The sequence below is a fragment of the Girardinichthys multiradiatus genome, chromosome 21 (assembly GCF_021462225.1).
Source record: "Girardinichthys multiradiatus isolate DD_20200921_A chromosome 21, DD_fGirMul_XY1, whole genome shotgun sequence".
Classification (NCBI taxonomy): domain Eukaryota; kingdom Metazoa; phylum Chordata; class Actinopteri; order Cyprinodontiformes; family Goodeidae; genus Girardinichthys; species Girardinichthys multiradiatus.
In genome coordinates this window covers 3,344,867-3,633,224 of record NC_061813.1, presented here as the reverse complement: position 1 = coordinate 3,633,224, position 288,358 = coordinate 3,344,867, and the positions used below count along the sequence as shown (strand labels likewise).

The 288,358-nt window shown below is 41.8% G+C and overlaps 2 protein-coding genes across 10 annotated transcripts; one reads left to right on the top strand and one right to left on the bottom strand.

Annotated features, from left to right (window-relative positions):
* Nucleotides 1–49,998: 49,998 nt before the first annotated feature.
* On the bottom strand, nt 49,999–182,173 carry trdmt1 (tRNA aspartic acid methyltransferase 1). 6 transcript variants are annotated; one of them, XR_007035687.1, is made up of 12 exons: nt 182,035–182,173; nt 181,406–181,515; nt 158,385–158,461; nt 134,664–134,735; nt 129,223–129,288; nt 126,226–126,295; nt 84,576–84,659; nt 74,214–74,521; nt 73,521–73,578; nt 62,509–62,638; nt 57,108–57,169; nt 50,882–50,976 (listed from the first exon to the last, which is right to left on the bottom strand). XR_007035687.1 is itself a non-coding variant. In XM_047349261.1 (11 exons), exons 1-11 carry the CDS (start codon nt 182,096–182,098, stop codon nt 50,840–50,842), a joined length of 1,176 nt encoding a protein of 391 aa, XP_047205217.1. In that variant the 5' UTR covers nt 182,099–182,173; the 3' UTR covers nt 49,999–50,839. The 6 variants fall into 6 exon arrangements, 5 of the variants coding, with proteins under 5 accessions (XP_047205217.1, XP_047205218.1, XP_047205219.1 ...); XM_047349261.1 differs by lacking the exon at nt 57,108–57,169 and having other exon boundaries at nt 49,999–50,976; XM_047349262.1 differs by lacking the exons at nt 57,108–57,169; nt 182,035–182,173 and adding an exon at nt 168,164–168,269 and having other exon boundaries at nt 49,999–50,976; nt 181,406–181,491.
* A 39,075-nt stretch (nt 182,174–221,248) lies between these two features.
* Nucleotides 221,249–247,848, top strand: LOC124857953 (holocytochrome c-type synthase). 4 transcript variants are annotated; one of them, XM_047349568.1, is made up of 8 exons: nt 221,249–221,360; nt 229,321–229,436; nt 229,553–229,585; nt 229,696–229,814; nt 244,977–245,125; nt 246,895–247,014; nt 247,094–247,180; nt 247,434–247,848. In XM_047349568.1, the coding sequence occupies exons 2-8, from the start codon at nt 229,331–229,333 to the stop codon at nt 247,630–247,632; spliced, it is 813 nt and encodes a 270-aa protein (XP_047205524.1). In that variant the 5' UTR covers nt 221,249–221,360; nt 229,321–229,330; the 3' UTR covers nt 247,633–247,848. The 4 variants fall into 4 exon arrangements, with proteins under 4 accessions (XP_047205524.1, XP_047205522.1, XP_047205523.1 ...); XM_047349566.1 differs by having other exon boundaries at nt 229,538–229,585; XM_047349567.1 differs by having other exon boundaries at nt 221,261–221,387.
* Nucleotides 247,849–288,358: the final 40,510 nt, after the last annotated feature.

Below are 288,358 nucleotides of genomic sequence, written 5' to 3'. Positions count from 1 at the left end.
TCATCTTAATGGCAGAGATGCTCCAGTGTTTTACCCAGCTGTTTGGTCATCGCTGGTGCAGAGTAGCAGGAGGTTTCACTGGATGCGATGACAATGGTGACACATTAGCACATGATTCACTAGATTTAAGGGATGCTTTACGTTTACTCTTTGAAAGAATTCGAGGAGTTTATACACAAACAGCAGATTATGGTAAAATCTCACAATGCAAACAGAAGGATGAAGAAGACCCACAAGATTTCTTGGATAGGATGAGACGTGTTTGTAGAGCAAACTCTGCTATACCATATGATGAAGCAGAGGCAGGAGCCTATCAGCAACAGTTGAAGAGAGCCTTTTTGCAAGGCCTTAAAATTGAACTCAGACGGTATATAGACAAACATTGGGTTCATCAAAATACAGGAAATGTTACACAAGCTTTATGAGCTTTATGAGGAGGAGGAGGGGGGCCACGACACACCCACACACAGAGTACTGCGTGTCTGAGGTGTGGAAAAATAGGGCATTATGCTAGAGAATGTAGGACAATTTTACAAAACCCTGGCACAAGAGATGACAACTGCTGGATTTGCAATGAGCCAGGACATTTTGCAAGAGAATGTAATGAAAAGCGGGTGTATAACCCCAACTCTACCCAGAATTGACAATTACAGCCACAGCCCCAACCTCCTCCCCCACTAGCAGAGAGAAACAGTAGTGAAATGGAGGAAGTTGACATACAAGCAGTATTGGAACTTATAGCACTAAGTAGGACGCAAGATTTGCCATATAAAAACAATAATAAATGGCAAAGCATATAGCTGTTTGTGTGATACAGGGGCATGTAGAACTGTGCTAACTAAACCTCCACCTGGAGTAAAATATTCTAACACCGCAGTGCATGTTAGATAAGCAGCTGGCACATCAGAGGTACATTACCTAAGTGCACCAGTAACAATAACAGAACCTGAGACAAAGCTTACTTGTCAGGCTCCCGTTCTGATAAGTCAAAAATGCCCAGTAAACCTGTTGGGAAGAGATCTTATGCAAAAGTTGCATATAAATATAGTATCAACAGAAACAGGTATGAAAGCTGTAGTGGAAGAAGGGGCCCTAGTCCTAAATGAACTCTCACCGCTGCATTATTACTGGTCCCTCGATCCCCACACCAACGTCGAGAACTGCTGAGGAGAGCCAAAGAAAAACAAACCTCCCAGGGGGCATAGTACATGCCAGATACTGAGCTCCATGTAACCATGAGATATAAAAATACTGCAGGGCCAGATCACCAGTATGATACTGTTTTTCACAGAGAAAATAATCAGACTGTTACCATACAGCATCTGTATGTTGACCCCAAAACTGGGAAATCCTCCACCTCAATCATACTGTCAGGAAAACAGTTCCAACAGTTTAAAGGCAGTACACCTCATCTGTCATTAACTAAACCTGTGGGGGGTCAGTGGAAAGAATTAGAAAACTTTATACAGCGTGCTGAAAGAGGGAAATATGAGGCATTAACAAGCTCTGACTGGAAAGTAGATCCTAACACAGGAATCTGGAAACTCACTCTAGGGTGGATAGTCAAAGTCCATCCAAAGACACATTTGGATGAGGTAAAGTGACAAATACAGGGCCTAGCTGAAAGCAAAGAGAGCAACAGGCACCCTGCCTTAGCTGCTGTCCCACCTGAACTGTGGTCCCAATCATCGACTGATGTAGGACTTATAAAGGGGTTTCCACCATATAAGGTTAAATTAATATCTGAAGAACGGCCAGTAGTTCGCCAGTACCCCTTGAAGCAAGAAACTGAAGAGGGTATTAAGCCAGTAATACAGGATATGCTGAAATCAGGAATATTAAGGGAAGCACCTTACACCTACATGCAACACACCTATCTTTCCAGTGCAGAAAGCCAGCACAGGAAAGTGGATGATGTTCCAGGATCTTAGACCGATAAATAAAATAGTGTGACATGCAATTCCAGACGTCCCAAATCCACATACATTAGTGCATTCATTAACTCCAGATAAAAAATATTTCTCAGTGGTAGATCTTAGCAGTACCACTGCATGAAGAGTCACAGCATTTATTTGGTTTTCAGTTTAAAGGGAAAAAATACACTTACACCACACTACCACAAGGCTTCAGTGAAAGCCCACATGTATATACACAAGCCTTAAGATACTCTATGAGCACCTGTGAGGTGCCTGAACATAGCCAAGTCCTGTTGTATGTAGATTATATTCTTATAGCTTCAGACACTCGACAACACTGTGAGGAAGCTACCATAACAGTTCTGAAACATCTCTACCAGACGGGGCACAAAGCCTCTAGGGATAAACTGCAGTTTTGCAAGGAAAAAGTGATTTATTTGGGACATCACACACACCTGCAGTTCTTCAGTAATTTTCTACTTCACCTCTCCTGTGAGAAATACTTCTGCAGACCATACAATACACAATGTCTTATACTAACACATGTTACACATTTTATTTCCCACACTGGTTATGAACATAGTAATAATAATGATGCACACACATAATATATCTCCACACGGGGCACAAAGCCTCTAGGGATAAACTGCAGTTCTGCAAGGAGAAAGTGATTTATTTGGGACATATGTTATCACAGCATGGCCGTTCCCTACTAAACAGCAAAAAAACAGCCATACAGGAAGCCCCAAAATCACGAACTAAACAACAAATGATGTCCTTTCTGGGACTGTGTAACTTTTGCAGAGAATGGCTACCAGACAATGCAGCCATTGTACAACCTTTGCAATCTATGATCTATGGTAAAGACATGACATTAAAAGATAAAATCATATGGACTAAGGAAGGAGAAGTAGCATTCACAGAGCTAAAAAATCTGCTTCAAACAACAGTCACCTTAGCTCTGCCGGATAATAGCCAGCCTTTCACTCTTTGTGTAGATGCATGTAAGGGTTATATGAAAGCTGTATTAACCCAACCATTTGGCTCCAAAAACAGACCTTTAGCATTTTATTCTAAAAAATTGGATTCCGTGGCATCCGGATTTCCAATTTGATTGCAGAGCTGCACCGCAGCAGCAGAAGCTGTGAAACAGACAGCTGAAATTGTGCTGTGCCACCCGCTCACACTGACAATTCCTCATTCAGTGTCACTTGTATTGCTACAAACCTCACTTCCTTTCTTGACTCATGCAAGGCATATTACATTGACCTCATTGCTACTCTCACAACCAAATATAACTCTGCAAAGATGTGGTCCACTGAACCCTAGCACGTTAATTCCAACAGCAGAAGATGGGAAACCACATTCTTGCAAAGCAAAGGTTGAGGAAGACACAAAACCTAGGCAACATATCTCTCAGACCCCTCTGAAAAACTCACAAATAATCTTTGTAGATGGATCAGCATCAAAAGATGAACATGGAAAAAACAGAGTTGGTTATGCAGTAACCACTGAAACTAAAATTATAGAATCACAGGCCCTGCCCCATACATGCTCAGCACAGACTGCAGAGCTGTATGCTGTTATCAGAGCTTGTGAATTATATGAAGGAAAAATCCTGACCATCTATACAGACAGCCAATATGTATTCAGTTCTGTTCACCATTTTGCCAAAATATGGGAAAATAGAGGGTTTAAAACATCAGCTGGAACAGAATTGACACATTTTAATCTGTTAAAACGACTGCTGTTAGCTATCCAGCTACCTGCAAAGATAGCGCTTTGTAAATGTAAAGCTCATCAATCTAATGAAACCATGGAAACAAATCACCTTTGCTGATATTTCTGCTAAAATAGCTTAGAGACTTCCCCTCACTGTCAAAATGTCAGATCTCCTATTTATAGATACAGATGTGCTGAAAGATTTACAACAATCTGCACCAGCTGCAGAAGTTAAATCTTGGCTGAATAGAGGGGCCATAAAGAAAGATGACATTTATCATTTGGAAAATAAGCCAATATTACCAAAGAATTTATACAAGACGGCGGCCCATGCGACACACGGAATTTCCCATGTGTCAAAGGGGGGAATGATACACTTAGTAAATCTACATTTCCATACCATAAATCTTTCTGACTATGCAAAAAACCTTTGTAGATCATGTATTATCTGCTGCAAACATAATCCACAGGGGAACATGAGACCCAAAAGAGGGCAGTTCCCAGCAGCAATTCATCCCTTTCACACGATACACATGGATTTCATAGAGTTATCATGGTCAGGGGGAAAGAAATATTGTTTAGTGGTCATAGATGCATTTTCAAAGTGGGTTGAGATGTACCCTGCAAAACACTGTGATGTGCTCACGGTGGCAAAGAGTTTAGTGACACATTTCTTCCCTACATATGGTATCCCACAAATCATAAGATCAGATAATGGGACTCATTTTGTAAATAATGTAATAGAACTGTGCTCTAAAGCATTAGGGTTTCAGTTAAAAAACCATTGTTCTTACCACCCACAATCTGCTGGGCTGGTTGAACGAACAAATGGAACAATAAAAAATAGATTAAGGAAAACAATGGAAGAAACAGGGAGGCCATGGCCCGAATGCCTATCCCTGGTTAAATTATGGATGAGAATAACTCCAAATCAAACTGGTCTCACAGCATTTGAAATAGTACATGGGAGACCTTTTCCATTGCCATCAGAAATGGATGACATAGGAAAAGCACAGCAGGAAACATCATTAGCTGAATGGATGAATAAGATGTTACAAACAAAAGAAGTACAGTTGTCCAGTAGTCTGCCAGTAAATTCTGCTCCAATTTCACAGAACAACCTGAGGCCTGGAGACCTGGTCCTGATTAAGACACTTCACAGAAAGGACTGGAGCACCCCCTACTGGAAAGGGCCATACCGTGTTCTCCTCTGAAAATCGCAGAGAGACCATCCTCGATCCATAAGAGCCACTGTAAGCTAATATCACCGTTACAGGAGCCAAACCAACCGACGGGGTAACAGGGGAAAGACCGGGTACAAAGGGGTTGGAAACCCATATGGCCCAACATCTCAAACCGGCGAAGAAAACAACTGACCTGTGCCCAATTTAGCATGGCTTTTTGTAACATGTGTACAGGACTGATAAGCCTGAGCCTAATTCTGGTAGCAGGATTCTTTTTCTGTTTAAGGCAGGATCCACAGGATGCAACATCACACGAGAAGAGATGGACACTGGACGGCTCTCATCTCAGACCCCTAAAGGAAGGAGGAGGACACCCATTTCTGCAAAATTACTGGTAGCGTTATGTGTATGACACAGCTAAAACTCAAAATAAAACTGATTGTTATGTGTGTTCCATAATGCCCGTGCATTCCCAAGGCCCCACCATATATGTCAAAGCTATGAACCTCACCGAGACAAGTTGCGCCATATCAATGGGCCTGATAGGATATACAAATAAAAAGTTATTTCTTATGCCAAACCAATCTTTCAGTAACCAGAGATTAAATTATAGTTGTGACCCAGAAAACTGCACTTGCGACAGAAAACAATGGCAACCTCTCAACATTACAGGGCAATCAGAACCATTCAAAGCACATGTAACAGACCCCGGAAACCATCGACACTGCATAAGACAAGAAATTACAGGGAATCATACTCATTTTGTAGGGAATACTACGAAATGTAACTACTTCTATACTTACCGGAATAATCCCGGAAACGGCACATAATGGATAGTAGGGGTGGCATGGTTATGTGGTAATGATGCTTATTATGTACTTCCACCCAGCTGGTATGGTGTATGTGCCCCAGTTTTCACATTTGATCACACTATAATACTCAGTAAGGTAAAGATGATACCCACCCTCTCTGTTGGGACCACACAGCCATGGGTGTTCAACACTAAAACTTCGGTACATACTTTCCTGGAACCTTTCAAAATAAAGTGCATTAACCTTCTTCCAGCACAGCCAGGAAATGGGGTAACTGCGGACTTCCTGTGGCGCCAATACCCAAATAAAAGCCCCACCTTTCCACAAGTCTTTCTCTTCCACACCGATGACCATCGGGTCAAGAGGGAACACAGCGCGCTGAATGTCTTTTGCTGGCAAAAGGACATAAATTCAACTGGATCCAAGGACCGATCATTTGCAAAAGTTAAGTAGAATGAAATACTGTCTGTGTATCCGGTATTTTCATTCATGAACGGAGAAATTAAGGTGTAAGAGTTGCTTACATTTTCTCTTCGAGGCCCCACAGAAGCAAACGGTGTTCCGAGAGAAGCTGTTTCGACAAGCCGAGTCTGGAAGAAAGACGACGGCCGCAACCGTGTTTACGGTAACGAACAGCTGGTCACCTTCTGATCGGGAGAAACTGAGGAAGTTAGCGGGAAGCTAACTCTTTGTTCACGACGGATATCTTCTTCAAACTTCGCCTTGGGACGACATTCCCTCAACAGCTTCAGAGGTTGGGTTTTGGGCAGATTAACAGATTGGTTTAGGATGAAATGATCTAAACGTTTTCATGTTATGAAGTTTGTTTTGTGGAACTCGGCTATCTTGGTGCTAGCATGCTACCTGTAGCACCCAGGCCGGTTCGGGTTCTTTGAATGTTTTAAAGCTAAGAAAAACTTTATTTAAAGGGTGGTTTTAACCAGAACATTGCTCATAACGCGCCGTCAGCGCTTATGCATTTTAACCCTGGTATTTTAAAGGTATGTGTTGATTCTGGTGCTAAGCTATCTCTAGCTTAGCACTTTAGCTAGCTTCTTTGTTAGCCCAACGGCCAGCCGGTAAGAACACGTGTGCTAGCATTAAGGCTAGTCAACAGAAAGGTTGTTAGTTTTCAAGCTAGTGAATAATAGTCCCCGAACATCATTTACTAAAGTTGATAACTAAGTAAACACCATTAAGCCCCATTTCTCCAGAAAGATTTGGCTCTTTTCCAAAATACTCAATAATATTTCTTCAAATATTATTTTAATAAATGAAGGCAGCTAATTAGACACCGTTGAGAATTAGTCATCCAGGAGGTTGGTTTTATTCAGCAGATCATTATTTAAAACATTATTTTATTAAAATAATATTTAATCTGATCTTGCATTGTGAAGGGTTGTCTAAAGGTTGCTGATTATTTTCTAAGTTAGTTCCAAAACTAACTTAACTTCACTTCCAGATTCTTCAAGATAATCCGTGGTCCTCAAACATAAACATTGCATGGTAATGTTGCATCACTCTTTTTGGTCATGATTTCTAATCATCTTTAATCAACTTGTTTATATTGTACATAGTCCATTAGTTGTCATTATTCTTTAATTCTGCTTGGTAGTTTAGTTGGATTGTTTTAGCATAGTAAAGAGTTTGTTGATTGAAATATGTTTGACTTTGAGTTGACTTATTTTTGTTAATAAATTCTTGTATTTTAAGAAATTGTGTGAATTCATTCCATATGTGTGCAGAGTTTATGCTGTTCAATAATGCCTGAGCTCGTCTCACACCTTTCTATTCTGTCCTAATACCATCGCCGTAATGTGGCTGGTATTCACAGGACAATCCTTAACAGACCGGAATATTATTTGGTAAAATATTAATACTAAAATATTAATATTAAATAATATTCTCAGATTCATATTTACAACACTCCAAAAGGCTAAAGAGAGACATCGAAATGAAACCACTTGACCCTATCTGGGGAACTAATGTCCCGGATGAATTTAAGCTTTGGCCAAAAGATGAGAAAGTGACATTATCTCTCCTTCCTTGGCTAGGTGTGGGCAAACTAATGCTGCGTGTGGAAACTTTAAGCTACTGATTAGGGCTGTTTTTGAATAACTCCATAATAGTAGAAGAGGGCCAAAACACAGAAATGAGCGCTATGCGAGCCATGATAATTCAGAATCGCATGGCTTTGGATATTCTAACAGCATCAACGTTTGCGTTTTGTTGAATAACACCTGTTGCACATATATCCCAGATAATATACATTTCTCAAATATAACAGGGGCGCTGAATAACCTGCGTAACCTGCAAAACGTCATGACACATGTAGAATATAAACTATCTATGTGTGTAATATAAACTATCTATGTGTGTAACTGGAATGTGTGGAAATAGGGGGGTCAAGCTTAGGGAGTGAAGCATAGAAGGGGCCTAGGGGAGTGAAAACATAGGGAGTGAGAAGCATAGAGAGTGCAAGGTCATAAATTAGAAGAGGACAGGGAAGACCAGAGACAGGGGAGGATGAGTTGCATGTTACAATCAGAAGTATTCCTTATTTGGATTGTTATGTTATGTCATGTTATGTTATACATGTGTATACATATATGAGAGACTAAAGTACACCCTTCAATCAAACTTTTTGACAGGTGACCTTTGACCTTAGGGGGATCATGGCGCCATGGGGGCAGGGAGGTCATGGGGTGAACAGGGGGTGTGTCCGAGGAGCGTAACCGTGGATGCTGATTGGTTGTCATTATTAGGGGCGATACCTTAAATGAGCCAATGAAAACACAGGGGGTGTGTTTAAGGGTGTTACGGGGAAGGGCTTAAATGAGCCAATGAAAACACAGGGGGTGTGTTTAAGGGTGTTATTAATAATCTGTATGTTTTTCAGGAGTTAATACATCTAAAAAAAAAAAAAGACATGCATCCTTTCATATTTTAAAGGTATAATCAACTTAATATTAACCTGTCACATGAAATCCTAATAAATGAACTGTGTAACCTGACAGAATTGTAAGTTCATTTTGCTTTACAGCAGGACCTATTTGCTGAATATATGAGCCAGTCTAAATCAGTTCAAAATAGAAAAGACCTAAAAAGAAAATAAAGATTGTGCTTCCCTACATCGATGGAACGAGCAAACCTTCCACTTCTGCGTCAACAGACTGGAAAGCAGGAGAAAAGAGGTAAGACAAATATGAAATTAACAGAAAAAAAAACTTTACGATCCCTCAGTATACTGTTTCCAAGTTATAAATTGACTCTAGCAATGATGTGTTTGTTTTGAATCATGAGAGACTCCATTTTAGGAAAAGAAATGATAATTTTAGTTACCTGTAGCTTTTCTAAAACATTTTCTTTTCATCTTAGAGCAAATGTTATTGAGAGACTTACTGAAACAGTTATTCTTTAACTGAAGTAACAGTCTACATCAGCCCTCGGCCTTCTGATTCAGTTTCCTGACCAAGTGTGTGACACAGGGCAATAAAGTAATTAGAACTCTCTCAACCCTTCCAAAAAGAGGACATACATAGGTTCATGAACAGGTGAGACCCCCAGGGGCTGATGAATATCAAAGTTAAGGGTTAATGACTGAAGATATAGGGATGTTTAGCTCTGACAAGGTGTGTAGAAAGTCTGGCCATCCTCGGGGTTGCTGTGCTCCAGATTTTGTAAACGGTAGCATGAGATTTTTCAACAAGTCAATCATGTGGGACCCGTTTACGACATTTCAAAAACAATCTCCTGTAAATCCATGGAACTTTTTATTTTATTTCTTCTTCTTCTTAAGCTCTAATAACCAAAAGGCAGAGTTGTCCTGTCAGAAAAAAGACGTCTCTTATCATAGACCAACCGAAACTTTTTAAGAAATGTTGCGTTTGTCAAATGGAATCTCTTTTTATCCCTCCTGATCGTGTGTTGTGGAATTTCAATGACATCCTCACTTGACCTCTGTAAGTAGCCCTCGACCAGCCCTTTGATGCTGTCAAAATTGACCCTCTCGCTGCATTCATGCGTCTGAGTGATGCCTTTAGCACGTATCACTACTTTTTTCCGGTTTTTGGTCTGGTATCCATAACTCTTGGGTCCTGTCGATGCAAACTCCGAAATGCTGTCACCATCTAACTCGTCAGTAAGATCACCCAGATAATTCCCCAATTCCAGAGGAGTTTCACCACTTTTTGTCACATAAATCAAACTGTCCGTGTCAATATAAATCAATCTGTCCTGTAACTTCTCCATGCTGCTGAGAAGTTTTAAACGTGCATAAGCGGTGGTGAATGCTGCAATAAACACATTGTTTGCCTTGCTTGGAGGAGAGATGACACGTTTACTAAAATTCCACTGCACCACACACATTTCAGGGTTGAAAAAATGAAAATAGTTAACTCTATATTTATTCGAGAACATGAAGCTGAAACATTCTTCAGGATTAGTGATGACTGTGGTGTGAGACAGATCACTTCTTTGCGCAAATTTCCCCCAAAAACTGTTTAAACACAATTTTGCAACCTGCCTTTTGGCAGGGTTCACCTCGATTTTGTCTGCGTCTAATTGGATACCCTGATGGAGTTTGTAGTCCCTTACATACTTTGACTTGCTCTCCTGATCCACTGCTTCAGACAGGTAGCCTGAAGCCTCCTGCTTCCCCTTCAGGAAGGTGTTGATATACCCTTTGAAGATAGTGTCACTGCTCTTTTCAAAATGCCACAAGGCGATAACCACACTGCAACGCTTTACAAAACTCTACACTCACCCACACACCCGTCAGAGCTCTGTCCTCATCATTATGCCTGCAGGGACCTGACTGGTTATTTATTTCAGAGCATGTGTGGCAGAGAGTAAACACAAGTTTACCTTGGGAAGTTCTGTAAGGCAAAACGGGGTACAACAGGTCACGTGGTGGGTAGACCACAGCTTTGATTATTCCGAAGTAGCTGCTGGGGTCATCAAAATCTTTGCATATGATGGTGGGGTGACCGAGGGGAAAAACGCAGTTGGCGTTTACATAAGGGTACAGAGATGTGTAATCCACATAATGTACAGTTTCACCCGGCCCCGCTGTGTACCTCAGTCTCATTGCGCAGGTGCGTCCACCATACAGAGCATCCCGGGGTGAAACCTGTCAACCCCCCCTGGTGGGTTTTTTTGATTTCAGTCCACTCATGCTCCCAGATGACCTCGAGACGAAAGCCGTACACAGTTTGGAGCACCTTGCTTCTGTCCACAGTGGCTGCGTAAAACTGTTCAAATGCTACCCCTCTCAACGGACACTTGTGATGAGGCATGTAACACTTTTTACAGCTGTGGAAAAAACAGCCGTAAAATTCAAACGCAACTTTGACACCGTTAATCTCTGCATACCCATCCACAGAATATGGGCCGATTTTCTTTTCACCCCTATTTAATGCATGCTCGATAAATATGGTTCTGCTGTCTGCAATCCAGCCGAGCCATTGAATGGACATGCTGGAGAACGTTTTAGTGCTACGTCTGTAATCCAGAGGTGGGTGAATAGCTAAGGTTTTAGGAGGAAGGAAATTGGTTACAAAAACCTTCATGCACGCAGATGCTATTGTGATGCATTTAAACGGATCCACACTTGTCTCCTTAAAGAACTTGTCTCTGAATTTTAAGCAGCCTTGAGAAAGAATTTCAACGTCATTTTTACAATAACAAATAGCTTCTTTCTTAAAGTCAAAGACCTCTTTGCTCGCTTCTCTGTACCAGCTGTTAAACACCTGTTGTTCTTGAAGACTCATGCGTTCTACAGCATAGCAGGATGGAGCAGGATATGACCCCACGTACCGTAGGCGCTTTTCGGAGGAGAATAGGTGGGGGAAAAAACCTTGCTTTGATTGGTAAAACCTGACGCTTTCGGCATGGCACTCAGCTTCATACACATGAAGGACAGGCTATCAATGTATTTTAACCTGTAATCAGGGTCGGTTAAACAGAGGACTTTACTTCCTAGCATGATGAGATGAGGTTTAATACCTAACTGCAGCATAGCTGTGAGAATCAGATAGCTGTCATACCCACGCGCGTTATGAGCTATTAAGATGAAGCTTTTGTACATTGTTCTCCTGAAACAGAGAATAAATTTTTGGGTGCAGTCTAACCCATAAGCGTGCCATTCATCACCTTTCAACGTTTTAGCACAGACCAGAAAGGGGGTGTGCACACCGCTCTCATTGATGAATCATTCAAAATCATAAAAAATCAGTTTATCATCAAGCTGATTAATTGCACTGCAAGGCTGAATGTAACACTTATGATCATCGCATGTAATGTCTAGCCCGGGAGGTACATTTTCACCACAAATACAGCATTTTACATGACACACGTGTGGTTTATTCGGTTTACTGATTGGAATAACGTATATCCTTTTGCATACTTTACACAGTTTTACCAACTCACAGTCACTCATAGGACGGTGAGCACTATTTCTGTTGCGCGGTTCTCTGTGTCTGCTGAAACACGATGAATTATGACAGATTCTTTGACAGCCTGTACAGGTTACAGGATTGCTAATTTCTTGCATACATTTATATTTTTGACACACTGAACAATAACCTTCACAATGGTGTGTGTTTGCATTCCCATAGCTGGTGTAACAGTAACCACAGACATATCTGCACCCCATAAAACCTTTGAGATTTTTTATCCCATAGTAATGACCTTGAAATAACAGCATAAACAGAGGGTTTGAACGATCAGGGAAACTGGTCTCAAATTTACACAGAGCTGTTGTTTTGTGAAACACTACAATTTTTCTCTTCAAAATGTTTTCAAATTTACCAATATCACTAAAAGTAACAGCTGTCTGCTCATCGAGGCCTGCCTGATGCTGCCATCTCCTCCCCAGTTCTACAGCATGGTCATCCGTAAGCTCAGGATCAGAGACGTGTGCGAGGCACGTTGCAAAGCATAACTGATTACCGGTATTATTTATAACATACAGATGACGCATTTTCTTATTAATCAGTTCACAGTCTAATGTTCCTGTAGCCTTACGTTTAGACCCTCCTGTTGGATTATTGACTACCTGAAGAACAAATTCCAGGTTATTATCTACAGGTACATCTGCATTCAATTGTATTAAATCATCTAGAAAGTTCTCAAAAGCAGGCAGAATCATATTTCCATCATCTGTAACAGTAAATGTGACGTGACTTTTGAGATTTTCAGCCACTAATTCCAGCTGCACAACGTCGTTACGTCTGGTTAAAGATCTTGCAGCGTCGGCTAATTCAATGAGAATACGCATGATGTTTGTATAGAATGCTGCTAAATCTGGAACGTTCCCCGGACAGGGCGGCGGGACGGTAAAAGGTCTCCTTATTTCATGGTTATTAAAACGTTCACGTTCAACCACAACCGCTGGAGGATCTCGCCCTATTTGATCAGAACTGACCGCTACCTCCGTATTGAAATGACCCCCATGCTGATCAGCATTGTGTGATGTTGTAGGATTTTGTAAGTCAGCTGATTCATTTTGCTGAATGCTGAGTGGAGACGGTGCTCTATTTAAATCTTCAACAGCCTGTTCTAATAAGTAAAAATTTTGGTCAGGTGGTAACGGCCTATTTAAATCTTCAAGAGCCTGATTGATTAAGTTTAAAAAGTCACCGTGCTGATCTTCATTGTGGTTGTTAAGAAGAGATGCTTCATCCTCTAAAACATGTGCAGGTATAGGGATTTTGTTAAGCTCAGTTACTAAATTTTTTATTTCATCCATTTATCCATTTATATGAGCATAAGAAAAATCAAACAAACCTACAGAACCCCCCCCCCCCCCCCCCCCCAAAAAAAACACAGTGATCAGTTCAGTTTAAAATTTTAAAATCACCTTGATGTCACCAAACAGCTTCTGTAACAGAATCAGAAATGCAGCCAGAAGCGTTAAAGATGAGGCCTATTTTCGACGGATCCGTGCGGCTGTAGAAACTTTCTTTCTGCGACGTTGATATGCAGGTCTGGAACCAATCTGTCCTACCATCAACGTTACCTAAGTAAAGAGAATGAACATCAACAAAAAAAAAAAAAAAATATATATATATATATATATATATATATATATTGAAATAAACAAATTAAAGCTGAAAAAAGGGGGGAATTCAAATTAATTCAGAAGGTATGAATTAAAACGTACCGCTCATTAAACCTCTCACGAGGGTCACCCTGGTATGCAGAACAGAGAGTCGCTGTCTTTTGGCCGGGGTTAAATATTCTGTAAAAAAACAGAATAAAATAAAGTTACCTTACGCTGCGCAGTACAGCGTTCATAAATAAACGATAATAGTTTTAAAATAAACAAGTTTTTTAAGCGGGAAGTGAACCCCTATAACTTTATTACTTGTAGGTTTATAAACTAATTTTTATCTTACTCCGAATCTGTGCGATAAAACCTCCAGATTTTGCTTCTTGTTGTACTGGACTGATGCGCTTGTGTTGAATGCTGTCCTGATCTTTGAAAAGTGACCTTCTGGTGGACGGCCTCAGTCTGTGGGTGCATCTGTAAACAGATTTATATAATATTTTATTGAACTATGCTTAAAATACATATATATATATATATATATATATATATATATATTGTTGTTTTTATTTATTTTTACCCACCTTGCTGCTCGACAGCTGATGGCAGTATTCCAAGTTCGGCTTTAGTTTGCTTTATCAGATCAGCTGGTGCTGCTGCTTCCAGAGAGTTCTCTGTCGAATCTGTAAACAGTTTTATCTGAGGTTTAAAACAAGTCTCTAATAATGCACATTCACTCTCAAAGAAAACAAATAGTTTTTAGGGCTGACTTTCTGGCCCGGGAGCTGCTGGTAACTTATCCGGTGTGTCTTCAGGGGAAATGATGATAATTTGCGGAGGCGTATTTAACGATTCTGCTTTAATTTCTTTGTTAGAAGAAAGTTCAGATGTTGTTGGGGGTTTTTCTTGTCTAGAAATAATTCGCCTTCTCAATTTTGACTGTCTGGGAGAAGGTCGATTCCAACCGCTGAATTCTCCAACTTGATCATTCGGGTTTACCTCTCTCATCAAATCTATAAAATTTATTCAATGTTAGCTGATTTATTCGTTAACTATAAAATATTTTTTGCATTTAACATTTACTTACCATATTCTGATTGTGTCAAGATGAAATCCTCAAGGTCATCAGTGGTGGGTTCTATGACAAAGAAACAATATATATATATATATATATATATATATATATATATATATATATATATAAAACAATATTAGAGAACATCCACATGCATTTAATGATTTCTTAAAGATAAATACTTACGTACTTACTTACTTTTAAAGATGTCATTGTACTTCTGTGAATCATTAGAAGCAGATGGAGCAATTTCTCTGTTTTCTGAAATATGCACCGACATATTTTTCTTGTCAGTACTGGTATTTTCAATGTAACAAGTTTAAACTAGAGTTCTACTAGTATTTTCAGTGTAACAAGTTTAAACCTTTCTTAGCTGTACCAGACTTGACGATGATGTACACAGCTCTGATGTCTCTGTGACTACTGTGAAACTGTAATGGAAATTCTTTTATTAAGTGTTCCAAAGTGTATGACATTTAGGTTACCTCACTCCTCAGAACATCTGTGTTAGAGGAGGAAGCTGTAAAGCCATTATCAGAAGTTTAATGGTTAAAACTCATGCTTTAGGGGATGTCTCGGGAAGGACAGATGGGTTCCTAGATAACTTTGTCACCTCTGAACCCGAGAAGGGTCTGGGGTCATAAAACACAGACTCTTTGAAGTTGAGATAACACTGTCATGTTCTGGTATAAATACTGTGTGTAACTGTTGATCGGGGCTCTGCTTAACTGACTTGCTTGGTGACAGACTCATTCAAACGCTGAATGCCTTTGAATAAAACTTATAAAGACAAAGTCCGGATTTTCTCTTGTTATGAGTCAACTTCTACCCACTTTGATAAGAAAATTCCACAACAATTTTAGCGTCACGAAAAGGATCTAACGTGCCAGAGGAGACCGCAGGAGGGGACACGGACGCCTGGCCAGCCTGAGAGTTGTTCTCAGTCCACTTCCATATTACGGAGGGGAGTTCTGGTGCCCGCCTGCGGCTTCTGGCCGATTGGATCCGAACTATTTGTCTTCAAATATATCTGGGTGAGAAGTTGCTCTGTATGATATAATGTATATTATTATTTTTATTACACATTAACCATCATCTCCTAACTAAGAGGAGGACATCAGCTGAGGGCCCGGTCACCCTGTTAAGGAATGACAGGGAGGTTCTCATTGGTAACAATGGGATAAAGCAGAACACAGGGTTTTGCGGGTGGTTTTTAGCAATTTTCTACACCTCATAAAGGAGAAACGCCAGACGGCAGACGTGCCACTGAACGGGTAAAAAGGAAAAAAAATGGTTCCGGATCCTTGAGGCATCAGGGGTGTCTCCTTCTTCATACTCTGATTTATAAAATAATGAAAGGAAAAGGTGGGGATGATTGTGTTAAATGTGCTTTAATTTGGAAGATAACATTGGTTTTTCACAGTGTGGAAGTTTAAGTGTAAATAAGAAAAAAAAAAAAAGAAGTTAAAACTTTCCTGAAGGAAGTTTTGTTTGTCTTAAATATTGTGATCTGTCGGAAAATAAGGTAAAAGTGAATAGGGACATTAGAGATGCGAAAAGAAAGTTGTTTTAGAAAGGAGTATAGTTCATGTTGTGGGAGGAAGTGACAGGCAGGTGGACAACTGACTGACTGACTGATAATATTTCTTTGTGCAAAATCTGAACCTATACTAAACGTTTTCTTCTGCCTCTCTCACACACATATACACACATATATGGGATTTGAGTTCAACATCTGCGTTTTTGAGTCTGGACTTTAGAAACCTGCCCTTCTCCATGGCTATTACACAGAGACGCTTCTCCAGCATGGCCTGAAAGAGAGAGATCTGCCTTCCTGTCTGCCTGCTTGTTGCAAATCGCAGTGTGAGTTTCCACCAAAACGAAACTCAGAAGACGTCTGGCCCCACTGAGATGGACAACATTCCATGCTGTTTGCAAGAGCCAGAAGAGTGAATGCACTGGATTTAAATTGAAAGCATCTTATGCGGGCAGAAGAGAAACCGGAGCAAAGTTTCTTCTTTCTCCCTCCAGGAGAAGTTAAAGTGGACAAAGAATGATTGAATATCTCACCAACAGACCTGGGAAGGACCTGTTTTTTTTCGGACTGATAGAGGACTGTGTGCCATGACAGTCTGACTCTGGAGCGATTAAGAAACGTACAAACACACACACATTTGCATAAATCTTTTCCTATTTTCTGCAATGAAGAACGCTTATTAACCGCTGCTCATGTGACGCTTGCTTGATGTTGACAGATATAGCGGGTTAAAATATTATTTCAGGGTTAGAAAAGTATCTTTAAAAGGGTGATAACTTAGCTCATTTGATACTTCCCGGTTAATTCTTTCAGAGAAGCAAGTTCTCTTTCGTCGTGGAGTATTCAGGGTCAATTATTCTAGTTATTAAAAGTTGTTAAAAGCAGAGGAAGTTACAACATCTCCAAAACTCAGCAGTAACCAAGTGTTTCTATGTTATTCTCAGGACAGATCTCATGAAGGAGCATTTTTATAAAACCCAGCGCATTCATAAAACCTGATGGGCTTCTCCTTCAGACATTATTTTCTGTTGTCAGAGTTTGTATCCCATAAATCTAATGGGTAGAGACCTCATTAAAACAGGCTTAGTTTTACTGCAGATGGTCTTCATACAGTCTCTGACACAGTACTTACAGTTTGGTGCAGTTTTGTCCGCAAGTGCTAACTGACCCTTATGGAAAGTCCAAATTCATTCTTTTTCACAGCAGCTGCTGGGAAGAGGTTATATTAGGTTTTTCTTCCCTCTTCTGATTCATGCAGCGTGTTGATTTACACTGTACCTTATATCAGATCCTGACAAAAACTATGAAAGGCTTGGTTCTGCAGTTTCTTTTTTCTCCCTTTGGGGAAGGAAAGGAAACATAATCAGTTCTGTGCTGCACATAAATATTGAAACACTTGTTGTTTATCAACAGCTAAAACTTTTAAAACTTTTGAGAGTAATTGGTTTTGTTAAACACATTTTCCTTGGTAAAACAAACCTTTAAAATGAGAATGAATAAATTGGGTTATTTTTGAAGGTAAGAAAGAATCTGATTGGACAGTGGTACCACACAAAAATTTTACTAATCTCATGTTCCCTAAAAGACTCTGCATGAAAAGGCCTTCAGAACCGTGGAGTTATTTTCCACCACAGTACCAAGTTTTTTAAGCATGCTTTTTCTTTATTTTAAAACAGATCTGTGTTTTTGGTTTTGTTTGTTTTTGGCTTTTTAGCATAATGTTTGTCTGAAGCTTCTTATGAACTGGGTTAGGAGCAAATATGATCTGAGGTAAATTAGGAGCTGTGAACTAATAATTTTAAATCTGATTATTGTCCAAGCAGAAATAATATATTTAGCCAATCCTTCAATCTCTGCAGAAAGTTAACACCATTGTTCAATGCAGTAGTATTCAACTTGTGGTTCCTGGACTCCTGAAGCCCGTAAGCCATAGATTTTGGGTCCATAAAATTATAATATTTAATTAAAGGTAGACCGATTACTTATTAAAACAGATCTAAGCCAATGATGGGTTCCAGTCATTTTGGTGGGTTTGAAATGCAATAATACTCAAACTTTCTACTCTGGGGAACACAGATTGGGGTTGAAGAGTTTTGTTTTGGAGCCAAGACTAGGATTCTTTATAACGGAATAAAGACAAGTAAAATCCTTCATTTTAGGGAAAAAAAAGACAAAAGAAATAAAGGTCCTCTCAACACTAAAGAGGATGGTCGACTCAAACTCCAGTCTCCTTGTTTGATTTCTTAGGGTTTTAAAGATTAAAAGAATACCTAGGAGTACAAAGGTACACAAGGTGATTTCAGATTACTAAGAGATAAAATATTGGAACATTTATCAGCATTTGGATTATTAAAGAGGGGTTCTAGTAATTTTTCTAATGTTTCTCCCCAACTCTCAAAATTTAAATAGGCCAAATTAAAGAAAATGAGGTTTGTTCTTTTTGAAACACTATGTGGGGAAAAGTCCAGTTTGGAGTCAAGCTTCTTATCTTAATTTCTGATTAAGTGAAACACTGCAGTTTTGTTTAGTTTGGGTATACCATAAAAATGTCAATGCCGACTTTTCTAATTTCCCCTCGGGGATCAATAAAGTATCTTTGAATTTGAATTTGAATTGAATTGAATTAAAATACTTCTTTGCATTTAACCTGAGCAGAAAAATTCTGGAATGCAGCTGCGATCAAATTGAGCCAAACAAAAAGAGAATTATAACAATAACTCTCAGGATTGTAGTTATTGTTATTATAGAGTTACAAAGAATTAGCAAAAGGTTTCAGCATCAGTGAATTTGGATTCATTTAAGAGAAAACTGTTGCTGTGCTTCTAAATACTTTGAGATCTCTTTGGACTATGTGCACTCATCTTAAAAAGGATCCTGAAGATTGTCATAACAAAATTGATCAATTATAGCATTAAAAGATATGGCTGAGAAAACATATTCTGAAAAGAGGTTGTTAAAAATTTCTTTGAATTCTTGAAGCTTCAAATTTGGCCATTTGTTTGTCTTTGATGTTTTGTCTTTGTTTTGATGGAATTAATGTTTGTTTATATGTTGCATGACAATAATTCATGTTTAGAATAATGTTTCCAAATCCCAGATTGCTTAAACTTTGAGTTTTCAGGAGAGTTAAGAAGCAGCTTGTTTCTGAGGTAGGTGCATGTTAACAGTTTTGCAGTTTAAGGTACACTAAGATGGGTTGGAATGAAGAAACTGTGGGTCCGCCCATAGGCTGTCCATCAAAGGTTAGTTCTGCCTGACTCCGCCCACCTACCAGGTTGGTTCATGCCTTTGCTCCCATGGAAACGCTCAGCACCTCCCTTCCTGAGTTTTAACACTGTTTAAGAGACAATAGAATTAAAATGCTTGTAGTGATTGTTGCCTTAATAACATGTTTTTTTTGGATGTAGCATGACTTTTAGATTTATGTGTTTTACTATTAAAAGGTTAATGAAATAGTTTAAACTAGTTTGAAGAATTAGTTTTGCATGCAGAATCATTGGTGCAAAACTAATTCTTCAAACTAGTTTAAACTATTTCATTGACCTGTGAATTAGTTTTGCATGCAGAATCATTGGGCCCCTCCTTGAACCGTCACCTTAACGTGGTGGAGGGGTTTGAGTGCTCAAATGATCCTAGAGGCTATGTTGTCTGGGGCCTAAATGCCCCTGGTAGGGTCTCCCATGGCAAACAGGTTCTAGGTGATGGGTCAGACAAAGAATGGTTCAAGAACCCCTCATGAAGAACACAATATCGAGGCACGTGACGTCGCCCGGTACGGCGGAGCCGGGGTCCCACCCTGGAGCCAGGCCTGGGGTCGGGACTCGTCGGAGAGCGCCTGGTGGCCGGGTTGCTCCTCGCGGGACCCGGCCGGGCCAAGCCCGAACGAGAGACGCGAGGCCATCCCCCAGTGGGCCCACCACCTGCAGGGGGAACCGTGAGGGACCGGTGCAAAGAGGATTGGGTGGCGGACGAAGGTGGAGACCTCAACGGCCCGATCCCCGGATGCTTAGGCTGGCTCTAGGGACGTGGAATGTCACCTCGCTGGGGGGAAGGAGCCTGAGCTTGTGCGGGAGGTTGAGAGATATCGACTAGAAATAGTCGGGCTCGCCTCCACGCACAGCGTGGGCTCTGGAACCCATCTCCTTGAGAGGGGTTGGACTCTCTTCTACTCTGGAGTGGCCCACGGGGAGAGGCGGCGGGCTGGTGTGGGTTTGCTTGTTGCCCCCCAGCTCAGCCGTCTCGTGTTGGGGTTTACCCCAGTGGATGAGAGGGTTGTATCCCTGCGCCTTCGGGTTGGGGAGAGGTCTCTGACTATCATTTCAGCCTACGGGCCGAGTGGTAGTGCAGAGTACCCTGCCTTCTTGGCGTCCCTGTCGGGGGTGCTGGATAGTGCCCCTCCCGAGGACTCCATTATTCTGCTGGGGGACTTCAACGCCCACGTGGGGAACGACAGTGACACCTGGAGAGGCGTGATCGGGAGGAATGGCCTCCCCGATCTGAATCCGAGTGGTGTTTTGTTATTGGACTTCTGTGCTAGTCACGGATTGTCCATAACGAACACCATGTTCAAACATAAGGGTGTCCATCAGTGCACTTGGCACCAGGACACCCTAGGCAGGAGGTCGATGATCGACTTTGTTGTCGTATCATCAGACCTTCGGCCGCATGTTTTGGACACTCGGGTGAAGAGAGGGGCTGAGCTGTCCACTGATCATCACCTGGTGGTGAGTTGGATCCGCTGGAGGAGGAGAAAGCCGGACAGACTCGGCAGGCCCAAGCGCATAGTGAGGGTCTGCTGGGAACGCCTGGCGGAGTCCTCGGCCAGGGATGTATTCAACTCCCACCTCCGGGAGAGCTTCGACCAGATCCCGGGGGATGTTGGAGACATAGAGTGGACCATGTTCTCTGCATCTATTGTCGATGCTGCTGCCCATACCTGCGGCCGTAAGGTCTGCGGTGCCTGTCGTGGCGGCAATCCCAGAACCCGGTGGTGGACACTTACCGGCAGTAAGGGATGCTGTTAAGTTGAAGAAGGAGTCCTATCGGCTGTGGTTGGCTTGTGGGACTCCTGAGGCGGCTGACGGGTACCGTGAGGCCAAGCGTGCTGCGGCCCGGGCTGTGGCAGAGGCAAAAACTCGGGCCTGGGAAGAGTTCGGTGAGGCCATGGAGAAGGACTACCGGTTGGCCTCGAAGCGATTCTGGCAAACCGTCCGGCGCCTCAGGAGGGGGAAGCAGTGCTTTGCCAACACTGTTTATAGTGGGGGCGGGAGACTGCTGACCTCGACTGAGGACATTATCGGGCGGTGGAAGGAGTACTTCGAGGATCTCCTCAATCCTGCCATCACGCATTCCGTGGTGGAAACAGAGGCTGGGGACTCGGGGTTGGACTCTTTCATCACCCAGGCTGAAGTCACCGAGGTGGTTAAAAAGCTCCCCGGTGGCAAGGCTTTGGGGGTGGATGAGATCCGCCTTGAGTACCTCAAGTCTCTGGATGTTGTAGGGCTGTCATGGTTGACACGCCTCTTCAACATTGCGTGGCGGTCGGGGACAGTGCCTCTGGACTGGCAGACTGGGGTGGTGGTCCCCCTTTATAAGAAGGGGGACCGGAGGGTGTGTTCCAACTACAGGGGGATCACACTCCTCAGCCTCCCTGGTAAGGCCTACGCCAGGGTATTGGAGAGGAGAGTCCGACCGATAGTCGAACCTCGGCTTCATGAGGAACAGTGTGGTTTTCGTCCCAGCCGTGGAACACTGGACCAGCTCTATACCCTCTACAGGGTGCTCGAGGGTTCATGGGAGTTTGCCCAACCGGTTCACATGTGTTTTGTGGACCTGGAGAAGGCATTCGACTGTGTCCCTCGTGATGCCCTGTGGGGGGTGCTCCAGGAGTATGGAATCGGGGGCCCTTTATTAGGGGCCATCCGGTCCCTGTACGAGCGGAGCAGGAGTTTGGTCCGCATTGCCGGCACTAAGTCGGACCTGTTCCCAGTGCATGTTGGACTCCGGCAGGGCTGCCCTTTGTCGCCGGTCCTGTTCATAACGTTTATGGACAGGATTTCTAGACGCAGCCAAGGGCCGGAGGGGGTCTGGTTTGGGGACCAGTGGATTTCGTCTCTTCTTTTTGCGGATGACGTGGTCCTGCTGGCCCCCTCTAGCCAAGACCTACAGCATGCGCTGTGGCGGTTCGCAGCCGAGTGTGAAGCGGCTGGGATGAGGATCAGCTCCTCCAAGTCCGAGGCCATGGTACTCGACCGGAAAAGGGTGGCTTGTCCTCTTCAGGTTGGAGGGGAGTTCCTGCCTCAAGTGGAGGAGTTTAAGTATCTCGGGGTCTTGTTCACGAGTGAGGGAAGAATGGAGCGGGAGATCGACAGACGGATCGGTGCAGCTGCCACAGTAATGGGGGCGCTGTGCCGGTCCATTGTGGTGAAGAGAGAGCTGAGCCGAAAAGCAAAGCTCTCAATTTACTGGTCGGTCTACGTTCCTACCCTCACCTATGGCCATGAACTTTGGGTCATGACCGAAAGAACGAGATCACGGATACAAGCGGCTGAAATGAGCTTCCTCCGTAGGGTGGCCGGGCACTCCCTTAGAGATAGGGTGAGGAGCTCGGCCATCCGGGAGGAGCTCGGAGTAGAGCCGCTGCTCCTCCACATTGAGAGGAGCCAGTTGAGGTGGCTCGGGCATCTATACCGGATGCCTCCTGGACGCCTTCCTCGGGAGGTGTTCCAGGCACGTCCCACCGGGAGGAGGCCCAGGGGACGGCCCAGGACACGCTGGAGGGACTATGTCTCTCGGCTGGCCTGGGAACGCCTTGGGCTCCCCCTGGAGGAGCTGGAGGAGGTGTCTGGAGAGAGGGACGTCTGGGCGTCTCTGCTGAGTCTGCTGCCCCCGCGACCCGGTCCTGGATAAGCAGAAGACGACGAACGAACAAACGAACGAATCATTGGTGATTTATTGGATTGAAAGTTTCCCTGTTACCATTAAGCTAGCTGACAGTTCAAGATATGCAAAAGTAAGGAATATATATTTTTGATAAAGAATCTGAGTCATGACTTTATACTTGGTGGGAATTATTTATTAGATTCGAATTTGTAGGGTTTATGCATCTGAATTACATTAGATGTCCATTAATCTAATACTCATCTTCATACAAGACAAATCAGGATGATATGTGACTAATTTCTAAGTGAGACATTAATGGAACTGAATAATTAAAGTTTGTGTTTAGTTGTTAATGGAACTGAATTGCAGTTAAAAAACATCTGGATTTTCTTTATGTTGCTTTCGTTAAATTCATAGTGACACATAGTTATGTCAGAATTCATTTCTTTGGTTCTAGGTAATGTGATCTTGGTTACTAGACCATTTTTGTTCAAACTTCTGCTGGATTGTCGCATGGGTTGGACCCTGCGCCAGGAGAGGGGAATGTCAGAATAAAGTAACATGGGGTTCCAAACGTTTTAGCACTCATGGGAAAAAGGGTAGCTCAGACCTCCAGTGAGGACTTAGTGACAATGCGAAAGAGACATACTTTGTTTATATAAATGGTGCATAGCTCCCTAAGACTGCATTCTGAAAACCTCTCTGAAATTATGGTGTTGATTCTTTCGTGAAATTTTACATCTCCACAGATTAGACCATTTTTGAAATTATTTTTGGGTATTCTGAAACTATGAAATACTGATCTGTAATCAGGCCTTCCACAAACATCATGTCACATTTTTGATATTCAGAATATTTAGCTGATGGTCACTGCTAGTATATCAGGTGAAGTCAGAAGATTAATTATTTTGATTTTGTTGGATGTTTTGATGAAGTTCATGTAGTTAAGCACATAGGTTTGAGAATGGGACTTTGAATTGAAAATTAGCCAAGTGTTGTGAAGGCTCTACCTATTGTTCTCCCTTATATAAGATTGAGACAAAGGACACAGGCAAATCTCAGTCCTTTTGAAGTGCTGTGTGGCAGGTCTCCTAATTTGGACATGGGGATATTACCAAGATCATCTTCTTCCACATCTTTGTGTGAAGATAGGATGTTGTTTTACTGTCAAATCCTGTCCACTGGGTTTTCTCAAGTTTCACAGACGGTGAAGGCTGCATTACCAGAAACAGCCACTTCCACCCTTCAGTCCTTTATTCCTGGCGACTGGATTCTGGTCAGAGAATTTAGGAGAAAACACATGAAGTCCAAATGGCCCATATCAGATCCTACTAGACACCCAGGAAAGCTGCAGGAAAGCTCCTCCAGCTTCATCTGGCTTCCAGGACACAAGTCATTTTCCAACTGGATCATCCACGGCCTGAAAGGTGTGAGGACAGCGGACCACCACAAGACAAAGAACTGTAAGCTGATCACTGGCGAGTGATTGAAGAGGTGGTTGAAGAACACTGTTCTTACAAGGGCACAATAATCCCTTGGGCAGTGCAATGTTATTTCAGAATCTACTTAAGGCCATCGCATTGCCTGAAAGTTAGAAATCATAAGGTCGTTTGCCTCACTGCACACACACCACAGTGAGAGACACATAGGAAACATACAGGGAAGACTTCTACACATTTGCACATAACCTTTCTCTGGAAGATGGACTGGCGACGTCTGCAACAGAGAGACAGTCAAACATGCGTCATGATGCTTATTCTCCTTAATTTCTTAACATTTGGTGGCTACTAGGCTCCTTTGCCTGGACAGCGAGGGTCAGCCAAATTCTTTTCTCCCACTTTGACAGCAAAACTGACTCTGAGGAGGAAATCTCGGATGCTTTTATTTAACTTTCATGTTTATTGCTTGATATCTATCATTATGTTATTATTACAAATTTGAATGTGTTCATTTCCACTGTTGTTTAGTTGGACTATGGAAGCCTAACTTCCAACAGGTTAGAGTTCCTGTTTCTAAATATTTTTCTGGTGGAGCTTCCTACGACCGCCCACCTGTACCAGACTGGTAACAGGGCAGCTTGAAGCGCAGAAGCCACTCAGGAGAGGCAGCAGGATTTTTGTTTTTTTTAAGTTTGTTTATAATTTGTTTTCTTTGAGAAAAAACTGTTTGCTTTCAGTACCAGAAGAAAGGACATTCCACTTCAAGGTCACGATGCAGCTATATGGAAGATGGTCTGTTCTGATGCTAATGATTGGTATTGCCAGTCTTTTTATAACTCTTGTGTTCATTTGGAAAAGGTGCAGCAAAGATAATGTAAGGCTAATCTGAGGAATTATGCAAATAATACTCATTAGCGGATTCGAAGAGAGATTCATCACTTTCCTGAGTACTATGATCATGCTGATAATGTTTGGTGGCAACGGATGCATCAAACTGTAAGGAAGATAAGAAATGACAGTTGCTATGTTTGTTGTTTTTATTCAAATTGGATAAAAAGTTTTTCTATCTAATGAAACCCAGCAGATTGCATCCAGTCAGTGACTTGCAGCATTCCCTCCTCCCGGATGAGCATGTAAAAAGTACAGTTGTACTTGTGTTTATTTCACTCTTTGAAACCTGTACCCAAATCAACGGACCCGGGGAAGCAGAGACGGTTTTAACAATTGGAGGCTCGTCCGGGATTTGGAACAACAGGCGAAATAAATTCGGACCACTGACGAGGACCAACAGGCATCAGACACGGGCTAGCCAAAACTACACAACAGGTAAGCAGAACCTGTTTAATCAAACTCTGCTTTTGGATTTTCGATAGACTAAATTAATATTGTGTCTGATGTCTAAGTAAGTCTGAGTCTGCCAAAACGTAAGAAAAAGAGTGTCATAAAAGTTGACTAGGTTTTAAACTGGTGAATAAGATGTTGTTTTAAGAGAATTACAAGACTTAGTGGTGGTATTGTGTGGAAAATATAGTAGTTTCCCGAACGTGGCGGTTCAGAGTACGTCCTAGACGGAGGTCTACTGTTAGCTGGGTTAGAGGTCCGAGGAAGTGAGAAACCTCAAATTCTATAGAAAAGTAAATACACTGAGATCAGGCACAAACACTCAGTAAAACCAGACGTAATAAAAGCACAAACCCATAGTCTGAGAGTGAGTCCTGTGAAGTGATATAATGAACTGTGAGCTGACAAAAATTCAGCAAGACCAGGCTTTTTGGTGAAAAACTCATGAGCTGTGCGCAGAGGAAATAATCTGTGTTACAGACATTATAGGCGGAGTTAGTGAAACTTTGTGTATGACTGGAGAAGCAGCTGTGGAGAGCAGCTCTCTCATAAGCAGGTGACTGAATGCAGTTTTCTATCTGGAAATCTTACGGATAGACTGCTGATTGCTGCTTTTGATGAGTAACGAAATATTTCTCTGTGAAAATTCAGATTATAAACACATAAACTTAGAAGGAACAATATAAGCGGTGGAAATAACACCGTAAGATATAGAAAGTTCTGTGAGTTTGACATGTTTTTCTTAAAGAGCTGTGAACAGCAGTTTTTATAACTGTAAGACCGGTCATGAGCTGTTAAGTTGGAGAAATAACCAACAACAGACTTGTTATGGTTAGAAAAGTGCATGAGCTGGACACACAACACTCCGGCAAATATTAGACAAGATTTATAGTTTAAGTCCATAAGCTGTGAGACACACACACACACTGACCACTAAAAACAGCCTTCTGGGGGTTGTTGAAGCACCCTCCCAAGGGGTCTTCTTGCGTGTTTGTTTATTCACCGTAAGCTGAAAGAATTCACAAAACATTAGAATAAATCACACGGAGACAGCTGTATGTTATTCAAATACCTGGCCAGGGGAAGCTCTCTGTCATGTGATCTGACCACACACCGAGACGACTTCAGAGCTTCTCACTGGGGCCATTGCTTTTATTGAAACACACATGAAAATGAACAGCCCCTGTTTACAGTTTTTTCACACATATGGTTTCATACACACTCTTCTGGCTTACCATATTTGGACAGCTATTGTCCTGCACCTGGACTCTGCTTTTCTGCTGATATGAGAAGGGAGTGCTTGGCCAGTTAATCTTTCTCACATCCTTTCCTACCCCTACAGTTCTTCAGTATTTTCTGCTTCACCACACTCAAGGCCAAGTTTGTGAAACAACACTTCTGCAGGCCACAATGTCTTATACTAACACAGGTTATACATTTTATTTCCCACACTGTTTCTGAACATAATAATAACACACTGGTTATGAACATAATAATAATTAATGCACACACATAATATATCTCCACAGGGTCAAATGTATTCTGGTGTCTTGAAAGTTGGTCAAAATTGAATGAGTGAGTGACTGAGATAAAGCATTAAATATATCTTTTAGAAAAAAAGCATAGTAATTGTCATAAAATGGAAAAAAGCAAGACAGATAAAGAGAGTGTTCGCAAGTGGTTTTGTTTGAAAGAAAAAAAAAATGCAAAAAAGGAGAGGGATTTGGCACTAACTAAAGGATAATTAATTGACTACAAGGCGGACGTCGTTTTACAACACCACAGGGTCGACCCAAAACAAAAGGTAAGGAGATCTATATTTATTCTCCTTTTGCCTGCTAATAGTGTAGGTGGTGTTGTGGAATAGATATCTGTTTTCTCTTAAATTTACAGTCTTGATCACTTTTGGGTAAAATATTTGTTGGTTAAAATAATGTATTACAGTAAAGAAATGATATATTGCGTAAAATTATTTGTTGATTGACACAAGATAAATTTTAGCCGAGATACTTGAATGTTGAGGCTGTAACATACTTTTCACCGAAGATACTTAAATGGCGACGGTGTTGCAGCAAATAAGTTCCGGATTTGGCAATCCAAACTCAGTCCTGACGTGGACTGGGGTATTTAGGCTGGGGTTAGTAAGAGCCTCCCTGAGGGATTGGGACGCCTCAAAGTGGCCAGGGATAGGACCCCGAGATCCTGAATTGACAGGTGAGGGAAGACAGTTAAGATACTTAAATGATGAAACTGTAATAATAAGATTAAGTAAAAGGAATTCCTGGGAATCAACGGAGAGTTGATTCCCAGGTGTCAAACCGGGATTGGCATCACAGCGGTTGGACCAGGAGAGATTGAAAAAGTCCCGCTGAGTGGAAGGGTTATAGGCCCTTTGTGCGCAAGCTATATATCCTGTTGTGTTTTCGTATTTGTCTAACTGGATTTACTATGCATATGAGTGAAGAGAGAATACAAATGAGTGGCTGCGAATGGCTGCACTTGAGTGTGAGTGACTGTAGAAGCGGTGATTATATTACAAACTGTATTGCCATAGAGTGAACAGAAAAAAAAGAAAAAAAAAGACAAGTTGTTCAACATGGCAGGAGAGATTGATTGTCGAAGGAGGAGTAGATGACAGGGAACTGTTAGGTAGATGGTTGAACCAAGAATATAAGAAGTATCTGAAGGATAAAGAAAGTTGGTTGATTAAAGCTGATGAGGAAGGGCGACTTGGTGGAATAAAGTGTAAAGTTGAAGCAAAAGAGCTGAAGTAGGGCCTAAGAGAGACAGAAGCACAAGAAACGTTTAGACTTTTAAGAGGGGTTACACTATTGGAATCAAAAGTGCATGATTTATATGAGAAAGCTTCTCAACAGATGACAGAAAAACAGTTTAAAGATTCTGGAAGAACACACACCATGACTACTCGTAGCCAGAGTGGTCCATCCAGATTTCAATGTCCGTTGTTGACTTCATCAGTTGGAATGACAAAATATGTCCCTTTTTCATTGGGAGATGTACAGGCATTAGTGGATAAGTTGCCACCTATTTCAGGATGCGGACGTGTCTGGTTACAGGAATTAAATACATTGATTAAAGGCATGACACTGGCCTTGGATGACTTTAGAGACATTTTGGGACGATCTGCGCGTCCCTCGGTGGCTAGGGAGATAGAACAGAATGCTTGATTGCAGTAAGGATCCTGATGACACACCCCTGACATGTGTAATGACAGCCCGAGGGAAAGCCATAAGAAATCAGTATCCGCCTCCGTTGCAGTCCCTCAATTCGATTGGGACCCTAATCAGCATCCTAAAGAGCACATTAGTGCTGCAGTGGACACGTGGATGAGACACACAGGAGTTAATCCTAAGGGTGAAGGGACAGGAATGGGACAGCTGTTTAAAAAGACATATTAAAAGGAGTTCCTGTTGACATGTGTCAAAAGATGAAAAATAATCCTGATTTGCAGGGAGCAGACTTTACAAAGTGGGAAAAACATTTAATTCACCTTTTACATACAGCTCAGGAGGCAGAGAAAAAGAAAAGAGGAGAAAGAGCATTTACAGAATCAGCTCCTTAAATGCTGCTTAAAGAGGCCAAAGACAAATTAAATAAGAGAAAAAGTGATAAAACTGAAAATGTAATGTTAGCTGCACCTCAACCTGTTCCTCTGGCTGCATCTCCATCAACACACACCCCTACGTCTGTGACTGATCAGTGGCAAGGAGGGGGGTTACCCCCTCCTCCACCCTATCTATTTTTATAATTACAGGTATAGTGGCCCCAGTCGTGGAGGCGGATGGCATGTCGGTGGTCAGCTGGTCATAGTAGATCGTCTGGAGCACCCAGAGGAAGGGGTGGAGCCAGCAGGGCACTGGGAGATGTGTGCTACAACTGCGGTCAGTCTGGACATTGGGCACAACAGCCCATACTGACGCCCCTGAGGAGGACCAAGGGAGCATGGGCACAGCAGATCCCATGTTGCCTGCAAAGGTGGGAGAGAACTGTCTGAATTTTTAGTGGACACTGGAGCTACTTATTCCACCATAACACAGCAACCTCCTAAACCACTGCTCTCTACTAAGACTGTTTCTGTGATGGGCTTCTCAGGGGCTGCATAAATTCTGCCTGTGACTGTACCACTTCCTGTTCAGATTGGGACTCAGAGAGTAACTCACCCTTTTGTGTGTTCACCCGGCACACCTGTTAATTTGCTGGGCAGAGACTTATTAGTGAAGCTGGGAGCATCAGTGCTGTGTGGTAGTGATGGGTTAACAGTAACTTTTCCAGATGGTTCCTTTTTGGCATGTGGACAACTGCTTCAGCATGGACAATATTTTTTACAGCCAGTTGCAGAGGAATATGCTGACATCTACAGGGGAGTGCTGACCGCACCTTCTTCTCCAAGCAGCATCTTCTCTGTGTATCAGCTGTGGAAACCCTGGATTCAAAGTCTCTGCCTCTACACCTCTCCGCCTGACCCGCCCCATGTCACTCTGTTCTACGACCGTTGTCACACAAAATGGTACCAGGATTTGTTTAACGAAACAGTAGAAGGTAGGACATGGTTTATTTCATCCAAAACTATTTATGTGGCTCCTGAGGGTGTGGCTGCAACAGTTGATTTTAACACCTGACCAAGCAGAATGGTATTTAATGTCAGATGAAGCTGTTCCTCATGTTTCTCTTTCTTTGCATCCTGAGCATCAAGCTAAGGAATTGGGAGGAGTGGTAAAGCGTTCTCTGGCAGCTGGGGACTGGCAGGACACCTCAGTCACCAACTTAAGTTTCTTTTCAGGTTGCATCTCCCTTGCTTATTTGGGTTCCACAGTATCCGCCCAAAAATAAGCTCAGGAAGGCGTTAGAGACACCATTGAAGGCCTGAAGGCAGCAGGTGTGTTAGACACCTCAGCCTCAGCATGGAACACACCCATCCTTCTTGTAGAGAAATAAGGTACTGGAAAATACCGCATGGCACATGATTTAAGAGCAATAAATTCAGTTCTGGTGACTCCTACTGTTCCTGTCCCAAATCCCTATGTTGTTCTCTCCAACCTTGAACTTTCACCTCAGTGGTACACATGTATTGATCTAGCTAATGCTTTTTCTGCAGAACTTACGCTCCCAGACTACACCACACCATTTTATCTGGATGTTTCTGTAACAAAACTGGCAGTAAATGGAGTTTTGTTTCAGAAAAAAGGGGGAGAGAGGAGAGTGCTGATGTACATTTCAGTAATGATGGATAACATGGAAAAACGCCACCCACAATATACACAACATGCAGTAGGGTTGGCAAAATTAATTAAAAAAACAGCTCACTTAGTGATGGGACACCCTCTGAATGTTTTAACAACTCACAGTGTGGTGGCATATGTGAACTCTCAAAGTTTCACCATGACAGCTCTGAGACAACACAGGCTCAGCAAAATCTTGGAGGCACAAACATCACATACACACATGAAGGGATAAACATGGCAGATAGAATAACTACCGGTACACCACATGTCTGCGCGGAAAAAGTGGAGTTTAATGAAAAAATCAGAGCAGATCTAATGTACATCCCTAACAGACGCCCAAAACTTGTACACAGACGGGTGCTGCTTCAGACATGACACAGAAAGACTTAAGGCAGCATACGCGGTTCTGGAAGACACAGGGACAGATTTTGTCACAGTACAGGCTGAGGACAGGATTCGGAACTGCAGGACAGAAACCCATTAAACATGAACAGGAAATGAGAAAGTTGGCTGAAGCTTTGTTGCTCCCTCAAGAAGTAGCCGTCATTAAATGCAGAGGACATGACAGCAGTAACACCAGAGTAGCACAAGGGAATCAGGCCGCTGACCGGGCATCTAAACAGTGTGCAGAATATCAACCCAGGCACAGAATGCTGTGTTCAGAAGCAGGGTGGACACCAGAACCCACCCTGGAAGAAGTAACGAAACTACAAAAGGGGGCCTCTCCTGAGGAAAAATCAGTTCGGAAGGCACGAGGGGGCTCACAAGATCAGAATGGTCTCTGGAGAAGCCCAGATGGACGTCCCATCTTGCCACCAGGTCTTACCAAAGTAGCCCTAGAAGAAGCACACGGAGTAGGACATGTGGGAACAATGCAAATGTTGAAAAATCTTGAACACTGGTGGCATCCTTTTTTGAAACCAATGGCAGTGCATTGGATTAATTCATGTGAGATGTGCAGGCAGTTTAATGCCAGACCAACCTTGAAGCCAGCACCTGGAAAGTTCCCAGTAGACCCAATAGCAGGAAAAGAGGTTATCATTGATTATACAGACATGACTGAGAGAGTGAATGGGTTCAGATATCTGTTGGTGTGTGTGGATGCATTTACTGGATGGCCGGAGGCGTGGCCTACAAAAAAGGAAGACAGCAAATCTGTGGTAAAGTGTTTGATAAATCATTATATCCCTAGACACGGTTTTCCAGCTAAAATAAGGTCTGACAACGGAACACATTTTAAAAATGAGGAACTCAAGAAAGTGGAAAAATTTCTGGGACTGAAACACTCATTTGGCACTGTGTACCATCCACAGTCACAGGGTGTTGGGGTTTGAAAACTTTTGTATTGTTTATCACTCATGTCAACTCTAAGTTCTTTTCCAACCTTACATGCCACAGGAAGGGAGATGGAGACAAGAGTGAGTTATGCTTTTATCAGTAACATCTAGCGACTGGTACGAGTCCTCACTCCCTCTCTCTCTCTGCTTGGGATCGGGACGCGTGGGCCCTGGCCTTTCTGACCCCACACACACACCCTGAATGTTTGTTGAGCTGTGTGTGAGCTAGCATGTGTAGATGGAGAGGGAGGGGTGCTAATACTTTGTGGTCTGTACTGCAGAGCTACCCTTGCCGCAAGTAAAAACTGACTGTGTCGTTCTTGCCTCTGAGTTGACTAATTAATACCTAACAAAGGGGAAGGTTGAAAGAATGAATCAAACCCTTTAAACCAAAATTGGCTAAGATCTGTGCACAGTCCAAAATGAATTGGGTTACCCCCTTACCATTAGCTCTGATGTCTGTACGGAGTTCTATAAATCAGAAACATGGTTTGACCCCACACGAGCTGCAAACAGGGAGGCCATTCCCAGGTCCACAAACAAGGTTACCGTTTCTCACTGAGTGTGAACAATCTATGTCTCATAGTGATTATTACAGATCTCTCCACAGTCTTGTTACAGCTTTCTCCAAACAGATCCCAGCAGAACCAGAGACCAGGGTCGGAACCACCACATCGGAAGCCGAGTGGGTCCTCCTGAAAGTCATCAAAAGAAAGTGGTCAGAGCCAAGGTGGACCGGTCCATTCCAGGTCACAGAGAGGACAACCCATGCAGTGAGGCTGAAGGGCAAAGGCGCTACTTGGTACCACTGGAGCCAGTGTGCAGGAGCAGAACCACCTCAACGATACCTTTCTCAGGTCCAGGAGGATCTGAGCGAAAACACAGGAGAAGACAATCCCACTTCTCTCACCCAAGAAGGGGCAGAATAATCCCCAGGTGTGAGAACGCAAGGCTCCAGGTCAGTCTACACCTAGGAGCTGAAGAGAAGAAAGAACAGCAGAAGAAAAGGCGGAAGTGATTGAGTTTCTCTCTCCTCTCTCACTGGGAGTGGTGGAGCTTCCCTCCCACCCCAGAAGAAACCGTTTGGCGAACATTTTATATTTTATATTACATTTTGATGTTTCTGTATCTTTTTCAGGTTATAATTTCCATTGCAGTATTTGTGGCTATAATGGTGACCTGTGGATGTTGCTGTGTCCCATGCATTCGTTCTCTGATGGTGCGCCTCATCACCTCTGCAATTGAGCAGAAGGATCCAAAGATAACGATGCCACTGTTGCAAATTGACTATAACCAGGATGAGGACTCAGAGTGTGAATTCATGGACGCATAATATGATGCATGCATGCTTTTAATGATTTTTTCTTTTACAGGTGGTACAGTAATATTTTTACTTATTTCTACTTATTTTTAGAAAGACATTTTAGATTGTGAACTCTTTTATGAGAGTTCAAAAGGGGAATTGTAGAATATAAACTATCTATGTGTGTAATATAAACTATCTATGTGTGTAACTGGAATGTGTGGAAATAGGGGGGTCAAGCTTAGGGAGTGAAGCATAGAGGGGTCCTAGGGGAGTGAAAACATAGGGAGTGAGAAGCATAGAGAGTGCAAGGTCATAAATTAGAAGAGGACAGGGAAGACCAGAGACAGGGGAGGATGAGTTGCATGTTACAATCAGAAGTATTCCTTATTTGGACTGTTATGTCATGTTATACATGTGTGACATGATATATGTATATGTTGAACACACCCTTGAGACTGAATAAAACGAGCTGAAAGCAAGAGTTGATTAGAGATGGGTTTGCAGCTGCTTGGCACTCCATCTCTCACTCTGCAGAGGCGAACATAAATAGATTGTACTTGTGTTTATTTCACTCTTTGAAACCTGTACCCAAATTAACGGACCCGGGGAAGCAGAGACGGCTTCAACACACACGACCACCCGATTCCCAGCTCCTCTTGGATGCTCCAAGAGGGGTGGATGGATTGGGTTAAGATTTTCTTATTTGCCATAGCAGCATTCCTGATCATCCTGTGCACCTTGTCAATATGTGTTAGCCCATGTTGCAAATGCATGGTAAAAAGGATAGTAACTCAATCAGTCACAGTTGCGTATGCAGCATTGATTCAAGTCGACACATCACTGGACCCAAAAGCAGATGACTATGATGACATGTTGTAAATGAATATATCTTCAATGCCTAAGTGTATTCATAATTGTACTTCATAAAATGACCTTATAGCAGAAAATCGAAAGAAGTTGCTGTTTAAGTGAAATGAGAAAAAGTGCAATGATGATATGAACAAGGCTTGTTTTAATTCTTTTACTTTTATTACATTTTGTTTTCTTTGTTTTATTATATTGTTTTACTCTGCCATGATTGGTGGTCGCCTGGGCGGAGGGACCGTGTGAGTGTTTCCCACAATATAATCTGCTTTCCGTCCTGTGGGTTTGTGCTCACACAGAGTGTTTTCTTTTACATGTATTTACTCATGACTTATTTGTGATAAAAGGGGGGATTGTTAGGGTTTTTAAAACTTTCGTATTGTTTATGACTCATGTCTGCTCTAAGTGCTTTCTTCCCCCACATGCCATAGACAAAAAGATAAGAGAGAAGGGTGAGTTATGCTTTTATCAGTAACATCTAGGGACTGGCACCAAATCCTCACTTCTTCCTCTCTGCTTAAAATCAAGACACATGAACCCTAACCTTTCACACACACACACACCCTGAATGTTTGTTGAACTATGTGTGAACCAGCATATATAAATAAAGAGACAGGGGTGCTGATACTTTGTAGTCTGTACTGCACAGCTACCCTTGCTGCAAGTGAAAACTGACTCTGTGTCGTTCCTTACCTCTGAGTTGACTAAATAATACCTAACAGTAACAGTTGAAATATTCCCAAAGAAGTTTATAATAAAGTTTCTTTTATAAATATCAAGCAGAGCTTTAAAGTATTAGCTGTGATGCTCCGCCTGTGAAAGTAAATCTGTTGGGCAATTTCTTGGCACTCAGACAACAATTCTGAGCGATACTCTGCCAGACAGGACATGGTAAAAAAAAAAAAGAGAAAAAGAAAAAAAAAAAAGATTGCTTTGCAACTCTAGAGGCCTTTATTTTTACAGTATTTTTTCAAAGTAGGCAGACAAGAAATGGGGGGCAAAGAGAGAGAAGGAGTTAGACATGCGGCAAATGTCGCCAGGGCTGGGACTCGAACCCAGGACGGCCGTGTCAAGGACTGAAGAAAGAAAAAAGAGAAAAGAACACAATAAAAACCTTTACTCCCACAGACAATTTGATGATGCTGAAGTTAGCTTCAGACTGTATTTGAGAAACTACTAAAAATAAATCTTTAACTACCTTGAGCATCTTTAATCCTCTCTAATTGGTAAACTACAGTAAACCTTTCAAATATGGACCAGATTATTCTAGACTAATAGCAGAATCTTTCAAACCTACTGTGTAATTTTTGAAACCTTTATCTGATTTGTAAAAATTTAATAAAGATCAATTTCAGTGTTCGGCAGCAAAAAAAATAAGTCAAATGGCTCATATGTTGATTTTGGCAATGGCTTTCTTCTCACGGTTCCATAGAGAACAGATTTGTTAACTTCACAACTAATATTGTGTTGACAGGTCCTCCCACCTGGATCTCTGCTGCTCTGCTGTAGTGACTGAGCTTTCTGGTTGATTCTATGATAAATGCTTTACTTACTTGGCCTGTTAGTGTACATGGACTTGGGATTGCAGTTGCTGTACTATTCATTCTTTGTTGATGGATTACAGAGTTCTCAATGAGATATCTAAAGCTTGACATACAGGGGGGAGAACAAGTACAGTCGCTTGTGAAAGTATTCATACCCCTTGAACTTTTCCACATATTGTCACATTACAACCTTTCAGACTCTAACCTTGAAAACTGGCTCAGAGTTTATCTGTTCTTTCTTTCTAGGTGAAATGACTAAAGGAGCTACATCCATTAACATTTACTTTTCCTTCCCATAGAAAGTACTTCTGGATCAGTGCTTCTGTGTTCTTTTTGTGTCTCTGCTCAGTTCTCTCAAACCCCCAGTCGGTCGTGGCAGATGGCCGCTCACACTGAGCCTGGTTCTGCTGGAGGTTTCTTCCTGTTAAAAGGGAGTTTTTCCTCTCCGCTGTCGCTACATGCATGCTCAGTATGAGGGATTGCTGCAAAGTCAACGCCAGTGACTGTCCACTGTCTCTACATGCTCATCCGGGAGGAGAGAATGCTGCAAGTCACTGACTGGATGCAATCTGCTGGGTTTCCTTAGATAAAAAAACTTTTTATCCAATTTGAATAAAAAGCTAACTCCGACTGCACTGTTCAATTGTTAGGATTACTTGGAGTGTATGTACCTGACTGTTGTGAAGTGCCTTGAGACAACATGTGTTGTGAATTGAATTGAATTGAATTGAACCACGAACATAAATATAATTTAGTGGAATTGTATGTGAAAGACCAACACAAAGTGGTATACAATTGTGAAGTGGTTGGTTAAGAGAATATTGGGGAGCAAACACAATCATGAAGTCCAAGGTACACACCAGACAGGTCAGGGATAACGTTGTGGAGATGTTTAAAGCAGGCTTAGGCTATAAAAAGATATTCCAAGCATTCAACATCTCATGGAGCACTGTTCCACTATCCAGAAATGCAAAGAGTATGCAACACCTCTAAACCTATGAAGACAAGGCCGTCCACCTAGACTTACAGGCCAAACAAGGAGAGCACTGATCAGAGATGCAGCCAAGAGACAGATGGTGACTCTTGACAAACTGCAGAGATCCACAGCTCAAGTGGGAGAATCTGTCTACAGGACAACTATTAGTCGTGCACTGCACAAATGTGGTCTTTATGGAAGAGTGGCAAGAAGAAAGCCATTGTTGGAAAAAACTAAACAAAAGAAGTCCCATTTGCAGTTTGCCAGAAGCCATGTTAGGGACACAGCAAACATGTGGAATAAGGTCCTCTGGTCAGACGAGACCAAAATGGAACCTTTTAGTCAAAATGCAAAACGCTATGTGCACATCACTCTGAACACACCATCCCCACTGTCAAATGTGTGTTATGATTTGGGTTTGTTTGGTTTTTTGGTTTTTTCTTTATATTTTTCACAGTTAAGGTTTTGAATCATTCTTATGTTTATTATTATTATTCTTGTTAGATTTTTGAATCATGTTTCTGTTTGTTTTTCTGGTCATGCTTTAGTTTTGTCGTCTTGTTCATGTTTTGTCAAGTTTGGTTTTCGGATCTGGTTATGCTTTTGTTTCATGTTTTTCTAGTTTGTGTTAGTTTGTGTTCAAGAGTCTCTGTTTTGCTCCAGCCACGTTTTGTTCTTCTGTCAATTAACATTTTCCGATTCACCTGCCCCTAGTTAATCTGTCTTCTTGTTTCACCTAGTCACACTCTGGCCTCTGAACCCAGAGCCGAGGGTTTGCGAGGCTCCGCTTCAACCTCTGATGGTTCGCCAGGCTCTGCCTCTGAGTGTCATAATGTTGATGGCCGACATGACCCACATGCAGAACAATACAAAGAAACAGAGAAACGTTTCGTAAAACTTTTATTAGCAAATCTGGTGCAGGAAACCGCAGTAGCAGGGAGAATGAAAAAGAGAATGAACGCTGGTGAACAACCCACAACTGAAATTCTCCAATATGTTCTATGGAGAAAGCTTACATAGGGTAGAGTTAAGTCCGCCAGGGAGAGAGGTTGTGATCCTGGTAAGAGGTGGCTATGCAGCACTGCCGTAGCAGGTGAGTCCTGAGAGGCTTGGAGGTGGGTGGACAGGGTTTGCATGAAGCTGTGAGAACAATCTCTAATCTGGTTGCCAGTGGAACAAAAAACAAGAATCCAGAGTCCAAAAAACTATTGGAAAGTTCCTTCAGATATCTCACATGAGCGAGGCTTGGTCAACCTGAGACAAAAACAAAACATTAGTCAAGGAACAAGAATTAGAATCTTCTCAGACAAGCAATAATCAAAATCATGATTTGGCCAGGTAAAATACCACGAAGAGGCAAAACACTCGAAGTACTGGCTGGCCTCCTTATAGTCCTCCAGCTGATGACAATCATGCGAAACACCTGACAACCAGCTCCTCAGCTCCTAACGCCCCTACTGGTGGAAGAGGGTTAGTAGCAGGCAAAAATGACCAGGATCTGACACTGAGAGTTCGCCAGGCTCTCCTTCTGCCTCTGAGATTCCGCCAGGTCTTCGCCGTCGGTCGCCTAGGTCTCCACCCCTTCGCCATCGACCGCCTGAACTCTGCCTGCTCGGGACGACCTCCTGGTCACCCGCCTGAACTCTGTGCCTGCCCGGGACAACCCCCTGGTCGCCCACCTGAACTCTGTGCCTGCCCGGGACGATCTCCTGGTCGCCCGCCTGAACTCTGTGCCTGCCCGGGACAACCTCCTGGTCGCCCGCCTGAACTCTGTGCCTGCTCGGGACGATCTCCTGGTCGCCCGCCTGAACTCTGTGCCTGCCCGGGACAACCCCCTGGTCGCCCACCTGAACTCTGTGCCTGCTCAGGACGACCCCCTGTTCGCCCACCTGAACTCTGTGCCTGCCCGGGACGATCTCCTGGTCGCCCGCCTGAACTCTGGGCCTGCCCGGGACGACCTCCTGGTCGCCCGCCTGAACTCTGTGCCTGCCCGGGACGACCTCCTGGTCGCCCGCCTGAACTCTGTGCCTGCTCGGGACGACCCCCTGGTCGCCCACCTGAACTCTGTGCCTGCTCGGGACAACCTCCTGGTCGCCCGCCTGAACTCTGTGCCTGCCCAGGACAACCTCCTGGTCGCCCGCCTGAACTCTGTGCCTGCTCAGGACGACCCCCTGTTCGCCCACCTGAACTCTGTGCCTGCCCGGGACGATCTCCTGGTCGCCCGCCTGAACTCTGGGCCTGCCCGGGACGACCTCCTGGTCGCCCGCCTGAACTCTGTGCCTGCCCGGGACGACCTCCTGGTCGCCCGCCTGAACTCTGTGCCTGCTCGGGACGACCTCCTGGTCGCCTGCCTGAACTCTGTGCCTGCTCGGGACGACCTCCTGGTCGCCCACCTGAGCTTTGTTTTTGTCTTTGCTCCAGCCACGTTTTGTTCTTCTGTCAGTTAACGTTTTCCGTTTCACCTGCACCTAGTTAATCTGTCTTCTTGTTTCAACTGGTCACACTCCATATATACACACCTGTCCTGTTTATTTCTCAAGGAAACATTCTTAGATCATGCTCATTTCTTGTTTTCTGATCATGGCATGCCTGTCTCGCCTGCCCGTTTGTTGTTTTGTTCTTACCTCTTGCTGTGAGTGAGTTTTTTTTTTTTTTTGTCATTAAATCCATTTTCACTTACCATCACGCTGCCTGCTAGTCTGCATTCTGGGGTCATGTTGCTCAAAGCCTTAACAATGTGGTGGTGGCAGCATCATCCTCTGGGGTTGCTTCTCTTTAGCAGGGACAGGGAAGGTGGTCAGAGTTGATGGGAAGATGGATGGAGCCAAATACAGGGCAATCTTGGAAGAAAACCTGTTGGAGTCTGCAAAAGACTTGAGACTAGGGCAGAGGTTCATCTGCCAGCAGGACAATGACCCTAAACATAAAGGCAGGGCTACACTGGAATGGTTTAAAACAAAACATTTTCATGTGTTAGAATGGCCCAGTTAAAGTCCAGACCTAACCCCATCCAAGAATATGTGGCAAGATCTGAAAACTGTTTTTTTACAAATGCTCTCCATCTAATCTGACTAAGCTTGAGCTGTTTTGCAAAGAATCGGCAAAAATTACTACATCACTAGATGTGCAAAGCTGGTAGAGACATACCCTGAAAGACTTTGTTGTGATTATTAATCTGAGAATATTATTTAATATTAATATTTTATCAAATAATATTTCGGTCTCTTAAGTGTTGTCCTGTGAATACCAGCCCAGTAAGGCGATGGTATTAGGACAAAATCGAAAGGTGTGAGACGAGCTCTGACATTATTGAACAGAAAAACTCTGTACATATATGGAATGAATTCACACAATTTCTTAAAATACAAGAATTTATTAACAAAAATAAGTCAACTCAAAGTCAAACATATTTCAATCAACAAACCTTTTACTATACTAAAACAATCCAACTAAACTACCAAGCAGAATTAAAGAATAGGGAAGACTAATGGGCTATGTACAATACAAACAAGTTGATTAAAGATGATTGAAAACAATGATCAAAAGAGTGATGCGACATTACCATGCAATGTTTATGTTTGAGAACCAAGGATTATCTTGAAGAATCTGGAAGAGAAGTTAAGTTAGTCTTGTAAATAACTTAAGCAATAATCAGCGAACGTTTAGACAACCCTTCACAATGCAAGATCAGATAAAATATTATTTTAATAAAATAATGTTTTAAATAATGATCTGCTGAATGAAACCAACCTTCTGGATGACAATTTCTCAACGGTGTCTAATTAGCTGCCTTTATTTATTGAAATAATATTTGAAGAAATATTATTAAGGGAGTATTTTGGAAACGAGCTGAATCTTTCTGTAGAAATGGGGCTTAATGGTGTTTACTTAGTTATCAACTGTACTAAATGATGTTTAGGGACTATTATTTACTGGATGGAAGACTAAACCATTCTGGGTAAATATTATTTAGTAGCAAGCACGTGTTCCTACCGGTTAGCAGTTGAGCTAACCAAAGAAGCCAATAGCTTAGCACCAGAATCAACACATACCTTTAAAATACCAGGGTTAAGGGTTAAAAAGTATAAGCGCGGATGGTGCATTATGATCAATGTTCTGTTTAAAATCACCCTTTAAATAAAGTTTGTCTTAACTTTAAAAACATACAAAGAACACAAACAGGGCACGTGTGCTGCATATAGCCTGCTAGCACTAAGACAGCCAAGTTTCACACAAACAAAACCAAACTTTATAAATGAAAACGTTCAGATCATTTCATCCTAACTGTTGTTCTGCCCAAACCTAACCTCATGAACCTCTTTATTAAAATATATTCCTTATTTTCTTTGGCATATTTCGAGTTCTTAGATTTAACCATAGAAAGCATCAACTTTAAAATATTTTAGTGGGTGGAACAAATTCTTGGATCAGGTTCAAACTGTTTCATTAACCTTAATGGTGCTATAATACAATATGACAGTCTATGCTTTATCCTTGCTTAGTTAGTGTGCAAATGTGTTTTTAGTGAAATGTGAGTTTTTGTTATTTTATTTTGTTGAACAATGTAAAAATCAGAAAGTGAGAAGTGTAACAAACCAAGAGGAAGAAATGAAAAACAGAGAATACAGCACGATTTAATGATTAATATCAGACAGGTGAAGAGCAATGACTTGTGATTTAAATTTAATCAATTTAATTAATTTATTGTAGGAAGGAAAGGATTTTACTAGAGATTTGAGTTGGTCCATGCCAGAATTATTGTTTCTTTAGATTAAACATTGGAGGACAGAATGATACAATGATTCAATTAAAAAACAAATAAGGAACAGTTAAAAAGGAATATGAATAGTAAGTTACTGGCTTATGATATGTGCTACATCGCCTTATCATTTAAAAATTACAATGATAATGTTATGAATTTTGCTATTGGGAGAACTTTGCCAATTTTGCCAAGTACCTTAACAAAATTATTATTAGAAAAATGAAAGTTAATCGGTTTCTCAAAGTTTTACAAACAGTGGCATGATAATAATTTACAAATACAAAGTTTTTATGCTTAAAAAACAAATAAATAAACAAACAAATGAACTCATCTTGGAGAAACAATAATGCAGCCATTAAAGAATGGAAATGTTCTGTTATGGCAGAAGGGTTGAAAATATTGTGTCTGTTGTATCGAGGCAAAGTCTCATGAAGGAAGCCGCCTGATATTTTGTGACTTTCTGACTGATCACTCAGTGAATTACAGTCTGTTAACATGGAGAACCAAACTGAACATCTACAGCAGAACCTGCGTGGACAACGGAGCACTGGTGCACAGCCTGCTCAGACCTCAGATGACAGAGGAGAATGCTGGAGCCGACAAAATAAAAGGCCGAGCAAAGAAATGGTCTCCACACACGTTAACAAGGCTTTGGACAGAGCAGCACAAAGCCTCGCTGAAAAATCCCAGCCAGATCAGACCAGAGGTTGTAGAGATAAAATGCAAGATGTGCTGAAAAGATTCACTTAGATAAATTTTATTCATTTTTCTGTTTACAAAACATGGAATAACCAAATATCTCTCAAATCTTAAAAAAAATAACTACATAAAATAAAATAATTTGCCAAATTTGTTTATTAATCACTTGGGGACTAATAACGTATTTTTGAAATTGAATTAGAATAAGCTACAACATTAAACAGCTACTGAACAAAGCATTGATGGCCATGATGAGTTCTTTCCTCAGCAAAATAATTTATTGCCTTTTGAGCTCCAACCAGATGATAAATACAAGTTCACTTTATGAAGGTATATAAGATATTCAAGACGTTAAAATTGGAAAAATTAAAAAGCTCAGACTAACCAGACATTTTAAACAAATTTATACTGCACTTGAGTAAATATTGGAATGGGAATTGGAATGGGAAGTCTAATAAAGTCAAAACTTGCAAAATCGCTGATGCCCCACTCACTAAGACATGTTCAAAGGGGGGCGGAGAAGAGCCTGAGAAGCTGTATATATATATATATATATATATATATATACATACATATATATATATACATATATATATATAATGTTAATAGACAGGTTAGGTTACTACTACGAAATACACTTGGTATTTAACAGAAATGTTTCACTGTTGATGCTTTAACCTTAAAAAACTGAAGAACTGATATTAGAACAGTCTCTATGAGTTCAGAAGCAGATTAGCTGTTGGTTGGAAATTTAATATATGTCTTTGCATTCAATTTTAAGCTATTATTTTCATTTTAATTTGAATCCTTTATTGATTGTTTAATTTTTTTAATTGATGGGAATCTAATATTAATATAAAAAGAAATGTGAATCTCTGCAAAGCGTCGTTGTTAATTAATTTCTTTAATTTGTTCCTTTCTGCATAAGAAATAGGTACATGTCCGACTTTACCATGATCTCCTTTGAAACTGTCAACTATGAACTATGTGCAACGACACAGATGAACATTATGGGACCAGAGATGTTTCATGATGGAACAGATTCAGCCTCACTATTAAGTGATTGCATGAGTTGCATTTATAATCCAACTAACAAATAACTAACTGTATTGCTTTAAGTTTTCTCTTTTCTTTTTTTCAGAAGCTGCTAATCTTTCCCATTCTAGCCACCTTGTTCCAATGGAAGACATGCAAATGTTATCAAATGCTCTGTTACATAGGGGAAGGTAAGATCCAGAAACAACCGTAATGTTGCCTCATGATTTATCTAATTGAAACTGGAGGTGGCCATAGGGATACCGTTGAGTCATTCGTACAATACAATCCATGTGTCGAGTACATTTGAAAAGTAAAGCATTCACATAGTTTGGAAAACAAGTAAACGATGGGACAATTAAAAACAATTTTCAGTTGCTAGGCAGAGTATATAGCAAACTAGGCGTAGAACATTTGAAATATTTGACTTGTTGTAAGCAGTTTACTAAATTGCTTCAAAGAATTACACTGTTGAATATTCTTCCTTTTTTCTACCTTTTAAGTATTTGTGCTGAATGTAAAATTGTTGAAAAACATCAGTGTTAGCAAACAGAAGTTTTCCTAAGGATTAGAGGCATAAAAATATGTTGAGGAATAGAATTGTGGAACATTGCGAAACATTTCACGACTTCAAATAGTTGTTTATGATGATAAACTGGAGGTGACTTGCGTAGAATTACGCTTTTAGTGGATAAAATTCAACAGGAAATTTTTTTCAAACAACAGAACTGGCATTTCTGAGTTTTTGGTCAAAGGAGTATTTATTTATTTGTTTTTGTTGAGGATTGCTGGGAAAGGAATTTGGCTCTTTATCGTTGTCAGAAATTTAACCTTGAAATTTGATCTTCAGGAGACTGATAGAGTATTTTAGATGTAAAGCGAAAATAGATTTTAGAAGTACTGTTTTAATTATTTTGGCTCAGAGATCCGACTGCCTGCTCCCAAACTACCCCCCTTACTCAGATGCTGGAAGTCAGTTAAATGCAATTTATTTTGAAAGTTCCAGAAAAGTCTGTACTGGAGTTTTAATGTTGTTTCCATGGTTGGGTCCCAACATCCCCCCTTTTAGTTCTGAAGAATGGGATGAAGTCCACAGTCTTTGGGGCTAACCATCAGTCCTCAGCCATGTGAAAAGAGTCACTGGGGTCCTGTAGGTAGGCAGAGTTCAACAGTTCATTTTGGTTCAGAGGTTAGTGTTTGGACTGGAGTGAGGCAGGTTTGGGCAGACACTAACACTAATGAAATGTTTTAAAGAGAAAAAACAAAAACAAAAGTCATGTAATAATTTTCACACCATAATAATACTTCTTTTTAAACCTTAATTTCTGAAGTTCACAACCATAAGAAAGGAAAAGATTAAAACAGAACATAGGGTGTTGGAAATTATTTACCATCTTCATACCTTGTTTGATAGATTTTACAGGGTTGATTCTGGACTGCAACAGCTTGCCATGTCTTTTAGGAACGACGTTGCCTCAGTTATAACACACCTGCAGATCTTCTCAAACTCCTCCTTTGTGATGACATCTTTGGAGTAGCTCCACTGTTTACCACCAACCTTACAGTTCGATGTTGCACTGTGAAAAGGTGTTTGTCTTATAACTGGCTGCTTATCTTTTGGCTGACGCCAGTTACTGCCCACCTGGTTCTGTTGCATCACTTGGGGAGTTACTTTGCTCTTCTGCTTTGGCCTGTTCTCAGTTTGAATGTTTAACACTCTAACTTTGCCTTTTCCTGCTCTGTCTGAATGGACACGTGTTTCCCACACAAGCTGAGCATATCTATCAGTCTCCTGCATGGAGAGATTCTCTGTTCTGCAATGCATGGTCACTTCATACTGCACGCTAACATGGAGGTTGTGAAGAAACAAAGACTTAAAAGTGTGGTCTTCTTCAAGACCTGGAGCATAACATCCCTGAAAATAAGCTGTCTTTAAACGGTGGAAATATTCTTGGGGAGGTTCATCTTGTTTTTGTAAAACTGTCAAAGCATTAATAGTGGCAGCGGCTTCATCTCTGTAAACATAGTACTCCTCTCTAAGAGCCTGGCAGAGAGCTGGATAACTGTCAATAATTTCGGGAGGAAGAGTTTTTATGAACACATGAACACGTCTCAGCTTCTCACGATCAGAAGGAAAACGCAAGTCAAGAAGACAATGTTCAACCTCAAGCAGGTAAGCATCAATATTTGACTCCTGGATCAAAAACTTCTATGTCCTTAGCAAGGGATTCAAGCTGTTTAAAACGTACACCATGCTCCCAAGGTGGACCACGTCCATCTGAAAAGTCATGCTGGTTAGGTTCATGAAATGGTGGAAGAAAACAAGATTTTTCATGACTTAAATGAGAGGGGTGCTGATCAGGCCAGAACGGTGCTCCTCCCACCGAATTGAACCACTTGTGCACGCTGAGTCCGGCACTTGGTCATCTTGGTGGTTGTTTACTGCAATGGGATTTGGCAGGACACCACTGGAGACCATCTGACTTCCAACACTTTTGTTAAGGTCTGTGGAAGTAAGTTGAACACTTGGACTAAACTTAGGAAGGGGAGACTCTGACCTAGGTGCTGGATGCCTGCTGTCTGAGTCTGCCCCCTGCTGTGGCTGCTGAGTGAAAATGCAAATCCGGTACCTGAAAGGTGGGGGCCTGTTCCCCTGGAATGTCACGAGTTATACTGTTCTCTTTAATATAATCAGTGACATCTGATGTTAGAACTCTGATGTTTTGAGTCCTATTGTGACCAGTGACAGCTGGTTTTAAGCTCATCAATTGGTGCATCAATAATGTGCAGTTGTGGTTTATTCATTCGCATTTATGTACAGTGCAAGCTGTTCATGATAATGTCCACCCAGGCCAATATTGGGATTATGAATCTGAGAAATATTATTTTGAATAAGAACCAAATCTTTCTGGAGAAATGAGGCTTAATGGTGTTTACTTAGTTATCAAATTTAGTAAAATGATGTTAGGGACACATAATTGACTGGATTGAAAACTAAACCTTTCTGGGTAAATATTATGTGGCTGCAAGCACTGTCCTTACCTGTTAGCAGTTGAAGCTAACAAAGAAGCTGATAGTTTAGCACCAGAATCAAACACACACCTTTAAAAATACGGTCAATAAAAGGGTTAAAATGCATAAGCGCGGACGGCGCGTTATGGCCAACCTTCTCTGTTTAAAATCACCCTTTAAATAAAGTTTGTCTTAACTTTAAAAACATACAGACAAAGAACACAAAACTGAACATGTGTGCTGCAGATATTCTGCTAGCACCCAGATAACTGAGTTCAACACAAACAAAACCAAACTTCATAAAATCTAAATCCTTCTATTTCTCTGCCTCACCAAAACCTAACCTCGTATAAACTGTGCTGAGGAAAAGCTGTCCAGGCGACGATGAAGTTTGAAGAGAGCTCTGTGAACAAAGGGTTAGCTTCCAGCTAACCACAGGAGCAGTGGCTGGAAGACGGCTCGTTCTGTCCACTAACCACACTGCACGTTAACTGCCGTAATGCGGCTACTCGTTTGTCCTCCTCTCAGACAAGGAAAACCGCTTCACTCGGCTTGTAAAGACAGCGTCTCTGCACGGCCTTCTCTGGAACAACGTTTGCTTCTGCAGGCCTCAGAGAGAAAGTCAAGCCAGGCGTGTACCTTAATTCCCGTTTTTAGGAATGAATACTGGGTACACAAACAGTTATTCACTCATACTTATCTTGTGCATATGATCGCGTGATCTGACATTCTTGGATCCAGTTGAAGAGTTATGTCTTTTTGTCAGCAAAGAGACATTAGCGCGCTGCCTCTCCGATCCTGGTCCCGCAAAGAGGAACAGTGGAAGAGGTTGGCTTGTTGGAGAGGGGGTGCTCTTATTCAGACAGTGGCATCATGGGAAGTCTGCTGCTACCCCCTTTTCCTCAGTTGCTGGAAGTCAGTTAAATGCAATTTATTTTGAAAGTTCCAGAAAAGTGTGTACTGGAGTTTTAATGTTGTTTCCATGGCTGTGTGGGTCCCAACACCCAGCTTATGACCCATCTTCAGGTTGTTAAATTGTTGGCTTAGATCTCCCGATACATGGCCCCATCCATCCTCCCCTCAATACAGTGCAGTCATCCTCTCCCCTTGGCAGTAAAGCATCCCCAAGCATGGAGATGTTTTCATCTCCATGCTTCACAGTAGGGATGGTGTTCTTGTGATTGTACTCATCCTTCTTCTTCCTCCAACCTCAGCAAGTGAAGTTTAGAACAAAAAGCTCTAATTTTGTCTGATCAGACCACATGATCTTCTCCTATTCCTCCTCTGGATTATCCAAATGGTCATTGGCACACTTCAAACGGGCTTCGACATGCGCTGGATTGCGCAGGGGACGTTCCTTGCGTGCACTGCAGGAATTTAATCCATGGCAGTGTAGTGTGTTACTAATGCTCTTCTTTGAGACTTTGGTCCCAGCTCTCTTAAATGTCAGACTAGGAGCTGCCATGTAGTTCTGGGCTGATCCGACACCTTCCTCATGATCATTGATGCCCGATGAGATGAGATCTTGCATGGAGCCCGACATTAGCAGATTGGCCGTCATCTTAAACTTCTTCCAGTTTCCTATAATTGTGCCAACAGTTGTTGCCTTTTTCACCAAGCTGCTCGGCTATTTTCATGCAGCCCATCCCAGCCTTTTGCAGGTCTACTATTTGATCCCTGATGTCCTTAAACAGCTCTCTGGTCTTGGCCATTTTGGAGAAATTGGAGTTTGTTTGAGTGAGTGTGTGGACAGGTGTCTTTTATACAGATGAGTTTAAACAGGTGCAGTTAATACAGGTAATGAGTGGAGAACAGGTGGGTTTCTTAAAGAAGAACTAACAGGCTTGTGAGAGCCGAATTCTTACTGGTTGTTAGGTGATCAAATACTTATCTCATGCAATAAAATGCTAATTAATTACTTAAAAATGCCACAATGTGATTTTCTGGATTTTTGTTTTAGATTCCGTCACTCATAGTTGATGAGTACCTTAGATAAGAATTAAAGATTTCTACATGCTTTGCAAGTGGGAAAACCTGCAAAATCGGCAATGTATCAAATACTTGTTTTCCCACTCTATATCCTGGTTTAAACTGCTCTAAAATGTTCTCCCTGACATGTCCAAAATGTTCCCTGGTCTTCATGATTCTATTTGTCCACTGATCTTATCTGTTAAACCTCCTTTTTAGAACAGCTGCACCCACTTAGGTTAAATTACATTGATGGGCTTTTTACAAATTATGTCCCTTTTCAACTCAAATTTTGGTATCTATATATTTGGAAGAGGCATGCAAATTAATAGGACACAGTTACAAATACAGACGTAAATATGCCCAGATCAAAAAACAAAATGGCGCCCCGGATGGCTGCCTCTGTAATACGCTTGCTCGTAATTTGTTTTTCTGTCTGTAGTGTATGTACTTTGCTGTTTTTCAGTTACTTTCCCCAGAGAGCAACTCCTAGGCTTCCAGGCGTCCAGCTGTTTTCAACAAACCACAGTGCAGAGCTCTTGGGGAAAAGTAGAGGAAGTGGAACCTGTTTTTATGTAACGGAAGGCTGGTGTACTGATGTCACAGTGTTACAAAAGACATGTAGCCCTTGGAGTCCATTCTTATAAACTGCAAACCTTTTTTGCAAATGACACCACTGTCATTGGTCCAGGACAGTGATGAGTCTGCAAACAGAAAGGAGGTGGATTGGGTGGTCCACTGGTCAGAACCACCTAGAGATTAACTCAACAAGACTGTGGAGATATCCCAGAACTTCCAGAGAACACTACCAAAACTCCCTCCCTTCACCATCCTCAGCAAGACTGTGTTTATTGTGGATCACTTCTGGTTCCAAGGACACCTCCCTTCTCAGGATCTAATATGGTTGTCACACAAAGACTGTTCAGAAGTAATCAATTCTACACAGCTATTATTCAGTCTGTCCTGTTCACACTGTTTGGCTTGGCTCATCCACATAACAGGACAGGTCCAGACTCCAATGAACAATCAATTTCGCAGTTTTATCAGGGTTGACCTTCCCTTCAGCCAGGACTTGTGCATGTCTATGGTCAGGAAAAAGGCAGCTTTGCAGTCCCCTGGCCACAAACCGTTTAGACTTTTGCCTTCAGGATGAAGCTACAGAGCACTACCTGTAAAAACCAGCCACCAGAGACAGTTTCCTTCCTAAGGCTGTCTCTCTGATGAAGTCAAATTCCTTGTTTGTTCTGTTTCTGGTTAGCAGAACCACCCATTTTCATTCAAAACACAATTAAAATTAGTTTCACTTGATTTTAATTACAAAAACCAGCATGAAGAGGGTTAAATATATATGCATAGCTCACTTTACAGATTTTTATTGGTTATACAAATATACAAACTGTTTATGACAAAATCAGAAATAATACATTGAGGATTTTGGTTGTAAAATGACAAATTGTGGAAAAGTTCAGGGAGCACACTTAAGTCTTTGTACATTAAATAGGATACAATCACTTACAAACAGTGTAAGCCACTGGTGTTTACTGTTCAAAAGACATAAGCAACAGTAGTCATTCTAACAAATGAAAGAATAGAGCTTAAAAGGAAGAAATGCCAAGTTGGAAGCAGATTTTTAAAACAATGATGGAGCAGCCACATACCCACTATTGCTTGTACAATGATGCAGCTCTATTTACCAGTTTATTTTATGTCTGGAAAGCCATAGCTGACCTTGTAATTATCAAACTTTAGCTATGTGGTGAGAGGATTAATGATTAACAGTAAATATTAAAGGGTTGTAAAGAAGAAAGCAAATGTTTTGCTCTCTCTTATGTTTATGATATAACAGCATGATAGCATGTCAATTTCAGTGTTTTCTGCTCACCTGTAACATCAGTTAAAGTAAAGGTATAGCAAAAAAAAGACAAAACATCTATATAACTGGAGGATATAAGCACAAAATAAGAAAAAAATAAGAGAAGCTTTATTAATGGTACTTGTATGATGCCATAACACAGTGTACTCATTAAATAAATTCTATTTCATCATGTTTGATCAACATTTATATCCATCAAATTCTGCAATTAAAGCGATTCTTCATCCACAGAAACAGAACAAAGAGCACTAATACACAGTTTCTAAGAAAAGGAGAACTGCTCTTCTCCTTCAGAATGCTTAGAAGACATCAGTTGTAGAAGTTTGGCCACCACCAAAACATTGAGACTGTTTCCCAAAACTCTATACTTCTGGATGATTGAGATGTCTTCTGGAAAAGCTGCAGGAACATTAAAAAAATTTGTCAGAATATTACAGGTAAACACTGAATATATAATGAACACATTAGCTTAATTAAGAGCTCACTGTAACTTAAAATAAAAGATAATCTTAACAAGCACTAATTAAAAAGTTAAATGACACAACTAAAAGGCACATTATTTTTTTCTCAGCAAGCTTACATTGTGTTTTTCCATCTAGCATTTAGTTTTAAATGGTTGGCACAATGAGAAATATCTGCTACTCCAATTCTACATTCAGCATGTCTGTGTAGATTCCATCAATCCATTATGACATAGTCAATTCTTGCGTGTGTTGTGCGTGACTAAGTGGTGTATATACTCCTTGTTCACGAGATGAACTTCCCACCACACATTCCCTGCTCCACTTGCTTCACTGCGTCATCAAATAGGAGGAGCTTCTATCCGTTGCTTGCTGGTTTCAACTCAACATGGAGCAAATCACATTGCTTAATTTATGGAAAAGCCGAACAACGCCGCCGGGGTCGACGTCCCAAGGTTCACCAGATTCTCCAGAGACAGAACCAGTTTGTAGAGTACCACCACCTACGTCTGGATGACGGTGACTTTCAGCAGTACTTCCATCTATCTCAGACCCAGTTTATGCACCTGCGGTCCCAACCCGGGATGTAGCTCAGCCTCCGGGACATCAACTACAGCTGCTGTATCCCCACTGCAGAACACCTGTCCATCTGTCTTCGGTGAGTAAATAAATCTCAGCTCAATAGAAAAACAGCCAAATTATACTGTCCACATCTTCTAAGTATAATAAACATTTAGCATATAGCCAAGGACCGCCAAAATACACCAGGCAAGAACTGAAATGACAACAGAATGTGGCATGGCTGAATAATTACACAAGTTTAAATAACCAAACCTAAGATCTGCGACCTAGAAATCAGGCTTGCTGACATATGCATCAAAAAATTAAATACTTCTGAATAAAATATAATTTTCTACATGAACATAGATGTACCCTGAGGAACTGCTGTGAGTTTCATACTTGTATGACCACTTTTGATGCTGAAAAGAGGGCTATAGATCCAATGCAAATTGAGAGAAAAGTTTAGATCTTTATACTCCAGCGAAATTAGCTTCGTGTCCATTGAGGGTTTCACTTTGCTCTTGCTTCGCTCTATTCGCCCTAATCATCACATCGCTAGAAACGCATCGCTTTGCTCCTGAATGTGCCTCTACATTGCGATAACATGCAAATCATTTGCTCAGGTCCTGTCACTTGCGTTCGGTCTAAACGCCCCATTAAGGGTCTCCGCTCTGCTGTGGCATCTTTATCCAAATCTTGGCGCTGCTCTCCCAGTGAATTCTGATCTTGGTCAGAGAAGTCTGGAAGCAAATTTCTATCTTTCAAAGGTTTTTAGATTCTGGTGTAGTCCTTCCTCTTCTGAATCATGTCTATAGTGTAGTGATGATCAAAGAAAAGCTGTTCATTCTGGTATAACATTTTCTTCCATACTGCACCATCTCCTTGGTTGTGTAGAGAACGAAGGTGACCACAATTGACCACAACTGGCAGAGGTTTGTATGGTCCAGGGTTAGACATCAGAGCTCTGTAAGCTGGATGTCCAGAGCAGAGTCTGGTGAGAGAGCAGTTTTTGCCACCATGTCTCAACATTCAATTTCTTCCAGTCTTTTCATAGCTTCTTGGAGTCTCATCTTGTGGTTAGTTGGCTCACTCATTTCAGCTAGTTTAATATTAATGTATTTTTTGAAACTCTCAAATTTTGTTTTTACACTTCTTGTGTAATGTCCTCCTGAAACTTGGCAAAATCAGTTTTGAACTCATCCTTGAGCAAATGATTTTATTAATGATGTTCCGAAAGCTCAAGTGGAGGTGTCTAGCCATTTTGCCCTTTACATGCTCTCTTCGCACACTGTTTTCAGACATGTCTGTGTTGTCTCTTCTACCCGGCACAACTTGTTTCACAAAATCCATTGTCTTCTTGATATTCTCCCACCTTTCAAGGAATTTATTTCACAATTTGTAAATGCCTAAATTTGTTTGTTTTTTTTTCGAGCTGTGACCGGGAACTGTAAACTTATGCTCTCTGCATCTCCCTCAATATGACTGAAAGGTAAATTTAAATAAATGGATGGCAAACAATTCAGCCTGAGCCATACTATGACACGAGGTACGATGGACATGGAAAGAAAGGCTAAAAAAAGTGTTGAGGATAATGACTCTCAATTGAACTTAATCTAATTTGGTAGATGCTTTATAATTAATCATTCCCAAATGATAATTTTTTTTAAATCAAATAATATTTCACATGATAAGTAAAGTTTTTCCATTCCAATAAATTGTGGTCAATGAATGAATCAACAAATAAATTAATCCACACCCGGAGTCTTTTTTTTATAAACCCTTTTATTTACCGAAGGAATCCTCATTTGTTCTGCTCTGTGTTTACATCCCACCACAAGCCTGCACATCAGAGGCTGAAAAACAGCTTGCTGAACTTATATCAGATGTGGAGAAAAAACACCCAGACTCTTTCATCATTGTTCTTTGGGATTTTAACTGTGCAAATCTCACCAGTGAGCTAACAAAATACAGACAGCATCTTAAGTGTGTAACCAGGGACACAAACACAATGGACCACTGACAGTCTTGAAAAAAAGCTTACGTTCAATTCCCCTTGCAGCTTTAGGACTCTCCAATCACTGTCTGCTTCACCTCATCACAATCTATAGGCAGCAATTGAAAACCCCTAAGCTTGTAGATAGGACAGTTGAGTGGACTGATGAGTCAAAGCCATTGTTACAGGGTGTGTATTTGAAACTACAGCCATTAACCTAAAATAGCTAAATGACAATGTCATCGTACATCACATTTTGTGAGAACATGTGTATGCAGACCAAGACCTTTAGCACGTACAGAAACAATATGTCACGGTGCACTTCTCATCTGAGGAAGCTGTATTGGTCCAAGGAAGAGGCTTACAGCAGTGGGGACCTGGCCCAGTATAAACAGGCTAGAGAAAAGTCAGAAGCGTGACATTAGAGACACCAGCGACCGGGATCTATTCACTTGTTTGCCAGGGGCAAAATCCTACCTGAAAATGCTGGCTAAGGATAAGTATAAATACAGTAAAACAGTAATGACACCCGTTTACGCCAATCGGAGGTCACCAAAATTAGTGTTGCTTCAGTGTGTAAGGTTGCCAAAACAATATTGGACTCTGTAATTTTCTCTGGTCCCCTCCCTGATCTGACCAGTGACGACATGTTTAGCAACATGTTGTTATTCAACCACTGGCTGGGTAGGTGGTGTCTCAAAAAACAATGTGGGCTACATAGATAATTGGCGAACACTTAGGGGAAAACATGTTCTGATCCAGAGAGATGGCATCTATACCACTTTGGATAGATCCAAAAGGAGCAAACCATGAAAATCTCAGAAAAATAAACTGAAAAGAAAAATAAAACAATTAAATGTGGGTTACTGTACATAAGATCTCTCTCTTCGGACTTTGTAGTTAATGACTTCATTTGTCACAATCAGATTAATTTATTTTGTCTCAAAAACCTGGCTGCAACAAGAGGATTATGCTAGTATAAAATAGTAACCTTCTAATTATTTTCATTTTCATATACCTCAAAATACTGGGCGAGCAGGAGAGCAACCATCTTTCAGTCCAGTTTATTGATAAGTCCCAGACCAATTATTAGTTACAACTCTTAAATATTTAATCCTTAGTTTTCCTCAGCCAAATTGCAAAGCACTACAACCACTTTTGGACCAACGATCTGGCCCTTATTTTCCATTTTTAGATAAGTTCTCAGACTTCTTATCCAATTTAATGTTGAATACAGATGGGATCATTATAGTGGGTGATTTTAACATTCACGTTGACACTAAAAGTAATAGCCTTCTTAGACTCAATTGGCTTTGCTCAAAATCTTCGCAAAATTGGACCTTGTGCTGACATATGGCATTAAGTGTGTTGGGACCAGTAAGAACGTTTCTGGAATTTTCAAAATAAATCGCATTCACCTACTTCCAGCACAGCCAGGAACAGGAGTAACAAAGGACTTCCTGTGACGTCAATGTTTGAATAAAAACTCAGCGCACCAACAAACTGACCACTTTAAACAAACCCAGCGGAACTGGACAGAGGGACACAGCGCGCTAATGTCTCTTTGCTGGCAAATAGACATAACTCTTCAAACTGGATCCAAGGCGATCATATGCACGAAGTTAAGTAGGAATGAATTGCTGTTTTTGTTTCTGGTATTCATTCATTCATGAACGGGGTAATTAAGGTGCAAGTGTAGCTGGACTTTTCTTTCTGAGGTCTACAGTTCCCATCAGAGAACCTGTCTCTACATAGAGGGTGACACGGGAGTGGATTTTCTCTCCTGTCCCATCCCGCTCCCACAGAAAAATGTCTTGTCCCATCCCAATCCCAGGCCAGTATAACGAAAAAAATCCTGTCCTGTCCCACTCCTGGTAAATTGACTCCCACTCCCATCCCGCTCCCATTTAGAATGACTCCCACTCCTGTGCCACTCCCATTTTTGTTTTCTTCATTTAATCTTTTGGTAATTTCTTTGTTTGAAGAACCAGTTAGGTCCCTGTTTTTAGCTGTAGTAAAGGCCAGTTAAAGTAAAAAGAATAATAATGAAGAAATAATAAAATATCAAACAAGGAAACAGACCATGCCTATCTTAGCTGAATAAACAAAATGTACATAGTTGTATTTTTCTAATTTATTAAGTGATTGTTTCCTTTGAACAATGACATTACTTTTATGTTTCAAGTTGCTGAAACGAAAGAAAAATGTACCTAGCAAGAGAAATGTACTTGGTGAACAAAAGTGCAAAAAGGCATTACCTTCACAATTTAGAAACTGTACCTCAATGGTTCACAGCCCTGGTCCTCAGGGACCCCTTCCCTGCAAGTTTTAGATGTGTGTCTGCTCCAGCACACCTGATTCAAATTCTGACATGACCTCCTATACAGGCATCAAGAATGGAGGGTCAAACTGGACAACATTAATACAATAAAATCATCATTAAATAAATAAATGTTGTGAATGTCCCATAAGTGAAGCAAATGTAACATGAAAGAAATGTAACATTAAATGTGCCATTAAATTAAAGGTACCATTTATTTATTTAATACATCATTAGAAACAATAAATGTACCATTATATCATGAAATGGACTATTATGCAATTAAATGTGCCACTGAATAATTAAGTATAATTTTAAAGCCGGCATGACGTAATTAGTGGTACACTAATATTTAATGGTGTATTAAATAAATTGTACATTTAATGGTACATTCAATTGTTTTCTATTTCACAACATATTTATTTAATATCTTCCTTTGATGAAGCCTTTCTACGGAGTCCGCAAGGGGACATGGGGATTTTTTTCTCTTTTGCGTTCCCACGCAATACTTTTTGCGTTCTCACGCAATAGTCTTTGCGTTATCTCGCAATACCTTGTGGGATAGTTTCCAAACCAGATAACTGCAAAAATGAAACACTTCACCCGTTTTGAGATTTATCGAGTTTTATTTTGAAATCGGCCTTAAATAAAATTATCTTCAAATCAGACTAAAACACGACAGTTCCAGACTGAACAATAAGGTCTGCAGAGAGGATCATCAGGGCTGACCTTCCCTCCATCCAGGACTTGTACAGGTCCAAGGTCAGGAATAGGGCCGCTAACATCGATACTACCAAGTGGTCAGAAACACCAAGATCATAGACTTCCAAGTTGTTGATGGAAGCTTTGTCAGTGATGACCTGTCTAATATGTGGCACCTAGTTGCTAAGCCGCCTCGTCAAAGAAACAGTAAGCAGAAACGCTTATCGAAATGTAGGAGGCAAAGGCACAAATTGTCATAAGTGCCCAGCTAATCCGTCAGAATTCCCTCAACAATCTAAAACAACATGCGAGGAGGAGAAGTGGCAAACTCCTCCTTAATGTAAACTGATTTAGAGCCAACCGTTTGCAAACAGAGAGATGTCAAATATTGCCAAGCTGATACACATGCTTTAATGCAGCAAAACAGCAGCAAATAGCTTTTTGATTACCCCATCCAAAAATCCATCCATCCATTCAAATCTCTAAGACTTACCAGTTGGCCTATCTCATTTTAGGGGGCGCTGTAGAGTTGTTTGGCCAGCCCATTTTTGATTCCTTGAAAATCAAAAAAGTTTCATCAAGGGACAATTTTGTGCAAAGTTTGGTGAGTTTGTGTTGCGTAAAAGAGCAGGAGAATAATAATAATAAATCCTGCAATTACAATAGCCTTCGCCGCACTCTCACTGCTCAGGTCTAAATATTCAAAATTAGTGTACATACAGTTTCTTTATCTTTATTTGCTCTAAAGTTGTTATATTGATACTAAATGTCTGTAGGCTGTGCTTTTGAAATGGAAGTCAAATTCCTTGTTTGTGCACACAATTTTGACAAATGAAACTGATTCTGATTCTTCTGATTCAGATAGACCTAAAATCTGTATTATGGTGATGTACAACTTGTCTTGATCTTGATTTAGTCTAAGCTGGAATGTTGTATTCTTTGTGGCATGCAATGGTTCATCCAACCATACAGATCCAGATGCATTTAAATTCAAGATGTCCTATGACTAGCAAGTCAATGGGCAGAAAATTGTGCAATCAGAAACTACATTTGAATTGCTCAGACTGAATCTGTATTCACGTCAGTTGATAGTGAATGCATTGGTTTGAAAATTTTGTACTCGTACTGGTACTCGTACTCGTCGTCTTCCGCTTTATCCGGGACCGGGTTGCGGGGGCAGCAGACTCAGCAGAGACACCCAGATGTCCCTCTGCCCAGACACCTCCTCCAGCTTTTCCAGTGGGAGCCCAAGGTGCTCCAAGGTCAGCCGAGAGACATAGTCCCTCCAGCGTGTCCTGGGCCGTCCCCTGGGCCTCCTCCCGGCAGGACGTGCCTGGAACACCTCCCGAGGAAGGCGTCCAGGAGGCATCCGGTATAGATGCCTGAGCCACCTCAACTGGCTCCTCTTGATGTGGAGGAGCAACGGCTCTACTCCGAGACCCTCCCGGATGGCCAAGCTCCTCACCCTATCTCTAAGGGAGTGCCCGGCCACCCTACGGAGGAAGCTCATTTCAGCCGCTTGTATCCGGGATCTCGTTCTTCGGTCATGACCCAAAGTTCATGGCCATAGTTGAGAGTAGGAACGTAGACCGACTGATAAGTCATCACTAAATTAAAACGGAATGGAACGCTTTAAAACTGAATTTGGGGTCTAACCATTAAGTGTATCACTAAAGACTGATAATTGAAATAGGTCATCCTGTTTAGTATGTGTTTTCCTATGTGTGTCCTAAATCAGCCTGTTGTCCATGAAATTTCCAATTCAGACTAGATCTACTTTTGCCAGGTCAGCATGCCACATTTAGAGACACCTGAAATGCAGGGCCTTCCTCTGATATGATTGTTTCCCCAAGAGAGGAATCGTCTCTTCTCTCCAGGGCTTCACATCATACAGACCTCCTGTAGATATCTGATGCTCAAGGACTGTTTTATCTCCATGTCTCCTCTATATTTTTAATTACATTCTCAGCCTATGAAAGAACTATAAAAGGTTTGTAAGTTCCTGTCTACAGCAGAGCAGACTGAAGACTGGTTTGATGGTATCCTCTATCTGTTCTCAATTCTTGCAAAGAATTAATTAAAGTGCCACTTTGATTTTCACCGATCTTGTTAACTGAATTTATTGAGGTGCATTTTTTTTTTTTTTTCCATTTGCAAGACACATAAGTAATATGGGTTAAAAAAAGAAAAAGCAGATTTTAAATGAGTTTTTTGTTTTAACAGAAACCAGAGTTCACAAGTTAAGGTAGTTTCAGGTATCTTCACTGGTCTCCCATAGGGGAAATTTGTGTTGAGCAAAGGAAAGCGCTACAACACAATACATAAATATGACAAAACAAGCAACACTTGCAATAATAAATAGATGTAAAACAGATAATAGCAAAAATCTTTAAACACATGCTATCATATAACTTCATTTCTGTCCTTATACCAACTATTCATTTAATATTTTAAATGAAAGAGGACTTAACGAATGTTTAATGTGATCATTTTGCATTCTCGCAGACTTCAATGAAACATAATCAAAGCACCGAATAGGTTTTGTTAAAACAGCTCTTGTAAATTAGATGGGATCAGAGTATCAATAATCTTATTTGCCATCTTCTCTACATTGTCAATAACCTGTTTGATAATGTATGGCCATTGATCATCAAATGATCTAAGGTCCATCATTATCAAACATTTCTACAGTTAGTGGTGCCTATCTCCAGCAGTAATTGGGTGAAAGTTGGGGTACACCCTGGACAGCTTACCAGTCCATCACAGGGCAACACAGAGACAAATGACAAACAACCATGTATGCACACACTCATATCTGAGGTAAATTCAAATAGACCAGTGAACCTAACAGTCTGTGGACTGTGGGAGTAGGCTGGAGTACCCAGAAAAACCACACATGCATGGGGAGAACCTGCAAACTTCATGCAGAAAGACTGAACCCAGGACCTTGTTGTTTCAAGGAAACAGGGCTAGCAACTGCCCCACTGTGCAGGCATAAATTTAATCCAGGTGAGTTGAATTGAGTTCACAAAGCAGAAATGCTGTATGAAAGTAAAGACAGGGAAATTAAACCTTATTGTGATTCATAGGCTACGTCTTAATACTCAAATCAGATTTTTTCAGGAATCTGTTTTTTTTGTGTGGTCATTCCCATTACTTTGAAAATGTTGCCTATATCTGACTTCAGTGTGAACTATTTGCAGTCTTGTACAATATCTGCGTGAAGGTTCTAAATTTACGGTTTCTGGCAGAGGTGAGGGTGTCAAAGTGGACTGAGTTTTTTGACACCAGCTCGACCCCAAGAGGCTGTTGGCGGTCCCTATACAAACCCCCTATTGAGAAACGGGTGGGTGACCTCCAATGGAGGATTGTGCATGGGGCCATAGCTACAAACAGGTATCTGGCACACCTTAATCCTGACATTAGTGTTGCCTGTCCTTATTGTTTGCAGGAGGAAACTTTGTATCATATTTTTGTTGAATGTTCAAGATTGAATCCTCTTTTTGTTCTCTTGAATAATTTGTTTGGTGGGTTTGGTGTACAGTTTTCTAACTGTATTTTTATTTATGGTCCACAGTATTGTGCGAGAAAGAAAGCTATTTACATACTTTTAAATTTTATCTCTGGGATGGCAAAATTAGCAATATGGATATCAAGAAAGAACAAAATTAATGGACATCAAACGGAAGACGTTTGTGTTTTATTTAAGCGACTAGTAGTTGCTCGTGTTCGTGTGGAATTTGAATTTTTTAAGTTGACAAAGAACATAGCTGTCTTTGTAAATAAGTGGGGTATTAATGTTTTGTGTTCAGTGGATGATGCATCTTTAGTTTTTGCTTTTTTTATTTAGAATGTTTTTTTGTTTTATGGATTATTATTTTGTGTTTTTTTATTGATGGTTAGAGTGTGAAATACAGTGTGAAATAAAGGTATTTTTAAACTCAAAAACTCTTTCTTTCTTTCTTTCTTTCTAGGTGAAACGACTAAAGGAGCTACATCCATTAACATTTACTTTTCCTTCCCATAGAAAGGACTCCTGGATCAGTGCTTCTGTGTTCTTTTTGTGTCTCTGCTCTGTTCTCTCAAACCCCCAGTCGGTCGTGGCAGATGGCCGCTCACACTGAGCCTGGTTCTGCTGGAGGTTTCTTCCTGTTAAAAGGGAGTTTTTGTCTCCACTGTTGCTACATGCATGCTCAGTATGAAGGATTGCTTCAAAGACAACGCCAGTGACTGTCCACTGTCGCTACATGCTCATCCGGGAGGAGTGAATGCTACAAGTCTTTGACTCGATGCAATCTGATGGGTTTCCTTAGATAGAAAAACCTTTTATCCAATTTGAATAAATAACTGAATCTGACTGCACTGTTTAATGGTTACGATTAATTGGAATGTATGTACCTGACTTTTGTGAAGTGCCTTAAGACATGTGTTGTGAATTGGCACTATATAAATAAACTGAATTGTATTATACAATGCATTTATAGTGCATTTTTACAAATATATAAATAATGTTTATATGGTCCGTATTGTGTCATTGCGCCGCACTCATAGCTTCTATTGTCTGTGGCTTTGACCCACCCAAGGGTGACGTTGCAGTTCGTACAGAAGTTAAGGTAATCTTTATTGTCCACATATGTTGAAATGTGTCTTTGGCTTCACATGGCAGTTAAAAGAAAACATAAAAACTAGGCACAATAGAAACATTTACACTGAATCACAAAGCACACCAAGATCATAAAACACACAATGGGCACAAAAATAGTCAATAGTTGAGCAACATTATTGCAATTGGTATGAATGAGTTCTTATAGATGTTCTTGGTTGCTCTTACTGCTCCAATTCTCTTTACAGAGGGGAGCTTAACAATTTCTCCAATTAGGGCATAACTTGGGTCATACACAATTTGTTGGGATTTTGTTTTGTGTTTTGTAAAAATCAATCAGCATCCTTTGCTTAGTGCCAACGATCTTGTTGGCCATGCTGACGACTCAGGACAGTCTCTTTTTATCCTTCACTCCCAAATGTCCGTACCAGGTGGACAAGTTAAAACACTTTCAATAAGATTTACCAAAATGCATGTGCTGACATTGTACATACTCAATTTCTTAATTAAGCACATACACTGCAGTTTAAAAAAAAATGTAATCCACATTGGCTAAAAAGCATAAAGTGCTATCAATAAAGGTTCCAAGTTATTTCACTAGTTCAACAGGATGATCATTAAATGAAAACCAGACAGAAATGCTGACAGACCACCACTAGTTTTTTTAGTCTTGCTTTCATCAATTAACAAATTACTGGTCTTACACCTTACACAGTTCATCAATATGGTTCAAATCTGCAGAATATTTTCCAGAATCATTTGACCGACAAGCACCATGCCATCTGCATACTTATATACAGATGGCAATTTGCGTTCATAAGTTCAATCTCAGCAGTGCCTAAATTGAACCAGTGTTTGCGCTTTTGAACCTCTTTTCATCGTTGGAAACAAATGTCTCCGGTTCAAAATCACATTTGGGAACTGGATCAGACTCCGTTCCGCATTGGTGGAAAAGAGGTAACAGTATCTCAGGGACCTGCTTAGGGACTACATTTTTTGTAATGGTCAGTTTGAAATCCCTGTGATCTTGAGACTACATGCTGATTTTATTTAAGTACAATGTAATCTCACGAGAATTGCATCTAGATAAATGAATTTGTGCTGTTTTTTCAGCTGCACTTACATGTACATTGATAAAAATTATAGCATATCTCAAATTTGTCTTTTATGTGCTTTAAATGATCAAAATCTCTGAAAAATTGAGAGCAGAAGAGTCATGTCAAATGGAAGCCATCACATTCTAACATAAGCAAATTATCTCAAAATGAAAATCCTGGTGTTTTTTACTTACAGAAACTCTCAGGGAAGCCCATCAGGTTGGCTACTTCTCTAGGCGTAAAATAACGTAGTTTTAATTTTAAACGTTTCTGGAGCTTCTCCTCTTCAGACAAGTGATCCGGATTGGTAAACACACTACTACCCTGTAGAGCACACAAAGAGACAAATATCAGTTTAATGACATAGCTGCTGGAGCACACTGCCCACGCTCAGAGCTTTAATCATTATCAAAATGCATGAGATATGTCTTAGGAAAATTGCATTAATTTATCAAGAAGCCACCCTATCTACACTGTACCAGCTAGTTTGTTCAATGATATTGTTTATTAAAATGCATGAATGTCTTTATCCAGTCCACTTTGGCAAGATGCATGCATTTGAGCATTTGTACCTTGTACAATAATTAAATGAAAAGTTGTCCTTTTAACAAAAGCATACCTCCTGCTACATTATAAAAGCTCTCTCTGTAAATAACATCTACGTCATTAACTGGAACTGCTAAAAACATGTTAGAAGCACAAATTATCAATGAGGCATATCAAAAAAGAGAAAAAGTAAACAAAAGTCAGGCAAGAACCATAGCAAAAGTCTCGCTTTGTGAAGATCCAGAGAAGAGCAAGATGTGCATTACCTGAATACTTTTTAATGCTGTTTGTGGTGAGCCAGATTGTCCTGAAGAAATTAATGGAAACATTATATGTGTCTTAGGTTAAATGGAGTTAAAACATTACTGCCACTTTCTTAAACCCAGTTATCTGAATGTTGAAGGAGAAAAGAATCTATAGACGTTTCTGGGGGTTGTTGTCAACAAAACTTTATCCTGAACATGATTAATGGTGAGTAGGTTTTAAAACACAATTACAATACTATTGCAGACCATGTAATACTGTTGAAATGTATTACAATTTTTAGGTCATATATCAGAACTTGTACATTTACAGGGGTTCACTTACATATGAAACACATGTTTTTTTTTAACAAATACATCAGACTACCTGACATGTAGATTTAATAGCTTTACAAAAAATTGTATTATCTGTGGACCTGCTCAGAACTGTGTGGCCGGTTCATGAATACTCCACCGTGCTTCATGGACTTACTTTGCACACTCTCACGCACACACACACACACACACACACACACACACACACACACACACACACACACACACACACACACACACACACACACACACACACACACACACACACAACCCTGACATACAGCCTTCACCGTATCTCTGCAATATGTTGTCTCGTATATGTGTTGTTTATATGTGCTGAGGTTTTTCTTAATATCTCAAACTGTATCCCGCTAAGGATAAAATGTGAAATAAGGTTTTTTTCCCCCCCCTCGTCTTACCTAATTTGGTCTTTCTTCTTATCCTCTTTTTACCTAAATGTGGCTCATAGATTTTTAGATTTCTTAGAAGGATTGTATTACAACTATCTCATACCAGTAAAAGCCACTTCTCTGCTACATCTGCTATACTTTCTCCCCAATCGAGCTCCTGCTGAATATTGTAGTCAGACATGTACGGCCGACCAAGTTCTTGGCCTATTAGTGAACAGCAATCTGTTCATGTCACATGTTCATGAGCTTCAAGAGGTAGTCACCTGAAATGGTTTTCACTTCATAGGTGTGCCCTGTCAGGTTTAATAAGTGGGATTTCAAGCCTTATAAATGGGGTTGGGACCATCAGTTGTGTTGTGCAGGAGGTGGAAACAGTACACAGCTGATAGTCCTACTGAATATATGGGGGGGTGCTGACGTTTGCTACTACTGTGAGGAGCAGGGTCATTGGAGCCGAGACTGTCTGTACAACCTTGAGGCATATGGGCGTGGGTATGGACCCAGAGGAGGCCCAGGTCGACGCCCGTATCGAGGACGGGGTGGTCCACCACGTGGAGGTCAACAGCAGCAACCTTCACTTCAGCTGCCAGCCTGGGATGAACCCAGCTTTGGGCCAGACCACTACTGAGGGCCCCCACAGAACCCCCCGGACAGAGGGACTGAGGACACCTTACTGTCCTTGACAGTGTATGGACAAACTCTTCCTTTTTTGGTGGACACTGGGGCCACATGCTCAACTATTCAACGAGCCCCTCCTACCACCCTCTCCACAAGGACTACCACTGTAATGGGGTTTTCTGGGGCTAAACAGGTCCTACCTTACACCAGACCCCTAAAAACCGAGATAGGGGGACAGACTTTGAACCACAGCTATTTGGTGTCAGCGGACACCCCTGTCAACTTACTGGGCAGAGACATGTTGATTAAAATGGGTGCCACCATTTTATGTGGACCTGATGGACTGTCTGTGCATCTGCCCAATGGAACTCAACTAGCCTGTGGCAACAATTCCCGCCTCTCTCATGGACAGTATCTCATACAACCCCTGGCTGACCCTATGGCTGACATATATTGGGCCCTCCTGCATCCAGAAACCACAGCGGGCGGAGGCATCCTCTCGTCCTTCCTTCGGTGGAAATCCTGGATCTCGACCCTGGCGCCCTACGTCTCTCCCCCTGACCCGCCACATGTCACCCTCTTCTATGACAGGAATAACTGTGAGTGTTATCAGGAAAGCTTTGCTGAGGAGCTGGAGGGGACTTCCTGGGAGATTGCCACCGCAGACATTTATGTAGCCCCTGAAGGTGTCGTAGCCTCCGTGCAGCTGTCTACAGAACAGGATAACTGGTTTAAAATGTGGTCTGATGGTGTACCCCATGTTTCACTAGCGCTCCACCCTGCTCACGAAACCCGCGAGCTGGGAGGAGTGTTAAAACGCTCCCTAGCTCTCACTGACTGGCATTCTTCATCCACACCCAATCTATCTTATTCCCCCTCATGTAACACCTACCGCATTACTAACATGTCCACAGATATTGGCACCTTGGAACATGTGCAACTTCAAAGACATCATGGGAGAGAAAAAACAGATCATCCAATGGCTGCAGCTGTAGTTCAGAGCATGCCATCTTCACTTTGGGCTGAGGGCCCCACGGACGTGGGACTCATTCAGTGTTCTCCCATCACTTTCCAGCTTAACACTGACCGACCCATTTGGAAATCCCAGTACCCTCACAAACCAGCAGCCGACAGTGGAATTTCTGACACCATAGAAGGGCTGTGGAACGCTGGGGTGCTGGAACCAGCTGACGGCTCTTCTTGGAACACACCCATCTTACCAGTAGAAAAGAAGGGCACTGGGAAATGGAGAATGGCCCACAACTTGAGAGCTGTAAATGCAGCACTTTCCACTCCTACAGTTCCAGTGCCTAATCCTTATGTTGCTCTTACCAATCTAAACGCCGAACATGCATGGTTCACCTGCATCGATCTGGCCAACGCTTTCTTCTGCCTGCCTCTAGCTGAGGAGTGCAGAGATATTTTTGCATTCACATATAAGTCAAACAGGTACTGCTACACTCGTTTGCCGCAGGGTTTTGCTCTGTCACCCGGGATATTTAATCAGGTCCTTAAGGAATCCCTCCAAGACTGTCCCCTCCCACTGAACACCACATTGATTCAATATGTGGATGACATTCTTTTGGCGACACCAACTGTTTCTGAATGCTTGGAGGCCACGGCTGTGGTGCTCTCACACCTAGCAAAAGCTGGGTACAAGGTCAGCAAAGCCAAACTACAAATTTGCCGGAAACAGGTGGATTTCTTGGGCAGGGTAATCTCTCAGCCCGGGACAGGAATGTCCCCTTCACATCAATCTGCTGTCCTTTCTCATCCAAAACCGGTACGGGTGAAGGACATGCTTTCCTTCTTGGGACTCACCGGATACAGCAGGTCATTTATTCCAGGATACACTGACCTAACTGCCCCACTCCGCGACTTAGTGAGGAAACAGGGCATGCGCCATTTGACAGCACCTCTAGAATGGACAACAGAAGCAGAGGAAGCAGATCAGTGGTCCCACCAATAGGGGCAGAATAATCCCCTGGTGAGACCACTTAGCTCCAGGTCAGTCTACACCTGTGAGTGAAGACCAGGACATCACACAGAAGAGGCGGATGTGATTGAGCTTTCCTCTCTTTCACTGGTGGTCGTAGCTGCTGTCCCACCGAAGAACTGAACTGAACACTCTGAACTTTTCAAAAAAAAAAAAAAAGAGGTATTTTGTGTTTCACCATATTGTTAATCCTTATCTTCCTTTGCAGGTACCTTTGAAAAGAATGGGAGGTAAAAATCTAGGACCCAGGCACCTTAAGGGTTGGGTCACGGGAGGTATAGGTGTTTTATCATTTTTCATTGTCACATTGATTCTAGGTTTGTATTGTGAACTTCCATTCCAGACATGCTCTGACAGCCGCCAAACTGAGCAAATGTTCAAACGCGCAACCAATAAGGGAAAAGCGGACCGGTGCCTGGCTAAATACAAGGGGATAGAGCTCAATTATATTTGTGGGGCCACCACCACCTTTTCTTTTGACCTGTGTCTGGTAGTGAATTGCGGGAATGGCGGAACCGGGTGGGAAGGTTATGCCATTTATTTATGCATGGACGAAAGATGGTCTAAGTACTGTAAACAATGGAGGGACTCCTGGCCCATACCCCTACCATGTGGCTCTTGGAGCGGGGTGACTAGTTGGACGGGCTCTGGATGGACTCCTGATAAAAAGGCAGTACCCGGTAATTTGACAAATATCAGCATCCAGCGCGGCACGCTAGGTGGAGCCATTACCAACGGACGTAACCCCCTTATGCTCTCCATGTACATTAACTGCACTCAATCCTCTGTAGAGTATTTTACTTTTGCAGTATGGCAGTCAGGAACAGACACATGGGGACCAATAAAAATTTATTTTCGAACACCGTCTGTGCACTAAGACAACACAATTATCGTCCCACCGACATTCAGGCCAAAAAATAAACCCCAGGTGATGGAACTTGATTACTCCAAATTGAAACCTATAGACGTAATCCAAATGGCCACAGGATATACTGAAGATAACCTTTGGCTTCAGTGGATAACACAAACAGCAAAAGAACAAAGTAAAGCTGAGTGTGTGGCCTGTGCCTCGGCCCGACCCCATCTTACCACAGATCCCGCCCCTCTGTATCCAGAGGACACGTGGGGTTACAATTGTATGATAAAACTAACTAAGCAGGCCACACCAGCTAACTGCGCCACACTAGCCAGCATTTTTCCTCCCATTCCCAATAACACCAAAACAGGACCATTTACCCCTCAAAAAGGGAATGGTACTTATACTTGTTTTAATTTTACTGCTCAGAACCCTAAAATCAATGTGGGACAGATCCCCTTAGATTGGTGTAATAGGACCGCTTCAGGCGCGGGCATTGGACGTTGGGCAAGATCAGGACTCTACTATTATTGCAGAGACCATAGACTGCTCACTAATATCCCACAAGAGACTGTAGGATTGTGTGCCATGGTTAGGCTACAGGCACCACTGGTCCTAATAGGACCTAATATAACATCTGCCACGACCATTCATGATAAGACCAGGACGTTAACACGTAGAAGAAGAAGGCACGTCATGAAATGGAGCGCAGGAACCTTTGACCTGAGTCAAGGCTCCCCCACTTACATTGATGCCATAGGAGTACCTCGGGGAGTGCCCAATGAATATAAAATCGCGGATCAAATCTCAGCAAGTTTTGAAAATATCCCAAAAATTGCAGCCTTTTTTCCGGTGACCCCAAATAAAAACGTAGACCGCATCAACTACATCCAATGTTTTACGTCTAGCTAACCTAACCAGGGATGCAGTAGAAGGCCTGTGTGAACAATTGGCACCAACCTCCCTCATGGCTGTGCAAAACTGAATGGCATTAGATATGTTGTTAGCAGAAAAAGGGGGCGTCTGTTCGATGTTTGGGGATATGTGTTGCACTTTTATTCCCAACAACACTGCACCTGATGGTTCCGTCTCAAAAGCTCTAGAAGGGTTAAAAACACTTTCCGCAACCATGCATGAGCACTCAGGAATAGACAATCCGTTAGAAGACTGGATGACGGGCATGTTTGGACACTGGAAAGGGTTGATTATGTCATTGTTTATATCCATTGCTGTTTTTGTAGCTATTTTGGTAACCTGTGGATGTTGCTGTGTACCATGTATAAGATCTTTGATTGTTCGCTTTATTACTAAAACCATTGAAGGGAAAACCGCACCTCTTCCTTCCCATATGATGCCTTTGCTTGCGGTTGATGCTGACGAGGAGGAGGACGAAGATTAACCCGTAAGACTAATTGACAGGGCGTCTGATATGTATTACTGTCTAGGGAGCAGAAGGAAGGTAGAATATTACATTGGCATATTTGGACAGACTATGGAATAAAGCACGGATAGACACCCTCCAGTTAGAGGGGTCAATACTCCCTGTCAAGACATAGAAGGTTGTAAGCATCCTTGGGACTACAAAGGCCGGACAGGCAATGGTCCCTGGGCACATGGCATGGCATTGGAGGCAGGGTCAAAAAGCATGATGACAAACATTTCCTTCTGCTCCACAGATTGTAATGACTGTTCAAATCTTTTATGAAGCATCTTCAAGTAGTGGTGAAGTCTTAGGAGACTTCAAAAGGGGGTAATTGTGGAAATATATTATGTGTGTGCATTATTATTATGTTCATAACCAGTGTGGGAAATAAAATGTATAACCTGTGTTAGTATAAGACATTGTGTGGCCTGCAGAATTGTTATTGCACAAACTTGGCCTTGAGTGTGATGAAGCAGAAAAATACTGAGAACTGTAGGGATGTGAAAAGATTAACTGGCAGAGTACTCCCTTGTCATATCAGTAGAAAACAGGGTGCAGGTGCAGGACAATAACTGTCTAAATATGGTAAGCCGGAAAAGTGTGTACGTGACTACATGTGAGAAAAAACTGTAAACAGGGCACTGCCCATTTTCATGTGTGTTTTAATAAAAGCAATGAGCCCAGTGAGAAGCTCAGAAGTCGTCTCGGTGTGTGGTCAGATCACATGAGAGCTTCCCCTGGGTCCAGGTACTTTGAATGACATACAGCTGTCTCCGTGTGATTTATTCTAATGTGTTGTGAATTCCTCCAGGTTACGGTGAATAAACGAATGCGCAGAAGGCCCCTTTAAAGAGGTACTTCAACACCAACCTCCCTGGACGTGGCCGCAGGAGGAAAATTTATGAAAAAACAAAGAGACGAATAATACGAATGGTAACAAATGACCCCAGAAAAACGTCTAAAGAGATTAAAGGTGAACTTCAAGCTCAAGGAACATCAGTGTCAGATCGCACCATCCGACGTGGTTTGAGTGGACTTAATGGGAGACGACCAAGGAGAACAGCATTGTTGAAAAAAAATCATAAAAAAGCCAGACTGGAATTTGCCAAACTACATGTTGACAAGCCACAAAGCTTCTGGGAGAATGTCCTATGGACAAATGAGACAAAAACTTAACTTTTTGGCAAGGCACATCAGCTCTATGTTCGCAGACGGAAAAATTAAGCATATGAAGAAAAGAACACTGTCCCTACTGTGAAACATGGAGGAGGCTCTGTTATGTTCTGGGGCTGCTTTGCTGCATCTGGCACAGGGTGTCTTGAATCTGTGCAGGGTATAATGAAATCTCAGGAGGGATTCTAGAGAGAAATGTGCTGCCCAGTGTCAGAAAGCTTGGTGTAAGTCGCAGGTCATGGGTCTTGCAACAGGATAATGACCCAAAACACACAGCTAAAAACACCCAAGAATGGCTAAGAAGAAAACATTGGACTATTCTGAAGTGGCCTTCTATGACCCCTGACCTAAATCTTATTGAGCATCTTTGGAAGGAGCTGAAACATGCCGTCTGGAAAAGGCACCCTTCAAACCTGAGGCAACTGGAGGAGTTTGCTCATGAGTAGTGGGCCAAAATACCTGCTGAGAGGTGCAGAAATCTCATTGAGAGTTATAGGAATCGTTTGATTGCAGTGATTGAATCAAAAGGTTGTGCAACAAAATATTAAGTTAAGGGTACCATCATTTTTGTCCAGACCTGTTTCATGAGTTTATTTTTTTTAATAATTCTGTTGAAGCATGTTTGGAAAGCAATGTCTGACTTTCATTTGGTCATTTATATATAATTTTCATTCATTATTGCCTTTGTCAGATTCAAGTTATTTCTGTGACCATAGTGGGTTTTTCTTTCTTTAACCGAGGCGTACTAACAATTTTGTCCAAGTGTGTAATAGGCCTGCAAACTGACCTGACACTCAAAGAGAATGTATGGGGTATTATCAAGAGGATGAGAGACACCAGACCCAACAATGCAGATGACCTGAAGGCGGATATTGAAGAAACCTCGACATCCATTACAGCCCAGGATGATCGCCTCCATGCCACACCGCTTTGATAATTCACGCAAAAAGTGCCCCAACAAATTATTGAGTGCATAGAAATGAACATACTATTTAGAAGCCTGACATTTTTGTTTAAAATATCATTTTTATTGATCTTATGTAATATTGAAATTGTTTGAGACATAGAATTTTGGGTTTTATTAGCTGTAAGCCATAATCATTACAAAAAAAGGCTTGCAATATTTCACTTGATGTGTCACCTACAGTGGGGATAACAAGTATTTGATACACTGCAGATTTTGCAGGTTTTCCCACCTGCAAAGCATGTAGAAGTCTTTACAATTTTTATCATAGGTGCTGTTTTAGTACTCATAGGTACTAAAACAAAAATCCAGAAAATCACATTGTGTGATTTTTAAGTAATTGATTTGCATTTTATTGCCTGGCATAAGTATTTGATACATCAGAAAAACAAAACTTTGGTCTATAAAATATTTGGTACAGAAACCTTTGTTTGCAATTCCAGATATCAGAGGTTTCCTGTAGTTCTTGACGAGGTTTGCACACATTGCAGCAGGGATTTTGGATCACTTCTCCATACAGATCTTCTCCAGATCCTTCAGGTTTCGGGGCTGTCGCTGGGCGATATGGACTTTCACCTCCCTCCAAAGATTTTTGATTGGGTTCAGGTCCGGAGACTGGCTAGGCCACTCCAGGAGCTTGAGATGCTTCTTACGGAGACACTCCTTAGTTGCCCTGGCTGTGTGCCTTGGGTTGCTGTCATGCTGGAAGACCCAGCCACAACCCATCTTCAATGCCCTTACTGAGGGCAGGAGGTTGTTGGCTAAGATCTCCTGATACATGGCCCCATCCATCCTCCCCTAAATACAGTGCAGTCATCCTGTCCCCTTTGCAGATAGCATCTCCAAAGAATGATGTTTCCTCCTCCATGCTTCACGGTAGGGATGGTGTTCTTGGGTTGTACTCATCCTTCTTCTACCCCCAAACATGGCAAGTGGAGTTTAAAACAAAAAGCTCTATTTTTGTCTCATCAGAACACATGACCTTCTCCAATTCGTTCTCTGGATCATCCAGATGGTCATTGGCAATCTTCAGACGGGCCTGGACATGTGCTGGTTTGAGCAGGGGGACCTTGCAGGATTTCAATCCATGGCGGCGTAGTGTGTTACTAATGGTCTTCTTTGAGACTGTGGTCCTGTAGATTGACAGTCATGTTGAACTCCTTTCATTGTCTTATAATTGGGTCAACAATTCTACTATTTTATCCCTGATGTCCTTACACAGCTCTCTGGTGTTGGCCATTGTGGAGAGGTTGGAGTTTGTTTGAGTGAGTGTGTGGACAGGTGTCTTTTATACACATAAGAAGTTCAAACAGGTGCAGTTAATCCAGGTAATGAGTGGAGAACAGGAGGGTTTCTTAAAGAAGAACTAACAGGCCTGTGAGAGCCGGGATTCTTACTGGTTGTTAGGTGATCAAATACTTATCTCAGGAAATAAAATGCTAATTAATTACTTAAAAATGCCACAATGTGATTTTGTGGATTTTTGTTTTAGATTCCGTCATTCACAGTTGAAGAGTGCCTATAATAAAAATTAAAGACTTCTACATGCTTTGCAAGTGGGAAAACCTGCACAATTGGCAGTGAATCAAATACTGTTCTCCACACTGTATACAATACCAGAGATTCCCGTTCTGAAAAGACTGACACAAAATATTGAATGTTTTTGAACTGTTTAGTAGTAATGTTAATTTGAAAATTAAGCCTTACATATATTAGCAGCGTGCACTGGGCACTATAGGCACAATGGTGTAACAAAGTATTTCCCCCATGTTGATTTCTGTATGGCACATCCAAAACTCCATCTTCATTTGTTAGCTTTGACATTAACTGCATTGTTGTATCCCCATTTCTAAGTTGCAATGGATAAAAGCATCTCCCAAATTCAAAAATGGTGATCACTGCAGTTTTCAAAAACCAATGGGAAAGCATCTAATCGAAGGGAAGCATTTGCTATATGCAATATTTCAGGGGCAAAAAAGCTAAAAACTGTTTTTAAAAACCTGGTTGGCAACATTTCAAGGGAGGGAGTTTCGGATTTTAGATTATGAACTGTTTTATGTGAAAGATACATACAGTGCTGTGAAAATGTTATTGCCCCTTACAGATTTCCTCCGTTTTAGCTTTTTTTAATTGTACTTTAACATTTCAGATCTTAAAAAAAAAACTCTTCATCTCCTAAAAGATAACCTGAGTAAGTAAAAAAATAAACTCTTTCCAAATTATGATTTTATATTTTAAGGAACGGAACATTTTCACAGAGCACTGTGAAAAATGTAATTGCCCCCAAACCTAATAACTGGTTTCTCCACCCTTGGCGGCAACAAAAGCCATCAGGTGTTTGGGCTAACCGGAAAACTCTTTGACATCACTGTAGAAAAATTGCGGACCACTCTTCTTAGCAAAATAATTTTAATTCACCTACATTGGATTTTTTTTTTTTATCTCTTTGACTTTGACAAGGCCTTCGCTAAACCTTAATTTTTTGTTTTTGAGTTCAAGTGCAGTTCATCACTATGTAATGTCATCACATCAAATGGCGTGTTGAATTCTAGTAGTTACTTTAGCAAACAAAGACCATGATCTTTTAAATTGTATTCACCCTTAAGAACTTCATACAGGACCTTAAAGTTAAAGCTACATACCTCATTTTCCATACAGCACTGTAGCACTGATCCTGTTCCTTCCACATACCTTCCATAACTATACAAAAAATACAAAAAATAATTTAACAAATAGTCTTACACGTAAAAAACAACAGTTTCCAGCTGTTTTTGTAAAATATTAACAACCTCTAAATTATATTAACCAATGTATTAATTTGGTAATTAGGCATGTTTACCACACCTTTGTGAAAAAAGAACAAAATAATATTAGTTTTGCTTTTATGTCTTTGTCAGTCTTTTTTTCCCCCCCGTCATTCATAGCCCATTTGAGTATGCATATACATATACACTAACTTGTATTGGGACTATGGTCAAAATCATTGGATTGATGTTTCCAGTCACTTCCGTTTGCACAGGTTTATAACATCCAGCACCTAGGAATGCAGACTGCTTCTAAAAACATTTGGAAAACACTGGTTTGCTCTCAGGAGCTCAGTGAAATCCATGGTGGTACCATGATAGGATGCCACCTGTGAAATGAGTTCAGTTATTAAATTTCCTCGCAACTGTAATCAAATAGATCTGACATTTTAGACATCGCTTGTGGTGCGAGGTGCAATAAATCAAATTTCAAATATTGCCCAGCCATACTTAAATACACACAAAATGAAAAATCACATTAACAGTAATGAAGAGTTTTAAATGTATGTGATGACAGATATTAAAACTTACGCTTTGGTGAAGCAGACAGACCTCCTGCTCTGGGCCTGAACAATGTCCAAGATTGAACCATAACGCAACAGTGTTTTAGGCTTAAGGAGATAACATTCCATGTCCACGTTCATCTCTGGTTCCAAGAAGTCTTGTATTTGCCGAACAAAGAGGTTTTTGTTCTGATTAGTCTTCCTCCGAGTATCTGCTGGAGCTTCATGTTTATATAGGACATAAGCACTGGGGTTTTGTTCTGCTGGCTGCCCAGTACTTGGGCAGGTAGAGGACAATGAAGGAAAATCCCTTTCAGGTTCATAGAAGCCACAAGCCTAGAATGAGAAATGTTGTCAAATATTCAGTATAGACATCCATAAAAATAAAAAACACACTGCTTTTAGAAAACATTACACTTAGTCAAACAAAATGTTTAATTACTGTAAAACATGAGGTTATTTCGATCAACACTCTTCAAACATAAAACCGAATCTTACGTTTTATGAATCCCAAATGTGGAAATTCAAAAGAAGCCATCAGCTTCCTTGTTTAAATGCTAATCCCCAATATTTACAAGGAATAAGGAAAACTATTCTGTGGAGAGAAGGCACAGGGTCATAAGTCAGCTCTGTGTCTGCAGTGCTGAGACTGCCCAGGTCCAAGTTCTTCAATACACTCCTGGCACCAGTTGAGGCTGAGAGGGAGTCTACAAACGCAAGAGCCCATCCATGTGGGGGAGTCCTGGGTAATTAGAGGGCTAAAAGATTCTTCTGTACCTTGTAGCCGAAATGATGGTGGGACTGAGATATGGCTGAGGAGAGCGGAAAGGAAGTCCATGTACGGCTGGCGATGTCACAAGACACCAGCAACTTCCTCCTCGTCTTAGAGACTGTGCTCTCCTTTTCCCCACAGTGTTTTTGTGAAATTAATCGCTCCTCAAGTTAATCTTGCTTATCTGCAAATTAATATAAATATAATAATTAATCTTCAGGTTGTAGGGGAGTTCCTGCCTCAAGTGGAGTAGTTTAAGTATCTCGGGGTTTTGCTCATGAGTAGGGGAAGAATGGAGCGGGACATCGACAGACGGATGGGTGCAGCTGCCGCAGTAATGGGGTCGCTGTGGTTAAGAGAGAGCTGAGCCGAAAAGCAAAGCTCTCGATTTACCGGTCGGTCTACGTTCCTACCCTCACCTATGGCCATGAACTTTGGGTCATGACCTAAAGAACGAGATCCCGGATACAAGCGGCTGAAAGGAGCTTCCTCCGTAGGGTAGCCGTGCACTCCCTTAGAGATAGGGTGAGGAGCTCGGCCATCCGGGAGAGGCTCGGAGTAGAGCAGCTACTCCTCCACATCGAGAGGAGCCAGTTGAGGTGGTTCGGGCATCTATACCGGATGCCTCCTGGACGCCTTTCTCAGGAGGTGTTCCAGGCACGTCCCACCGGGAGGAGGCCCAGGTCTTCATTGATTGCACATCGCACCAGTAAGAGCAGAGTGTGAAGGTTCAATTAGCGGGGTAAGAGCACAGTTTTGCTCAAAATATTGAAATGCACACAACATTATGGGTAACATACCAGAGTTCAAAAGAGGACAAATTGTTGGTGCACGTCTTGCTGGCGCATCTGAGACAAAGACAGCAAGTCTTTGTGATGTATAAAGAGCCACGGTATCCAGGGTAATGTCAGCATACCACCAAGAAGGACGAACCACATCCAACAGGATTAACTGTGGACGCAAGAGGAAGCTGTCTGAAAGGGATGTTCGGGTGCTAACCCGGATTGTATCCAAAAAACATAAAACCACGGCTGCCTAAATCACGGCAGAATTAAATGTGCACCTCAACTCTCCTGTTTCCACCAGAACTGTCCGTCGGGAGCTCCACAGGGTCAATATACACGGCCGGGCTGCTATAGCCAAACCTTTGGTCACTCATGCCAATGCCAAACGTCGGTTTCAATGGTGCAAGGAGCGCAAATCTTGGGCTGTGGACAATGTGAAACATGTATTGTTCTCTGATGAGTCCACCTTTACTGTTTTCCCCACGGCCGGGAGAGTTACGGTGTGGAGAAGCCCCAAAGAAGCGTACCACCCAGACTGTTGCATGCCCAGAGTGAAGCATGGGGGTGGATCAGTGATGGTTTGGGCTGCCATATCATGGCATTCCCTTGGCCCAATACTTGTGCTAGATGGGCGCGTCACTGCCAAGGACTACCAAACCATTCTTGAGGACCATGTGCATCCAATGGTTCAAACATTGTATCCTGAAGGTGGTGCCGTGTATCAGGATGACAATGCACCAATACACACAGCAAGACTGGTGAAAGTTGAACATCTCCCATGGCCTGCACAGTCACCAGATCTAAATATTATTGAGCCACTTTGGGGTGTTTTGGAGGAGCGAGTCAGGAAACGTTTTCCTCCACCAGTATCACGTAGTGACCTGGCCACTATCCTGCAAGAAGAATGGCTTAAAATCCCTCTGACCACTGTGCAGGACTTGTATATGTCATTCCCAAGACGAATTGACGCTGTATTGGCTGCAAAAGAAGGCCCTACACCATACTAATAAATTATTGTGGTCTAAAACCAGGTGTTTCAGTTTCATAGTCCAACCACTGTAACTCTTCAACTGGATCCGAGAGTATCATACGATCACGCGATCATATGCACAAGTTAAGTACGAATAAATCACTGTTTGTGTATCCGGTATTCATTCATAAAAAGGGGTAATTAAGGTATAAGCATTGCTTGACTTTCTCTCTGAGGCCTGCAGAAGCAAACTGTGTTCCAGAGAGTTCCCTGCAGAAGAGAAGTTTCCCAGTCTGAAAGGAGGACAACAGGAGCTGCATCACCGTGGTAACATGCGGCTTGGTTGGCCCGACAGCGAGCCGCCCCCCAACACACTTGCTCAGTTTTGTGTTCTGTATTTGTGTGCTTTTAACGTTAAGGCAAACTTTACTTGAAGGGTGATTTTAAACACAGAAGATTGATCATAACGCGCCGTCCGCGCTTATGCATTTTAACCCTTTATTGAATGTATTTTTAAAGGTGTGTGTTTGATTCTGGTGCTAAGCTATCAGCTGAACACCTAGTATTTCAATTTTATTGTCCAATCCCTGTATATTCCCAACTGTTTCTTAAACAGTTTCACTATCCTTCTCACTTTTTATATATCTTTTCTTATTTCCAAGGGTCTAAGCTTTAGAGTAGTCTAGGATAAGTGGGACTCAACTGCCTGGCCTTTCAGAATGAGCTGATTAACCATAGCATGCACTGATAAAATTTGACAAAGAGGAATAGCCTTGGGTGAAGTAGGGTAAAAGACTGTCATACAACAAAATTAACGGGCTAAGTATGCCTACAAAGTTGGGAACTTAAAACTGTCCGAAATGTCATGATATGCTGAAGCATCATGAGTTCCTTTCACTGGAACTAAAGACTGAGCCCATCTCCTAAAAGACAGCATCACACCACAATCCTCTCTCCACCAAACTTTATACTTGACACAATGAAATCAGAAAAGTGCTGTTCTCCAGCAAAACCCAGTCTAGAATGCCAGACAGATGCATGATTTGTTACCCGAATTGCTGTTGCTCCTGCTTTGTTATAACTCCACAAAACTCTGGAATGTTTAATTGCAAGGCAATTACAAGCTCCTGAAAATGACCTATAAATTCCCAATTGTTTGCAGAAGCATTGTGCAAGTGGTTGGAAAACCCTAATTCAATTACCTGGATGGAAGAGCAAATTGTTTTTTGGCAGTCGAGTAGTTATACTTTGCAATGCAACTAAAAACAAACATGAAAAGGTGCAATAATCTTGTACAAATCTACAAGATTAGAACAAAAACACAGAAACTGCAGCTTTGAGAGAAAAATTATTCAGTTTGAATGGAATTCTTTTAACATACTCATTTGTCTCGAAAAGGTGCTGGTCATACAATTAGAATATGATAAAAAAACTGATTTATTTTAATAATTTCATTCAAAAAGTGAAACTTGTATATTATATTTATTCATTCATTACACACAGGCTGATATATTTCAATTGTTTATTTATTTTAATTTTGATGATTATAACTGACAACTAATCAAAACCCCAAATTCAGTATCTCAGAAAATGTGAATATTGTGAAAAGGTTCAATATTGATAAAACCTTTGCCACACTCTATTTAACTAATCAACTCAAAACACCTGCAAATGCTTTTAAAGGCCTCCAATCATGGGGAAAACTGCTGACTTGACAGTTGTTCAAAAGATGACCATTGGCACCTTGTACAAGGACGGCAAGACACAAAAGGTCATTGCTAAAAAGGCTGGCCGTTCACAGAGCTTTGAGTCCAAGCACATTAATAGTAGCGGAGGGAAGGAAAAGACGTGGTAGAAAAAGAGTGTACTAGTAATAGAGATAACCGCACCCTGAGGAGGATTGTGAAACAAAACCCATTTTAAAATGTGGGTGAGATTCACAAAGAATGGACTGCAGCTGGAGTCACTGCTTCCAGAACCACCACACACAGATGTATGCAAGACATGGGTTTCAGCTGTCGCATTCCTTTGTGTCAAGCCACTCTTGAACAAGAGACAGCATCAGAAGCGTCTTGGCTGGGCTAAAGACAAAAAGGGAATGGGCTTCTGCTGGGTGGTCCAAAGTTATGTTCTTTGATGAAAGCAAATTTTGCATTTCCTTTGGAAATCAAGGTCCCAGAGTCTGGAGGAAGAGAGGAGAGGCACAGATTCCACATTGCTTGATGTCCAGTGAAACGTTTCCACAGTCAGTGACGTTTTGGGGGTACCATGTCATCTGCTGGTGTTGGTCCACTGTGTTTTTTGAGGTCTAAGGTCAATGCAGCCGTCTACCAGGAAGTTTTAAAGCGCTTCATGCTTTCTGCTGCTCACCAACTTTATGGAGATACAGATTTCATTTTCCAACAGGACTTGGTACCTGCACACAGTGCCAAAGTTACGAGTACCTGGTTTAAGGACCGTGGTATCCCTGTTCTTAATTGGCCAGCAAACTCGCATGACATTAACCCTATAGAAAATCTATGGTGTATTGTGAAGAGGAAGATGCAATACACCAGATCCAACAATTCAAAAGAGCTGAAGGTCACTATCTGAGCAACCTCGGCTCTCATAACACCTGAGCAGTACCACAACTGATTGACTCCATGCCACGCCGCATTGCTGCAGTAATCCAGGCAAAAGGAGCCCCAACTAAGTATTGAGTGCTGTACATGCTCATACTTTTCAGTTGGCCAACATTTCTAAAAAATGTTGTATGTTTTGCATGTTTTGTATTGGTCTTAAGAAATATTCAAATTTTCTGAGATACTGAATTTGGGGTTTTCATTAGTTGTCAGTTATAATCATCAAAATTTAAATATTTAACATTTGAAGTATAGGTTATACAGTCCATGTGTAATGAATTAATATAATATACAAGTTTCACTTTTTGAATGGAATTACGGAAATAAATCAATTTTTTCATGATATTCTAATTTTATGACTAGCACCTGTGTGTACATACAGTACAGACCAAAAGTTTGGACACACCTTCTCATTCAAAGAGTTTTCTTTATTTTCATGACTGAATATTGTAGCTACACACTGAAGGCATCAAAACTATGAATTAACACATGTGGAATTATATACTGAACAAAAAAGTGTGAAACAACTGAAAATATGTCTTATATTCTAGGTTCTTCAAAGTAGCCACCTTTTGCTTTGATTACTGCTCCGCACACTCTTTGCATTCTATTCAAGAGGTAGTCACCAGAAATGGGTTTCCAACAGTCTTGAAGGAGTTCCCAGAGATGCTTAGCACTTGTTGGCCCTTTGGCCTTCACTCTGCGGTCCAGCTCACCCCAAACCATCTCGATTGGGTTCAGGTCCGGTGATTGTGGAGGCCAGGTCATCTGGCGCAGCACCCCATCACTCTCCTTCTTGGTCAAATAGCCCTTACACAGCCTGGAGGTGTGTTTTCAGTTGTTTCACACTTTTTTGTTCAGTATATAATTCCACATGTGTTCATTCATAGTTTTGATGCCTTCAGTGCTAAGCTACAATATTCATAGTCATGAAAATAAAGACAACTCTTTGAATGAGAAACTGTGTCCAAACTTTTGGTGTGTACTGTATATATTTATAATTCAATTCAGTTTTATTTATATAGCGCCAATTCACAACACACGTCGTCTCAAGGCACTTCACAAAAGTCAGGTACATACATTCCAATTAGTCCTAACCATTGAACAATGCAGTCAGAGTTAGTTATTTATTTAAATTGGATAAAAAGTTTTTCTGTCCAAGGAAACCCAGCAGATTGCATCCAGTCAGTGACTTACAGCATTCCCTCCTCCTGGATGAGCATGTAGAGACATGGGACAGTCACTGGCGTTGACTTTGCAGCAATCCCTCATACTGAGCATGCATGTAGCAACAGTTGAGAGGAAAAACTCCCTTTTAAAAGGAAGAAACCTGCAGCAGAACCAGTCTCAGTGTGAGCGGCCATCTGCCACGACCGACTGGGGGTTTGAGAGAAAGAACAGAGCAGAGACACAAAGAGAACAAAGAAGCACTGATCCAGGAGTACTTTCTATGGGAAGGAAAAGTAAATGTTAATGGATGTAGCTCCTTTAGTCGTTTCACCTAGAAAGAAAGAACAGATAAACTCTGAGCCAGTTTTCAAGGTTAGAGTCTGAAAGAGAGCACATACAATTAGTTACAGTAAAAGCTCAGTCAATCATCATGTCTAGGAGAGAGGAAGGGTTAAACACTAAAAGACAGGGCCATGTGGATCATCGGTAGAGGGTGAGCATTAAGTTGTTGCCAGCAGAAGCTCGGACAATTCCCCTCTCCAGAAAGGTGTCACAGGTAGATATATATATATATACATATATATATATATATATATATATATTTTTTTTTTACATCAATATTATGAAAGATGTTGGTGGCAACATTATTATCAGCTATTGTTAAGCATCCAGAGATCGGGTCCTCGAGGTCTCCACCTTCGTCCACTGCCCCCACTGGGGGATGGCCTCGCGTCTCTCGTTTGGGCTTGGACTGGCCGGGTCCCGCAAGGAGCAACCCGGCCACCGGGCTCTCTCTAACGGGTCCCAACCCCAAGCATGGCTCCAGGGTGGGACCTGGCTGCGCTGACGTCAAGTGCCTCGATTTTATGGTCCTCATGAAGGGCGTCTTGAACCGCTCTTTGTCTGACCAGTCACCCAGAGCCTGTTTGCCATGGGAGAGCCTAACAGGGTTTCCCAAGGCAATGTAATACACATCAGATACGTTCTTTTGTATTTTTTTTTTAACCGTGTCATGTTCGGCAGAGAAGATATTCAGAGATACCAACCACCGGCAGGTAGTGTGGCGGGGAGGGAATAGGCCCCACATTCGATAGAGGCCTAAACTGACGAGCCCAGCGACGCCCGCCCTGCCGTACAAAACACGGAGGCCAGAGCCGCCACGCACAGGACCACCAGCCCGACACCACAGCACACTAAACAGCGGAGGACAGAACGCAGCAATGAGCCCACATCATGCAAGTGCGCCCCCACCAGCCCTCCAAAAACAAAGCCCCCTGCAAAAGTGCACCCCGTAAGAAGAACAGCCATAGCATCTAGGACCAACAACATGCCTGATCAGATAAATTCAAGCAATAGTTGATATCAGAACAGGTTTTGCTGCCTATCCCAAGTATTTGCAGACAATAACCTACTAAAAATGTATACATAATGCACAATTCAAACTAATGACTCATGACTCAAAATTGTAAGTAATGTTCTAAAAGTTTCTCTTTGAATTAAATATTTAATTCTGGGGAAAAGGGGTATACGAACTGCTTTTAAAGGGTGCAGGCAAAATGCTGTATATTTTATGAATGTGTAGGTGTATAGCGAATGTTCTATAACAATTCAAGTAGCTTGTTAGGCCCGAGCAGGAAGCCTGCAAGGACCTATTGGAACCGTAGGATTGACTCACCTCGAACTTTAATGAACTCCTCCTAGGGATTTTGAGCTATCGGCTTCATATTTGGGCAATACGCAGATAAGGCATGGGGGATTAAAAGTTATCAAAATCCTGAGTTTTCGGCCATGTTTAGGGAGCGTGGCCGAGGCACGAACTTGGCGTTTGCGCCCAAACTAAAAAAATGCAAAGAAACGCCAAATCACACCAAAGTTGGCATAAAGGAGGACCTTCGGTTTCCCGACGATCCTATGGGGTCATATGCTGACATCATCAAAGCCACGCCCCCTGAGAACAGGAAGTCACTTTTTTTACTGGGAAAGGTTGCTATCTGGCTGTCTACACTCAATCAACTTGAAACTGTGTCAGGTGATAACTAGTGGGTCTAACTTCGTTTGAAGCACAGTGACTTTTGGTGACGCGGCGATGTTTGACATCAAGCCATGTCCTTACGTTTGCCTCTCATTTCCACAAAAATCCTCTGATCTGCACCAAATTCAATATGATTGATCCTAGTCCAGTCCCCAAAAGAGATCTGATGAGATATTTAGTGGGCGTGGCCTAATTCTTCCACAGCCCCCCCAAGAAATTTCTTTAAAAATCAGCCCCAATTCCATGCTTTGACCGAGGATTCTGAAATTTGGTACGCATATATAACTTCTCAGGACCTACAAAAAAGTCTCTTGGAGTGTTGGTACACACCCAACAGGAAGTCGGCCATTTTGGATTGAAGTTGCCATTTTGACCCCGGTTTAGCCGTTTCTAGCCAACATATCTGAGCAAACTTCTCCTACAGATTTTTACTTAGAGACTTGAAAATCACTCAGTATACTCTTAAGGCACTGGGGATCAAAAGTTATCAAAAGCTTTTTGATACATGTGGGCGTGGCCAAGCCTCAAAATATGACTTCTCACCATAAAACACGAAATTGATATAGCTCCTACAAGGAAAGTCACAGAGACCTGTAACCTTCTAAAATGAATCTACCGCCCTGAACAATATTAGCTTATCAGATGCTGACATCATCGAAGCCCCGCCCCCTGACAACAGGAAGTGTTATGTTTTCCTTTAGAAAGTCAATTTTTGATGTCCTTCACCTAATCAATGTGAAACTGTCCCAAGTGACAGATAATATGATGGTTTAAGACACTCTCCAGTAGTGACTGGTTTGGCTGGAGGGTGTGGCAGTGGCTGCGTAGCGAATTCTGATGTCACGCCACGGCCATACGTTTGGCTCTAAATTACACATGCATGGTCCGATTCACTCCAAAATAAAAACATGGGTGATCTCTGTTAGCCCCCAAACACCTCTATTGGATTACATTGGAATTTGGATCAACGGCGCCCCCTAGGACATTTCAATTGCTCTATCTCCCTCATACATCATCGGATCCACTTGAAATGTACTATACACCATCACTGAGCAATGCTCAACATGTTGCCACAGTCAATTGATGGTATCATTTTAGCCCCGTCCACTAATAAACAAGTGAGTGCAGCTTCCATATGGAAGGTCTGATTTGCTCTAAACTGAAAATGGTTGATCTTTGTCAAACCCCAAACAGATCTGTTGGATCACATTGAAATTTGGATAATTGGCGCCCCCTAGGACATTTCAAGTGCTCTATCTCCCTCATACATCATCGGATCCACTTCAAATGTAGTATACATCATCATGGATCAATGCTGAACATGTTGCCACGGTCAACTGATGACATCATTTTAGCCCCGCCCACTAATAAACAAGTGACTGCAGCTTCCATCTGGAAGGGTGGATTTCCCACAAATTTTAAATACTTCTTGCCAGACCAGAACTCTGCATGACCAAACATCATATGACATGTCGCTCACAGTGCCACCTAGTGGCGATGTGTGGAATCGAACTGCGGCCCCGTCGGTGGCCTGTAGGCGGTGATGCCAGGCTCCCACAGTTGCTGCACAGGCCAAGCTGCGATGAGGTGCGAGGGCCTTCAATGCTGCTTGCAGCTTTAATTTTTTTTTATTTTGGTGTAAAGTCCACCCTGAAAGTGAATCAGCCTTTATTTTTCAATAGTTTGACAAAAAAAATTTTTTATAATTATATACTGTCCCTTTGGGTGTTTAGGCCTCAGCTCAGGAAGACAAATCAAAATCAAGTGCTTCTCGTTTATATTTGTTTTGTTGTTTTAAACATCTTTGAGCTGTGATCTGTAGATAGAGGCTGTGAAGACTGCAAAGTTCATGATATGATAATGGGGAAAAAGACCAACTTTATAATTCTAAGTCACCATAGACATCGGTACAGAAGCCCTGCTGACTGCATTCCCTCCGTCATATGCTTGAACATTGACTACCAGATTTTACCCATCAACCCACAGTAAAGCCATAACAGGTTATGTTACAATATGTTTTACAATGCCAACAAACTTTACCTTTGCACTTGTCTGGATGCTTGAGTTTTCTGCAGGATGTTTAGCAATCAAGAAATAACGCAGTCGTGAATTTGGAATCCCCACCTGCAAGAGAAATACAACAATAAATATTTGTATACAAACTTGTTGTAAAGCAATAATCAGAGCCTTTATTACATGGTTTAACCCATCAGTTTAACTGCATTACTGCAGTCACAAAGTGACAGCAATGCAGCAAATGAAGAACACCATCTTCTCAGAGAGCTAAAAACTGCTGCATGTGTGTGTACGTCCCAAAAGACAGGTTGTAGTTTCTGCTTGGTTTTCACAAAGCTGACAATATTTGAACTTTGCATAAATGTTCAAATTTTATCTCAATTCTCATGGTTCCATTTTAACTCATTTTTGACCAATTACTTCCTTACGCATGAATTTACAATGGACCAGAATTATGTTTGTGTACTCAGAAAAAAGTATTTACAGCAGCTTTTCTGTCATGTACAAGTCTCTACTGTGGGCCTGTTGAAAAAAGGTAAAACTTTCAGTACAGATAAACAACTTTACAAAAGGGCACAATGGACAGATGTTTTAAAAGCAAGGTAAATTGTCTTAATCAGAAGGTGAATATAATTTCCAGAAAGTAGAGAACAAATACGTGAAGAAAAGCAAACAGCAGTACATCATAATATTCAGCATACACAATTAGGTAGCAAAGGAAAGGAGATAAGAGAATTATGTTAAATGCACAAAATACATAGAAAAACATCATTAAACGTTTAACCTAAAAAGAGAAACACTAAAGCAGCAATTTCAACACAGAAAGCCAAGGCGTTTATCAATTAAATAATAAAGCTATCTTTGGTCTTTATGAGTGAGTTGCAGTAGCAGTATTGCTCTAAGTTCTGAGTCAAATGAACCAGCAGTTTCCTAAGAGGTTTATCGGGTTTATGGGTAGTGTGTTCCAGAGCTCATGAGGATAGAAACTAAATGCCAGACTTTGTTTAGTTCTCGTCCTGGGAACTCTTGAATGAAAAGGTCTTCACTGACCTGAGGGGTCTAGATAATTCATATCGAACCAGCAACTCTGAAATGTATTGAGACCCAAGACAATTCGGTCCGCTACAGAAAATGAACAATATTTTAAATTCTATCCTTTTACAAATGCAGCCAGTGCAGGGATTTAGGAACTAGTGTAATGTGATCAATTTTCTGGGTGATGGTCAGGTCTCTAGAAGCAGCATCTTAGATGAGCTCTGTGTTATCATTGTGAGGGCCCAAGTGAGGTGGTGCATATGAAAGTTGTACTGTGACCCAAACCCCACAGGAAGTCAGCCATTTTGGATCAAAGGCACAATTTTTTCTTGTTTACATATATCCTATTGTTAGGATTATGAATCTGAGAATATTATTTAATATTCATATTTTATCAAATAATCTTTCGGTCTGTTAAGGGTTGTCCCGTGAATACCAGCCCAGTAAGGCGATGGTATTAGGACAGAATAGAAAGGTGTGAGACAAGCTCTGACATTATTGAACAGCAAAAACTCTGCACACACATAGAATGAATTCACACAATTTCTTAAAATACAAGAATTTATTTACAAAAATAAGTCAACTCAAAGTCAAACATATTTCAATCAACAAACTCTTTACTTTGCTAAAACAATCCAACTAAACTACCAAGCAGAATTAAAGAATGACCAAGACTCATGGGCTATGTACAATATAAACAATTTGATTGAAGATGATTGAAAACTATGACCAAAAGAGTGATGCAACATTACCATGCAATGTTTATGTTTGAGAACCAAGTATTATCTTGAAGAATCTGGAAGTGAAGTTAAGTTAGTCTTGGAACTAACTCGGTAAATAACCGGCATACCTGTATACAACCATTCACATTGCAAGATCAGACAAAATATTATTTTAGTAAAATAATGTTTTAAAGAATGATCTGCTGAGTAAAATCAACCTTCTGGATGACTAATTCTCAATGGTGTCTCATTAGCAGCCTTTATTTATTGAAATAATATTTAAAGAAATATTATTAAGGAAATGGTAAAATACTTAAGGGAATATTTTGGAAAAGAGCCAAATCTTTCTGGAGAAATGGGGCTTAACACTAGAACTCCCAATTTGATGGCTTTGAAAGTTTGACATGCCACAACTCTGGTTTATTAAAACTGTTATCTTCCTGGCATCCTGACTTTTTCTGAACCTGTCTCTTGTGTGTTCCTATGTCTCTATTTTAAAAAAATAACAAAGTAAATAAAAGATCTAAGTATTTCTACCTCTAACTACCACAGCCGCTATTTTGACGGCCCTATTATTTACATTGATATTTTTTTCCCGCGATTGAGTACACGCGAGCGTTGCCTAGCAACCGCCACTCTAGAACGCAGTCTGATAAGGAGATTGTTGGCATCCTACAAATGTCTTCTAGAAAGATATTTTCTGCTCAAGAGGCATTGGAAATGCTTCAAAAATTACATGATTGTCGAGAGGGATTCTGACGGCTCTTGGTCAGCATTCAATTCCAGTGATAGCGGGTCAGAGAGTGAACCTCCACCGGCTAAAAAACACAAGTTGTCCCATTAGCAGTAGGTTGAGGCGCATTATTTCAAGGAAGTAAAAGACTAGCCTTTGTAACTATTTTATAATTTTAGGCTATAGTTTATAGATTAGTAAACTAATAATATATAAACTATAGCAACAGTGCCACAATCAGCGCAGGTTCAGAGACAGGGAGACGAGCCTGGTGCCCTGTGCCCAGCTATAAATCCAGCAAACCAGCTCACTGGCAGGAGAGAAACTACAAAACAAGGTACTAATAATGGAAAAAGAAATAAACAATAAGTTAAGTCATAGATATAGTAGCCCAGTAACAACAATCTATTGTGCGCTTTACAGCGTTTTCATCGCAAGACGAGCACACACCAGGGAAGGAGGAGGAGATTGGAAAGGATGGTACTGTGTGGACAGTGGTAGGGGAGGAAGAAAGTAGAGGGAGGCGTCAGTGCCAGAACGCGTTGACAGAGCGCCAGATCCAAGATGGCCACACCGCGTTCCTCTGCTTGGTGGATGCCGAAATGCTCATCCATGTTCAGGGCTGCAGGGTGGCTGAGGCCCGCAGAGTTTTAGGAGATGATTCCTCCTCAGACATGAGTGTGGATGAGCTGAAGGCATTTTTAGCACTAGTTTATGTCGGCGAAGTGAAAGGGGGGCGTAACATGGAGCTGTCCAGCTTTTGGTCAGATTAGTAAAGATTTTTTTTTAAATGTACCCACTACTCTGTATTATTTTCCAGTACTATTTATAAATAATAAAACATAAAAGGTTTTGATCAAATACTATTATTAATTCTTGTCAAAACCATCATTTTATAGCGTGCAAGAAAACCTGTAGCATTCTGACCAATGTAATGCAATGACGTCATCAACGCCTCGCATCCAGACTGCTCACTGTCAAATTGACGGGCTTGGGAGTTCTAGTAGTGTTAGAATTCTGGGAGTTCTAGTGTTAATGGTGTTTACTTAGTTATCAAGTTTAGTAAAATGATGTTAGGGACACATTATTTACTGGATTGAAAACTAAACCTTTCTGGGTAAATCTTATTTGGCAGCAAACACGTTTCCTTACCTGTTAGCAGTTGAAGCTAACAAAGGAGGCTGATAGCTTAGCACCAGAATCAAACACGCACACCTTTAAAAATACCATAAATAAAAGGGTTAAAATGCATAAGCGCGGACGGCAAGTTATGATCAATCTTCTGTTTAAAATCACCCTTCAAGTAAAGTTTGTCTTAACTTTAAAAACATACAAAGAACACAAAACTGAGCACTTGTGCTGCAGATAAGCCTGCTAGCACCAAGATAGCTGAGTAAATTAATAAAGTATTTTTGAATTGAATTGAATTCAACCCAAACAAAACCAAACTTCATAAAATGAAAAACGTTTAGATCATTTCAATCTAAATCACTTCTATCACTCTGCCCAAAACCTAACCTCATGAACATGTTGAGGAGTTGTCCGGGCGACAATGAAGTTTGAAGAAACGTCCACAGTCAACAAACGGTTAGCTTTCAGCTAACCTCCGTAGCTGTGGAGGGGTTGAAGATGCGACGGCTCTGTGAACAAAGGTTAGCCTCCAGCTAACCTCCGGAGCAGTGGCTGGAAGACGGCTCGTTCTGTCCGCTGACCACACTGCACGTTACCACAGAATGCAGCTCCTGTTGTCGTCCTCTCAGACCGGGGAAAAACTGCCCCACTCGGCCCCGTAGACACAGCGTCTCTGCAGGGAACTCTGGAACACAGTTTGCTTCTGCAGGCCTCAGAGAGAAAGTAAAGCAATGCTTATACCTTAATCTGCCTTTATGAATGAATACCGGATTCTTTCAACAATAATTCATCAGTATTTAACTTGTGCATATGTTCGTGTGATCATATGACACCCTTGGATCCAGTTTGAAGAGTTTATGTCTTTTTGCCAGCAAAGAGACATTAGTGCGCTGTTCCCCCCTATCTGGTCCCTCTGGAGGCCGTGTGGAAGAGAAAGGACCATTGGAAAGGTGGGGGGTTTTATGCGGGCAGTGGCATCATGGGAAGTCCACTGTTACCCCCAATTCCTAAGTTGTGCCAGAAGTAGGTTAATGCAATTTATTTTGAAAGTTCCAGAAAAGTCCGTACCGCATTTCCTGTTGTAACTCATGGCTGTGGGTCCCAACACTATCTAAGGGAACTCCTACAGCTTTTGACTTTTACACTTCAAATGACTTTGTAAATACTTGGTATAAGTTATGTTTGGCTCTAAATCACACATACATGATCCGATTTGCTTGATACTGGATATGAATGATCTTTGTCAATGTACAAACAGCTCATTGTGATTAGGCTGTTACTGCATGAAAGCATTTGAGCGTGGCCAAGTCTCAAATTCTGATGGTTTGTAATAAAAGAATAATAACTTCTAATAACTTCCACACACATTGTCACAGCTGCACCAAACGTTTAGTGTCTCATCACAGACCTCCACTCAACACAGTCAGTGGATATTGGCTGACATCACTTCAGCCCCTCCCATGTACAACAGGAAGTCTCATGTTTAACTGGTGGATGTCCTCCTTTCACACTCACTCATACAAGTTTCTAGCAGTGTCTGATGACACTGAAAAAGGCGATGTTGAATTATACTCCGAATAGTTACTGTTGGGCGTGGCACAGCTGTGAATTTTGAAATCCCAGCTGTACCAAGAGATTATTTATAATCATAGGACATGAAAATATTAAAACCTACAGTTAAACCATGAAATTACAATTATAAAACCTAGAAAAGCCAACAGCCACTGTCAGAGTGGCATCAAAATACAGTTCTAAACAGCTGTATTTGCCTACAAACAATTCATTCCTATTATGCTATTATAAAAACAAAGTAAAACAAATCTTTGTATGGCATCTCTTAAAAAGGGAAAAAACAAAGAAACAAGAATATTAAACTAAAATATATATAGAAAAACCTCCTTAGAAGTTGTAGCAGCAGTTGTGCAAAAGTGCAGTGCAATGGAAGCTACAGTTCTCTTTTTTATTCCAGGGTGAGTGGGGTAAATGAAGCTGTGGCTTTTTGACAGAAACTTTATGAGCCTGTTTGTCTTTGTTCCAACTTTCCAAAGCCTTCTGCCAGAAGGTAACAGTTTCAAACAAGATATGACCAAAGGATTCTGCGGGCTTTCTTTTGAAGTTTGTCATTGTACAAATTGCCCAGACAAGGGAGCTTCAACCCAATAATGCGTTGTGCAGCCTTCACCGCCTGACGGAGACTGTGGTATTCTGCAGCGGTGCAGCTGACATACCAGACTATGGCGCTGTTGGTCAGGATGGACTCTATGACTCCTTTGTAGAAGTTCAGGAGTAATTTTGGTGGTAGTTTGGCCTGTTTCACTTTCCTCAGAAACAAAGAGTCTCTGCTGGGGTTTCCTGACCAGTTGCGCTGTGTTGCTGGTCCAGGTCAGCTGGTTGGTCAGTGTAACCCCAACAGAGCTCAGGTTATCCACCTTTTCCACCATCTTCACGTGAATGAGGAGGGGGGTTTGTGAACCAACTATAGTCCTTTGGAAGTCGATATACAGTTACATCTCAAAAAATTAGAATACCATGAACAAGTTCAATATTTTTGTCAGCAATACCAGAAAGGGGAACTCAGATATTGTATAAATTCATTACACAGATTGAAATATTTCAAGCCTTTTATTCTTGTAAGTTTGATGCTTATGGCTTACAATGGAAACCCAAAATTTTGTGTCAATGCATGTGACCTCATAGATTCTCTATGGGGTCAAGGTTAGGCCATTTAGCTGGCAGTGTGGGCAGGTGCCAAGTCCTGATGGAAAATGGCATCTCCATAAAGCTTATCAGCATCTACTAGAGGTTTTTGGTAGATGGATCTGTTGACCCCAGACTTCAGAAAATATAGAAGACCAACACAATCAGATGATATGGCACTTCAAATCATCACTGGCTGTGGAAATATCATACAGAACTTCAAAGCAATGTGGATACTGTGCCTCTCCACTGTTTCTCCAGACTCTCAGACTTTGATTTCCAAATGAAATGTAAAATTAACTGTTGGGACCCACAGCCATGGATTGCAACATGAAAACTCCAGTAGAGACTTTTCTGGAACTTTCAAAATAAGTTGCATTTAGGAGGGGGACAAAGCGCGCTGATGTCTGGCAAAAAGACAAACTCTTCAAACTGGATCCAAGAGTGTCATAAGATCACACGATCATATGCACAAGTTAAGTATGAGTGAAGCACTGTTTGTGTACCCGGTGATTTCATTCATAAAGAGGGGAAATTAAGGTATAAGCATTGCTTACTTTCTCTCCAAGGCCTGCCAAAACTGTGTCGCAGAGAAATCCCCAGTAGAGAAGCTGTTTCTACAAGCCGAGTCTGAAGGAAGGACAACGGCCCGCATCACCGTGGGTACGATAATGAACAGCTGGTTGACGGACAGAACGAGCCGTCTTTCAAGCCACAGCTCCAGAGGTCAGTGGATATCTTCTTCAAACTTCATCGTCACTTGGACAACATTCCTCACCACAGTTCATGAGGTGAAGTGTTTGGGCAGAGCAGAAAAATAATAGAAAGATTTAGATCCAAATGATCTAAACGTTTTTCATCTTATGAAGTTTGGTTTTGTTTGTGTGGAACTCAGCTATCTGTTTGTGTTCTGTGTTTTTAAAGTTAAGTCAAACTTTACTTGAAGGGTTATTTTAAAAACAGAAGACTGCTCATAACGCGCCGTCTGCGCTTATGCATTTTAACCCTTTTATTTATGGTATTTTTAAAGGTGTGTGTGTTTGATTCTGGTGCTAAGTTATCAGCCTCCTTTGTTAGCTTCAACTGCTAACAGGTAAGGAAACGTGTTTGTTGCCAAATAATATTTACCCAGAAAGGTTTAGTTTTTAATCCAGTAAATAATGTGTCCCTAACATCATTTTACTAAACTTGATAACTAAGTAAACACCATTAACACTAGAACTCCCAGAATTCTAACACTAGTAGAACTCCCAAGCCCGTCAATTTGAAGGTCACCGCATTACATTGGTCAGAATGCTACAGGTTTTCTTGCACGCTATAAAATGATGGTTTTGACAAGAATTAATAATAGTATTTGATCAAAACCTTTTATGTTTTATTATTTATAAATAGTACTGGAAAATAATACAGAGTTGTGGGTACATTTTTAAAAAAAAGCCCTTATATTAACAGAGGTATTTTAAAGGTATATGTTTGTTTCTGGTGCTAAGCTATCCGCTTCTTTTGTTAGCTCAATGCTAACCGGTAAGAACACGTGCTTGCTGCTCCTGAATATTTAACAGAAAGGTTGTTAGTTTCAAGCTAATGAATAATAGTCCCTAAACATTATTTCACTAAATCTGATAACTAAGTAAACATCATTAAGCCCCATTTCTCCAGAAAGATTTGGCTCTTTCCAAAATATTCCCTTAATAATATTTCTTAAAAAATTATTTCAAAACGTAAAGGCAGCTAATGAGACACTGTTGAGAATTAGTCATCCAGAAGGTTGGTTTCATTCAGCAGATCATTATTTAAAACATTATTTTATTAAAATATTTTATCTGATCTTGCATTGTGAAGGGTTGTCTAAACGTTTGCTGATTATTGCTTAAGTTATTTCCAAGACTAACTTAACTTCTCTTCCAGATTCTTCAAGATAATCCTTGGTTCTCAAACATAAACATTGCATGGTAATGTTGCATCATTCTTTTTGGTCACGATTTTCAACCATCATTAACCAACTTGTTTATATTGTACATAGCCTATTAGTCTTCCCTATTCTTTAATTCTGCTTGGTAGTTTAGTTGGATTGTTTTAGCATAGTGAAGAGTTTATTGATTGAAATATGTTTGACTTTGAGTTGACTTATTTTTGTTAATAAATTCTTGTATTTTAAGAAATTGTGTGAATTCCTTCCATATATGTGCAGAGTTTATGCTGTTCAATAATGTCAGAGCTTGTCTCACACCTTTCTATTTTGTCCTAATACCATCGCCTAACAGACCGTAATATTATTTGATAAAATATTAAAATATTAATATTAAATAATATTTTCAGATTAATAATCACAACAGTCCGATCTCTTCCACACGGCCTCCAGAGGGAGGCAAACAGACATAACTCTTCAACTGGATCTGAGAGTGTCATACGATCACGCGATCATATGCACAAGTTAAGTACAAATTAATCCCTGTTTGTGTACCCGGTATTCATTCATAAAAAGGGGTAATTAAGGTATAAGCATTGCTTGACTTTCTCTCTGAGGCTTGCAGAAGCAACCTGTGTTCCAGAGAGTTCCCTGCAGAAATGCTGTCTCTACGAAGCCGAGTGGAGCAGTTTCCCAGTCTGAAAGGAGGACATATGGTGTCCCACTGGGTGGACATTATTATGAACAGCTTGCACTGTACATAAATTAGAATGAATAAACCACAACTGCACATTATTGATGCACTGAGTGATGAGCTTAAAACCAGCTGTCACTGGTCACAATAGGACTCAAAACATCAGAGTTCTAACATCAGATGTCACTGATTATATTAAAGAGAACAGTATAACTTGTGACATTCCAGGAGTTCACAATTTTAGACTTTCGTCAAAATTAACAACTACAATATCTCCGTGCTAGTAACAATCAACCCTGCTACATAGGCAAACTTTTAGATGTTCTGACTCAGTCTGGTTTCTTGTGTGTAAGCAATAACTTGAGACTTGGTTTAATTTCAGTTAACCTCACTGTCCAGACAGTTGCTGCACATCTGTATCCAGAGGCTGTGTTTTGTTTAAGGCTACAATTTGAAGCTGAGTTAACTTTGCAGTTAATTTTAGTATCTGGCCTAATTTTGATGCATGTATCCATTCAAGAACTTTATAGTTTGTTTTATGTTTTGAAAGAAAGGATTTATTGCCAGATTAAATCCCAAATGTAATCTAATCCACCCTGCCATAAAGGGGGGTGTGTCATAGCCATATTGCAATGATTACACTTAGGAGGCGTAGCAATTTCCTTTCTCCTTTGCATTTTTAAACAAAATTCCCTTAAAGGTTAAGTTGTTGTTGTTTTGTAGTGTCTGCCAGAATAATGGAATCACACTCCATTATGAATTCAGCAGACGTGGAGATGCAGAAGGTTGCTGTTGCTGATCTCATCCGTTTGTCTCCAGATGAGCGGGATGTTTTAAATCAGTTTGATCTTGCCGCATGTGATGAGAGGATTCAGGAGTTGGTAAACTTCATTAAGTGTCCGTCTAGAGATGCTCTGATTTCAGATGTTCTTTGTCAGCTTACCTTGTTGTATCAGCAGAAATCACAACTGGCAGCTAAAAGATATTTTCAGTATCTGGCTGCCCACCAGATGACCCTTGAAAGAAAGAATGCTGCAAAGCTTGAGCTCTCAAAAGCTGAGGAGATGACCGAGAAAGCTGAAGCACAGTTAAAGGACCTGAAGTCAGATGAGCTCAAGAAAGCTTCATTCCAAATAGGGGGGCAGACCTCCACCTCTCAGGTACCTGATTTGTATTTTCACTCACAGCAGCCACAGCGGGGGGCATACTCAGACAGCAGGCATTCAGCACCTAGGTCAGAGTCTCCCTTTCTAAATTTAGTCCAAGTGTTCAACTTACTTCCACAGACCTTAACAGAAATGTTGGAACTCAGATGGTATCCAGTGGTGTCCTGCCAAATCCCATTGCAGTGAACAACCACCAAGATGACCAAGTGCCGGACTCAGCGTGCACAAGCCGTCCAATTGGGTGGAAGGCGCAGCCTCACTCCCCTCTCCCTTCTGACTCTGTATCGACTCCTAGGGGCCAGGAGAGACGCACATGGCGCTCAGGTGACTCAATCCAACCTGACCCACCACCACTTGCACAAGTCCATTCATTAGAAAGCTCTCATTTAAATCATGAGAAAACTTGTTCCCTTCCCCAGAGGTTAGATCATGATCTTCCACCATTTCATGAACTTAACCAGCGTGACTTCTCAGATGGACACGGTCCACCTTGGGAGCATGGGGTCCGTTTTAAGCAGCTTGAGTCCCTTGCTAAGGACATAGAAGTTTTTGATCCAGGTAGCCAGGAGTCAAATACTGAGGCTTACCTGCTTGAGGTTGAACATTGTCTTCTTGACTTGCGTTTTCCTTCTGATCGTGAGAAGCTGAGGCTTATTTAGAAAACAACAGCTAAGAGTGTTCATGTGTTCATAAAAACTCTTCCTCCCAAAATTAGTGTTATCCAGCTCTCTGCCAGGCTCTTAGAGAGGAGTACTATGTTTACAGAGATGAAGCCGCTGCCACTATTAATGCTTTGACAGTTTTGCAAAAACAGGATGAACCTCCCAGAGAATATTTCCACCGTTTAAAGACAGCTTATTTTCAGGGATATTATGCTTCAGGTCTTGAGGAAAACCACACTTTTAAGTCTTTGTTTCTTCACAACCTCCATGTTAGCGTGCAGTATGAAGTGACCATGCATTGCATAACAGAGAATCTCTCCATGCAGGAGACTCGTAGATATGCTCAGCTTGTGTGGGAAACGTGTCCGTTCAGACAGAGCAGGAAAAGGCAAGGTTAGAGTGTTAAACATTCAAACTGAGAACAGGCCTAAGAAGAAGAGCAAAGTAACTCCCCAAGTGATGCAACAGAACCAGGTGGGCGGTAACTGGCGCCAGCCAAAAGATAAGCAGCCAGTTATAAGACAAACACCTTTTCACAGTGCAACATCGAACTGTAAGGTTGGTGGTAAACAGTGGAGCTACTCCAAAGATGTCATCACAAAGGAGGAGTTTGAGATGATCTGCAGGTGTGTTATAACTGAGGTAACGTCGTTCCTAAAAGACATGGCAAGCTGTTGCAGTCCAGAATCAACCCTGTAAAATCTATCAAACAAGTTATGAAGATGATAAATAATTTCCAACACCCTATATTCTGTTTTAATCTTTTTCTTTCTTATGGTTGTGAACTTGAGAAATTATTAAGGTTTTAAAAGCAGTATTATTATGGTGTGAAAATTATTACATGACTTTTGTTTTGTTTTTTCTTTAAAACATTTTATTAGTCCTCCAGTGGGCCCACCACCTGCAGGGGGAACCGTGAGGGACCGGTGCAAAGAGGATTGGGTGGCGGACGAAGGTGGAGACCTCAACGGCCCGATCCCCGGATGCTTAGGCTGGCTCTAGGGACGTGGAATGTCACCTCGCTGGGGGGGAAGGAGTCTGAGCTTGTGCGGGAGGTCGAGAGATATCGACTAGAAATAGTCGGGCTCGCCTCCACGCACAGCGTGGGCTCTGGAACCCATCTCCTTGAGAGGGGTTGGACTCTCTTCTACTCTGGAGTGGCCCACGGGGAGAGGCGGCGGGCTGGTGTGGGTTTGCTTGTTGCCCCCCAGCTCAGCCGTCTCGTGTTGGGGATTACCCCAGTGGATGAGAGGGTTGTATCCCTGCGCCTTCGGGTTGGGGAGAGGTCTCTGACTATCATTTCAGCCTACGGGCCGAGTGGTAGTGCAGAGTACCCTGCCTTCTTGGCGTCCCTGTCGGGGGTGCTGGATAGTGCCCCTCCCGGGGACTCCATTATTCTGCTGGGGGACTTCAACGCCCACGTGGGGAACGACAGTGACACCTGGAGAGGCGTGATCGGGAGGAATGGCCTCCCCGATCTGAATCCGAGTGGTGTTTTGTTATTGGACTTCTGTGCTAGTCACGGATTGTCCATAACGAACACCATGTTCAAACATAAGGGTGTCCATCAGTGCACTTGGCACCAGGACACCCTAGGCAGGAGGTCGATGATCGACTTTGTTGTCGTATCATCAGACCTTCGGCCGCATGTTTTGGACACTCGGGTGAAGAGAGGGGCTGAGCTGTCCACTGATCATCACCTGGTGGTGAGTTGGATCCGCTGGAGGAGGAGAAAGCCGGACAGACTCGGCAGGCCCAAGCGCATAGTGAGGTTCTGCTGGGAACGCCTGGCGGAGCCCTCGGCCAGGGAGGTATTCAACTCCCACCTCCGGGAGAGCTTCGACCAGATCCCGGGGGATGTTGGAGACATAGAGTCCGAGTGGACCATGTTCTCTGCATCTATTGTCGATGCTGCTGCCCATAGCTGCGGCCGTAAGGTCTACGGTGCCTGTCGTGGCGGCAATCCCAGAACCCGGTGGTGGACACCGGCAGTAAGGGATGCTGTTAAGCTGAAGAAGGAGTCCTATCGGCTGTGGTTGGCTTGTGGGACTCCTGAGGCGGCTGACGGGTACCGTGAGGCCAAGTGTGCTGCGGCCCGGGCTGTGGCAGAGGCAAAAGCTCGGGCCTGGGAAGAGTTCGGTGAGGCCATGGAGAAGGACTACCGGTTGGCCTCGAAGCAATTCTGGCAAACCGTCCGGCGCCTCAGGAGGGGGAAGCAGTGCTTTGCCAACACTGTTTATAGTGGGGGCGGGAGACTGCTGACCTCGACTGAGGACATTATCGGGCGGTGGAAGGAGTACTTCGAGGATCTCCTCAATCCTGCCATCACGCATTCCGTGGTGGAAACAGAGGCTGGGGACTCGGGGTTGGACTCTTTCATCACCCAGGCTGAAGTCACCGAGGTGGTTAAAAAGCTCCCCGGTGGCAAGGCTTTGGGGGTGGATGAGATCCGCCTTGAGTACCTCAAGTCTCTGGATGTTGTAGGGCTGTCATGGTTGACACGCCTCTTCAACATTGCGTGGCGGTCGGGGACAGTGCCTCTGGACTGGCAGACTGGGGTGGTGGTCCCCCTTTATAAGAAGGGGGACCGGAGGGTGTGTTCCAACTACAGGGGGATCACACTCCTCAGCCTCCCTGGTAAGGCCTACGCCAGGGTATTGGAGAGGAGAGTCCGACCGATAGTCGAACCTCGGCTTCAGAAGGAACAGTGTGGTTTTCGTCCCAGCCGTGGAACACTGGACCAGCTCTATACCCTCTACAGGGTGCTCGAGGGTTCATGGGAGTTTGCCCAACCGGTTCACATGTGTTTTGTGGACCTGGAGAAGGCATTCGACTGTGTCCCTCGTGATGCCCTGTGGGGGGTGCTCCAGGAGTATGGAATCGGGGGCCCTTTATTAGGGGCCATCCGGTCCCTGTACGAGCGGAGCAGGAGTTTGGTCCGCATTGCCGGCACTAAGTCGGACCTGTTCCCAGTGCATGTTGGACTCCGGCAGGGCTGCCATTTGTCGCCGGTCCTGTTCATAACTTTTATGGACAGGATTTCTAGACGCAGCCAAGGGCCGGAGGGGGTCTGGTTTGGGGACCAGTGGATTTCGTCTCTTCTTTTTGCGGATGACGTGGTCCTGCTGGCCCCCTCTAGCCAAGACCTACAGCATGTGCTGTGGCGGTTCGCAGCCGAGTGTGAAGCGGCTGGGATGAGGATCAGCTCCTCCAAGTCCGAGGCCATGGTACTCGACCGGAAAAGGGTGGCTTGTCCTCTTCAGGTTGGAGGGGAGTTCCTGCCTCAAGTGGAGGAGTTTAAGTATCTCGGGGTCTTGTTCACGAGTGAGGGAAGAATGGAGCGGGAGATCGACAGACGGATCGGTGCAGCTGCCACAGTAATGGGGGCGCTGTGCCGGTCCATTGTGGTGAAGAGAGAGCTGAGCCGAAAAGCAAAGCTCTCAATTTACTGGTCGGTCTACGTTCCTACCCTCACCTATGGCCATGAACTTTGGGTCATGACCGAAAGAACGAGATCACGGATACAAGCGGCTGAAATGAGCTTCCTCCGTAGGGTGGCCGGGCACTCCCTTAGAGATAGGGTGAGGAGCTCGGCCATCCGGGAGGAGCTCGGAGTAGAGCCGCTGCTCCTCCACATTGAGAGGAGCCAGTTGAGGTGGCTCGGGCATCTATACCGGATGCCTCCTGGACGCCTTCCTCGGGAGGTGTTCCAGGCACGTCCCACTGGGAGGAGGCCCAGGGGACGGCCCAGGACACGCTGGAGGGACTATATCTCTCGGCTGGCCTGGGAACGCCTTGGGCTCCCCCTGGAGGAGCTGGAGGAGGTGTCTGGAGAGAGGGACGTCTGGGCGTCTCTCCTGAGTCTGCTGCCCCCGCGACCCGGTCCTGGATAAGCGGAAGACGACGAACGAACGAACATTTTATTAGTGTTACTGTCTGCCCAAACCTGCCTCACTCCTGTCCAAACACTAACCTCTGAACCAAAAATGAACTGTTGAACTCTGCCTACCTGCAGGAATCCAGTGACTCTTTTCACATGGCTGAGGACTGATGGTTAGCCCCAAAGACTGTGAACTTCATCTCATTCTTCGGAACTAAAGGGGGGGGTGTTGGGACCCACAGCCATGGATTGCAACATGAAAACTCCAGTACAGACTTTTCTGGAACTTTCAAAATAAGTTGCATTTAACCGACTTCCAGCACAACTTCAGAAGGGGAAGGGGGATAACAGCGGACTTCCGATGATGCCACTCTCCGTATAAAACCCCCACCTTCCCAATGGTCCGATCTCTTCCACACGGCCTCCAGAGGGACCGGACAGGGGTGACACAGCATGCTAATGTCTCTTTGCTGGCAAACAGACATACAGGGGTTGGACAATGAAACTGAAACACCTGTCATTTTAGCGTGGGAGGTTTCATGGCTGAATTGGAACAGCCTGGTAGCCAGTCTTCATTGATTGCACATTGCACCAGTAAGAGCAGAGTGTGAAGGTTCAATTAGCAGGGTAAGAGCACAGTTTTGCTCAAAATATTGAAATGCACACAACATTATAGGTGGCATACCAGAGTTCAAAAGAGGACAAATTGTTGGTACACGTCTTGCTGGCGCATCTGTGACCAAGACAGCAAGTCTTTGTGATGTATCAAGAGCCAGAGTATCCAGGGTAATGTCAGCATACCACCAAGAAGGACGAACCACATCCAACAGGATTAACTGTGGACGCAAGAGGAAGCTGTCTGAAAGGGATGTTCGGGTGCTAACCCGGATTGTATCCAAAAAACATAAAACCACGGCTGCCCAAATCACGGCAGAATTAAATGTGCACCTCAACTCTCCTGTTTCCACCAGAACTGTCCGTCGGGAGCTCCACAGGGTCAATATACACGACCGGGCTGCTATAGCCAAACCGTTGGTCACTCATGCCAATGCCAAACGTCGGTTTCAATGGTGCAAGGAGCGCACATCTTGGGCTGTGGACAATGTGAAACATGTATTGTTCTCTGATGAGTCCACCTTTACTGTTTTCCCCACATCCGGGAGAGTTACGGTCTGGAGAAGCCCCAAAGAAGCGTAACACCCAGACTGTTGCATGCCCAGAGTGAAGCATGGGGGTGGATCAGTGATGGTTTGGGCTGCCATATCATGGCATTCCCTTGGCCCAATACTTGTGCTAGATGGGCGCGTCACTGCCAAGGACTACCATTCTTGAGGACCATGTACATCCAATGGTTCAAACATTGTATCCTGAAGGCGGTGCCGTGTATCAGGATGACAATGCACCAATACACACAGCAAGACTGGTGAAAATTGGTTTGATGAATATGAAAGTGAAGTTGAACATCTCCCATAGCCTGCACAGTCACCAGATCTAAATATTATTGAGCCACTTTGGGGTGTTTTGGAGGAGCGAGTCAGGAAACGTTTTCCTCCACCAGTATCACGTAGTGACCTGGCCACTATTCTGCAAGAAGAATGGCTTAAAATCCCTCTGACCACTGTGCAGGACTTGTATATGTCATTCCCAAGACGAATTGACGCTGTATTGGCTGCAAAAGAAGGCCCTACACCATACTAATAAATTATTGTGGTCTAAAACCAGGTGTTTCAGTTTCATTGTCCAACCACTGTAACTCTTCAACTGGATCCGAGAGTGTCATACGATCACGCGATCATATGCACAAGTTAAGTACGAATAAATCACTGTTTGTGTATCCGGTATTCATTCATAAAAAGGGGTAATTAAGGTATAAGCATTGCTTGACTTTCTCTCTGAGGCCTGCAGAAGCAAACTGTGTTCCAGAGAGTTCCCTGCAGAGAGGAGCAGTTTCCCAGTCTGAAAGGAGGACAACAGGAGCCGCATCACCGTGGTAACATGCGGCTTGGTTGGCCCGACAGCGAGCCGCCCCCCACCCAGCACACTTGCTCAGTTTTGTGTTCTGTGTTTGTGTGCTTTTAAAGTTAAGGCAAACTTTACTTGAAGGGTGATTTTAAACACAGAAGATTGATCATAACGCGCCGTCCGCGCTTATGCATTTTAACCCTTTATTGACGGTATTTTTAAAGGTGTGTGTTTGATTCTGGTGCTAAGCTATCAGCTTCTTTGTTAGCTTTTATTGCTAACAGGTAAGAACACATGCTTTTTGCTAAAGAATATTTACCCAGAAAGGTTGTTAGTTTTCAATCCATTAAATAATAGTTCCCTAACATTATTTTACTAAATTTGATAACTAAGTAAACACCATTAAGCCCCATTTCTCCAGAAAGATTTGGTTCTTTTCCAAAACACCTTCCTAAATATTTTACTATTTCCTTAATATTTCTTTAAATATTATTTTACTAAATAAAGGCAGCTAATTAAACACCGTTGAGAATTGTTCATCTAGAAGGTTGGTTTTATTCAGCAGATCATTCTTTAAAACATTATTTTATTAAAATAATATTTTATCTGATCTTGCATTGTGAATAGTTGTCTAAAGGTATGCTAATTATTGCCTAAGTTGGTTCCAAGACTAACTTAACTTCATTTCCAGATTCTTCAAGATAATCCTTGGTTCTCAAACATAAACATTGCATGGTAATGTTACATAACTCTTTTGGTCATGGTTTTCAATCATCTTTAATCAATTTATTTATATTGTACATAGTCCATGAGTCTTCGTTATTCTTTAATTCTGCTTGGTAGTTAGTTGGATTGTTTTAGCATAGTAAAGAGTTTGTTGATTGAAATATGTTTGACTTTGAGTTGACCTATTTTTGTTAATAAATTCTTGTATTTTAAGAAATTGTGTGAATTCATTCCATGTGTGTGCAGAGTTTTGCTGTTCAATAATGTCAGAGCTTGGCTTACCCTTTTGATTTTGTCCTATTACCACTGCCTTACTGGGCTGGTATTCACAGGACAACCCTTAACAGACCGAAATATTATTTGATAAAATATTAAATTATTAATATTAAATATTAAATAATATTTTCAGATTCATAGTCACAACATAACTTTTATCTGAAAGGAGGATTTTGGACCAACAGTCCAGGGTTCTCATTTCTAAAACATTGCTTAGGATCTATAGTAAAAGTGAAAATGACACATTACAAACTTTGAATTGTCTGGTTTTACCTTGGTATCAAATACCAAAGTGATAAAAAGTTCCACTAAAATTTTCTATTATACACGTCAAATGTGTTAAAGTACTTTCACTGAGATACCCGAGAAGCTCTGGATCATCTGTTGCTGCATACAGGAAAAAAATTACACAAAATGCACTAAAATTACACAAATTATTTCAGGTTGCAAAAATAACAGACAGGTATGACATGAAAATTAGAGGAGCACCCCCCACCCCGCCCCATTATTCTCATGTCGACTTTTGTGAAAATATAACACGGTAAACTACTAATGGCATGTCTGGTAAGTAGCTGAGTGCAGACTGACTACCAGAGCAGATAGCCTAACTACTAACATGCTAATCTTGACTTGTTATACCTACGGTATTCTATAAAGAGCAGAATGACAAAAAGGCATTGTATTTTCTGTCATACATCATTTTAAAAGTGTTTAATTTCATTTTAAAATTTTGCTATTTTATTCAAGGTTGTCACCTGCTAGAATCTCTCAGCCGATGTTTAATGTTAGCAACTTTATCAAAATCTTCAACATTGAAACACAGTCAATCATAAGTGATACACAAGTTTAACAAAAATGTACCTGAAAAAATTTGTTCTACAAGTCCTATTGTACACTGAACCCGTCTGGGTTCTAGGCTGTTCTGGAACAGGTGGATAGATAGGTTTGGTTTGTCCCCCTGATGATTTGTAAAGCCTGTTGCTAAGCAACAGATAACTGTTTCCAAGATTTTAGTGGGAAACTTCTTGCTTTCACCTGGAACCGCATAAAGTATTGATATACCAGTAGCAAACATTTTGCCTCCTCACCTTCTACAAAGGTTAACATATTTCAACTGATTCTCTCATACGGATGCATGGGTACTGTAGGTTCACCAAAAAAATCATCTGCTGACTGGAATAAGCTGATTTGTACACTTTATCAGTTTTAAATACTAATCTGCTGATTAGAAACTAAAAATCACATCACAAAAAAAAAGTGAATGGACCATACAATTAAGGCCAGAACTATTCATACCCCTGACAGATTTGGTCTTGTCAAGACTGGAAATAATATTAATGTTTAGCAGTGGCCCAGACAGATTCCTGACTTGAATCTGAAAAATAATCTGTTGAGGTAGCTAAAAATTAGGGTGATGGGAGGAGGTCTTCCAACCATAAAGACTTGGAGCTTATCAACAAGGATAAACTGTCAAAGTACCACTGGAAACATGTAAAAGGCTGATCAGCACTTTTTTTTTAGGGAAATCTGAAAAATGGTTTCAGTAGGCCTAAGTTTTACAAAAATGCTGATCAGGATTTTGGTCACAAAATCTCTGATTGGTACATCTTGAACTGATAGCTGAATTTTCCTCCTTTGAACCAGTTCTCAGTGAAAGAACAGGCTCCAGTTGGTTCTTTCTTCAGAGGAGCAGTGCCGTTGATAACGTCTAACACAAATGTAATTAGTCATTTTAAACTTTATTTTCAGGCAGTTGAAGTTTAATCTATTAAATGTCCCACATGATCTGGTGAGGGCTCTTTGAAGATAAGCAAGCAGTTTGCTGGAGGTCATGCCTCAGAACCCTACCAACCGGCTTATTTCTCCTGATCTCCAAGTCTCCACTGCACACGTTCTCAGGCTGTGAATCCTTCATCTGCTTTCTATAAACAAAGCCCTGATAACACATGAAACATGGTGACCCACTGCTTCAGCTGCAGATAAGCTGCCCCTGAGTGTGTGCTTCTCTCCAGTGCATGCACTTAATGCCAAATGGAGCCCACCAATATTTACAAGTTATTTATAGCTGCTTCAACGCAAAAGTATGCAGTCACAAAAAAGATTTCTGGTCTAGCAATGGTTATGTTACTGAAACACAAAAAAACAACCAGAAGCTTTGACAGTGTCATTGCAACAGTGGTCTCAATATTAGGCATCAGAGAGCTCTCTGGTTTGTGGAAATCTTCGCTGAAAATACATATTATGAGAGTAGAAGGAAAGTGTCATTAAATGTTTGTAGGAAGTAGGAGGAAAACATTTGTTACATTGATAACAACAATGGAAATCAGGGGGAAGATAAATCCTTCTGCTCTGAGAATATATCAAATCCATAGGTTGTTGGGTCCCATAGCAGAAAGGAAGGTGGCTAATAGAGCTCAAAACTTGTTACTTTTTATAGACGCCCAAGGTACAAAATATAGAGGTACAAGGTACAAATAGATTTGGTTAAAAATGTGCAGTTTGTTTTAAAGCTGAGGAAAGGAACCAACTTACAAAACACACAGATGTGTTAGATCAGAAAACTAACTGGAACAGGACTGGTTTTTAAAACCTGTGGGACATTTTTTCACATTTCTATGTCTTTTGACAATTTTCTTTTCTTTTATTTTAATAACCACTTGGTCAGCTGTAGTCATTTTAGTTTGTTAAATTTACTGTGCATTTATTCTAAAATTTGAATGCACAATTTTGTGAATCTCTACTTTATGATGCAGCAATGTGTTTGTTGTCAGTTTACATTTGTTAGTAAAACACCAATAAAGATCAAGAGATCTCTTTCTTGTGGAAGCTTATGTTATGGGAAGACGTTCTCCATCTTCTAGTAGTAAGGTATCGACAACACAACTTTATTTTTTCCTTTTGTTTGAAAAAAAATTCTCTGTCTGGACATTAAAGGCTAAAATTCAAATAAATTCTGAAATTACTATTCCTTGCCAGGAAGTGGCAATGAAGGCAACATTAACCAAAACAAAACAAAAAAACGCATGAAAGAATCTTCCCAACACATGGCAAAGTTTCTTGGCCAGCAAAGTATGATGTCATTGTTTTGTACTATACTGCCAAAAGTACTGGGTCCCACCACCAAATCAATGAGTTCTGGTGTTCCAATCACTTTCATGGCTGCCGGTTTATAAAGTTTGATGTGGAGAATCTTGACTGACCTGCGCAGAGTCCTGACCTCAACCTTCCTAAACACCTTTGGGATGAATCAGAACGGAGGCTGCAATTCTGTTTTTCTGATCCAACTATGAACACACTCCTAAATCACGTGGGAGATGTTTACAGAATAGTTAAGAGTTGCTTTTGCTGGCAACGGTGGGTCCATCAACAAACTGGACGTTATAGATTAAGAAAAGGAAGTCATAAAAAATCATGTACATGTAAAATTAGACAAATACTTTTGGCAGTATATTGTATACAACGATGTCAATGATTTTGAAAGTCTAATTTTCACCAAATAAGAGGTGCAAATGCAAGAAACCTGTTTTACGAAATAACTGTTAATGTGGACAGCAGAGTGACTGCAGACGTCTGTCAGGGCAGCAGATGCAAAGACTCGAAGAAACTAAACAAACTGATAAAGAAGGTTGGAAGTGATTGTTCAAAGAATGTTGCACGATTATGGATAATACTTCACACACTGTGCAGAACAGTGATAAACCAGAAAAAGCGAAAATGGTGTATGGCAAAAAATAATCCAGGCTTATAAAACTATGTGCACACAGAACCAGGAAGCAGTTTCTTCTTTATAAATCACAGCTGCACCTCAACAAGGTTCCACATGATGTTCTGCCCTCTACACACCCACATTCAACCTTAAATGGTCAATGCAAAGTACCTTCTGAATGTCAATGTATATTTTTCCGAGCGAGCCGATCTGGGTTATTTCATGGTTAACAATGGTACAGAAAAAAGAGCAAAGAAACACGTTTTCACCAAGGCAGATATTGAGGTATTAGTGAGTGAGGAGAAAAGATGGCAAGGAGGTGTAGAAGAAGAAGCTGGAGAGCAAGCTCCAGCAAAACAATATCAGAGATGTGTGGTCAGGGATGAAGATCACAGGTTTCAAGCAGATGGAAGATCGGAGCAATGGATGTCTGGACAAAGCCAATGAACTAAACACATTCTTTAATAGCTTCAGTTCAGGAACAAGCTCAGCATTCTTCTATCCTGCTCACAGCCAAATGGATATCCCACCATCCTTTGTCTAACAGCCTTCCTGTCAAACCTAAAATGTATTATCTTCCATCTCAGCCATGGACCCTTCAACTTCTATGTTTGCCTTCAACCAAATCAGAAGATGTTGATGCTCCATTTGCCTCCACCTTCTACCTGACTGTCTCAAGAAGTCAGGTGAACAGACAACTGGAGAAACTTAAATGGAATAAGGCTGCAAGTCTAGATCGTGTTAGCCCTAGAGTCCTGAAGGCCTGTGCAGAGCAGCTCTGTGGGATTCTGCAGTACCTCTTTAACCTTAGATTGGCCCAGAAGAAGGTTGTGGAAGACCTCATGTCTTGTTCTGGTACCTTCAGTTTGCTTATCGCTGTAGAGTTGGAGTTGAAGATGCCATCATACACCTGCTTCAATAAACTCACTGTCATCTGGACAAAGCCAGCAGCACTGTGAGGATCACGTTCTTTGATTTCTCCAGAACATTTAATACAATTCAATCTGATTTGCTTTGTCAGAAACTCCAGAAGACTCAGGTGGAGGCCTCAACAATCTCCTGGATCAAAGACTACCTGACAAACAGACCACAGTTTGTGACACCGAAGGGTTATGAGTCTAACCAGGTAGTCAGCAGCACAGGAGCACCACAGGGGAGTGTACTCTCACCATTCCTTTTCACTCTGTACACCTCAGACTTCCAGTACAAGACTCCTGTCATCTGCAAAAATACTCGGATGATTCTGCAGTTGTGGGGTGGATCAGAGATGGACAAGAAGCTGAGTACAGGAAGGTGTAGATCATGTAGATTTTAAGAGAAACAGGAATAAGTCAAACAATATTACATCATGGGAGAAGAAGTGGAGGTGGTGGAGTGGTATTAATGCCTCAGTGATTACCTGGACAACAGACTGGAGTGGAGATGCAACTGTGAAGAAGTCTACAAGAAGGGACAGAGGAGACTACTTCTTGACTAAACCTTAGGTCCTTCAGTGTTTGCAGCAAGATGCTGCATATCTTCTATAAGTCTGTTGTGGAGAGTGTGATCTCTTCTGCCATCACCTACTGGGGTAGCAGCATCAGAACCAGGGACTTGAAAAGCTCAGCAAGTTGTTAAGAATGCTGGCTCTGTTCTGAGGACTCCTCTGGAACCTCTGGAGATCATGGTGGAAAAACAGATTCTTCATAAAATGAACAACATTATGGAGAACCCTGAGTATACTATTCATGAAACTGTTGTACAGCAAACGAGGGTCTTCAGTCAGAGGCTTCTTTAGATCTGCTGTAAGACACACCGCTTATAAGTCTGGATTATTTTTTGCCGTATATTGCTACAGGAGATCCTTCCTGTCCACAGCCATCAGCATCTTAACTGCTCTTTGAAGAAACGATTATAATATAAGCTACAACAACATTTGATTTCCATTTGGGAATAATAAAGTATTTTTGAATTGGATTCTCCCATTTGTAAGGTCTTCCAGCAGTGCTAATGCATCCATCACGCAGCATTAAGCAAAAGTGTCACCACAGTATTTAAATGTTTACAGCAGTCAGTGTTATTGCCTCACACCTTGTCCCAATTTCTGTGTTAATCTGTGCTACACATCACTTGGGTGATGATCAGGGAGAGGAATGTGATGGTGAGAAAACTTTGGTGAAATGTTGTGCAGACTTTGATTTAAGATTTAAGTTGACTTACAGTGGGGAGAACAAGCATTTCATACACTGCCGATTTTGCAAACTTTCCCACTTGCAAAGCATGTCGAAGTCTTTTAACATAGCTTTTCTTTTGGTTGTACCCATCGTTCTTCCTCCAAACACGGCAAGTGGAGCTTAGACCAAAAAGCTCAATTTTTGTCTCTTCAGACAACATGACCTTCTCCCATTCCTCGTCTGGATCATCCAGATGGTCACTGGCAAACATGGGGCTGGACATGTGCTGGCTTGAGCAGGGGGACCTTGTGTGCTGTCAAAATAAGGTGAGATCTTTTCATGTAATCCATGCAACATTTAGTAACTGCTCACAGTTAACTCCATAAAAGTTACAATAAATATCCTTATGTGTAAGCCATGCAATAATTATTAAAACACACAGTTGAAGCAGTAGGGAGTGAAACAAGCATGTTCTCATAGTCTGGAGCTGAGAGACTGGAGAGGCCTGTGTGGAGCCACATATCATCTGCCACATATTATCTGTCTTATCTTTTGCAGAAGTATAAACAACAAGTATCCAATGATGTATGATGATTTTACATTCTTTCACATGTATTAAATGAAATTAGTAACCTTTGATTAACAAGTTAAAAGATGTATGATCGAAATGTGGGTAAGAACTGAAAATTAGAGAAAAAAAACATTAAGGTTTGACATTCTCAATCAGCTATATATGAAAGAGATATAACGTTAATCTTTTGTGAAGCATGAATAAAAAGAATGAAGTGATGGTTTTGCAACTGTCTTTTAAAGTAAATGCTGAAAGCTGAAGAATGGAATGTGTAATACTGTGTAAAGTTTAAAACTGAGCAGATTAGGGAAAGAACTGTATGATGACTGAGAGTGACGAGAGCCAGCTGCATGCTGACATCAAACATTTTGAAGTCTAAACAGGAGGAAGGGAGGATGCGACTACAGCCAGCTGCGTGGCTATTATCAGCATCTCCAAGACCGAGAAAGGCTATTATCGGCATCTCCAAGGACGAGAAGCAGAATCAGTGGGCCACAATGACCATGACTAAAGTATTGAGCAATAACCAAGAGGCTGAGCTGAATAGGTTGCGCAATAACTGAGAAGCCTAATAAGGGGCTGACTGGTGAAAGCATCAAGCACCATAAAAGCAATGCTGAAGGAGGGAACGGGGTTGTTTCCTTGCAGAAGACCAGCGAACAAGATCGGACGGAGAAAAGAAGCTTAGATGGAAAAGGAACAGAGACACACCCCAACTGATCGACTGCATTAAAAAGAGGATCAACCTGTGGGCCCAGAAAGGACTGTGCCTCAAGATTAAGAATCTGATTTCATCTAAAGCCTTTTCATCCAGACAACAGAAGTGAACTTGATCGGTGAACAGCTGATTGCTCTAAGTTTCAGGCTTCTGGAAGTCCTGAATCAACCTCATTTATGTCTCCAGATTTCCTTCAACTCTTCAGCTGCTGGAAACTATTGTCTTCGGAGACATATAACAACAAAGATCCTGTTTAACCATCAAAGCCTGGAGCATCAGTACCTGCCACTTAAAGGAAGAAAACTGAAGATTAAGTCGTATTCCCTTCAAAAAACCACTCGTTGTTACCAGAAGAATCTCCTCCATCAGGTGCATGGATGAGCCTCCGTCGTCAAAGCCTCTCCAAACTCACTAGTTTTAGCATCAGGGAAAGACTGGTTTGAGCAATCCCTTTAGACATAGGGAAGTAGGAGGGAGATGTTAGCTCATCAGACAACGAAAGTGCACTGCAGGATTTTAATCCATGGCAGCATAGAATGCAACTAATGGTCTTCTTTGAGACTGTGGTTCCAGCTCTCTTCAGGTAATTGACTAGGAGCTGCCGTGTGGTTCTGGGCTGATCCCTCACCTTCCTCATGATCATTAATGCCCTATGAGGTGAGATCTTGCATGAAGCCCCAGACCGAGCTGCTTGGCTATTTTCATACAGCCCATCCCAGCCTTGTGCAGGTCTAATATTTTATCCCTGATGTCCTTACAAAGCTCTCTGGTCTTGGCCATTGTGGAGAGGTTGGAGTTTGTTTGAGTGAGTGTGTGGACAGGTGTCTTTTATACAGATAACGAGTTCAAACAAGTGCATTTAATACAGGTAATGAGTGGGGAACAGGAGGGTTTCTTAAAGAAGAACTAACAGGCCTGTGAGGCCCGGAATTCCTACTGGTTTTAGGTGATCAAATACTTATCTCATGCAATAAACTGCTAATTAATTACTTAAAAATCACAATGTGATTTTCTGGATTTTTGTTTTAGATTCCGTCACTCCCAGTTGAAGAGCACCTTAGATAAGAATTAAAGATTTCTACATGCTTTGCAGGGGGGAAAACCTGCAAAATTAGCAGTGTATCAAATACTTGTTTTCCCCACTGTATAGGCCTTTTCCTTCATTAATTTGAAATGTCCTTATGTACTATGTGCTACCAGCAACAGGCTAGCAGCACTGACCAGCAGGCAAAGTTTTTCCTGGATTCACACTTCCATCGGACCGCACCATATGCCAGACAAGTGGGTGTGGCATTGTTGTGCCCGAAAGATCAGCTGGGCCAACCGCAGGATCCAGCGCTGACATCCGGAAATAGACGGGCACACAAGAGGAAGCAAAACGTCTATGGAAGTGCAGCAATCAGTTAGCCCAAAAGCCCTCAGGTGAGTCCTGGTGTGCACCAAGACAGCGGACAGCATTCGTTGTCTTTTCCGACGCGTTCTATAGAGGAAGGCTCAGGTGCTCTTACTAAAAATAAAGGTTTGCAGTTTGACTGTCCAAAAACTCTGATGAGTCTGGTGATCATAAATGTGAATTATTACTAACAAGCAACAGCAGAGAGAACAAGAGATGGCCGCCGTATTCACAGGTGCCTTTTTAATGTGAACCACCAACAAAAAGAGTGTGGTATTACTCTTGGTCTTGGTATGACTTGATCTCAGTGCTGCAGTTGATATAGTTAACATATCAATAACACTCAATCAGTACAGTCCAAACATGGTTCAGATCTTATTTGGCAGCCAGTGACTACATTGTGTCATTTGGAAATTATAAATTAGGGCAAGCACAAATTAACATTGGGAATTAAAATTTTTTACATCTTCAGTCATATTCAATAAATTAAAATATGCGTTCAAATGATTCTTGTTTGTCAGATTAAGAGTACCTTTAGAAAATAACCTAAGCAAGTATGAAAAATATGTCACTGAACCCACATTTCTGTATAAAAACTTTATTTTTCATTGTTCTGATGCAACATTCTAATCCTACATATTGTGTTTTCATTATCTGTAAGTGAGAAATAATCATAATTAACAGAAATAAAGGCTTGAAAAACTCAGTTTGTGTGTAATTAATCTATAAGTGGTTCACTTAGTTAAGTTAATGAAAAAGGAACTTTTCAATAATATTCCCTTATCGAATATGACTGTATACAATCCCCCTATCTCAGACTACAACATTGCACTCTCTATGTGTATGCTGACCAATCAATTTAGCATGTGACTTATTTAGCTTTTTCTCTTACCAATCACTGCAACTTTGACAAATTGTTGACCAATTCCCACAGCCTTCTGCTTTATTTCACTTCCTGTCCTCTCGGGTTCAAGTATTTAAAGCAGAGCCTAATTTTCCCTCAAATATTAAACGCGCACAAGTTAGTTTACTGATTACACGAAAATGGTGGAAAGCTTTTCTGCATCACATGTAATAATGTGGTGGAACACATAAAAACTGTTGCGCTCCAAGCACTTTTTAACTGTAAACATGCAATAAGAGTGGCTAACAAGTGTGGAGATATATTATGTGTGTGCATTAATTATTATTATGTTCATAACCAGTGTATTATAAAATGTATAACCTGTGTGTGAGTATAAGACATTGTGGCCTGCAGAAGTGTTGTTGCACAAACTTGGCCTTGAGTGTGGTGAAGTAGAGAAAGACTGTAGAACTGTAATGGTGGGAAAAGGATGGGACAAGATTAACAGCTTGGTACTCCCTTCTCATATCAGCAGAAAAGCAGAGTGCAGGTGCAGGAAAAGTAAATAGGATAATAGCTGTCCAAATATGGTAAGCCGGAAGAGTCTGTATGAAATCATATGTATGAAAAAAACTGTAAACAGGGGCTGTTCATTTTCATGTGCGTTTCAATAAAAGCAATGGCCCCAGGGAGAAGCTCTGAAGTCGTCTCGGTGTGTGTTGTGTTACCACATGCGAGAGCTTCCCCTGGCCAGGTACTTGAATAACATACTGTCTCCGTGTGATTTATTATAATGTCTTGTGAATTCTTTCAGCTTAGGTGAATAAACGAACACGCAGAAGACCCCTTGGTGGGGTGCTTCAACAATTTGGTGACCTCCGACGTGATTCACGGCTGACTTAGGGAATTTGGACAAAGAGAGAGTGTGACAGATGAACCTATGACATCCGGGGCGCCCATATGTCATCAAAAGGTAGGCAGTACCTGTTGTATCAAATTCTGCCGATTGGATTTATGTATAGGCTAAATTATTTACCAAGGTGTCAGTGGTTCTGATTTGTTATCACTCTGTAAAACTGTTAAAGACTGTGCATTAACTGAATGTGTTAAAATGGAGTCAGTTATGAAAAGCTGAGATGAGACCAGGGGTGCAGTCCGCCTGGGTCAAAGGTCAAAAGGTTGAAGTCCTTTTATTGCTGAGCGTGGCTGCTCAACTCATTAATTGACGAATTAATGAGATAAAGCTGGGTACAGTCCCGTGTCTTGGCGAAACACAAAATATTGACAAGTCAAGGGCCTGATAAATGTCTGATTTTTGTCAATCAGGACATAAAAGTCTGATTTTTGTCAATCAGTGAGCATAAATGTCTGATTTTTGTCAATCAGGGCATAAAAGTCTGATTTTTGTCAATCAGTGAGCAGAAATGTCTGATTTTTGTCAATCAGGGCATAAAAGTCTGATTTTTGTCAATCAGTGAGCATAAATGTCTGATTTTTGTCAATCAGGGCATAAAAGTCTGATTTTTGTCAATCAGTGAGCATAAATGTCTGATTTTTGTCAATCAGGGCACAAAAGTCTGATTTTTGTCAATCAATGAGCAGAAATGTCTGATTTTTGTCAATCAGGGCATAAAAGTCTGATTTTTGTCAATCAGTGAGCATAAATGTCTGATTTTTGTCAATCAGGGCACAAAAGTCTGATTTTTGTCAATCAGTGAGCAGAAATGTCTGATTTTTGTCAATCAGGGCATAAAAGTCTGATTTTTGTCAATCAGTGAGCATAAATGTCTGATTTTTGTCAATCAGTTAGCAGAAATGTCTGATTTTTGTCAATCAGGGCACAAAAGTCTGATTTTTGTCAATCAATGAGCAGAAATGTCTGATTTTTGTCAATCAGGGCATAAAAGTCTGATTTTTGTCAATCAGTGAGCATAAAAGTCTGATTTTTGTCAATCAGTGAGCAGAAATGTCTGATTTTTGTCAATCAGGGCACAAAAGTCTGATTTTTGTCAATCAATGAGCAGAAATGTCTGATTTTTGTCAATCAGGGCATAAAAGTCTGATTTTTGTCAATCAGTGAGCAGAAATGTCTGATTTTTGTCAATCAGGGCATAAAAGTCTGATTTTTGTCAATCAGTGAGCAGAAATGTCTGATTTTTGTCAATCAGGGCATAAAAGTGATTTTTGTCAATCAGTGAGCAGAAATGTCTGATTTTTGTCAATCAGGGCATAAAAGTCTGATTTTTGTCATTCAGTGAGCAGAAACCTCTGATTTTTGTTAATCAGGGTGCAGAATATCTTGTTTGGTTTTGTTTTTGGCCTCTTGCAGCTGCGGTTTAAGGGAGCTGATTCTGTGAACCCCTAATGCTCAGAAATTTTACTAAGGGGTTAAAAGTCTCCATCTAGTGGCCACACGGAGGAATTACACAACTGACTGAGTGCAGTCAGTCTTAAGTCTTTGAACATACGTTCTGAATTAAAAATGCGGTTGGATTTTTAATTATTTGAGCGAAAATGAAATGCATTTATTGAATATAGGGTGAAGTGGCTTGTGGTGGATTGTTTCTGCATATTTATGCATTTTCTGTGTGTGAGTGTCTAAGAGTGCAGTTGAATTGAGCAAGTCCAAGCTGGAATGTGTGTGCATGACTGAACTAGATAATCATTTGGGTTAAATTAACTGTCGACTGCTAGGGATAATTGTCTGTGTGGCGGATTATAGAATAAACGTGAATATTAAGTGTTTTTTGCTGATGTTAAACGGGAGTGACTGTGGGAAACACCTGACTGCGTATGTGTGTGACTGGGACAGATCAGCAGAGGCCGGCCTGCCATTGCGGAATAAATGCACTGTGTTGTTCACAAAAATAATACATTCATAAGCGGATTTTGTGCGCATATTGTGAAAAATTTATTGAACATTTGTTCCGTAGGATTTTAAACAACATGGAAGGTAAATTTCCGGACACAACAGCATGGGTGGATTTAGAAGCACAATTAAATAACATACAAACACTGGTTCTCCAAACCAGGGGTACAGACGACGCGGACAAGATCAAAGATAAAATCGAAAAAAAGGTAAGACAACCCCTGAAGGCGGATGGAATTAATTTGACGGACAAGTGCGATTTAGGTGATTGGTTTAGAAAGAAACTGAACACAGCAAAGAAAAACACACAGGAAGCACAAGGTAAGTTGAATGAAGCTACTGTTTGGTCCAAAGGTAAGTACCGGACAAACGTAGATAAATTGGACAAAGAACAACGTTTTTGGGCAGACATTCTTTTGATTTACCAGGGCGGAATTCACACAATGCAGCGGAAAAAACCCAGAGAAGGTGACGAGAAGGAGGTGTCAAAATCAGCCCAGGGGAGGTGTTCAGACACACCTCCACCATATAGACCCTCCTCCTCATGCAGCTCCCTCACTGATGCACCCACACCGCCCCCTGGTGGATTGTACCCCATATTGGAAGTACAGAATGAAACTCTGGTGGTGCATGGATTGGATATTCCAAAAGAGGTGAACGAATCTGTCAGTGGAACTTCTGGATTATCTATGCTAGCATCTGATGGGTCATTTCAGGATGCAGAAAAAGCAGCCTTTCAAGACAGAGAGGTAGGAGAAAGACAAGAACAAAATCAAAGGAGCCTGAGCAAAACAAATCCCTTTCGCTCACCCCCACAATAATCAAGTCTAAATTCAGAAGCTGGGGCACGGGGGCCATGCTCTGGCTTACAAGGACCGGGGACTGATCCGGGAGGTTCAGCATCTTTAATGCTAAGTGGATCCTGGAGGCCAGATAGGGTTTTGTGTCCTAATCCTTTTCTCACACCCACACCTTGTTACACCTCTACCCCAGCTGTAGAGGTGCAGGTAAGCAGGCACAGCATGCCACAGGAAACTGGAGAAGACAGAGCAGACCCGCAGCAAAACCATCCTGTGGACGGATTCCCAATACACTGTAACACAGTTGGACAGTTAATGGAACATTTACCCCGCAAAGCTTCAGCTAAACCAGAAGGCTTTAGTTATGCCCCAAAAACCAATTACCCCCTTTTACAGCAACTAGGCTCTGGAGCCCCCGGTAGGTATAAACCTTTTTCTCTGGGCGACATTACAGCTCTCTGTGACAAGTTGCCCCCCATCTCAGAAGGAGCAGCAGTCTGGCTCCAGACTTTAGACACCCTGACGGCAGGCACCACGCTAGCATTGGGAGATTATAGAGCAGTGGCAGGACGTTGCATGCCACACCACACATGTAGAGAGATTGAGACAGCTGCTTTTACATCAAGAGCCCCGGATTCTGACCTCTTCACCCAGCATGTCCACTGCCTAGGGGATGCATCGAGACAAGCCTACCCTGTAACCAGGGGGCGCACCATCCCTAAGTTTGAATGGGACCCTAAAATTAACCACAGGGAATACCTGGACCAGTGTAAATCCATGTGGCAAACTCAGACAGGAACTAATCCGGCTAATGAGGGAGCACAACGAGACTGGTTCAGAGATGCTGTCCTTAAAGGACTACCACCACAGATAAAAGCCAGCATGGAGGACAATCCGGACATGGCGGGAGCGGATGCTGGAACTTGGGATCGCCATCTGATACACCACCTGTCCAAAATAAGAGAGGAACATAAGAAAGATGAGGAGGAACTTAAAACTCTGCAGACCCAATTGTTAAAAATGCAGTTAGCTGAAACCAAGCAAAAAGCAGGAGACAAGAAGAAGGACAATAAAACCCCAAAAATAATGTATGAAGGTGCGGTTTCTCAGGGTCCCCAGCCTCCTCCCTTTCCTGATCATCCGGACACGATTGCACCGAGGTCTGCAAACTCGGGTCCTTATCCTGCCCAACCAGGCCGGTTCAGGGGCAGGGGCGGGCCAAGGGGCCGTGGATTCCGTGGAGGACCACCAAGGCGATGGGGGGGTGCTGACGTTTGCTACTACTGTGAGGAGCAGGGTCATTGGAGCCGACACTGTCCATACAACCCTGAAGCATATGGTCGTGGATATGGGCCCAGAGGAGGCCCAGGGCGACGCCCGTATCAAGGACGGGGTGGTCCACCGCATGAAGGTCAACAGCAGCAACCTTCACTTCAGCTGCCAGCCTGGGATGAACCCAGCCTTGGCCCGGACCACTACTGAGGGCCCCCACAGAACCCCTCGGACAGAGGGACTGAGGACCCCTTACTGTCCATGACGGTGGATGGACAAAATCTTCTTTTTTTGGTGGACACTGGGGCCACATGCTCAACTATTCAACGAGCCCCTCCTACCACCCTCTCCACAAGGACTACCACTGTCATGGGGTTTTCTGGGGCTAAACAGGTCCTACCTTACACCAGACCCCTAAAAACCGCGATAGGGGCACAGCCTTTGAACCTCAGCTATTTGGTGTCAGCGGACACCCCTGTCAACTTATTGGGCAGAGACATGTTGATTAAAATGGGTGCCACCATTTTATGTGGATCTGACAGACTGTCTGTGCATCTGCCCAATGGAGCTCAACTAGCCTGTGGCAACAATTCCCGCCTCTCTCATGGACAGTATCTCATACAACCCCTGGCGGACCCTATGGCTGACATATATTGGGTCCTCCTGCATCCAGAAACCACAGCGGGCGGAGGCATTGTCTCGTCTTTCCTTCGGTGGAAATCCTGGATCTCGACCCTGGCGCCCTACGTCTCTCCCCCTGACCCGCCACATGTCACCCTCTTCTATGACAGAAATAACTGTGAGTGTTATCAGGAAAGCTTTGCTGAGGAGCTGTAGGGGACTTCCAGGGAGATCGCCACTGCGGACATTTATGTAGCCCCTGAAGGTGTCGTAGCCTCTGTACAGTTGTCTGCAGAGCAGAAGGACTGGTTCAAAATGTGGTCTGATGGTGTACCTCATGTTTCACTGGCGCTCCACCCTGCCCACGAAGCTCGCGAGCTGGGAGGAGTGTTAAAACGCTCCCTAGCTCTCACTGACTGGCATTCTTCATCCGCACCCAATCTATCTTATTCACCCTCAGGTAACACTTACCGCATTACCAACATGTCCACAAACGTTGGCACCTTGGAACATGTGCAAATTCACAGATATCATGGGAGAGAAAAAACAGATCATCCAATGGCTGCAGCTGTAGTTCAGAGCATGCCACCTTCCCTTTGGGCTGAGGGCCCCACGGATGTGGGACTCATTCACTGCTCTCCCATCACTTTTCATTCTTTTGGCGACACCAACTGTTTCTGAATGCTTGAAGGCCACGGCTGTGGTACTCTCACACCTAGCAAAAGCTGGGTACAAGGTCAGCAAAGCCAAACTGCCGGAAACAGGTGGATTTCTTAGGCAGGGTGATCTCCCATCCTGGGACAGGAATGTCCCCTTCACATCAATCTGCTGTCCTTTCTCATCCAAAACCGGTGCGGGTGAAAGACATGCTTTCCTTCTTGAGACTCACCGGATACAGTAGGTCCTACATTCCAGGATACACTGACCTGACTAGCCCACTCCGCGACTTAGTGAAGAAACAGGGCATGCGCAATTTGACGGCACCTCTAGAATGGACAACAGAAGCAGAGGAAGCCTTTATTGCTCTTAAAACCAGCCTTTCCCAAGCTGCTAACTTGGCACATCCCGACTACACATTGCCCTTTCATTTGGATGTTTCTGTAACAGCACATACTGCGAACGGAGTGCTGTTCCAGAAAAAAGGGGGAGTAAGAACAGTGCTAATGTACATTAGCGTGATGCTTGACAACATGGAACAAAGACACCATGAATGTACCAGACATGCAGCAGGGCTGGCAAAAATCATCCAAAAAACAGCCCACGTAGTGATGGGACATCCACTACACATTTTAACATCACATGGGGTAGTGGCATTTGTCAATTCCAAAACTTTCACACTCTCACCATTGAGACAACAGGGATTGAGTAAGGTGCTGGAGGCGCCAAATATCATCTACAGCCATGAAGGGATCAACATGGCAGACAGAATGACAGAAGGAGAGCCCCACGTATGCGCTGAAAAAGTTGAGGTAAGTGAGAAAATCAGACCAGACCTACAAGGAGTACCACTGACAGAAGCAAGAAACCTGTACACAGATGGCTGTTGTTTTAGACATGACACAGAGGGTCTGAAAGCAGCCTATGCAGTGGTGGAAGACACAGGGACGAACTTTGTGACTCTTAAGGCAGAAGGGCTGACAGACACCCAATCAGCACAGAGAGCAGAGGTGCTAGCAGTAATAGCAGCCCTAGAACTAGGGGAAGGACAAAAAGTGAACATCTACACAGACTCAGCTTATGTCACGGGAGCAGCGCACGTGGAACTAAAGCAATGGATAAGAACAGGGTTTATAACAGCAGGACAAAAACCCATTAAACATGAGCAAGAAATGAGAAGATTAGCTGAGGTCCTACTACTTCCCCAAGAAGTAGCGGTCATAAAATGCAAAGGACATGATAACAGCTACACTAGGGTGGCTCAAGGAAATCAAGCTGCAGACCAAGCAGCCAAAACCAAAGCTGGATATCTGCCCATACACATCTTGATGAACTCTGAAGTCAAATGGACACCAGAACCAACTCTGGAGGAGGTGAGTAGACTGCAAAAGGGGGCCTCACCGGAAGAGAAATCAGTCTGGAAGGCAAGAGGGGGAAGAAAAGGCCAGGATGAACTATGGAGAAGTCCAGACGGACGTCCCATCCTACCCCCAGGACTAACCACAGCAGCGCTGGAAGAAGCACATGGACCGGGACATGCAGGAACTACACAGATGAGGAAGAATCTTGAGCACTGGTGGCATCCATACATGAAACAGAAGGTAGGTCATTGGATAAGCTTGTGTAGCACCTGCCAAAAATTCAATGTGAGACCCACTCTGAAGCCTGCACCAGGTAAGTTCCCTGTGGACCCGGTAGCAGGTAAGGAAATCATCATAGACTACACGGACATGACGGAGAGAGTGAATGGGTTCAGATATCTTTTGGTGTGTGTGGATGCGTTCACCGGTTGGCCAGAAGCCTGGCCAGCAAAAAAGGAAGACAGCAAAATAGTGGTGAAGTGTCTGATTAATCACTACATCCCCAGGCAAGGTTTTCCTGCGAAAAACAGGTCAGACAATGGCACACATTTCAAAAATGAAGAACTTAGAGAGGTTGAAAAGTTCCGGGGACTGAGACATTCCTTTGGAGCAGTGTACCACCCCCAATCTCAAGGGAAGGTGGAAAGGATGAACCAGACAATCAAAACTAAATTGGCTAAAATCTGTGCAAAGACCAAAATGAATTGGGTCACAGCATTACCTTTAGCCTTGATGTCAGTAAGAAGCTCAGTGAGCCAGAGACATGGGTTGACGCCCCATGAACTGCAGACTGGAAGACCTTTTCCAGGCCCAAAAACCAGGTTACCTTTTCTGACTGAATGTGAACAGTGATTACTATAGATCTCTCCACAGCTTGGTTGCAGCATTCTCAAAACAGGTGGCCGCCCAACCATCCGAGGCTCGAGCCACCACTTCAGACGCGGAGTGGATCCTTCTGAAAGTCATCAAACGGAAGTGGTCAGAGCCCAGGTGGACGGGTCCATTCCAGGTCACAGAGAGAACCTCACATGCGGTGAGGGTCAAGGGCAAAGGAGACACGTGGTATCATTGGAGCCAGTGTGCAGCAGCAGAGGCATCACAGAGATCGCTGCCAGAGGTCCAGCAGAACCTGAGGGACAACACCAGCACACCAGAAGATCTTTCTCATCCAATTCAAGGGGCAGAATAATCCCCTAGGGTGAGAAAACGTTCATTTACACCTAAAGGTTAGTCTACACCTTAGGTGCACCGTTAAATCAGTGGTCCCACCAAATAGGGGCAGAATAATCCCCTGGTGAGACCACTTAGCTCCAGGTCAGTCTACACCTGTGAGTGAAGACCAGGACATCACACAGAAGAGGCGGATGTGACTGAGTTTTCCTCTCTTTCACTGGTGGTCGTTGCTGCTCTCCCACCGAGAACTGAACTTTATTATATTATAATAATAATAAAAAGGTCTTTTGTGTTTCACCATATTGTTAATCCTCATCTTCCTTTGCAGGTACCTTCGAAATGAATGGGAGGTGAAAATCTAGGACCCAGGCCCCTGAAGGGTTGGGTCATGGTAGGTATAGGTGTTTTAGCATTTTTCATTGTCACATTGATTTTCGGATTGTTCTTTGAACTGCCTTTCCAAGCATGCTCCAGTCATCCAGACAATAAAGTATCAAAACGCAGCGCTCCACCCATTACCAACAAAACCAGGGCTGGCCCTTTTACCCCTCTACGGAGAAATGGCACATGCACTTGTTTTAACTTCACTTCCAAAACCCCGCAGGTAAATGTAGGACAAATTCCTCGCGATTGGTGCAACTCCACGGTGTCAGGCTCAGTGATAGGTCCTTGGGCAAGATCAGGACTTTATTATTATTGTGGAGGACACCGCCTTCTGACTAGGATCCAAAATAATACTATTGGAGTGTGTGCCATGGTTAGGTTGCAGGCACCTCTCCTCTTGTTAGGAAAAGACCTTAAGTATTTTCCTTCAACACACGCCCAAAGCACATCTTTAACTAGGAGAAGGCGTAGACATATAAAACGGAGCGCAAACACCTTTGACTTAAGCAAAGACTCACCCACTTACATTGATGCAATAGGAGTTCCTCAAGGCGTACCTAATGAATATAAATTAGCGGATCAAGTCTCAGCAGGCTTTGAAAACATCCCCATTATAACAGCTTTGTTCCATGTTACTCCCAATAAAAACGTAGACCGCATCAACTACATCCATTACAATGTTTTACGTCTAGCTAACTTAAAAAGGGATGCAGTAGAAGCCCTGTCTGAACAATTGGCACCAACCTCCCTCATGGCTGTGCAAAACCAAATGGCATTAGATATGATGTTAGCAGAAAAAGGGGGCGTTTGCACGATGTTTGGGGATATGTGTTGTACTTTTATTCCCAACAACACTGCACCTGATGGTTCAGTCTCAAAAGCTTTAGAAGGGTTAAAAACACTTTCGGCGACCATGCATGAGCACTCAGGACTAGACAATCCATTAGAAGACTGGATGACGGGCATGTTTGGACACTGGAAAGGGTTGATTATGTCATTGTTTATATCCATTGCTGTTTTCGTAGCTATTATGGTTATCTGTGGATGTTGCTGCGTACCATGTATAAGATCGTTAATTGTTTGCTTTATTACTACAACCATTGAAGGGAAAACCGTACCTCCTCCTTCCCATTTGATGCCTTTGCTGGCGGTTGATGCTAATGAGGAGGAGGACGAAGAGTAACACGTGAGAGTAAATCACAGGGCTAATACGTTTTTGAGGGATAAAACTTTTTGAGTGATAATACTTTCTGAGTGCTAATATGTTTTTGTGTGCTAAAACTTGTCTGACATGTATTACTTTCTAGGGTGCAAATACGTTTGTAGGGTGTGAAAACTTTTGACAGTGTGAATTCTTTTTGTAGGGTACTAAATGATTACTGTCTAGGGAACAGAAGGATGGTAGAATATTATATTGGCAAAATTTGATAGACTATGGAATAAAGCACGGATGGACACCCTCCAGTTAGAGGGGTCACGACTCCCTGTCAAGATTTATAAGGTTGTAAGCATCCTTGGGACTACAAAGGCCCGACAGGCAATAGTCCCTGGGCACATGGCGTGGCATTGGAGGCAGGGTAAAAAAGCATGATGACAAACATTTCCTTCTGCTCCACAGGTTGTAATGATTGTTAAAATCTTTTATTTAGCATCTCCAAGTAGTGGTGAAGTCACATAGGTGACTTCAAAAGGGGGAAATTGTGGAGATATATTATGTGTGTGCATTAATTATTATTATGTTCATAACCAGTGTGTTATAAAATGTATAACCTGTGTGTGAGTATAAGACATTGTGGCCTGCAGAAGTGTTGTTGCACAAACTTGGCCTTGAGTGCGGTGAAGTAGAGAAAGACTGTAGAACTGTAATGGTGGGAAAAGGATGGGGCAAGATTAACAGCTTGGTACTCCCTTCTCATATCAGCAGAAAAGCAGAGTGCAGGTGCAGGAAAAGTAAATAGGATAATAGCTGTCCAAATATGGTAAGCCGGAAGAGTCTGTATGAAATCATATGTATGAAAAAAACTGTAAACAGGGGCTGTTCATTTTCATGTGTGTTTCAATAAAAGCAATGGCCCCAGGGAGAAGCTCTGAAGTTGTCTCGGTGTGTGTTGTGTTACCACATGCGAGAGCTTCCCCTGGCCAGGTACTTGAATAACATACAGCTGTCTCCGTGTGATTTATTATAATGTCTTGTGAATTCTTTCAGCTTAGGTGAATAAACGAACACGCAGAAGACCCCTTGGTGGGGTGCTTCAACACAAGCGAGAACTGTGACATGCAAGATGAAAGTCATTGTGACAGCTGCTTTGGCAACCACATCGGCTGTAAGTGCTGAAAAAAACAAGGTGAGCATGATTAATTTGTCCGTACTTGGAAAATATAAGAAATTCGTATTTAAAAAAGTCAGAGAATTGTACGCTGTTGTTATGCAGTGTATTATTTTCCGGCGCGAAAGTTGCTCAGGTGGTTCATCCTGTACTGTAACTAGTGGGCTGCTGGTTCGAACCCCTGCTCCATCTGTCAGACGGTGGCCAGAAAACCGGGTGGCATCGATTGTATGGCAGCCCGACTTCTGTTAGTGTGCCCCAGGGCAGCTGTAACAACAATGTAGCTTACCACTGTCAGTGCGTGAATGAATGGATGACTGATTGTAGTGCAATGCATCTAATGTTTAGCACCGTCCAGATTATTTAATCTGTTTTTAGCTGTATGTGTGAAATGATGTTACTGTTTGCAGGTGTGGAGAGTGTGGTGGTTTTTGATTAGATGAAATCTTTCTCATTGTCACTTCTGGAAGATGCAACGAAATTGAAAGGTGCTGTTGACTCAGTGTTAGGCATAAGGAAATGCCTAACAGTGAATCGACAGCACCTTTAAATTACAAATAAAATACTTGAGCTCTGTATTTCACCTTTGTTGTTTTTACTGAATTGCTCACTGTTTGGATTTGCTCCAGTTGGCTTTTTCTTTCAGCAATTACTAATGGACTCTAGTTACTTGTTATAGCTGCACCTTAAACACACTCAGCACCAGGAATTTTATATCATGTACTTTGTGCTACTGCATCATTGGAGTCATGTACGTGTGTATGTAGTAAATACAATGTATTATCAAAAATATTCATTCACCTGCCTCATGAACTTAAGTGACATCCCATTCACAATCCAGCTATAACACTTTCAACTCTTCTGGGAAGGCTTTCCTAAAGGTTTAGTAGAATGTTCATTGGTATTTTTGATCATTCTTCCAGAAGCATATTTGTAAGGTCATACACTAATGTTGAACGAGAAGGCTTGTATCTCAGTCTCTACTCTAAATAATACAAAAGGTGTTCTATCGGGTTGAGGTCAGGACTCTGTGCAGGCCAATCAAGCTCATTCACACAAAACTCTCTCATCCATGTCTTTATGGTCCTTGCTTTGTGCAGTGGTCACCACAGTCATGTTGGAAGAGGAAGGACCATCTCAAAACTGTTCCCAGAAAGTTGGGAGCATGGAATTGTCCAAAATCTCTTGGTATGTTGAAACATTCAGAGTTCCTTCCACAGGAAATAAGGGGCCAATCCCAGCTCCTGAAAAACAACCCCACTGTATAATCCCCTCTCGAACAAACTTTACACTTGGCACAATACAGTCAGACAACTACTGTTCTCCTGTAGGTACTGTGTGTGTGTCAGGACCTGCCGATCCTGCCCCGTCATTTTATGTGGTCTACCACTTCTTGGCTAAGTTGCAGTCATTCCCAATCATTTCTTCCTTCTTACACCACTGACAGTTGAGGCTGGAATATTTAGGAGCAAGGACTTGTTGTACAGGTGGCAGTGTTTAACCATGTCTCTCATACACATAGCTATTGGCTGAGCTTCTACTGTGACTAACTATGTGCTGTCTTCCATACTCTAGACTTGAAAAGTGGCTCAGAGTTCATCTGCTTAGCTGTCTTTCTCTCCTAGATGAATCCACTGAAGGAGCTACAACCATTAATGTTTCACTTTTCTTTCCCTTAGTACTACTGGATTAGTGCCTCTGTGTTCTATGTGTGTCCCTATTTGTGAACACCTGATTTCAATTATTTGGATGGGTAAGTGAATACTATTGGCAACAGTGTGTGTATTTTAGTGTGTGTGTGTTAATAAAATGTGTGTGTGTGTGTTCCTGTCTTGGCATCACAGTGAGAACCATTTTCCTGATTTCATCATCAAATTGAAGACCGTTTGTACCAAAGTGAGGACATTTTGCTGGTCCTCACGACCTATTTTGCTAACGGTTAGGTTTAGGACTAAGATGTGAATTGAGTTTAGGTTAAGGTTAGGGTTAGGCATGAACTGGTAATGGTTAGGTTTAGGGTTATTGTCAGGGTTAGGGCATAGAAAGGGTTGAAAATGACTGAAAATCAATGGAAGTCAATGGGAGTCAACACATGGTCCTCACTACATATAGCAAAACAAGAGTGTGTGTGTGTGTGTTAATAAAATGAGTTGGCCACATGGTCCTTGGATGGATCTGCTCTGGCGTAGACGGCTGATGGCGTGGGCTTGTCGCTACAGCTCCCTGGGGCTTCTGCACTGTAGCTACTGTTTGGTTCTCCGGGGGCACTTACACCCACAGGTGTTTGGATTCAGGTGTTAACAGAAACACAGATGTTCTATAATGCACCACAGTTACCAGCAAATACATCTTGCATTCATTAGTACCATTTCTAAATGATCTCATCAGTGAACATCAGTGCCCGAACACTTTGCTCTTCTTTCCCCTTCCTTCTTGTAATAATTCTGCCCATTTGACAACCATGGGGTCAAGAGCCTTCTTTTACAAAATTTTGCCATAACTGTCATTGATTGTTTTGCTTTTATAGTTGTTTGCTCTTATATTGTTTTATTGTTTATATTTCGACTGTTCTTATATCTTTTTTTATTCAGTGTCCTTGAGTCACTACAAAGGTGCCTTCAAAAAATGAATTATTTATTACTAATTAAATGGTATTCATCACCGCTGTGAAATGTAGATCAATAATCCAAGATCATTCGTTAAAAGTTTATAGCATTACCTAAACTTTTTTTTTTATTCTTTTGCATTTTAGGGTGGCCAGAAAATATCAAATAATCTTTATCTGGGAAATCGGAAAAATGTTTTGATATAATTATTTTGTCTAGTGCTACGTTTCTACCAGTTCCCATTTTAGCACAACACATGATGTCTGATGAGATTTTTCCACAATTTATCTATCAAAATGTTCTTGCTATTTAAAATGCGATTTAGCACAATTGCTAAAATGTACATAGAAAAAGGTACAGAAAAATAACACAAAAAAAAAAAAATAGGAAAGCGTATGCAATTATCGAAATGCAAATAAATGTAATTTGTTACTTTCGACCTTTGGTTCAAAAAATGTTTTTCTTTTTTCATATTTCAAGAAAAATGCCAAAAAAGGATAGTATATTTATTGTTATCTATTTTTCTCATAATTACTTTACAAATGGCTCAGAATAAGCAATTTGTTTCTTAGCAGAAAAAAAAAAAAAAGAGTATTTTTACATAAATACATATCCTTAGTTCTTACACTTGTTGGGGAGATCATAAATTCCTGGAAGGTGTATCCGCAGTCCATCAGCGTTTTTAACAAACGGTCCCTACATAACAGAAGCATACAGACAAAACAGATGAAATGCACAGAGTGTTTAAAATCACCATTTGTTTAATTGATTACTGGAACAAAGATAAAAATTCTCAAAATAAAACAAAAAATTGGCTTTCTTGTAATGGCTCAGTCCTAGCGAAAATCAAGTCTTCTTTCAGTGCTTTTCCACTGATTAACTGGTGCTAGTGATTACTTAGCTAGAGTTCTTATTTGTTACACCTCTGCTACCACAGACTCCTACAATTCTGATTTTGAAAAGAGGTTTTAGCAGATTTAATGCATTTCTATATTGATGAGCAGAACTGCTGGTTCAAGAAGATATGCACCGACTATTAAAGCTGTAGCCTCCTTATAGCGTCCATCAACAACATTTGGTAATTCATAAGATCTCTCTCTTCAAAGGCTTTGTTAGTTATTGACATGATTTGTGACAATCAGACTGATTTATTTTGTGTCTTAGAAACTTGGCTGCAGCAAGAGGATTATGATATTATAGATGAGTCAACTCATTAGTAAAATTTTCACATACCTTGAAACACTGGGCTAGGAGGAGTAGCAACTATGTTTCACTCCGATTTATTGATTAGTCCCAGACCAATTAATAGCTACAATTTTTTTGGAATATTTAATCCTTAGATTTCCTCATCCAAATCGCAAAGTACTAAAACAATTTCTGTTTGTGTTTTTGGACAGTCCACCAGGCACTTATTCTAAATTTTTCAGATCAGTTCTCAGACTTCTTATCTGATTTAGTGTTAAATACAGATAAGTTTATTATGGTGGGGGATTTTAACATTCATGTTGACACTGAAAGTGATAGCCTAAATATAGCCTTTATGCAGTGGGACGCACTGTGGGACCACATGGAGAGGACATTGATGTCCTCTCCATGTGGTTGGCACATGGAGAGGGCTTCCCCCTTCCACCTAAGTGTCTCAAGAAGTCAAGTGAAGATGCAACTGGAGAGACTGAATCGGAATAAGGCTGCAGGTCCAGATCATGTCAGCCCTAGAGTCCTGAAGGCCTGTGCAGAGCAGGTCTGTGGGATTCTGCAACACCTCTTCAACCTTAGCCTGGCCCAGAAGAAGGTCCCGGTGTTGTGGAAGACCTCCTGTCTTGTTCCGGTACCAAAGAAAACTCACCCATCAGTCCTCAATGACTACAGACCTGTTGCCCTGACATCTCACATCATGAAGGTCCTAGAGAGACTCCTGTTGGCCCACCTGAGTAAGCAAACAGTAAACCATCAGGACCCCCTTCAGTTTGCTTATCGCTGTGGAGTTGGAGTTGAAGATGCCATCATACACCTGCTTCAACAAACCCACTGTCATCTGGACAAAGCCAGTAGCACTGTGAAGATCATGTTCTTTGATTTCTCCAGTGCATTTAATACAATCCAACCTGATTTGCTTTGTCAGAAACTCCAGAAGACTCAGGTGGAGGCCTCGACAATCTCCTGGATCTCATGGAGATCATTGTGGAAAGACGGATTCTTCATAAAATGAAGAATATTATGGAGAACCCTGAGCATCCTCTTCATGAGACTGTCCTACAACAACAGAGTGTCTTCAGTCAGAGGCTTCTTCAGATCTGCTGTAAGACAGACCGCTACAAGAGATCCTTCCTGCCCACAGCCATCAGCATCTACAACAGCTCTTTGAGGAAACCCTCATAATGAGCTACAACATTCAATTTCCCTTTGGGATTAATAAAGTATTTTTGAATTGAATTGAATTATACATGGTGTCAACTCCGTTGATCAATTCGAAATGCAGCTAAAAACATATTTGTACAGACGAGTTTTAAATTAATGTGAAGTTTCTTTTTTGGGGTTGTTTGGGGTGCATTTGCGCAGTGTGGGCTTTGTGCACAGCTTTTGTTTTGGGTGCTATTTGCTGCGTTCTGTCCTCCGCATTTGGAACTGTTTCGTCTTGGGATGGCTCTGGTTGGCGGGCTTGTTTGTACTAGATGGACGGCTCTTTTGTTCCTAGCTCTTCTCTGGATGTAGGGGGACAGGATTGGGGGGGTCAGGGTCTGGGTGGTTCAGGTTTGGGCGGAGCCGGCACAAGTCTGGACTGTTGGCACGGGCGATCTGCCTGTCTCCACCCCACAATGAAGGGGACCACCTCCTGGGTCCAGTACCTGGACCTGGGAGAATACAGTATGTATCAGGGAGTCCGAGTGAGTGTACGACGTCCTTTGTTGGGTGTGAAAGTATGAGTGTTTTAATGTGTACGCATGAGGGTGGGAATGCGTGATTGTGACTGTGTGCGCCTGTTTTTGTGTCAGGTTGGGTCTTGGGCTGCTCCCTCTCTTGAATCATCCTAGGCCCCCCATCAAATGTGGGAAATCTCTCCCGATAGCTGGTGTCTCTGCCCGCCGGTGTATTGGTGATTTGCGGGGCTGGGTGCTTAGGTGTGTGCCGGCATTTTATCTGGAAGTGGAACTTTTTTGTGTGTGACCATTTTTTCCACAAAGGCAGCTAGCATTGTATTGATGTTAAGTCAACCAGAAAGGGCAGAGCATCTGATATATAGATGCTTGAACCTTTTATTTTAGCTGCAGATGCATTCCTTATTTGATTCGATGCATTCGACTGAGTATCAGAAATCAATAGAATACTCAATTACTCAAATAATCATTAGCTGCAGCTCTAAAGCAGTGAACAGACATGTCAAAAAAGTACAACCCATTATTTTTTATAAACCAGCTAGCATAGGCAGCCCGATTTGTGGTCGATAACTTTATTTTCTGTGCCCAGCATCAATTCTACTGATATATGCTATTTAGACCTAACGTCTAGTAATCTGTTCTGTTTTTGCACATGCCCAGTAAATAATAAAAGCACCAATTTATGTGTCTGTCAATGTCCCATGCCATATTGATATAATTATGACCCTACTATTGTCAGTCACGTACCTGGCAGAGGAGCTCTCAAAACCTTTAACATTCTCCAGCAGAATAAAGCCCGGCAGCTTGCAAAGCCTGGAAATACATTGCAATGACAAAGTTTAAAGAAAGCTGAAAAAGATGAATTGAAGAAGTCATGCTTGTGGCTTCCTGAATTGGCACCTAGGAATTTGCCCACTGTACCTTGTGTACACTATATGTTGCTGACACAATAACTGTTTGTGACAAAAGGACTTTAAAGAGGACATATCTAGCAAAATCCACTTTTTTAGCCTTTAAATATATTTTGTTGTGTACTTGGAGTTTGTAGCAGTGCAGACAAGTTAAATGTAGTCTCTCCAGGTTCTGCAGAGATATCTTTATATTCAGTTTGGGTCATATTTTTCAGTCCGTTCAGTTTTCTCCATCATCAGTTTTTCCAACTGTTACGTCACTGTGTTTGCTGTGGAATAGTTAAATAAGTTCATGAACTTTAGGCTGATCAATTTTGAGTATTGGCCATATTTATTTCTTGCTGCGATTTTATAGTTCCAGCTCTATGCCTACGCTGAAAGAGGACAAGTTCGGTTTGGTTGTTGAGTGTATTAACCCGTACAATTTATCACAGCGTCCCCCAGCATCAGAATCCCTTTAAAGTGTCTGGTTAAATTAAATTTTTCATGGAAATGTTCTGACATCAGTGAGAAATTCCCTGAATTCAAGGACGAGTTCTTCAGCAACCTCTGCCAATATCAAGAAGCCTTTGCTGAAAGAATTCATCTGATTAAGGGGTCAATTCCTTCTCTCTATGGAAACGACGAACGAAGCCAAGCGGTAAGCTGTAAATAACGCTAAAATGACAAATTTATTTTCGTTATGAATTTATTATGTGTTGATAAGACATCCTGGCCATTGTTTTGATAGCAGTTTTGATAACAGATACCTCGGCTGTACGGACCGGTCTGAGAAACCTGACTGCCTATAGGAGCACCCCCACCCATCCTGAACAGAGTCGTCTCCTGGCCAACCGTCTGAATAGCTTCTACTGCAGACATGACAAGAAGCCGTTCACACCTCAAATCATCTCCTCCACATCTCATTCTGGAACAAATTTGACCCATAAAACAACCAACCCCCTACCTTCAGATCCTCTGCCTGCACTAAAGATCTCCGAGGAAGATGTAAACAGGCTCTTTCAGCGCATGAAAACAAAGAAAGCTGGAGGAACTGATAACGTCTCCCCATCATGCCTGAAAGCCTGTGCAAATCAACTCGCTCCGATCTTCACAAGGATCTTCAACGAATCACTGGAGAAATGTGAGGTCCCCTCCTGCCTCAAACAATCCACCATCATCCCGGTTCCCAAGAAACCCACCATCCTAGGATTAAATGACTACAGGCCTGTAGCCCTGACGTCTGTGGTCATGAAATCCTTTGAGCGGCTGGAGTTGAAGCACCTGAAAGACATCACAGGACCCCCTACAATTTGCTTACCGAGCAAACAGGTCGGCAGATGATGCTGTTAACTTAGGTCTACACTTCATCCTGCAACATCTCGACCACCCAGGGACGTACGCCAGAATCCTGTTTTTAGACTTGAGCTCGGCCTTCAACACCATCATACCAGACATCCTCCACCAGAAACACACCCAGCTCAACGTCCCAGCCTCCATCTGTCAGTGGATCAACAGCTTCCTGACGGACCGACAGCAGCAGGTGAGACTGGGGAGCATCTTCTTCCGATCCAGATCAGTAAGTACTGGTGCCCACCAGGGCTGTGTTCTATCCCCACTCCTCTTCTCCCTGTACACAAATGACTGCACCTCATCGGACTCGTCCGTGAAACTCCTTAAGTTTGCAGATGACACCACTGTCCTTGGTCTGATCCAGGACGGTGATGAGTCTTCATACAGACAGCAGGTGGATCGGCTGGTACACTGGTGCGGTCAGAACTACCTTGAACTGAACCCGCTCAAGACTGTGGAAATGGTGGTGGACTTTCGGAGAACACCACCCCCATACACCCCCTCACCAACCTCAACAACACTGTATCGGCCGTGGACCACTTCAGGTTCTTAGAAACCACCATCTCTGAGGACCTGAGATGGTCTTCACACATAATCAATGTTCGAAAGAACGTCCAGCAGAGACTGTACTTCCTGAGGCAACTCAAGAAGTTCAACCTTCCACAGGAGCTGCTGGTCATCTTCTACACTGCCATCATTCAATCTGTCCTGTCTTCATCCATCTCAATGGTTTGGCTCATCCACAAAACAGGACAGGTGCAGACTGCAATGAATAATCAGCAATGCAGAGAGAATAATCAGGGCTGACCTTCCCTCCATCCAGGACTTATACAGGTCTAGGGTCAAGAAAAGAGCTGCTAAAATCTCTGCAGACCCCACAAACCCTGCACATAAACTGTTCAGAGCTTTACCTTCAGGCCGCCGCTACAGAGCACTGTTCACTAAAACCAGCCGCCACAGAGACAGTTTCTTCCCCCAGGCTGTTTCTCTGTTGAACATTCAATAGAGTACAAAACAACAGCATACAGATGTTGCAAATGCACCTTTTCATTATATATGTGTATATTGTACATTGTAAATATGTATATTCTGTAATGCAAAAACAAAACAAAAGAGCAAAGTGTACCGGAGTCAAATTCCTTGTTTGTATGTACGAACTTGGCAATAAAGCTGATTCTGATTTGAATGCAAAGGTCTAACTTTTGAGTGTTTTCAGTACATATGCACAGCTTAACAACAGAATTCACAACAAGTATTTGATCCATTATTTGACCAATAAATGTTTGATTCAAACAGAAATGGTATTTAAACAGTCCTCTTCATGCTGTTTACATTTTGGCATCATGAGACCAAGAGACCATGAGACCATTTAACAATTGATCAACAATACCTCGCCACTGCGAGGTTTCAAACTGGATGTTCTCTGACGGAAATGGAGCTAAGTTTATTGTCAAAGCGTCATCAGCAGGTTGCAACAGAGATACTGAGACTGGAAGAGTCACAGAAAGTAGTAGTGGACCTTCTTTGGCCACATCCCACACTGACGAGTGCTTCATTATGAACAGTGCCTTGCAGAAGCAGATGATGAATGCCACTCAACCTGAGGCACATTTAAGGGAGGTGAGAGGCACCCAAGTGTCAGGTCAGACTATTTGAAACCTTAAAACCATTAACATCAGCGTGGTCTGCATGCTAGATGACCTGCAAGGGTACTTGATCATACCACCAGACACAGGCATCATAGTCTTGCATGGGCCAGGGAGAACGACGAGGGACCAGGGGGCCTCTGTGCTGTTCTCTGTTGAAAATTGATTCACGTTGAGCAGAAATGTCCCTTAATGATGTTGGAGACATCAAGGAGAGCGCGATGCCTCAGTCACTTTTGTCACCAGACCTGCCTTTGATGGTGATGGTGTTACATTGTGGGCAGGTGTGTCTAGTCAATATAGGACTATCCTACACTTTGTGAATGGCAGAGTGACAAGCCCATAGTACCTGAATAACAACATTAATCCAGTTGTGCCCCTGCATGAACAAAGGCCTAATTTCATCTTCATGGTTGACAATGCCCACGCAACCTACTATGGAATAAGCAGTAGAAAATGACTGACAGACTGACTGGTTGACAATGCTCCAGCTCATTCAGATCACATCATTAGGGAAGGACTGCTGGAGATTGAGGCCCCTCAAATGGATAAGCCTGCACTTTCTTCAGAAGTGAATTCCATAGAAAACCTATGGAATTACCAGAGACGCTATCTAGAAGCTTGTAACTCTGTATCCCAGGACTTCAATGACCTGGGAGTCATCCTTCAACAAGAGTAGGGTGTTATGTCTCAGCTTACAGTAAGTCTACTTGTGAACAGCATGAGACTTTCTTGTCCAATTGTAATTGATGCTCACTTTATTACGACACTGACATTTTTTTGGTATACCCACCACTGTTGTTGGTGTTTGTTTCAATACATTGACATGAGAAAATCACAGCTGCATGCTTCTACTTAAATGCTTACTTAAATATTTGATGATATATGACGTTTTACGTTTTCCATTAATTTAATCTGAAAGCCAAATATTCCTAACTTTTTGTGAGTAGTGTATAAATACTATATTGCAAAAAGTATTTGGCCACAACATCAAATCAGTTAGTCCGGTGATACAATCACTTCCAAGGCTGCAGGTGTATAAAGTTTGGTGCAAAGAAACTTGACTGGCCAGCACAGAGTCCTGACCTCATCCATAAGTATTTGTCGGTCTACTTTTACATGTAAATAAATTTTGAAGACAACCTATTCTTGTCCTATTCTTAATCTAAAAGGTCCAATTTGTTGATTGACCCAACATTGCCAGCAATATAAACATCTTCCACAAGGTTTAGGTGTTCATAGTTAGATGAGAAAACCAGTACTGCAGACTCCACTCTAATTCATCCCAAAGGTCTTCAAAAAGGTTGAGGTGAGAACTCTGCAGGCCAGACAAGTTTGTCCATACTGTGATTGTAACAGCGGATTTCATTGATTTGGTGGTGTGACCCAGTACTTATATAGTGCATATATCTATCCATCTCTCTCTCTGACCCAGCAGGTCAACTACAAGACAAACCACGGTGCAGCTAATGGCGACACCTTGCAGGAAGAGGAAGGAAACTCTTCTTTGCCCCCCCTTCTAGGTATAACACTTTGATACAATGTAAAGTAGTCAGTGTACAGCATGTGCAGAGTAAATTTGCTTTCTCCCTTAAAATAACTAAACACGCAGAAATTAATGTCTAAACCACTGGTAACAAAATGAAAATCTCCAAATTGTGCCCAAGTGTGTGGCCACCCTTATTTTCCAGCACTACCTCAACTCTTTTGGGTATGGACTTCAATAGAGCTTTGTAGGTTGCCACTGGAATCCTCTTCCACTCGTCCTTGACAACATCACCTAGTTGGTGAATCTTGTGCCCCTTTTCCACTGCCTCTTTTTAGGGGCTGCAGCTCCACCCAACTCGGCCTCACTCTACTTGGCACATAACCTGTTACTTTTACATTGTCTCACAGACAGCTGGAGCTATGGCTTGAAACCCCACCTCCAGTCTTTTCATCTGAAAATAGGATTTCGGACCACTTAGCAACAGCCCTGTTTTTTTTCTCCTTAGCCAAGGAAAGACACTTGTAGACCATGTATACTATTTGTCTGTGTGTAGTGGCTCTTGATTCGCTGACTCCAGCCTCAGTTCATTCGTGAAGCTCCCCAAATTTCTTGAATAGATTTTGCTTGACAATCCTCTTACTTTTTGGAGCTGTACTTGTGTACACATACAGATATATACATATAGTAGCTTTAGGTCTACAATGCACCACGTCAGTTTAAGAAAAGTTTTTTTTTTTCGGTTCTGTTTTACTTTTTTAATTCCAGTTGACTAATGGGTAAATACCTGCTATGTTTCTGAAATGCTAATACCTTGGAAGGAGATCAAGGATGAAGAGGAAGCTCTTACTTCTGGGGTCTGCAATGTCACCCTGAAGTCCTAACCTAAAAAGAAAAAAAAGGATGCAATAGCAGTTGATACAATTTACTTCATGTATTAATCAGGAAAAAAATAAGTGTGAGACTGAAATGTAAATACAGGCATGGTGCAAAATGGAGCGGATCATACAATATAACATTTCATCCACACAACTTAATCCTTGTTATAATAACAGTATTTATGTACTGTTTTAACTACAGTCTTATTACTTTAAAATTGTGAAGTTATCCTAATAATACTTTTCATTTTTTATCATTGAGCTCATTTTAAATTACTTATTTTGTCTTATTTGTGGATGTTCCCTTTCACATTGTACAGTACACATTTTTAACGTAAATGGTACCGCTTTCTGTAACAAAACTTTGTTTATAGGCAGCTGTAATAATGGCTTTGGACTGAACGGTGTTCTAATATTGGGCCCAGTCATAGGAGGAACAAAGAGGACTGAACTACACATAAAGAACAAAAGAGAGTGGTAAAAACTCATAATCCCAGAGTGCATAGAATGTATAAAACTCGGAATCCAGTTCTCATCCATAGCTCCCAGGAATGAGGAGTTTCACAGCTTGAAACTCAATGATTTCATAGAGGTATAAAACTCTATGCACAACAGCATCTCTTTCCCTTTGTCCACAGAGCCGCTCCATAGAGGTCACACGCAGGCCAAGTAAAAGATTGCAACTTCACAGAAAGCCTGGATCAAAAGTAAAGCACGATCTGGCCGGAAATAAGACTAGCCGCCTTCACCTTTAAGTCTGAGCTCCTGCAGAAAAGAATCTGAACCAAAGATTCCCCATGAAGAGACAGTGTATATCGACGGTTCACGTAAGAGGTTGTGTATTGGCAGAGAAAATTATTTTAAGATAAAACTATTTAAATATATTTTATTGTGTTTGCTTTGTTTGAGTGCTAACAGGCAACTGAGCCTAATGGTACAGAAATGTTTTCCAAAGTTGATTTCTGGCAGTCACTAACTCATGTAAGTTGTCCTTATTCCATTTTATCAGTGTTTCCACTTCATCTTCTCTCACTAACCTGCATAAAATATGGCCACATAGTCCCTCTGAATATGATCGTTTCTTATTGTCTCAATTGTCCCTCACAATAAAGCTGAAGCTATGCTAATGCTAAAATGTTAGCCATCATTAGTTGTGCTGTGTTTACTACACAGTCCTCTTCGCGCTGGAACCAGCCGTAACACGCCGTCAGCGCTCATACACACATTATATTAATGGTACTTAAAGGTAACATGCTGGACTTTGTGGGCATATTAAATAGTGGCTCAAATGTGACTGTCTCTTTGCTTTTAGCTGAATGTGACATCATGTCTGTTTGCCATCTAGCGAGTCTTGAACTTTTCTTGCCACCATCGGTAGTCACTACCATTGGTAGTCCATTATTCCATAACTGAGATGGCTAGTAACACAACATTATAAATAAACTGTCCATAGGTCATTAATTCCGATTTCAGCAAATTACTTACTGTCATAAATATTTTATTAAAATACCTTTTTTATATTCTAGCTGCTTTAAGTTGTGAACTGATTGCTTGTATACATACCAGATGTTGTTATGAATTGGTTTTAAAGCTAAACAGACCGTAATCCCAATTCCGCAAAACACAATTTGGTTCTTAAACATGCATATTCATACTGTACTAGGACACCTTTGCATGGATTTATTGGTTACTGGTTTAATACACTGCTCAAAAAAATAAGGGGAACAATTAAACAACACAATATAACTCCAAGTCACACCCAGTAACCCTCCAAATCAAACTTCTGTGAAATCAAACTGTTCACTTAGGAAGCAACACTGATTGACAATCAATTCCAAATGCTGTTGTGCAAATGGAATAGACAACAGGGGGAAATATTTGGCGATTAGCAAGACACACTCAATAAAGGAGTGGTTCTGCAGGTGGGGACCACAGACCACTTCTCAGTACCTATGCTTTCTGGCTGATGTTTTGGAAACGTTTGAATGTTGGTGGTGCTTTCACACTCATGGTAGCATGAGACGGACTCTACAACCCACACAAGTGGCTCAGGTAGTGCAGCTCATCCAGGATGGCACATCAATGTGAGCTGTGGCAAGAAAGTTTGCTGTGTCTGTCATCGTAGTGTCCAGAGCCTGGAGGCGCTACCAGGAGAAGGGCCAGTACACCAGGAGACGTGGAGGAGGCCATAGGAGGGTAACAACCCAGCAGCAGGACCTCTACCTCCGCATTTGTGCAAGGAGGAACTGGAGGAGCACTGACAGAGCCCTGCAAAATGACCTCCAGTAGGGCACAAATGTGCATGTGTCTGCACAAGTGGTTAGAAACCGACTCCATGAGGATGGTATGAGGGCCCGACGTCCACAAATGGGGGTTGTGCTCACAGCCCATCACCGTGCAGGACGCTTGGCATTTGCCAGAGAACACCAGGATTGACAAATTTGCCACTGGCGCCCTGTGCTCTTCAAAGATGAAAGCAGGTTCACAATAAGCACATGTGACAAACGTGACAGAGTCTGGAAACACCGTGGAGAGCGATCTGCTGCCTGCAACATCCTTCAGAGGTAGCCTGACTGCCATTAGGTACCAAGATGAGATCCTCAGACCCCTTGTGAGACCATATGCTGGTGCGGTTGGCCCTGGGTTCCTCTTAATGCAGGACAATGCTAGACCTCATGTGGCTGGAGTGTGTCAGCAGTTCCTGCAAGATGAAGACATTGAAGCTATGGACTGGCCCAGCCGTTCCCCAGACCTGAATCTGATTGAGCAAATCTGGGACATGATGACTCACTCCATCCACCAACGTCACGTTGTACCACAGACTGTCCAGGAGTTGGCGGATGCTTTAGTCGAGGCCTGAGAGGAGATCCTTCAGGAGATCATCCGCCGCCTAATCAGGAGCATGCCCAGGTGTTGTAGGGAGGTCATACAGGCACGTGGAGGCCACACACAATACTGAGCCTCATTTTGGCTTGTTTTAAGGACATTACATCAAAGTTGGACCAGCCTGTAGTGGGTTTTTCCACTTTAATTTTGTGTTTTAATCCAAATCCAGGCCTCCATTGGTTAATAAATTTGATTTTCATTGATGATTTTTGTGTGATTTTGTTGTCACCACATTCAACTTTGTACAGAACAAAGTATTCAATGAGAATATTTCATTCATTCAGATCTAGGATGTGTTATTTGAGTGTTCCCTTTATTTTTTGAGCAGTGTATTTAGATTTTTGTTTTCCCTTTTCTCCTCTGTAGTTTATTAGGATTCCTTATTTTATTCATTTTTACTTATTGGTTTAGTTGAATGTTACCAGTCTAGTCAAAGAGTTTGTTGACTGAAACATTTTAACTTGAAGTATTTTGTTATGACGACTCCAAAATCGAGGCACGTGACGTTGCCCGGTACGGCGGAGCCAGGGTCCCACCCTGGAGCCAGGCCTGGGGTCGGGACTCGTCGGAGAGCACCTGGTGACTGGGTTGCTCCTTGCGGGACCCGGCCGGGCCAAGCCCGAACGAGAGACGCGAGACTATCCCCCAGTGGGCCCACCACCTGCAGCGGGAACCGTGAGGGACCGGTGCAAAGAGGATTGGGCGGCGGACGAAGGTGGAGACCTCGGCGGCCCGATCCCCGTATGCTTAGGCTGGCTCTAGGGACGTGGAATGTCACCTTGCTGGGGGGGAAGGAGCCTGAGCTTGTGCGGGAGGTCGAGAGATATCGACTAGAAATAGTCGGGCTCGCCTCCACGCACAGCGTAGGCTCTGGAACTCTCTTCTACTCTGGAGTGGCCCACGGGGAGAGGCATCGGGCTGGGGTGGGTTTGCTTGTCGCCCCCCAGCTCAACCGTCTAGTTTTGGGGTTTAACCCAGTGGATGAGAGGGTCGCATCCCTGCGCCTTCGGATTGGGGAGAGGTCTCTGACTATCAGAGCCGAGTGGTAGTGCGTAGTACCCGGCCTTCTTGGCGTCCCTGTCGGGGGTGCTGGATAGTGCCCCTCCCGGGGACTCTATTATTCTGCTGGGAGACTTCAAAGCCCAAGTGGGAAACAACAGTGACACCTGGAGAGGCGTGATCGGGAGGAATGGCCTCCCCCATCTGAATCCGAGCGGTGTTTTGTTAATGGACTTCTGTGCTAGTCACGGATTGTCCATAATGAACACCATGTTCAAACATAAGGGTGTCCATCAGTGCACTTGGCACCAGGATACCCGAGGCAGGAGGTCAATGATCAACTTTGTTGTCGTATCATCAGACCTTCGGCCGCATGTGTCACTCGGGTGAAGAGAGGGGCTGAGCTGTCCACTGATCACCACCTGGTGGTGAGTTGGATCCGCTGGCGGAGGAGAAAGCCGGACAGACTTTGCAGACCCAAGCACATAGTGAGGGTCTGCTGGGAACGTCTGGCGGACCCCTTGGCCAGGGATGTGTTCAACTCTCACCTCCGGGGATAGCTTTGACCAGATTCCGAGGGATGTTGGAGACATAAAGTCCGAGTGGACCATGTTCTCCGCATCTATTGTCCATGCTGCCGCCCGTAGCTGCGGCCGTAAGGTTTGGGGTGCCTGTCGTGGTGGCAATCCCCGAACCCGGTGGTAGACACCGGCAGTAAGGGACACTGTCAAGCTGAAGAAGAAGTCCAATCGGCCGTGGTTGGCTTGTGGGACTCCTGAGGCGGCTGACGGGTACCATGGGGCCAAGCGTGCCGCGGCCCGGGCGGTGGCAGAGGCAAAAACCCGGACCTGGGAGGAGTTCGGTGAGTCCATGGAGAACGACTACCGGTTGGCCCCGAAGCGATTCTGGCAAACCGTCCGGCGCCTCAGGAGGGGGAAGCAGTGCTTCGCCAACACTGTTTACAGTGGGGGTGGGGAGCTGCTGACCTGGACTGGGGACATTATCGGCCGGTGGAAGGAGTATTTCGAGGATCTCCTCAATCCTGCCATCACGCATTCCCTGGTGGAAACAGAGGCTGGGGACTCGGGGTTGGACTCTTTCATCACCTGGGCTGAAGTCACCAAAGTGGTTAAAAAGCTCCGCGGTGGCAGGGCTTCGGGGTTGGATGAGATCCGCCCTGAGTACCTCAGGTCTTTGGATGTTGTGGGGCTGTCATGGTTGACACGCCTCTTCAACATTGCGTGGCGGACGGGGACAGTGCCTTTGGATTGGCAGACTGGGGTGGTGGTCCCCCTACATAAGAAGGGTGACAGGAGGGTGTGTTCCAACTACAGGGGAATCACACTCCTCAGCCTCCCTGGTAAAGCCTACGCCAGGGTATTGGAGAGGAGAGTCTGGCCGATAGTCGGACCCCGGCTTCAGGAGGAGCAGTGTGGTTTTCGTCCCGGCCGTGGAACACTGGACCAGCTCTATACCCTCTACAGGGTACTCGAGGGTTCATGGGAGTTTGCCCAACCGGTACACATGTGTTTTGTGGACCTGGAGAAAGCATTCGACTGTGTCCCTCATGATGCCCTGTGGGTCGTGCTCCAGGAGTATGGAATCGAGGGCCCTTTACTAGGGGCCATCTGGTCTCTGTACAAACGGAGCAGGAGTTTGGTTCGCATTGCCGGCACTAAGTCAGAACTGTTCCCGGTGCATGTTGGACTCCGGCAGGGCTGACCTTTGTCACTGGTCCTGTTCATAACTTTTATGGACAGGATTTCTAGGCCGGAAGGGGTCTGGTTTGGGGACCAGAGGATTTTGTCTCTTCTTTTTGCAGTTGACGTGGTCCGGCTGGCCCCCTCTTGCCAAGACCTACAGCATGCACTGGGGCGGATTGCAGCTGAGTGTGAAGCGGCTGGGATGAAGATCAGCTCCTCCAACTCCGAGGCCATGGTTCTCGACTGGAAAAGGGTGGCTTATCCTCTTCAGGTTGCAAGGGAGTTCCTGCCTCAAGTGGAGGAGTTTAAGTATCTCGGGGTCTTGTTCACGAGTGAGGGAAGAATGGAGCGGGAGATCGACAGACGGATTGTTGCCACTGCCGCAGTAATGGGGTGCTGTGCCACTCCGTTGTGGTGAAGAGAGAGCTGAGCCAATTTACCGGTCGGTCTACGTTCCTACCCTCACCTATGTCCATGAACTTTGGGTCATGACCGAAAGAACAAGATCCCGGATACAAGCGCTGAAATGAGCTTCCTCCGTTGGGTGGCTGGGCACTCCCTTAGAGATAGGGTGAGAAGCTCGGCCATCCGGGAGGGGCTCGGAGTAGAGCCGCTGCGCCACCACATTGAGAGGAGCCAGTTGAGGTGGCTCGGGCATCTATACCGGATGCCTCCTGGATGCCTTCCTCGGGAGTTGTTCCAGGGGCACGCCCCACCGGGAGGAGGCCCAGGGAACAGCCCACAACATGCTGGAGGGACTATGTCTCTCGGCTGACCTGGGTACGCCTTGGGCTCCCCCCGGAGGAGCTGGAGGAGGTGTCTGGGGAGAGGGACGTCTGGGCGTCTCTGCTGAGTCTGCTGCCCCCGCATCCCGGTCCCGGATAAAGCAGAAGACGACAAGTACGAGTATTTTGTTATTTAATTATTATATTAGGGAGAAAAGTTGTTTGTGTTTTTTCTGTATATACACTGCCTGGTGAAAAAGAAAAGTTGCCGCCTGGATTTAACTAAGCAAATTGGTACGAGCCTCCCATTGGATAATTACTCCATAGGTGTTTATGTTTCAGCTGGCAACAGGTTATTTAACCCCAACTGGTGCAATGAGTTGCTTCTCATTTATTAAACAACCATGTCAAAAGACACATCCCGTGGTTGTGGAAAAGATGTCCGTCTGTTTCAGAAGGGTCAAATCATTGGCATGCATCAAGCAGAGAAAACATCTAAGGAGATTGCAGAAAGTACCAAAATTGGGCTAAGAACTGTCCAACGCATCATAAAAAACTGGAAGGATAGTGGGGACCCATTATCTTCGAGGAAGAAATGTGGCCGAAATAAATCCTGAATGATCGTGATCGGTGATCACTTAAATGTTTGGTGAAATCAAATCGAACAAAAACAACATTAGAACTCCGGGCTATGTTTAATAGTGTAAGTAAGAGCATTTCCACACACATAATGTAAAGGGAACTCAAGGGAGAATCAGTGAGCCTAAACGAAAAAAAAAGGTTTCAATTTGCAAGGGAGCATAAAGATTGGACTCTGGAGCAATGGAAGGTCATATTGTCTGATGAGTCCAGATTTACCCTGTTCCAGAGTGATGGGTGCATCAGGGTAAGAAGAGAGGCAGGTGAAGTGATGCCCCCATCATGCCTAGTGGTTACTGTACAAGCCTGTGGGGGCAGTCCTATAATCTGGGGTTGCTGCAGTTGGCCAGGTCTGGGTTCAACAACTGTATATGATCAAAGAATGAGGTCAGCTGACTACCTGAATATACTGAATGACCGCGTTATTCCATCAATGGATTTTTCCTTCCCTGATGGCACGGGCATATTGCAAGATGACAATGCCAGGATTCATCGGGCTCGAATTGTGAAAGAGTGGTTCAGGAAGCATGAGCCAGACCTTAACCCCACTGAGAATTTTTGGGATGTGCTGGAGAAGGCTTTGCGCAGTGGTCAGACTCTACCATCATCAATGCAAGATCTTGGTGAAATATTAATGCAACACTGAGTGGAAATAAATCTTGTGACATTGCAGAAGCTTATCGAAACAATGCCACAGCAAGTGCGTGCCGTAATCAAAGCTAAAGGCGGTCCGACAAAATATTAGTGTGTGACAGTTTTATTTTGTGGCAACTTTTTTTTTGGCCAGGCAGTGTATGTAAAAGGCGTTCTGTTTGACAATGCCACTGTGCAAAGTAACTCTATCAATTGTTCTATAACACCACACCTGACAACAAAACAATAAATGTCAGAGACAGAGCTGTTTGGCTATACCAACTTTGTTATTTTTTGAAATTACTAACTCTGTTAATAATTGCCTTCGGCACTTATTAACAGTTATTTATAGCCAAACTAAACCTATTGTTGCACAACACTGTATAATGGTGTCATCTGTTGTGATTTAGTGTTTTTTTGTTTTGAGTGTGTTCCCTTTCTTGTTTTTTTACAGCTATTAATCATATTTTTGGTGTTTCCATGTCTGAGCCAGGGATCATTTGGAACAGCCGAATGAATCATAATACTAAAAATATGGATCACTTAAAATTTTCGGTCAGAGTGTACTGTATATATTTTAAAGCTAAAACAATAGCCAGCAATGAATGTTTTTTTCTAATGAAATGGGGCTTGTATTTAAAAGGCTGCTCTTCCAACTACTGACACCTGAAAATTGCCCTAATCATACCACCTAACAAAGCTTTGCTGTGGATAAATTAATAAATTCAGAATTTCCAAAGTGATGTCATAAGGTAGAACACCTGTGGAAATCCAATAAACTGCTCCACCTCAGGAAAATTTGTTTTTCTTGAAATGAATTAATTTCAGTTTTAAAATGTATAGTTTGGGTAATTTGGAAAATTGCAGGCTTATCTTTAAGATCCCATTTCTGTCTAAGCTTCTTGAAAAAGTAGTGGCAGAACAGCTCATTTCTTTTATGGAAAAACATGAAATCTATGACAAATTTCAGTTGGCTCTTGTAAGCTCCACTCAACATAAACCCCTTTACTAAAAGTTTCTATTGACATTTTGATGTCAGAAGACTCTGGGGCAACCACTGTAACCATTCTCTTGTATCTTTTACTGTTGATCACAGTATTTTGATTTAAAGGCTCAGAGATGTAGACGGTCTAACAGCTGTAGCTCTACAGTGGGTTGACTCTTTACCCTTTGACAGAACATTTAAAGGTTTTGCAAATCAGCTCATGTCACAATCCAAGGGCTTGCCATGTGGAGTGTTATGGGAATCAGTCTTGGGAAGTTTTCGTTTGTACATTATCCCCCTAGGCCAAATAATGAAGCAGTTTTCTGCTTTGTCTTATCATTTCTACGCTGATGATATTCAGCTCTACTGTTCTTTTGGACAAAATAAATATTATGACAAACTGTTTTAGTAGTGGGCTGCACGGTGGCGCAGTTGGTAGCACTGTTGCCTTGCAGCAAGAAGGTCCTGGGTTCGATTCCCCGCCAGGGGTCTTTCTGCATGGAGTTTGCATGTTCTCCCTGTGCATGCGTGGGTTTTCACCGGGTACTCCGGCTTCCTCCCACAGTCCAAAGACATGCCTGTTAGGTTAATTGGTCTCTCTAAATTGCCCTTAGGTGTATGAATGAGTTTGTGTATGGTTGTATGTGTGTTGCCCTGTGATGGACTGGCAACCTGTCCAGGGTGTACCCCGCCTCTTGCCCATAGACTGTTGGAGATAGGCACCAGCTTCCCCGCGACCCACTATGGAATAAGCGGTAGAAAATGACTGACTGACTGTTTTAGTAGTATCAAAGCAACACATTGGTGTTATTGAGCTTTTCTATATCAAAATAAAAGCTAAAAATCTTAGTGTTATTTTTGATTTTACCGTATCATTGGAGTGTAATAATTGTGGATACATCTCAGTTTTTTTTTTTTAGCTAAGAGGAATTTCTAAGCTTTGAACTCTGGTGTCAAAAGCTGCATTAGAGATGATAGGTCATGCTTTTATTTCACCTTGTCTTGATTATTGCAACAGCCTTTTTATGTTTGAATAGGATCTTAACCATTTTACGTCAGTGAGAAAGCTGTTGTTTGGCTTTTAACCAACACACAAAAGGGACAACACAACACTCCAGGTTTAATCTCTTTACATTTGTTTTTCATACATTTAAGAATGCATTTTAAAATTGCAGTCCTTACTTTTAGAGTTCTATGTGGCCAAGCCCTGGCCTTCTAAAGCTCTACACCTCTTCGAACAGTCTAAGATTTTTCAGCTAAAGGCTCTTAGTTGCTCCATTTCTTGGGACCAGAAGAAACATTCTTTAGAGATATTGCCCCCAGATTGAGAAATGCATTGACTCCATCTTTGCACTATCTTGATTCAAAATTTTTTCTTTTTAAAAGGTGGTTGAAGACTCATTGATTCAGACTGGGTCTTAACTAGTTTTATTCTGTATGATGTTACAAGTATGCTGTTTCACATTTTCGTTTATGTTTTTATATTCTATATTTTACTGACTGTATTTATTGTAAAGCACATTGTGTTTTTTTATCTGTGTAAGGTGCTCTGTAAATAAAGTTTACTTACTAATGTTTTGGTGCTTGTCTGAAATGTGCCATCATACTGTGTCAACTGTGTCTATTTATTTTGTGTACTTAGCAGGTAAATTAGGGGTTTTGAAACTGTTTAGCATCTTGTGTGGTCTGATTACTGGTCCGAGGGTTTATATTTGCTCCAATCATGAGTTATAGTGTGTTTTTGCTTTTGTATTTCTTTTCCTCAAAATGTGCAGTCAAACTACAACTTTGGCAATGGATTTGGAACTAAAATGGTTTTGTGAAATCTGGTATGTGTTAAAAGCACTGCAAAATGTCTTGCTTTTTTTCTGCTTTTGGAAGATTTTTTTAACCTACTTTTATCAGATACTTTAGAGAGCTGAGCATTATTATAGCGATTAATGAATTCAAACTAATTTGTGAAATGAATTTCAGACAATATCAACTAGCCCTACCAGTATGGCATCACATTTCCGTCAAAAATCACAGGTGCGTTTTAAGCAATCACAACAGTGCATCTTTTAATCGAGAGAGCGCATAGCTCTGATGGCGGGTGTGCACCTTTATTTGAGAGCCTTTGAACGCAGCACACCGAGCAGTAAAACACGCCCCCTGCAACCATCTGTTCGCTCTTGCAGAAAAATTACGCTCTCTCGCTCTGTTTAGTGGGTCTATTTGTCAGTTGGGGGCAGAAACTCTTGTGATTGATCTGATTGGCCGGATTTTCACCTCATATCCGGTCGCAGCCAGCACAGGACATTGCCTTATAAGAGAAGAAGAAGAGCAGGGAACGTGACGTGGATTCAAAGCGTTGAAGAAAACGAGGAATAAATAAGAAGGAAAGGAAAAGTTGGTTGTTGATTGCAACACTTTTTTTACCAGTGACATTTATCCAAAAATAAATCAAGATTCTCATAGATGTTAAGAGTGGTGTGAGACTCACTTCCTCTGACATCTCACAAAATGAACTCTTCAATGCTGTCCTCAACTGTATCAAACAACAATGTCAATAAAACGGTTGTTATAATCAGAACCAGTTTAGAGAAAACGTCCTCTCAGAGACATACTGTTAGTGTTGAGATTTTGACATCTACAATTAGAAATTGTCTCAGGCTAATTAATATAACATACACACAGCTGACCGATTAAATAATAAAGGAATCAACAATCATTCAAGAATCTTTACTGTCATTATGAGACCATAATAAGATTTTGTTGAGACATCCGGCTCAGAATGCAACATAGGATACTGTTAGAAATTTAAAACACTTAGAAAACACATAGAAAAAAATAAGCATCCTTAGAGGACACCATTAAAAAATACAAATAAAATAAATGTCACTGGTAAAAAAAAAAAAAAAGTGTTGCAATCAACAACCAACTTTTCCTTTCCTTACCTTTGTATTTATTCCTCGTTTCCTTCAACGTTTGAATCCTCTTCACATTCCCTGCTGCTCTTCTTCTCCTTTAAGACAATGTTTTGTTTGTTTTTTTTTTCAACTTTATTGAAGTATATAGAATAAGGATTTATTTTTATATGTCTTTATTGTTCCATAAATAGTATCTATGGGGGGAGAAATTATGCTTGTAGATCAGTGACCAAGAAAGAAGCATCTGCTTATGGAAACCAGATAAGTTTGCGGGGATTTTTTTCAACATTATAGTTGCAAAATAAGAGGAAGTTAAGTCCTCCCGATTTCGAGAAAATAAGGTATGGTATGAAATTCCAAATTAAATATGGGTTCCTGATGAATTGTTTTTCAAGGCAATATCCTGTGCTGGCTGCGACCGGATATGAGGTGAAAATCTGGCTAATCAGATCAATCAGAAGAGTTTTTGCCCCCAACTGACAAAAACACAAACTAAACAAAGAGAGCATAATTTTTCTGTGAGAGCGAACAGATGGGTGCAGGGAGCGTGTTTTACTGCTCGCCGTGCTGCGTTTAATGGCTCTAGAATAAAGGATCACGCCCGCAACCAGAGCTATGTGCTCTCTCGATTAAAAGATACGCTGTTGTGATTGCTTAATCTCCTCTGATTTTTGGCAGGAATGTGACGCCATATACCAGGGACCTGCAAAAGTATGTTAACAGGAAAGAAAAACATTCTGGGTGGGTGACAGGGAATTGTTAATTTAACAAAAACAACTCACTCTTGAGAAAAAAATAGGATTAATACAAAAGCTGGAGAGCAAGTTCCTGTAACACAATTTAATACATGAGGTCAAGGCTGAAGAACATCAGGGGGCTTAATAAGAAGGAAAATCAGATAGATGGAAGACTGTTTTAAGTCACTTTTTGGATGGAATCTGTAAGCACCGAGAGCGTCTGCAGTTGTGGTCGGGAGTACCTTCTCCTGCAGTGTCGGATCCATGTAACCCTCCGCAGTTTTCCTTGCGGATATTCTCCAGACAGGTACTTCAACAGAGTATGGACATTGGAACTACAAGTCTTCATGGGTAAAAAAGGGAAGGGAGACACGGCAGGGGCCCCATCAGATGTCTGTTTCTACTGTCATGTTGGCAAATGTCCAGTCACTTCGCAGCAAAATTGATGAGCATGCTAATGTCAAATATCTGGCAGAATAGAAAAGTGCTTGTGTCTTGGCCTTGACAGAGATATGGCTTAAGGATCATAATTTGCAGCCTGATTTTGGAGGCTTTGGAGAGCCTATTCATTTTGAAAGAGACTCCAGAGTGACAGGAAACTCACTGGGTGGAGGAGTCTGTCTTTAGGTAAATAAAATGTACTGCAATACCACGTTCATCAGGGAGTCACTGTGTGCGCCTGATATTGGAATTTTCTTGGAGCACCTCCTTGCTTCATATTAGACCGGAGTGGAGCAGATGCAGTGTATATACTGTATACACTATATATAAGGGCACTGAGTGAAGCAACCAGAGGAGACGCTGAGCAGCATGGAGCAGTAGCAGCAGACACATGGGATGATTCAAGATCTGACAACACCGCCTTGTGTATATTTTATTTTTAAACTTGTACTTGACACCTCCATCAGCTCCTCCAGGGAGCCAGCCGAGAGACATAGTCCCTCCCTTCATCCTAGCCACTTCACACTCGGCTGCGTACCGCCCCAGGGCATGCTGTAGGTCTTGGCTAGTGGGGGCCAGCAGGACCAAGTCATCTGCAAAAAGGAGAGACGAAATCCACTGGTCCCCGACAACCACACTGCTCCTGCTGAAGCCATGGTTTGACTATCAGCCGGACTCTCCTCTCCAATACCATGGCATAGGCTGAGGAGTGTGAAGGGGGACCACCACCCGGTCTGCCAGTCCAGAGGCACTGTCCCCGATCGCCACGTAGTTGAAGAGGCGTGTCAACCATTACAGTCCCACAACATCCAGAGACTTGATACCTCACGGTACCCATCAGTCGCCTCAGAAGTCCCACAAGACAACCATACCCAATAGGACTCTTTCAGCTTGACAGCATCCCTTACTGCCAGTGTCCATCACCGGGTTCGGGGATTGCCGCCGCAACAGGGACTGCAGACCTTACGGCCACAGCTACGGGCAGCACCATCGACAGTAGATGCAGAGAACATGGTCCACTCGGACTCTGTGTTCCAACATCCCTCGGAATCTGGTCAAAGCTCTCCCAGAGGTGGGAACTGAATACATCCCTAGCCGAGGGCTCTACCAGGCCCAGCAGACCCTCACTATGCGCTTGGGCCTGCTAAGTCTGTCCAGCTTTTTCCTCTTCCAGCGGATCCAACTCACCACCAGGTGGTGATCAGAGGATCAGCCCCTCTTTTCGCCAGAGTGTCCAAAACATGCGGCCGAAGGTCTGACGACACAACAACGAAGTTGATCATTGACCTCCTGGCTAGGGAGTCCTGGTGCCAAGTGCACTGATGAACACTCTTATGCTTGAATATGGTATTCTATATGGACAATCCGTGACTAGCACAGAAGTCTAATAACAAAACACCACTTAGAGTCAGATCGGGGAGGCCATTCTTCCCGATCACGCCTCTCCAAATGTTACTGTTGTTTCCCATGTGGGCATTGAAGTCCCCCAGCAGAATAATGGAGTCCCAGGGAGGGGCACTAAGCAGCACCCCCAACAGGGACGTCAAGAAGGCCAGGTACTCCGCACTACCGCTCGGCCCATGGGCCAAAGTGACAGTCAGAGACCTGTCCCCAACCCGAAGGCACAGGGATGCGCTGCCCAGTTCTTTTTACACCAGTCCCTCATGGTTCCCCCTGTGGGTGGTGGGCCCACTGGGGGATGTCTCTCGTTCGGGCTTGGCCCGGCCAGGTCCCGTGAGGAGCAACCCAGCCACCAGGCACTCTCCAACGAGTCCCGACCCCAGGCCTGGCTCCAGGGTGGGACCCCGGCTCCACCGTACCAGGCTAAGTAACGTGCCTCGATTTTGTGGTCCCAAGGAAGGTGTCTTGAACCGCTCTTTGTCTGACCCGTCACCTGGAGCTTGTTTGCCATGGGAGACTCTACCAGAGCATTTAAGTCCCAGACAACATAGCCTCTAGGATCATTCAAGCACTCAAACCCCTCCACCACATTAAGGAGGTGGTTCAAGAAGGGGACAATACAAGACTATAATGATCCAAATTAGGAAATTCATTAAAAACCTATATTCCATCATAAACAACATCACTGATCTGACACAGTATATGAGGAAGCATTATGGGTGATCCTCAGGGTCCATATCCTGGCCCCTTGACATTGCAGTTGTGACTACTTTTGGTTTGACTCAACATGTTAAACAGCAAACGCACAAACGGGGCAGACTTCTCCTTCCTACCACTTCTGCCTCTCAGCCTGCTCAGACGTTTTTCTCTTAAACTCCCTGCTTTCTTGCATTCTTTTACTCCTAACTTTTTATCTCTTAGCCAAAATTATGGAAAAATTGGACTAAAACAACTTCTTACCAGCGACTCCCAAGGATTATTATTGTTTGCTGAATATTGGACTATTTGCACGTTGTTGGACGTCACTATGCCTTTCCAATGGCATCGGCCATTTTGTATCCAGGACAGTCCGTTCCTCCATATCCCGTCGGACATTTCGACTGATATGACGGGGCGCCCCAAGTCTGACGTCACAGGACGCTATATATGAAGGCGCCCATTTTGAAAATACGCTTTTCAGCTGGAGACCATGTCCGGTTACCAACATCTGCAGCATCACCTGGAGAAGAGTTCCGAGTGGATCTCATTTATTCTCTCTCATTGGCCAACGAAGAATTCATAACTGAGGTTTCTGGACTAAGAAGGCCAGAAATTTCCCTTTGCCGATCGAAGACGTGAGTTTAACACGTAACTAAAAAGCCACAGAGTTTCAAGGATCCATCTTGTTTTGTCCTAGTCGACTTTGATAGTCAGATCATATTTTCCCTTTCGCCAAGGAGGCCAGAGGACAAAGATTGACCGCTTTTCCTGAAGTTAACTGTGGACGCACAGTAACTTCCAACTTCCCCCTCCATTCGCTCTCAACTCCGCTGAGAAAGAAGGCTTCAACGAGTAAAACCCATCCTTTATTTTTATTTCTTTCTTAGAAAGCCTGGGCAGGGTACAGGAGGTTTTAGTGCGATGAGATTCGCTATTTAGTCTAATGTGTTCTGAATGATATGTGCATGTAACCTTGTTATTGAAACTTTGATGTGTCGTGCTGGATGTCGGGAAGCCGCTGCGCTACCCATCTTTGTATGTGTTTTGCGGGTTTACTGAACACCTGAGAGCAAGTGCAGGTGCGCTGTGAGACTGGACTGTTAAAATAACCTCATGGTGAAATTCCCCATTTCCTTTGTCTTCAACCTTATTGCTTGCTAGCTTGCCGCCAAAAGTTTTATAACCCTTTGTCTGCTCACCTCGCAGAGTTGGGGGACGTTTTATGACTGAGTATAACTGAGTTACAGTGGAACTGCGCCCCAACATCCTCACCACCACACCCCTTTTGTCACATTATCAATTTTGCCATAACTGCTGGTTTGATCCCACTGCTGTTTTGCTTTATTTATGTTCAGTTAGATATTTTACCCCTTTTTGTGTAGAACTTTGCATGTTTGAGTAGGTGAAGATTATTAAATCACAAGAATGGATTGTATCAGGCTGTGATTTAATAAATATTCACATAGATAAAGAGAAGGCGTTTCTGGGTTTATTTTGTGCAAGAGTGATTCGTCAGTCAAGATAAGGTTAAAAGTTCCACACGTTTCGGCAGAAACAGTCGATTAAACAGTGACATCTCCGGTAATAGTTATTAATTATTACTGAGTATTTAACGGTTGTAATTATCAAAGGCGTTGAGCCACAATTACAACACCAGAAGACATCTCTGGTCTCGATTCATAAATGAGGATTTTGGTTAAGAAATTTATTTTGTCAAATTATGATTTTTCATTATAATTATTGTTAAAGATTAATCAATCAATAATCATAATTCCAACATTATTTTTTTTTAGAGGATTTTGATGTTGATCTTTGATGAACATGGAGTATCAACAACAATGATAATGCTGCCTCCAACAGCTCCAGCAGAAACAATCGGCCAGTTGACTGAGAAAGAGAGGTCTTCACAAAAGGTGTTCCCGTCAAAATCCACAGGAGAAGTGGACCCCCCCATTATACCCCCCTTCCCCCAAACCCAGACCCAGACCGACAACCCCGGTAAACCCCCCTCAACCCAGACCCCAACCCAGACCGCACAGAACTCTCCCATCTCCCCACTGAGCCCGCTTTTTGCTTTACTGGATTCTGATAACATGAAAGGAGTTCTTAAAATCGGGACCCAAATGGCTCTGACATCTTCTCCATTCAACACCACCCGTGGCCGAGGCCCTGCTACTAAACCAACATCTTCCAAATGCCGCAGAGCCCCACCACCTCCTAATCTATCTCCTCCTAATCGGGACCTTCAAATCACTTCTCTGTGATACAGTCTGGGCCCTAGTGGTAACTCTATCAGAAATGAGCATGTCCAGAAAAAACTTGGGCCCCTAATAGGAGATAGTTGTAAAATCTCTGTGCTTATATGTGACAGAAAGAACAAAGCCAAAAGGATAAGAGACAGTAATAAACAATCAAAAAAAGCCATAAACCGTCAGGTACAACCAGACACAGAGTTAATATCAGCAACTAAGTCATATAAACTGGCTTTATTAAACATTAGATCTCTGTCAGGAAAATCATTTTTAATCAATGACTTCCATTACTGACCACGATCTTGATGTTATGTTTTTAACAGAAACATGGTTACATGAATTTAATGAAGCTCCCATTCTGATAGAGTCGACGCCTCCAAACTGCAATTTTCTTTGTGAGAGCAGACAACAAAGAAAAGGTGGAGGGGTGGCCACTTTGTTTAAAGATTTATTAGAGTGTAAAAAAGTATTTCTGGGGAAATTTGACTCTTTTGAATATTTGGCTGTCCAAGTAAAGAGCCCTGTCCGGACCATGTTCTTGAATATTTACAGGCCTCCTAAGTCCAAAACAAACTTTATCAGTGATTTTAATGAGCTTTTATCTGTGATATGTGTTGATTATGACTGTTTAATTATTGTGGGAGACTTCAACATTCACATGGACAATCCTGAAGACAAAAGTGCAATAGATCTATGTGACACTCTTAGAAATTTTGGTTTGACTCAACATGTAAAACAGCAAACGCACAAACAGGGACATATTTTGGACTTGATCATCACTAAGGGTCTAAACATTTCCAAGGTGTCTGTAACTGATGTTGGCCTATCTGACCACTTTTCTGTTATTTTTGAAAGCATCATCTGCAATGACTCAGTTTGCCAAAGAGACATGATAAGAAAATGCATCTTTAAGGACGGTGCTGCTGAAACCTTTAACCAGGTTTACTCTTCTACCTCCACTTTGCCCTGTAACACTGTAGATGAGCTGGTAGATAACTTTCATTCTAAAATCTCGGACATCATTGATTCAATTGGTCCAATTAAAGTGAAAGTCGTTTCTGGGAAGACAATGTCTCCGTTGAGAAGTGCTCCACCCGTCAAAAGTGAAAAAATGGAGTGTCGAAAAGCTGAATACAGGTGGCGAAAGACTGGACTCCAGGTTCACTATATGATCTATAAAGAAAGACTATACAGATATAACCTACAACTGAAAAATGCAAGGGAATCTTTCTTTTCTGAGATCATTAGCAAAAACATTAACAATGCTCGTGTATTATGTGCCACGGTCGACATGTTAACAAACCCTCCTGTAACTGTAGCATCTGAACTCCATTCTACCAGGGCATGCAATGAATTTACTAAATTCTTTACTGAAAAAACCCATAAGATCAGATAGGCAATCAGCACATCCACATCAACTCCAGTACCAATGTTGTCTCCAACTAGAACTGATTTTGACAAAATTTCCCAATTTCACCCAATAAACTGCAAAATCTTAGAAGAAATCGTACGGCAACTAAGCTCTTCTTCCTGCTGTCTCGATCTTTTACCCACAGCTTTCCTTAAGAAAGCTTTGCCCATAATAACATCTGATTTAACACAAATAATAAACACGTCCCTTTTGTCAGGTGTTTTCCCCCAGGCCCTGAAAACAGCAATTATCAAACCTCTATTGAAAAAGAGTCATTTGGACAGGCTGCTACTACAGAACTACAGGCCTATATCAAACTTCCCCTTCATCAGTAAGATTATTGAAAAAGCTGTGTTTCAGCAGTTAAACAACTTCCTAACAACGACCAACCGCTTCGATGTCTTCCAGTCAGGCTTCCGTGCTCACCACAGTACAGAGACTGCTCTTGTCAAGGTGTTCAATGACATCCGTATAAATGCAGACTGTGGAAGAACCACAGTGCTGGTATTATTGGACCTTAGTGCAGCATTCGACACTGTTGATCACTCCATTTTATTAGAGCGCCTGGAAAACTGGGTCGGCCTTTCTGGTACAGCACTCAACTGGTTTAAATCCTACTTGAAGGACAGGGACTTTTTGTGTTAGTAGGTAACTTTACATCAGAGAGCACAAAAATCACGTGGCGTTCCAAGAGTCCATCTTATGGCCCCTTCTTTTCAATATCTACATGCTCCCCCTAACTCAGATTTTAATAAACAACAACGTAAGTTATCATAACTATGCAGACGACACACAGCTATACGTTACGATGTCACCAGGTGACTATGAACCCATTCAAGCGCTGGGTAAATGCTTAGAAGAAATCAATGCATGGATGGGTCAACGTTTTCTTCAGCTGAATCAAACCAAAACTGAAGTAATAATCTTTGGACCAAAGGAGGAGCGTTTAAAAGTTAGCACACAGCTTCAGTTAATACAGCTAGAAACTACCAGTCAGGCTCGAAACCTGGGTGTAGTGATGGACTCAGACCTGAACCTTTAGAGGCACATAAAGACAGTAACAAGGTTGGCCTTCTATCGCCTAAAGAAACATCTCCAGGATTAAAGGACTAATGTCTCAGCAGGACCTTGAAAAACTAATTCATGCGTTCATATTTAGTAGAATTGATTACTGCAATGGTGTCTTCCCAGGTCTGCCTAAAACGTCGATCAGACAGGTGCAGTTGATCCAGAACGCTGCTGCCCGCGTCCTCACTAGAACTAAGAAAATAGAGCACATCACCCGGGTTCTAAAGTCCCTACACTGGCTCCCTGTAGCTCAGAGAAAAGAGTTTAAAATACTTCTGTTAGTCTATAAATCACTGAATGGCTTAGCACCAAAATACATTACAGAATTGTTGTCAGTGTATCAACCACCCAGACCTCTCAGGTCATCTTGCTCAAGTCTACTCTGCATACACAGAACCAGAACCAAACATGGAGAAGCAGCTTTTAGTTCTTATGCTCCACTAATTTGGAATAGACTCCCAGAAAACTGTAAAAGCGCCGAAACCCTTAGTTGCTTTAAATCAAGATTAAAAACTTATTTGTTTAGAGTGGCCTTTGACTGTGCCATCTAAGCATAATTAGTTACGTTTTCAGTCCAATTTTCCATTCATCTTCTTATCCATCATTCTATTCTCTTTATTTATTTTTTTTTTAATTACCTCTGTTGTTTGATTTTATTATTTGATTTGTTTTTCTGTGTCTGTATCTGTGTTTATTTTCTTTGTGATTGTATTGTAATTGTATATACAGCGCTTTGAGTGCCTCGTTGCTGAAAAGCGCTATATAAATAAACTTACCTTACCGTACCTTACTCTGTGATTGGTCATATGTGATGAAGGGCAAACCACAACAATGGTGTGAGAAAAAAAACACAAAGAAAACAGCTTTTTTTTTAAAATGCGTGCAGATTAATGCTGAAGCAACCTTTAAAACGTAATACGCAATATAATATAAAGAGTGCAGTCGATGGGAAAATTAAACACAGAGCGTAGCCAGAAGTTGAAGCCACATCTTCTAGAATCAGAGTCTGAGCTCTAAACAACTACACTAGCAGACCACCTGTGAATGCCTGCAAAGGATTAGCTTAAAAGACAAAAGGTCAACATACCATAATCAGTGTTAATGATATGAGTTTTAATATTATTTAATGCTGAGGCTACCTTTGGAACATAATCCACAATATAGAGTCCTATATCTCAGTAATTGTGTGATAAAAATCACAAAATAAAAAAAACAGTCAATTCTGAGATTCAAACCACCCACCCTTCAACCCGCAAGATACACACTAAACCATTGGTCTCCTCAAGTCATGTGGATTCAATGGGAAGATTAGGGATAGAATGTTATGTGGAATTAGAGCGCATGATTAACGCTGGAAAAGTCTTACCCAGTAGTTGAACCCACAACCTGAGAAACCAGAGTGTGAGCTCTAATACTCTGTACTACCAGACCACCTGTGAAGGGCTGCAAAGGATTGGCTTAACACTAGAACAGTGGTCCCCATCCCCCGGGCCGCGGACCGGTACCGGTCCGTGGATCAATTGGTACCAGGCCGTACAAGAAATAATTAAATATTTCCCTTTATGTATTATCTGAGTCTGAACGATCTTTTATTTTTGAAAAACCTCTCAGTTATGTTTTTCGCACCTACATTGAGCTAGCAAAATGAGTAAGAAACAGATGTCTTTGGGAAGTTTCTTTGTGAAGGGCAAAAGGCCCAGTGAAGAGACAGGAGAAGAGCCCACTTCCAAGAAAAAGTCCTACTTGAAATATGGATTTATTCCAGTAGGTGATTCCCACATACCAAGCCCGCTCTGCATAATATGTGGCGACCGGCCCGCGAATGAGGTAATGACGCCTTCAAAACTGCTTCGCCACTTGGAGACCAAGCACCCTGGATTAAAAGACAAGCCCCTGGAGTATTTTTAAAGAAAAACAGGAACACGATGGACAGAAGAAATTTCTGAGGGCCACCACATCAGTAAATGCGAATGCACTGAGAGCATTGTACTTGGTGGCTAACCGTATTGCTAATGTTAAAAAGCCATTCACTATTGGTGAAGAATTGATCTGGCCCTCTACTGAAGACATCTGCCATGAACTTCTAGGAGAGGCTGCTGTTAAAAAGATTGCACAGGTGCCTCTGTCGGTTAGCACCGTGACTCGGCGCATTGAAAAAATAGCAGAAGACATTGAGACACAATTGTTGGAGAGGACTAATACATCACCATGGTTGACGAATCTACAGATGTTGAAAACAAGGCAATACTACTTGTGTATGTGCGATATCTTTATCAGGAGGATGTGCATGAGGATATGTTATGTGCACTATCGTTGCCCACCTACACCACCGCCACAGAACTGTTCAAGTCGCTGGATGGTTATATATCAGGAAAACTGAAATGATCCTCTTGTGTCGGTATATGCACAGACGGAGCTGCTGCCTTGACCGGACGGCTGTCTGGTTTAACTGCTCGGATTAAAGAAGTTGCACATGAATGTGAATCTACACCTTACAAGTGTATCATTCACAGGGAAATGCTGGCAAGCCAAGACATGCCACCAGAATTGAACAGCGTATTGAATGATATTGTTAAAGTTATTAATCACGTCAAAGCACAATCCCTTACCTCGCGCCTGTTTGAGCAACTTTGTGAGGAGATGGACGCAGAGCACAGACGGCTTCTCTTATACACAGAAAAAAGATGGTTAGCCCGAGGGAAATCGCAGGCCAGAGTGTTTGAATTACGAGAGCCACTGAAAAGATTTCTCTCAGAAAAGAAGTCACAGCTGGCAGCACATTAAAGTAACAAGAAATGGGTCGTAAAACTGGCTTACCTGTGCGACATATTCAACCAGCTAAATGAACTCAATCTGTCACTTCAAGGAAAAATGACAACTGTCTTCAAGTTGGCAGATAAAGTAGTTGCATTTAAAGCCAAATTGGATTTATGGGGACGGCGTGTGAACAGAGGCATATTGGACATGTTTCAAACGTTAGCGGGGATTTTGGGTGAGACTAAGCCCGAGCCGTCATTCTCCTAGCTGGTGCGCGATCACCTGTCCTTGTTTTTAAAGGAGTTTGAGCGCTACTTCCCAACCACAAAAGACCAACGAACTGGCAAGGAATGGATGCGCGACCCATTTGTCAACAAACCAGGTGAATCTAGCATGTCTGTACAAGAAGAAGATCAGCTGCTGGAGATTGCAAATGACGGCGGCCTTAAAAGTATGTTTGAGACAGCAACTCTGCCGGTGTTCTGGATTAAAGTCATGACAGAATACCCTGAGTGTGAGATAGCATATAAGCCACGCGAAATTCTTAATCATATTAAAAGTATGTCCTCAGGCCAAGGTCTTGGGCATATGTACAAAGTACACAATCTATCAATCCGTTATGCAGATATAAACTTTTAGTGCCTATAGCGCCTATATGATTCAATGTGTATCAAGCTAAATGTATAGGCACAATAACTCATCCTCTATCAGGATCTCTGATCTTGTTTGGAAATCATGAAATATGGTAGACATTTGCATAGCAAAAAGTCTAGTTAGCCAGAAGTGGGCGTGGCCAATTACAAAGTGATGCAGAATCGTCCAAGGAACATGGGGATGTAAAGCTTTGTAGTGTGGGACTTACGGTTTGAAAATTATAAACCCAAAGGCATTGTCATACGTAACAGTGCCCCCTAGTTATTAGGGGATCTGAATTTGTGTTTCTCAGTAGCAGTTGTGATTCCCTACTAGGCTGCTATGTCAGTTTTTTCCAAGCATTTTCTGCTTCTTGTGGCCAACGACTAAGGAAACGAAAATAATAGGGATCCCTGCTCCGCTGGGAGCAGGCGAATGGCCATGCGCTGCATGGCCTTCGCTCATTCTTGCGGGCTTGGAACCCTAATAATAATGAAAAAATGAAGCAAAAACAATAGGGATCCCTGCTCCCTGCTCCCGCAGCCTTGGAACCCTAATAAATATACAATGTGAATGGTCATTTGCCGCATGCACCTGGTCTGGCCCATCAAATGCAACAGAAATGAGTCTTTTAAACCATTTGTGGAATATTGTCAAGTTGTAATGAAATACAACCAATTAAAGTTATTCAAATTAACAAGATTATAATGCACACTGCTACTAAGTTTAGTACACTCTAATATGACTTGTTTGTAAAAATATTTTAAAATTCACCTACCTGGTAAAAGGCTGGCAGGGAGGGCTCATCATTATCATATCAAAAGATAGCTTGTTGAAGTCGTCAAGTGGTATACCCTTAAACAAATAAGAATATTGTTTTAACGAGGCTTGATCATAAAGAAAATATAGTATCTAAACCACCAAAATATTACTTGTACATACCTACAGTAAATGTTTAAATCAGGTAAAAATCAATGTCAGAGACAGCACTAAAGTAATGGATGAACATTTGCCATATTTCACTCATCAAAACTCAAACATTATTTATATATCACTTTTCATTCAACCAACTGTTGCACACAGTGCTTGACAGAGGGTAAAATAACAGTCACTAGAGACACATATTGTAAAACTAAAGTCAGACAAAACAAATTCTATGATTGATAAGATGGGGAAGAATTAAAATAGAGAAATAAAACAATCTGTTTTAAGGAAGAAGAAAAAAAACTGAAAAAGAAAACAGTGTGGGAGCAGATTAATACCAAACAAGTCAGGTTTGATGATGGAAAAAAGGTGGACAAGCTGAAGAAAATCACACATCCATAAACAGCTGCATAAAGCTGTATGTTATTGTGGAAGGATGGCAGCTTTGGCTCAGCTGGAGGATATCGCCAATGGAAGAAGTTGGACGGATTGTTTTTTTTTCCACAGATTGTACTATCTTCTGGCACATGATGATGCATGGCTTATCAGCCAGTTTAGATTGCCAATGACAATTCATTTGGAGCTCTGCATGGAAATGGCCTCAGTGTTAGAGGGAAACAGAACCACTGGCACCAGTTCAAGTTCTCACTACGCTGTGGTCCTTTACACCGGAACTTTTCAGATGGAGCTGATTGACAGGTCGGGTATTTAACAGTGATCCCTGAGCCGGGCCATGCCAGCCATGTGGGACGGTCTCATCTGTATGCTGCTCAGGTATAGAAAATCCCCTAAACTGTGACTCTCACTTGGAGTGAGGAGCTGATTTCTGAATGTAATCAGAGCTATGGACTGCTTTCATAATGCCATAAGGGCACCAGCTGTAAGTAAATATGCATTAGTGAATAGAAAGCATTTTCATTCAATATATGTGCAACCTATGTGATGCGCAAATGTCTCACTAATGCAATGGCAAGATGGCCTCCTTAAATCATAAATCCTTTATACTATGAAATGAATTATAATTAATTTAATTATAAAAGTTGTGTTGGGAACAAACCTTGCGTGATGGCTAGGTTCTAGGTAATGTTTTATTTTTTAAGTTATGTCCTGAATGGTTGTAAAGATTTAAAGTACTTCACATAGGAAGACTGTCACCGCCCACACTAATAGAAAGATGAGTGGCATATTCACGTCATTACAGTGATCAGCATGAGCTATGAATGAGCTCAGTGCAGCAGCTAGACAGCACCGTTTGGTTTGGATACACATATTGTAGAACTAAATGGGTATGAGCCGACAAACGTTTCATTTTCAGGAAGGTTTGAATCACTGATGTCATTCAAGTAGTTGTTAGTTTGCTTTAACTGACTACATATAGCCCATGTGGTGTGTAGGCATAGTCTCAGCGTTTTTCTGCTTGAAGGACTGTCATAGCACCGTTGCCATGGTTAGTTGGACACGTGGTGGGTGCCTTCCAATCTCAATGTGTGTGGACATGACCAACGTGTCATGAATATGCATAGAGCCTGGCGTTCCCAGGCCAGCCGAGAGACATAGTCCCTCCAGCGTGTCCTGGGCCGTCCCCTGGGCCTCCTCCCGGTGGGACGTGCATGGAACACCTCCCGAGGAAGGCGTCCAGGAGGCATCCGGTATAGATGCCCGAGCCACCTCAACTGGCTCCTCTCGATGTGGAGGAGCAGCGGCTCTACTCCGAGCCACTCCCGGATGGCCGAGCTCCTCACCCTATCTCTAAGGGAGTGCCCGGCCACCCTACGGAGGAAGCTCATTTCAGCCGCTTGTATCCGGGATCTCGTTCTTTCGGTCATGACCCAAAGTTCATGGCCATAGGTGAGGGTAGGAACGTAGACCGACCAGTAAATTGAGAGCTTTGCTTTTCGGCTCAGCTCTCTCTTCACCACAATGGACCGGCACAGCGCCCCCATTACTGTGGCAGCCGCACCGATCCGTCTGTCGATCTCCCGCTCCATTCTTCCCTCACTCGTGAACAAGACCCCGAGATACTTAAACTCCTCCACTTGAGGCAGGAACTCCCCTCCAACCTGAAGAGGACAAGCCACCCTTTTCCGGTCGAGTACAATGGCCCCGGACTTGGAGGAGCTGATCCTCATCCCAGCCGCTTCACACTCAGCTGCGAACCGCCACAGCGCATGCTGTAAGTCTTGGCTAGAGGGGGCCAGCAGGACCACGTCATCTGCAAAAAGAAGAGACGAAATCCACTGGTCCCCAAACCAGACCCCCTCCGGCACTTGGCTGCGTCTAGAAATCCTGTCCATAAAAGTTATGAACAGGACCGGTGACAAAGGGCCAACACTGTTTATAGTGGGGGCAGGAGACTGCTGACCTCGACTGAGGACATTATCGGGCGGTGGAAGGAGTACTTTGAGGATCTCCTCAATCCTGCCATCACGCATTCCCTGGTGGAAACAGAGGCTGGGGACTCGGGGTTGGACTCTTTCATCACCCAGGCTGAAGTCACCGAGGTGGTTAAAAAGCCCCGCGGTGGCAAGGCTTCGGGGGTGGATGAGATCCGCCCTGAGTACCTCAAGTCTCTGGATGTTGTAGGGCTGTCATGGTTGACACGCCTCTTCAACATTGCGTGGCGGTCGGGGACAGTGCCTCTGGACTGGCAGACTGGGGTGGTGGTCCCCCTTTATAAGAAGGGGGACCGGAGGGTGTGTTCCAACTACAGGGGGATCACACTCCTCAGCCTCCCTGGTAAGGCCTACGCCAGGGTATTGGAGAGGAGAGTCCGACCGATAGTCGAACCTCGGCTTCAGGAGGAGCAGTGTGGTTTTCGTCCCGGCCGTGGAACACTGGACCAGCTCTATACCCTCTACAGGGTGCTCGAGGGTTCATGGGAGTTTGCCCAACTGGTTCACATGTGTTTTGTGGACCTGGAGAAGGCATTCGACTGTGTCCCTCGTGATGCCCTGTGGGGGGTGCTCCAGGAGTATGGAATCGGGGGCCCTTTATTAGGGGCCATCCGGTCCCTGTACGAGCGGAGCAGGAGTTTGGTCCGCATTGCCGGCACTAAGTCGGACCTGTTCCCAGTGCAACTTTATTAGAGTTTCCAATAAAGTTTCTTTTATAAATAGCGTTTTATAAAAAGCGTTAGCCGTAAAGTTCCACTTGTGAAAGTACATCTGTTGGGATTCTTCTTGCCACTCGCTCAACAATTCAAAGTGCTACTCTGGCGGAAAGGACGTGGTAAAATAAAAAATATATTTTGTTCCTCATAAATCTTTGTAATATTTGTAATTTCTGATGAATTTATAATCTACCACATTCTGTTATAATTTGTGTAACTCTTTTTACATAATAAATACTTATGATAAACTTTTAAATAATCTTTTTTAATAACAGTTGTGATCATCTTGCTGGGGATTTTCTCAGACTTTATTATTCAACCTATTTTGCCCTTTTATTCACATATCAACAAGAGTTAAAGAAAAAATTGTAACATTAAAGATTATATACTTACCAACTGTCAGTTAGTGACATCTTATTTTCTGACTTGTCACACCAGGTTTTTGTGCAATCGGATACAGTTTATTATTCAAATTGGTTAAAACATTTTCTGTCTAAGGAAACCCATCAGATTGCATCGAGTCAGTGACTTGCACCATTCCCTCCTCCCGGATGAGCATGTAGAGACCGTGGGCAGTCACTTGTATTGACTTTGCAGCAATTTTTTATACCGAGTATGCATGTAGCGACAGTGGAGAGGAAAACTCCTTTTTAAAAGGAAGAAACCTCCAGCAGGACCAGACTCAGTGGGAGCGGCCATCTGCCACGACCGACTGGGGGTTTGAGAGAACAAAGCAGAGACACAAAAAGAACACGGAGGCAATGATCCAGGAGTACTTTCTATGGAAAGGAAAAGTAAAATGTTAATGGCTGTAGCACTTTTAGTGGCTTCATATAGGAGAGAAAGACAGCTAAGTACATGAACTCTAGGCCAGTTTTCAAGTCTAGACTATGAAGGAGAGCACATACAGTTAGTCACAGCAGAAGCTCAGCCAGTAGCTATGTCTAGGAGAGAGAAGTTTAAACACTGACAGACAGGGAGTATCATCTGTAGAAGGTGAGCATTAAGTTGTTGGCAGCAGCAGCTGAGCCAATGTCCCCCTCCAGGAAGGTGCCACAACTAAACACAAAGCCAGGTCAGCTTCTAGAAAGAATAAAAGAGAGAGAACATAAAGTTCAAAGCTGAAATAACAGCAAATAATGCAAAATTTGAGAATTGGATGAGAATGTAGCAGAGAGGGTGAAAGTGGTCATTATGTCCTCCAGCAGCCTAAGCCTATAGCAGCATAACTACAGAGATATCTCAGGATATCCTAAGCCACTAAAACCTAAAATATTAAAGAATGCTTCCCAGTAAGACATGGAAAAATATGTATGAAGAAATTAATACAGATATTGCATGCTAAAAGTTTAAGAAATTGGTCAATGGACGTTTTCATGTTTTCAATTCATCTTTTACTAAGAAAAATAGAACTTTAAGCAAGCCATGGTTCAGTTTCTTTAATTATTGAAGTAAAGAATACTCATTCCATGTACAAATGCTTGAGGAACAAACATATTCAGTGTAAAAGATATGACAAAAATAAATATTTGAGACAAAAATCTTATGCATCTTCTAATGCTAAAAAGCTACATGGAAGGCATTAAATGAGTTGATTTCTGAAAGATAAATTTAAGCTATTGTCAGTGTTTTATCAAAACAAAATGTATTTTCCATTTTCCTTTTATGCATAACATTTAAGTACTTTTTAAATATAGATCTTGATCTGGCTAGTGTGTTTTCTTGTCATACCAATACCATACCATACCATACCACTGGATTTTATAATTAAACGCTTTTCAATAGTATCTTCTTGTGACCCCTTTCTTTTTCAAGATATAAGAAACAGAATTAATAAATAAAGAAGTTCTGTAGGCGGCTACATTGATGGTTCTGAATTTCTTATAAAAAAGGTGAAAGTATCAATTTTCGACTGCTTCATTAGTATTTTTCTTTGTCTTTAAAGCCACAGGACTTAGAAATTTCTCAGGTGATTGATTTAATTTAAAATGTAAAAGCATCAGTATGTTTTTTTACAAAAAAAAATCGTATGGATAGCCGCGCACTTAAACTTTGAAATCTCAAAGTCCTTTATTACAGAAATTGTTTCTATTTATTTTAACATGTTAGTCAAGAACATGATCTCCATAACAGATTGGTCGAGGCCCACGTTCACAACTGCCATTGGTGGTGGAAATTGGGCAACTGTTAGTCAGCAAAGAAGAAGAGGAAGAAGAGGAGGAGGACATGTCCATAGGGAGAAAGAGAAGAGGAAAGGCAAGAGTCTAGGACTGAGACTAGGGACTTTGAATGGGAAATTCTAATTCAATTAAATTTCAGAAATACTTCTCAAAGGGAAATTAAATATTGTTGTAGCTCATAGTATTCAGGTTTCTTCAAAGAACCATTGGAGATGATGATGGCTGTGGCAGATCTGAAGAAACCTCAGACTGAAGATACTCGGTGGTTGTACGTAGGGCTGGGCGATATGGCTTAAAAATAAAATCTCCGATTGTTTTATACCAAATCCGATTAATCGATTTAGTTTCCTCTTTCATTTCATGAAAACAAATTTGAGAAATAATTTTCAGAAACTTGCTTTTATTTCAATCATCCATCTTGAAGTTGACCTGACTTCAAATCTCAACTAAATACAAGCCGTTAAACATGTTTGTAGAACAAGATGCAGGCCATTTACCAAGATGGAAGGCCCTGCCATTGTTAATACTGAAAATACAACAAAAAATGCCTGTGATATTATACATTAGCTAGTTTCTCAGTTTCGAGTATACATTTCAAAACAAGCTTAACTTCACTTGTTTAACTTCAATAACTAGCTTAAAAAATAAAAGAATATATTAAAAGTGCCTTGTCTTAGGGTAAAAAACGTTTCCCTTTTAGAATATTTTGACAGTATATTTTCTTAAAAAGAAAGTCAACACTGTATGCCATTATCAAAACATATTAGTTCCTTTTGGAACTAATATAGTGCAAAATAAAATTGCATTAGATTTCACAAAAGTTTTAATAAAATATAGCTTATGTATACAAAACAGTATTTCAATAAATCCCTGATACAATCATGGAAAAGATTATTACACCATCCTTAATTTCATTTTCTAAATGTACAATACAGACCGAAAGTTTGGACACACCTTCTCATTGAAAGAGTTTTCTTTATTTTCATGACTATGAATATTGTAGCTTCACACTGAATGCATCAAAACTATGAATTAACACATGTGGAATTACATACTGAACAACAAAGTGTGAAACAACTGAAAATATGTCTTATATTCTAGGTTCTTCAAAGTAGCCACCTTTTGCTTTGATTACGGCTACGCACACTCTTGGCATTCTGTTGATGAGCTTCAAGAGGTAGTCACCTGAAATGGTTTTCACTTCACAGGTGTGCCCTGTCTGGTTTAATGAGTGGGATTTCAAGCCTTATAAATGGGGTTGTTTTGTGCAGGAGGTGGATACAGTACACAGTTGATAGTCCTACTGAATAGACTGTTAGAATGTGTATTATGCCAAGAAAAAAGCAGCTAAGTGAAGAAAAACGAGTGGCCATCATTACTTTACGAAATGAAGGTCAGTCACTTCGAACAATTGGGAAAACTTTGAAAGTGTCCCCAAGTGCAGTCGCAAAAACCATCAAGCGCAACAAAGACACTGGCTCACATAAGGACCGCCCCAGGAAAGGAAGACCAAGAGTCACCTCTGCTGTGCACAATAAGTTCATCTGAGTCACCAGCCTCAGAAATCGCAGGTTAACAGTAGCTCAGATTAGAGAACAGGTCAATGCCACACAGAGTTCTAGCAACAGACACATCTCTAGAACAAATGTTAAGAGGAGACTGTGTGAAATCTGTGCTTTGGTCTGATGAGTCCAAGTTTGAGATCTTTGGTTCCAACCACCGTGTCTTTGTGCGGCGCAGAATGTAGTTTATGTCCAAAGCACTGGAGGTTTGGCCACCCGATGTCTTTCAGAGCTTTAATAATGTTGGTGCCTCTGTCTGTTGTCATACAGATGAGTCAGTCTTCGGAAAGGTTCCAGGAGTTCTTTTAACCCCTCGGCAATGACCTGACTTTTGTGATCATCGGGAAAGTAAGCTGTTTGCAGGCAGATACTTCGTAGAGCCCAGTCATCATCGACAAAATCCGCAGTCAAACTCAAATATGGCTCCATTATCCGACTGGACCACAAGTCTGTTGTGGCAGAGGAAAAACTTATAGCCGCCAGCTCTGTTACAATCCTTTCTCGTGTGCAGTTGTACAGGTGGGGCAAGGCAACTTCAGCAAAATATTTCCAGCTAGGTAGTACATACCTTGCATCTAAAGTTTTCAGCAGGTGAATGAAGCCAGACTTTTCCACTGTATAAATAGGCACAGTATCTTTGGCAATAAACAACGCAACAGCATCCGTGATCGCTTTCCATTGGGCCCCAGTCTTTTTCTAGGGAACGCAGTATGAAAATGATTCCCCTAAGGTGGGTTGTCTCTTGGCAGGATTTGTGGTCTGTTTCTGTCCTGAGCTTTTTGTAGAGAGAAACTTTCCCCAACTCCACTGAGTGCTTCTGTTTCACATATTGAAATAAATTCGTAGTGCTTCCATCTTTAGTAGCAACAGGGTTAAAACAGATTTTACAATGTGCTGTGTGTTGCTCCAAGTCCGTGGTCGCGAAACCGAACCAGTTCCATATAATTGATGAAGTCGTGTCTTTGTTGGGAACAAGGTCTTCCTTGCTAGATGCCATTTTTGGCGTTTCTGTGAGAGACAGGTCTACTGACGTCACTCAACTACAGAGGCCCGAGGAGTTCACTGGCGCCACAGAAACAAATTCAGATTTCCCAAAAATTAAATCTTCATTAATTGCAAATTCGAATTAATCAATAAAATCAATTTATCGCCCAGCCCTAGTTGTACAACAGTCTATTGAAGAGGATGTTCCGGGTTCTCCATAATGTTCTTTATTTTATTAAGAATCCTTCTTTGCACAATCATTTCCAGAGGTTCTAGAGGAGTCCCCAGAACAGAGCCAGTCATGGCTCTGATGCTGCTACCCCAGCAGATGATGGCAGAAGAGATCGCACTCCCAGCAACAGACTTATGAAGATATGGATCATCTTGCAGCGAATACTGATGGAACTACGCTTCCTCAAAAAGAACATTCTGCTTTGTCCCTTCTTGTAGACTGCTTCACAGTTGCATATCCACTCCAGACTGTTGTCCAGGTGAACACAGAGGTATTTATACTCCTCCACCACCTCCACTTCTTCTCCCATGATGGAAATGGTGTCTGACCTATTCCTGTTTCTCTTTAAACTTACAATCATTTCCTTTGTTTTATTCATGTTTAAGATGAGATTGTTTCTAAACCATGCAACAAAGCGGCCTACCAGGTCCCTGTACTCAGCTTCTTGTCCATCTCTGATACACCCAATGACTGCAGTCATTTGAGTATTTCTGCAGATTACTGGAGTCTGTCTTGTACTAGGAGTCTGAGGTGTACAGAGTGAAAAGGAATGGTGAGAGTACATGTACGGCAGGTACCAGGTTCCTGCTTGCTGAGTCCAAACTTTAGAGAGAGATTGAGAAAGCTATCCATTTGTCGAAACTATGCCCCACAGACCAGTCATTGGTATTACAGTTCTGTGTGGGATAATGTTCTACGCAGGATAGGTGGGTGCACTGTCTAAATCTATTTTCATGTTTGGATCTCTAACTGCAAGACGCTTTAGGTATCTTTACAACAAAATATAGATTGTATTGGATTATCAGTCAAAGAGAACTCTAGTCCCTTCCATTTGGCCTCAGAGGATTCTTGACACCAAAGTACACCAAAGTTTATGTCTTTTAATTTTCCAAACAAACCTTGGTATATGTTTGTCCTATTCTCTAAACAGTGTCAATGGAACCTCTACTGGCAAGGCAGTAAATAAATACAATAGTTTCTCTCACCATTCCTCTTCCCCCTCTACACAAATGTGACGCGCCACGGGAAAACCAGGAACAAGGTGGAAGAGCACAAACGGAGAAAATGAGGAAAAACCGTTAATTTCTGAGAAAATAGTGATTTTCGTTTTATTGCAAAATGTGCAATTGAAATTATGAAGTATCCACTCAATTCTTTAAATGACAGTTTTGGAGGTTTTAAAATGGTACATTTTATGTTTAAACTCTGCTTGTTTTCAGCCTAAAACTCAGCCAGCTTGTATTTACATTTTGGGGAGGGGAAAAGCCTCAGATGATGAAGCGGAAGATGATAGCGACTGCATTACTTTGGAGAACATTCCTAGTTTGCAGCTGTCTTCAACCCAAGATGAGGATGACAAAGAAAGCTTTGGACTGGTGGCTGAGGAGCTAGAACGTAAGATATTAGAAGCTATTGCTATCACAACATTGGAGGAAAACAGAGACAGTGAAATGGAGAAGATACGTAACTTTGACTTTAAATGCTATGGAAGAAGAAAGGAGAACTCTTCACTTGGGACACAGTCCTGTAGCTGCAAACTTTCACCAGAGCTCATGTACAACTTACGGATGGATTCTTTATCAGCAGAAAGGGAGTGGCAGGACATGAGAATAATCGGACATCTTGAAGCAAACCGGCGTACAGTAGAAACTTCAGCAATGACCACATCCACCTAGAAGACACCAAGGAAAAGAAAACACGCCAGGACAACCTATTCCATTGGGGGCATCGAAGTCTGCCGGAATACCTTTCAGTTTCTCATGGGGTGAGTTTCATAACTTTTTTTAAAACTATTATGATGCATCATACTGTAAATAAATCATGTACTGAAGCGGACAAGTCAAATATTAAAATTCACTTGAGTGGGGTTTGTGTTTGTATTTTTAATCAAAGCTTGAGGTTGTGTTTTTTTTCTTCCCCCTGCGCTGGGTGATCGGTGGTCACAACAACAGTTTTTTGGCTAGCCTAGATACACGTTTAGCCGGACAATCACTGTATCCCATTCTGAGTCTGAGATCAACTTCGTATTCTTCCATGGAGCAATGACAAGGTCTCCCATTTTTCAGTCAATTGTACAAACATTGACACATACACACATATGTACATTAACTTGACTAAATTGTATCAATGACTTTGGGTTATTGCAGAGATTACGTCAGGGCATTTTAAGCAAAACATAATGGGTTGTAAAAGTTCCCCCACTAAAACACAGACAACAATGGCGACTTTAAATGTACTTAAATCTTAAAATGTTCATGTTGGAAGTTATTTTACATCCATCACTTTTATCCAGTGCTATACATCTGCTGTATCTTTTTTGCTATTTTTACTTCATACATACATACATACATACATACATACATACATACATACATACATACATACAGGTCCTTCTCAAAATATTAGCATATTGTGATAAAGTTCATTATTTTCCATAATGTAATGATGAAAATTTAACATTCATATAATTTAGATTCATTGCACACTAACTGAAATATTTCGGGTCTTTTATTGTCTTAATACGGATGATTGTGGCATACAGCTCATGAAAACCCCAAATTCCTATCTCACAAAATTAGCATATTTCATCCAACCAATAAAAGACAAGTGTTTTTAATACAAAAAACGTCAACCTTCAAATAACCATGTAGAGTTATGCACTCAATACTTGGTCGGGAATCCTATTGCAGAAATTACTGCTTCAATGCGGCGTGGCATGGAGGCAATCAGCCTGTGGCACTGCTGAGGTCTTATGGAGGCCCAGGATGCTTCGATAGCGGCCTTTAGCTCATCCAGAGTGTTGGGTCTTGAGTCTCTCAACGTTCTCTTCACAATATCCCACAGATTCTCTATGGGGTTCAGGTCAGGAGAGTTGGCAGGCCAATTGAGCACAGTGATACCATGGTCAGTAAACCATTTACCAGTGGTTTTGGCACTGTGAGCAGGTGCCAGGTCGTGCTGAAAAATGAAATCTTCCTCTCCATAAAGCTTTTCAGCAGATGGAAGCATGAAGTGCTCCAAAATCTCCTGATAGCTAGCTGTATTGACCCTGCCCTTGATAAAACACAGTGGACCAACACCAGCAGCTGACACGGCACCCCAGACCATCACTGACTGTGGGTACTTGACACTGGACTTCTGGCATTTTGGCATTTCCTTCTCCCCAGTCTTCCTCCAGACTCCGGCACCTTGATTTCGGAATTAAATGCAGAATTTGCTTTCATCCGAAAAAAGTACTTTGGACCACTGAGCAACAGTCCAGTGCTGCTTCTCTGTAGCCCAGGTCAGGCGTTTCTGCCGCTGTTTCTGGTTCAAATGTGGCTTGACCTGGGGAATGCGGCACCTGTAGCCCATTTCCTGCACATGCCTGTGCACGGTGGCTCTGGATGTTTCTACTCCAGACTCAGTCCACTGCTTCCGCAGGTCCCCCAAGGTCTGGAATCGGCCCTTCTCCACAATCTTCCTCAGGGTCCGGTCACCTCTTCTCGTTGTGCAGCGTTTTCTGCCACACTTTTTCCTTCCCACAGACTTCCCACTGAGGTGCCTTGATACAGCACTGTGGGAACAGCCTATTCGTTCAGAAATATCTTTCTGTGTCTTACCCTCTTGCTTGAGGGTGTCAATAGTGGCCTTCTGGACAGCAGTCAGGTCGGCAGTCTTACCCATGATTGGGGTTTTGAGTCATGAACCAGGCTGGGAGTTTTAAAGGCCTCAGGAATCTCAAAATGTTAGCATATTGTGATAAAGTTAATTATTTTCCATAATGTAATGATGAAAATTTAACATTCATATATTTTAGATTCATTGCACACTAACTGAAATATTTCAGGTCTTTTATTGTCTTAATACGGATGATTTTGGCATACAGCTCATGAAAACCCAAAATTCCTATCTCACAAAATTGGCATATTATTAAAAGGGTCTCTAAACGAGCTATGAACCTAATCATCTGAATCAACGAGTTAACTCTAAACACCTGCAAAAGATTCCTGAGGCCTTTAAAACTCCCAGCCTGGTTCATCACTCAAAACCCCAATCATGGGTAAGACTGCCGACCTGACTGCTGTCCAGAAGGCCACTATTGACACCCTCAAGCAAGAGGGTAAGACACAGAAAGAAATTTCTGAACGAATAGGTTGTTCCCAGAGTGCTGTATCAAGGCACCTCAGTGGGAAGTCTGTGGGAAGGAAAAAGTGTGGCAAAAAACGCTGCACAACGAGAAGAGGTGACCGGACCCTGGGGAAGATTGTGGAGAAGGGCCGATTCCAGACCTTGGGGGACCTGCGGAAGCAGTGGACTGAGTCTGGAGTAGAAACATCCAGAGCCACCGTGCACAGGCGTGTGCAGGAAATGGGCTACAGGTGACGCATTCCCCAGGTCAAGCCACTTTTGAACCAGAAACAGCGGCAGAAGCGCCTGACCTGGGCTACAGAGAAGCAGCACTGGACTGTTGCTCAGTGGTCCAAAGTACTTTTTTCGGATGAAAGCAAATTCTGCATTTAATTCCGAAATCAAGGTGCCAGAGTCTGGAGGAAGACTGGGGAGAAGGAAATGCCAAAATGCCAGAAGTCCAGTGTCAAGTACCCACAGTCAGTGATGGTCTGGGGTGCCGTGTCAGCTGCTGGTGTTGGTCCACTGTGTTTTATCAAGGGCAGGGTCAATGCAGCTAGCTATCAGGAGATTTTGGAGCACTTCATGCTTCCATCTGCTGAAAAGCTTTATGGAGATGAAGATTTCATTTTTCAGCACGACCTGGCACCTGCTCACAGTGACAAAACCACTGGTAAATGGTTTACTGACCATGGTATCACTGTGCTCAATTGGCCTGCCAACTCTCCTGACCTGAACCCCATAGAGAATCTGTGGGATATTGTGAAGAGAACGTTGAGAGACTCAAGACCCAACACTCTGGATGAGCTAAAGGCTGCTATCGAAGCATCCTGGGCCTCCATAAGACCTCAGCAGTGCCACAGGCTGATTGCCTCCATGCCACGCCGCATTGAAGCAGTCATTTCTGCAAAAGGATTCCCGACCAAGTATTGAGTGCATAACTGTACATGATTATTTGAAGGTTGACGTTTTTTGTATTAAAAACACTTTTCTTTTATTGGTCGGATGAAATATGCAAATTTTGTGAGATAGGAATTTTGGGTTTTCATGAGCTGTATGCCAAAATCATCCGTATTAAGACAATAAAAGACCTGAAATATTTCAGTTAGTGTGCAATGAATCTAAAATATATGAATGTTAAATTTTCATCATGACATTATGGAAAATAATGAACTTTATCACAATATGATAATATTTTGAGAAGGACCTGTATATTGACCCTGTGGAGCTCCCAACGGGCAGTTCTGGTGGAAACAGGAGAGTCAAGGTGCACATTTAATTCTACCGTGATTTGGACAGCCGTGGTTTTATGTTTTTTGGATACAATCCAGGTTAGCACCCAAACATTCCTTTCAGACAGCTTCCTCTTACGTCCACAGTTAATCCTGTTGGATGTGGTTCGTCCTTCTTGGTGGTATGCTGACATTACCCTGGATACCGTGGCTCTTGATACATCACAAAGACTTGCTGTCTTGGTCACAGATGCGCCAGCAAGACGTGTACCAACAATTTGTCCTCTTTTGAACTCTGGTATGTCACCCACAATGTTGTGTGCATTTCAATATTTTGAGTAAAACTGTGCTCTTACCCTGCTAATTGAACCTTCACACTCTGCTCTTACTGGTGCAATGTGCAATCAATGAAGACTGGCTACCAGGCTGGTCCAATTTAGCCATGAAACCTCCCACACTAAAATGACAGGTGTTTCAGTTTCATTGTCCAACCTCTGTACATACATACATACATACATACATACAGACATACACACACACACACACACACTCTTGTTTTGCTATATGTAGTGAGGACCATGTGTTGACTCCCATTGACTTCCATTGATTTTCAGTCATTTTCAACCCTTTCTATGCCCTAACCCTGACAATAACCCTAAACCTAACCATTACCAGCGCATGCCTAACCCTAACCTTAACCTAAAGTCAATTCATACCTTAGTCCTAAACCTAACCGTTAGCAAAATAGGTCGTGAGGACCAGCAAAATGTCCTCACTTTGGTACAAACGGTCCTCAATTTGATGGTGAAATCGGGAAAATGGTTCTCACTGTGATGCCAAGACAGGAACATTTTTCAAAATTCAGATCAAAAATAAATATTTACTTTCAGAACGTACACACATTAAGTATATGACACTTCTCAGGGTTATGGGGTCAGGGTAAAATGGTATATGGAGACAAACAGTTTATGAAGCCTATTTACAAAAATATACAACTCTTGTCAATTTGTGGTTTAAAGAGACTTAAAAACATTTTGAGGGTGATCGGTGGTCACAACAACAGTTTTTTTGGCTAGTATATGTTAGCCGGACAATCACTGTATCCCATGTGCAAATTGACGTGAGTGGGGGGAGGGGGTTGTATTTTCAATCTAAGCTTGAGATGGGTTTGTTGTTCCCCCTGCACTGGGTGATCAGTGTTCACAACAAAAGTTTTTTGGCTAGCGTAACTACACGAGGTTAGCATCTACTGTATCCCATTCACAATTTGAAAATCGACTTGAGTGGGGGGGAGGGGGGTTGTATTTTTTAATCTAAGTTTGAGGTTGAAAAAAAACCAAAAACAAATACCTATTTTTATGTTTTGTGTTAGATGTTTATTTCCATAAACACACCTCTGTGCAGAAAAAACGTAGTGTATTGTCATACCAATTTTGTCAACATTCGTCGATGTAAACCATAAGTTGAATATTTCCTTTGTTTCCCCTGCTCAGAATTTGTAAAGCCACGTTGACTGACATCATCAGACACTTTGATGAGAATGATGCAAGACCCCGCTTGAGGAAAAATTGCCAGCGGCCAAAGGATCCCCATTTTATCAGCAGTGAGAAACTCCGCAGTTTTGGAGTTCATAAAAAACTACACTGACGATCAGGCCATCATGCTGCCTGGTCGACATCCTGGCCACAGGGATTGGCTTGTGAAGCTACTGCCAACACATGTGGCAAAGGCCTCAGTGTGGCGTCTCTATATGAAGTCTGCTAAGGAGCTTGGTGTGTATAAAAATATATTTTTATAGAACAGTAAAATTCTTCTAATGAACAGTGATGTAAAACTTCATCAAAAATTAATAACCCTGTGATATTTTTCTTTCAGGTGAGCGTGCAATTTGCAAATCAAGCTTCAAGGCGCTTTGGACCCAGCTACTCCCACACATAAGAAGCTGTAGTCCCCACACCGACCTCTGTTGGCACAGCCAACAGAATAATGACCAGCTTATAAGTGCAAACCTTCCAGAGGAGAGGAAGACTGCAGCAATCAAGAAGCATCAGGATCATCTTCAGCTTGTTCAAAAAGAGAGGTCTGTCTACAACAAGATGACTGCTGCCTGCAAAAAGACCTGCGACGACTATCAGTTGTCCATTGGCCCCTCCCCACCTTCCAGTAAGAAGATCAGGATGCACTACAGCTTTGACTTTGCACAGCAGGTATTTGTTCCACATTGCACTTTTTTTTCATATAAAGTATAAACATAAAACTGCTTTAACGATACAAAGCTTTTGTTTAATCTACTCTTTGTTATTTTTGTCCTCTGTCTTCATCAGATGCACTTCCCCTCGAACCCACTGCAGCCTGGGCCAATGTACTTCCTGACACCATGGAAATGTGGACTTTTTGGTGTTTCTTGTGAAGGCCTGCAGAAACAGGTGAATTTCCTAATTGATAAAGGCATGTCATCAGGGAAGGGGAGCAATGAAGTCATCAGCTACGTGCACCACTTCTTCACTCATTTTGGAGTTGGAGAAACTGATGTGGATCTTCATTGTGACAACTGCACTGGGCAAAACAAAAAACAATTTTATGTTGTGGTATGGTGCCTGGTGGGTCGCACACAAGCTTCACTCCACACTAAACACCCACTTCCCGATTGCTGGCCACACCAAATTTGCCCTGGACTGTGGCTTTGGGCTTATCAAACAAGCATATAAGAGGAACAGGGTCAGCACATTGGCAGATATCGCCAAAGTAAGTCTATTCCATCTGATAGAAAATCGAAGAAAGAAGTCAGTCATATGCATGAAAACTAATGTGCTTATTTCTATTATGGTCCTTCTGTGTACAGGTAGTGGAAAACAGCTCGCCAGAAAGTCGCCTCAACATCCTACAGCTGGTCGGACTGGAAGATGGCACGGTGTTAGTCAACACGTTTGACTGGCAGGCACACCTGAGTCCCTACTTCCGAAAGCTCCCACAGATCAAGAGTTATCAGCTCTTCAGGTATCTATTATGCAGACTTCCACAATCTGTATTTGTCAATAACAAAGAGACATGCAATAATTTAATTGTCTTTTGTGTGCTTTTATTAACAGCTTTGATGCAAAAAGGCCTGGTGTGGTCCTAGCTAGGACTCACAGCGACGCAGAGCCTGTTAGCTTTCAGCTGCTGTGTGCCCCGGAAGTTCTACCCCCTGTCGTCTGTGTTCCTGCCCTGCCTGCACCTGGACTGGCCACGGACAGGCAGACTTCTCTTTATTCAAAGATCAGGCCTTTCTGTTCCGATGAAGCGAAGGACATTACATGCCCAGCACCACAAAGCACAACACAGAATGGCACACAGAAGAGGATGATGGTATGACACTGTGACTTTGGCGTTTTGGCAATTTGTAATGTGTATAAAGTTGTAAATAAAAATCACATTTGTGACATGATCAAAGTCAAGTTATTGCCCATTTCTATTCCTGTGTCCATTAAAGTCAAGAGGTTTGCAGACATAAAATTTGTTGGGTACAGATTAAGTAGCTGCAGCACCAGCCTCTTCTAGATTAACACGTATTCAAAAGGTATAAGCTATTAGCACATAGCTTTTTTCATACCTGCACACATAAAATGAAGACTGATAAACAATATTTCTGCATGCTACAATAATCTTTGGACATTTCATATTACATATTAAGAAGAACACATCCATATTACCCTGATATTTTGCTAATTGCTGTGAGATGGGATTTCAAACTCTGCATGAGGCAGAAACCAATCACCAGGATGCAGACATTAGGTTGCAGTCATGATGCAATTTGCAGTCATAAATAATATAAAAAATAGATTGTAATGCAGTGCTGTAAATTATCTTTACATAGAAAAATACTATGAGTTAAGTGACAGAAGTCTGTTGCAGTCAGTTGGAGCTTCTGTTGACAAACAGTTGGGGGAGGTGGGCTATTTAAAGTTATTCAAATTAGCAGCTTTTGTCACCGCCCTGCTTTCAGGCAGAGAAAACAATGAATCTTTCATTGCTGATTTCTCAGAAAAGTAGTCTGACGAGTGCAGACATTCAGATGGTCGTATCTTCTTCAATTCTTTTTCGATTTCCACAAGTTTGACATCATTGGAAAGCTTAGACTCCACTCTTTCAGGATCGACCCCAGGTAGACATGTTCCTGGTTTTGCCATGGCCAGTCACAAATGACAACACCTCAGTGGACCAGTCTATGAAACCCCAGAAGTTTGCAGATGACACCAATGTTTTTAGACTGATCCAGGACAGTGATGGGCCTGCATACAGACAAGTGAATCGGCTGGTACACTGGTGTGGTCAGAACCATCTGGAACTTAACCCACTAAAGACTGTGGGAATAAATGTGGACCTTTGGAGAACACCCCCCTCAGCATCACTGTGCCTGCTTTGGTCCACTTCCGGTTCCTAGGAGAATGCACAGCAGAGACTCTACTTCCTGAGGCAACTCAATAAGTACAAACTTCCACAGGAGCTGCTGATCATCTTCTGAACTGCCATAATTCAGTCTGTCCTGTCTGATGTCCTTCAGGTGCTTCAACACCAGTCGCACAAAGGATTTCATGACCAGAGATGTCAGGGCGACATACCTGTAGTCATTTAATCCTGTGATGTTGGGTTTCTTGAGTACAGGGATGATGGTGGAGCAATTAGAGCAGGAGGAAACCTCCCACAGCCCCAGTGACTTGTTGGAAGATCTCAGTGAATATGGTTGCCAGTTGGTCGGAGCAGGCTTTCAGGCATGATGGGGAGACATTATCAGGTCCTGAGGCCTTTTTTGTTTTCAGATGCTAATAGAGCTTATTTACATCTTCCTCTGAGATCCTAAGTGCAGTCAGAGGGTTTGAAGGTTGGGGGGTGGTTGGTGTATGGAAAGAATTTGTGTCTGAATGGGATGTGGAGGAGTTGGGATGAGTTGTGTACTGCCGCTTTACATAATTGCAATAGAAGCCAATCAACTAATTTGCCAGGCAAGGATTCTGTTCAGGGTTGGGGGAAGGTCTCCTGCAGGCAGTCAGGTTTTTCAAACCATTCCAAACAGCAGAAGCGTCGCCAAGTGAGAAGCTTTTCTTTACCTTCCCACTGTAGCTTCTCTTCGATACTTTGATCTCCTTGGTCAGTTTGTTCCTGGCCTGCTTATACAGGGCCCGGTCCCCACTGCTGTGAGCCTCTTCCTTATCCCTGCGCAGCTGCCTCAGATGATGTGCAGAAGGTCTTTGTCTGCTCACACATGTCCTCACAGAAACTGATGTGTGTTGTAACCATATCAGTAAGTTGTTTTAAATTGGTGGCTGATGTTTTAAAAACAGTCCAAACTGTGCAGTCAAAGCAGGCCTGTAACATCCACTTTGACTCATCCACTTCTTAACAGTCCGAACCACAGGTTTGGAAGCTTTTATCCCAACCTCATCCCAACTGAGGTGGATCACAAAGTGGTCCGAAAGTCCCAAAGGTGCCCCGGTGACAACATGACATGCATCCTTTAAAGTTGTGTAGCAGTTGTACAGAGTGTTTTTCACTTAATGTGCTATAAGGAGGGAAAGAGTTGCAAAACCCCATTTTCTTAAATTTTCTTAAATTTCAACATGAGAGAGGTGAGTTCCCTTTCAGTAGGCTGTATCAATCTTTCTTCAGTTTTGCCACCACTTTGCTTCGTTTAACAGGACTGTTTAACCTGTTAAGCCCTGATGGGTATTAGAGCAATTTCCACCTGAAATTACTTAGCTGAAAAAAATCAAGTATAGCTCCACAGTTATAGGGTTTATGCAAAATTTTGGTATCTATGTAAAGGTAAAACACAAAAGAATATTTTTCAAGTGGAACCACTATTGTAACTGTTACCATGTCCGATTTATTTGTGATTAAACAGAGAAACAAATATCTAATTTTTTTTAGCAGTGCAAAATGTTTTTTTTGAATAAATATTGCAAAACAAACCTTGAAAATCATTTTTAAATACTAGAAGTATTCTCCTATTCTTCAACACCTTGACTATAACTGCAGCAAATTTGGACTAAATCAGTTGAAGCATATTTGTTCCACAAAGATGTTAGTGGGCAATGTGCCAGTCGGAGCTGGGATTTCAGCACAATTTAGCCAGATGTGCCAAAACTGTGCTGAATGTGTTTTTCATCTCATAAAAGGGAATCTGGTCAAATAAAAGTGTGGATTTCAATTGTAGGACTCCTTCTGTACATGACATAGCCTTTGGTCATAACATTTATCCTGTGTATCACAAAAGTGTACAACTCTGCACAGCATAAAATCAATAGAATGGAATGAAATCGCACTAAATTGTATCCTTTTATCTCCAACTGGAGGAATTTTATTGAAAAAATAAATAGTTGTAGAAAACAATGTAAACAGATTTCCAAAAATACTTATCAATAACAACTGTACAAATAAATGTGCAAGAAAAATTCACAATAAAAACTATATAAGCAAGTGACCACAGGAGTTTCTTGTCAGCTGAAACTGTCCTATTGCGCATTCAAATTGGTATTATTGATTATGGTCCGGATGGTGCTTGCACTAAAAAACTGCTTCAACAGAGTCAGCACTGACTGTGTGCCACTTGTCCTCATCACCACGTAGAGGTAGCCTGACTCGCGGGCCTCAAGTTTTTTACCTCTCTTTGTTAGCTTAGATAAGCTGCTCCATTTTCTTGGCACAGAAGCTACCTTGCGGGGCCTTGAGGCACTACATAGCTAACAGGCAGTTGGCTCATACTCCTCATCTTCTTCACCATTGTCACTGGAAAAACAGAAAGATATATGCTGAAGACTAAATTTATCTAGATGACAAGCTAAAAATGAAGTTGCATCTGACACTGACTTATGATAGGCCTAGAAACACAAAGGTAACACTGTAATGACGCATCATGTTTATTTTGTATCCATAATAGTTTGCACTTCTTACCTTGAAGAAGATAAAGCCTCAACTGAATTAGTGGGAGGGCTGGGTCCTTTCAGTGCCAGATGGTCCTGCTCCCTCCTGACTGTTAAAATATAGATAATTTATTTCCTACTGTACGCAAAAATAATAGAACATATAAAAGCAATGATGTAATTCTGTAAAATTAAAGTGGTATTAGTAAAGTGTCATTGATGTAACAGCTATATAACAGGCCTTCAATCAGTTCCACAAACAAGCCTAGCAGTTCTTTTGTCCTGTGGGGTTGTTAATACAACAGATTGAATCAATCACAAACAAATTTACTGACGCTCCACACAACAGTTTTTACAATCAGAAAAAAGGTTAAGCATTGTTGAAACAGCTGACATGTAATGTAAAGTTGTAACAGTATTACTTACTAGTGAACGGGGTCCCGAAGAGGTTTCTCATCTTTATCCACTTCAAAATTCAGCCTGCTGTCCCAAGAATCTTCTACTTCAAAGTCACTGCTCTAAAAAATCTTTTCCAAGGCTTCCAATGTGTTGATTTTACTCTTCTGTGACATTATAATGTTGAAGTTTACGGAAAAACACTGAAACATAAAACAAGCTGTGCATAAAGCGAAGGTTTCTACCACTTTTATAACCTCGGATACGCACGGGAATTACATGACCGGAAAACATCTCTTGAAGGCGTGCAATACGCTGCTGCAAAGGTGGGAAGCTCTAGTTTTTATTGGTACTAAAAAGTGGGGGTGGGGAAAAAGCACGTGTATTTCCTATAGTATTTTACCGCTAAGAATTTTACCCCTATGTATCATCTTGCGTGTTTAAATTGCTGTACAACCAAAAACAAAAGAATTTACAAATTTAGCAAATTGCTTTATAAACATTAAACCCTCCACTTATGAGCAATTTAGAAAAAAAAGAAAAACTTGCCAGTGTTTGACTGACTTTTAAAGCCGGTGAAAAATGGTCCTCCCTCCGCTCAACCGCCGGGTTCGTCGGGCTTAACAGGTTAAATCGTTTACATTTAATGATTGAAACTTACAATATTGATCCAAAATAGTTTTGACTCCAGCAGCTTGTTAATACAGACTGTATATTGTATGCATCTAGCATATTGGGACAGCAATTGTGTTTAAAGCTTAATGTCACGGGACACATAACGAAAAAGAATTAAAAGCATGAACTTGAACCAAATATCATACCCTCGTTTTAAAAGTTATGTACTGTAGTATTTAGAAAGGATCATAACTCCAATAGACACGTTGCAGTCAATCCGAAGCTTTGATCCATTCCCACTTGGTCCATAAACTGCTGGTTTGATCTCCATCTACCCTCAGCATGCATCCTTATTTTGGTTATTAATTTATCCCTTTTGTAGAATAGTCCTTAATTAGATGAAAGTTGTTGAACATGATTAGTTGGTTGTAAGAGGGACAATTTGTTTAATACATTTTCACATGGATAAAGATTTGCGTTTTATCTGCCAAAATAAGGTTAGTGTTGCACATCATTTGGGAAAACAGTTAATAACACAATGACATTTGTTGTGGTTTTGGTTAATAATGATCAATTATTAATGATAATTAACTAATTGTAATTATTAGGTGCTGTGAGTCCAAAATCACACCACCAGAGTGCATCTCTGATCTTGATTTGTAGGAAACGATTTTTGGTTAGGATTTATTTCTTCTGAATTATGATTTTTTATTATAATATATGATAGATATAATTATAATCAATAATCATAATCCCTTACAGTATTGCTGGTGAGACAGTGGCACTATAAAAAGCGCAGGAGGCAAAGAGCTATCTTTGGGAGTGCCAAGGATGGACAGAATCAGGAATGAGTACATCAGAGGGACGGCTTATATTAGATGTGTTGAACATAAAGCCAGAGAGGCCAAACTGAGACGGTTTGGAAATATAAAGAGGATGGATAGTGAGAACATTAATAGAAGGATGCTGGGGCTGGATGGAGTGAAAGAGAACATGAAGGTAGTGGGTGTGAGAGCTTTGCAGCCTCCGCTCTAATTTAGGGACTGCTAAACAAGACTGGAGTGAAGTTTGCTGATGATGTGCTTATCTATCATTTGAAACATTATTAGTTTAAAACTGTCTCAAGTTTGGACAGATTCTTACAAAAATTACACTTACTAAAATTAATGGAGCAATTATAAAAGAACTTCAAAATTGCAGAGAATAGTTTTTATTAGCGTTTTAGCCAGACTACAACTAAACTGGCTGACAAAAAAGAGAAATAAATCTATTAGTCAAATTAGTTTGAAATATATGGTTTACACGAGGTAATTGAATGACAAGTGCAAACCAGGACGAACCCGCCCGAAACTGAAGGGGAAAAAACAAACAAAACACACAGACTTTTAAAAATAATCACTCCATCAGCACACAAAGATTTTTCCCTTAAGTAATTTTCTCAATATTATGAGATAACAATTATGCGGTTGTTATGAGATAACCACTGAAGAATATGTAGAGTTCATGACCTCTCTTGTACCTCTGTAGTAATGGCCAAATTCTAAAGTATAACCTACCTCAATTGTATTGTTCCAGAGGGGGGTATCTGGAAAATTGTGCTTGTAGATTTTATTGGCTGTGGTATTTATGTCAACAGCAGCCACCACTTGGGCAGATATTCCACTTTCTGGTGAAGAAAAAAAAAAAAACAGATCAGATTTTTTGGCACTGGACCGACAGCCAATCAGTGTGTAATGTATTGATGGGCGCAAACTTATGCCATAGCAATTGGTTCAACATTTGAATTCCTCAAACTGAATCTGTAGTTTTAGTAGCCGTGAACGTGTAATAAATTACTAAATATTTGTATGAACAATAATTTGTCAATATATAAAATGTTTTGCCCAGATTAAGGGAAACTGGAACGCTACATCTCGGAGATGACGTAAACCCAGACATCCCAGTTCCGACCTCCGAGATTAATGGAACGCAGCAAAACTCTGCATCTCCAGGCTGAGCAGAGCCATCTCCGTGTTTAACTACGCTTAATGTGGGAGAACATACACAATCTGACCACGGTGAAAACGGGCTCTGCCTCTTACACTATCTGCAGTCTTTGCCGATGGTTAAAGAGAAAAATTAAAAGCCCAGCTCAGTCAGCTTTGATGAAAATAAAAAATTATTCAAAGAAATCCTTCTGATTTACCCTTTAACGCGTAGTGCATGCCACCGATCCCACTGTAAAGCTCCAGTACTCGTAAAGATCCCATGCTTCTTCTTCCACGGGAATCTTCTTCTGTTGATGTTTGTTAGTGGTTGGTAACCAGCGTAAAGATGCACTACCGCCATCTATCGGACTAGAGTGTGGTAGAATAAATGGACAGAAAAAAGAGGCTAGAATCTTTTCCACAGACATGTGTTCTTCTGAACGCTACATACTTTGCTGTCTTTCACAGTATAAGTAAACATAAGTTTTTCTTTCTTCAGCTTTTTTAATATATTTTTTCTATCTAAGCTATATCTGTTGCAAATTAGTAATTTTTTTACCAATTTCTGGTTGTTTGCAACAAGAGTTTTATAACACCTATTTTATAAGGTCTCATTCAGGCATGATCAGGCCAATTGGCATACCGGCAATGTACTGGCAAAATATATGTGTGTGTGTTTACACATATATATGATTGGACTACATGATGTGGTACCTGAGTTGACATGTGAAATAGAAATACAGGGTGTGTCAGAGAAACAGCTACAGGAGATCCTTCCTGCCCACATTTTTGAAATTAATTAAATTGAATTGAGTATGTTCCTGGATCTCAAGTCTCTAGAATGCCCGCAGTCAAAGACAAAGAAAAACCTCTGATTTTCATTCCACAACTGGCAACCCAAGGCTCCTCATTACCCAACCACTCAGTGAAACCTGTCTGCCCTCCAACAATCCCATTTCTACCACTGCTGCTCTCTCCACTATCTCAGTTCTCCATACAAACCATCACAAGGACTTCTCCCCACGGATTCCCACCCACTCTACCTGGCGTTTATATTCTACCCAAACTAGTAAGCTTCACGCTTGTCACCATAACATCCCTCCCAGTATATATGCCTCCGCTCATCTCTACCTTTCTCTCCCAGTGGCTCTGCTGGCCTGTTTCCACAGGAAGCTTCCAGGCACAAGTCAAAGACTACATTCATACTCACTGTTTTCTCAATAAACTGTTTGAAACTTGAAACCCATCATTTTGCGTGTTAGGCACTCTAAAAATATCAGAGGGTAATAAATATACCAGTCTTAGCTGATAAATTAATTGCAGAGAGAAGTAAAAAGGGATTCCAAACAAGCTCAAATCTCTAAAGAACAATCTGTCAGCGTTCTGTGGCTGCTAAAAACACCAACTTTCAAATGTTAGCAGAAACAATTTACAAATTTGATGTTACCATTTTCAAGTTCCCTTTTCAGCTCCTCATAAGCGTTTAACTTGTCCATGTCCTGAAACATACACAAGGCAATTACATACTAGCCACACAGGCTAGCTTTCTGAGTTAGCCAAAAAAAAAATGGTGCCACTGATTCGGTTTATTATACAAAAATAACTTTGCTCATATAATTATCCTCTATGTAAATTTTACAACCTGAACACCACCTAATATAACAGAATTGTAGCAACACAACTCACCGTGGTGTTATGAGCCTGAACTGTTTTATGGTGACGTCATTAACCTTATGTTCTGCCAATGTTGCATGTTGACATATTTGCGTCATTTGCAACAAGCTTTTCTCTGAGGCATGTGTCTGAGACTATTTAGTCTGATGCATTTTTTCTGAGACCTGATAGCTTTTTTCCCTGAGACCTGAGGATGCCTTAAAATGGCAACAATAGAACACTACCAGGTCATCTGGTTCTCCTCTATTTCTATAGATGTGTATAAAAATATTCAAAGGATTTTGAGTTTTTAGATTTCTGACCTCTCAGAAGAAATGTTCAAGCCCACCCAAATTAAAAGTCTGAGATTAACTTCGTATTCTTCCATGGAGCAATGACAAGGTCTCCCATTTTTCAGTCAATTGTACAAACATTGACACATACACACATATGTACATTAACTTGACTAAATTGTATCAATGACATTGGGTTATTGCAGAGAATACGTCAGGGCATTTTAAGCAAAACATAAAGGATGGATTGTAAAATTTCCCCCACTAAAACACAAACAACAACGGCGACTTTAAATGTACTTAAATCTTAAAATGTTCATGTTGGAAGTTCTTTCACATCCATCACTTTTATCCAGTGCTTTACATCTGCTGTATCTTTTTTTTGCTATTTTTACTTCATACATACATACATACATACATACATACACACATACACACACATACACACACACATGGTGAAGATTATAAGTATGTCAACATTTTTCAAAATTCAGATCAAAAATAAATATTTACTTTCAGAACGTGCACACATTAAGTATATGACATTTCACAGGGTGATGGGGTCAGTGTAAAATGGTATATGGAGACAAACAGAGTTTATGAAGTCTATTTACAAAAATATACAACTCTTGTCAATTTGTGGTTTAAGGAGACTTAAAAACATTTTGAGGCCAGCACATGTTCAAATGTATTATTCCAAAACCAAAGCACACAAAGAGGAAACAAGGAAGTCAAGGCCTCAGAGATGCCAGTGGCCATTGGAGCACGTGGGGCTGTGACCAAACAACTGGGATAGTGACTCTGGCAGTGTAATGGAAATTCTTTTATTAAGTGTTCCAAAGTGTATGACCTTTAGGTTACCTCACTCCTCAGAACATCTGTGTTAGAGGAGGAAGCTGTAAAAGCCATTATCAGAAGTTTAATAGTTAAAACTCATGCTTTAGGGGGATGTCTCGGGAAGGACAGATGGGTTCCTAGATAACTTTGTCACCTCTGAACCCGAGAAGGGTCTGGGGTCATAAAACACAGACTCTTTGAAGTTGAGATAACACTGTCATGTTCTGGTATAAATACTGTGTGTAACTGTTGATCGGGGCTCTGCTTAACTGACTTGCTCGGTGACAGAGTCATTCAAATGCTGAATGCCTTTGAATAAAACTTATAAAGACAAAGTGCGGATTTTCTCTTCTTGTGAGTCAACTTCTACCCACTTTGATAAGAAAATTCCACAACAATTTTGGTATCACGAACAGGATCTAACGTGCCAGAAGAACCGCAGGAGGGGACACGGATGCCTGGCCAGCCTGAGAGTTGTTCTCAGTCCACTTCCATATTACTGAGGGGAGTCCGGGTGCCCACCTGCGGCTTCTGGCCGATTGGATCCGAACTATTTGTCTTCAAATATATCTGGGTGAGACGTTGCTCTGTATGATATAATGTATATTATTATTTTTATTACACATTAACCATCATCTCCTAACTAATTAATTAGGTTCCAGAGTTGCGAGAGGGAGGACATCAGCTGAGGGCCCGGTCACCCTGTTAAGGAATGACAGGGAGGTTCTCATTGGTAACAATGGGATAAAGCAGAACACAGGGTTTTGCGGGTGGTTTTTTGCAATTTTCTACACCTCATAAAGGAGAAAAGCCAGATGGCAGACGTGCCACTGAACGGGTAAAAAGGGAAAAAAAATGGTTCCGGAACCTTGAGGCATCAGGGGTGCCTACTTCTTCAGACTCTGATTTATAAAATAATGAAAGGAAAAGGTGGGGATGATTGTGTTAAATGTGCTTCAATTTTGGACATTGGTTTTTCACAGTGTGAAAGTTTGAGTGTAAATAAGTAAAAAAAAAAAAAAAAAGAAGTTAAAACTTTCCTGAAGGAAGTTTTGTTTGTCTTAAATATTGCGATCAGTCGGAAAAGAAGGTAAAAGTGAAAATGGACATTAGAGAGTCGAAAAGAAAGTTGTTTTACAAAGGAGTATAGTTCATGTTGTGGAAGGAAGTGACAGGCAGGTGGACAACTGACTGACTGACTGATAATATTTCTTTGTGCAAAATCTGAGCCTATACTAAACGTTTTCTTCTGCCTCTCTCACACACAAATACACACATATATGGGATTTGAGTTCAACATCTGCGTTTTTGAGTCTGGATTTTAGAAAGCTGCCCTTCTCCATGGCTACTACACCAGAGACGCTTCTCCAGCACGGCCTGAAAGAGAGAGATCTGCCTTCCTGCCTGCCTGCTTGTTGCAAATTGCAGTGTGAGTTTACACCAAAACGAAACTCAGAAGAAGTCTGGCCCCACTGAAATGTACCACGATCCATGCTGTTTGCAAGAGCCAGAAGAGTGAATGCACTGGATTTATATTGAAAGCAACTTATGCGGGCAGAAGAGAAACAGGCCAGAGCAAAGTTTCTTCTTTCTCACTCCTGGAGAAGTTAAAGTGGACAAAGAATGATTGAATATCTCACCAACAGACCTGGGAAGGACCTGTTTTTTTTTTTTGGACTGATAGAGGACTGTGTGCCATGACAGTCTGACTCTGGAGCGATTTAGAAACTGATGGGGGTAACGTACAAACACACAAACATATTTGCATAAATCTTTTCCTATTTTCTGCAACGAAGAACGCTTATTAACCGCTGCTCATGTGACGCTTGCTTGACGTTGACAGATATAGCAGGTTAAAATATTATTTTAGGGTTAGAAAAGTATCTTTAAAAGGGTGATAACTTAGCTCATTTAATACTTCCCGGTTAATTCTTTCAGAGAAGCAAGTTCTCTTTCGTCGTTGAATATTCAGGGTCAGTTATTCTAGTTACAACATCTCCAAGACTCAGCAGTAACCAAGTGTTTCTATGTTATTCTCAGGACACATCTCATGAAGGAGCATTTTTATAAAACCCAGCGCATGCGTAAAACCTGATGGGTTTCTCCTTCAGCCATTATTTTCTGTTGTCAGAGTTTGTATCCCATAAATCTAATGGGTAGAGACCTCATTAAAACAGGCTTAGTTCCACTGCAGATGGTCTTCATACAGTCTCTGACACAGTACTTACAGTTTGGTGCAGTTTTGTCCGCAAGTGCTAACTGACCCTTATGGAAAGTACAAATTCATTGTTTTTCACAGCAGCTGCAGGGAAGAGGTTATATTAGATTTTTTCTTTCCCTCTTCTGATTCATGCAGCGTGTTTATTTACACTGTACCTTATATCAAGTCCTGACAAAAACTATGAAAGGCTTGGTTCTGCAGTTTCTTTTTTCTCCCTTTGGGGAAGGAAAGGAAACCTAATCAATTCTGTGCTGCACAGAAATATTGAAACACTTGTTGTTTTCTAAGATATCACCGGCTAAAACTTATAAAAGTTTTGAGAGTAATTGGTTTTGTTAAACACATTTTCCTTGGTAAAACAAACCTTTAAAATGAGAATGGGAAAAATAGGGTTATTTTTGAATGTAAGAAAGAATCTGATTGGACAGTGGTACCACACAAAAATTAAACTAATCTCATGTTCCCTAAAAGTCTCTGCATGAAAAGGCCTTCAGAACCGTGGAGTTATTTTCCACCACAGTACCAAGTTTTTTAAGCATGCTTTTTCTTTATTTTAAAACAGATCTGTGTTTTTGGTTTTGTTTGTTTTTGGCTTTTTAGCATAATGTTGTCTGAAGCTTCTTATGAACTGGGTTAGGAGCAAATATGATCTGAGGTAAATTAGGAGCTGTGAACTAATAATTTTAAATCTGATTATTGTCCAAGCAGAAATAATATATTTAGCCAATCCTTCAATCTCTGCAGAAAGTTAACACCATTGTTCAATGCAGTAGTACTCAACTTGTGGTTCCTGGACTCCTGAAGCCCGTAAGCCATAGATTTTGTCCATAAAATTATAATATTTAATTAAAGGTAGACCGATTACTTATTAAAACATATCTAAGCCAATGATGGGTTCCAGTCATTTTGGTGGCTTTGAAATGCAATAATACTCAAAATTTCTACTCTGGGGAACAAAAATTGGGGTTGAAGAGTTTTGTTTTGGAACCAAGGTTAGGATTTTTATAACGGAATCAAGACAAGTAAAATCCTTCATTTTAGGAAAAGAAAAGAAATAAAGGCCCTCTTAACAGTAAGAGGATGGTCGGCTCAAACTCCAGTGTCCTTGTTTGATTTCTTAGGGGGTTTAAAGATTAAAAGAATACATATGAGTACAAAGATACACAAGGTGATTTCAGATTACTAAGAGATGAAATATTGAAACATTTATCAGCATTTAGATTATTAAAGAGGGGTTCTAGTAATAATTTTCTCCACAACTCTCAAAATTTAAGTAGCCCAAATTAAAGAAAATGATGTTTGTTCTTTTTGAAACACTATGTGGGAAAAAGTCCAGTTTGGAGTCAAGCTTCTTATCTTAATTTCTGATTAAGTTAAACATTGCAGTTTTGTTTAGTTTGGGTATACCATAAAAATGTCAATGCTGACTTTTCTAATTTCCCCTCGGGGATCAATAAAATATCTTTGAATTTGAATTTGAATTGAATTGAATTAAAATACTTCTTTACATTTAACCTGAGCAGAGAAATTCTGGAATGCAGCTGCGATCAAATTGAGCCAAACAAAAAGAGAATTATAAAAATAACTCTGAGGATTGTAGTTATTGTTATTATAGAGTTACAAAGAATTAGCAAAAGGTTTCAACATCGGTGAATTTGGATTCATTTAAGAGAAAACTGTTGCTGTGCTTCTAAATACTTTGAGATCTCTTTGGACTATGTGCACTCATCTTAAAAAGGATCCTGAAGATTGTCATAACAAAATTGATCAATTACAGCATTAAAAGATATGGTTGAGAAAATATATTCTGAAAAGAGATTGTTAAAAATTTATTTTAATTCTTGAAGCTTCAACTTTGGCCATTTGTTTGTCTTTGATGTTTTGTCTTGTTGGAATTAATATTTGTTTATATGTTGCATGAAACAATAATCCATGTTTAGAATAATGTTTCCAAATCCCAGATTGATTAAACTTTGAGTTTTCAGGAGAGTTAAGAAGCAGCTTGTTTCTCAGGTAGGTGCATGTTAACAGTTTTTCAGTTTAAGGTTCACTAAGATGGGTTGGAATGAAGAAACTGTGGGTCCGCCCATAGGCTGTCCATCAAAGGTTAGTTCTGCCTGACTCCGCCCACCTACCAGGTTGGTTCATGCCTTTGCTCCCATGGAAACGCTCAGCACCTCCCTTTCTGAGTTTTAACACTGTTTAAGAGACAATAGAATTAAAATGCTTGTAGTGATTGTTGCCTTAATAACATGTTTTTTTTTTTTGGATGTAGCATGACTTTTAGATTTATGTGTTTTACTATTAAAAGGTTAATGAAATAGTTTAAACTAGTTTGAATAATTAGTTTTGCATGCAGAATCTTTGGTGATTTATTGGATTGAAAGTTTCCCTGGTGCCATTAAACTACTGACAGTTCAAGATATGCCAAAAGTAAGGAATATATTTTTGATAAAGAATCTGAGTCATGACTTTATACTTGGTGGGAATTATTTATTAGATTCGAATTTGTAGGGTTTATGCATCCGAATTACATTAGATGTCCATTAATCTAATACTCATCTTCATACAAGACAAATCAGGATGATATGTGACTAATTTCTAAGTGAGACATTGATGAACTGAATAATTAAAGTCTGTGTTTCGTTTTTAATGGAACTGAATTGCAGTTAAAAACATCTGGATTTTCTTTATGTTGCTTTCGTTGAATTCATAGTGACACATAGTTATGTCAGAATTCATTTCTTTGGTTCTAGGTAATGGGATCTTGGTTACTAGAACATTTTTGTTCAAACTTTTGCTGGATTGTCGAATGGGTTGGACCCTGCGCCAGGAAAGGGGAATGTCAGAATAAAGTAACATGGGGTTCCAAACGTTTTAGCACTCATGGGAAAAAGGGTAGCTCAGACCTCCAGTGAGGACTTAGTGACAATGCGAAAGAGACGTACTTTGTTTATATAAATGGTGCATAGCTCCCTAAGACCACATTCTGAAAACCTCTCTGAAATTATGGTGTTGATTCTTTTGTGAAATTTTACATCTCCACAGATTAGACCATTTTTGAAATTATTTTTGGGTATTCTGAAACTATGAAATACTGATAGCATTATCAATATATTGCCGAAGGGGCTGCCAAGTTCCATTGAATCGCTTTAAGTTATTTGCTAATGAGTACCGTATTCTTTCCAAATAAGAGAGCCTCACCAGTTCCTCCAACCACAATTTAACCGATGGAACCTCAGATTTTTTCCAGAACATCAACACTAGCTATTTTCCTATGATAAAGGCATAAGATAAAAATCGTTGTTGGTATTTATTAAATTGAAAAGGCTGAACAGAAACTCTGAGTACAATCAGAAGTGGGTCCAGCCTCAACTCTGTACGGAACATATCTGATAGAGTTTTAAATATGCCAGACCAGAATGGGATTAATTTTGTACACATATAGTAAGAATGGAGAAGCCTGGCTTCTTCAATATGGCATTTGTCACACAGTGGGGATGTATTGGGGAAAATTTTATGTAACTTCACTTTACAGTAATGAAGCCTGTGAATGATTTTAAATTGAATAAGACAGTGTCTAGAGTTGGCAGAACACTTGTGAATATTCTCTAGCGCAGCCTTCCAGAGTTTGTCACTTATCTCCGTTCCCAAATCCTGCTCCCAGCCTGTTCTAAAGCCTTGCATGGACGGCGAGGATCTGGATAATAACACATTATAAATCTGGGAGATTAGATGACGTTCACCGCCACCCAGCTTAAAGAGTTCATCAAATTCATTAGGTATTATATTCTCTAAAGTGAGCATGTGTTTTTTGACATATGCCCTGACCTGTAGGTATCTAAAATGATTGTGTTTATGGAGACCAAATTTGGCCTGAAGTTGAGAGAAAGAGGCAAAATTACCACCCACCGACAGGTCACCAATAGTCCTGATGCCTAAAGCTTTCCATTGTATATAACCTGAATCTAAAATGGAAGGGATAAATGAGGGATTCTTTGCTATTGGTAATAAGGTAGATATAGATTCAATACCAAATTGGAATTTTATCTATTTCCAAATACATATAGCACTGTGGATGATGCAGTTATTGTTATATGCCAAGGTATCTATACTTGTTGGTGACAGAATAAGAGCACCAATTTCATGAGGGCTGCAGTCGTCTTTTTCCATTGTGATCCACTTGGATTGTGTAAAATTGCAATCTAGCCAAATTGTAATAATGCGCAGCGCACACGAATAATAGTAAAATGAAAAATTTGGGGGGGCCAATCCGCCCTCCTATTTTGCCTTGCCAAGGTGAGCTTTGCTAATTCTGTGCAACGATTATAGAATCAAGTTTCTTAAAAAATGTCTTGGGTAAAAAGATGGGAATACTTTGAAATAGATAAAGGATCTGAGGGTGGAAAGACATTTTTATTGCATTGATTCTTCCCACCAGGGAAATGGGGAGAGAAATCCAAAATTGAATGTTATTTTGCAAGGGGGTGACATTAGCTTCATAAAGTGAATTAAAATCCTTAGTAATCTCTATTCCAAGGTAGGTGAACTTATTATTAGCAATTTTAAATGGCATACTTTCCAAGATTGAAGAGTCCTTGAGCTTAATTGGCATCAGTACACTTTTAGACCAGTTGATCCTATAACCCGAAAACCCGCCAAACTGAAAGATTGTATCTAGGAGAGTTGGTATAGTACACTGAAAGTTGGTTATAAACAATAGGATATCATTTGCATATAAGGAAATTTTATTTACAGTCCCTTTAGTAATGTATCCCTGTATAAGGGGGTTGGTACGAATTGATTGTGCGAGGGGTTCTACTGCCAAGGCAAAAATTAAGGGTGACAGCGAGCAACCCTGTCTGGTGCCCCTATGTAATTGAAATGCAGGAGATAGTGTCTTGTTAGTGACAATTCTAGCACAAGGTTTATGATACAGGATTTTTAACCAGCAATTCTGGCAAACTGTCCGGCGCCTCAGGAGGGGGAAGCAGTTCTTCGCCAACACTGTTTACAGTGGGGGTGAGGAGCTGCTGACCTCGACTGGGGACATTATCGGCCGGTGGAAGGAGTACTTCGAGGATCTCCTCAATCCTGCCATCATGCATTCCCTGGTGGAAACAGAGGCTGGGGACTCAGGGTTGGACTCTTTCATCACCCACCAAGGTGGTTAAAAAGCTCCGCAGTGGCAGGGCTTCGGGGTTGGATGAGATCCGCCCTGAGTACCTCAAGTCGTTGGATGTTGTGGGGCTGTCATGGTTGACACGCCTCTTCAACATTGCATGGCGGACGGGGACAGTGCCTTTGGATTGGCAGACTGGGGTGGTGGTCCCCCTACATAAGAAGGGTGACCGGAGGGTGTGTTCCAACTACAGGGGGATCACACTCCTCAGCCTCCCTGTTAAGGCCTACGCCAGGGTATTGGAGAGGAGAGTCCGGCCGATAGTCGAACCCCAGCTTCAGGAGGAGCAGTATGGTTTTCGTCCCGGCCGTGGAAGAGGAGAATGTGCTTCATCTTTGTGACTCTGAAAACTTACGTCAGAAAACAGCTCAAGGCTTCATAGCGGCACAACACGGACTTTACCAGCATAAACATTTTGCATCCCTTGGACAGCGGAGCGAGGTACATGTTTAAAGTTGTATTACTTTGTGAAGTCTGCACTTATGTAATGTATCTATGTTTTGTGTCAAACAAAAGCACCTAAGCAAATGTATTTTATTTTTAGTTTTAGTTTTCACGGTGTATTTTGGTACATTCCAACTTGGTTTCGGATGAAGTAAATGTGACTACTGCACCCGTCGAAGCTCTCCGTGTGTTTTTGGTTCTGAGGGATTGCTACACATACAAACCAGAACTTGAGGACCTCCCACAATCATTAGTCTGCTGTTTGTTGATTGATTGTCTTTCAGCTATACACAATATTGTAGAAAGAAAGGTGGTTTAATTAAAGTTGAGACCGGCATTGTTGAACAAAGATAAGGTGAGTAGCTGGCTCTATGTTGAACTTAATTTTCCCCTTGAACTGGTATAACCTGACTAAATTTAACTGGTAAAAAGAAAAAAACAAACTTAAGCACAAATCCAGCTGCTTGTGGCATTCAAGTAGTCCTTTGCTAACAATTCATACCATACCATACCAAACCAAACCATACCAAAGCCATAATAAATGCTTTGAGAATCTTTATAGCTGTAGATGTGGAACGTAACTTTGTCAATGCACCACATTTTAACACATATAGAAAGGTATTAGAATTACATTGTGTTTTTTTTTCATGCTCCTCAATAGATATATTTTGCAGATTATTGAAAAAGCTGTGTTTCAGCAGCTAAACAACTTCCTAATAATGACCAGCCTCTTTGATGTCTTCCAGTCAGGCTTCCTTGCTCACCACATTACGGAGACTGCCCTTGTCAAGGTGTTCAATGACATCCGTATAAATACAGCTTGTGGAAGAACCACAGTGCTGGTATTATTGGACCTTAGTGCAGCATTCAACACTGTTGATCACTCCATTTTATTAGAGCTACTGGAAAACTAGGTCGGCCTTTCTGGAACAGCACTCAATTGGTTTAAATTCTACTTGAAGGACAGGGACTTTTTTGTGTCTGTAGGTAACTTTACATCAGAGAGCACAAAAATCACATGTGGTGTTCCCCAATGGTCCATCTTAGGGCCCCTCCTATTCAATATCTACATGCTCCCCCTAACTCAGAGTTTAATAAACAACAACGTAAGTTATCATAACTATGCAGACGACACACAGCTATACGTTACGATGTCACCAGGTGATTATGAACCCCTTCAAGCGCTGTGTAAATGCTTAGAAGAAATCAATGCTTGGAAACACTGTAGGAGGATGCTCTGTTGCTCTGGGTAATGTCACTTCCTGTTTTCGCTGTTGGTGAATTGTTTGGTGTGTGGAGCTCTCTCGTTTGATCTGATTTCTCTGTACTGTGATATCTCTTACTTGTTCTAATACATAAGCACGTTAAAACACTCACTTTCTGTTGCTACGTTTAACGTTTGGGGACTCTCCGTGTCTTACACGGTTTTTCTAGTTGTGGTAAGGGGTCGCTAGCTTAGCTTTAGCTCCACCATGGCTACCCATTCTACTGTTTCTCTCTCTGAGTCTCCTCCTCTCTCCTGCTCTCTGTGTCAGATGTTCAGTTACTCCTCTGCCTCCTTTAGTGATAATGGTGCGTGTAATAAATGTTGCATCTTTGTAGCTAGGGAGGGGAGGGTGTCGGAATTAGAGGCCTGGCTCCGCTGTTGAAAAACCAGCAGATAGCCGAGGCCCCTTAGCCAGCGCGGAGCCACCGAGGGTAGCTCCCTGTAGCAGTCCTCCAGCAGAGCCCGCGCAGCCAGGGCCTCAGGCCGGCTGGGTGACAGTACGTAGGAAGCATAGTCCTAGATCCCAGCCCACAGGTCACCACCAACCCGTCTGCGTTTCTAACAGATTTTCCCCACTCAGTGACACACCCGCTGAGAAGTCAACTCTGGTAATTGGCAGCTCCATAGTCAGAATGGGTACAAGTAGAATTTAAACGGTTAGGATTCATGTGTCTTGATTTTAGAGAAAGGAGTGAGGATTGGTGCCAGTCCCTGGATGTTGCTGATAATAGCATAACTCACCCTTCTCTCTTATCTCTTTGTCTATGGCATGTGGGGGAAGAAAGCCCTTAGAAACCCTAACAGTTCCCCCTTGTTTTATTACGAATAAGTCATGTAAAATGAAACACTCTGTGTAAGCACAAACCCACAGGACGGAAAACAGATTATTTTGTGGGAAACACTTACACGGTTCCTCCGCCCAGGCAACCACTAATCATGGCAGAGTGAAACAATATACTAAAACAAAGAAACAATGTGATAATAAAAAATAAAAGAATTAAAACAAGCCTTGTTCATATCATCATTGCACTTTTCCTCATTTCACTTAAACAGCAACTTCTTTTGATTTTCTGCTATAAGGTCATTTTATGAAGTACAATTATGAATACACTCAGGCATTGAAGATATATTCATTTACAACATGTCATCATAATCATCTGTTTTTTGGGTCCAGTGTCCATCTTGTCCATCTCTTCTCGTGTGATGTTACATCCTGTGGATCCTGCCTTAAACAGAGAAAGAGCCCTGCTACCAGGTTTAAGCTCTGGCTTATCAGTCCTGTCCACACGTCACAGAAAGCCATGCTAAATTGGGCAAAGGTCAGTTGTTTTCTTCGCCGGTTTGAGATGTTGGACCATATGGGTTTCCAACCCCTTTGTACCCGGTCTTTCCCCTGTTACCCCGTCGGTTGGTTTGGCTCCTGTAACGGTGATATTAGCTTACAGTGGCTCTTGTGGATCCAGGATGGTCTCTGCGATTTTCAGAGCTGTCGGTGTGGTCAGGAGAACACGGTATGGCCCTCTCCAGCAGGGGTTGCTCCGGTCCTTTCTGTGAAGTGTCTTAATCAGGACCATGTCCTCAGGCCTCAGGTTGTTCTGTGAAATCGGAGCAGAATTTACTGGCAGACTACTGGACAACTGTGCTTCTTTTGTTTGTAACATCTTATTCATCCATTCAGCTAATGATGTTTCCTGCTGTGCTTTTCCTATGTCATCCATTTCTGATGGCAATGGAAAAGGTCTGCCATGTACTATTTCAAATGGAGGGAGACCAGTTTGATTTGGAGTTATTCTCATCCATAATTTAACCAGAGATAGACATTCAGGCCATGGCCTCCCTGTTTCTTCCATGGTTTTCCTTAATCTATTTTTTATTCCATTTGTTCGTTCAACCAGCCCAGCAGATTGTGGGTGGTAAGAACAATGGTTTTTTTAACTGAAACCCTAACGCTTTAGAGCACAGTTCTATTACATTATTTACAAAATGAGTCCCATTATCTGATCTTATGATTTGTGGGATACCATATGTAGGGAAGAAATGTGTCACTAAACTCTTCGCCACTGTGAGCGCATCACAGTGTTTGGCAGGGTACATTTCTACCCACTTCGAAAATGCATCTATAACCACTAAACAATATTTATTTCCCTCTGACCATGATAACTCTATGAAATCCATGTGTATCGTGTGAAAGGGATGAATTGCTGCTGGGAACTGGCCTCTTTTGGGTCTCATGTTCCCCTGTGGATTATGTTTGCAGCAAATAATACATGATCAACAAAGGTTTTTTGCATAGTCAGAAAAATTTATGGTATGGAAATGTAGATTTACTAAGTGTATCATTCCCCCTCTCGACACATGGGAAACCCCGTGTGTCGCATGGGCCGCCGTCTTATATAAATTCTTTGGTAATATTGGCTTATTTCCCAAATGATAAATGTCATCTTTCTTTATGGCCCCTCTATTCAGCCAAGATTTAACTTCTGCAGCTGGTGCAGATTGTTGTGTATCTTTCAGCACATCTGTATCTATAAATAAGAGATCTGACATTTTCAAAGTGAGGGGAAGTCTCGAAGCTATTTTAGCAGAAATATCAGCAAAGGTGTTCCCCTTCGATTCCATGGTTTCATCAGATTGATGTGCTTTACATTTATAAAGTGCTATCTTTGCAGGTAGCTGGATAGCGTTTTAACAGATTAAAATGTGTCAATTCTGTTCCAGCTGATGTTTTAAACCCTCTATTTTCCCATATTTTGGCAAAATGGTGAACAGAACCAAATACATATTGGCTGTCTGTATAAATGGTTAGGATTTTTCCTTCATATAATTCACACGCTCTGATAACAGCATACAGCTCTGCAGTCTGTGCTGAGCATGTATGGGGCAGGGCCTGTGATTCTATAATTTTAGTTTCAGTGGTTACTGCATAACCAACTCTTTTTTTTCCATACTCATCTTTTGATGCTGATCCATCTACAAAGATTATTTGTGAGTTTTCCAGAGGAGTCTGAGAGATATCTTGCCTAGGTTTTGTATCTTCCTCAACCTTTGTTTTACAAGAATGTGGTTTTCCATCTTCTGCTGTTGGAATTAATGTGCTAGGGTTTAGTGGACCACATCTTTGCAGAGTTATATTTGGTTGTGAGAGTAACAATGAGGTCAACGTAATATGCCTTGCATGAGTCAAGAAAGGAAGTGAAGTTTGTAGCAATACAAGTGACACTGAATGAGGAACTTTCAGTGTGAGCGGGTGGCACAACACAATTTTAGCTGTCTGTTTCACAGCTTCTGCTGCTGCGATGCAGCTCTGCAGACAATTTGGAAATCCAAATGCCACAGAGTCCAGTTTTTTAGAATAAAATGCTAAAGGTCTGTTTTTGGAGCCAAATGGTTGGGTTAATACAGCTTTCATATAACCCTTACATGCATCTACACAAAGTGTGAAAGGCTGGCTATAATCCGGCAGAGCTAAGGTGACTGTTGTTTGAAGCAGATTTTTTAGCTCTGTGAATGCTACTTCTCCTTCCTTAGTCCATATGATTTTGTCTTTTAATGTCATGTCTTTGCCATAGATCATAGATTGCAAAGGTTGTACAATGGCTGCATAGTCTGGTAGCCATTCTCTGCAAAAATTACACAGTCCCAGAAAGGACATAATTTGTTGTTTAGTTCGCGGTTTTGGGGCTTCTTGTATAGCTGTTTTTCTACTACTTAGTAAGGAACGGCCATGTTGTGATAACATATGTCCCAAATAAATCACTTTCTCCTTGCAAAACTGTAGTTTATCCCTAGAGGCTTTGTGCCCCGTCTGGTAGAGATGTTTCAGAACTGTTATGGTAGCTTCCTCACAGTGTTGTCGAGTGTCTGAAGCTATAAGAATATCATCTACATACAACAGGACTTGGCTATGTTCAGGCACCTCACAGGTGCTCATAGAGTATCTTAAGGCTTGTGTATATACATGTGGGCTTTCACTGAAGCCTTGTGGTAGTCTGGTGTAAGTGTATTTTTTCCCTTTAAACTGAAAGGGACTGTATGGGGTCAACATACAGATGCTGTATGGTAACAGTCTGATTATTTTCTCTGTGAAAAACAGTATCATACTGATAATCTGGCCCTGCAGTATTTTTATATCTCATGGTTACATGGAGCTCAGTATCTGGCATGTACTGTGCCTCTTGGGAGCTTTGTTTTTCTCTGGTTCTCCTCAGCAGTTCTCGAGCTGTTGGTGTGGGGCCTAGATCGAAGGACCAGTAATAATGTGGCTGTGAGAGTTCATTTAGGACTAGGGCCCCTTCTTCCACTACAGCTTTCATACCTGTTTCCGTTGATACTATATTTATATGCAACCTTTGCATAAGATCTCTTCCCAACAGGTTTACTGGACATTTTTGACTTATCAGAACGGGAGCCTGACAAGTAAGTTTTGTCTCAGGTTCTGTTATTGTTACTGGTGCACTTAGGTAATGTACCTCTGATGTGCCAGCTGCTTATCTAACATGCACTGCGGTGTTAGAATATTTTACTCCGGGTGGAGGTTTAGTTAGCACAGTTCTACATGCCCCTGTATAACACAAACAGCTATATACTTTGCCATTTATTATGATGTTTTTATATGGCAACTCTTGCGTCCTACTTAGTGCTATGAGTTCCAATACTGCTTGGATATCAACTTCTTCCATTTCACTACTGTTTCTCTCTGCTAGTGGGGGAGGAGGTGGGGGCTGTGGCTGTAATTGTCAATTCTGGGTAGAGTTGGGGTTATACACCCGCTTTTCATTACATTCTCTTGCAAAATGTCCTGGCTCATTGCAGATCCAGCAGTTTTCATCTCTTGCGCCAGGGTTTTGTAAAATTGTCCTACATTCTCTAGCATAATGCCCTATTTTTCCACACTTCAGACACACATTGCTCTGTGTGTAACTGTGTTGTGGCCCTCTTCCTCCTCCTCTGTGACCTCTAAATCCCCTCCGTCCTCTTTGCCCGCTTGCCCCTGAGCGATGTAAAGCCATTAAACTGTCTTGCATTCCAAACGTATCTGTCTTCCTAATTTGCTGTGTTTTATGAGCGTGCTGCGCGTATTCTAAAGCTTGGGTAACAGTTCCTGTATTTTGATGAACCCAGTGTTTATCTATATACCGTCTGAGTTCAATTTTAAGGCCTTGCAAAAAGGCTCTCTTCAACAGTTGCTGATAGGCTCCTGCCTCTGCTTCATCATATGGTATAGCAGAGTTTGCTCTAAAAACACGTCTCATCCTATCCAAGAAATCTTGTGGGTTCTCTTCCTCCTTCTGTTTGCATTGTGAGATTTTACCATAATCTGCTGTCTGTATATAAACTCTTCAAATTCTTTCAAAGAGTAAGAGTAAGACGTCCCTTAAATCTTGTGAATTATGTGCTAGTATGTCACCATTGTCATCGCATCCAGTGAAATCTCCTGCTACTCTGCACCAGCGATGACCAAACAGCTGGGTAAAACACTGGAGCATCTCTGCCATTAAGATGAAAGCTTCCTCTGAGTTCTGTAATAGTGTCTAGAAATTCTTCCACGCCTTCTTGTATCGATGGGATACCTTTTAAAGCAGCAGTTCTGTATTCTTGTGTCCATGGTCTATATACTAGAATAGTTGGCGGCTGTCGGTGATTAGCGTCACCTATGTTTGGATTTGCTACCTCAACTAGAGGGAATGTGTCTCCCTCTAAATTTATTTCAGATGGATGACATTTCTGTTCGTGAGCCATTAAGGCTTCGCCTGGGTACATGCTGGGGGTAGTTTTCTTATTTTGACTCCTAGTTCCCACTCCTGTGTCCCACCAGGAATTAGGAGACCAGGGCTCATAAAGGGAAGATATTAAATAAATACGTTGTGAAATAGAAAAAATGTAATGTACCATTAAATGTGCCACAGAATAATTAAGTATAATTTTAAAGACGACATGACGTAATTAGTGGTACACTTAATATTTAATAATAATTTTATTGTTTTAATTTTGTCCAGTTTGACCCTCCATTCTTGATGCCTGTATAGGAGGTCATGTCAGAATTTGAATCAGGTGTGCTGGAGCAGACGCACATCTAAAACTTGCAGGGAAGGGGTCCCTGAGGACCAGGGCTGTGAACCATTGAGGTACAGTTTCTAAATTGTGAAGGTAATTCCTTTTTGCACTTTTGTTCACCAAGTACAGTTCTCTTGCTAGGTGCATTTTTCTTTCATTTCAGCAACTTGAAACATAAAAGTAATGTCATTGTTCAAAGGAAACAATCACTTAATAAATGAGTAAAATACAACTATGTACATTTTGTTTATTCAACTAAGATAGGCATGGTCTGTTTCCTTGTTTTGATATTTTATTTCTTGATTATTATTCTTTTTACTTTAACTGGCCTTTACTACAGCTAAAAACATGGACCTAACTGGTCTTTCAAAGAAATTACCAAAAGACTAAATGAATTAAACAAAAATGGGAGTGGCACAGGAGTGGGAGTCGTTCTAAATGGGAGCGGGATGGGAGTGGGAGTCAATTTACCAGGAGTGGGATGGGCCAGGATTTCTTTTTTTTATGCTGGCCTGGATTGGGATGGTACAAGACATTTTTCTGTGGGAGCGGGATGGGACAGGAGAGAAAATCCACTCCCGTGTCACCCTCTAGTCCTCACTAAAAGTTAGAAAGTGAAGCACATCACCCCAGTTCTAAATTCATTACATTGACTCCCCATATCTCAAAGAATAGACTTTAAAATACTTCTGTTATTCAGTAAATCAATAAATAAATTAAAAAAAAATTTTTTTTTCAGTTTCTTGTGACGTTTAACATAGACCACACCTACAAGATACAACCTCCGCCTCCCACGTGGTATGAGAAGAAGACTTTGAATCAGAAGGACGAGGCAGCAGTTACAGGATGACTGTTTTCTCTAAATCCTCGATAACTATTGCTCTAAGATGAAAAAAGAAAAGGTAACTAAAATTATCATCCATTTTACCAAATGTAGTCTCTCATGATTCCAAACAAAGTCTTTTAGCTGTAGAATCCATTTCTAGTTTGGAAACAGGATACTGAGCACTCATAAAAGTTTAGATAATTCCATGTTTGGCTTACCTTTTAACTATTTTTGGTGCAGGTTCGATTACTCAAACATTTGAGCAGAGGAAGAAAGGTTCTGTATCTACTTTTTTGTCTCCTTGTTTTTTAGATGTAAAAACATGCATCTAAATAACCCCTACGTTAAAACAAAATGAATTTACAATTCTGTCAGGTTCTCTTTTTATCAGAATTTTGTGTGATGTGCCTGCATTAACCTGAGGGACCTTTTAAAGTGGATAAACTACATGTTTTGTTTTTAGATGTAAAAAACATCTAAAAACATACAATTAGAAAGATTCGCTTCCTTGTAATCACAACATCCGGTTAATGACGATATCCGGCTAATGACAACATCCGGTTAATGACGATATCTGGTTACGAAATCGGAAGGCCCACCACCGGAAGTCCCGCCCTAGGATGTCCCAGCCACCGGAAGTCCCGCCCACCTGTCAAAAGTTTCACACCTTGTTTGATTGAAGGATGTACATTTAGTCTCTGGTGAGGTCTCTCTGAATCATGGTCTTCCGGAGGATCATTGTTACGTTGCGGTAATAATGGAGTCTCACCACCAATGCCCGAGGAGGTCCTGTGTCATTTGGGCGCCTTCGTAGAGCTCTGTGAGCGCGGTCCACCAGCGGTAAGTCATCCACAGTCAGTACGTCTTTCAGGAGCTGCAAGACGAATCCGTTCAATTCTACGCTTTTCTCTGCCCCTTCTCTTAACATCTCAATCGGTACATTTTGTTGTCTGGACCTTCCTTCAAGATCCATCTAAATTTTTGTTAGCTGATTCGTTTCTGTGCGTAGACGTTTTATCTGCGACTGTAGCGCTGTTATGGCATCTGCTGACTGTGTGGCCGCTCGTTCTAGTTCAGCAATGGATGCGCCATGTTGGTCATTGGACGTTCTCAGCACGTGAATTGCATTTTGAGTCTCGGTCTTGAGAGTGAGGAGTTCTCCTCTGATAGTGGCGGACACCTCTTCGATGCGAGTATCTATTGTCTGACAAATTTTGAACTTGGTGACTTGTAGTTCTGTGCGGAGAGAGTTTATAGCCTCTAGGATGGTAGCATTAGCCATCGGAAGGCCACCCTCAGGCGAGTCCGGGGCGGCTGGGCCCGGATCTTTCGCTTTCTTGTCCTTGTTGGAGGTGTGCATCCTTAAACTTGCTTTCATCATGTCCTGGTGCAGTTAAATGAAGTCTAAACTGCCCTCTCTCCCAACGTACCATAGAACTGTCCAAATATCAAGTCAGTGCCAGAAATATTTCTAAATCTGCAGGAGCTCTAGGGAAACGCTGCCTACTTCTCCATATCTCACTAGCGCCCCCTGAAAGGTCTTTCTAAGCAGGTTTACTGAAAGTTCTAAATAAATAAATAAAGTTCTAAAGGTTTGCTTGAATGCTATAAAATTATGGTTTTGACAAGAATTAATAATAGTATTTGATCAAAACCTATTATTTATAAATGGTATTGAAAAATAATACAGAGTATTGGGTACATTTTTAAAAAAAGCTTTACTAATCTGACCAAAAGCTGGACAGCTCCATGTTATGCCCTCCTTTCACTCCGCGGACATAAACTAGTGCTAAAAATTCCTTCAGCTCATCCACACTCATGTCCGAGGAGGAATCATCTCCTAAAACTCTGCGGGGCTCAGCCACAGCGCAGCCCTGAACGTGGATAAGCATTTCGGCATCCACCAAGCAGAGGAATGCGGTCTGGCATCTTGGATCTGGTGCTTTGTCAACGCGTTCTAGCTCGACACCTCCCTCTACTTTCTTCCTCGCCTACCACTGTCCACACAGTGCCATTTAGAGGCTCAGGAAATCTTAGAAGGTGTTTGGTTGATTAGCTGATTAGGGCAATGTGTGAAAATTAACAAAACTCTCAGAATTCAGAAGGGTCACAGGTAGTGTACCCCATGGATCTGTTAATGGTCCAGAACTCTTTCTACTTTATATTGATGATATCTGTAAGTTGTTAAAATGTATTATTTTTGCAGACAATATAAATATGTACAGTTCAGGGAAAAATTTAAATGAGGCCCTTCATTGAAACAGAGTTGGAAAATCTTCTAAATGTGGTTTGAGATTATCATTTAACATAAAAAAACTGAATTCATTTGAAAATTGGAAATAAACCAATGGGGATATGACACTAGAAATCTGTGACATAAAATATTAAGGGAATGTTATCGATCATAAACTAACACGGAAACAACATATCAAATATATAAAAGAAAATATTACAAAATCAATAGCAACTCTGTATAAGTCTAGAAATATATTAACAGAAGAGCCCAGAACAGGAGAGGAATCACGCATGAATGTCCGACTTGCTGGCATGCTAGACTTATTCTTCAAACTTCGATCAAGAGTTGACTATGATATGACGATAGAGAACCCGCTGATTAACAGCGACCAAGTATGATCTGCTGCCTGAATAATCCATCATTTATGCAAAAAGGGGTAATTAAAACAAGCGTGTCTTGAAACTCTTCTTTGAGCTTCTGCAGAAAAGCAACCCACACAAGACTAGAAGAATGGATCGGAACCGCAGTTCTGTATGCTGATGCATGCTGACACAGCATAGACTGCCCACAGGTGCTACTGAGAATAAGTGCAATGTTTCTTTGTTTTTGCCCGCCACGTGGCCGAACCAGTCCAACTCCACCACAAAACCAGCACCAATGGGACCTCCCATCTCCCTTTGTCAGAACGGTCCACGTATGAGGTGGTGTGTGGGCAGGGAAAATTAGTTCAGAATTAAATAATCTAAATATTGTTTCATGACGTTTTGCTTTGTTTGTGGTGTGAAACCTGAGCTAATTGAAGTGCTAGAAGGCTCAGCTGAGGTTTCTCCCAGCCTTGAGGCTAGTTCATTGTTCTGTTGAATCAAACTTTATTTATTTATTGGATAGCTTTAAAGGCAGACTGCACGGTGGTGTGTATGGTTGTTTGTCCTGTGTGTCTCTGTGTCGGCCTGTGATGGACTGGTGACCTGTCCAGGGTGTACACCACTTCTCGGCCATAGACTGCTGGAGATAGGCACCAGCTCCCCCCGCGACCCTGTACGGAAAAAGCGGATATAGTAAATGTAAGAAAATAGATGGATGGATTGTTGTAAAGGCAGATAGGCCATAATGCGGCGTCAGCGATTATATGCATCTTAATTTTTGTATTAATGATATTTCAATATACATGTCTGACTTTAAAGAAGTGATGAACAAACTATACGTTTTCTTTTAATTATAACCGCTAATACTGGTAACAGGCAGGTCAAATATTAACAAACGACTTGTTGCCATCTTATGATAGTCAATAGATCTTCCTCAGTGCCATTTTAGTAGTCCATTACCCCATGTGATAGCTTGTTAAAACATGAAGACCCTGGTCTTCAAAAGTTCTGCGTGTAAAGAACAAACAAACTGAAAACTAGTTTGCGTGCACAAAGCCGATCTGCAAACCAGGTGCAAATCAAATTGCATGGGCACACTCTTTTTAGTGTGTTTGCCTTCATGAATATAGAAATGTAAGGGATTGTGATTATTGATTCAAAATATTTATCAGAAAAAAGTAAAAATCATTATTCAGAAGAAATAAATTCTCACCAAAAATAATTTCTTAGGAATCGAGATCTGAGATAAACTCTGGTGGTGTGATTATTGGGCTCACAGCACTTAATAATTACAACTGATTACTAGAACTACAAGCAGTTATGAACAGGTTCCAAGCATTTCCCAGCAAGTCTGCCCCCAGCCCCGCCCCTTCCTGCACGCCATATCACACGCCCCGCCAACACAGCACGCAATCATCACTTAATATGACCACATTTTGCATAGGGTCAGGTTAGAACTTGCTTGCAAAAGCACTCAGACCTCACAGGCGTAGCCCTTACTTTGTATTGTGGCAACATTGTAACATTGAAGAAAAACTTAAAAAAATCATGGAGAATCCAGTCTCCTTAAATTCTTAAAATGTTGATGCCTACTTCATGGGCACAAATTAGTACTTTCTGGGAACAAATTACTATTTCGTGTGCACGCTATATAATTTCCCCGGGCGCTGTAATTATTGAATTTCTTCATACTTTTATTCATTGGCACAGTCACTTGCCTGTTTTTTCTCACCTCTCATCGACTCTTTTATTTGGCACCCCAAAGAACAATACTCAGTCAGAGATCAGTTGTACGTTTCCACAAGTTTATTTATAGCAATCTGAATTCAGAGAGGGAGACATCACACTTACACTGCTACCTGGAAACCTCTGTGTGTTGTCTGACTGGGGCTGCGTTCTATTCCGTTTTATATCCCTCTGTTGCTGTGCTGCACCTTTTTTCAGTTACATACACAATCATTCTATCTGTGGATGTCTCCCCAGCAACAGCATCAAAGAAACAGACCTCCCCACAAACACTACTGGCTCCTCATGGTACAGACAGAAAACACCTGCAAGCCTTAACCATTAATAATGCACACTCTATGATTATGATTTTAGAAGCTAATGTTAAGGTTTTTTCTAGCTATCAAAAGCATAACTAAAACTCCAAATTAAAATCAGTCTATAAGCAGCAAAGTAAAGCTTAATCTTAGCTGCTAATAATAATGTGTTTATATTTCCACAATTCCCCCTTTTGATCTCCACCAGGAGATCACTCCACATAGGGTGCAGACAGCTCCAGCCCCTGAAGTCCGTCCATCAAAGCACACATCTGATAAGTAGGAGGTTTAGATTCAGCACTCCCCTTCTCAATTGTGGCAGTGATGAAGCGAACCATCAGAGCCCTGATACACGGTACACAGCAACAACCACAGGTAACCATTATGGCAACAAAAGTAGCAATAGAAATCATTAATGACATGACTAAACCTTTCCATTTTCCAAACATATCAGTAAACCATTGCTCCAATGCATTGTCAATCCCTGAATGCTCGTGCATAGTTTTACTCAGAGTTCTCAGTCCTTCTAAGGCTCGGGTTACAGATCCGTCAGGAGCGGTGTTATTGGGGATAAAAGTACAACACATATCTCCAAACATGGCACAGACACCCCCTTTTTCAGCTAGCAACATATCCAACGCCATTCTGTTTTGTATGGCCATGAGAGAGGTGGGGGCTAGTTGTTCTGAGAGACTTTCAACAGCATCCCGGGTTAAGTTGACCAGTCGTAGTACATTGTAATGAATATAATTAATGCGATCTACATTTTTGTGAGGAGTTATTGGAATAAACCCTGAGGTGGGAGAGTTCTGCGTGAGGTCAAAGGAGTTAGTTGCACGCTTCTTTAACACATGTCTGTGCCTCCGAGCTGTTAGGGTAGATGAGTGTTTTTAGTTCTTTTCATGGCTTCACCAGTTAACATCAGTGGTGCCTGTAATCTGACCATAGCACACACTCCCCAGGCTTCATGAGGGATCCTAATGAAAAGTCTCCTGTCACCACAATAATAGTATAAACCTGCTCTAGCCCACCTTCCAGTGTTTGAACCTGGTTCAGTTCTGTTACACCAATCCCGTGGAATTTTACCTAGAAGCCCGGCCGTGTATATCAACCCTGTAGAGCTCCCGACGGACAGTTCTGGTGGAAACAGGAGAGTTGAGGTGCACATTTAATTCTGCCGTGGTTTTATATTTTTTGGATACAAGCCGGGTTAGCACCTGAACATCCCTTTCAGACAGCTTCCTCTTGCGTCCACAGTTAATCCTGTTGGATGTGGTTCGTCCTTCTTGGTGGTATGCTGACATTACCCTGGATACCGTGGCTCTTGATACATCACAAAGACTTGCTGTCTTGGTCACAGATGCGCCAGCAAAACATGCACCAACAATTTGTCCTCTTTTGAACTCTGGTATGTCACCCATAATGTTGTGTGCATTTCAATATTTTGAGCAAAACTGTGCTCTTACCCTGCTAATTGAACCTTCACACTCTGCTCTTACTGGTGCAATGTGCAATCAATGAAGACTGGCTACTAGGCTAGTCCAATTTAGCCATGAAACCTCCCGCACTAAAATGACAGGTGTTTCAGTTTCATTGTCCAACCCCTGTATATCTATCTATCTATCTATCGATCTATCGATCTATCTATCGATGCAGAGATCGATGATTGTCACTCAGAATTACCTTTATTATAATCTTGCAAGAGAGAAGGATTTTACAGCATTGGAGATGCGCTCAGTAATGCTGCCAAATCGTTCTGACCAGACAAAGCAAAAGTTCTCCTATAAGCTACAACAGTTTTCAAGGTAACTCTCATGAGACCTGTTGTCTCAGACATAATCTTAACAGTGTGGCATACATGTTATCTCACACAGCTGCAAGCAGAAGGCTGTGAAACCATTACTCTAAGACTAAATAAGAGAAGAATGGAACAGCACCTGAGGGGTTCTAATACTTTTGTCAGTTCCTGTAGAGTATCAAAGAGCAAATCAAGCAAGGCACTAAACATTTCCATAACAGTCCACCCTCTTCGATTATATTGAAACAAGTTTCATATGTTATCGAACTCCCAAGAAATTTTTACTGAATGACGAAGAAGAAAAGTACAAGAAAATGAATTTCAAAATGTGAATTGATTAGTAATAAAATGAATAATAAAAATGAATAAAAAATTTAGTATATGAAATAAGTAGTAAAAAAAATTTACCAAATGTAAAATGAATAATGAAACATTATTACAAAGCTAAACACTACAACAGATCTGTTATTACTTTCATCCTCTTTGTTGGAAACAATTTGTCATTTTGATGGAAACAAAAACATCTCTTCAATAAACAACCTTTTAAGGAATGATCAGATAAAATGAATACACAAATAATATAAAGAATTCAAACACTCAAAAAATTAAATGAAGAAAACCAATATACTACCAAAATGAAATCATGAGTTATCGTGTGCCCTGTGTGTGTTCGGTACACATCTACATCATTAGAATTAAGAAGATTATGTGAACAGCTGGAAATTGACCATTAATAAAACTTGTAAAAAAAACATAATCGTGAGAGTCACTTTCAGACTCATCAGAGCAATGCAAGGGTTCCCCTTCACCTGTGAGGAGGGACATCTGATATGACTTAGAGGTAATTAATCTATTAATTTGAGTACGCAGGCAGGGCACAGCAAATGAGGATACCTGCGAAGGTGACAAAAGAAGTCATACCTGCAATGATAAAAACCTTCCATTCACCAAAGGTAGCAGTAAACCAATCAGACAAAGAATCAGCACCAGAGTCAGGGTACCAGGGAGTCAGGGTGCATAATCCATCCAGAGCTCTGGTTACTGAACCATCAGGACCTGTTATTTGGAATAAAAGTACAACATAAAGGACCAAACATGGCACATGGTAAATGTTATCCATTCTAACCAGGTGTTTTTGTCAGAAAATCCAGTGTGAACCTGCAATATTACTTCAGGTGATGAGACATTTAAGCAAGTGACCAATGCTTGAGGAGGTGTGGTTGGGCTAGGAGAAGGGCTAACACCAGTACTATCTAGAACTTCATCAGGAGGTTTAGGTTAATCCACAAAATGAATTCGAAACAATCCCAGTGGGTCTCTTCCAGAGACATCAGCTCCTAAAACCAAAACAAGTTCATTAAGTTCTGCATGATTAACAGTAGGCCAGGGATTCTTCCACATTTCTCTGACAGTTATTACCAGGGGATTATATCTAGTGGTGTCAGCTCGCTGGGTGGAATTGTCTCCAATCAAACTGATGTGTTGCCGCAGGCCCTGTGGAATATTGTTAGAGTTTGGGTTGACATAACCTTTTGGATTGGAATTCCAGTACACATAAGTCCAGTCCAGACACGGGTGGAGACCTCACTTTCCAATTGCTAGGACACACATGTACACATCTGCATTCTGAGACCAACTGTCATAACCTCTGCCGGGTACCACGTCACAGAAGTCAATCCTTGCTGCCACTGTGGTATTCTTAGGGTTACCTTTACGGTTACCTGTCTCAGTTGTTCTGATGTGGAGACAGCTCTGTCAGACCTGATAAGCTTTGATAAAAAAACATGGAAAGTATAAACCAACATAATATAACAATGATGAAGACAGAGAACAAACATGCAAAAAGTCCCATCTTCTGTACATCTTCAATTTGGGAGACTTGAGGTAGATAAAAGACATAGTCTTCTCATCCATGATCTTATTTAAAGCAAACGTTGCACTGCCCAAGGGATTATTATGCACATTGTAAAAACAGTGTCACCCACCTCTTCAATCACTCTCCAGTGATTAGCTTACAGTTCTTTGGCTTGTGGTGGGCCATTGTCCTTCATGGGGTGATCTCCTTTCTTTACATCCCGTGATGGTTGGAGCAGGCCTAGTGCTTTAGCCCATTGGCTTGGGCCAACGTCCCTCAGGAGTGGAGTCATCTGGTGGATTAGGAAGCCGTCTGCGGTAAACAGCCACCAGCAGCACCCTTTTCCGGTCAAGAACCATGGCCTCGGACTTGGAGGAGCTGATCCTCATCCCAGCCGCTTCACACTCGGCTGCGAACCGCCTCAGTGCATGCTGTAGGTCTTGGCTAGAGGGGGCCAGCAGGACCACGTCATCTGCAAAAAGAAGAGACGAAATCCTCTGGTCCCCAAACCAGACCCCCTCCGGCCCTTGGCTGCGCCTAGAAATCCTGTCCATAAAAGTTATGAACAGGACCAGTGACAAAGGTCAGCCCTGCCGGAGTCCAACATGCACCGGGAACAGGTCCGACTTAGTGCGAACCAAACTCCTGCTCTGCTTGTACAGAGATCGGATGGCCCATAGTAAAGGGCCCTCAATTCCATACTCCTGGAGCAACCCCCACAGGGCATCACGAGGGACACAGTCGAATGCTTTCTCCAGGTCCACAAAACACCTGTGGACCGGTTGGGCAAACTCCAATGAACCCTCGAGTACCCTGTAGAGGGTATAGAGCTGGTCCAGTGTTCCACGGCCGGGACGAAAACCACACTGCTCCTCCTGAAGCCGGGGTTCGACTATCGGCCAGACTCTCCTCTCCAATACCCTGGCGAAGGCCTTACCAGGGAGGGTGAGGAGTGGGATCCCCCTGTAGTTGGAACACACCCTCCGGTCACCCTTCTGCCATGCAATGTTGAAATGGCGTGTCAACCATGACAGCCCCACAACATCCAAAGACTTGAGGTACTCAGGACGGATCTCATCCAACCCCGAAGCCCTGCCAACGCGGAGCTTTTTAACCACCGCAGGGGGAACCGTGAGGGACCGGTGCAAAGAGGATTGGGCGGTGGACGAAGGTGGAGACCTCGGCGGCCCAATCCCCGGATGCTTAGGTTGACTCTAGGGTTGTGGAATGTCACCTCGCTGGGGGGCAAGGAGCCTGAGCTGGTGTGGGAGGTGGAGAGATATCGACTAGAAATAGTCGGGCTCGCCTCCACGCACAGTGTGGGCTCTGGAACCCATCTCCTCGAGAGGGGCTGGAATCTCTTCTACTCTGGAGTGGCCCACGGGGAGAGGCGGCGTGCTGGGGTGGGTTTGCTTGTCGCCCCCCAGCTCAGCCGTCTAGTGTTGGGATTTACCCCAGTGGATGAGAGGGTCGCATCCCTGCACCTTCGGGTTGGGGAGAGGTCTCTGACTATCATTTCAGCCTACGGGCCGAGTGGTAGTGCGGAATACCCGGCCTTCTTGGCGTCCCTGTCTGGTTGCTGGATAGTGCCCCTCCTGGGGACTCCATTATTCTGCTGGGGGACTTCTACGCCCACGTGGGAAATGACAGTGACACCTGGAGAGGCGTGATTGGGAGGAATGGCCTCCCCAATCTGAATCCGAGCGGAGTTTTGTTATTGGACTTCTGTGCTAGTCACGGATTGTCCATAATGAACACCATGTTCAAACATAAGGGTGTCCATCAGTGCACTTGGCACCAGGATACCCTAGGCAGGAGGTCAATGATCGACTTTGTCGTCGTACCATCAGACCTTCGGCCGCATGTTTTGGACACTCGGGTGAAGAGAGGGGCTGAGCTGTCCACTGATCACCACCTGGTGGTGAGTTGGATCCGCTGGGGGAGGAGAAAGCCGGACAGACTTTGCAGGCCCAAGCGCATAGTGAGGGTCTGCTGGGAACGTCTGGTGGACCCCTTGGCCAGGGATGTATTCAACTCTCACCTCCGGGAGAGCTTTGACCAGATTCCGAGGGATGTTGGAGACATAGAGTCCGAGTGGACCATGTTCTCCGCATCTATTGTCGATGCTGTTGCCCGTAGCTGCGGTGCCTGTCGCGGTGGCAATCCCCGAACCCGGTGGTAGACACCGGCAGTAAGGGACACTGTCAAGCTGAAGAAGAAGTCCTATCGGCTGTGGTTGGCTTGTGGGACTCCTGAGGCGGCTGACGGGTACCGTGGGGCCAAGCGTGCTGCGGCCCTGATGGTGGCAGAGGCAAAAACTCGGACCTGGGAGGAGTTTGGTGAGGCCATGGAGAAGGACTACCAGTTGGCCCCGAAGCGATTCTAGCAAACTGTCCGCGCCTCAGGAGGGAGAAGCAGTGCTTCGCCAACACTGTTTACAGTGGGGGTGGGTAGCTGCTGACCTCGACTGGGGACATTATCGGCCAGTGCAAGGAGTACTTCGAGGATCTCCTCAATCCTGCCATCACGCATTCCCTGGTGGAAACAGAGGCCGGGGACTCGGGGTTGGACTCTTTCATCACCCAGGCTGAAGTCACCGAGGTGGTTAAAATCTTCAAATAGAGATATTTACTTTGATAAGACTGGTCCATTCTGAGTCTGCATTTTATCCACTGTATCACTTGGCGATGTCAAACTTTAGATCTGCTGCAGTCTGAAGTCCTTTATTTCCAACAGTTGGTTCAGTTACTGAAGGTTAAAATAATTAGGCCTGACCCGAGCAGGAAGGCTGCAAGGGCCTATTGTAATCGTAAGGATTCTTCTTATTATTATTCCGGGGACTTTTGGGGGGGCAATTTGGGGGCTTTGCCATAGACGAAAACGCGTATAATTTTACCCAAAATTGTCCCCCGTGTGAAATTTTTGTTCTTTAATGTCGCAGTCAGTGGGTGTGGCCAAACCTCTTAGCCACGCCCCCAAACGTGACATAGCCCGAACCGTAAGTCGTCATACAGATCTGTAATTTGGCACACTGCTAGAGCTCCTCAAATCAAGAAAAAAGGTCTCTTGGGGGTATGCCCTAAAACGCACAGGAAGTCAGCCATTTTGGGTCAAAGGCCAATTTTTGTCCGTTTTTCACTTTTTCTCACCTTGAACTTTAACGAACTCCTCCTAGGGATTTTGAGCTATCGGCTTCATATTTGGTCAATATGCTGATAAGGCATGGGGGATTAAAAGTTATCAAAATCCTGAGTTTTCGGCCATGTTTAGGTGGCGTGGCCGGGACACGAACTTGGCGTTCGTGTCCAAACTGAAAAAATGCAATAACTTTCCCAAAAAATGCCAAATCACACCAAAGTTTGCATGAAGGAGGACCTTCGGGTTCCCGACGATCCTATGGAGTCATATGCTGACATCATCAGATCCGGAAATCGTTACTTTTACTGGGAAAACTCGCCATCTGTCTGTCTACACTCAATCAACTTGAAAGTGTGTCAGAAGACAGATAACTAGTGGGTTTAACTTCGTTTGAAGCACAGTAACTTTTCATAAAAGGGCGTGGCCGTGGTGGCGAGGCAAAGTTGGACATCATGCCATGGCCATACGTTTGGCTTTAATGTCCACATACATCATCTGATCTGCACCAAATTCAATATGTTTGATCCTAGTCCAGTCCCCAACAGAGATCTGATGAAATATTTGGTGTGCATGGCCTAATTCGTCCACAGCGTCCACAGCGCCCCCAAGCCATGTTTTGACTGAGGAATCTGAAATTTGGTACACATATGTATCTTCTCAGGACCTACAAAAAAGTCTCTTGGAGCATTGGTCCAAATTCAACAGGAAGTCAGCCATTTTGGATTGAAATTGCCATTTTCAAAAGTTAACAAAAGCTTGTTGATACATGAAAGCATGTGGGCAAAATATGACTTCTCGCCATAAAAAACAAAATTGATATAGCTCCTACAAGGAAAGTCACAGAGACCTGAAACCTTCTGAGATTGATCTGTCTCTGGCCCTGCACAATATTCACTGATCACATGCTGACATCATCGAAGCCCTGCCCCCTGAGAACAGGAAGTGTAATGTTTCACTTAGTGTGGTCCATGTTTGATCCCCTCCACCTAATCAACATGAAACTGTCTCAAGTGACAGATAACATGATCGTCTAAAGTTAGTGTATAGTACTGACTGGTTTGGCTGGAGGGTGTGACTATGATGGCGTGGCGAATTCTGATGTCACGCCACTGCCATTCGTTTGGCTCTAAATTACACATGCATGGTCCGATTCACACCAAACTAAATATGCTTGATCTTTGTCAGCCCCTAAACAGCTCTTTTATATTACATTGGAATTTGGATCAACAGCGCCAACTAGGACATTTCAACTGTTCGATCTCCCTCATACATCATCGGATCCACTTCAAATGTAGTATATATCATCAGGGATCAACGCTGAACATGTTGCCACAGTCAGTTTATAACATTATTTCAGCCCCATCCACTAATAAACGTGAGTGCAGCTTCCATATGGAAGGTCCGATTTACTACAAATTTTGAATGCTTCTCCCCAGACCAGAACTCTGCATGACCGAAGATCATATGACATCTCACACACAGTCCCCCTTAGTGGCGACATTTGGAATTGAACAGCGGCTTCATTGGTGGCGTGCAGCCGGCGATGCCAGGCTCGCGCGGTCGCTGCACAGGCCGAGTTGCGCTGAGGTGCGAGGGCCTTCAAGGCTGCTTGCAGCTTTAATTTTGTTTGTATTTTTACCTTTTCCATTAAGGAAAACTACTTTAATAGTTACATGAATGTTCATCAAAATATCCAGCAAAGGAGAATGAATCTTTTGACTAATTTAGAGGAATTAACCCCATACATTCAGACAGGTTCTCAAGATGAGGCCTTGGGGAGATGGGCACCAGTTTTATAGACAAAACACAAAGTGTGATCTTCTCACACAATGTCACTAAGTCCTCAATGGAGATATGAGCAACCTTCCCCATAGTTACAGTACTGTTCCCATACGTGCTAAAACGTTTATAACCCAGTGTTTCATTTTTTTTTATTAAGGCTGAAATCCCCTCTTTGTACGCATGGTTCAACCCATTAGTCAATTTAGCATTTGTCTTTTGTCTTTAATGATTGAAAAAAATGTTTTAGCAACCAAGACCACATTAAATATAATTTAAAGAAATTTAAAATCTATTTCCTTCTTGCTATTGATTTCTCCTCAAAAGGTTCATTTTGTACATTAATATAAAGGTTTATTTTCCCTATTAGACTGTTTATTTTATAATTGCGTTAGCTTCAGTTTGTGTAGGTAATGTGGCATTTTCCTTTAAATTTCGTTTGAAGTCATGCATATAATTTTCACCTAGTTAGAACCACATAGGATTGTTGTATTTAAAATATTTATAGCTTTTGTTAGCTCTATGTTTTAGCATAGCAATTACATCATTAGAATTATTCATTAAGAATTAATTAATTTATCATCATGTATTTCAAATTAATTAGTATTAATAAAATTAGTCTCGGAGTTCCCCACTGTGAATTTACCTAAATAAATTTTGGAAAAAACAACCTGGTTGTTTCTATTTGCAGTCACCTCAGTTTTAACAATAAAACATTAAATGTTATGAAGTTTATTTTAATATTTCAATTATAAATGAGTCACATCATCTTGATTTGTCTTGGTTTAAGATGAGTACATTTAAATCATGCAGGTTTAATGCATAAATCCTACCAATTGAACCTAATCATTAATTATAGTATAGGATCATGACTCAGGTTTGTTATCAAAATATATTCTTTATTTGTGGCATATCTTGAACTTTCAGCTAGTTTAATTAATTGGCACCAGGATAAAGTTTTCAGTCCAATAAATCCCCAATGATTCTGCAAGCAAAACAAATTATTTGAAGACGTTTAAACTATTTCATTAGCATTTCAATTACAAAACACATAAATCTAAATTTCATGCTTTATCCTTACTCACTCAAATTATAAACATGCATTTTAACGCAGTTATCACAACAAGCCCCGTTTATTATTCTCACTTTTCTTTCAGTGTTGAACACAGGAAGGGACGGGTGAGCGTGGGCGCAGCCAGGCCGAACCAACCTCTGATAGGCTGTCTATAGGTGGGCTGTGGACGGTCCTCACGGTTCTGTCCTTTCAACCCATCTTAGTGGACCTTAGACTGCAGAACTGTTAACATCAACTTACATCAAAAGCACGCTGCTTCTTAGGAGTTAAGAAGCTTTCCTGAAAACTGAAGGTTTTAATCAGTCTGGGTTAGAAAACATTAGTCTAAACATGAATTATTATAGCATGCAACATATGAACAAACTCTCATTCATTCCAATGAAACAAAGACAAACATCACAGACAAAGACACAGTTGGCCAAAATTTTGTTGTTTTATTCCCGATCAAACTGTAAATATCAAATTTCATAAATGTTTTAATGACGTCAAATCAACTCAGTGACATAATGAAGTTTCAGGAATTTAAACACATTTTCAACAATCTCTTTTCAAAAATGTTTTTCTTAGCATATCTCCAGATGCTTTGATTGATAATCATCAGGATCCTGTTTAAAGATAAGTGCACACAATTCAAAGAGATCTCAAATAATTTTAGAAGCACAGCAGCAGTATTCTCTTATATGAATCCAAATGTTTTGCTGCTGAAATTCTTTGCAAATTCTTCATACTTTAAATATTGTAATGACAGCAGAGTTGCTGTTAAATTTTTCTTTTTGTTAAGTTTAATTTGATCACAGCTGTATTTTCTCTGCTCAGGTTAAATAAAGACAATTATTTTTAGGCCGGCATTGACATTTTATGGTTATACCCAGACACTAAACAAACACAAACACTGCAGTGTTAAAACTTAAACAGAAAAATGAACAATTAAGTTTAATCCCAAACTAGATTTTATTTCATTATAGCACTTCAAAAGGGACTGGACATAATAAGCTTTAATCAGAATCAGAGTCAGAATCAGAATCAGCTTTATTGCCAAGTTCATACATACAAACAAGGAATTTGCCTCCGGTACACTTTTCTCTTTTGTTCTGTTTTTGCATTACAGAATATACAGATTTACAATTTACAATTTACAATGTACAATATACAATGTACAATGCAATATTCTGCATTACAGAATATACAAATTTACAATTTACAATGTACAATATACACATATCTAATAAAAAAGGTGCATTTGCAACATTTGTATGCTGTTGTTCTGTACTCTATTAAATGTTCATCAGAGAAACAGCCTGGGGGAAGAAACTGTGTCTGTGGCGGCTGGTTTTAGTAAACAGTGCTCTGTAGCGGCGGCCTGAAGGTAAAACTCTAAACAGTTTATGTGCAGGGTGTGTGGGGTCTGCAGAGATTTTGGCAGCTCTTTTCTTGACCCTAGACCTGTATAAGTCCTGGATGGAGGGAAGGTCAGCCCTGATTATTCTCTCTGCAGTCCTGATTATTCGTTGCAGTCTGGACCTGTCCTGTTTTGTGGATGAGCCAAAACTGAATGATGGCAGTGTAGAAGATGACCAACAGCTCCTGTGGAAGGTTGCACTTCTTGAGTTGCCTCAGGAAGTACAGTCTCTGCTGGACCTTCTTTCGAACAGTGTCTATGTGTGAAGACCATCTCAGGTCCTCAGAGATGGTGGTTCCTGAGAACCTGAAGTGGTCCACGGCCAATACAGTGTTGTTGAGGATGGTGAGGGGGGTGTATGGGGGTGGTGTTCTCCGAAGGTCCACCACCATTTCCACAGTCTTGAGTGGGTTCAGTTCAAGGTAATTCTGACTGCACCAGTGTATCAGCCGTTCCACCTGCTGTCTGTATGCAGACTCATCACCGTCCTGGATCAGTCCAATGACAGTGGTGTCGTTTGCAAACTTAAGGAGTTTCACGGACGAGTCAGATGAGGTGCAGTCATTTGTGTACAGAGAGAAGTGGAGTGAGGATAGTCAACAACCCTTTGGGCACCAGTACTTATTGATCTGGATCGGGAGAAGATGCTCCCCAGTCTCACCTGCTGCTGTCGATCTGTCAGGAAGCTGTTCTTTTACCCTATAAGTCTCCAAAAATGAAACCTTCATTTGAACATTTTCAAACTCATCCAAGTTGTCATGAAATCAAACATTTCTCCCTGGGGAGGAGACTGGAGTTTGAGCCGCTCTTCCCCTTTAATGTTAAAAGAGGGGCCTTTATTTTTCACTAAAATAAAGGACTTTACCTGCCTTTATGCCCCATAAAGGTCTTTCCTAGGATTTTAATTCCTGATCCCTAATTACTTCTGCCTTTATTCTGTTATAAAGGACTTTAGTCACTATGAGTTTTAATTTCCAGAATCCTAGCCCTGGCTCCAAAACAACCTTCAGCCTCAATCTGTGTTCCTCAGAATAGAAACCTAATTTGATTATTAATAGATTTCAAAGCCATAACCCATGATTGGCTTAGATCTTTTATTTAATAAGTGTAGTATTTTGGGTTGTTTTTTTTATTTATTTGAATGTACTGTGTTCAGTTAAATGGCATACCTTTATTGATTTATTAAAATTGTCTTCACTGACCCACAATCTATGGCTCACGGGCCTCAGGTGTCCAGGAACCACAGGTTGAGGACCACTGCTTTAAACACTGATGCCAGCTTTCTGCAGAGATTAAAGAAAATGGATTAAATACCTTAAATATTTTGGTACCTTTTTAAGAGTTTCAATCACTAGTTCACAGCTCTAAATTAGCCCCACGTCATATTTTCTTTTAACCCAGAGTTCATAAGGAGCTTCACACATTATAGTAAAACAACACAGATCTGTTTTGGATTAAAGGAAAAGCATGCTTCAAAATCTGGTTCTGTGGTTGGAAATAGTTCTACAGGTTCTGGAAGAAGGCCTTTCTAAGCAGAGTCTTTAGAGAACATGATATTAGAGTTTTTGTGGTACCACTTGACCAATTAGATTCTTTCTTACCTTCAGAACCAAAAACACATCTTTCCATTCTCATTTTACAAGGTTTTTGCCAGGGAAGATGTGTTTAACTGAACCCATTACTCTGAAACATTTTGCTGTTGGGGTGTTAGAGAAAATAACAAGTGTGTTTACATTCCAATGCAACACAGAAGTGATTAGATTTTCTTTCTTTTCCCAGAGGAGAAAATGCAGAACCAAGCTTTTCATAGTTTTGTCAGGACCAGATATGAGGTACAGTGTAAGTCAGCAGGCTTCATAAAATCAGAAGAGTGGGAAAATCAGCTAATCTAACTTCTTCCCAGCAGCTGCTGTAAAAACAATGAATTTGCACCTTCCATTCAACGCTTGTGGCCAAAGCTGTACCCCACTGGAAGTACTGTGTCAGACTGTACGGAGACCCTCTGCAGTAAAACTAACCCTATTCTCAGAGGTCTCTACCCGTTAGATTAACGGGGTACACTCTGACAACAGGAAACAATGCCTGAAGGAGAGTCCATCAGGTGTTACACATGCGATGGACTTTAAAATGCTCCTCCGTAGGATCTGTCCTGAGGCTGACATAGAAAACACATGGTTACCGCTGAGTTTTGGAGGTGTTTAAAAATTCCTCTTTCTTTTAAGGACTTTTAGTAGCAATATTCGACCCTGAATCTACCATGATGAGAGAGAGAACTTGTTTCTCTAAAACAATTACTTTATGACTTTTGGAAAAGAATCTCTTTAACACAGGAATAACATTTAACCTCTTGTTACATCTGTCAATGTCAAAACCACATCAGCTGCAGTTAATAAGCTTTCTTCATTGCAGAAAACAGAAAAGATATTTGCAAATGCATGTGTTTTTGTACATTATCCCCTCAGTTTCTTGACCACTGCAGAGTCGGACAGTTGTGGCATATAGTCCCCTATCAGTCCAAAAACCCAGGCCCTCACCTGGCCTGTTGGTGGACATTTGCTCTTTCCTTGTCCACTTTAAATTCTTCAGGAGGGAGGGAAGATTTTGCTCCAGCCTGTTTCTCCTCTGTCTGCATAAGATGTGCTCTCAAGATGAGTCCAGTGTAACACTCTTCTGGCTCTGGCAAACAGCATGGATTGTTGCCCATCTCAGTGGGTTTTGGGCTTTTTACCAGACTTCTTCTGAGTTTTGTTCTGGTGGAAACTCTCACGCTGTCATCTGCAGCAGGCAGGCAGGCGGGCAGGACCTCTCCCTTTCAGGTCATGCTGAAGAAGCATCTCTGGTGGAGTGAAGCCGTGGGGAGGGCAGGTGTCTAATGTCCAGGAGCACTCAAATCCCCATGTGTATGCGTGTGTGTAAGAGGCAGAGAAAAAGGTTTAGTACATGGTTCAGATTTTGCACAAACAGAAGTATTGTCAGTCCTTCAGTTAGTTTCTCACCTGTCATCCATTGTCTTTTTTTTTTCTTCCTATTTTTCTCTTTTGTCGCTTCCTCAGTCCTTTTAATATTGTAGAGCTGCAAATGTTTTAACCCATATATTGATGCACTTGGTGCGTTGTGGTCCATATTTTTTCACATGTTTCTCCCTGGGGAGGAGGAGGTGATCCCTTAGAACTGAACTGCTGTCCCATACTGACAACCTTGCCACACCCCTTACTTACTGGAAAATGGGGGAATATTCCTTTAAAACCTGCAGTTGTCTCCGCAAGAGTTTAGAGCTTTCTGGCACCCTAATCGCCTTCCCCCTAACTTACTGGTTAGGGGAGCCTGACTCAACCGTACAGGGAGGGGACTCTACTGGTGAATTACTGTTAAACTGTGCACAGAGTGGCGCCAGCGAGGTCCGTACACCTATCTCCTGTTACAAGGCGGGAAAAATCCCAGATCCTTGTCCCCAGTAGAAAACTGTTAATTTTAACCTTTTAGTTAAAATTTAAGAAGTCCTTATTATTAACCCTTTAATTATTTTCTCTATTTCTGATTTTTTTTTTTTAATATATTTTGCAACTTAATTTTAGGCCTTTGGTTATATTTATCAAACTATTAAGCAAATTAATATTGATGATAATTAATTAAATTATGCTGATTTATTGTTTCTCACCGTCTTTGGAAGAAAAAAAAATTGGTTCTTTTGGATTCCAGTGCTAAGTCTCCAAGAACACCGAGTCAGCAATCCTCCACCCCTTAACACTAAAAAGGTTTGAGGCAGGGAAGCTCTTCCCATGTTGATCAGACACTCCTGCCGATGTCCCAGTCAAGGAATCCCATCCTCGTCGCCATTTGTTATAGAAAAATTTGTTTTTACCAAGACAGAGACCGATGATTGTCACTCAGAATCAGCTTTATTATAATCTTGCAAGAGAGAAGGATTTTTTACAGCATTGGAGATGTGCTCAGTAATGCTGCCAAATCCTTCTGACCAGACAAAGCCACAGTTCTCCTATAAGCTACAACAGTTTTCAAGGTAACTCTCATGAGACCTGTTGTCCTAGACATAATCTTAACAGTGTGGCATACATGTTATCTCACACAGCTGCAAGCAGAAGGCTGAGAAACCATTACTCTAAGTCTAAATAAGAGAAGAATGGAACAACACTAAGGGGTTCTAATACTTTTGTCAGTTCCTGTAGAGTATCAAAGAGCAAATCAAGCAAGGCACTAAAAATTTCCACAACAATATAGATATAGATGGATGGAATGATATGAAAACAACATACATAAAACAAATGTTTTTATTTTTTCATTGCAAAGTAATAAGCATTAAAACGTACAGTGAAATGTATTTTTGTATGTGCAGGCAATAGTAAATGTAATAACTCAGAAAGCACACAAGAAAAAAATAAAAATGCATTATTAAAATTATAAAACATATGGTCACTTTTTATATTTGACTACATATTGAAACATTGACAGAAAGGTGCATGGCACAATACAAATTAAATCAAATAAGAACAGACAGACCTCCTAGGGACAAAAATTCTTATTACATTAGAGTGATAAATTATCAACCTTATAAAATATATATATAATAAGTTCTGGGTAGTTAAAGTTAAGTTGTCTTTACATAGTTTTTACCTTTAACAAGAAATTGTGTAGGCATCTGTTTTAGTTTTTTCCTGGAATAAGCATCCACATCTTTTGAAAACGTTCCCTTTTCCGTAAAAAAATTCAGGTTACGAAAGACTGGAAACGGATCCATTCTGTGAACAACACTGTTGCAATGTACAGGACAGAGAGAATACAGACAAAATGGTTCAATCGCATATAAACGTTTTGACTGTTCTGAGCATACGCACAGAGAGTACGTCACACAGAGCGAAAATTGAAACGATTTTAAATTTTCGTTCTGTGTGACGCTCTCCATCCAAAAAAAGATAAAAGAAAAAAAAATTACATAAAAGAAAAAAGCCCTTCCGGAAGTAATTTCGATTGCGCATGCGCGAATGAGCTGACTGTACGGAACGTGCTCCCGGAACAGATCGGGTAGTAACAGGCTGTGGCACGGTGACATTGGAGCAGAGAAGTAGGTGTCTTCATTCTGGTTTTACATGTAAGTTTGTCTTTTTGATTCTCTGAAAATTATCTGCTGAAAGACAAACCGGAGGAAGGAATTTTTCTGAAAGCTTGCCTACTGCGATCCGTTTAAAAATACATAAAATTGTAGTTTAGTACGTTTATTTCCACTTTATCTAACGTTAACATAGCTGCTAGTATCCTAGCTAATGTTAGTTGGAGGTGGTGGTTGTTTTGGTTTTGTAGCTTGTAGTTACCCTGGAGCAGGGCTATGCTAGTATAAGCAGATGGGTTCAGCTTAACAATTATTGGATTCCTCTCTCTCGTCTCAAACGCCGCTAATACACAGACTGCATCTCTCTGTAACTGCGGTGTGCTGAACACGTCGTCCTATGTTCTCGATGTCCAGCCACCTGCAAAGTACAAAAACATGTTACAAAAATATGCCGCTGTTACGTCGATTCACGTTTTCCTTTCAGATTTTTTTTATAACCTTTATTTAACATTTTACAGTACAAAATAAAACAGGTACCAATCGTTTACAATGAGAATTACATTACACATTCGTATACAGTTAACAAAAAGCCAAAGGCCAATGTTATGTAAAACATTATTCAAGAAAGTAAAGTAAAAAGGGCATTAATCAAGAAAGTTGAAGTTATTCAGAAAGTAAAGAAATTTGTCAGCATTTTTTTCTTTTACAAAACTTACAGATTTTGCATAAGACTTCAGTTCCTTTTTCCAGTGGGTCATATCAGGCCTACATCTGAAGAAACAACATTTATGTAAATAATATTTACCCAGTATAATTAGATTGTTGATACCACATTCACTACTACTATTCTTAATCTTATTAAATATCCCAAATTGGATTTCTTTAAAGTGAAAGCAGGTAATTGAATCCCTTTGGATTGAATCCACCTCTGAAACTCAAACCAAAATCTCCGACCTATCATGCAATCAAAGAAAAGATGATTCAAGTTCTCATTATCTGTCTCACAAAAACTACAGTTCCCTATGTCTATCTTAAATTTTGTTCTTAAAAATTCTTTAGTTGGATAAATATAATTCCTAATTTTAAATTGAACTTCCTTTGCTTTAGGTGGAACCGGGGACGACATAAATTTAATCCTAATCTTTTTTATGTCCTCTTTCTTAAAGTCTTTGAGAATATATTTCCTCCTTACTGGATTAGGAGCGTAGTAGTAATGTAGTAAATGGCTTCTCAGAAATTTATTATTACATCTAGAATCAGAGAAGGGAACCCCATCAATACAAAGCTGTTTCAGATTAGGAGTAATGTTAGAATATAATATGTCTTGCACCATAGCCTGAAAGGATAATGGGATAGCGTTTAAAATTTGGTTATATTTTTCCTTTGTGCGATGCATTTTAAATTTGTCACATAATTACGGATGTTGTAAAAAATTTCCTTTGTTGTCCATAAAATGGGCAACAGCCCAAACTTATTTTGAGAACCATTCATCAATAAATATAGATTTTCTACTAATTATAATATACCTATTATTCCCCACTGGTGTATTATGAGGTGTAAAATTGTGAATAAAAATGAGTTTCCAATAAAGAAGGACCTGTTTATGAAAATCAGAAAGTTTCACTGGTAATCTGCTTAACTCAAAGTCACACCGTAAAAGGAGTCGAAGCCCTCCTATCCTATTAAAATACCAAATTGGATATATATGACCAAATTGAAAGGTTATTATTTATAAAAAACTTTAACCATTTGAGTTTCAAAATACCATTCATAATTTTGAAGTCTTATCGCATTTCCTCCACCGTCTTCATAAGTTTTAATCAGGTCATCTTTCTGTTTATAGTGATTTTTATTCTTCCTAATGAAATAAAAATGTAGTTTGTTAATAGCTTTAATCATCTTGGTTGATATAGGGAGGGAATAAGTCGGGTGGATAAATCTAGCGAGACTATCCATTTTAGTTAACAAAATCCTACCAAAGATTGATATGTCCCTCTGTAGCCATCTATTTAGAATCAACTTACATTTGTCAATGTTGTCCCCAATATTTACCTTCTCTGAAATCAATTTATCCTTTGTTATCACTACTCCCAAATATTTGACTTCTTTTTTAACTTTTATGTTAAATAGAGATTGTACTAGGTGATCTTTCAGGGAAAACAGCTCACATTTATCCAAGTTTAACTGAAGTCCAGAACCCCTAGAAAACAAATTTATGGTTTGAAGAGCTAAAGGAATTTGATCTTCCCTTTTCAAGGAAAGGGTCGTATCATCAGCCAGCTGACTTATAATTATTTGCTTGCCCATTACTTCAATTCCAGTTATTCCGCCATTTTTAATTAGAATGGACAGCATCTTTGCAACCATTATGAATAGTAATGGTGAACATCCACAGTCCTGACGAATACCTCTATCAATGTTGAATCTGTTACATGTTCCATGACGTATGGCTACAGAACTATTTGTGTCTGTAAAAAGCATATTAATAAAGTTCCTGAATTTTTCTCCAAATCCTAAGTGAGTAAGTGTTTTAAAGATAAATTTATGTTCAACAGAATCAAATGCTTTGAAAAAATCTAAGAAAATAATAAATCCATTTCCATCAATCATGTCACTGTAATCTATAAGGTCTAACACAAGTCTAATATTATTATGAATAGATCTTCCTTTCAAGAAACCTAATTGAGTTTGTTGTAAATATGAATCTGAGAATATTATTTAATATTAATATTTTAATATTAATATTTTACCAAATAATATTCCGGTCTGTTAAGGATTGTCCTGTGAATACCAGCCCCATTAAGGCGATGGTATTAGGACAGAATAAAAAGGTGTGAGACGAGCTCTGGCATTATTGAACAGCATAAACTCTGCACATACATGGAATTAATTCACACAATTTCTTAAAATACAAGAATTTATTAACAAAAATAAGTCAACTCAAAGTCAAACATATTTCAATCAACAAACTCTTTACTATGCTAAAACAATCCAACTAAACTACCAAGCAGAATTAAAGAATAATGACAACTAATGGGCTATGTACAATATAAACAAGTTGATTAAAGATGATTAGAAATCATGACCAAAAAGAGTGATGCAACATTACCATGCAATGTTTATGTTTGAGAACCACGGATTATCTTGAAGAATCTGGAAGTGAAGTTAAGTTAGTTTTGGAACTAACTTAGAAAATAATCAGCAACCTTTAGACAACCCTTCACAATGCAAGATCAGATTAAATATTATTTTAATAAAATAATGTTTTAAATAATGATCTGCTGAATAAAACCAACCTCCTGGATGACTAATTCTCAACGGTGTCTAATTAGCTGCCTTCATTTATTAAAATAATATTTGAAGAAATATTATTGAGTATTTTGGAAAAGAGCCAAATCTTTCTGGAGAAATGGGGCTTAATGGTGTTTACTTAGTTATCAACTTTAGTAAATGATGTTCGGGGACTATTATTCACTAGCTTGAAAACTAACAACCTTTCTGTTGACTAGCCTCAATGCTAGCACACGTGTTCTTACCGGCTGGCCGTTGGGCTAACAAAGAAGCTAGCTAAAGTGCTAAGCTAGAGATAGATTAGCGCCAGAATCAACACATACCTTTAAAATACCAGGTTTAAAATGCATAAGCGCTGACGGCGCGTTATGAGCAATGTTCTGGTTAAAACCACCCTTTAAATAAAGTTTATCTTAGCTTTAAAACATACAAAGAACCCGAACCGGCCTGGGTGCTACAGGTAGCATGCTAGCACCAAGATAGCCGAGTTCCACAAAACAAACATCATTACATGAAAACGTTTAGATCATTTCATCCTAAACCAATCTGTTAATCTGCCCAAAACCCAACCTCTGAAGCTGTTGAGGGAATGTCGTCCCAAGGCGAAGTTTGAAGAAGATATCCGTCGTGAACAAAGAGTTAGCTTCCCGCTAACTTCCTCAGTTTCTCCCGATCAGAAGGTGACCAGCTATTCGTTACCGTAAACACGGTTGCGGCCGTCGTCTTTCCTCCAGACTCGGCTTGTCAAAACAGCTTCTCTCGGAACACCGTTTGCTTCTGTGGGGCCTCGAAGAGAAAATGTAAGCAACTCTTACACCTTAATTTCTCCGTTCATGAATGAAAATACCGGATACACAGACAGTATTTCATTCTACTTAACTTTTGCAAATGATCGGTCCTTGGATCCAGTTGAATTTATGTCCTTTTGCCAGCAAAAGACATTCAGCGCGCTGTGTTCCCTCCTGACCCAATGGTCATCGGTGTGGAAGAGAAAGACTTGTGGAAAGGTGGGGCTTTTATTTGGGTATTGGCGCCACAGGAAGTCCGCAGTTACCCCATTTCCTGGCTGTGCTGGAAGAAGGTTAATGCACTTTATTTTGAAAGGTTCCAGGAAAGTATGTACCGGAGTTTTAGTGTTGAACACCCATGGCTGTATGGTCCCAACAAGTTTCACTAATTATATCTGAGATTCCTTTTTTGAGTCTAGCTGCTAAAAAGGTATTACAATCAACTTCTGAATATTTAGCTGAGCACAGTTCAGAATAAAACATAAAAATTTCCTTCTTTACTACTTTAGGATCTTTACATTCAGTACCCTTTATTAGAAGACTTGAAATACAGTTACTTTGTTGTCTGCTCCGTTCTAAATTAAAGAAATACGAAGAGTTCTTTTCCCTTGACTCAATCCATTTTGCACATGATCTTACCAAAAGCACCATGAGCTCTGTCCAAATATAATTGATCTATTACTATTCACCTGGTCAAAACCTAGACTGGTGAAAGATTGGTTTGATGAACATGAAAGTGAAGTTGAACATCTCCCATGACCTGCACAGTCACCAGATCTAAATATAATTGAGCCACTTTGGGGTGTTTTGGAGGAGCGAGTCAGGAAACGTTTTCCTCCACCAGTATCACGTAGTGACCTGGCCACTATCCTACTATGAATTAACACATGTGGAATTATTTACTGAACAAAAAAGTGTGAAACAACTGAAAATATGTCTTATATTCTAGGTTGTTCAAAGTAGCCACGTTTTGCTTTGATTACTGCTATGCACACTCTTGGCATTCTGTTAATGAGCTTCAAGAGGTAGTCACCTGAAATGGTTTTCACCTCACAGGTGTGCCCTGTCAGGTTTAATAAGTGGGATTTCAAGGCCTGTTTCCCCCATTTCAAGGATGAGTGCCTTGAGCAAACTCTGTCAGTATTGAGAAGGACTTGCCGAACACATGTGTATATATATATATATATATATATAGTTGGAATTATATGTAATTCCAACAATACTTAGCCAAATTGAAGAATTCATAAGAAAGGCATGGCTCATCTTAAAATGTTCAAAATATTCTTAGACTACGATGTCTACAAGAGGAACAAAATAGGCTCCTTAGCATGTTCCTGGATGAAATACGTTTCTCACCAACAATGTGCTATTTCTTCAAAGGTACTGTCGAAAGTATTGTCGAAGAAACAGAGTAAAATTAAGGCCACTAGTGCTGCATAAAATCAAATAAAGAAAAATGTCCTCAGGGAAAGGATTTGAACATATTTACAAAGTTTCATGTAAATCCACCAATCTGTTGTTGAGATATAAACTTTTGAAGCCTAAAGCCCCCTCTGTAATTGAAAATATATTAAACTAAATACATATGGACTGCACAGAAACCCTCATCTGATGGGAACAGGCGAATAGCCATCTTACAAGGCCTTATCTTGCTCCTGCTAAGGAAGTAAGGCTTGCAACTCTTATTATAGAGGAGTCAAATATTGGACCCAGCCATGGTAAGAGAACTTCTGAACTATATAAACAAGATACTGGTAAAACTCTGAATCCCACAATGCACAACCTACTTTTAGGATGGCGTAGGTGATGACTCACAGCTGGACTCCCCATGACATAGTACAAAAACCAGCTCTGTTCGCTCTCTTACCTTACTCTTCACAGAGCGGCATAAAGGGAGGCAACGCGTGTGGATGTCTTACTTTGCTGGCCGAGTTAGACTACTTTTTCAAAACTTGGATCTAAAGTTAAGAAGGATTAGCTGTCTATGCGTCCAGCATTCATACCTGCCTGAAATGGAGGCTAGCTGTCCTGAAGGGGACACATCATGCTTTTAAATCCTTCCTTTCAGTTGCGGTCTTAATAAAGTGGATCTACAATGCTTTGCTCTGAATTCCTTGTTTATGAACAAGGACAGGCCCCACAGATCCCTCTTTTACCCCTGTTCTGGAGTGCTTCTGAGAGCAACTCGTTTTCGTGCAGTCTCTTTTAAATGCTATTGAGGCGCTTCACACCCCGCCCCCCTACGGGTCAAAGAGTGCTCCACATCACCCCAATGGGCCATTTTTATAGTTTGATAGCAGAGATACAATTATCTAGCGGTGCGGAAATAAGACAAAAACAGCAAAATCAATGCATTACTGTTTATGAAGTAATGCTATTCAAAGTACAGTTATGTCCTCAAGGAGCTAAAAGCAGCACACAGCACTAACATAAGCAGAAGGTTCAATGTTACTGCTATCAAGCAATGGCCAGGATGTCATTTCAACACACAGTAAATTCATGTCTTAAATAAAGTTTGTCATCATTTTAGCATTATTTGCGGCTTACTGCTCTGCTGTGTCTGTCGTTTCCATAGACAGAAGGAACTGGCCCCTTAATCAGATGAAGTCTTTCGGCAAGTCCTTCTCAATACCGGCAGAGTTTGCTCAAGGCACTCATCCTTGAAATGGGGGAAACAGGAATTTTCCCACCGATATGGTTACATTTCCATGAAAAATAAAGTTTAGCCTGGCACTTTGAAGAGGTTCTGATGCTGGGGGAAAGTGTAATGAATTGTGTGGGTTAGAACACCCAACAACTGAACGTTTAGACTTTACCACTTGCAGCATCGGCATACTTGAGCTTGGACTACAAAATTGTAGCGAGTAATAAAAATGGCGGATACGCGAATTGGCTAGCCGGACGTTCATGACCTTTTTTAGCTGTTCCGCAGCAGATAAAGGTAAAAAAATTTAACAGGGTAGAGAAAACTGAACAGTCTGAAACATATGACCCAAACCGAATATAAAGATGTCTATATAGCACCTCGAGAGACTAAATTCAACTTTTCTGCACTTTTACAGAGAAGATTGGCTTAGGATAAAACTATTTAAATATTGTTTATTTCATTATGTTTGTGTTGTCACTGTCTATTATTTGCTAAGCTAATGCTGAAGGCTATTGAGCCTAGACCAAGCTAGAGCAGGATACCAGTGATTCAAACTTTTTTTAAGAGTGGTTTAAATACTAATGGTCTAGTAACAAGTTTGCATATTTTTTATGTTTTCCACGTATCTACTCTAACATATTAAAATGTCTCAATAGAGCTTTAAAAATGGGCTGGATCATGTTTCCATTAGCTGCTAAAAGCTAATAGCTCTACAATTGCTGTAGCCACCATTAGATCAACTGTATTTGTGACGCAGCTTGTTCATGATACAACCCAAGGTTATATATGTGTTAATATTTGTATTGATGGTATTTAAAAGTACATATGGGTCTTAAAGGGGTTGCAAAAGAAAGACCGTTATTTTTCCTTTGTGTAACTGAACCGATAACACATGTGTGACCCTATTACGTGTGTCCGTTTGTTCGCCATCTTGCGTGTTTGTGTGTGTGTGTATGTGTGTTTAGAGCTTGCTGTTTCAAACGCCAGACCTTGTTTCTCTTTTCTCATATGTCTATCCTTTCTTCACACATTACAGATTTTTTAAAACTGTGATTTTTTTTAAAACCTTTATTCTATTTGTGAAAACAAATGTGTGTTAGCTTTCCAACAAAAATTTAGTAAAATCTTTTTTTGTTCTTATGAACCCAAGAATGTTTATTTTCTCATTTCGTGAGAAATGTCCTCTTTACATTTTCAGTGTATATGACAAATTTGCTTACTGTGTCTGCGATATGCTTCTGATCATCAGATAGGTCAACATGGGGTCAGGTGTGTCCTCAGCTGGTGCTCCAACTGTCCAGGCAGAGACTATTGAGGCAATTCCATCTCAGGGCTGTCCAATGCACCAACCCCAGCCTACGAAAGGTTGATATTGCCATGGTTATTACCTTCCAAATATTTAATGTATCTTGCCAATATGTAATAAAAAGGTATTTACTTACATTAGCAGAATTTTATATTCTTAGTATTTACACCTTCAGGATGTCCCATGCATCAAACTCAGCCTTTCAAAGGTAAGTGGCTTACTTTTAAGATTTTGTAACTTAATTTAGCTAAATGCATTCATGATGGCCCTTATGTCTCATGCTTTTTCTTTCGTCTTTGACTGCATGTTCTCTGTCAGAGGCTCCAATAACCAGTGCAGAGGCAGGTCCAGCCCATCAGGACCGGGCCTATGAGTTTGTGGAATGTCCCATGAGAGCTGAAGAAGCCAGGAAGAGTGACATTGACCCAGCAAATATGGTACCTACATGAACAATCTACAGGGGATTTATATATGTTTGAGAAATGTCTTTAAAACTATAAGTGAAAGTTTTGTTCTTTGCATTTGAACTTGCTCTTTCACTTGCCCGAGCGCTGCGGTTTAAATTTTTCATCTTTGTACTGATGCCTTCTCCAACGGTCTCTTGTTTCTGAAGTGTTCATTAGGCCCAAGCAGCGAAAGCGCTGCCCAGGCTTATTGGAACCGCTCCGTTTATTATTCTCCTGACAAATTAATTGACTTTTTGGAGGTTATAACATTAAAAAACTCAAACTTCACTGAAAATTGTCCTCTTAGGGAAATGTTTGTGTTTTAATGGAATTGAAATGGGCATGGCCAAACGGCTCTAAACTGAGATAGGCCAACTGGTAAGTTGTAGATTTGATATTTGGTACACAGATAAATCCCGCTACAATATTTTTCAATTCATTTCTGGGCGTTTTTGCTATTTTATACAGGTCAAACTTTAATAATCTTCTCCTGGTCAGTATGCCCCTAAGGCTAGGGGGATCGAAAGTTAACAAAATCGTGAGATTTTGAGTATGTTGAAGTGGCGGGGCCAGGTCTCAAACTTTGCCTTCTCGCCATACAATTTGAAACGCTTGAGAGCAGGAAGTCATGTTTTTCGCTTGGAAAAGTCCCTCTATTACCCTCTTAAAAATAATCATAATAATAATACATTTTATTAGTATAGCGCTTTTCTAGATACTCAAAGACACTTTACAAGAATCAAACTAAATTACAAAAAGAGCAGTTAAGAACAAGTAAGGAAAAATAAACTGTAATTACATAGCACTGGACATTTTTAAAAAAAGCATAAAACAGGACATTAATCATACATTAAAAGTTGTTCTGAAAGGGCGAGTTTTGAAATTTGATTTGTATGTGGATAGGTCTGTACAGTCACGGATGTGTTTGGAGAGAGAATTCCAGAGGGTGGGAGCAGCTGTGGAGAAGGCTCTGTCACACCAGGTCCGGTGTTTGGTTCTGAGTGGTGGAGACAGGAGGTTGGCATTAGAGGAGCGGAGGCTGCGGGAAGGAGTGTGACGGTAGAGCAGGTTGGTGAGGTAGTATGGGGCTCGGTTATGGAGGGCTTTGTGAGTGAGAAGGAGGACTTTAAAATGAATTCGCTGGGGGACAGGGAGCTAATGGAGCTTCTGAAGAACTGGGGTGATGTGGTCACGGGAGCAGGTTTTTTGAGGACTTTGCATGATGAACGATAAAGAATATTGTTACAGTAATCAAGTCTAGAGGTAATAAAGGCATGGAGGAGTATTTCAGCAGCTTAGAGGGGAACTGATGGGCGGAGACAAGCAATATTTTTTAGAGGAAAAAAGGCAGTTCTTGTTATGTGATTGACATGGTGTTCAAAGGAGAGGTTGCTGTCGAAGATGAGTCCAAGGTTGCGCTTGTGAGTGAAATGAAACAATGGTGAGACTGAAGTTGTTGGAGGTTTTGGTGAGGGATTTGGACCCGATGATGATGATGTCTGACTTGTCACAGTTGAGTTTGAGGAAGTTTAAGTCCATCCTTGATTTTATCTCAGTGAGGCACCTGGTCAGGGTGGAGTGAGTTCCAGTTGTGATGGATTTGGTGGAGATGTAAAGTTGGACATCATCAGCATAGCAGTGAAAGTGAAGACCATGGCTGCGGATGATGGAACTGAGGGGTAGAGTGTACAAGATTAAGAGTAGGGGGTCAACCATTGAACACTGGGGGTTGTGATATAGGAGCAGTGAAGGATGTGCAGTTATTGATGCTGATGAATTGTTGCTTGTTTGTGAGATATGACCATAGCCAGGAGAGGGCGGTACCAGTGATGTTGAGGGAGGATTGTGGACGGGAGAATGAATGGTATGATTGATGGTGTCAAAGGCTGTGGTGAGGTCTAAGAGGAGGAGAATGATGAGATGACCAGAATCTGAGGAATGGAGAAGATCATTGGTGACTTTGAGGAGAGCAGTTTCTGTGCTGTGACTTGAACGGAAGCCAGACTGAAATGGTTCATACAAATCATTGGAAGTAAGGTGGGTTTTGAGTTATTTGGCAACAGCACGTTCCAGTATTTTAGACAGAAAGGGGAGGTTGGAAATGGGGCCGAAGTTACTCATATTGTCAGGGTTTAGTCCAGCTGTTTGAGGATGGGGGTCACGGCAGCCAGTTTGAGAGGTTGGGGGACTGAACCAGAACTAAGAGAGGAGTTGATGATGCCAGTGATAAGTGGGCAAATGACAGGGAGACAGTCTTTTACAAACTTGGATGGAATGGGGTCCAGAGCACAAGTGGAGCTTCGGACGTCTGCAATGAGTTTGGACAACTCCACTGGGGTAGCAGGAGAGAACTGAGATAAAGGCCAAGTGGGGAATCACATCAGGAGGTTGAGATGGTGGTGGTAGTAATCATATTACTGTGAATGGTGTCTATTTTGTTTTGGAAAAATGACAGGCATTGCACTTATTTACCATGAAGGAGTTGGAGATATTATCACTGGGTTTAAGGAGTTTATTTACTGTGGAGAAAAGAGCCTTAGGGTTAGACGAGCCAGAGTGTGTGAGGTTTGAGTAGTAGGAGGACCGAGCTGAATTAAGAGCATCTTTGTATTGGAGAAGGTAGTCGGTGATGGACAGTTAAACCAGTTTTCTTGCAGAGTCTTTCCGGCTGTTGCTTTCGGAATTTCATTTGGTGGAGTTCAGTGGTGTACCAGGGAGCAGGATGCCTAAAAGTGCCTGTTTTGGTTTTGATGGGAGCCAGCTGATCAAGACATGAGAGTGTGTGGTTACAATAAGTCACAAGGTCAGAGGGGTTATCAGATGACAGAGGAGGGGAGGAGGACATTTTGGTGGTAAGAGAGACTGAGAGGGCAGAGGGAGTGATGGATTTGAGGTTTCTGAAGGTTATTTTGCACTTGTCCTTGGGGATGGGAATGGAGATGTTGATGTCCATAGTGATTGCCAGGTGCTCTGAGATGTTGAGGATGAGGCTCGAGACCTGATGTATTGAGAGACCGGAGGAGCAGACAAGATCTAGGGTGTGACCACAAGAGTGAGTTGGGAAGTTAATATGTTGTGTGAAATTGAGGCATTATAGCAGATACAGGAACTCAGTAGCAGGTTTGCAGTTTGTGTCGTCAATGTGGAAATTAAAATCACCTAAGAGGAGGATGAAGGTGAGATGGCACATAGTTGGGTCAGAAAGTCAGAGAAATTGGAGAGAAATCAGGGGTTTGTCTTAGGGGGTCGATAAATGACTGCAATGACTGGAGGAGTGGGACCAGACAGCTTAAAAGCAATATGTTCAAATGAAGGAACATCAGGAATGAAGACGGAGGTCGTTTTAATGTCCTTTCTATGTACAGCTGCAACACCACCTCCACCCCCCTCTGCGCGTGTTTTCTCAATGTATGTGAAGCCAGAGGGTGCTGTCTGATTTAGTGGGAAATAATTCAGGGATTTGTGCCATTTTTCAGTGACACAGCGGAAATTAAGATTAGTATCTGTTATGAATCCATTAAGAATCGGGGCTTTATTGTTGAGGGAACGAGTATTGAGCAGAGCCAGTTTCAGATGGTGTTGCTTTGTGATGGTCTCTGAGGACCAGGGAAGTGGATGGAGATTGGATAGATTCACCTGTTGCTTTTTGTGACAACGGGAGTAGGAAGTTGGATTGCGACCGGACCTGATAGAAAGGATGGAGTTGGGTGATGTGAAATTATAGGAAAACATATGACGAGAGCGTCTGTGTAGTGGACGGCATTGCTAATCTGATCCAGATGTCGGACATAGGTGGTTTTTAAAGTTGTGGAGATCTGAGGTGAAGTAGCATGGCGGCATGGTCCGGATGAAGAGGTGCTGGTAGCAGGTTCCTGGGCTAAGTGGTGGATGGCTGTAGTAGGTAGCTGGGCCTGGTGGTGGATGATGATATATGATCTGATCTGCACCAAATTCAATATGATTGATCTTAGTGCGTCCCCAAAACATATCAAGTGAAATATTTAGTGGGTGTGGCCTAATTCCTCCACAGCGCCCCCTAGAACATTTTAAAAAATCAGCTCCAAGCCATGTTTTGACTGAAGATTATGAAATTAGTTACACGTATGTAACTTCTCAGGACCTACAAAACGTCTCTTGGAGGCATTGTCCAAGCACCACACTAATTCAACCATTTTTAATCAATGCTGCCATTTTTTCATGTTTACACGCATTGTATCTGAGCGAACTCCTCCTGCAGCTTTTAAGTTACAGTTTTCAAAATCACTCAGTATACTCTCAAGGTACTGGACATCAAAAGTTATCGAGAGGTTTTGGCTGCATCAAGCCGTGTGGGCGTGACGAATTTTGATATCTTGCCATTTCAGTATGTTAAACTCAAAATCATACATGCATGATCCGATTTGCTCCAAACTGGATATGTATAACCTTTGCCAACCTACAAACAACTGAATAGGATTAGGCTTTTGCTGCATCAAAACATGTGGGCGTGGTCAAGCCTCAACATCTGACTTCTTGCTATAAAAGATGAATGTGTAAAAACTTCCACAAACAAGGTCACACCTGTCCAATTTTCTCCAAACTAAATATGGATCGACATTTGTCAACCCCCAAACAGCTCTATTGGACTCATACATCATCGGATCCACACCAAATCTTGCGTGAATCATTGTGAACGAATGTTGAACAAAGTGGCCTGTAATTGATGACATCACTTTAGCCTGACCCACTGACAACCAAATGACAGGTGTCTTAGCTTATTTACCTTCCTTGAAAGTCTCCAGATGTTTCTCTAATAAGACATAATATTTTTAGATGACATTCTCAATGCACGAGAAGAAGTCATTATTCCTTTGCCTTCAAGCAGCAAGTGAGCGCAGCTTCCATCAGGAAGGTTGGGTTTTGGCCAAATTTTTCATTGTCCAGTATTTGTTGTGGATCTGAGGAATTTTTGATAGTTGCATTAGTACACTGCTCAAAAAAATAAAAGGAACACTCAAATAACACATCCAAGATCTGAATGAATGAAATATTCTCATTGAATTCTTTGTTCTGTACAGTTGAATGTGCTGACAACAAAATCACACAAAAATCATCAATTGAAATCAAATTTATTAACCAATGGATGCCTGAATTTGGAGTCACACACAAAATTAAAGTGGAAAAACACACTACAGCCTGATCCAACTTTGATGTAATGTCCTTAAAACAAGTCAAAATTAGGCTCAGTATTGTGTGTAAGATCTCCTCCCAGACCTGGACTAAAGCATCCGCCAATTCCTGGACAGTCTGTGGTGCAACGTGACGTTGGTGGATGGAGCGAGACATGATGTCCCAGATGTGCTCAATCGGATTCAGGTCTGGGGAACGGGCGGGCCAGTCCATAGCTTCAATGTCTTCATCTTGCAGGAACTGCTGACATACTCCAGCCACATGAGGTCTAGCATTGTCCTGCATTAGGAGGAACCCAGGGCCAACCACACCAGCATATGGCCTCACAAGAGGTCTGAGAATCTCATCTTGGTACCTAATGGCATTCAGGCTACCTCTGGCGAGCACATGGAGGGCTGTGCGGTCCTCCAAAGGAATGCCACCCCACACCATTACTGACCCACTACCAAACAGCTCATGCTGAAGGATGTTGCAGGCAGCAGATCGCTCTCCGCTGTGTCTCCAGACTCTGTCAAGTCTGTCACATTTGCTCAGTGTGAACCTACTTTCATCTGTGAAGAGCACAGGGCGCCAGTGGCGAATTTACCGATCCTGGTGTTCTCTGGCAAATGCCAAGTGCCTGCACGATGTTTGGCTGTGAGCACAACCTCCATTTGTGAACGTCCCTCATACCATCCTCATGGAGTCGGTTTCTAACCGTTTGTGCAGACACATGCACATTTGTGGCCTGCTGGAGGTCATTTTGCAGGGCTCTGGCAGTGCTCCTCCTGTTCCTCCTTGCACAAAAGCGGAGGTAGAGGTCCAGCTGCTGGGTTGTTGCCCTCCTACGGCCTCCTCCACGTCTCCTGGTGTACTGGCCTGTCTCCTGGTACCGCCTCCAGGCTCTGGACACTACGCTGACAGACAGCAATCCTTCTTGCCACAGCTCGCATTGATGTGCCATTCTGGATGAGCTGCACTACCTGAGCCACTTGTGTGGGTTGTAGAGTCCGTCTCATGCTACCACAAGTGAGAAAGCACCACCAACATTCAAAAGTGACCAAAACATTAGCCAGAAAGCATAGGTACTGAGAAGTGGTCTGTGGTCACCACCTGCAGAACCACTCCTTTACTGAGTGTGTCTTGCTAATCGCCAAAGATTTCCCCCCAGTTGTCTATTCCATTTGAACAACAGCATGTGAAAGACATCAATGCCATGACTGAGTGTGTAACCGACTATATAAACTTCTGTGTGGATAACATCATCCCCACCAGAACCGTGAGATGCTTCCCCAATAACAAACCTTGGATCACCAGTGACCTGAAGGACCTGCTTAACACGAAAAAAAGAGCCTTCAGAGAGGGAGACAGAGAATTATTGAGGAGTTTACAGAAGCAACTTAAAGTCAAGATAAGAGACAGTAAAGAGGTGTACAAGAAGAAGCTGGAGAGCAAGCTCCAGCAAAACAATATCAGAGATGTGTGGACAGGGATGAAGAAGATCACAGGCTTCAAGCAGAAGGATGATCAGACTGATGGAGGTTTGGACAGAGCCAATGAACTGAACACATTCTTCAATAGGTTCAGTTAAGAAACAAGCTTCGCATCCTCCTCTCCTGATCACAGCCAAACAGACATTCCACCCTCCTTTGACCCACAGGACCCACAGCTGTCCAGTAACACCTCAAATTTTTTATCTTCCACCTCAGCCCTAGACCCTTCTGCTTCTACATGTTTGCCTTCAACCATATCAGAAGATGCTGATGCTTCCTTTGCTTCCCCCTTCCACCTGTGTGTCTCAAGAAGTCAGGTAAAGATGCAACTGGAGAGACTGAATCGGAATAAGACTGCAGGTCTAGATTGTGCCAGTCCTAGAGTCCCGAAGGCCTGTGCAGGGCAGCTCTGTGGAATTCTGCAGCACCTCTTCAACCTTAGTCTGGCCCAGAAGAAAGTTCCAGTGTTGTGGAAGACCTCCTGTCTTGTTTCGGTACCAAAGAAACCTCACCCGTCAGTCCTCGGTGACTAGATTTGTTACCCTGACATCCCACATCATGAAGGCCCTAGAGAGACTCCTGTTGGCCCACCCAAGTAAGCAACAATAAACTACCAGGACACCTTTTAGTTTGATTATTGTGGTAGAGTTGGAGTTGAAGATGCCATCATACACCTGCTTCAACAGACCCACTGTCATCTGCACAAAGCTAGCAGCACTGTGAGGATTATGTTCTTTGATTTCTCCAGTGCATTTAACACAATCCAACCTGATTTGCTTTGTCAGAAACTCCAGAAGACTCAGGTGGAGGCCTCAACAATATCCTGCATCAAAGACTACCTGACAAACAGACCACAGTTTGTGAGACTGAAGGGTTGTCTGTCTAACCAGAAAGTCAGCAGCACAGGAGCGCCACAGGGGTCTGTACTCTCACCATTTGTGTTTCACTGTACACCTCAGACTTCCAGTACAAGACAGACTCCTGCCATCTGCAGAAATACTCGGATGATTCTGCAGTTGTGGGGTGGATCAGAGATGGACAAGAAGCTGAGTACAGGAAGGTGGTGGACCGCTTTGTGGCATGGTATGGAAACAATCATCTCATCTTGAACATGACTAAAACAAAGGAGATGATTAGCATCTACAACAGCTCTTTGAGAAACCTGCATAATATGAGCTGCAACATTTAATTTCCCTTTGGGATTAATAAAGTATTTTTGAATTGAATTGAATGTACACCAGGGTCCTGTTTGTGGACTTCAGCTCGACCTTCAATACTATCAATCCAGACATCCTCCACCTGAAGCTTACCCAGCTCAAAGTCCCAGCCTTCACCTGTCAGTGGATCACCAGCTTCCGGAAGGACCGGGACCAGCAGGTGAGGCTGGGGAGCATCTTCTTCCGCACAAGAACCATCAGCGCTGGTGCCCCCCAGGGGTGTGTTCTCTCACCACTCCTATTTTCCTTGTACACAAATGACTGCACCTCAACGGACCCGTCTGTAAAACTCCTGAAGTTTGCAGATAACACAACTGTTATTGGACTGATCCAGGTCAGTAATGAGTTGGTGTACAGACAGAAAGGGAGAACGGCTGGTACACTGGTGTGGTCAGAACCACCTGGAACTTAACCCACTCAAGACTGTGGAGATGATGGTGGACCTTTGGAGAACACCACCCCCACATACCCCCCTCAACAAGACTCTCCGCTGTGGACCACTTCCATTTCCTAGGAACCACCATTTCTTGGAACCTGACATGGTCCTCAAACATAGATAATGTTCGGAAGAAGGCCCAGCAGAGACTGTACTTCCTGAGGCAACTCAAGAAGTACAACCTTCCACAGGAGCTGCTGGTCATCTTTTACAATGTCATTATTCAGTCTCTCCTGTCTTCATCCATCTCAGTATGGTTTGGCTCATCCACAAAACTGGACAGGACCAGACGGCAACAAACAATCTGTGCTGCAGAGAGGTATGACCTTCCCTCTATCCTGGACTTAGACAGGTCTAGGGTCAGGAAAAGGGCAGCTAAAATCTCTGCAGATCCTAAACATTCTGCACACAAACTGTTTAGGCTTTTTTTTTCAGGTCAGCACTACACAGCGCTGTCTGCTAAAACCAGCTGCCACAGAGACAGTTTCTTCCCTCAGGCTGTTTCTCGTCCAGAACAACACCATGCATACTTGGACTGATCTCACATCATATTCCATTGTAAAGTCAATTGCGTATAGAGTGGGGAGAACAAGTGTTTTACACTGTTGGGTCACACATGCCATTTTGGTCAGGTAAACAACTGTACTATGCAGCTCAGCATACTTTGCAGCTCAACAGGCATCACAGCAGAGCAAAAAACTTGAGGAAACAAACAATTTTAACTGCCATTTCCAGCCGTAGTGTTGCGAGACTACGTTCGGAGGCACCTCTGGAGAAATAGAAGCTATTCTGGTTTTACTTTTCCTCCACACAGACCATTCTGACCAGTTTGGGTGCGTTCATCCTGCTCACTGCCAATCAGCCAGGAGTTAAAGCTGATCTTTGGAAGTTTTTAATTTAAAACAGATTTCAGTCTGGACCTCGTGGCTTGGGCACTCCATTGTTTGTTCCATCATTTTATCACCCTTGGTGCTTTTCCACTGAGCTTCCGCTTTAGAGTTTTACAAACCTTAGTTCGAGGTTTTAAAAAATGATTGGACTCAAGAGGGAAACATTGTGGAGTTTAAAGTATTTCCTAAACTGGCCCCATATTTTCAGTGAGTGTTTCACTACTGGATTTAGAATAGAGTTTGATGAAGTGGGGAACAAAGTATGACTGGGATGGATATGATGCGTAATTCCATAGTCACCCAATCAGGACAGTCTCTTGAGTTATGGTAAAAATACCAGAATACTTGGCATTTAAGGTTGGCAGCCCAGTAATAGAATCGACAGTTAGGAAGGGCAAACCCCCCCCTCCTCTTTAGATTTTTGAAGATGCAACTTGTTGAGCCTTGGACATTTACCCTGCCATACATAAGATGTAAAAATTGAGTCCAACTCATTGAAAAACACATTGGGGATAAAAGTGGGTAGTGCCGGAAACAGATATAAACATTTGGGTAGTATAGTATTTTAATTGAGTTGATACGTCCCACAAGGGTCATGGAGAGTGGCGTCCACTTTGTGAGGGATCTCTTCACTTGGTTCAGCAGGGGAATCAGATTCTCTTTAAATAAGTTTTTATGTTTTTTTTGTCACTGTGACACCCAAATATGTGAATTTTTGTCTTTCAATTCTGAATGGCAAGTTGGCAAAGTCTGGTATAGTTGCATTATCGCCCAGAGGGAAAAGCTCACTCTTGGTAAGGTTCAGCTTATACCCGGAGAGCCGACCAAATTGGCTAAGCAGATCGAGAGCGTAATTAGGTTGATGGTTTGGAAATAAAAAGTAGAAGATCATCTGCATAAAGCAACGCCTTATGTTCCATGTTATTTCTCCAAATACCAGATATCTCCCTAATGGCATTCAATGCAATGGCGAGGGGCTCTATGGCTAGATCATAAAGCAGGAGGCTTAGAGGACAGCCCTGACGGGTGCCCCTTAAATGGTTTTGAGGCCTGAGAGTTGGTACGGACTGTAGCAGATGGCTGCTGGTACAAATTTATAAAGGACTCAAAAAGATAATCAAACTCAACTCTATTGAATGCTTTTTCGGCGTCTAGAGAGACGACACTCTCAGCCAAGTCTGTGGCGCTGAAATAAACAATGTTAAGCAGCCTTCTAACATTAAAATATGAGTGCCTACCTTTAATGAAACCTGTTTGATCTTTTGAAATAACTTGGTAAAACGGTTTCAAGCCTACGGGCAAGAATTTTGGCCAAGATTTTGACATCTCTATTCAGGAGAGAAATAGGTCTGTATGAGGTGCATTCCATTGGGTCCTTTCCCTTTTTTGCAATAAGTGTGATACAGGCTTCATAGAATGACTTAGGGAGAGAGATCCTTGCTTAGAATGGGTAAGGGTGGAACTAAGATGAACCGAAAGTAGATTTGAGAACTGAAAAATTCTGAGGGGAAACCATCCGGGCCTTAGCATTTGCCAGATTGCATTGAGGCTATTGCTAGGGAGACTTCTGACTGAGAGATGGGTTTGTCTAGCCTATTTTTGAGTTCTGGTGAGATTACAGGAATATAAAGTTGTACTAGGAAATCATCAGTCATGCTAGAACAGTTTGTGATTCTGAGCAGTGGAGCTCCTTATAGAAGTCCCTGAATGCATCATTGATCTGTCCGTGATCAGTGACTGTACAGTCATCTTGTTTTCGAATCTTAGAAATGGTCTGCCTTGCCCTCGAGCCCCTGAGCAGAGTTTCCAATAGTTTGTCAGCCTTGTCACCGTGCACATAAAATTTGGATTTGTCATGTGACAGCAAACGTTCAGCTGAGTGTGTTGTAAGCAGGTCTAGCCTTGCTTTAACGACGTGTTTTCTGGAAAGTTCCGGACATTGATTGTGAGAGTATTTTAAATCAATCTCTTTGATTTGTTGCAATAGGTTATTCTATTCATAGGTGGACTGCTTCTTAATCTTTGCTGAGTAGGCTATAATCTGGCCCCTGTTATAGGCCTTAAAGGCATCCCATACTACGAGGCTGGACATCTCTTGGGAGGAGTTAGTAGCAAAAAAGAAACTTATCTCATCTTGAATGAATTTTCGGAAGTTTTCGTCCGACAGGAAGGTTGAGTTAAAACGACATGGTCCAGCTCTTAGGGGAAGGTGAGGAAGAAACAGGGACATAGTGATTGGAGCATGGTCTGAAATGGCTATGCTTTGATAGTCACAAGTACTGACCTGTGGTAGACATTTAGTATCAATGATAAAATAATCAATTCTTGAGTAAGTTTTGTGTACATTTGAGAACTATGAGTAGTCTCTCTTGTCGGGATTTAAAGCGTGGCACACATCACACAGTCCGAATTCAAATAGAAAGTTTAGGATAACTGATGCTGACTTGCTTATGATACTGCTTTTAATGGATGAGCGGTCCAAAGCTGGGTCCAGCCAGCAGTTGAAATCTCCCCCCAAGACCAGTGAGTATTTATTAAGATCTGGTAGGGAAGAGAATAGTTGTTTAAAAAAGTTCTCATCATCTGTATTAGGGGCGTAGACATTCACCAAAGCGACCTGAGTACCGTACAATTTCCCACTCACTATAACAGAGATATATATAGCAGAGATTGAAGCAAAAAAGGTGAAGAAAAAGTTATGGTACAGTGTGAGACCCCTGGCAGCGACCTTAACCCACCCCAAAACATCCCTCCAAACAGAAATGGCTGCCAAGCAAAATAAACAAAACAAAATGGCAGCAAGCTTTCCAAACTTAGCATTCTATGTTTTAATCTTCCGAAAACTAATAACCTTGGCTTCAGTAAAACCGAACTACCTATCGCAAACGTACCACTGCTCCTAATTCAAATTTTTTTTTTCAATTCAGTTTTATTTATACAGCGCCAATTCACAACACATGTTGTCTCAAGGCACTTCACAACAGTCAGGTACATACATTCCAATTAATCCTAACCATTGAACAGTGCAGTCGGAGTTAGCTTTTTATCCTAGTGGGCACAAAATAGGTGTAGACCCCCCACAGTAATATTAATTCTGAGGTACCTTTTAATGGTCACCATGATCACCCTAGAAGAGTAGTACTGTTGGAAAATAACTCAGAATAACAATAAGGTGAATAACAATAAGGTGAATAAAGATGAAAAGAGGCTTCAGTCCTTATTTAGCTGTTGCTGTGACACAAACAGGTATTTATTAAGGTACCCTCCCATAAATAAAGATCAATACGAACCAAAAGAATGGGCAAGGTAGATCCTCCAGTGATGAGATAGCATGGTACATTAACAGCATTAGCTGCGCACTGAGGAGAAAAAAAAAAAACAGCCATCCACATGCCTTTGGAGCAGACCCTCAATACACGCGTGGTTTGTTACCTCACCTACAGCATCACTATTTAAGTAGCAACGCTGTTCATTGATGGGTCCTCCGATGGTTTTGGGAGCTTTTGATGAACTGTTGAGCCTCCTCCACTGAGCCAAGAAACTTTTTGGCACCGCTGGGTTGCGTTATGCGAAGCCGGGCGGGGAAGAGAAGAGCCGGCTTTAGGCCCCGCTTGTAGAGCTCCACCATGGTGGCCTTGTACTCCGCACGTCGGGCAAGGACGTCTGGGCTGTAGTCCTCCACTATGCGAAGGGACGCGCACCTTGGGTGTCGAGCCTCCCCCTCCTCCTTTCTTCCCGGATGATGAGGTCTTTGGTCAGGTATCGATGTAGGCGAAGGATCACCGGAAGAGGCGGACGCCCTGCAGGCCGCTTCGCTGTGAGAGAGCGGTGCGCTCTATCCAGCTCTGGTGGGGTTGGGAGGATCTCCTTCCCGAGCAGCTCGCAGAGTAGGTTGGAGAAGAAATTAGAGAGGCGCCCTCTTTTGGTGTCTTCGGGCAGGCCGAGGATGTGGATATTTTGCCGCCTGCTGCGGCTCTCCAGGTCGGTCACTTTGTCTTTTAGCTTGACGTTATCTTCACAGAGAGCAGCGCATGACGAGGCTAGCTACTCGTTGGCTCAGATCCTCTGCTGCAAGCTCCAAGGAGGAGACCCGCTCTGCCTGCTCCTCCAGGGACAGCTATACCTGGTCTAGCTTAGAGCTAAGCATGTTGGCTGAGGATTTAAACTCAGACTTCAGAGCCTCCCGGTGTTGCTATAGCAGTACGGTGATAACCTCTAGCGTTAAGCTAGCGTCCTCCTTCTTACTTCCTCTCGTGTTCTTACAAGCCTTCACTGGTGGATAATTAATGTTCAAAACACTCGTACTCTTCGTCTTCCACTTATCCGGGACCGGGTCGCGGGGGCAGCAGACTCAGCAGAGACGCCCAGACGTCCCTCTCCCCAGACACCTCCAGCTCCTCCGGGTGGAGCCCAAGGCGTTCCCAGGCCAGCCAAGAGACATAGTCCCTCCAGCGTGTCCTGGGACGTGCCTGGAACACCTCCCGAGTAAGGCGTCCAGGAGGCATCCGGTATAGATGCCCGAGCCACCTCAACTGGCTCCTCTCGATGTGGAGGAGCAGCGGCTCTACTCCAAGTTCAAAACACTAGCCAAGATATTATTGTAAAGACAGGTGGCGAAAGTAGCAGTCTGTGTGGTGAATTTAATTAAAAGATTGATTTGTTCGGAGCCCTCCGTCGCAACGTCTACCCTGTTCTCATGGCAAACCGGAAGTCACAATATACATGTTGTTTTATATTTGAGCTAATAAATGGTAGATCTGAAATCTTAATATCATTGCATAATGTCTGTTCTATGTCTAGCCAGGGTTCATCTAGAGGACTGTGTTGAAACAATTTTGAGATGTATTGTAGCCTGTTGGCTAAGAAGTAATGATGAAAGTTAGCCAGATCTAGTCCTCCTTTATCTTTTGTTCTCTGTAGCGTTTTTAAGTGGGGGCTTATCTTTCCAAAGACATTTAGTGATGGAGGAGTCCAGAGATCTAAACCAGTCAGATGACTGTTTATTTTGGATCACTGAGAATAAGTAATTGATTTTTGGCAAGACCATCATTTTTATTGAAGCAACCCTGCCCTTGAGTGATGTGGGTAGAGATTTCCATCTAGCGAGATCATGTTTCATTTTATATATATATATATATATATCATTGTCCTGTTGAAAAATAAATAATGGTCCAACTAAACGCAAACCGGATGGAATACTATGCCGCTGCAAGATGCTGTGGTAGCCATGCTGGTTCAGTATGCCTTCAATTTTGAATAAATCCCCAATAGTGTCACCAGCAAAGCACCATCACACCTCCTCTTCCATGCTTCACGGTGGGAACCAGGCATGTAGAGTCCATCCGTTCACCTCTTCTGTGCCACACAAAGACACAGTGGTTGGAACCAAAGTTCTCAAACTTGGACACTTTCAAAGTTTTCCCAATTGTTCGGACTGACTGACATTCATTTCTTAAAGTAATGATGGCCACTCGTTTTTCTTTACTTAGCTGCTTTTTTCTTGCCATAATACAAATTCTAACAGTCTATTCAGTAGGACTATCAGCTGTGTACTGTATCCACCTCCTGCACAACACAACTGATGGTCCCAACCCCATTTATAAGGCTTTAAACTTGACAGGGGACACCTGTGAAGTGAAAACCATTTCAGGTGACTACCTCTTTAAGCTCATCAACAGAATGCCAAGAGTGTGCAGAGCAGTAATCAAAGCAAAAGGTGGCTACTTTGAAGAACCTAGAATATAAGACATATTTTCAGTTGTTTAACACTTTTTTGTTCAGTATATAATTCCACATGTATTAATTCATAGTTTTGATGCCTTCAGTGTGAAGCTATAATATTCATAGTCATGAAAATAAAGAAAACTCTTTGAATGAGGTGTGTCCAAACTTTTGGTCTGTACTGTGTGTGTGTGTGTGTGTGTGTGTGTGTGTGTGTGTGTGTAATAAAATTTTTTATCCTTGCACAGATGCCTCCTCCGAACCAAACCCCAGCCCCAGATCAGCCCTTTAAACTGTCCATCTACAGAGAGGAGTCCAAGATTCCCCGCCACGGCTCAGAAAATAACTGGGTTTATCCATCGGAGCAGATGTTCTGGAATGCCATGCTGCGGAAGGGGTCAGTCCCAGCTGCACATATGTCATCTGCATAAAGAAAGAGGATCTTTGTGTTCTGTGTGAATGTGACACAAAAGCTTACTTTTTTCTTAAAGTTATTTTATAATGGTGTTACACAGTTGGGTATAAACAATGATAAAATTGACTGATTTGTGGGTATTTTTTTCACGAGTACTAAAAAAGTTGCACTTAAATCATTTTAAGATTTTACACAGCTTTCATGTAGAGCTGGGGGTTGAAACCAGATCCGACTTTGTGTTAATACCTAGAACTAGAACAGGGGTCACTGTGCATTCTTGGTGTCTTCCATTAAATGAAATACATGGACTTTACAACGAGGCATGTAAAGTCAGTTAATTAATACTAAAGCCACCATTGAGACCATCTGTTGTTTCTATTACTGTGTTGTTATACATGTCATGCATGCCGTCAAATTTGTCAGCAAAGTGTGACAGAACAAATATTAGTCATGCACTTCTACAATGTGGCCTTTCTCGAAGGGTGGCAAGCAGAAAGCTACTGCTAAAAGAAAGCTATGAAAAATTTTGTTAGAGGTTTGCCACAAGTCATTTAAGCTACATGGCAAATGTTAAAGCAGGTGCTCTAGGCAGATTAGACCAAATTGGAACTACATGCAAAACACTATGCGGGGTGAAAAATTAACAGCACATCTAACACCTAGTACCTTTTTTAGAACATTGAGCATGGTCAAGGAAGCACCGTTTGTCTCCTGTGGGACAAGACATATTTGAAATGAACAGTTTCAAAGTAGGAAAATGTACTATGGTCAGACAAGAGTCCAAGACATTCTTGTTTGTAATGGCGGATGCTGCATCAGGGCTAATGAGGAGGGAAACCTTCCAAAAATGTTATCAGCATTCAGTCCAAAAGCCAGCATCTCTGAAAGTATTGGGATGCATACGTTCATACGGTATGGACAGCTTGTTGTTGTGAAAGGAACTCTGGAAGTTTATTTAAAGGTTTTAGTGCCCAGATCTTTCACCTATAAAAAACATTTGGTGCATCATTAAACAAAATCTGCAATAAAGATTTCCACAGCTGGTACCAAAAATGGAACCAAATTTCAAAAACGGAAACCCACAAGGTCGATGCCCAGACATCTTCAAAGTGTTCTAAAAAAAAGAGGAAATTTGGAACCAAATTTCAAAACGGAAACTCACAAGGTCGATGCCCAGACATCTTCAAAGTGTTCTGAAAAAAAGAGGAAATTTGGAACCAAATTTCAAAACGGAAACTCACAAGGTCGATGCCCAGACATCTTCAAAGTGTTCTGAAAAAAAGAGGAAATTTGGAACCAAATTTCAAAACGGAAACTCACAAGGTCGATGCCCAGACATCTTCAAAGTGTTCTGAAAAAAAGAGGAGATGCTACATTGTACCAAACATGCCCCTGCCCTGACTGTTTTGGGACCTGTTAGCAAGACTCAAATTTGAACTGAGCTCATTTAATGGGTGAAGGTGCACAATTTCTTAGCTTAAATATTTCTGTAATTTGTTCCTTGTGACTCATGATTTGAAAGTCTTTTGGTTTTTATTTTGTTTCGATTTTCAGAAGGCCCCAACTTTTCTGGAATTCGGGTTGTACAGACGTGGGTCCCAAGAATACGTGCATTCCCTTATTTTCCGAAAGAAGCATTATTTACTAACTTTTCAACTTATTGTAATGTGTACTTCATGTTCAGCTGCCTCATTTTGTTTTGATGTTGGTGTTTGATAACGTAATGACTTTCATTTGATCTCGCTCTGCAGATGGCGTTGGCGGGATGATGACCTCGCTCCCCAGGACATGACCAACATTATTAAAATCCACAATCAAAACAATGAGCAGGTCTGGCAGGAGATCCTTAAGTGGGAAGCCTTGCATGCACAGTAAGTGACAGTCATTCAGTAACATAACATTCAAACAATGACAAGTTTCGTGAACATTTCTGATATTGTGTTCTCACAGGGAGTGTCCATGTGGGCCCACCCTGAAGAAGTTTGGTGGGAAAGCCAAGGAGTATTCTCCCAGGGCTCGTGTCCGCCACTGGATGGGGTGAGCTCAGAAGTGTTCTACTTTCACATTTTTTTTATTGTCTGAGGTTCACCTGTAGTACATTAATATAGTGGGTGTTTCTGATTTATTTAAAGAAAACATATTTATCACTGTCTGATGCGGTACATTTCCACTAATAATAAATTATGCAACATAGTGGGCAAAATTCCTGCTAAATTCATTCTACAGATCCTAAGTCCGTCAGATTTAAAATGATTAATTTAAATGGCTTTAACTGAATGTGTCTCCATAGCTATGAGCTGCCTTTTGACCGACACGACTGGATTGTTGACCGCTGTGGGAAGGAGGTGCGCTACGTCATCGACTACTACGATGGTGAACTTAACCATAAAAACTACCAGTTCTCCATTCTGGATGTGCGTCCCGCCTTTGACTCCTTAGATGCTGTGTGGGATCGCATGAAGGTGGCCTGGTGGCGTTGGACCTCCTAAAAGACTTACACGTGGAAGTCATAGTTACATTTAAACATGGAAAGACTGGAGTGGGAGGTTTTCTATCTTAGCTCTTGGTTGTGGTTCTGAGCTCTGAGTAGAACATGGTCTAGTGAGGAAAAAGTATCATTATTCCTTATTTTCAGATGTAATGTACAAGATTGTTTGCCCATTGTTATTCTCTGAAGTTGTAATTAAAGCATAGTGTACATCTAATCTTAGTGGAGTGTTTGTCCCACATTTCAGTATTTAGGCACATGACCGGGGCCACTCATTTTAAGTAATATCAACAGTAATGGAGCCCAGTGTAAGGATTATGATTATTGATTAATTAATATTGATCAAGAATTATAATTTAAAATCATAATTTGAGGGGAAAAAAACTAATTTCTAACCAAAAATCATTACTTACAAATAGAAATCAGAGATGTCCTCTGGTGTTGTGATTATGGGCTCAAAGCTCTTTAATAATTACTAATTATTAACCAAAACCACCAACTGTCACTGTTTATTCAACCACTTGGAGGATCCAAGAGGATCTTCGAACTTGTCTTGACAGATAAATCCCTTTTGCACGAAATAAACACAAACGCTTCTCTTAATTATATATATATATATATATATATATATACATATATATATATATATATATATATATATATATATATATATATATATATATATATGAAGATTTATTGAAGCCAAATAATCCTGATATACCATTATTCTGGTCCAAACACCTTCACCTAACTAACAAGCACTGTTCTACACAAAGGGAATAAAAATGACTACCTAACAATAATAATAAAATAAATATATATTTATGCGCATTTAGTGTCTATGAAGATCAAACCAGCAGTTCTATGGACAAAATGTGTAATTTGGGTTAAATGGATAGAAGTCCTGGACTGGCGACCTGTCCAGGGTGTACCCTGCCTCTCGCCCATAGATTGCTGGAGATAGGCACCAGCTTCCCCGCGACCCACTATGGAATAAGCGGTAGAAAATGACTGACTGACTGGAAAGAAGTCCTCCTGGTGTGCTGATGTCTCGATTCCAGCGGTCAGCTGATAAAACGGTGAGCTGGGTGCTCTTAGCCACTATCAGTTGATCGCACAAAATCTCGGACAAAGGGTCATAAAACTCTGAGGCAGGAACTCTGGAAAATCTCCTGCAATAAAACTGGAACAAAGAGTGGTTAGACCACGAGGTACAGACCGCAGTTGCTTCTAATGAAAAGTCCAACTTCTAACTCCTGGCTGATTTGAGATCAGCCGGACAAAACATTAACCACGCACAACTCAGCAGCGCTTACGCAGCAAATCAAAACACCACTCAGCATAAAACACTTCAATAAGTATTGCATGCAACAAGTTAATACCTTAGATTAACTACTGGTGATTCTAAATCACCTTCACTATGCCTCATCCTGACCAGACCTCTAAATGCACCTATCTGGTTTAATATAAAAACGAAATTACAGGTCCTTCTCAAAATATTAGCATATTGTGATAAAGTTCATTATTTTCCATAATGTAATGATTAAAATTTAACATTCATATATTTTACATTCATTGCACACTAACTGAAATATTTCAGGTCTTTTATTGTCTTAATACGGATGATTTTGGCATACAGCTCATGAAAACCCAAAATTCCTATCTCACAAAATTAGCATATTTCATCCGACCAATAAAAGAAAAGTGTTTTTAATACAAAAAACGTCAACCTTCAAATAATCATGTACAGTTATGCACTCAATACTTGGTTGGGAATCCTTTGGCAGAAATGACTGCTTCAATGCGGCGTGGCATGGAGGCAATCAGCCTGTGGCACTGCTGAGGTCTTATGGAGGCCCGGGATGCTTCGATAGCGGCCTTTAGCTCATCCAGAGTGTTGGGTGTTGAGTCTCTCAATGTTCTCTTCACAATATCCCACAGATTCTCTATGGGGTTCAGGTCAGGAGAGTTGGCAGGCCAATTGAGCACAGTGATACCATGGTCAGTAAACCATTTACCAGTGGTTTTGGCACTGTGAGCAGGTGCCAGGTCGTGCTGAAAAAAAAAAAATCTTCATCTCCATAAAGCTTTTCAGCAGATGGAAGCATAAAGTGCTCCAAAATCTCCTGATAGCTAGCTGCATTGACCCTGCCCTTGATAAAACACAGTGGACCAACACCAGCAGCTGACACGGCACCCCAGACCATCACTGACTGTGGGTACTTGACACTGGACTTCTGGCATTTTGGCATTTCCTTCTCCCCAGTCTTCCTCCAGACTCTGGCACCTTGATTTCCGAATGACATGCAGAATTTGCTTTCATCCGAAAAAAGTACTTTGGATCACTGAGCAACAGTCCAGTGCTGCTTCTCTGTAGCCCAGGTCAGGCGCTTCTGCCGCTGTTTCTGGTTCAAAAGTGGCTTGATCTGGGGAATGTGGCACCTGTAGCCCATTTCCTGCACACGCCTGTGTACGGTGGCTCTGGATGTTTCTACTCCAGACTCAGTCCACTGCTTCCGCAGGTCCCCCAAGGTCTGGAATCGGCCCTTCTCCACAATCTTCCTCAGGGTCCGGTCACCTCTTCTCGTTGTGCAGCGTTTTCTGCCACACTTTTTCCTTCCCACAGACTTCCCACTGAGGTGCCTTGATACAGCACTCTGGGAATAGCCTATTTGTTCAGACATTTCTTTCTGTGTCTTACCCTCTTGCTTGAGGGTGTCAATAGTGGCCTTCTGGACAGCAGTCAGGTCGGCAGTCTTACCCATGATTGGGGTTTCGAGTGATGAACCAGGCTGGGAGTTTTAAAGGCCTCAGGAATCTTTTGCAGGTGTTTAGAGTTAACTCGTTGATTCAGATGATTAGGTTCATAGCTCGTTTAGAGACCCTTTTAATGATATGCTAATTTTGTGAGATAGGAATTTTGGGTTTTCATGAGCTGTATGCCAAAATCATCCGTATTAAGACAATAAAAGACCTGAAATATTTCAGTTAGTGTGCAATGAATCTAAAATATATAAATGTTAAATTTTCATCATTACATTATGGAAAATAATGAACTTTATCACAATATGCTAATATTTTGAGAAGGACCTGTACTTTGATGTTGATTTCTTCTCTCCACCGGTTGAGGAGGGATCAGGTCTGACGAAAAATGAGGGGAGGGGGGACCACGCGTCCGTGATCAAATTAAGAAAAAAACGAACAGTAACTTCTCATCCGTCCAGGAGGGGAAAAAGGGGAAAAGTTGAAGAACTGTTTAGTTGACTGAATAACAAGGAGGAATCTCATCTCCTTGGAAATAGAACCTCTGTAGGTTTTCACCTGCGCCGGGTGTCAGTGCGGTCTTCGATCGGCGAATAAATCTGCTGATCTTCGTGTATCTGACAGATTTCCAGCTTTCAAGCTCTTCCGGGAATGGCCTTCCCTTAGCAAAAAGTAGTTTATTGAAGTGTACTACGAGTACACTTATTTTATACTTAAACTCAAGTGTACTTAATAAAAATGATCTTCAAGTATACTACTTTTTGCTAAGGGTTATGGAGCAAAGGTTCACCTGCGAGCTGTTGTCTCTCCAGATATGCGCCTCTGTTGCGCTGTCCTGAGAGACAAGCGGGAAATGGCAACAAAACTCTGCATCTCAGCCGGTTTATACTCCCAGTGACGTCAGAGCTGCGACGTCTGTTGAACTGGGTGTGTCAAAATGTGCAACCAAAATGGATGACCCCAACACCAAAGACAGAAAACAATTTTAGCCCTATTCCGTTGCTTGTGGAAAGCCCCAGGCTTTTAAAAGCGAAGGGTGCATTACAGTACAGATTTACCCATGTAATTTCACTTTCTCAGGGCTTTACTTTCACGGGTAAATGGTCCTGCTCTGGAGTAGGTCTTTTTAGCTTTCCCCAGGATTGTTGAAGGTAAGGGGTTGTGTGCAGCGAGGCATGGCACCAGCAGCTGGCTGCAGTAATGGCAGTTAGCATACAAATTAGTCTTTCTTAATACCTCAAAGCTTCATCTGTGCAGTCAGTTCATCCAAAATGAGTCTCCATTTAAATGTTTTTTTCTGAGTTTCGGAGCAGCAGTGTTCTGTGTACAAGCTCGTCGGGCTGCTAAGCTAACTGGGATGCTGGAGTGGGACTTCTCCACTAAACGCTGCCTGATCTTGGCCCAGAACTCTGGGATTTCGCACTACCTGTTATCTGTTCGTGGTGGCTGAAAGTGAATATAGAGCGTTTAGTAGGTATGTGGTGAATGACTACAAGTACCAGAAAATAAAACCAAATATCTTTCGCTGGAGATTTGTGACATTAAACATTATTGTTGGCATTAATTATAGTGTTTTGCCACAGTTCTGTAGGACAAATGTTTTAAAGCAGTGCTAATGATCAGAACACTTTAAATTTTTCATGCACATATTAACATACATTTTCACTAAGATTGTCTTTTCATGTAAAATCTTTATTATTTTTAATTTTTCATGGTTTTATGCAGACAGCTCTGCAGGAGGAAAGACCACAAGTCTTGGTTTGGATTAAGTTTTCTAGAAGTTCATTGATCATCTTCACCCTTGTGTCCTGCCATCTACTCCACTGTCTATGCATCTTCTACTTTATATAAATATTTGCTTATGATTAGACAGCCAAGGTATCAATTCCCTGTACTTCTTATGAATAACATTTTTATTAAAAACATTTTCTGTAGTTATCTGATATGAGTTAACCTGATAATAAAAGGAAAATAAGTGTGTTAATCAGTGTTTAGTGTAGTTGTAAAGTAACATTTCTGACCAGATGCAGGTTGGTAAAAAAAATAAATGTAACACGATGATGTAAACTTTTCCTGCTTATGGATCCAGTGCAACTTAAGGAATAATGGAAGAAATTATTCAACCGTATAACTAAAGCTGTTAATCATCTACTATCATTTATCAGTTGAAACAAAAACTAGCAGAGAATATTTTAAACACAGCCATCTGCTGGACTTTAGGTGTATTGCAGTTTTCTTCACAACTTCCCTATATGTCATTTGGCTGATTTAAATAAATAGTCCGTGGCCTCTAAGCAATAGAAGAAGAACGTACAGAATTCCCTGGGATTCCTTTTACTTGGGTAAAACAGATCCTGGGGCTTTAAATGCTGGAGCTAATTTCACAGTCCTGCTGACAAGTTCTTCAATTATTCTGTAGAAACATTTCTAAAACCTTATGTTCCATACCCAAACATCCTTAGTTACAAAGTGAGCTGAACTGTCCTGCTGACTAACTTTTTCACCAATCTGAAACTCCTATGCTACAGTCTATCTATGACATCAAGTATAGAGATGAATGGTAAGGATAGCTAACATGGACTTAAAATTATATTTCATGGCATTTTCTGCAATAATGATGGAGGCAATGATAATGTAATAAAAATTCCATTACACCATTGTCAATTTTACAGCTGCTCTTACAGAATCTAGATGAGGGGCAAAAGATGCATTACTTATACGATAACTGCCAATCTCAAATTAGTGGTATCTTGCTGTTGAATTTATGCATTTGTGTGATGGTCTAAAAGTTATTAATCAGATCTTTGCTGGGCTGTTTGGGGGTACACAATCTGAACTGCAAGCTAATTAGGCTTGTTGTTCTGGTCAGTAAACATGTTTTAGCCAATTTTAGATGGGAGTTTTCTTAAATTATGTGGAATGCTTTCAAGTCCCTGTAGTATTGTACCTTGAGTTTTGTGATTTATCTCCTCATACTGTATGACCTGGGATGTAAATTGATTTCACACAAATCCCATTCTTGGGTAGAAATTTGCATTCACTGTTAAATGGTTTAGATATTGTGTTTACTAAATTAATAGAGGAGGAACTGTACAGTTTTCTCACCTGGTCAGACATTTCAGTGTTCTAATATGCTTGCATGTTTTACTAGTTCGAAATCAATCATTAAAGCTGGTCCTAATATGTTTCTGGACAGTCTGGGATTATGGTTTGGAAGCAAACAATTTGTTTTTCAAACTTCGTGGCTTTAGTCATTTTAGGGACGATTCATAACATGCAGAGAATTTTAAGCTGTGAAGGATCAGATGCATTTAAATGCTCAATAGCCAGTTAAGTAGCAGTTCTTTCAAAACATGCCGAGGTTAAAAACTGAAAGTCAGGATGGATAGTTTACTCCAGTTCATACCTTGTTGTATTTATCTATTGATAAATTGGTAGAACTCCCACATCCATAAAGCTATGTATGCTAATATCTACCATTCCAACCTAATGTCTTGTAATATTATGCATGCCTTAAAGTGCATATGACATCAAATTTTTATGATAAATTCAATTATAGTTATGGAAAGGAAACATTAATAAAATATTTCAAAAAGTACATTCATGAAATGAACAGTTGTTGAGATATGGACATAAATTTAACTAAAAAGGCAGTTCAATTACACAGAAAGGGGAACCCCAGGACATAAACTGACATGCTACAATGGCTTACAACACTGTCTGTATTGAAGAATCTGATATTTCTTTGGATACATTTCAGTCACTATCAGAGAGAGCCACAGCAGGGACAGAAGAAGAAAGTCAGCGGTCATCAGATGGCAGAGCACATATGCTGCGACGTGCGGAAGGCCATCCAATTCGACCAGTTTATTTTTGCCGGAGCACGGCTGGAGTCAATTTACATGAATCATACTGCACCAACAGGAAACGGAATGAGCACAACATCCAAATTTTCGAAAATAATTCACTAAAGCCTGATTAGATATGCTATATTAATACACGCATATATTTATATATACATATGTATATGTAAGCAGTTGTTTGCATTAGATCAATTAATTCAATTACTGGGCTATATACATTAAGGTATTCTAAACCCAAACAATTAAACATTAAATGCACCAAACTCATACTCGTCTCGTCGTCTTACGCTTCATCTGGGACCAGGTCGCGGGGGCAGCAGACTCAGTAGAGATGTCCCTCTCCCCAGACACCTCCTCCAGCTCCTCCAGGGGGAGCCCAAGGCATTCCCAGGCCATCACCTCCAGCGTGTCTTGGGCCTTCCCCTGAGCCTCATCCCTATGGGATGTGCCTGGAACGCCTCCCGAGGAAGGCGTCCAGGAGGCATCCGGTATAGATACCGCAACTGGCCCCTCTCGATGTGGAGGAGCAGTGGCTCAACTCTGAGCCCCTCCCGGATGGGCAAGCTCCTCACCCTATCTCTAAGGGAGTGCCCGGCCACCCTACAGAGGAAGCTCATTTCAGCAGCTTGTATCCGGGATCTCGTTCTTTCGGTCGTGACCCAAAGCTCATGACCATAGGTGAGGGTAGAAAAGTAGACCGACCGGTAAATCAAGAGCTTCGCTTTTTGGCTCAGCTCTCTCTTCACCACAACGAACCGGCACAGCGTTACCTTTACTGCGGCAGCCGTACCGATCCGTCTGTCGATCTCCCGGTCCATTCTCCCCTCACTTGTGAACAAGACCCCAAGATACTTGAATTCCTCTACTTGAGCCAGGAACTCCCCTCCAGCCTGAAGAGGAAGCGCCACCCTTTTCCAGTCCAGAACCATGGCCTCGGACTTCGAGGAGCCGATCTTAATCCCAGCCGCTTCACACACGGCTGCGAAGCGCCCCATTGCATGCTGTAGGTCTTGGCTAGAGGGGGCCGGCAGGATCATGCCATCTGCAAAAAGAAGAGATGTAATGAACTGGTCCCCAAACCAGACCCCCTCCGGCCCTTGGCTGCGCCTAGATATCCTGTCCATTAAAATTATAAACAGGACCGGTGACAAAAGGCAGCCCTGCCGGAGTCCAACATGCACCGGGAACAGGTCCGACTTAGTGCCTGCTATGTGGACCAAACTCCTGCACCGCTTGTACAGAGACCGGTTGGCCCCTGATAAATTGCCCCCAACTCCATACTCCTGGAATTCCCCCCACAGGGCACCAGTAGGAACACAGTCAAATGCCTTCTCCAGGTCCATAAAACACATGTGAATCAGTTGGGCAAACTCCCATGAACCCTTGAGCCCCATGCAGAGGGTGTAAAGCTGGTCCAGTGTTCCACGGCCGGGACAAAAACCACACTGCTCCTCCTGATTCCGAGGTTTTACTATCGGCCGGACTCTCCTCTCCAATACCCTGGCGTAGGCCTTACCAGGGAGGCTGAGGAGTGTGATCCCCCTATAGTTGGAACACACCCTGAGGTCATCCTTTGTATGAAGGGAGACCACCACCTTAGTTTGCCAGTCCAAAGGCACTGTCCCCAACCGCCACGCAATGTTGAAGAGGCACGTCAACCATGACAGCCCCAAATAACGTGCGATGTCATAAAGCACGAATCATATCAGATCTCAAACCAATAGAGTACCTTTGGGATGTGGTGGAACGGGAGATTTCCATCATGGATGTGCAGCCAACAAATCTACAGCATCTGTGTGATGTTTTCAAGTCAATATGGACCACACTCTCAGAGGAATGTTTCCAGTACCTTGTCGAATCTATGCCACGAAAGATTAAGGCAGTTCTGAAGGCAAAATGGTGTCCAACCCGGTACTAGCGAGGTGTACCTAATAAAATGGCCGGTGAGTGTAGATCACCACAGTTTCAGTCACTAGGACTTTCAAAAATAAAAGCTTGCATTTCCTATAGTTATTATCACTATTTTAAGCTGATAAAATAGTACATTGGGAATTTAACATAGAAAGCAGATTTTATATAACTAATGGTAATATCCCAGAACTGAAAACATAGCTATACTGGACTTTAAAAAAAGAGAAAACACACTGTACAAAATAAAAACCTTTACATTTTTGCTGGACTGGGCCTCACACTAAGTTGGAGCTCATCCAGTGTTAGAAATGAGACTATGTTGACCCTCTAAAATAAAGCTTACTTAAACTTTCAAATTAAACGCCTCAATTGTCCATAGGTATTTTTTAAGGTGTGTAGAATATAAACCTTCAACAGGTGATAATAGCATACACAAAGATTTTAGAATAGCAAGCAGGTTCTATATCCCTAATGGAACTACCCTAGACCTGAAAGGACAATTATGCTGGACTTTCAAAATAAGATCTAGACATACTCTACAAAATAAAAGCCTTCATATTTTAAACAGACAATTGACACATTGGTCTTAACGCTGCAGGGACTCTGATGAAAATGGGTCTACTTTATCTTTTCAAAATAAAATTTACTAATATTTACAAAGATTTACTAATATTTATAAAAGGCTCAACATTCCTTAGTTGGGGCCTGCAATAGGAGTGAAAGGAGAACAGTGAAAGGGCTTGCTTTACTGCCTCCAATGCCATTGCAAAGAGCCACCTATTATTATCCACATCTAAACTGGATTGTTTATAAAGTATATTTATTGGGGCCTGCCATGACAATGCAAGGAGCCATGGAATGCCATTGCAAAGCAATGGCATTCCAAGGCATCTTTGCATTCTACCCACAAACCTGTTGCGAGTTAAGCCTACCTCAGCCACAGTTGGGCTCTGGTCCGAGAAGCAGGCACCAAGTTGCAAGCCCCATCTAATTTCTTCAGAAATTTTCTAGTTTATTATTATTGTAACACTCAAGCAGCAACCTCTTTTTTTGTGATCTTATTTCTCTGTCAGTCCAAATGTTCTATTTTGAAATAGAAAGGGTGTAAGGTGAAAATTGGAAATGTTTATTTTTTTTGTCAGATTCATTGATCAATCAAAAGAATAATCAACTGATTAATCGATTATTAAAATGATAGTTAGTTGCCGCCCTAGACAGCTATGACTCCTCCTCTTCCTGGGCTGGGTCAGGGGCTAGTTAGTGTGACACTGAAGGATGTAGATAAGTTCATACTGGCCTTCGATTACGTATGGTTCAGAGTCCATGTTTTTCACGTGACTTGGTTATTTTAGATTAAAATTAAAAACCTCCAGAATTCCAAAGATGTGACACACCACAGTTAATTTTGTTGGAATAAGGTGGGAGTTATTTGCTTTTTCACACGGGGTGATGTCAGTTTGGATTTTTTTCACCTTCATAATACACACCTTAATATAGCCACTGCATTTTGCGCTTATTATTTTTGTCTAATTTTAGAATTTGTTGGATTAGCTAAATGTTTACATCTGACAATTAAAAAAATAGGCAATCACAAAGGGGGAAAACACTTTTCTTATCACTGTATCTTATTATAATTTTGAGTTGTTAAACTTTAACTATTTAATACTCTTTTGTGTGATAATTCATGTAAACAGTTGGCTACTAGTAGGTATTTTGCTACCTACTAGTAGCCACATACTTATCTGTGACTGCCTTTTTCTCCAGTAGCTTTATTGGTAAAATATGTTCCTGGCTGCTTTACAGTAATGTCGTCAAGGAGCCAAAAGTGAGTACACAGCACTAACATAAGCATATGGTACGATGTTCCTGGTAACCAAACAATGGGGAGGACTTCATATCAACACACAATAAATTAATGTCTTGTCTCATTTCTAAAGTTTGTTGTCATTTATGTCCATCGTTTCCATACACAGAAGGTACCAACGCCTTAATCAGATGAAGTCTTTCGGCAAATACTTTTGATACTGGCAGACATTGCTGAAGAACTCATCCTTGAAGTGCTTTGTGAGACAAAGAGAAATTTCCCCACTGATGTGGAAAATAAATGAAAAATAAATGATAAATCATCTCCAGGGTTAATTGTGGAGTACCACACGGTTCACTACTTGGGCCAATTCTCTTTACTATATATATGCTTCCAATAGGTGAAATTATCAGCCAGCATAGGATACATTTTCACATTTATCATTTACATGAACAAACTGGAATCTGTCAGACAGATAAGATTTAAACCGGCCTAGCGCTGTTCCCCTGAACCTTACAGCATATTCCAGCCTTTTTAAGAGAATAGTGTGATCTACTGTATCAAATGCAGCACTGAGATCTAACAGAACCAGTACAGACACAAGTCCATTTTTCTGAGGCCATAAGAATATCATTAGTGACTTTCAGCAGAGCTGTTCCAGTGCTACGATGAGCTCTGAAGCCTGACTGAAACTCTTCAAACAGGTCATTGCTGTGTAAATGCTCACACATTTGATTAGCAACTATTTTCTCAAGAATTGTAGATAAGAATGGAAGATTGGATATAGGTCTGTAATTTTTCAAGTCATCTCGATCAAGCGAAGGTTTCTTAAGTAAAGGTTTAATTACAGCTACCTTAAAAGCCTGTGGTACATATCCATTTACTAAAGATCGATTAATCATATCTAAAATGGGGCTGGTAATCAGAGGGAACACTTCCTTAAATAATTTGGTCGGGATTGGGTCTAACATATGTTGGACCACTTGTTTGCTGAGTATTGGATTATCTGCCCGTTGTTGGACGTCACTGTGCCCCTCCAATGGCATCGGCCATTTTGTACCCAGGACAGCCCGCTCCTACATATCCCATCAAGCATTGCGACTGATATGACTGGGCGTCCCCAGTCTGATGTCACAGGATGCTATATAGGAGGCGCTCATGTTTGAAAAACTGCCTTCAGCTGGAACCCCACATCCAGGGATCGAAGAGCGTCACTTTAAGAGAAGAACTCTGTCCAGAGTTTCATTCATTCTCTCTCGTTGGACAACGAACTATTCATAACTGAAGTTTTTGGACTAGGAAGGCCAGAGATTTCACTTTTGCCGATCGAAGACGTGAGTTAACACGTAACTGGAGACACGGAGCTTCGGAGAGACGAACCGCTACCGTGTTTCATTTTCAAGTCGACTTTGATGGTCAGATCATATTTTTCCTTTTTGTCAAGAAGACCAAAGGACAAAGACTGACCGTTCCCCTGAAGTTAATTGTGGACGCACATTAACTTAACCCCACTTTTCCTCGCTCGAATTCCCTCGCTCAGGAAGAAGACGACACAAGTAAAATCCATTTCTTTTTTTGTAATTTCTTTATTCAAGTCCTGGGCAGGGTCAGAGGTTGTAGAAGCGATCAGAATCGCTGGTTAGGATCTCATGTGTTCTGAATAATATGTGCATGTAACCTTGCTTGTTTGAAACTTTGATGTGTTATGTAATATCGGGGTCCGCCGTGTTCCCCAGAGCTGTCTGTGTTTACTATCTGGACGCAGGTGCGTTGCAAAACTGGACTGTTAAAACGACCTCATGGTAAAATTCTCCATTTTACCTTTGTCTTCAATCTCACTGTGCTAGCTTGCCGCCAAAAGTTATCAATCCTTTGTTTCAGGAGTAAAGGGGGGAAGTTTTATGATCAGAAGATCATAAAAGACACTCTAAGCTGCGCTCCAACCCCCCACCAGTCATCACCACACCCCCCTTTTCATATCTTCTCCTTTCCTCTGTTGTGCCATAAACTGCTGGTTGACTCCATACATACCCACTACCGTTTGTTGATTTTGTTTATTTAGATGTTGTTTACCCCTGTGTATGTAGAATTTTGCATGTTGAGTAGGTGAAAATTAATAAATATTCACATAGATAAAGAGAGAGCGTTTGGTGTTTCATTGTGTGCAAAAAGTGATGTGTCAGTCAAAATAAGGTTCAAGTTCCACACGTTTCGGTAGAAACGGTCGATTAAACAGTGACATCTCCGGCAATAGTTATTAACTATTACGGAGTATTTAACGGTTGTAATTGTCAGAGGCGTCGAGCCACAATTACAACACCAGAAACCTCTCTGGTCTCGATTCGTAAATGAGGATTTATGGTTAAGAAATTGATTTTGTCAGATTATGATTTGTAATTATAATTATTGATCAAGATTATTCAATCAATAATCATACTCCCAACACATACAAGTTGAAGGTTTAGAAGAAGCTAATATTTCTGATAACTCAGGAAGCTTCACAGGATCAAAACAGTCCAAACACAAACCAGGTTCTGCAGTTATTTCCTTTTTGTTTTTTTTGTTTTTTTACCGTGTCCTGTCCGGCAGAGTATTGTTGTCTGAGTGCCAATAAATTGCCCAACAGATTTACTTTCACAGGCGGAGCATCACAGCTAATGCTTTAAAGCTCTGCTTGATATTTATAAAAGAAACTTTATTATAAACTTCTTTGGGAATATTTCAATTGTTACGGACACGGAGACTGAAATGAAAAGGAAAACAGAAGCTTGAAAAAGAGAGAGACGGGGGAACAGGGAAAAAGGGGAGAAAAGAAGGAAAGAGTGGAGGAGAGAAAGAAGGATGAAGAGAATAAAGATTACACCCTGCTTGCTTTTACACCAGCCTGTTGTTGTTTTTTTTTAACAAAATAGCACATGGTATTTATGAATGTAAAATATACTTAGTGAGAGGTGCAGCCCAATATAAAACATCTGTGTATCTGTCAACACCTGAAGCTTAACACTTGTGAGTATGAGTGTGGACACGCTTTATATACAAGGTTTCTCCACAAAAAATATGCAATAGGGAATTTGAGGACCCACCGACCTGCCCCGTGGTCCCTGGGCAGACACTGAGGAGATCCAAGCCACAGACATCCAAAGGCCCCCCAAAGCACAGGAACCCCAGGAGAACCACCGCCGGGACTACCGCAACCCCCCCAGAGAAGAGCAGTGGAGAGTCCCAGGGGAGCCACCCAGCAGCGACAATGCAGAAGCCCCAGGGCGCCGCAGCGACGAGTCCACAGGCCCCGCCGGCAGCCGTCCACGCCCGAGCAGATCCAGCCATGGACCCAGCCATGGTCCCAAGACCCCGGGACACAACACCCCCCAAGAAGAGGCCCGACAGAGCCCAGGGGGCCAGGCCCCGGCAAGCAACCACTGGGAGTGAGCCAGCACACACCAAAGCACCCAGCCCCGGACGCGAGAACTCCAAGTACACCAGCGGGCAGAGACTCCAACAGCCGGCAGGTAGTGTGGCGGGGAAGAAATAGGCCCCCATAAGATGGGGGGGCCTAAGCTGATCCAGGAGAGGGAGCAGTCTAAGACCCAACCTGTCATAAAAAAAACCACAAAACAAAACAGGCAAAAAACCCCCAAAAAAAACAGGCACTCACAGTCACAATCACCCACTCCCACCCTCATGCATACACATAAAATAACTCGCACCCAATGTAAAGACAAACAACAATGGACGTCATACACTCATTCACACTCTCCATGCATATGCTATACTCCCAGGTCCAGGCGCTGGTACCCCCTAGGGGCAACCAGCCATCGGACCCAGGAGGTGGTCCCCTTCCCTCCTGGGGCAGAGACAGGCAGACAGCGCCGGCACCGCCCAGACCCGGGCAGCCCCCGCCCGGCCCGGCCACTGCCCCGAACCCAGTCCCCAACAACCCCCATCCATCTCCGGAGAGGGAGCTATGTACAAAAGAGGACTCCACATGGCCCAAACCAGCCCGCCAACCAGAGTCGCCCCAGGACGGAGCAGTCCCGACCCCCCAATGAGCTCCGATCCCAACCCCATGAGCCTCCCACCCACAGTGAACCCCAACCTAACCTGAAGTTATTTCCAATGTTGTCTCACTTGCTGAGGATGAAGTAATCATCTTCGGGAGTGTCTTAACTATAGTAGAATTTCAGACATAAACATGAATTAAACTGAACAATGATAACTTATATAATTTTTTCCAACAATTCCCTCCTGTTTATTATTGATTAGTTTAATATCACATCCATGTATACACTTCCTAAAAGCTTTATGCATATACTTAATTAAACATTAAACTATTGTTAAGTTTAGTGACTCCTCCTCCATAATGTCATCATAGTTCTGGTCCTTGTTCAAAAGTTGGTAATCCTAGGACAACATTGTATCAACAATTCCTCCAACCATCCTTAATATCATTGCTCTGATACAGGGGACAATGCACAGAGTAAAAAGGCAAACAACAATAACACAGCCATGACAGGGGTCATGATTTTCAAACACAGTTGTTACCACGGTCCTGAAGTAAGCAACGTAGAAAGGCTTCCTCATCCTGCTGCATACCCCTTTTAATTTCATTTAATTGGCATATAGCATCGCTCAATTTGTGTCCATCTTCACCGTTGGTCTCATCAGGGATGTAGGTGCAGCAGGTCTCCTTCAGGAGAGTGCAAACTCCCCCAACCGAGGCCGTCAGCAGGTCCAACACCATCTTGTTCTGCAACACCAGGCTTCGAAGAACTGTGATTTCTGTGGAGAGTCCTGTAAGAGCTTTTGTGGTTCCATTAACAAACAGTCCCAGTCGATAATCTATAGTTTCTAATCTGAGCATATTCTTTCTGTAATTTAGCAAAATCTTATTTCCTGTTGATCTATGCTTGAATTCCTAAGGAACATCTGATCCCCAAACACTGTCATATGGCTTCACACGAATGAGTTCCCTCTTACTCCTATTTAGGGAAGGTTGAACTGAAATGATATAAGTGTGATCAGTGACATAAACAGGTCCCCACAACCACTCCATTTTGGAGGCACCTGCAAATAAATGGCAGTTCCACACATCCAGTGAAATCCATCTATTGCATAAGTGCCCTTTAGATCATGGACCTTTCCCCCTGGTCCAGCTTGGTGTAAAGAATAATAGTAAGTCGTGTTACACATGCGCATTGGAATAGTCCCCACTGGGATGGAACCAGTGCCCATGACACAATGAGAAAAATAGGAACCTGCAAGAAGCTCCACATAGTTGGACACAGGGGTTGTAACATTAAACTGTTTAAACTCTGTAACATCACAGTTGTAAAATGTTACATTACCCATTACCATGCAGAAACTGGCACTGACACCAGAAATGCTGTTTCTGATAAAACACTCATCTCTTGTCTTGATTATAAACAAACAGAGGAAGTGGGAAGTGGGGACCTGGTAAATAGCCCCCAGATGCTGCTAGTAAAATAATAAAATAATAAAATAATAAAAGCATAACTCATTCTTGTGACCATCTCCCTTCCTGTAACATGTAAGGAGGGAAAAGCACTTAGATGAGTGATAAACAATACAAAAAGTCATAAAAACCCTAACAGTTCCCCCCTGTTTTATCACAAATAAGTCATGAGTAAATACATGTAAAATGAAACACTCTGTGTAAGCACAAACCCACAGGACGGAAAACAGATTATTTTGTGGGAAACACTTACACAGTCCCTCCGCCCAGGCAACCACCAATCATGGCAGAGTAAAACAATATAATAAAACAAAAAACCAAAATGTAATAATAAAAAATAAAAGAATTAAAACAAGCCTTGTTCATATCATCATTGCACTTTTTCTCATTTCACTTAAACAGCAACTTCTTTCGATTTTCTGCTATAAGGTCATTTTATGAAGTACAATTATGAATACACTCAGGCATTGAAGATATATTCATTTACAACATGTCATCATAATCATCTGCTTTTTGGATCCAGTATCCATCTTGTCCATCTCTTCTCGTGTGATGTTGCATCCTGTGGATCCTGTCTTAAACAGAGAAAGAGCCCTGCTACCAGGTTTAAGCTCAGGCTTATCAGTCCTGTCCATACGTTACAAAAAGCCATGCTAAATTGGGCACAGGTCAGTTGTTTTCTTCGCCGGTTTGAGATGTTAGACCATATGGGTTTCCAACCCCTTTGTACCCGGTCTTTCCCCTGTTACCCCGTCGGTTGGTTTGGCTCCTGTAACGGTGATATTAGCTTACAGTGGCTCTTGTGGATCCAGGATGGTCTCTGCGATTTTCAGAGCTGTCGGTGTGGTCAGGAGAACACGGTATGGCCCTCTCCAGCAGGGGGTGCTCCAGTCCTTTCTGTGAAGTGTCTTAATCAGGACCAGGTCCCCAGGCCTCAGGTTGATCTGTGAAATCGGAGCAGAATTTACTGGCAGACTACTGGACAACTGTACTTCTTTTGTTTGTAACATCTTATTCATCCATTCAGCTAATGATGTTTCCTGCTGTGCTTTTCCTATGTCATCCATTTCTGATGGCAATGGAAAAGGTATGCCATGTACTATTTCAAATGGAGTGAGACCAGTTTGATTTGGAGTTATTCTCATCCATAATTTAACCAGAGATAGACATTCAGGCCATGGCCTCCCTGTTTCTTCCATTGTTTTCCTTACTCTATTTTTTATTGTTCCATTTGTTCGTTCAACCAGCCCAGCAGATTGTGGGTGGTAAGAACAATGGTTTTTTAACTGAAACCCTAATGCTTTAGAGCACAGTTCTATTACATTATTTACAAAATGAGTCCCATTATCTGATCTTATGATTTGTGGGATACCATATGCAGGGAAGAAATGTGTCACTAAACTCTTCGCCACTGTGAGCGCATCACAGTGTTTGGCAGGGTACATTTCTACCCACTTTGAAAATGCATCTATAACCACTAAACAATATTTCTTTTCCCCTGACCATGATAACTCTATGAAATCCATGTGTATCGTGTGAAAGGGATGAATTGCTGCTGGGAACTGGCCTCTTTTGGGTCTCATGTTCCCCTGTGGATTATGTTTGCAGCAAATAATACATGATCTACTAAAGTTTTTTGCATAGTCAGAAAAATTTATGGTATGGAAATGTAGATTTACTAAGTGTATCATTCCCCCTCTCTACACATGGGAAACTCCGTGTGTCGCATGGGCCGCCGTCTTGTATAAATTCTTTGGTAATATTGGCTTATTTTCCAAATGATAAATGTCATCTTTCTTTATGGCCCCTCTATTCAGCCAAGATTTAACTTCTGCAGCTGGTGCAGATTGTTGTGAATCTTTCAGCACATCTGTATCTATAAATAGGAGATCTGACATTTTCACAGTGAGGGGAAGCCTCGAAGCTATTTTAGCAGAAATATCAGCAAAGGTGTTCCCCTTTGTTTCCATGGTTTCATTAGATTGATGTGATTTACATTTACAAAGCGCTATCTTTGAAGGTTGCTGGATAGCTAACAGCAGTTGTTTTAACAGATTAAAATGTGTCAATTCTGTTCCAGCTGATGTTTTAAACCCTCTATGTTCCCATATTTTGGCAAAATGGTGAACAGAACTGAATACATATTGGCAGTCTGTATAGATGGTTAGGATTTTTCCTTCATAGTATTCACAAGCTCTGATAACAGCATACAGCTCTGCAGTCTGTGCTGATCATGTATGGGGCAGGGCCTGTGATTCTATAATTTTAGTTTCAGTGGTTACTGCATAACCAACTCTGTTTTTTCCATATTCATCTTTTGATGCTGATCCATCTACAAAGATTATTTGTGAGTTTTCCAGAGGTGTCTGAGAGATATCTTGCCTAGGTTTTGTATCTTCCTCTACCTTTGTTTTGCAAGAATGTGGTTTCCCATCTTCTGCTGTTGGAATTAGCGTGCTAGGGTTTAGTGGACCACATCTTTGCAGAGTTATATTTGGTTGTGAGAGTAACAATGAGGTCAACGTAATATGCCTTGCATGAGTCGAGAAAGGAAGTGAGGTTTGTAGCAATACAAGTGACACTGAATGAGGAACTTTCAGTGTGAGCGGGTGGCACAGCACAATTTCAGCTGTCTGCTTCACAGCTTCTGCTGCTGCGATGCAGCTCTGCAAACAATCCAGATGCCACAGAGTCCAGTTTTTTAGAATAAAATGCTAAAGGTCTGTTTTTGGAGCCAAATGGTTGGGTTAATACAGCTTTCATATAACCCTTACATGCATCTACACAAAGTGTGAAAGGCTGGCTATAATCCGGCAGAGCTAAGGTGACTGTTGTTTGAAGCAGATTTTTTAGCTCTGTGAATGCTGCTTCTCCTTCCTTAGTCCATGTGATTTTATCTTTTAATGTCATGTCTTTGCCATAGATCATAGATTGCAAAGGTTGTACAATGGCTGCATAGTCTGGTAGCCATTCTCTGCAAAAGTTACACAGTCCCAGAAAGGACATCATTTTTTGTTTAGTTCGTGATTTTGGGGCTTGCTGTATGGCTGTTTTTCTGCTCTTTAGTAGGGAACGGCCATGTTGTGATAACATATGTCCCAAATAAATCACTTTCTCAGTTTATCCCTAGAGGCTTTGTGCCCCGTGTGGAGATATATTATGTGTGTGCATCATTATTATTACTATGTTCATAACCAGTGTGGGAAATAAAATGTGTAACATGTGTTAGTATAAGACATTGTGTATTGTATGGTCTGCAGAAGTATTTCTCACAGGAGAGGTGAAGTGGAAAATTACTGAAGAACTGCAGGAGTGTGTGAAAAGTAGAGATAGTACAACTGACTGAGTTACTCCCTGCTTATATCAGAAGATACGGGATGCAGCTGTTGGACAATACCTGTCTAAATATGGTCAGCCGGAAAAGTGTGTATGTGACTATGTGTAGAAAATATTGTAAACAAGGGCGCTGCCCATTTTTCGTGTGTGTTTTAATAAAAGAAATGAGCCCAGTGAGGGAGAGCAAAAGAAGTTTCGGTGTGTCCTGTCCACATGAGCTCTCTTCCCCTGGGCCCAGGTATTTGAATGACATACAGCTGTCTCCGTGTGATTTATTCTAATGTGTTGTGAATTCCTCCAGGTTACGGTGAATAAACGAACGCGCAGAAGGCCCAGTTAAAGGGGTACTTCAACAATTTGGTGACCCCGACGTGGACAACAAGAGAGTGTGACAGACGAAAACATCTGAGACCAGGGCCCCCATTAATCTTCTAGAAGGTGAGGCAGAGCCTATTTTATTAAACTCTCCGATTTAATTTATATATAGGCTAAATTAACCAGGTCTCAGTTGGTTCTGAATGTCATTTTACTCTGCAAAACTGTAAAAGAGTGTGCGTTAACTGGACGTGTTAAAATAGAGTCAGATAAGATTTGCTGACAGTGTCGGCAAAATACGGCAGCTTGAAGGTTAGAGTCCTCATTTAAAGCTGAAAAAAAGGTGATATTGCTGGGTGTGGCGTCCCAACTTATTGATTGACGGATCAATAAGATATAACCGGGTTTAAGTCCCGTGTTTTAGCAAACCACAAAGGATTAAAAGAGGTTAAAGTCCTCACAAACCTTCATCTGAATTTTTTTAACAGGTGACAGGTTCATTCAGAAATCTCACGAAGGGTTAGAGGCCCATCTAGTGGACACACGGAGGAATTACACAAGCGACTGCTAGTGCAGTCGATGTTAAATCTTTGGACACTCATTCTGAATTAAAAATGCGGTTGGATTTTTGATTATTTGAGGGAAAATAAAAAACATTTATTGAATATAGGGTGAAGTGGCTTTGTAGTGGATTGTTTCTGCATATTTATGCATTTCCTGTGTGCGAGTGTCTGTAACAGATAGTGGTGTTGAATTGAGGAAGTACAGGCAGAAAGTGTGTGCGACTGAGCTAGATGATTATTTGGGGTAAAATAAAAGACAAAGTACTAGATATAAGTATTTGTAGTGCAGATTATAGAAGACATGTGAATGTTAAGTGTTTTTGCTGATATTAAACGGGAGTGACTGTGACAAGCGCTGTCTATCTGAATGTTGTTTGACTGGGTGAGGCCCGCACAGAGCTGGCACACCATTGCTCTTATGTAAAAGCACTGTATTGTCTGGTGAACCTGGCGGTGTTAACAAGGACAATACAGTGATAAGCGGATTTTATAAGCATATTGTGAAGCGTTGATTGCACATTAATTTCACAGGATTTTAAACAACATGGAAGGGGAATTTCTCCAAACATCGGGATGGGTAAATTTGGACACACAACTGAATAACATGCAAGCACTGCTTCTCCAAACGAGAGGTAAGGAGGAAATGGAAAAAATGAAAAAGAAGATCGAAAAACAGGTAAGAGAACCAATGAAGGCGGATGGAATTAATTTGACGGACAAGTGGAATTTAGGTGATTGGTTTAGAAAGAAAATGAAGACAGCGAAGAAAAACAGACAGGACACACAAGGTAAGTTGAATGAAGCTTCTGTATGGTCCAAAGGTAAGTTCAGGACAAAGAAAGATAAATTTAAAAAAGAAGAGCGCTTCTGGGGAGACATGCTTTTAACTCATCAAGGAAGAATACACACAATGAAGCACAAAGAACCCAGAGGAGGAGACAAGAAGGAGGGGTCAAAATCAGCTCAGGGGACGAGCCCAGACGGACCGCCCCCATATAGACCCTCCTCCCCATGCAGCTCCCTCACTGGTGCACCCACACCGCCCCCTGGTGGATTGTACCCCATATTGGAGGTAGAGAATGGAACACTTGTAGTGCATGGCTTGGACATTCCAGAAGGGGGGACTGGATGTGTCAGTGGAACTTCCGGATTATCTATGTCAGCATCTGCTGGCTCATTTCTGGATGCGGAAAAAGCAGCATTTCAGGACAGAGAAGTAAGAGAAAGACAAGAACAACATCAAAGAAGCCTGAGCAAAACAAATCCCTTTCGCTCACCCCCATAACAATCCTCCCAACCACCTTCTCTAATTTCAGAGGCTGGGGCACGGGGGCCACGCCCAGGCTCTGGCTTACAAGGAGCAGGGACTGATCCGGTGGGATCAGTGGGATTACTGCTAAGTGGATCCTGGAGGCCAGATAGGGTTTTGAGGCCCAATCCTTTTCTCACACCCACACCTTGTTACACCTCTACCCCAGCTGTAGAGCTGCAGAAAAACAGCCACAGCATACCACAGGAAGATGGAGAAGACAGAGCAGATCTGCAGCACAACCATCCTGAGGACGGATCCCCAATACGCAGTCAGACAGTTGGACAGTTAAGGGAACATTTAACCCGCAAAGCTGCAGCTAAACCAGAAGGCTTTAGTTATGCCCCAAAAACCAATTATCCCCTTTTACAGCAACAAGGCTCTGGAGCCCCCTGTAGGTATAAACCTTTCTCTCTGGGCGACATTACGGCTCTCTGTGATAAGTTGCCCCCCATAACTGAAGGAGCCGCAGTGTGGCTCCAGACTTTAGACACCCTGACGGCAGGCACCACGCTAGCATTGGGAGATTATAGAGCAGTGGCAGGACGGTGCATGCCACACCACACATGTAGAGAGATTGAGACTGCTGCTTACACCTCAGGAGCCCTCTTCACCCAGCATGTCCACTGGCTAGGTGATGCATTGAGAACAGCATACCCTGTAACCAGGGGACGCACCATTCCTAAGTTTGAATGGGACCCTAAAATTAACCCCAGGCAATACCTGGACCAGTGCAAATTCATGTGGCAAACTCAGACAGGGACTAATCCGGCCAATGAGGGGGCACAACGAGACTGGTTCAGAGATGCTGTCCTTAAAGGACTACGCCAACAGGTAAAAGCCAGTATGGACGACAATCCTGACATGGCTGGAGCGGACACTGGAACTTGGGATCGCCATCTGATCCATCACCTGTCCAAAATAAGAGAGGACCATAAGAAAGATGAGGAGGAACTTAAGACCCTGCAGACCCAATTGCTAAAAATGCAGTTAGCCGAAGCAAAGCAGAAAGCAGGAGAAAAGAAGAAAGACAACAAAACTCCCAAACTAATGTATGAAGGTGTGGTTTCTCAGGGCCCCCAGACTCCTCCCTTTCCCGGCCATCAGGACACGATTGCACCGAGGTCTGCAACCTCTGGTCCTTATCATGCCCAACCAGGCAGGGCAGGGGCGGGCCAAGGGGCCGTGGATTCCGTGGAGGACCACCAAGGCGATGGGGGGGTGCTGACGTTTGCTACTACTGTGAGGAGCAGGGTCATTGGAGCCGAGACTGTCTGTACAACCTTGAGGCATATGGGCGTGGGTATGGACCCAGAGGAGGCCCAGGGCGACGCCCATATCGAGGACGGGGTGGTCCACCACGTGGAGGTCAACAGCAGCAACCTTCACTTCAGCTGCCAGCCTGGGATGAACCCAGCTTTGGGCCAGACCACTACTGAGGGCCCCCACAGAACCTCCCGGACAGAGGGCCTGAGGACCCCTTACTGTCTGTGACAGTGTATGGACAAACGTTTCCTTTTTTGGTGGACACTGGGGCCACATGCTCAACTATTCAGCGAGCCCCTCCTACCACCCTCTCCACAAGGACTACCACTGTAATGGGGTTTTCTGGGGCTAAACAGGTCCTACCTTACACCAGACCCCTAAAAACCGAGATAGGGGTACAGACTTTGAACCACAGCTATTTGGTGTCAGCGGACACCCCTGTCAACTTACTGGGCAGAGACATGTTGATTAAAATGGGAGCCACCATTTTATGTGGACCTGATGGACTGTCTGTGCATCTGCCCAAAGGAACTCAACTAGCATGTGGCAACAATTCCTGCCTCTCTCACGGACAGTATCTCATACAACCCCTGGCTGACCCTATGGCTGACATGTATTGGGCCCTCCTGCATCCAGAAACCACAGCGGGCGGAGGCATCCTCTCGTCCTTCCTTCGGTGGAAATCCTGGATCTCGACCCTGGCGCCCTATGTCTCTCCCCCTGACCCGCCACATGTCACCCTCTTCTATGACAGGAATAACTGTGAGTGTTATCAGGAAAGCTTTGCTGAGGAGCTGGAGGGGACTTCCTGGGAGATCGCCACCGCAGACATTTATGTAGCCCCTGAAGGTGTCGTAGCCTCCGTGCAGCTGTCTACAGAACAGGAGAACTGGTTTAAAATGTGGTCTGATGGTGTACCCCATGTTTCACTGGCACCCAATCTATCTTATTCCCCCTCATGTAACACCTACTGCATTACTAACATGTCCACAGACGTTGGCACCTTGGAACATGTGCAACTTGAAAGACATCATGGGAGAGAAAAAACAGATCATCCAATGGCTGCAGTTGTAGTTCAGAGCATGCCATCTTCACTTTGGGCTGACGTGGGACTCATTCAGTGTTCTCCCATCACTTTCCAGCTTAACACTGACCGACCATTTGGAAATCCCACTACCCTCACAAACCAGCAGCCGAAAGTGGAATTTCTGACACCATAGAAGGCCTGTGGAACGCTGGGGTGCTGGAACCAGCTGACGGCTCTTCTTGGAACACACCCATCTTACCAGTAGGATGGTATATGGGGTATGACCCTCAGGGACTGATTAAAGTTAATTAAAATAAAAACACCACCACTGACCACGGTAAAACCATCAAAATAGATTATTCACCCTACAACCCCCCTCATGGCTGTGCAAAACCGAATGGCATTAGATATGTTGTTAGCAGAAAAAGGGGGCATCAGTTCGATGTTTGGGGATATGTGTTGCACTTTTATTCCCAACAACACTGCACCTGATGGTTCCGTCTCAAAAGCTTTAGAAGGGTTAAAAACACTTTCCGCGACCATGCATGAGCACTCAGGAATAGACAATCCGTTAGAAGACTGGATGACGGGCATGTTTGGACACTGGAAAGGGTTAATTATGTCATTGTTTATATCCATTGCTGTTTTTGTAGCTATTATGGTTACCTGTGGATGTTGCTGTGTGCCATGTATAAGATCTTTGATTGTTAATTTTATTACTACAACCATTGAAGGGAAAACCGCACCTCCTCCTTCCCATATGATGCCTTTGCTTGCGGTTGATGCTAACGAGGAGGAGGATGAAGATTAACCCGTAAGACTAATTGACAGGGCGTCTGATATGTATTACTGTCTAGGGAGCAGAAGGATGGTAGAATATTACATTGGCATATTTGGACAGACTATGGAATAAAGCACGGATAGACACCCTCCAGTTAGAGGGGTCAATACTCCCTGTCAAGACTTAGAAGGTTGTAAGCATCCTTGGGACTACAAAGGCCGGACAGGCAATGGTCCCTGGGCACATGGCATGGCATTGGAGGCAGGGTCAAAAAGCATGATGACAAACATTTCCTTCTGCTCCACAGGTTGTAATGATTGTTCAAATCTTTTATGAAGCATCTTCAAGTAGTGGTGAAGTCTCAGGAGACTTCAAAAGGGGGAAATTGTGGAGATATATTATGTGTGCATCATTATTATTACTATGTTCATAACCAGTGTGGGAAATAAAATGTGTAACATGTGTTAGTATAAGACATTGTGTATTGTGTGGTCTACAGAAGTATTTCTCACAGGAGAGGTGAAGTGGAAAATTACTGAGAATTGCAGGAGTGTGTGAAAAGTAGAGATAGTACAACTGACTGACTTACTCCCTGCTTATATCAGAAGATACGGGATGCAGCTGTTGGACAATACTTGTCTAAATATGGTCAGCCGGAAAAGTGTGTACGTGACTATGTGTAGAAAATATTGTAAGCAAGGGCGCTGCCCATTTTTCGTGTGTCTTTTAATAAAAGAAATGAGCCCAGTGAGGGAGAGCAGAAGAAGTTTCGGTGTGTCCTGTCCACATGAGCTCTCTTCCCCTGGGCCCAGGTATTTGAATGACATACAGCTGTCTCCGTGTGATTTATTCTAATGTGTTGTGAATTCCTCCAGGTTACGGTGAATAAACGAACGTGCAGAAGGCCCAGTTAAAGGGGTACTTCAACACCCGTCTGGTAGAGATGTTTCAGAACTGTTATGGTAGCTTCCTCACAGTGTTGTTGAGTGTCTGAAGCTATAAGAATATCATCTACATACAACAGGACTTGACTATGTTCAGGCACCTCACAGGTGCTCATAGAGTATCTTAAGGCTTGTGGTACTGTAAAGAAAGCATTGCTAAGATCTACTACTGAGAAATATTTTTTATCTGGAGTTAATGAATGCAGTAATGTATGTGGATTTGGGACGTCTGGAATCGCATGTCACACTATTTTATTTATCGGTCTAAGATCCTGAACCATCCTCCACTTTCCTGTGCTGGCTTTCTGCACTGGAAAGATAGGTGTGTTGCATGTAGCATTGGGTGCTTCCCTTAATATTCCTGATTTCAGCATGTCCTGTATTACTGGCTTAATACCCTCTTCAACTTCTGGCTTCAAGGGGTCCTGGCGAACTACTGGCCGTTCTTCAGATATTAATTTAACCTTAAATGGTGAAAACCCCTTTATAAGTCCTACATCAGTCGATGATTGGGACCACAGTTCAGGTGGGACAGCAGCTAGGGCAGGGTGCCTGTTGCTCTCTTTGCTTTCAGCTAGGCCCTGTATTTGTCACTTTGCCTCATCCAAATGTGTCTTTGGATTAACTTTGACTATCCACCGTAGAGTGAGTTTCCAGATTCCTGTGTTAGGATCTACTTTCCAGTCAGAGCTTGTTAATGCCTCATATCTCCCTCTTTCAGCACGCTGTATAAAGTTTTCTAATTCTTTCCACTGACCCCCCACAGGTTTAGTTAATGACAGATGAGGTGTACTGCCTTTAAACTGTTGGAGCTGTTTTCCTGACAGTATGATTGAGGTGGAGGATTTCCCAGTTTTGGGGTAAACATACAGATGCTGTATGGTAACAGTCTGATTATTTTCTCTGTGAAAAACAGTATCATACTGATAATCTGGCCCTGCAGTATTTTTATATCTCATGGTTACATGGAGCTCAGTATCTGGCATGTACTGTGCCCCTTGGGAGGTTTGTTTTTCTCTGGTTCTCCTCAGCAGTTCTCAAGCTGTTGGTGTGGGGCCTAGATCGAGGGACCAGTAATAATGCAGCTGTGAGAGTTCATTTAGGACTAGGGCCCCTTCTTCCACTACAGCTTTCATACCTGTTTCCGTTGATACTATATTTATATGCAACCTTTGCATAAGATCTCTTCCCAACAGGTTTACTGGGCATTTTTGACTTATCAGAACGGGAGCCTGACAAGTAAGTTTTGTCTCAGGTTCTGTTATTGTTACTGGTGCACTTAGGTAATGTACCTCTGATGTACCAGCTGCTTATCTAACATGCACTGCGGTGTTAGAATATTTTACTCCAGGTGGAGGTTTAGTTAGCACAGTTCTACATGCCCCTGTATCACACAAACAGCTATATGCTTTGCTTTTTATTATTATGTTTTTATATGGCAAATCTTGAGTCCTTCTTAGTGCTATGAGTTCCAGTGCTGCTTGTATGTCAACTTCCTCCATTTTACTACTGTTTCTCTCTGCTAGTGGGGGAGGAGGTGGGGGCCGTGGCTGTAATTGTCAATTCTGGGTAGAGTTGGGGTTATACACCCGCTTTTCATTACATTCTCTTGCAAAATGTCCTGGCTCATTGCAGATCCAGCAGTTGTCATCTCTTGCGCCAGGGTTTTGTAAAATTGTCCTACATTCTCTAGCATAATGCCCTATTTTTCCACACCTCAGACACGCATTACTCTGTGTGTGGGTGTGTTGTGGCCCCCCTCCTCCTCCTCCTCTTCCTCTGTGACCTCTGAATCCTCTCCGTCCCCTCCGCCTGCTGTTTGTCCCTGAGCGATGCAATGCTATTAAACTGTCTTGCATTCCAAACGTATCTGTCTTCCTAATTTTCTGTGTTTTATGAGCGTGCTGCGCGTATTCTAAAGCTTGTGTAACAGTTCCTGTATTTTGATGAACCCAATGTTTGTCTATACCGTCTGAGTTCAATTTTAAGGCCTTGCAAAAAGGCTCTCTTCAACTGTTGCTGATAGGCTCCTGCCTCTGCTTCATCATATGGTATAGCAGAGTTTGCTTTAAAAACACGTCTCATCATATCCAAGAAATCTTGTGGGTCTTCTTCATCCTTCTGTTTACATTGTGAGATTTTACCATAATCTGCTGTCTGTATATAAACTCCTCAAATTCTTTAAAAGAGTCAACGTAAGGCGTCCTTTAAATCTAGTGAATTATGTGCTAGTATGTCACCATTATCATCGCATCCAGTGAAACCTCCTGCTACTCTGCACCAGAGATGACCAAACAGCTGGGTAAAACACTGGAGCATCTCTCTGCCATTAAGATGAAAGCTTCCTCTGAGTTCTGTAATAGCTGCTAGAAACTCCTCTACTCCTTCCTGTATCGGTGGGATACCTTTTAAAGCAGCAGTTCTGTCTTCCTGTGTCCATGGTCTATATACTAGAATAGTTGGCGGCTGTCGGTGATTAGCGTCACCTATGTTTGGATTTGCTACTTCAACTAGAGGGAATGTGTCTCCCTCTAAATTTATTTCAGATGGATGAAATTTCTGTTCGTGAGCCATTAAGGCTTCACCTGGGTAGACCTTATAGCAGAAAATCGAAAGAAGTTGCTGTTTAAGTGAAATGAGAAAAAGTGCAATGATGATATGAACAAGGCTTGTTTTAATTCTTTTACTTTTATTACATTTTATTTTCTTTGATTTATTATATTGTTTTACTCTGCCATGATTGGTGGTCGCCTAGGGGCGGAGGGACCGTGTGAGTGTTTCCCACTATATAATCTGCTTTCCGTCTGTGGGTTTGTGCTCACACAGAGTGTTTTCTTTTACATGTATTTAATCATGACTTTATTCGTGATTAAAAAAGGGGGGAATGTTAGGGTTTGAAAGCTTTTGTATTGTTTATCACTCATGTCTGCTCTAAGTGCCTTTCCCTCCTACATGCCACAGGAAGGGAGATGGGGACAGGAGTGAGTTATGCTTTTTATCAGCAGCATCTAAGGGCTGCTCAACCAAGTCCCATTCTCCTTCTTCTGTTTAAAATCAAGACACATGAACCCTAACCTTTCTGACCCCCCCCCCCCCCCCCACACACACACACACACACACCCTGAATGTTTGTTGAACTGTGTGTGAACCAGCATGTATGAATAAAGAGAGAGGGGTGCCAACACTTTGTAGTCTGCACTGCAGAGTGTGAGCTACCCTTGCTGCAAACTGACTCTGTATCGTTCCTTGCCTCTGAGTTGATTAAATAATACCTAACATTCTCGAAACCTTATTGAGATTGAAGTTTGGCAATGATCATCAGAACATCAGACCTTTATTAGCGCTTTTAAGGTACCTCAAAGACGCCCTATAATGAAATCAGTTATTCCCATTCACACACAGACAACTTTCCCCCCATGGCTGTCATGAATATCTCCTTGAGGGTTTTTAGGATTTTGTGTTTTTATAATGTAAAGCACTTTGAATTGCCCTGCCGCTGAAATGTGCTAAACAAATACATTTTTACTTACTTACTTACTTACTTCCCTATCAGAGCAATTTAATTTGCAAATATTCCAATATAATTTTATTTTTATATTCTTACAATGCGCATTGTTTTCTTATAACCTCTTTTGTTTCCACTAGGTCTGTTTTGAATGCTTCAATTCTTCTTTTTATGAGTTGAGTTTTTGAGTTGAGCAGTCACTGCATACATACACCGCATGCCTTCTGTCAAATCCCCCCCACCCCCAAGACCAAAATCCTAGGGGTAAACACTGGAGGTGGTACCCGTGGAATAGCGATTTGGCTCAGGGGACACACAAGTCAAAAAAGGTTGCGAACCCATACTCCAATATCAAATGAGGCAAATGTGTAATGCTCTGATGAAATTCCACACGTTGGCAGAACATGGTGAAAATGTTTAATGATCTCTGTGATAGAGAGTGGATCTTGAGGTGAGTTGTTTGCAGCTTATTTAGAGTCTACATGGTTAGAGATCAGATTGTATTGGCTAAGGAAGTTGCTGAGATCAAAAACATAAATTGGAAAAGAGATTACTAGCTGGTCAGTTTTACTTTTCTGGAGAGTGAAGATGAGAGTGTTGTAGCTACTGTTGATGGAACAAAATACTGCTCTTCATTAACAAGACGGACATTGGTGGTCTTCACTCAAACAGCATTTATTTAATGAGTCTTGCAAAAATGAGAACAGCTTACAGAACATAATACATGTGTCCAAAAGGTATTCTGCAGCCCTTCTAACAATCTTGTTTATGGGAGATGACTCTCTGCCATTCAAAAGAGCCAACCAAGAACTAGATCTGGATGGAGTGAATACTTTTATCAGGTTAGACAATGCACAAAACTAGGCCATATTAAAATGTTTAATTAACACTATGCATTGAATTGTCTGATAGACACAGCTAGTTCGAAGGGTTATACCTGGATGACGATGGGGGAACTCTGAGCACCATAGGAAGCTGAAGAAAACTATCAGAAACATAGATTCTAGAATGACATTGACAGCAGGAGATGGATAGCCAGAGCACAGTTAGAATACAACAACTGAGAAGTTCTGATGTAAGTGGCAAGCATTGAGTAATGGCTGAGGGTTCTTGATTTTTTTAACGCTCTAAGAAACATGGGTACATGCCTGTGGGTGATAGATGTTACCCACTAACAGCTGTAAGGAAAAATAGATACCGGATAGGCAAATCTGGATGCTAGAACGCATCATTGATTTCGTTAAGGTGAAGGTTGTCTCTGGAAAAAAAAAATCTCCATAGAAATGATCTACCAGTAAGAAATAAAAAAGGGAGTGTGGAAAAGCCGAAAAGGGGTGGCGAAAGACTGGACTCAAAGTCCACCAAAACATCTTTAAAAAGAGACTTCACATATATTACTTACAACTTACAATCTTTCTTTACTGAAATTGTCGACAAAAACATGTCAAAATAAGGTGAGATCTTTCCATGTAATCCATGCAACATTCATTAACTGCTACAGTTAAATCCATAAAAACTACAATAAATATCCTTTTGTGTAATCCATGCAATAATTATTAAAATACACAGTTGAAGCATTAGAGAGTGAAACAAGCATGTTCTCATATTCTAGAACTGACAGCCTGGAGGCCTGTGTGGAGCCATATATTTCCTGCCATATATTATCTGTCTTATGTTTTGCAAAAATATAAAGAAAGAGATAATGTTGTGTGGTGTATGAATAAAAATGATGAAGTTTAAGTAATGGTTTTAAACTGTAAATGAAATAAACGCTGTAACCAAAGGTTTGAGCAGCACCAATGTAAGAATTAAAGCCTCTGTTTACGAGGAAGTGTAACGTTGAGTGAGACAGGGATAGAGCAGATGTTCAGGAATTGGGGAAGTGAGAACTGCAGCTTACAGCACAAGACTGATGACTAAGGCGGGGGTGCAGGGCAAAAAAGAGGCCAGCAGACAGCTCAGGACTGAGGTGATGATGGCATGTCTGATATGGACACGACTGGGGAAATTCCAGAAAATCACCTTATGTCATGGGTGACCAATGGGACAGCCATGGCAACAACCACTGGCCAATAAGCACAAAGGGTTTGGTGGAAATGCTCTATAAAATGGGCAAGAATAGAGGAACTAGTTGGTTGTTTCCTCGCAGAAGACCAGCGAACAAGATCAGAGAGATGCTACAGATGAATCAGAGGACCAGAGACACAGTCCAGCTGATCGACTGCATTAATAAGAGGATCAACCCGTTTGCCTTAGAAGGACTGTGCCTCAAGATTAAGAATCTGATTTCATCTAAAGCCTTTTTATCCAGACAACAGAAGTGAACTTAATAGGTGAACAGCTGATTGCTCTAAGTTTCAGGCTTCTGGAAGTCCTGAATCAACCTTATTTATGTGTCCTGGTTTCCTTCAACTCTTCAGCCTCTGGAAACTACTGTCTTCTGAGACATATGACAACAAAGATCCTGTTTAACCTTTGAAGCCTGGAGCATCAGTACCTGCCACTTAAAGGAAGAAAACTGAAGATTAAGTCGTATTCCCTTCAAGAAACCACTCGTTACCAGAAGAATTCTTCTCCATCAGGTGCATGGATGAGCCTCCGTCTTCAAAGCCTCTCCAAACTCATTAGTTTCATCATCAGGGTAAGACAGGCTGAATTGATTGATTTATTGCTATTACTGAAATTATTACGTGTTGCCGAATTGAAGCTGTTACTGACCCCTGCATAAGCGTTGCTAATTAAAGAAAGCATATAAAATTCTAGTTAAATTGTGGACATTCAGTTAATTGAGTCACCTTATTTTTGGTTTTTCATTGGTGGTAAAAAGTCTTGTTGCCTGGTTCTAAGATAATTTAGGAGGTTTTTATAGGTTGCCTTAGCCAAGTTTGTTAAAACAGCGCCCTTTGGGCTCATGCTGAGCCACTAAAATTAACCCAGCCCATATACCAAGAGCCAGTTGTAAAAATAGGGAATGAGCAGCCGTGAACAAAAGTGACTGTCAAAGGTGTGGATGACTGCGATAGGCTACTCGGTCTCCCGGACCTCCAGTTGAAGAAGGGCGAGACTTTTGGATGAACAGTAAACCTGCTTAGTAAGATCTTTCAGGTTTAGGGAAGTCCGGACCCGTTAGATGGAGAGCTGGATTGAGCAATCCCTTTAGACATGGGGAAGTATGAGGGAGGGGTTAGCTCATCGGACAACGAAAAACATTAATAATGCTCATGACTTGTTTTTGACAGTCAACAGGTTAACAACCCCTCATGTGTATGTAGCATCTGAAACCCACTCTAACAAGGCCATCAATGAATTTACTAACTTCTTTCCTCAGAAAATTCAGAAGATTAGTTTGTACATCAATATCAAGTCCAGCACCAATGCTGTTTCCAACCAACGTTTGACAATGGTTAGAGAATTTTGACAGTATGATACAATTCTACCAAATAAAACTAAAAATCTTAGAAGAAATAATACATAAACTAAGCTGTCTTGGTATTTTACCCACATGTTTCTTCTCTCAGGTGTTTTCCTCCCTTAAAAACAGCAATTATCAAACCACTGTTAAAAAAGAATAATCTGTACAAGTTGCTGTTGCAAATGTACAGGCCCATCTCATATCTCCCATTCACCAGTAAGGTTATAGAAAAAGCAATTTTTCAACAGTTAAATACCTTTTAAACAATGACCAGCCGCTTTGGTGTCTTCCAGTCAGGTTTCCATGCTCATCGTAGTACTGAGATTGCCCTTGCCAAGGTGACCTTTGCATAAATGTAGACTGTGGAAGAACCATAGTGCTGGTATTATTGGACTTCAGCGCAGCATTCAACATTGTTGACCATGGTGTATTGCTGGAGCTACTGGAGAACTGGATCAGATTTTCTGGTACAGCACTTGGCTGGTTAGAGTCTTACATGAAGGACAGGGACTTTTTTAAATAAATTAAATAAAATTTAGACTTTATTGATCTCACAAGAGGAAATTGTTTTCTGCATTTAACCCATCCCTTAGGGAACAGTGGGCTGCCATTGTGCCGCACCCAGGGAGCATTCGGGGTCTAAGGGTTTTGCTCAGGAATCCAGAGTGGCAGGCTGTGGAATTCAAACCAGGGTACTTGTGGCCTCTTCAGGACGTAAATGGCCTGATGCCTAACCACTAAGCCACCTTTGTGTCAATAGGTAACTTTGCATCAGTGTTAGGTATTATTTAGTCAACTCAGAGGCAAGAACGATACAGTCAATTTACTTGCAAGGGTAGGTCTTTGAGGGACCTTAAAAGCGCTAATAAAGGTCTGATGTTCTGATGATCATTGCCAATCTTCAATCTCAATAAGGTTTCCAGAATGTTAGGTATTATTTAATCAACTCAGAGGCAAGGAACGATACAGAGTCAGTTTGCAGCAAGGGTAGCTCACACTCTGCAGTGCAGACTACAAAGTGTTGGCACCCCTGGCTCTTTATTTATACATGCTGGTTCACACACAGTTCAACAATCATTCAGGGTGTGTGTGTGTGTGGGGGGGGTCAGAAAGATTAGGGTTCATGTGTCTTGATTTTAAACAGAGAGGGAGTGAGGACTCGGTACTAGTCCCTAGATGTTGCTGATAAAAACATAACTTACTCATGTCCCTATCTCCCTTCCTGTGGCATGTAAGAGGGAAAGACACTTAGAGCAGACATGAGTGATAAACAATACAAAAGTTTTCAAACCCTAACAGTCCCCCCTTTTTTATCACGAAGAAAGTCATGATTAAATACATGTAAAAGAAAACACTCTGTGTGAGCACAAACCCACAGACGGAAAGCAGATTATATTGTGGGAAACACTCACACGGTCCCTCCGCCTTAGGCAACCACCAATCATGGCAGAGTGAAACAATATAACAAAACAAAAAAAACAAAATGTAATAAAAGTAAAAGAATTAAAACAAGCCTTGTTCATATCATCATTGCACTTTTTCTCATTTCACTTAAACAGCAACTTCTTTCGATTTTCTGCTATAAGGTCATTTTATGAGGTACAATTATGAATACAGTCAGGCGTTCGTAGGAAGCTCCACTAGAAATATGTTTAGAAACAGGAACTCTAACCTGCTGGAAGTTAGGCTCCCATAGTCCAACTAAACAACGGTGGAAATTAACACATTTCAAATTTGTACCATAATGATAGATATCAAGCAATAAACATGAAAGTTAGATAAAAACAGCTGAGATATCATCCTCAGAGTCAGTTTCGCTGTCAAAGTGGGAGAAAAGAATTTGGCTGACCCTTGCTGTCCAGGCAAAGGAGCCTAGTAGCCACCAAATGTTAAGAAATTAAGGAGAATAAGCATCATGACGCATGTTTGACTGTCTCTCTGTTGCAGACGTCGCCAGTCCATCATCCAGGGAAAGGTTATGTGCAAATGTGTAGAGGTCTTCCCTGTATGTTTCCTATGTGTCTCTCACTGTGGTGTGTGTGCAGTGAGGCAAATGACCTTATGATTTCTAACTTTCAGGCAATGCGATGGCCTTAAGTAGATTCTGAAATAACGTTGCACTGCCCAAGAGATTGTGCCCTTGTAAAAACAGTGTTCTTCAACCACCTCTTCAATCACTCGCCAGTGATCAGCTTACAGTTCTTTGTCTTGTGGTGGTCCGCTGTCCTCACACCTTTCGGGCCGTGGATGATCCAGTTGGAAGATGACTTGTGTCCTGGAAGCCAGATGAAGCTGGAGGAGCTGGAGCTTTCTTGCAGCTTTCCTGGGTGTCTAGTAGGATCTGATATGGGCCATTCCAGCGCCTGGACTTCCAGTGTTTTCTCCTAGATTCTCTGAGCAGAATCCAGTCGCCAGGAATAAAGGACTGGAGGGTGGAAGTGGCTGTTTCTGGTAATGCAGCCTTCACCGTCTGTGAAACTTGAGAAAACACAGTGGACAGGTTTTGACAGTAAAACAACATCCTATCTTCACACAAAGATGTGGAAAAAATTGATTTTGGCAATATCTCCATGTTACTTTATTCTGACATTCCCCTCTTCTGGCGCAGGGTCCAACCCATGCGACAATCCAGCAAAAGGTTTAAACAAGAATGTTCTAGTAACCAAGATCACATTACATAGAACCCAAGAAACAAATTCTGACATAACTATGTGTCTCTATGAATTTAACAAAAGCAGCATAAAGAAAATCCAGATGTTTTTAACTGCAACTCAGTTCCATTAACAACAAAACACAAACTTCAGTCGTTGTACAGTTCATCAATATTTTACTTAGAAATAAGTCACATATCATCCTGATTTGTCTTGTATGAGGATAAGTATTAGATTAATGGAAATCTAATGTAATTTTGATGCATACAAATTTAATCTAATAAACAATTCCTGTCAAGTATTAAATCATAACTCTGATTCTTTATCAAAAATATATTCCTTACTTTTGGCATATCTTGAACTATCAGCTAGCTTAATGGCACCAGGGAAAACTTTCAATGTAATAAATCACCAATGGTTCTGTATGCAAAACTAATTCTTCAAACTAGTTTAAACTATTTCATGAACCTTTTAATAGTAAAACACATAAATCTAAATGTCATGCTACATCCTTAATTATTATACAAAAAACATATTTTTAAGGCAACAATCACTACAAGCATTTTGATTCTATTGTCTCATAAACAGTGTTAAAACTCAGGAAGGGAGGTGCTGAGTATTACCATGACAGCAAAGGCATGAACAAACCTGGTAGTTGGGCAGAGTCAGGCAGAACTAACCTCTGATGGGCAGCCTATGGGCGGGACCCACAGTTTCTTCATTCAAACCCATCTTAGTGTACCTTAAACTGCAAAACTGTTAACATGCACCTACCTCAGAAACAAGCTGCTTCTTAACTCTCCTGAAAACTCAAAGTTTTAATCAATCTTGGATTTAGAAACATTAGTCTAAACATGGATTATTGTTTCATGCAACATATAAACAAACATTCATTCCAACAAAACAAAGACAAAACATCAAAGACAGACAAATGGCCAAATTTGAAGCTTCAAGAATTCAAAGATATTTTTAACAATCTCTTTTCAGAATATGTTTTCTCAGCCATATCTTTAATGCTGTAATTGATCAATCTTGTTATGACAATCTTCAGGATCCTTTTTAAGATGAGTGCACATAGTCCAAAGAGATCTCAAACTATTTAGAAGCACACCAACAGTTTTCTCTTAAATGAATCCAAATTCATTGATGTTGAAACCTTTTGCCAATTCTTTGTACTGTAACTTTGTAATAATGATAACTACAATTCTGAGAGTTATTGTTATAATTCTCTTTTTGTTTGGCTCAATTTGATTCAATTCAATTCAATTCAAAGATACTTTATTGATCCCCGAGGGGAAATTAGAATTCCAGTACAACCCATCCAAACATACATCATGACACAAGACAAGGGGGGACGGGTCACCGAGGCTTTGCTGCCCACTCACAGGCGCTGCCCTTGCTAGATGAGAAAAGAGGTCACATTAGGAAAGTAGAGGGAAAAAATCATATTTCACACTTTATCCTTAGCAGGATACAGTTTGAGATTGCAAAAAACCTCAGCACAAAGAAGCAACAAGTTTACAAAACAACATCATGCCAGGAACGGTGAAGGTGGTGTGAGGGGGTGCATATGTTTATCTTGAGCATGTGTGTGTGTGTGCAAGTGAGTGTGTGCAAGTAAGTCCATGAAGCACTGTCACAGAGGCCATTGTCCTTGATGGTACGTTGGAATGTTCATCAACCGGCCACAAAGTTCTGAACAGGTCCACAGATGTTCTCAGGGAAGGGAGGGGGGCAGAGGGAGCAGAGCGTCATGTTTACATAACTTCCAGGAGAAGTTGAAGATAGCCAGCCATCAAGGCCGTGCAGGGGAGCCAGATTCAGAAAAACAATAATTATTTGGGTTAGGCTGACTCTTAATTTTCCGTCAGCCCTGAGAGTCTCGCTGGTGCTTCTCAAAGGCAAATCCAAACAGCCAAATTCCTGGTCTTTCGCCAGATCCGAGCGAACAACTTTCTCCAAGATTTATTCCATTTCACCCTTGAGTCCAGGAACCGCAACCTGCCTGCGATCCTGTGTAAGGATCACATCCAGTCTGCGATTCAGCTCACGTAACATCTCAGTCTGAGTGCTGATCGCTCTGAAGATTCCATCACACATGCCAGGCAGCCTTACAATGGCCAGAACAGCTGCTGACATTCTCCAAATTTCTCGATATGCCAGGTAACCGCTGACTCCAAAAAGCAGAAATCCTGGTATCAAACATCCAATTATATACACATCTTCCACATCCTTGACTGACATTATCAACAGACACACAATCCTCCACTTCTGCCAGGAGTCCATCGTGTATCCAGAAAAAAACGTCCAGTCCGGACAAGTTGGGCTCTCCTTCACCCTGTCTTCTCCTCGAGAAAATTTGATCAATTGCATTGAGAGACCAGCTGACCAAATCCATAACTAAGAATTTGGAAGATATGCAAAAAGAGGCTCCAAAGACAAGACACAGAGCTGAAGCAGGGCAGATATGGGAGGGGGTGGGAGACAGAGAAAAAGCGTCCTCCTCCACCGAGAGCAGAAAGAAAAATCGCAGCTGTATTCCAGAATTTCTCTGCTAAGGTTAAATGCAAAGAAGTATTTTAACCCGGCGTTGACATTTTTATGGTATACCCAAACAAAACAAAAACTGCAGTGTTTGATCAGAAATTAAGATAAGAAACTTGACTCCAAACTGGACTTTTTTCCACATAGCGTTTCAAAGGGAAGACACATAATTTTCCTTAATTTGGCTGTTTACATTTTGAGAGTTGGGGAGAAAATTATTACTAGAACCCCTCTTTAATAATCCAAATGCTGATAAATGTTCCAATATTTTATTATTTAGTAATCTGAAATTACCTTGTGTACCTTTGTACTCCCATGTATTCTTTTAATCTTTAAACCCTAAGAAATCAAACAAGGAGACTGGAGTTTGAGCCGACCATCCTCTTTAGTATTGAGAGAGCCTTTATTTCTTTTCTTTTCCTAAAATGAAGGATTTTCTTTATTCCGTTATAAAAATCCTAACCTTGGTTCCAAAACAAAACTCTTCAACCCCAATCTGTGTCCCCAAGAGTAGAAAGTTTGAGTATTATTGCATTTCAAAGCCACCAAATGACTGGAACCTATCATTGGCTTAGATCTGTTTAAAATGTTTTTTTTTTGTGTGGTACCACTGTCCAATCAGATTCTTTCTTACCTTCAAAAATAACCCAATTTTTCCCATTCTCATTTTAAAGGAAAATGTGTTTAACAAAACCAACTACTCTCAAATGTTTTAAAGGTTTTAGCCAGTGAAATCTTAGAAAACAAGTATTTTAATATTCCTGTGCAGCACAGAACTGATTAGGTTTCCTTTCCTTCCCCAAAGGGAGAAAAAAGAACTTGCAGAACCAAGCCTTTCATAGTTTTTGACAGGACCTGATAAGGTACAGTGTAAATCAACACGCTGCATGAATCAGAAGAGGGAAGGAAAAAAATTTATATCACCTCTTCCCAGTAGCTGCTGTGAAAAACAATGAATTTGTACTTTCCACAAGCGTCAGTTAGCACTTGCGGAGAAAAACTGCACCAAACTGTAAGTACTGTGTCAGAGACTGTATGAAGACCATCTGCAGGAAAACTAAGCCTGTTTTAATGAGGTCTCTACCCATTAGATTTATGGGATACAAACTCTGACAACAGAAAACAATGCCTGAACGAGAACCCATCAGGTGTTACGCATGCACTGGGTTTTAAAAATGCTCCTTCATGAGATGTGTCCTGAGAATAACATAGAAACACATGGTTACTGCTGAGTTTTGGAGATGTAACTTTCTCTGCATTTTAATAACTTTTAATAACTATAATAATTGACCCTGAATATTCCACGATGAAAGAGAACTTGTTTCTCTAAAAGAATTAACTGGAAAGTATCAAATGAGTTAAGTTATCACCCTTTTGAAGATACTTTTCTAACCCTAAAATAATATTTTAACCCGCTATATGTCAACGTCAAGCCAGCGTGTCACATGAGCAACGGTTAATAAGCGTTCTTCGTTGCAGAAAATAGGAAAAGATTTATGCAAATGTGTGTGTGTTTGTACGTTACCCCCATCGGTTTCTTAATCGCTCCAGAGTCAGACTGTCATGGCACACAGTCTTTTATCAGTCCAAAAACAACCCAGGCCTTTCAGGCTGTTGGTGGGACATTCACTCCTTTGTCCACTTTATCTTCTCCAGGAGGGAAAAAGAACTTTGCTCCGGCCTGTTTCTCTTCTGCCTGCATAAGATGTGCTTTCAATATAAATCCAGTGTATCGCTCTTCTGGCTCTGCAGCAGCATGGATCGTTGTCCATCTCAGTGGGTTTGGGCCAGACTTCTTCTGAGTTTTGTTCTGGTGGAAACTCACACTGTGATTTGCAGCAGGAGGCAGACAGGCCGACCCTCTCTCTTTCAGGCCATGCTGAAGAAGTGTCTCTGGTGGAATAGCCATGGGAAGGGCAGGTTTCTAAAGTCCAGACTCATAAACGCAGATGTTGCACTTAAATCCCATACATGTGTGTATGTGTGTGTGAGAGGCAGATGAAAAAGTTTAGTATAGGTTCAGATTTTGCACACAGAAATATTATCAGTCAGTCAGTCAGCTGTCCACCATAACATGCACTATACTCCTTTTGTTTCCGACTGATCGCAATATTTAAGACAAACGAAACTTCCTGCAGGAAAGTTTTAACTCTTTAACACCGTAATTGATGCACTCTGTGCTTTTTAATCTTTTTCTTATGTTTTTTATTTTTCTCATCTCCATCCATCAACTGTTTTACTTGAAACTACTTAAACTATTTAACTTATTTACACTCAAACATTCAGGGTGTGTGTGTGTGTGTGTGTGTGTGTTTGTGTGTGTGTAGGGGGGTCACAAAGGTTAGGGTTCATGTGTCTTGATTTTAAACAGAGAGGGAGTGAGGACTCGGTACCAGTCCCTAGATGTTGCTGATAAAAGCATAACTCACTCTTGTCCCCATCTCCCTTCCTGTGGCATGTAAGAGGGAAAGGCACTTAGAGCAGGCGAGTGATAAACAATACAAAAGTTTTCAAACCCTAACAATCAGAGTTGACAAAAATCATATGCAGGGTTCCCTAAGGCCCTATCATGGGACCCCTCCCATTCAATATCCACATGCTTCCCCTAGCTCAGATCATAAGAAAACAAAAAAAAGTTAACATAATTATGCAGATGATACACAGCTCTACATTACAATGTCACCTGGAGACTATGAACCTCTACAACAATGACTATGGATTCAAGCATTGGCTAGATACATAGAAAAAATCAATGCGTGGATGTGCCATAATTTTCTTCAGTTGAATAAAAAGAAGCTGCTGGGAAGTAGGATGTTGTAAAACTAATCTATGCATTAGTCGGACGGATCACTGGAACACTGTCTTCACAGGTTTGCCTAAAAAGTCAATCAGACAGCTGCAGCTGATCCAGAACGCTGCTGCCTGCGTCCTCACTGAATCCCTACACTGGCTCCCTGCACCTCAGAGAATAGACTTTAATATACTTCCGTTACTTTAAAAATCACTGAATGGCTTAGCACCAAACATTAAAGATTTTTTGTCATATCAACCTTCCAAATCACTCAGGTCTTCTGGTTCAAGTCTACTCTGCACCCCCAGACTCAGAACCAAATAAGCAGTTCACTGACAGACCCCCCTGACAGAGTGTGGTTGAGCTAGGCTCTCCCAGAAGTTAGGAGAAGGTACAGGGCATCCACACATCTCTGACTCTTGGTCTAGACTTGGAAAAGTTCTAAAAAGAATATATTTCCCTGTTATTG

Bases quoted from the DNA above. Each gene is read 5' to 3' on its own strand.
- trdmt1 (XM_047349261.1), bottom strand. From the start codon at position 182,098: ATGGGATCTTTACGAGTACTGGAGCTTTACAGTGGGATCGGTGGCATG. The intron at 181,516-182,034 runs GTAAATCAGAAG...TTTCTTCACCAG, and splicing joins CATGCACTACGCGTTAAAGG to AAAGTGGAATATCTGCCCAA. The intron at 74,522-84,575 runs GTAAAGTTTGTT...TTCTCATTCTAG, and splicing joins GCATCCAGACAAGTGCAAAG to GCTTGTGGCTTCTATGAACC.
- LOC124857953 (XM_047349566.1), top strand. From the start codon at position 229,331: ATGGGGTCAGGTGTGTCCTCAGCTGGTGCTCCAACTGTCCAGGCAGAG. The intron at 229,437-229,537 runs GTTGATATTGCC...TTATATTCTTAG, and splicing joins CCAACCCCAGCCTACGAAAG to TATTTACACCTTCAGGATGT. The intron at 247,181-247,433 runs GTGAGCTCAGAA...GTGTCTCCATAG, and splicing joins CGTGTCCGCCACTGGATGGG to CTATGAGCTGCCTTTTGACC.